The 257388-nt window shown below is 39.4% G+C and overlaps 3 protein-coding genes, 1 non-coding gene and 2 pseudogenes across 5 annotated transcripts; 3 read left to right on the top strand and 3 right to left on the bottom strand.

The window, feature by feature from the left end:
- Positions 1 to 16085: 16085 nt before the first annotated feature.
- On the bottom strand, positions 16086 to 196431 carry PRORP (protein only RNase P catalytic subunit). The gene is made up of 7 exons (XM_066277737.1): positions 195446 to 196431; positions 191833 to 191880; positions 190769 to 190901; positions 127638 to 127745; positions 23889 to 24037; positions 20786 to 20981; positions 16086 to 18989 (listed from the first exon to the last, which is right to left on the bottom strand). The coding sequence occupies exons 1-7, from the start codon at positions 196429 to 196431 to the stop codon at positions 18858 to 18860; spliced, it is 1752 nt and encodes a 583-aa protein (XP_066133834.1). The 3' UTR covers positions 16086 to 18857.
- On the top strand, positions 34022 to 34097 carry TRNAD-AUC (transfer RNA aspartic acid (anticodon AUC)). Its single transcript has one exon. It is a non-coding gene; the product is annotated as a tRNA-Asp (tRNA).
- LOC136335943 (cleavage and polyadenylation specificity factor subunit 5 pseudogene) lies at positions 74764 to 75417 on the bottom strand (annotated as a pseudogene).
- On the top strand, positions 150218 to 158719 carry LOC136333945 (pleckstrin homology domain-containing family A member 3 pseudogene; annotated as a pseudogene).
- Positions 196432 to 197658: 1227 nt separating the features above from the next.
- PPP2R3C (protein phosphatase 2 regulatory subunit B''gamma) lies at positions 197659 to 227370 on the top strand. The gene is made up of 13 exons (XM_066277741.1): positions 197659 to 197795; positions 204079 to 204206; positions 206840 to 206944; positions 207498 to 207610; positions 208264 to 208361; positions 209215 to 209285; positions 215485 to 215617; positions 216838 to 216893; positions 216972 to 217047; positions 218801 to 218937; positions 220953 to 221090; positions 224095 to 224154; positions 226593 to 227370. Exons 1-13 carry the CDS (start codon positions 197717 to 197719, stop codon positions 226779 to 226781), a joined length of 1383 nt encoding a protein of 460 aa, XP_066133838.1. The 5' UTR covers positions 197659 to 197716; the 3' UTR covers positions 226782 to 227370.
- A 145-nt stretch (positions 227371 to 227515) lies between these two features.
- On the bottom strand, positions 227516 to 256780 carry FAM177A1 (family with sequence similarity 177 member A1). 2 transcript variants are annotated; one of them, XM_066277752.1, is made up of 6 exons: positions 256620 to 256780; positions 256404 to 256524; positions 243530 to 243703; positions 233353 to 233419; positions 231722 to 231819; positions 227516 to 229528 (listed from the first exon to the last, which is right to left on the bottom strand). In XM_066277752.1, the coding sequence occupies exons 2-6, from the start codon at positions 256494 to 256496 to the stop codon at positions 229322 to 229324; spliced, it is 639 nt and encodes a 212-aa protein (XP_066133849.1). In that variant the 5' UTR covers positions 256497 to 256524; positions 256620 to 256780; the 3' UTR covers positions 227516 to 229321. The 2 variants fall into 2 exon arrangements, with proteins under 2 accessions (XP_066133849.1, XP_066133848.1); XM_066277751.1 differs by lacking the exon at positions 256620 to 256780 and having other exon boundaries at positions 256404 to 256613.
- Positions 256781 to 257388: the final 608 nt, after the last annotated feature.

The raw sequence follows: 257388 nt of genomic DNA, 5'->3' as shown, positions 1-257388 counted from the left end.
TCCAAACCCCTTACCTGACCAGATTCCAGGAAAGCAACACTCTCCAGACCCCTTCATAACGTCCAGTGTGGTTCTCTCACCCTCCAGTACCAGTGGTGGGTCCAATATTGGTGTCTGTCAGCATAGCAGTTACACAACTGCCATTTTCCCTCTCCATCCTTTCCTTACCAGTCAGTATCATTGTGTGCTTAGATTAAATCACTCACCCTTAATAATAATAATACTGTCCTTTGATTTAAAAAGAAATAAACTTGCATCAGCTCAACTCAAAGGACATATATTGAATAACTAAAACTGCTACTCTATAGAGCCAAAATCCTTAGCTTTTAGTTTACCTTTGATTTTTAGCTATAATAACTTCAGTATTATCCTCCTATTTTGATTTTTATCTTGTTTTCCCGACCTCCCCCTTAAATGAAGACCCAATCCTCATCTGACTGATTTTTTGTTTCTGGAAGCCATGGACTTTGAGGAACACTACAAATTCTCATAGGTCTCCACAGAATACTGGAGGAAGTAATGGTAGACCCCAGCTGGCTTGGGTTTAACTGTTAGTGTTTTTTTAGTTTTTTTTTTTTTTTACAGAGACAGAGAGAGAGAGAGTCAGAGAGAGGGATAGACAGGGACAGACAGACAGGAACAGAGAGATGAGAAGCATCAATCATTAGTTTTTCGTTGCCACACCATGGTTGTTCATTGATTGCTCTTTCATATGTGCCTTGACCACAGGCCTTCAGCAGACTGAGTAACCCCTTGCTCGAGCCAGCGACCTTGGGACCTTGGGTCCAAGCTGGTGAGCTTTTTGCTCAAACCAGATGAGCCCGCGCTCAAGCTGGTAACCTCAGGTCTCGAACCTGGGTCCACAGCATCCCAGTCCGACGCTCTATCCACTGCGTCACTGCCTGGTCAGGCTGTTAGTGGTTTTTTAACATACAACATCCCCTGAGGCATAACACAGAAAACCCTTTATAACTTGAGAGACCAGCAAATGTTCCAGTGAAAAATAAGATGAGGACGGGAGGGGCCTAAATCTTGTACCTTGTCAGGCTCTGCTTTGAGTGTCAGAAGCACTGGATTTGAATTTGAGCCTTGCCACAGACTACTTGGCGACCATGGCCAAACAGGCGAGCATTGCTGTACCCACCTTAAGTTATAGAGGGAAAAAATATTGACCACTACAGTGAAAATAAGCTAGCTACTAGTAAACTTGAACTCGGCTTCTCTCTGTGAAAAGAGGGGGCACTGATGAGTAAGGCCTGAACTGTTGGCTGTTTTGCTTTGATCTATTCCTAATACAGAAGGAAACCAAGTACTGCACTAATTTGCACTATCCTCTGATGTTGTTCAGAAGTGAAACTCAGTCTGTTTTCTTAACTTGGAAAGTGGCCCATTCTTACCCACCCTGTCCCATACATATGCAGCCTCACCCATGACTGAACAGGAGGATGAGAACAGTGAGAATCAAACAGTTCACTGAGATTTTCACACCAATGGTGCTTCCCTATATCTTGGGGTCATTATGAGTGTTATTTAACTTTATTCACTCTATCACCTTAACCCTTACCCCCACCCCCACTCCCACTCCATCCCCTTAATCAGGTTGGGAAAGGAAGGTACAGAGGTTGGCCTGGAACCAAGAAAGTGCGTCAAGAATAGAGAAGAAATAAGACTCAACAGCCTTCCTTTTAGCCTAAAGATACTTCCTCTTCCTGAGGTTTACTAATTGGCCTCCTCTAATTCCGATTTTCTTACCACAAATTAAGTCATTTTTGATGCTCAGAATGAGCCAAGTTCTCTTGGAATAATGTGAGAGAGAGAGCAAATAGATGTTTCTGATCATTACCACCAAGAACCCAGTTATTGACAGGAAAGCAAGAGAGTGCTCTAGTTTTATTTTCTACTTGCTGTGAAAGAACTTGCTGGCCCTCACTTAAGGTCCCCAAACTTTGTCCAGACTATATTTCATCCACAGTAGTGAAACAAAGACAAATTTCAAAAATCAACAGATCTAAACATTGCCAAAATTAAGTACAGCATAGGGAATATTGTAATAACTGTAGTGGAATAACCCATTGCATGGCCTTGGGTGGGAACACAGCCAACAAGAAAAGAATGTTTTGCCAAAAGAATTGTTTTGTGACTTGAAGGCAGGTCACTAAAACAGGTCTATGTGACTGAAGGCAGTTGCTGGGCTTTTTCTCAGTAAAACATTCTCATAAGATTTCTGTACCTTCCAAGGTTATCCCTTGAGAAAAAGAGAGAAATGTTATGGGAACCATAGAAGTAATAGCAATTAATGCCTTTTGATATTATATTGTTATTAAGCTATCATGCAGGTGTACTCCATGTATCTTTAAGTAAAAGTTACGCTTGATGTTATGCCAATTTCTCAGTAAACAAGCTTTTTAAAGTCTTGTGAATAAAAATAGGACACAGCGCAAACTCGGGGCCATTTGCCTGAGCGAGTGGTGGTCCTTTGCTAGTCCACGATGATTGCGTCTGCTGATCTCTCTCTCTCTGCGCCCCCCGACTCACAACAACAAATAACTATGCATGGTGCCAGGTGGGCACTGGAAATATTAAGGGGAACACTTTGTAAAATGTGACTGTCTAGCCACGATGCCATACACCTGAAACTAATACAAAATAATAATAAATGTAAACTGTAATTGAAAAATAAAAATTTAAAATATCAAAAAAGAAAAAAGATGTACAGAGCAAATTTAATTCCAGTTCTCATAGTGTCAGGTACATAATAGATGCCTAATAAATACTTAACTCATTTAAGACATAGGGTGGCTTAAATGGTATGACTATAGAGGGTGCAATTGAGAAGTTATTTCTTGAGGATCATTTGAAACATCAAACTCCAAAGACTATGTATGTTCCTGAGCTAACCAGCACATACACAAAATACCTGGGAGCAAGAAGAAAATTCACAAAGGAGAAGTGGGAATCAGAGGTAAAAGTCAGGAAGATCTTTTAAAATAACTTCTCCAAAGCAACTCAACAAACATTTACTGAGCTCTCCTGTGGGCAAGAAGCTGGGCTGTCTGATCTGGGAGGCACACAGATGGGTCCCTACTACGGTTCAGTGGGGAAGGTGAAACATGAATGAAAGCCATGTTGTTCTGGTTGAATAGCTCGGCTGGAGTGTCGTCCTGGAGCATGGAGGTTGCCAGTTCGATTTCCCAGTAGGGCACATACAGGAACAGCTTGATGTTCCTTTCTCTCTCTCTCTCTCTCTCTCTCTACCTCTTTCTTAAAAAATAAAAAAGATAACACAAGGCAGCTAGCTCATGATACATAACACAGGGTCCAACAAAGCACTACAGATGGTAAATTACCTTGGACCATAGAGAATGCAAGCTACCTGCTGGAAGTATATTTGAGTTCAGCTTGGAAAGACAAAGATTCTGACAGGTGTTAGGATCAGTGTGGGTAACATCACAATGCAACACAGAATGGGAGTGGCATTAACAGAAGCAGAGGGGGAAAAAGGAGCCTGTAGTTAGGGTGTGGCACTGGCCTACTTTGACGTTTGACACAGAAACGTTCTGGACTAGGGTACAAATGTAAGGAGGAGACCTTGAATGTCAAGCTAAGGAACACAGGCTCTAGTTGGAAGGCAGTGGGGAGATAACTAATGTTTTCAGTAAAAGAAGCAACATGATTAAATTATGCTCTGGAATGGCGATTCCCAACTGTTTTCATCTCATGGCACAAATAAACTAATTACTAAAATTCTGTGGCACACCAAAAAATATGGTTTTTGCTCATCTAACAACAACAAAAAATCGGTAGTATAACTTTGATTCATTCATACTGAATAGCTATTGCTGTGTTGGCTGTTGTCATTTTTTTATTTGATAATCTAAGAGAAAAGAGGTCAGTGTCCCTAACTAGTCAGGTATTGCATGTTTTTAATATTCTTGCAGCACACCAATTGAAAATTGTGTCTCTGAGAAGATAAACTTGGTAGCAGTATTTATGGTTTATGGTGAACTACAGATAGAAATATCAATCAGGAGTCCAAGTGAAAGTATTTTATTTGATTGATTGAGTTTAGAGAGAGAGGAAGGGTGGGTGGAGAGAGAAACTTTGAGCTGTTCCTGTATGTGCCCTGACCGGGAATCAAACGGGCAACCCGTGTGTATCACGACAGTGCTTCAACAAACCGAGCTATCTGGCCAGTGCCTAAATGAAAGTTTTTAAAGACCTAAACTGAGACAGTAGTAATGGGAAAAGAAAGGAAAAAATATCTGCAAGAGATTTTTTAATAGCCTTCACCCAATATTAAACATAATATGCTATTCATTGTAGCACTCTGTAATAAGCCAACACCGGAAGCTATCTAAATGCCCCTCAACACTAAAATGGATAAACTGTGTTATATTCACATTATAGATTAGAACATTATATAATAATAAAAACTAATGAAATACAATTACATGCAATAATATCAATGAACCTCACATAAAATTGAAGAAGCCAACCACAAAAGCACATTCTGAATGATTCCATTTATACTGTATAAAGTACAAAGACAGGCAAAATGAATCTATATTGTTAGAAGACTAGGTAGGGGTCACCTTTATTGAGGCAAGAAATGGTGGAAGCCAGCATAAGGGGGCATCTGGGTTTTGGTAACAAACATAATGGAGATTGTCATAAAACCACACTTTGATGTTTTGTTCTTTCATTCTCCCTTTAATCCTTGCTTCTATCTAGACGAAAACTCTAGGCTCTGGCCAGTTGCCTCAGCAGACAGAGTGTTGGCCCAACGTGTAGATGTCCAGGTTCAAGCCCTGGTCAGGGCACACATGAGAAGTGACCCTCTGCTTTTTTCTCTCCCCCTCCCTCCCCTCTCTCTGTCTTCTCCTCTCCCCCTCTCCAGTTGTTCGACTGCTCTGAGAGTTGGCCTTGGGTGCTGAGGATAGCTTGGTTGGTCCAAGCATTGGCTCCAGACAGGTGTTGCCGGGTGGATCCCAGTTGGGGCGCATGTGAGAGTCTGTCTCACTATCTCCCCTCCTCTTGTTAAATAAACAAACAAACAAACAAACAAACAAGACCCCAGGTGATTCAATATCCATTAAAGTTTGGGAAGTACTGCTGTAGCCCATCTTCTCTGCTTAACACACAAGTAAATGAAGCTTCAGGAGATGAGCTATTTTCAAATTAAAATTGCAAAGGCTGGGAGTGTTCTTTCAGGAAATTAATAAGAATTCAATAAAAGGTGAAAAAAAGAGCTTTCACATGGGAGTGAAGTTCTAAGAGTATAATTTCATGACTTTTCTAGCCATAGTATAGTGTGTAGGAGTGAAGAAAGTGGAATGATCTGGGGTTACCTAAAATGAGGTTTAGAATTGCTAAGATGGGCCTTGGTCAGTTAGATCAGTCAGTTAAGAAGGCTGTCCTGAAACAATAAGGTTGCAGGTTCAATCCCCAGTCAGGGCACACACAGGAAGCAACCAAAAAATGCACAACTGAGTGGAACAACAAATGCTTCCCTTCCCTCTCCTCTTTCTCTTCCTAAAAAGTCAGTAAAAATTAAACCCTGGCCAGAGAGCTTGGTTGGTTGGAGCATTGTCTGGGAGCACAAAGGTTGATGCTTCGATCCCCAGTCAGGGCACATACAGGAGCAGCTCGAGGTTCCTGTCTCTCTCCCTGCCCTCTCTCAAAAACAAAACCAAACCAAACCAGAAAAGAACAAGAATCACTAAGATGGACACCACAGAGGTAATGAATAAAAGAATCTGCAGCGTTAATAAAGTCATCCCTGAGATGAATGCTTTAAGAGTGGGCTGGGGTGGGAGGAAGGCAAGTGAGGCCAGATGGGGATATCAGAGGGCTTCAGTTGTGGAAGGGCCAGGCCTAAGAGTAGGCCCAGGGACTGGTGGTTGCGATGAAAGAGGGGCAGGTAAGGAGACTGTGGTCAAAATGAAGAACTTGCAAGTTTGAACTCCTGAAACTGGAGCACCTTTAAGTAATTTAATAGGTCCAGGTTGGCCATCTCACAGAGGCCCCAAAATCTTCAGTTTAAGAGGTTAAGAAACAACGAGACAAGAATTTGGATGGTGTCAAAATCTCTGGGGATAATGCTCAACACTGATTTCCTCACATAAACTTCCCTTGTTGGACCAACAAACAAGAGACACCTGGTTTGCTTTAAAAAAACAAAAAGCCCTTCCCTGGCCAGTTAGCTCGGTTAGTTAGAGCATTGTCCCAAAGTGCAGAGGTCGCTGGACCAACCCCCGGTCAGGGCACATACAAGGATAGATCGATGTTCCTGTCTCTCTCTCTCTACTTTCCTCTCTCTCTAAAATTAATTAAAAAATTAAACATTAATAAATAAAAATAAAAAGCTCTTTATCTGTGAAAGTGGCAATTCTTCCTGAGACTTTCTCATAAAAAACAGGGTCTGGGGTGATGGGTATGCAACATAATTGAACGACAAGATACCCGGGACTTGTTATCTTTGAATATATGTATCCTGATTTATTGATGTCACCCCATTAAAAAAATAAAATTATTTAAAAAAACAAAACAAAACTGGGTCTGACCTGAGTTTAATTCTCTCTCTCTCTCTCTCTTTTTTTTTTTACAGAGACAGAGAGAGAGTCAAAGAGAGAGGGATAGACAGGGACAGAGAGATGAGAAGCATCAATCATTAGTTTTTCTTTTTTTTTTTTTTTTTAATAAATTTTTATTAATGGTAATGGGATGACATTAATAAATCAGGGTACATATATTCAAAGAAAACATGTCTAGGTTATTTTGTCATCAAATTATGTTGCAAACCCCTCGCCCAAAGTCAGATTGTCTCCGTCACCCTCTATCTAGTTCTCTGTGCCCCTCCCCCTCCCCCTAACTCTCTCCCTCCCTCCCTCCCTCCCATGTCCTCCCTCCCCCCCCCACCCTTGGTAACCACCACACTCTTGTCCATGTCTCTTAGTCTCATTTTTATGTTCCACCAATGTATGGAATCATGTAGTTCTTGTTTTTTTCTGATTTGCTTATTTCACTCCTTCTAATGTTATCAAGATCCCACCATTTTGCTGTAAATGATCTGATGTCATCATTTCTTATGGCTGAGTAGTATTCCATAGTGTATATGTGCCACATATTCTTTATCCAGTCTTCTATTGAAGGGCTTTTTGGTTGTTTCCATGTCTTGGCCACTGTGAACAGTGCTGCAATGAACATGGGGCTACATGTGTCTTCACGTATCAATGTTTCTGAGATTTTGGGGTATATACCCAGTAGAGGGATTGCTGGGTCATAAGGTAGTTCTATTTGCATTTTTTTGAGGAACAACCATACTTTCCTCCATAATGGTTGTACTACTTTACAGTCCCACCAACAGTGAATGAGGGTTCCTTTTTCTCCACAGCCTCTCCAACATTTGCTATTACCCGTCTTGTTGATAATAGCTAATCTAACAGGAGTGAGGTGGTATCTCATTGTAGTTTTGATTTGCATTTCTCTAATAACTAATGAAGCTAAGCATCTTTTCATATATCTGTTGGCCATTTGTATCTCTTCCTGGGAGAAGTGTCTGTTCATGTCCTCTTCCCATTTTTTTATTGGATTGTTTGTTTGTTTGTTGTTGAGTTTTATGAGTTCTTTGTAAATTTTGGATATTAGGCCCTTATCTGAGCTGTCGTTTGAAAATATCAGTTCCCATATAGTTGGCTGTCTGTTTATTTTGATATCAGTTTCTCTTGCTGAGCAAAAACTTTTAATTCTGATGTAGTCCCATTCATTTATCTTTGCCTTCACTTCTCTTGCCATTGGAGTCAAGTTCATAAAATGTTCTTTAAAACCCAGGTCCATGATTTTAGTACCTATGTCTTCTTCTATGTACTTTATTGTTTCAGGTCTTATATTTAGGTCTTTGATCCATTTTGAATTAATTTTAGTACACGGGGACAGGCTGTAGTCGAGTTTCATTCTTTTGCATGTGGCTTTCCAGTTTTCCCAACACCATTTGTTGAAGAGGCTTTCTTTTCTCCATTGTGTGTTGTTGGCCCCTTTATCAAAGATTATTTGACCATATATATGTGCTTTTATTTCTGGGCTTTCTATTCTGTTCCATTGGTCTGAGTGTCTATTTTTTTGCCAATACCATGCTGTTTTGATTATCGTGGCCCTATAATATAGTTTAAAGTCAGGTATTGTAATGCCCCCAGCTTCATTCTTTTTCCTTAGGATTGTTTTGGCTATTCGGGGTTTTTTATAGTTCCATATAAATCTGATGATTTTTTGTTCCATTTCTTTAAAAAATCTCATAGGGATTTTGATGGGAATTGCATTAAATTTGTATATTGCTTTGGGTAATATGGCCATTTTGATTATATTTATTCTTCCTATCCAAGAACAAGGAATATTTTTCCATCTCATTGTATCTTTTTCGATTTCCCTTAACAATGCTTTGTAATTTTCATTATATAGGTCCTTTACGTTCTTTGTTATGTTTATTCCTAGGTATTTTATTTTTTTTGTTGCAATCGTGAAGGGGATTATTTTTTTGAGTTTGTTTTCTAATATTTCATTGTTGGCATATAGAAAGGTTATGGACTTTTGTATGTTAATTTTGTATCCTGCGACCTTACTGTATTGGTTTATTGTTTCTAATAATCTTTTTGTGGAGTCCTTCGGGTTTTCGATGTATAGGATCATATCATCAGCAAAAAGTGATAGCTTTACTTCTTCTTTTCCGATATGGATGCCTTTTATTTCTTTGTCTTGTCTGATTGCTCTGGCCAGAACTTCTAGCACCACGTTGAATAAGAGTGGAGAGAGTGGACAACCCTGTCTTGTTCCTGATTTAAGGTAGAAAGTCCTCAGTTTTATGCCGTTTAATAGGATGTTGGCTGATGGTTTATCATATATGGCCTTTATCATGTTGAGATATTTTCCTTCTATACCCATTTTGTTGAGAGTCTTAAACATAAAATTGTGTTGTATTTTATCAAAAGCCTTTTCTGCATCTATTGATAAGATCATGTGGTTTTTGTTCTTTGTTTTGTTGATATGGTGTATTACGTTAACCGTTTTGCGTATGTTGAACCATCCTTGAGATTCTGGGATGAATCCCACTTGATCATGATGTATTATTTTTTTAATATGTTGTTGTATTCGGTTTGCCAGTATTTTGTTTAGTATTTTAGCATCTGTATTCATTAGAGATATTGGTCTGTAGTTTTCTTTCTTTGTGCCATCCTTGCCAGGTTTTGGTATGAGGGTTATGTTGGCCTCATAAAATGTGTTTGGAAGTATTGCTTCTTCTTCAATTTTTTGGAAGACTTTGAGTAGAATAGGAACCAAGTCTTCTTTGAATGTTTGATAGAATTCACTAGTATAACCGTTTGGGCCTGGACTTTTATTTTTGGGGAGATTTTTAATAGTTTTTTCTATTTCCTCCCTGCTGATTGGTCTGTTTAGGCTTTCTGCTTCTTCATGACTCAGTCTAGGAAGGTTGTATTGTTCTAGGAATTTATCCATTTCTTCTAGATTGTTGTATTTGGTGGCATATAATTTTTCATAGTATTCTACAATAATTCTTTGTATTTCTATGATGTCTGTGGTGATCTCTCCTCTTTCATTTTGGATTTTATTTATTTGAGTCCTGTGTCTTTTTTCCTTGGTGAGTCTTGCCAAGGGTTTGTCAATTTTGTTGATCTTTTCAAAGAACCAGCTCCTTGTTTTATTGATTTTTTCTATAGTTTTGCTGTTCTCTATTTCATTTATTTCTGCTCTGATTTTTATTATCTCCTTTCTTCGGCTGGTTTTGGGTTGTCTTTGTTCTTCTTTTTCTAGTTCCTTAAAGTGTGAAGTTAAGTGGTTTACTTCGGCTCTCTCTTGTTTGTTCATATAGGCCTGAAGTGATATGAACTTTCCTCTTATTACTGCTTTTGCTGCATCCCAGAGATTCTGATATGTCGTATTTTCATTTTCATTTGTCTGTATATATCTTTTGATTTCTGTGCTTATTTCTTCTTTGACCCATTCATTTTTTAGAAGTATGTTGTTTAGTTTCCACATTTTTGTGGGTTTATCCCCCTCTTTTTTGCAGTTGAATTCTAGTTTCAAGGCTTTATGATCAGAAAATATGCTTGGTACAATTTCAATTTTTCTAAATTTGCTGATATTGTCTTTGTGGCCCAACATATGGTCAATTCTTGAGAATGTTCCATGTACACTAGAGAAAAATGTATACTCTGTCGCTTTGGGATGAAGTGTCCTGTAGATGTCTATCATATCCAGGTGTTCTAGTATTTCGTTTAAGGCCACTATATCTTTATTGATTCTCTGTTTGGATGACCGATCTAGAGCCGTCAGCGGTGTATTGAGGTCTCCAAGTATGATTGTATTTTTGTTAGTTTTTGTTTTAAGGTCAATAAGTAGCTGTCTTATATATTTTGGTGCTCCTTGGTTTGGTGCATATATATTAAGGATTGTTATGTCTTCTTGATTCAACTTCCCCTTAATCATTATGAAATGACCATTTTTGTCTCTGAGTACTTTTTCTGTCTTGTAGTCAGCATTATTAGATATGAGTATTGCTACACCTGCTTTTTTTTGGGTGTTGTTTGCTTGGAGTATTGTTTTCCAGCCTTTCACTTTGAATTTGTTTTTATCCTTGTTGCTTAGATGTGTTTCTTGTAGGCAGCATATAGTTGGATTTTGTTTTTTAATCCATTCTGCTACTCTGTGTCTTTTTATTGGTAAGTTTAATCCATTTACATTTAGTGTAATTATTGACACTTGTGGGTTCCCTACTGCCATTTTATAAATTGCTTTCTGTTAGTTTTGTATCTAGTTTGATTCTTCTCTTTTGTTTTTCTATCATTTGTTTTTGTTTGTTTGTGTTCCATACTTCTTTCCTCTGTTGCTACCTTTTTTAAGTCAAGTGTTTTTGTGGTGGTTTTTTTAAGGGTGGTTACCATTAAGTAATGAAAAGGGTACCTACCATATTCATTGTAGTACCCTATCTTATAAGTATTTCTGCACTTCATCATCCTTTGCTACTGTTAATCTCCATCCTCTCCCCCCTTTTTTTCCTTTGTTGTCACAGTTTAAGTTTGGTTTTATTGTGTTCTTGGTGGAGCTGTTACTTGTGGTGTTGTTTTCTTTTGTTCTTTGAATCTGGTTGGAAAACCCCCCTTAGTATTTCCTGGAGTGGGGGCTTTCTGTTGATAAATTCTCTCATCTTTTCTGTATTTGTGAATGTTTTTATATCTCCTTCATACTTGAAGGATAGCTTTGATGGGTATAGTATTCTTGGCTGAAAGTTCCTCTCTTTCAGGGCTTTAAATATTGGGGTCCACTCTCTTCTAGCTTGTAGAGTTTCTGCTGAGAAATCTGATGATAATCTAATAGGCCTTCCTTTATATGTTGTACTCTTCTTTTCCCTGGCTGCCTTGAGAATTTTTTCTTTGTCATTGGTTTGTGTCATCTTTATTATGATGTGCCTTGGAGTGGGTTTGTTGGGGTTAAGAAAACTTGGTGTTCTGTTTGCTTCTTGAATTTAAGGCTTTAGTTCCTTCCACAGGCTTGGGAAGTTCTCGTCTATTATTTGTTTGAGTATATTCTCCATTCCATTTTCTTTCTCTTCTCCCTCTGATATACCTATTATTCTTATGTTACTCTTTCTGATGGAGTCAGACAATTCCTGTAGGGCTTTCTCATTTTTTATTATTTTTGAGTCTCTTCTTCTCTCTGTTGTGCCTCAAGTTGTTTGTCTTCTATTTCACTAATCCTATCTTCAATCTGGGCTGTTCTGTTAGCTAAGCTTGTTACCTCGTTTTTCAGCTCGTGAATTGAGTTTTTCATTTCTGTTTGATTTGTTTTTATAGTTTCAATTTCCTTGGTAATATATTCTTTGTGTTCATTGAGTTGTTTTCTGATCTCCCTATATTGCCTTTCTGTGTTTTCTTGTATATCTCTGAGTATTTTTAAGATTTCTATTTTAAATTCTCTGTCATTTAGCTCCAAGGCTTCCAATATGTTAAGTCTTTTCTCCATAGATTTTTCCACATCTATTTGTGTTAACTCTCTTTCTTTTGTATCCATAATATTCGATTTCCTCTTTCTTATCGGCATCTGAGGGTGGTCTTATTGATAGCACGCAGGCGCACTCCCTCGCGGCTTGAATGAGCGTCGCTGCTGCGGTAGCTTCCTCCACACCCTCGTCTCTCAGATTCAAGTGATAACAGTCCTTTTGCTTTCAGTTTGTGTGGAACTCCGGAATGCTCCGAGGATAAATTTTTCTGTTTCTAGTTGATAAATTTGTTGTGATTTAGGGGAGAGCTGTCGGACGCGCTTCTCACGGCGCCATTTCCGTGACATCACTCAATCATTAGTTTTTCGTTGCACATTGCAACACCTTAATTGTTCATTGATTGCTTTCTCATACGTGCCTTGACCATGGGCCTTCAGCAGACTGAGTAACCCCTTGCTGGAGCCAGCGACCTTGGGCTCAACCTGGTGAGTTTTTGCTCAAACCAGATGAGCCCGTTCTCAAGCTGGTGACCTTGGGGTCTCATACCTGGGTCTTCCGCATCCCAGTCCGACATTCTATCCACTGCGCCACTGCCCAGTCAGGCCCGAGTTTAATTCTTTAGGAGCTCTTAACTTGTAGGGGACCCATTTCTTCAAGGATTCGACAACCCTGCTAGAACAGGACATAGTGCCAAAGGACATGACCCTTATTTTGAGCCAACAGCTTTTATCGGAGTGACAGCTTTCTGGAGCACAAATATCCTTCTGAATACAAGGAAGCCTTGAAGAGTCGTTTGTGAGCATGTGAGTAATATTTTATGGTATACAGCAATGCCCTTGCTTAACCTAGCTGTCCCTCTTCATGAATTTACATTATTATGATGAGCAAACACAAGGAAGAAGTGGTAGAAGACTATTAAGAACAAGGGAAAGGGAAAGTTTTCATTTCCTGTCAGGTAAAAAAATGTTACAAAAGTGCTAACAGAGATAATCCTTTAAAAAGAAAAAAAATATATATATATGGCATAACCAGATGGTTGTGCAGTGGATGGAGCATTGGCTTGGGATACTGAGGACCCAGGTTTGAAACCCTGAGGTCACCAGCTTGAGCGCAGGCTCACCAGCTTGAATGCAGGGTCACTGGCTTGAGCATGGGATCATAGCTATACTGTAGCCCCATGGTTGTTGGCTTGAGCCTAAAGGTCTCTGGCTTAAACCCAGGGTCACTGGCTTGAGCAAGGAGTTGCTGGCTTTGCTGGAGTCCCCCGGTGAAGGCACGTATTAGAGAATGATCAATGAGCAACTGGGAAGCCGCAGTGAAGAGTTGATGCTTCTTACCTTTCTCCCTTCCTATCTGTCTGTCCCTGTCTGTCCCCTACTCTCTCACTAAAAAAATATATACATGGGTCCTCGAGTTATGACAGTCTCAGCATATGATGTTTCAAGTTTATGATGCTCATTCCCATAAAAACCTTTAAAAAATTGAGATATGAGTGTTTTGGCTTATGCCATTAGCATCATACTTTTTTTTTACACTCATTTTTTGGTCATTTTTTTCTGTTACTACAGTACAGTGTAAAGTATAGTATATTTATGTCCTTTTCCTTTTTCTGTTGTGTTTTTATGTTCTAGATTATGATTTTACAACTGTGTTAGGATAGGTAAGTGACTTAGGCTAGGGTGTGTTTCAACTTACACCAAAATTTGGGTTATGTCACTGTCATAGGAACGAAACTGTGTCGTAACCCAAGGTCCCCTGTATATATACACACACATATGTAACAGGAATACAAATACATAGAAATTTTATAGCAATAGACTGCTCAGCTTTGGAGCAGAGACTAGGAAAAAAAAGTTGCTTTGGATTCCAGGGTAAGTTCGCTGAAAAGAGGGAAAAAATAAAAGAATGATTCTTTTTTAAAGAATTAGTAATACAGTGTATCTTGAGCAGCAAGTGTGGACAAGCGACTTACGTCTCTGAAGACCTGCTACAACCAAAGGAACCTGTTTCCTGGAGGTAGAGGCCCATTCTATTCTAGATACCACTCTGCCACAGAGAGCCAGAGGAACAGCAGAATTGTCAGGGAATTCTATTGGTACCTACCAGGAAACCAACATTCTCTGTTTTGATGCAGTCAGAGAAATCACAAGAAACCTGTTTTAATAATGGACCTGAAATATATAGATGTGAATGTGAACCAGATACCTGGTACAGTAATGCTCTAGTCCAGCTGAGAGTGACAGAGCAAGTTCGCCTGGTCTCTCTAAAATGAACTTATGTCTCTATCATATTAGAAATTAAAGCTTTGTACCAGTGAGTTCTCACATTTTTGCTTCTTTGGCTGGATTTTAATACCGTAGAAATGACTAGGGTAGCCATTTTAATGCAGGGGTCGGGAAACTTTTTGGCTGAGAGAGCCATGAATGCCATATTTTAAAATGTAATTCCAAGAGAGCCATACAACGACACGTGTACGTTCCGCATTATTCAATAAAAATTTGGTGTTGTCCTGGAGGACAGCTGTGATTGGCTCCAGCCACCTGCAACCATGAACATGAGCAGTAGGGAATGAATGTATTGTAATACATGAGAATGTTTTATATTTTTAATGTTATTATTTTTTTATTAAAGATTTGTCTGCGAGCCAGATGCAGCCATCAAAAGAACCACATCTGGCTCGCGAGCCATAGTTTCCCGACCCATTTTAATGTGTTTGAAATGAACTCTTTACATCAAATTTCTTGTCAGAAGCTACCAAAAACCCTTCACATGACACTGCTATTTACAACAAATTATCATGGTTATCTAAAAAACGTAATCCATTTCAAAACAGTGTACTTCAAAACTATTTTTAGCTGCCATCAGTGACTATAGTGACTAGATAATTGTCTTCCTGTTTATTTCACTTCCCAGTTGAAAGCTAGTTGTGTATGTTGTATCTCTAAAAGCACCATAAAATCAAAGATTGTCAGCAAAGAACAAACCTGGGGAGAGACAGCATCAAGGGAATCTTGAAACACCATAATATAGACACGATAAGAGAAAATTAAAGGTAATTTCTCAAGATTTACTACATTTACTCTTTGGTGGCCCCGTCTCCTGTTTTCTTTCATCTCATTGTTTTTCTATGGTTTCCTCTAAGTAGATCTCTTATCTCTTAGTGGAACTCCCTTCATTTATGTAGTATAGACTCAAGCCGACTGCTTGTCATTGACTGGGACAAGGCAGGACAAAGCTAGTCTTCTTCCCTTTCTTCCCTCTCCCATCTTTTCTTATCCTTGTTCTCCTCCCACCTACTGTAGGGCTGCTAGGTTATACAGCTACTCCATTTCCCACTACCCCTTTCCCTCCCATATAATCCCCACTTACAGTAGCCAATTTAGCAAATAAAAATATAGGATGTAAAATTCAGATAGACAATGAATACTTTTAGTATATATCCCTGAAATACTTGGGACATATACTAAAAACATTGTTATTTGCCTGAAACTCAAATTTAACTGGAAATGCTATATTTTATCTGGTAAACCTACTCTTAGCTGGTAGACCACAGGAGGCTCCAGCAACTACCTGGTACCCTTTGCTGAGAACTCTAGCTGCTTACATCCCTTGCTGGACAGACGACCTAAATCTAAATATCATCACTCCCAGTTGGTCCACCAAGGGCTACCTTGGGTGTTTTTTCACTCTGTGAACTCTGAATTGCTGAAGGATGGGCAAAACACCAGATCTGGACCCTAGTTAGCTTTGCCCTCAATTACCTTGATAATTTTGATTTTTAGCATATGAAGATAAGATTCACCATGATGGACCAGAATTCAGGTGCCTACACCACACACCCTTCCTTTCTGTGCCTGCTTAAGAATGAAACTATCAAGGAAAATGAAATGTAATGTGAACACATGTTGCATTTCATAGGGCCTTAGGACAGTTTTTAAAAATTTAGAAACCTACTAGAGGATCAGGGAAGCACTAATTATAGTTAAGTGCAAACTTGAAAAGTTAATTTCAAGTGAAGAACAAGGTATCTGAGGTGAGGTTAGTCCCAATGAACCCCTGAGAGAATGAGCTCAGGCTTCTTTCAGATTTTCTCTTTATTGGGTCTGAGAACAGGAGGAAGACAGTATAAATTCAGAAACATGCCAGAGGGAAGCACAAAACTCTTTAGAAATATTTTTCAGTGGCAGAGTCAGTGCCCTTACAAACCCGTCATTGTTTATGGCTGACTTTAAAGAAACTATCAATCCCCAGGACAGCTTTTGAAAGAATTTCTTCTTTCTGTTGTATTTTGTACCTGGCATGACAGGTAGCTTGTTTTCAGGTGATCAGAACACAGAAAGGCAGTCTTCGTGTTTGGTACCAGCTGCCTTCGTTCAGAGAATCCCTGCACTTCCAGGGTCCTGTGCTAGATTTACGTTGAGTGGTCCTAGAATGGTGCTCCTCCCACTGACAAAGAACAGATGCACCTTAATTTACTTCAAGCAGAAATTAGGGTTTTGTTTTTGTGTGTTATTAAAGAGTTAAATATAATGTAATTTCCCTACCACAACTTTCTACACTGATGGCCATTCTGGAAATGTGGGTCCTGTTTCCTTCCTCTAATTCTTCCTTACTGTTAATGTGGTTAATAAAGTTTCTAAATGTAAGTATTGGATACTTTACCATTCAGTCTGTCTTGAGTTTTTATGCACTACTCTAGCCTAAATCAGCATACAGACGAAACAATAGTTGCCTGGGAATCAAAAGAAGTGGGTTACGGTTGAGATGTTTCCACTAACTAGCTGTGGGACCTAAGGAAGTCTTTCCATCTTTCTGGGCTGTTCTTTCTCTGTAAAATTCTACTTCCTGTTCTTTAAGGTTCACACTCCTGCTCTAAAGTTCTGGCTTTTTAAGGCATCCTCCCCCATCTCTATGTGTCCCTTGTGAGAAATTTACAATAGGCTTTTAGACAAGTTTATTTAACAAGTGCTTATTTTCTTTTTCAAAATTTTATTAAAATTAGGATAGTTCCTTAAAAAACTTGAGCTCACTGAAAGCACAGTTTTCCAAGAATGTAGTTTATGACATTTAGAAAAGAAACAGGTTAGACTTATGAGAGCTTTCTGATTCTCAGAATCTTTCATTCTTGGAATCATTCAATGCTCCCAACTTATCACATACCTTCGTGGAGTCTAATACCTCGATAGTCGAAATGTGCAGTGCTGCTGAATCCAGTAATGATTAAGGAGATAAAATATTCCCTCTTCTGCTTTTACTGGATTGTCTCTTTGTCCATGACACACATTCTACTTATATCCATGCATATTGTTTTATATAAACAAGGTCCTTTTTTTCATGTAATAAATTACTTCCATATGCCAACATACTTTTCTTTTTTTTTTTTTTTTTTTGCATTTTTCTGAAGCTGGAAACAGGGAGAGACAGTCAGACAGACTCCCGCATGCGGCCAACTGGGATCCACCCAGCACACCCACCATGGGGCGATGCTCTGCCCACCAGGGGGTGATGCTCTGCCCATCCTGAGCGTCGCCCTGTTGCGACCAGAGCCACTCTAGCGCCTGAGGCAGAGGCCACAGAGCCATCCCCAGCACCCGGGCCATCTTTTTCTCCAATGGAGCCTTTGCTGCGGGAGGGGAAGAGAGAGACAGAGAGGAAAGCGCGGCGGAGGAGTGGAGAAGCAAATGGGCGCTCTCCTGTGTGCCCTGGCTGGGAATCGAACCCGGGTCCTCCGCACGCTAGGCCGACGCTCTACCACTGAGCCAATCGGCCAGGACCAACATATTTTCTGAGACACATTGTTGTAAATGTATCAATTTGAAATGTTTAGTGTGATGAGTTTTGACTAACATACCCACATATATATCTGTGCTAGCATCACCCAGAACTTCACCATCACCCCCAAAAGGTTCTCTTGTGCCCCTTTCCTCAGGCAACTACTATTTTGATTTTTATCACCATAGATTGATTTTTGCCTGTTCTTAAATATTAAATCACATGATATATGGAAATAAGGAAGGAACTATCATAAAGTGCAGACATGAATATTTTTAGCTAAAATCAAGGCCCAGTGAAGGTATCAGCTAGCTAGAAAAGGGGTAAGACAGAGAGGCAACTATTAAAATTGAATCACTTAATTAAACTAAGTCAAACTTAATTAAATGAAAAGAAGCTGTATGCTTTAAAAAGACCTTATACCAAGTGATGAAATTAACAGTGTTCACAAAATGTTGAAACAATCTGGAAAAGGCATTATAGAATGAAGAAGAAAGATCACAGTCTAAAAAAAGAAACTGTCCCTCTTTCCTCCACCCCAAATTATTTGGTCATTAAGAGTTGCTAATAAGCCTTTAATATCTTGGTCAGTTTATCACAGAGGACTGTAAGTGATTCGGTATGGGTAAGAGATAACATAGAGGATGAGATGCTATCATAAATAGGAGAAGGGGTTTAGAAATGACCCAGGGCTCAGGGCCAGATGGATTGGTTCTGCTATTGGTTGAAGGTAAGGAAGGTCAGAAGTAGCAAAACGAATACCAGAAGCACCCGTCTCCTCCCAAGTAAGTAAAATAGATGGCCCAATAAGAGAAATGTAAGCTTCACTCTGCAGTGAGTTCCCTAAATCTGGTTAAGTGTCCAAAAAAAGGATAGGGGGAAAAATGCAACTGGTTATGAAAAGGTATTATAACGCGTTTAATTAAAAAATCAATTAGTTGACGTGCCAACCAACTGGACCAAAGGGACAAAATGATCAAACAGGACAGGAGCAATGGTCTAAACAAGCATCAACCTAAGAGCTCTGATGCCAACCAGCAGGGCACCCAAACACAAATTTACCACAGAGAAAGAGTCTTTATGTCTTTCGGTGAAGGCAAAGCCATCTGGTCGGCACTTCATAGGAATATCTTTCTACTAGGTCTTCATCACACGGGATGTGCCAGGAATCTCCAGTTGTTTGCACCACTGTGTCATAGCTGAGGATATGCTGTTGAATTAAAAAAGGAACCAACCATTGAGAACAACACTAAAGGGATACCTGGCTGTTTCCCTTTCTTTTCCGACAATTTCTCAGTTTGCTTCAGAGACATATTCTTTGTCTTACTTAACAATGGCTTTTCAAAGAGCAGCCAGCTCTATAAAAATTAACTCTAGTATTAGGCATTCCTTTTCTGGGAGCTTCATTTTTTTTTTTTTAATTTTTTTTTTCCTGTATTTTTCTGAAGCCGGAAACGGGGAGAGACAGTCAGACAAACTCCCGCATGCACCCAACCGGGGTCCACTCGGCACGCCCACCAGGGGGCGACGCTCTGCCCACCAGGGGCGATGCTCTGCCCCTCTGGGGCGTCGCTCTGTTGCGACCAGAGCCACTCTAGCGCCTGGGGCAGAGGCCAAGGAGCCATCCCCAGCGCCCAGGCCATCTTTGCTCCAGTGGAGTCTCGGCTGCGGGAGGGGAAGAGAGAGACAGAGAGGAAGGAGAGGGGGAGGGGTGGAGAAGCAGATGGGCGCTTCTCCTGTGTGCCCTGGCTGGGAATCGAACCCTGGACCTCTGCACGCCAGGCCGACGCTCTACCACTGAGCCAACCGGCCAGGGTTGGGGGCTTCATTTTTAAGATTAAGGACCCTCTCTAAGCATGCGTTTGCGTGTGCACATACACATGCTCACACACCACACAGTATTCCCTTTGTTGCCTTTATCAATTTTGTATGTGACAGAAAAATTCAACTATGCAAAAATAAAAAAATAGTATAATGCACTCCCATCACCCAGCTTCAACCATTATCAACTCAAGGTTAATTTTATTTCATCCATATTCTACCCATTTCCTTTCCTCTACCTTCACCCTTCACCACCCAAAATTATTTTGAAGCAGACCTCAGATATATCACTTCTTCTGTAATTCAGTATGCATCTCTAAAAGATAAGGACTTATTTTGTAAATACAAGGTTAATACTATTATTACACTTAAGAATTAATAATTTCTAACATCATCAAATTTCTGTTTACATTTCCAATTATAATGTGCATACATATATTTTACAGTTTGTTTAAATAGGGATTGAAATAAGGTTCTTGCATTGTGACTAGTTGCATTATCTCTCAATTCTTTTTTAATCTGGAGCCTCTGTTGTTGAGGAAACAGGTCAGCTGTCCTATATTGTTTCTCATAATCTTGATTATGCTGGTTGCATTTCTGTGGTATCATTTGATACTATATTTCCTATAAATTTGTTATTTTGTATATAGTTTTTGACCATCAGATCATATTTACCATTGGCTAGTGTATTTTTCTGTAATAACTTGCCTTTGGATTTTCTCCCTTTGCTATCACACAGGAAACATCCTTGTACTTATAGGTATTTAAACTAGAACAGAATCAAAGGAGAACTCCATTGAGTCCATGCTGTATCAGTGGATTAAACAGGTCAATGGAGTTACTTAGCCAACATAGAAATATGACAAACCATAGGGATAAGCAATTACAAATAAAAAGTAAAATAAAAACCAGGTATGAATATTTCTAGTTAATAACATAATTGAAGCTGTACTTGATGCCAATTCAGGTGTTTTCAATATGTCAATTAATGTGAGGCTGGCCTATAAAAACTTTCGCTCTGGTAGACTTTCTGTTTCCAGGAACTGGCTAATTCCAAATACCAAACTAAAACTGAGAAAAATAAAGCGCTTAGAACCTTTAACAAGTTGCAACATTCTTTAATTATGCTACATCCTTACTATGTACTTGACTTTGTTGACATTACGTAGAGAATGGATGACATACCTGAAAGGTTATTTTTGATCCTGGAAGCTTATTAATAATTGCCAGCTGGTGTCCCTGCTGCCACTTAAAGAACAGGCGTTGGGTCTTGGCATCAGGCAGACAGGCCTTATGGTCCCGCAGCAGGTCTTGGGTGATGAACTTGCAGTGGTTCCCAGAGTGCAGCGTGGCATACAGCAAGAATGGGTCATCCTCCGAGCTGAGTCAGGCAAAGGAAAGGACACAGTCAAGCACACCTCCGAGAAGCCAGAGGATAGCATTCTTCATCATGCTTTTCCCTTCTTATTCTACTTTCCTCAGAGATGCTCTGCATCCCTAACTGATAAAATGTCAGTGATGCTCAGGAACCACCTTAGCTGGTGGGCAGTACTATCTGAACACAGACAGAAAACAAGGGTAGGGAATGCTGCTTGGGGCTCTTAATGGCTCAACTGGGCTCTCCCACTCAAGTGAAGAATTATAATAGTAATTCACACTCAAAAGTTGGTTCTCTGTGTTCCCAAGGCATTTTTCCTATTTGCCTCATCCACCACAGAGCACCCTGCCCCTTTTCTCACTCAAATCCCAGAAACATTCCTAATACCGATAGAGCATGATGACTTTCTTGCAAGCCACCAAAAATAGCAGGCTGCCCTCAAAGCTGAAACTAGTATCTCAAAGCAGCTTCTAGGTAGTAACCCAGATTGCCACCCAAAGGCCCCTCCTGCTTTGAGAAGAGTCAGTGACTCAGAGTCTCCAACAGACCCTCAACATCAGCTCTTACCACTTCAGTACATGGGCTGGAAAAACAGCAGTTGCTGCCTTGGCCTAGGCGAGTCAAACTGCAACAGGTGCTATAATCCATGCCTTGATCCAAATTACCCAAAGTAGGACCGTTTATTGTTTATCTTATACTGAAGTATTTCAGGTGAAATGATACAAAGATTGAAATCTGCCTTAAAAATCTTCAGAAAATAAAAAAAAATTAAAAAAATGTGGGAGTTATATGGAACCAGATTAGCAAATGATGGCAATTTTTGGAGCTGGGTGACAGTTATGTGGAATTCACTATACTATTCTCTCTCATGTACATATGAAAAAGATTCTCTGGCACAGTAATTAAAAGGAATATATATATATTTTAAGTAAGAGGAGGAGAGATAGTGAGGCAGACTCCCACATGCACCACTGTATAGGATCGATACTCCATTACCAAGCTATTTTTAGTACCTGCGGCTGACGTGCTTAGACTAGCAAAGCTATCCTCAGAGCCCAGGACTGATGCTTGAACCAATCAAGCCACTGGCTGTGAGAGGGGAAGAGGAAGAGAAGGAGAATAGGGAGGAGAAGAGAAGCAGATGGTCGCTTCTCCTATGTGTCCTGACTGGGGATTGAACCTGGGACTTCCATATGCCAGGCTGACACTCTATCCACTGAGCAGCCAGTCAGTGCAGAAAACAGAATTAATGTTAAAAATTTAATATTTAAATCCAAAGCCATAGAAGGACACTGAATCAACCTTTACAAATGGTTTTGGAACTTCAGTGCATACAATAAATACAGGCCCCAAATCAAGAACAAGACCAATTTCCAATAGGCTTCTTGGTTATAACACTTTGTATTTATCTAATTCTTCCACCAAAGAAAAATAATAATGAAGATAGCAACTAACATATATGCTTTCAGTGTACTTGGCATTGTGCCAAGAGTTTTACACATATTACTTACAAGTACATATTATCTCATCTAATCTTCACAACATCCTCATGAGGGTTACATATGAAGAAAACAAGACACAGAGAAGGAGAAAACCTTTCTAGGTAGTAAGTGGCAGGGCCATGTCTGAACCTGGGTAGACTAATTACCAAGCCTGCACTCCTAATGTCTACCCAGTACTGCCTAATGTGATTACATGAAGAACATTATTATTGTCTTCTACTCTTAGAGAGATGGAAGTATCCCCCTCCATAAATAAATAAAAGAACTTAGCTAAAGAAAAAAGGGACTTTGTTTGGCATCTGAATGAGGGGGTAGTCTCCTGCTTCACGTATTGAGAGCCATTTTACCTTTATAAGAATAAATGATTTGAGGAATATTGACAATTCTTGCAGTGACCACATTCAACTTAATGAAACCTAGACTTGGGTTGAGGCATACACATTATCCATGCAAAGTTGGAAATGGACTTTTGTCAATATATAGTATGAAAAACAAAGTTCATCTGTGCTGTTGAGGATCTGTGTTCCTCCTGATCAGCTGTGTTCTTGCTTTATGGACACCATACATTTTGTTGTTGACCATGTGTCCCATATTCCTTTGGCTTCCTGGGAAGCTATGGCTCATAGGAATATTCCTTTTATATTTAGAATAAAATCCAGGCCCCTTGCTTGTCTACCAGAGCCTACGAGGTCCTCTGCAAAATGGTTCCTGCCTTTTCTCTGACCTCAAAACCTACTACTTTCCCTCTTGCTGATGCAGCCCATCTACACTGGCCTGCTTGCCTTCCTCAAACATACCAAGCTCATTCATGCTTTTTGAACACTTGATGTTCCCTCTACCTGGTATGCTCTTCCCACCAACCCTCCCTTTTTCTCAAATGACTCACTCCTTCCCTTCAGACTTGTCCCCTCCCAAAGGCCTTTCCTGCCCATCCCATCCACTACCTGCTGACCTAATCCCTATCGACTCATTTTGCTTTATTGTCTTGACAGCACTGATCATGGCTTGGAATTATATAACTTTGTTTACTTGTTTAGCTGTTTACTGTAAGGCACAAGGCAGAGGCTTGATGGTCTTGTTCACTGCTATCCCTCTAACAACACTGAATGCTCATATTTGTAAAGTATCTGTTAATGATCTGTTTAGGACCTATGGCATGTACTCTGTGTAATAATCTCACTTCTAACTTTTTCTTCTTCCCATTCCCTTCTCTTACCCTGATTTCTTAATCTAATCTATCTAAATTTATTATTCTGTAAAAACTATTTCTGTAAGCTGCCTCAAACTTTTTTGGGGGGAATGAGGCTGAGTATACATATATATGCACTTTAAAAAATGGTGAAAATAGGAAATTAATAAGCAGATGACAGGAACCTAGTGTAATTCAATTATTACCTTCAGTACTTACATGTTGTCAGCAAAGAAACAGCTGGCTTGCTTCTGCACCTTCTCCATCTCATCCTTTCTCCACCGGGCACCTGGCGTCAGCATGTGCTTCCGGCCCAGGACCAGCACTCGCAGATTCTGCCTGGCTAGTTGAGAGACCACATCCAAGAGCTAAAAACACAAAACCAGCCGCCAAGAGGGTCAAGGGAAGAAGAGGCTCAAGTTAGTGGAGTGAATCTTCCAGCTGGTAATCTCAATGGTGAAACACTTTTCTGGTAAGGGTTAAAAAAACATTCCTTAGAATAATTTCCATTTTTGTAAGTCTGAGGAAAATACTTCCTCTTTACAAATTAATGTCTAACACCTATCCAATGATCAGGCTCCACTGGACCCATTTTTTTTTTACTAAGCATAAACTAGATTTGTTTTTAAACTGTGTTCCCTAGAGCTCACTGGGATAGAGATAGAGAGGTCAAGGAGGATGGGGTTTGGTTCCTATATACTCTCAACCCTGTTTCTACCAGAACAGCTCAGCTTTTGTATATTTATATATTAGTATTCTGCATGTTTTCATTTGAATAAAGCATTCTACTTCTTATTTTAAAAGTCTGTAAGTAACTGGACTAGATAGTGACTTTGCAGTCAACGTTTGCATTCAGTTGAGACTGCTACCTTTCACTGGCATTACTTTTTTCCTTCCCAAGGTCTGTCAATTTCCATCTTCTAGCCTAAGTTCCAGTCAGTAAACTTACCCCCATTCTCTCCATTGCCCACATGTCTTGTGTGCACATGAACTCCTCTTGAAAGTCCAAACTTGGATTTTTTAGTAAACCTTGTACTTTGATGAGCTTGCCTATAGTTAGTCTTTTATAAGGGATGTGAGAACTCTAAACCCAAAGCTTTACAACTAGTAAAATATATTGGGTTGGCAAAAAAGTTATTTTGGTTTTGTAGTGTGAAATAAAAACTCACTTTTTAAAATAAAAGAATAAACTTTAATCAATTATATATTTTCTGATTTGTTCAATGACCTTCTGCCATCTTTCCTGCAACTTCATAATTCCGCACTCATAGAAATTTTGGTCCTTATCAGCAAAAAACTGAACCAAGTGCGATTTAAGGTCATCATAATTTGTGAAAGTTTTACCATTCAAAGAGTTTTGCAAACTTCAAAATAAATGGTAATCAGATGGTGCCAGGTCAGGGCTGAATGGGGGATATGACATCACCTCACAACCAACCTCTAATACTTTCCCACGAGTTACTAAAGATGTGTGAGGCTTTGTATTCTCATGGTGGAACACAATTCCTTTGCGATTTGCCAATTCTGCCAATTTTTCTCTGATTGCTTCACCCAGTTTCATTAGTTGTTGACAGTAAACATCTGAATTGATTGTCTGGTTTCTTAGAAGCAGCTCAAAATACACAACACCTCTGTAGTCCCACCAAATTGACAGTATGACCTTTTTTTGATGCAATTCAGCTTTAGATGTGGTTTGTGCTGGTTCATCACGCTTGGACCATGATTGTTTTCCAATGATGTTACTGTAGATGACCCACTTTTCATCACCTGTGATGATTCTTTTAAAAATAGGGTCAGTTTCATTGCATTTGACATGCATATTCCAAATATTGATTCGTTGTGTTAAGTGAATCTCTCTCAACTCATGCGGAACCCAAATATTGAGCTTCTTAGTGAGTCCAAGACATTTTAAGTGATTTTCCTTTTTTTTTTTTTTTTTTTTTTTGGGGGGGTATTTTTCTGAAGCTGGAAACGGGGAGAGACAGTCAGACAGACTCTTGCATGCGCCCGACCGGGATCCACCCGGCACGCCCAGCAGGGGCGATGCTCTCTGCCCACCAGGGGGCGATGCTCTGCCCCTCCGGGGCGTCGCTCTGCCGGGACCAGAGCCACTCTAGTGCCTGGGGCAGAGGCCAAGGAGCCATCCCCAGCGCCCGGGCCATCTTTGCTCCAATGGAGCCTTTGCTGCGGGAGGGGAAGAGAGAGACAGAGAGGAAGGAGAGGGGGAGGGGTGGAGAAGCAGATGGGCGCTTCTCCTGTGTGCCCTGGCCGGGAATCGAACCCGGGTCCCCCGCACGCCAGGCCAACGCTCTACCGCTGAGCCAACCAGCCAGGGCCTAAGACATTTTAAGTGATTTTCAATTGTTGTGTGCGATACATTTAACCTCTCTGCAATCTCCCGAACAGTTATATGATGATTCTCTTCAGTTATGGCTTTGATTTGGTCATCATCAACTTTAGTAGGTCAGCAGTAGGTCACCAGAATGTTGGTCATCTTTGAGTGAAAAGTCTCCAGAACAGAACCTTTTTTTTTTTTTAACACAGACAGAGAGTCAGAGAGAGGGATAGACAGGGACAGATAGACAGGAACGAAGAGATGAGAAGCATCAATCATCAGTTTTTCGTTGGGCATTGCGACACCTTAGTTGATCATTGATTGATTTCTCATATGTGAGCAGGCCAAGTGACCCCTTGCTCGAGCCAGCGACCTTGGGTCCAAGCTGGTGAGCTTTGCTCAAACCAGATGAGCCCGCACTCAAGCTGGTGTCCTCGGGGTCTCGAACCTGGGTCCTCCACATCCCAGTCCGACGCTCTATCCACTAACGCCACTGCCTGGTCAGGCCAGAACAGAATTTTTTAAACCAATTCTGACACATGCGTTCTGTTATGCAATCAACACCATAAACTTCATGTATCTTTTTGTGAGCCTCAGCAGCTTTCTTTCCTTTACAGAAATAAAAATGTAAAATATGCTGAAAATGTTTGTTTCTGAACTCCATGTTAAAATTGACCCTAAACTAATAGCTACAAACAAAATTATGCACAACTTGCTTCTACAGTAACCTAAATGTGGCCGATATCAAATGATGTCAAAAGGAAAAAACCATAACACTGACAGAATTCCTTCAAAACAATTACAATGCTCTCTATTTGTGACAACCAAAAATACTTTTTTTTTTTTTTTTTTTTTTTTTTGTATTTTTCCGAAGTGAAAAGCGGGGGAAAGGCAGGCAGACAGACTCCTGCATGTGCCCTACCGGGATCCACCCAGCATGCCCATCAGGGGACGATGCTTGGCCCCTCTGGGGCGTTGCTCTGCTGTAATCAGGGCCATTCTAGAACCTGAGGTGGAGGCCATGGAGCCATCCTCAGTGTCTGGGCCAACTTTGCTCCAATGGAGCCTTGGATGCAGGAGGGGAAGAGAGAGACAGAAAGAAGGGGGAGAAAGGTGGAGAAGCAGATGGGTGCTTCTCCTGTGTGCCCTGGCTAGGAATCAAACCTGGGACTTCCACACGCTGGGCCAAATGCTCTACCACTGAGCCAACCGGCCAGGGCCCAAAAATACTTTCTTGCCAACCAAATCCTTTCTTCCTGCAAAGCTAGCTATAATGGCTTCTGTGTTCATTCAATAGTTAGTTCTTTGAACCTTTTATGTATAAGGCACATGGTGTGTATTACAGCCTACACAATTTAAAAAGACATGGTCCTTGCCTTTAGTGAGCAAGTACTTAATAATTTTCTTACCCAACTACCAAGCCTAGGAAAATACATATGCTGACTGCACATATATTGGATGTTTAATAAACATTTTTCTGCTTGACCGGTGGTGGCACAGTGGATAGAGTGTCGACCTGGGATTCTGAGGTCCCAGGTTCAAAACTCCGAGGTCGCTGGCTTGAATGCAAGCTCATTGACATGACCCCATGGTCACTGGCCTGAACCCAAAGGTTGCTGGCTTGAAGCCCAAGGTCACTGGCTTGAGCAAGGGGTCACTGGCTCAACTCAAGCCCCTCAGTCAAGGCACAAATGAGGGGCAATCAATGAACAGCTAAAGTGCAACAACTATAAGTTGATGCTTCACATCTCTTTCCCCTTCCTTCCTTCCTTTCTCTTTCTCTTACTAAAAAAAAATAAACATTTTTATGATTAGCTGAAGAATATACACACATCTATTTTTATCCAGCATAAAAATAGTTTTTTAAAAACTTGAAAAATATAGACTACAAGGAAGATAGAAGAAATCACTCATACCTCACTACCCAAAGATTGTTAACATGTATGTATACATGCATCAAGTGCACATATTACTATATTTATGTTATATACTTCCATAGTGGCAGAAAACAAAACTGTACTGTACATTCTTTATAATATAAACTTAAGATGTATGACAATTATGTAGCTACAGGTAAGTAGTAATCACTTAGTTATAGTTAATAAGAATTAACTCAAATTTAATTCACTAGAATTCTAAGTTTGAGGGGGTATGGCTTAAGGAGAGAAAACATGAATACAAAAAGTGTCTTCAATTTCTATTTTAAAACAGCTTTACTGATCCTGGCCTGTGGTGGTACAATGGCTTGAGCATCAACCTGGAAGGCTGTGGTCACCAATTCAAAGTGTTCGGCCTGCCCGGTCAAGGCACATATGAAAAGCAACCAATGATCAACTAAAATGAAGCAACTATGAGTTGACCCTTTTTGTTCCTCAGTCCTCTTTCTGTGAAACCAATAAGTAAAATCTTAAAACAAAAACAAAAACAGCTTTACTGAGATATAATTCTTATATAATAAAATTAACCCATTATAGTATATAGTTCAATGATTTTTTAGTATATTCACAGATAAGTGTGTTCACCCCCACAATTTTAGAACATTTTCATCACCTCAAAAGGAAATCTTGTAGCTTTTAGCTGTCATTCTGTACCCCCAAGCAACCACTAATCTATTCTCTGTCTTTATATATTTAACTATTTTGTACTTTAATGTGAATAGACTATTACTGTATTTACTAGTCTTTTCATTCTATGCATTTTTTTCTTTTTTAAAATATTTTTTTAAAAATTAAAGTATTTTTTAAGTCTTTATTCATTCTTTAGAGAGGAGAGGGAAAGAGAAGGAAGGGGTAGGAGCAGGAAGCATTAACTCAACTCCCATATGTGCCTTGACTAGGCAAGTCCACGGTTTTGAACCGGCGACCTCAGCATTTCAGGTTGACGCTGTATCCACTGCACCACCACAGGCCAGAATATTCTATGCATTTATATAAATTTATAAGCTATTATTTTAAAAGTTAGGCTAGTAACCTAAAACAAACATCTAGCCTAGTCTGTAGTGGCACAGTGGATAGAACGTCCACCTGAAACTCTCAGCTCACCAGTTTGAAACCCTGGGCTTACTCAGTTAAGGCACATACTACAAGCAAGCAATGAACAACTAAAGGGAAGCAACTATGAGTTGATAGCTCTTGCTCCCCACCCCCTCTCCTCTCTTTGTAAAATCAATAAAGATAAGATCTTAAAAAAACCCAAACATCTACAAGAATGTTTAGTTCATGGATTCAAACACCTCAAGACACTGAGAGTACATCTCCTTTAGAATGCACTTATAACATTCTTTTCTTTCCTTCTTTTTATTCTTTTTTTCTTTCAAGATTTTAGTTATTGATTTTAGAGAGAGGAGAGAGAGAGAAAGAGGGTGTGGGGAGGAGCAGGAAGCATCAACGTATTGTAGTTGCTTCTCGCATGTGTCTTGACCTGGCAAGCCTGGGGTTTCGAACTGGTGACCTCAGCGTTCCAAGTTGACAATTTATCCACTGCGCCACCAAAGGTCAGGCTGTAACATTCTTCTCTTAAAGCTGATGAGATCACAGATTATTTCCAATGACCTCAGATATAAAATAGCAACTAGTTTCATTAAAAGGAATGACAATAACTTTAAAATTTGTTCATAAAGTTATCCTAAAGATACAAATATATTCAAACAAAAACAACTTTTGATACTGATTGTTCAAGTTTCCATGTAACTGGGAAGACGTGGCTTAAAAAAACCCAACACAACTGTGTCTATACATTTATACCCAGGTGTAGATAAATGGCCTTGAGTTTACTAATTTTAAGTTAAAGAGACAGGCTTCAGGAAGAGTAGTAAAGGCTTAACTTGAACTACTCTGGGGCACCATCTTGTGGCTGAGAGATACCTATTAGAAGCAGCTCTTTGAAAATGATGAAAACAAAGGAGAATAAAGGAAAGACACTGGAAAGTAAGGTGAGTGTACAGAGTAAAGGACTGGACTAAAACCCTGTGACAGTCTAGCCATGAGCCTATTTCCTCTGAGGTAAATTACAAGGCAGGATCCAGTGGGCTGGGTTAGAGTCAGAATAGTAAAGAAAAAGGAAATTCACCTTAATTATATGTTAGATCAAAAATAAAACTGGGAAAAATGTCCACTTCTGGGAAGACAGGGTAGATGTACTTTTTTTTTTTATTTCTCCCACTAAGTACAACTAAAAACCTCAGACATTATATATAAAACAAACAAGATTTTGAGAGGTAGAGAGGAAAAGGAAGATCAGCTAGGGATGGCGGACATGAGGAATGACATATTAGTTCCTTGGATTTTCTTTCTGTCTCACATATCCTAGACTTGAAGCTGAAGAAGTCAGCAACCTGGAAACACCAATGAAAGCAGACAAAAGAAGACCAGCAAAGGCATATTCTCTCTAGCCAATGAACCAGGAAAGAGGCAGTAGGGCAAGACTTAAAATGACACAGCAGACAGTGATGTGTTTATATGTATATGTGTATATATGTAATACCTACAGTAACCATTAAAGATGCTATACAAAGAGATATACTAAGATAAAAATCACCATGATTAAAAAACAAAAAACCCCAAAACACTACAGATACATAAAAATGGGTTCGATTCCCGGCCAGGGCACACAGGAGAAGCGCCCATCTGCTTCTCCACCCCTCCCCCTCTCCTTCCTCTCTGTCTCTCTCTTCCCCTCCCGCAGCCGAGGCTCCACTGGAGCAAAGATGGCCCGGGCACTGAGGATGGCTCTGTGGCCTCTGCCTCAGGCGCTAGAATGGCTCTGATTGCGGCAGAACATCGCCCCCTAGTGGGCCTGCCGGGTGGATCCCGGTTGGGCGCATGTGCCTCCCTGTTTCCAACTTCAGAGAAATACAAAAAAAAAAAACAAAAAAAAAAAACAAAAAAAAAAAAACCTAAAAAAAAAAAAACTGATCAAGGACTTAAATGTAAAAAATATAAAGTTTTTTTAAAAAAAACCTAGGAGAAAAATTTTTATGATGTAGAGCTAGGCAGAGTTTTCAGACTTCAAAGACCCAGTTTTAAGAAGATGAAAAGGCCTGACCAGTGGTGGCGCAGTGGATAAAGCATCGACCTGGAACATTGAGGTTGCCCGTTCAAAACCCTGCACTTGTCTGGTCAAGGCACATATGGGAGTTGATGCTTCCTGCTCCTCCCACCTTCTCTCTCTCTCCTCCCTCTCCCCCCTCTCCCCCCCTCTCTCCTACCTCTAAAATGAATAAATAAATAATAATAAAAAAAGATGAAAAGACAACTTACAGACTGGGAGAAAGTATTTGCAAACCATATATCCAACAAAGAACTAATATCTAGACCACACAAAAAACTCTCAAAACTCAAGTTAAAAAAAGCAAACAACTCAGCCCTGGCCAGTTGGCTCAACGGGAGAGCGTTGGCCCAGCATATGGAAGCCGCAGGTTCAATTCCCAGCCAGGGCACAAAGGAGAAGTGCCCATCTACTTCTCCACCCTTACCCCTTTCCTTTCTCTTTATCTCTCTCTTCCCCTCCCACAGCCAAGGCTCCAAAGTTGGCCCGGGCACGGAGGATGGCTCCATGGCCTCTGCCTCAGGTGCTAGAATGGCTCCGACTGCAGAAGAGCAATGCTCCTGAGGGGCTGAGCATCGCCCCCTAGTGGGTATTCCGGGTGGATCCCGGTCAGGCGCATGCAGGAGTGAGTCTGTCTGTCTCCAACCTCCCCTTCTCACTACGGGAAAAATACAAACAACAACAACAACAAAAGCAAACAACTCAAACAGAACACGAGCAAAGAACTTTCGCTGAAGAAGACATACATGAAAATATATAAATAAGCGCATGAAAATATATTGAATATTATTAGCCATTAAAGAAATGCAAATTATAATGCAAAGAGGTATCACTATACACCTATCAGAATGGCTAAAATAAAAAATAATGATAACATCAAACGCTGGTGAGGATGTGAAAAAATTGAATCACTCATATACTGTTGGGGGGAATTTAAAGGGTACGTCCACTCTGGAAAATAGTTTGGCAGTTTCTTATAAGATTAAACATGCAACTACCACATAACTGAGTTATTGTGCTTCTGGGCATTTGTCCCAGAGAAATGAAGACCCATGTTCACAAAAACTTGTACACAAATATTTACCTACTTGGGTTTATTTGTAATAGTCAAAGACTGGAAACAATCCAGATATCTTGCAACAGGTGAATTGTTAAAAAAAACAACTGTGAGGCTAAAGAAACAATACAGAGGATCAATGAAACCAGGAGCTGGTTCTTTGAAAAGGTAAACAAGATCGATGAACCTTTAATGAGACTCACCAAGAAAAATAGCGAGAGGACTCAAATAAATAAAATTAGAAACGAGAGTGGAGAAATAACAACTGACACAACAGAAATACAAAATATTGTAAGAAAATACTATGAAGAACTGTACGCCAAAAAACTAGACAACCTAGATGAAATGGACAAATTCCTTGAATCATATAATCTTGCAAAAATCAATCTGGAAGAATCAGAAAACCTAAACAGACCAATTACAACAAATGAGATTGAAACAGTTATCAAAAAACTCCCAAAAAAGAAAAGTCCTGGGCCTGATGGCTTCACAAGTGAATTCTATCAAATATTCAAAGAAGAACTAACTCCTATCCTTCTCAAGCTATTTCAAAAAATTCAAGAGGAAGGAAGATTTCCAAACTCCTTTTATGAGGCGAGTATAATTCTGATTCCAAAACCAGGCAAAGACAACACAAAAAAAGAAAATTGGCCCTGGCCAGTTGGCTCGGTGGTGGAGTGTTTGCCTGGCGTGCGGGGGACCTGGGTTCGGTTCCCGGCCAGGGCACATGGGAGAGGTGCCCATTTGCTTCTCCACCCCTCCTCCTTCCTCTCTGTCTCTCTCTTCCCCTCCCGCGGCCGGGGCTCCATTGGAGCAAGGATGGCCCGGGCGCTGGGGGTGGCTCCTTGGCCTCTGCCCCGGGAGCTGGAGTGGCTCTGGTCGCGGCAGAGCGGTGCTCCGGAGGGGCAGAGCATCGCCCCCTAGTGGGCGGAGCATGGCCCCTGGTGGGCGTGCCGGGTGGATCCCGGTCAGGCGCATGCGGGAGTCTGTCTGACTGTCTCTCCCCGTTTCCAGCTTCGGAAAAGTGCAAGGGAAAAGGAAAAAAATATATATATAGGTCAATATCCCTGATGAACTTAGATGCAAAAATCCTCAACAAAATATTACCAAACCGGATCCAGCAATATATGAAAAAAATCATACACCATGATCAAGTGGGATTTATTCTGGGGAGGCAAGGCTGGTACAATATTCACAAATCAATCAATGTGATTCATCACATAAACAAAAGGAAGGAGAAAAACCACATGATAATTTCAATAGATGCAGAAAAAGCATTTGATAAAGTCCAGCACCCAATCATTATCAAAACTCTCAGCAAAGTGGGAATACAGGGAACATACCTCAACATGATAAAGGCCATCTATGACAAACCCACAGCCAACATCATACTCAATGGGCAAAAATTAAAAGCAATCCCCTTAAGATCAGGAACAAGGCAGGGGTGCCCCCTTTCACCACTCTTATTCAACATAGTCCTGGAAGTCCTACCCACAGCAATCAGACAAGAAAAAGAAATAAAAGGCATCCAAATTGGAAAAGAAGAAGTAAAACTATCATTATTTGCAGATGATATGATATTGTATATAGAAAACCCCAAAGTCTCAGTCAAAAAACTACTAGACCTGATAAATGAATTCGGCAAGGTGGCAGGATATAAAATCAATACTCAGAAATCAGAGGCATTTTTATACACTAATAATGAACTGTCAGAAAGAGAAATCAAGGAATCAATCCCCTTTACCATTGCAACCAAAAAAATAAAGTACCTAGGAATAAATCTAACCAAGGAGATTAAAGACTTGTACTAAGAAAATTATAAAACATTGATAAAAGAAATCAGGGAAGATATAAATAAGTGGAGGCATATACTGTGCTCATGGTTAGGAAGAATAAACATCATTAAAATGTCTAGCCCTGGCCGGTTGGCTCAGCGGTAGAGCGTCGGCCTATCGTGCGGAGGACCTGGGTTCGATTCCTGGCCAGGGCTCACAGGAGAAGCACCCATTTGCTTCTCCACCCCTCCGCCGCGCCTTCCTCTCTGTCTCTCTCTTCCCCTCCCGCAGCCAAGGCTCCATTGGAGAAAAAGATGGCCCGGGCGCTGGGGATGGCTCTGTGGCCTCTGCCTCAGGCACTGGAATGGCTCTGGTCGCAACATGGCGACGCCCAGGATGGGCAGAGCATCGCCTCCTGGTGTGCAGAGCGTTGCCCCATGGTGGGCGTGCCGGGTGGATCCCGGTCGGGCGCATGCGGGAGTCTGTCTGACTGTCTCTCTCTGTTTCCAGCTTCAGAAAAATGCAAAAAAAAAAAAAAAAAAAGTCTATATTACCCAAAGCAATTTATAAATTCAATGCAATACCGATTAAAATACCGATGCTTACTTCAAAGATATAGAACACACATTCCAAAAATTTATATGGAACCAAAAGAGAACCCGAATAGCCTCAGCAATCTTAAAAAAGAAGAATAAAGTGGGAGGTATCACACTTCCTGACATCAAGTTATATTATAAGGCCATTGTACTCAAAACAGCATGGTACTGGCATAAGAACAGGCACATAGATCAATGGAACAGAACAGAGAACCCAGAAATAAACCCATAGTTCTATGGACAACTGATATTTGACAAAGGAGGTAAGGAAATACAATGGAGTAAAGACAGCCTCTTCAACAAATGGTGTTGGGAAAATTGGACAGCTACCTGCAAAAAAATGAAACTAGACCACCAACTTAAACCATTCACAAAAATAAACTCAAAATGAATAAAAGACTTAAATGTAAGCTGTGAAACCATAAGCATCTTAGAAGAAAACATAGGCAGTAAGCTCTCTGACATCTGTCGCAGCAATATATTTGCTGATTTGTCTCCACAGGCAAGTGAAATAAAAGACAGGATAAACAAATGGGACTTTATCAAACTAAAAAGCTTCTGCACAGCTAAAGACAATAAGAACAGAATAAAAAGACAAACTACACAATGGGAGAATATATTTGACATTGTGTCTGATAAGGGGTTAATGACCAAAATTTATAAAGAACTTGTAAAACTTAATACCAGGAAGACAAACAATCCAATCCAAAAATGGGCAAAAGAAATGAATAGACACTTCTCCAAAGAGGACACACAGATGGCCAATAGGCATATGAAAAAATGCTCAACATCACTAATCATTAGAGAAATGCAAATTAAAACCACAATGAGATATCACCTCACACCAGTCAGAATGGCACTCATCAATAAAACAACACAGAATAAGTGCTGGCGAGGATGTGGAGAAAAGGGAACCCTCCTGCACTGCTGGTGGGAATGCAGACTGGCGCAGCCACTGTGGAAAACAGTATGGAGATTCCTCAAGAAATTAAAAATCGAACTGCCTTTTGACCCAGCTATATCACTGTTAGGAATATACCCCAAGAACACCATAGCACTGTTTGAAAAAAAGAAATGCACCCCCATGTTTATGGCAGCATTGTTCACAATAGCAAAGATCTGGAAACAGCCCAAGTGTCCATCAGAGGACGAGTGGATTATAAAGCTTTGGTATATATATACTATGGAATACTACTCAGCCATAAGAAATGATGACATAGGATCTTTTACAACAACATGGATGGGCCTTGATAACATTATACTGAGCGAAAGAAGAAAATCAGAAAAAACTAAGAACTATATGATTCCATACATAGGTGGGACATAAAGATGAGACTCAGAGACATGGACAACAGTGTTGGGGGTACAGGGTGGGGGGAGGAGAGGGAGGAGGTTGGGGGAGAGGATGGGCACAAAGATCATGGCTTTTCAGCATTTGCCATATTCCCCCTTTAAGCTATAGACAGACAGCAAATATTTACTTATGGTGTTTCCACTATAAAGACTGCTGTCTTAGGGACAAATGCTGATGAACTATTTCAGCAGTTCCTCCTTCTTCAAAGACTTATATGTCAACATAGAGCTCCATGTTTCATAGGACATACTCAAGCTCACTCCATGCTCCCTGGAGCTTTAAAACAAGGGAATGCCCCCCCTTTTTTGTTTTTTGTTGTATTTTTTCTTTTATTTATTTATTATTTATATTTTTCTGAGGATGGAAATGGGGAGGCAGTCAGACAGACTCCCGCATGCGCCTGACCGAGATCCACCTGGCATGCATACCAGGGGGGAATGCTCTGCCCATCTGGGGTGTTGCTCTGTTACAACCAGAGCCATTCTAGCGACTGGGGTGGAGGCCACGGGGCCATCCTTAGTGCCTGGGGTGGCTTTGCTCCGGTGGAGCCTTGGTTGCGGGAGGGGAAGTGAGAGATGAAGAGGAGGGAGAGGGGGAGGGGTGAAGAAGTAGATGGGTGCTTCTCCTGTGTGCTCTGGCCAGGAATCGAACCCGGGAATCCTGCACACCAGGCCAATGACTCCTACAGGTCTACCATATCATGCTTTTTACTTAAAAAAAAAAATAAATTTACATTTCTTTTGAAGGCTGATGAACAGGAAACACCAAATCTTTTTCGCCTGCAAACTACTACCTTCTTTATTAGATCCAGCTAATAACACTGTTTTGTCTTTTTCCAAATAGCTCCAGATATATGGAAAAGATTTATATAGGCAGATGGGGATCCTCAAACCCCTCAGCGAGATCTTCTGAGCATGGCTTTTAAGATACCTAGAGGCAGAAAAAGCCCAATAGAGATCAGGGGAACTACCAGCTTTTAGGATACACCCTTAAAGGCTCCAACGCCCCAAAGGGGTCTCATAGGATGCCATCTGGGTCCTGCTTCAATAGTGGAAAGGAAGGTCATTGAGCTAAAGCCTGCCAGGCTTACATGCCTCTGCTGTGAGGAAACAGGGACACTGGAAGGTAGGCTTCCCCCTCGCTCCTCTAAGGGAGGGTTCAGTCTCTTCCAGCCCTGCTCCAGCCACCTATGACCTAACCTTGCCCAGAAAGCTGGGGTTTGCCACTGAAGGCTGAAGATGCCCAGGGCCGTCGGCCCCATCTATGACACTGTGGACGAGCCTAGGGTATTTCTTCCAAGAAGCAGGTAAACTGATCTCATTTGCACAAGGGCCACTTAACTATGCTTTGCCTGAATAGTCAGGTTTTTTATTCTTCCCTCAAAGATCTCTGTTGTGGGTGTTGATAGTCCTATTTTCTGCTGCTTTGCTTAATATATAGTGTTTCCTTTATCCCTCCTACCTCAATGTCCCACTCATATTTCAGGCTTGGACCTACTCCTAATTTAGAGCTCTCTTTCCCCCTTTTGCCAACTTGTATTATGAATTTACCTTTGCCACCCAGCTTAGTGTATCCCAAGGTTCTCTTGACCATGCCACAGTCGCAGAGCTCCAGGAAAAAGCAACCTGGTCTCATCTCTCCAGGCAGAGGAGAACAGAAGCTCCATATCCACGCATGCTGCAAATGGCTTTTCCAGTCTACCTGAATCATTATCAGCTAGAAGCAGCGGTCATTGGGACTTGGACATGAGCTACAAAGTATAGAATGGTGACAACAATTCCAGTGCCATGTGGACTTTTCCTGTGTGGACTTTTCCTGGACTCCTGCTCCCTGTGACAGCTCCTAACAGACTGAACTGTGGTTGGGTTGCACTTTTCAGGGATTTGGCATGGTGATGGGGCCAATTTGGACTTGATGAACATGTTAAGGACACTACTCTTTTATGGATTCTTGCTGTATTGGACAAGAGTTTGCTTAAAGGCTTTTAATCACTGTAAAAAAAATAGAAGACTGGATAAAGAAGATGGGGCACATATACACCATGGTATACTATTCAGCTAGAAGAAACGATGACATCAGATCACTTACAGCAGAATGGTGGAACCTTGATAACATTATGCGGAGTGAAATAAGCGAATCAGAAAAAAACAAGAACTGCAGGAGTCCATACATTGGTGGGACATAAAAGCGAGACTAAGGCCTGACCTGTGTTGGCGCAGTGGATAAAGCGTTGACCTGGAAATGCTGAGGTCGCTGGTTCAAAACCCTGGGCTTGTACGGTCAAGGCACATATGGGAGTTGAAGCTTCCTGCTCCTCCCCCCCTTCTGTCTGTCTGTCTCTCTCTCTCTCAATCTCTCTCTCTCCTCTAAAATGAATAAAAAACAAAACAAAACAAAAAAAACGTTCCTTCTTAAAAAAAAAAAAAAGCGAGACTAAGAAACATGGACAGGAGTGTGGTGGTTACGGAGGGTGGGGGGAGGGAAGGGGGGAGAGGGAAGGGAGGGGGAGGAGTTCAAAGAAAACTGGATAGAGGGTGACGGAGGACGATCTCTCTTTGGGTGATGGGTATGCAACAGAACTAAATGACAAGATAACCTGGAAATGTTTTCTTTGAATATATGTACCCTGATTTATTGATGTCACCCCATTAAAATAAAAATTTATTTATTAAAAAAAACTGTGCATATCCTCCAAACCATGGAATACCAATCAGCAATAAAAAAAACAACTATTGATACTGCAACAATGTGGACTGACCTCCATAGAATGATGCCGAGTAAGTGAAAAAAAGCCAAACACCGAAGGTTATATATGGCATGATTCTGTTTATATAAATTTCCTAAAATCAGAAAATTATAGAGAGACTGAGAAAGATTAGCAATGGCCAGGGGCTAAGAAGAAGGTGGAGTCAGGAGTGAAATAGGTGTGGCTATAAAAGGGCAAGATGAGGAATCCTTGTAGTGATGAAAATGCTCTCTGCCTGACTGGTGCAGTGGATAGACTGTCAGCTTGGGACACTGCGGTCCCAAGTTTGAAACCCTGAGGTCACTGGCTTGAGCATGGGATCATTGACATGATTCCAAGGTTGTTGGTTTTTGTTTTGTTTTTATAATTTTCTAAGATTTATTTTTTTATTATTATTAAATTTAATGCAGTGACATTGATAAATCAGGGTACATATGTTGAAAGAAAATGTCAGACTATTTTGACATTTGATTACACTGCATACCCCTCACCGAAAGTCAAATTGTCTTCTGTCACCTTCTATCTGGTTTTCTTTGTGCCCCTCCCCTCTCCCATCCCTACTCTCTCCTTCCTTGGTCTATCCCCCCCCAGCCCCCGTTACCATCACATTCTTGCCCATGTCTCTGAGTCTCATTTTTATGTCCCATCTATGTATGGATTCATATAGTTCCTAGTTTTTTCTAATTTACTTATTTCATTCCGTATAATGATATCAAGGTCCATCCATGTTATTATAAATGATCTGATGTCATCATTTCCTGTGGCTGAGTAGTATTCCATAGTATATTTGTAACAAAGCTTTTTAATCCACTCGTCCTCTGACGGACACTTGGGTTGTTTCCAGATCTTCACTATTGTGAATAATGCTGCCACAAACAAGGGGGTGCATTTCTCCTTTTGGACCCGTTCTATGGTGTTCTTGGGGTATATTCCTAAAAGTGGGATAGCTGGGTCAAAAGGCAGTTTGATTTTCAATTTTTTGAGGAATCTCCACACTGTTTTCCACAGAGGCTGCACCAGTCTGCATTCCCACCAGCAGTGTAAGAGGGTTCCCTTTTCTCCACATCTTCGCCAGCACTTATTCTGTGTTGTTTTGTTGATGAGCGCCATTCTGACTGGTGTGAGGTGATATCTCATTGTGGTTTTAATTTGCATTTCTCTAATGATTTGTGATGTTGAGCATTTTTTCATATGCCTATTGGCCATCTGTGTGTCCTCTTTGGAGAAGTGTCTATTCATTTCTTTTGCCCATTTTTGGATTGGATTGTTTGTCTTCCTGGTGTTGAGATTTACAAGTTCTTTATAAATTTTGGTTATTAACCCCTTATCAGATGTATTGTGAAATATGTTCTCCCATTGTGTAGTTTGTCTTTTTATTCTGTTCTTATTGTCTTTAGCTGTACAGAAGCTTTTTAGTTTGATAAAGTCCCATTTGTTTATCCTGTCTTTTATTTCGTGGAGATAAATCGGCAAATATATTGCTGCGAGAGAGATCAGAGAGCTTATTGCCTATGTTTACTTCTAAGATGCTTATGGTTTCATGACTTAAATTTAAGTCTTTTATTCATTTTGAGTTTATTTTTGAGAATGGTGTAAGTTGGTGGTCTAGTTTCATTTTTTTGCAGGTAGCTGTCCAATTTCCCAATACCATTTACAAAGAGGCTGTTTTTACTCCATTGTATGCTCTTACCTCCTTTGTCAAATATCAGTTGTCCATAGAGCTATGGGTTTATTTCTGGGTTCTGGGTTCTGTTCCATTGATCTATATGCCTGTTCTTATGCCAGTACCAGGCTATTTTGAGTACAATGGCCTTGTAGTATAACTTGATGTCAGGAAGTGTGATACCTCCCACTTTATTCTTCTTTTTTAAGATTGCTGAGGCTATTCGTGTTCTTTTTTGGTTCCATATAAATTTTTGGAATATATGATCTATATCTTTGAAGTATGTCATTGGTATTTTAATTGGTATTGCATTGAATTTATAGATTGCTTTGGGTAATATAGACATTTTAATTATGTTTATTCTTCCTAACCATGAGCACGGTATATGCTTCCACTTGTTTGTATCTTCCTTGATTTCTTTTATCAATGTTTTATAATTTTCAGAGTATAAGTCTTTAGTCTCCTTGGTTAAATTTACTCCTAGATACTTTATTTTCTTGGTTGTAATAGTGAAGGGGATTGTTTCCTTAATTTCTCTTTCTGACTGCTCATTGTTGGCGTATAAAAATGCCTCTGATTTCTGAGTATTAATTTTATATCCTGCCACTTTGCTGAATTCATTTATCAGGTCCAGTAGTTTTTTGACTGAGACTTTAGGGTTTTCTATATACAATATTATCTGCAAATAATGATAGTTTTACTTCTTTTCCAACTTGAATGCCTTTTATTTCTTCTTCTTGTCTGACTGCTGTGGGTAGGACTTCCAGGACTATGTTGAATAAGAGTGGTGAAATGGGGCACCCCTGTCTTGTTCCTGATCTTAAGGGGATTGCTTTTAATTTTTGCCCACTGAGTATGATGTTGGCTGTGGGTTTGTCATAGATGGCCTTTATCATGTTGAGGTATGTTCCCTGTATTCCCACTTTGCTGAGAGTTTTGATCATGAACGGGTGCCGGATATTATTAAATGCTTTTTCTGCATCTATTGAAATTATCATGTGGTTTTTCTCCTTCCTTTTGTTTATGTGATGAATCACATTGATTGATTTGCGAATATTGTACCAGCCTTGCCTCCCCAGAATAAATCCCACTTGATCATGGTGTATGATTTTTTCCATATATTGCTGGATCCAGTTTGCTAATATTTTGTTGAGGATTTTAGCATCTATATTCATCAGGGGTATTGGCTATAATTTTCTTTCTTTGTGTTGTCTTTGCCTGGTTTTAGAATCAGAATTATGCTCGTCTCATAAAAGGAGTTTGGAAGTCTTCCTTCCTCTTGAATTTTTTGAAATAGCTTGAGGAGGATAGGAGTTATTTCTTCTTTGAATATTTGGTAGAATTCACTTGTGAAGTCATCAGGCCCCGGACTTTTCTTTGTTGGGAGATTTTTGATAACTGTTTCGATCTCATTTGGTGTAATCGGTCTGTTTAGGTTCTCTGATTCTTCCAGATTGATTTTTGGAAGATTGTATGTTTCAAGGAATTAATCCATTTCATCTAGGTTGTCTAGCTTTTTGGCATACAGTTCTTCATAGTATTTTCTTACAATATTTTGTATTTCTGTTGTGTCAGTTGTTATTTCTCCACTCTCATTTCTTTATTTTTTTAATTATTATTATTTTTTTTTGCATTTTTTCGAAGCTGGAAACGGGGACACAGTCAGACAAAATCTCGGATGCGCCTGAGCGAGATCCACCTGGCATGCCCACCAGGGGGCGATGCTCTGCCCATCTGGCGCGTCGCTGTTGCATCCCAAGCCATCCTAGCACCTGAGGCAGAAGCCACAGAGCCATCCTCAGCGCCCGGGCCATCTTTGCTCCAATGGAGTCTCGATTGCAGGAGGGGAAGAGAGAGACAGAGAGGAAGGAGAGGGGGAGGGGTGGAGAAGCAGATGGGCGCTTCTCCTGTGTGCCCTGGCCAGGAATCAAACCTGGGACTCCTGCACGCCAGGCCGGCGCTCTACCACTGAGCCAACCAGCCAGGGCCTCCACTCTCATTTCTAATTTTATTTATTTGAGTCCTCTCTCTTTTTTTCTTGGTGAGTCTAGTTAAAGGTTCATCGATCTTGTTTACGTTTTCAAAGAATCAGCTCCTACTTTCATTGATCCTCTGTATTGTTTCTTTAGCCTCTATGTCATTTATTTCTGCTCTGATCTTTATTATTTCCTTCCTTCTACTAGCTCTAGGCTTTACTTGCTGTTCTTTTTCTAGTTCTTTTAGATGTAGAGTCAAGTTGCTTATTTGAGCTTTTTTTTCTAGTTTCTTAAAAGTGTGCCTTAGTGCTATGAACTTCCCTCTCAGTACTGCTTTTGCTGTGTCTCATAGGTTTTGAGTTGTATGCTCAATGTCATTTGTTTCTAGGAATTTTTTAAATTTCTTCTTTGATCTCATTCTTAATCCATTCATTATTTAACAACCTATTTAGTTTGCATGTGTTTAGTTTTTGAGCTTTTTTGTTGTGGTTCATTTCTAGTTTCATGCCATTGTGATTAGAGAAAGTGCTTGATATGATTTCAATCTTCTTAAATTTGTTGAGACCACTTTTGTGCCCTAACATGTGGTCTATCCTAGACAATGTACCATGAGCACTTGAAAAGAATGTATATTCTGCTGCTTTAGGGTGAAAGGTTCTGAAGATATCTATTAAATCGAGTTGATCTAGTGTGTCCTTTAAGTCTGCTGTTTCTTTGTTAATTTTCTTTCTTGACGATCTATCTAGTGATGTTAGTGGGGTATTGAAATCCCCTACTATTATACTATTGCTGTTGATCTCGCCCCTTAAATCCATCAGAGTCTGCTTTATATATTTAGGTGCTCCTATATTAGGTACGTAGATATATATAATGGTTATATTCTCCTGTTGGATTGTTCCCTTTATCATTATGTAGTGACCTTCTTTATCTCTTACTATAGTCTTTGTTTTAAAGTCTATTTTGTCTGATATAAGTATTGCTACCCCAGCTTTCTATTCATTTCCATTTGCGTGAAAATTTTTTTTTTCCATCCTTTTACCTTCAGTCTATGTGCATCTTTTGTTTTAAGGTGTGTCTCTTGTAGACAACATATGTATGGGTCCTGTTTTCTTATCCATGCAGCTACCCTATGTCTTTTGATCGAATCATTTAATCCATTTACATTTAAGGTTATTATTGATATGTAATTGTTTATTGCCATTTTATTCTTTAAAACTGTATTCCTCTTTTGCTATATTCTTTTTCTCCTTTCATCTGTTTACAACAGGCCCCTTAGCATTTCTTGCAACCTTGGTTTGGTTGTAGTGAATTCCTTGAGGTGTTTTTTTTTGTCTGGAAAGCTTTTTATTTCTCCTTCAATTTTAAATGATAGCCTTGCTGGATAAAGTAATCTTGGTTGTAGGCTCTTGTTCTGCATTACTTTGAATATTTCTTGCCATTCCCTTCTGGCCTCAAGTGTTTCTGTTGAGAAGTCGGAAGTCATCCTTATGGGGGCTCCTTTGTAGGTGATAGTCTTTTTTTCTCTAGCAGCTTTTATATATTTTCTCTTTATCACTTAGCTTTGGTATTTTAATTATGATGTGTCTTGGTGTAGATTTCTTTGGGTTTCTCTTTAATGGAGTTCTCTGTGCTTCTTGAACTTGTGACATGTTTTCCTGCCTTAATTGAGGAAAGTTTTCAGCTATGATATGTTTGAACAAAGTCTCTATTCCTTGTTCTTTCTCTTCTTCTTCAGGAACCCCTATGATGCAAATATTATTTCTTTTCATGTTGTCACAGAGCTCTCTTAGAATTTCCTCAGACTTTATGAGTCTCTTTTCTTTTTTCTGCTCTGCTTCCGTGCCTTTATTTATCTTGTCCTCTAACTCGCTGATTTGATTCTCAGCTTCATCCATCCTGCTTTTAATTCTTTCCATTGTGGCCTTCATTTCTGATATTGTATTTGTCATTTCTGACTGATTCCTTTTTATTATTTCAATGTCCGTTTTTATATTTGCTATCTCTTTATTTGGGTGTTTGTAATGACCATCTATTGTTCTAATATCTTTGAGCATCCTAATAATCGTTATTTTAAACTCTGCATCTGCTAATTTGGTTATATCTGACTCATTCTGGTCCGTTTCTGGGGATTTTCTTGATTTATTTGTTTTGCATTTCTCTGCTTTCTCATTTTGTCTGTGTAAAAGAAGGTTTTGGCTACTGGAGTCCAATGGGTGTGGCCTCTGTGTTCCCTAGGTGTGGTCTGTCTGCAGGCCCGCCACCCCCTCTGCTGTTGCTGCCTAGGGTGTTTGGGTATGGGTGTTGCCAGTGTCTGCCCACTGGGGCTGTTGCTGTTGTTTCTGCCTCTCCTTCATGGGAGTGGCTGTGATCACATGCTCGGTGTACAAGCCTCGTTGGCCTTGGCCTTTGCCCCGCCTCCTCGGGTGGCATTATGTTCGGCCCTGGCAGTCTCTCGCATTTCCAGGGTTGTGTGGACTGTAAATCTTCAAAAACTCAAAAACCTTTGAGATCTGATGCCTATAGACATTAGAAGTTCTATGCCAGTTCTTCAGCAAGATAGCTAGAATCAATATACCTCATATACAAGAATACTGTAGGGTACCTTTAGGGAAGAAAGTTTAGTAACAACCCAAATGTCCATCAAAAAATGAATATATATATAAACAAAATACTATATATACTTACAATGATTTCTTAATATCAAATATACAAAGTGTTTATATTTCTGAGTCATAATTAAAAAAAAAATTTTTAATCAGTAAGAAGTTCCATACATGGCAATTTCTTGATTGCAGTTTAAAAAATGTAGCTTTTTGTCTTTTTTTAAAGTGAATTTATTGGGGTGACACTGGTTAACATAATTATACATGTTTCAAGGGCTCAATTCTACAACATACCTCTACACTGTATTGTGTGTTCAACACCCCCCCCCAAGTCAAGAGGACATACAGATAACTGTTTGTCTTAGGAATTTCACACATTAGATTTTGCGATAGCAACCCTAAGGTATCAGGTGGAATAGTTTCCAGTCCTCTATGTTTCCTATAAAGTGGTAGTTGGATCTAGAGACTATGAAATTCAAGGTTTTTTGGTCTTTGTGTGTGTACATGTGTATTTAAAATTGCGGACCTGATAAAGTAAAAAGGTCAGTTCACTCATCAATAACTAATGAGAACCTTCTGTCACTAGGCAATGCTTCTGGTGATACAGCTATAAAGACACATTAATCCCTAATCTCCAGGAGTTAGCAATCAAACGACTGTAATATAATATAACGAGGGCGAGGAGGGAGCACAAAGGATGGGCACTTAAATGAGACTGAGCTGGGGAGGGTGGTAAGGGAAGTCTCCAGAGAGGAAGAGATAGCTGAGTTTTCAGGTGAATTATAAAGACAAATGTTGAAGGTGGGAGCTCTTTATTAGTGTGCTGAATACAAGGAACTGCAAGCCCTCAAATGTGGCTCAATAGAGGTGTAGGAGGATGACATACATGAGCAGTGCTAGAAATAAGGGTGGAAAGTGAATGCTGCGGGTCAGATCATAGGCATTCTTATAAGCCGTGATGAGTCTTTTACTACTCGGAAGTAATAGGGGGAATCAAAGGATTTAAAACAGGCATGACTACCAATTTAGATAGATCACAACTGTGGACTGCAATAGGGAGATCAAGTACATGCTTCTGATGTAGATTATGAGAGCTGAGACATCGGCAGTAAAGACAAAGAGAAGAGAGCCCTCTCAGAGTAAAGCAGCACTGACCAGACGTAGTCATTGGCTGGATGTGGGAAATAAGGGAGGGGATGAACTAAGGAAGATCTAGACTGCTGGACAGATGATGGAAGCAAGATGGTCTCTGAGAGGGTGAGCTGGTGACGTCCCCATGTGGGAGATGTCCAGTTGGCGACCAGCGATGTGACTCTACCATTTAGGAGAGAGCTGTGGGCTGCAGATAAAGATTTGGAGTCAAGAAACATGCGGTAGCAGGAACCATCAGCAAGTATATGAACTATCATAGATTAGAATATACATTTAGAAGGAAAGAAAGCTGAGGATGAAACCTGAGGAATACTATTATTCAAAGATAGAGTGATCTTTTCTTTTTAATTAAATTTATTAGGGTGACATTGGCTAATAAAATTATATAAGTTTCAAGTGTACAATTCTATGATATATCATATAGAATAACTTTTAAAAGGATTTTTATTTATTGGTTTTAGAGAGGGAGAGGAGCAGAAAGCATCAAATTGTAGTAGTTGCTTCTTGTATGTACCCTGGCCTGGCAAGCCCGGGTTTCGAACTGGCAACCTCAGTGTTCCAGGTCAACGCTTTATCTTCTGCACCACTACAGGTCAAGATAAGAGTGATTTTATTTTTTATTTTTTTATTTTTTTTGCGACAGAGACAGAAAGGGAGAGAAAGAAAGAAGGGAAAGAGATGAGGAGCATCAACTCGTAGTTGTGGCACCTTAGTTGTCCATTGATAGCTTTCTCATATGTGCCTTGATGGGGGTGGAGGTGGGCTTCAATTTAAGCCAGCAACCATGAGGTCATGTCTATGATTCCATACTCAAGCCGGTGACCCTGCACTCAAGCCAGTGACCTTGGGGTTTTGAACCTAGGTCCTCAGCATTCCAGGTTGACGATGAAGACCTAGGTTCGAAACCCAGAGGTTGCTGGCTTGAGTGTGGGATCATAGACATGATCCTATGTTCGCTGGCTTGAACAAGGGATCAAGCTGGTTCACTGGTTCTGCTGGAGCACTGCCCCCAGGTCTAAAGTGACACAACTACAAATTGATGCTTCTCATCTCTCTCCCTTCCTTTCTGTCTCTTGCTAAAAAAAAAAAAAAAAAAGAAAAAAGAAAAAAGCCATTAATGGAAGCTGAGGAATGACTAGAGAGGTAGAAGAAAAATCAGAAGACAGTGGTCTCTCAGAAAGATTGTAAGAGCATTTCAAAAAGGAAAGAGAGGCTAAGTATATCAGTACTACAGACACCAAAATGTGGCCTGCACCCAAAAGGAGTCATTTTGATGATGCCATGGAGTGAGGAGGCAGGACTGAGATTTCAGTTCCCTAAACTCTGTACATATAAGGTTGCTGTTTGTCCAGAGAGACTCTGTCTTACAAGAGACTCTATTTTGTTTACCGAAAATAACATATATCAATTATATTTTCCATTTCAGAATGGTGTGGCCTCTTCAAAACCTCTCACCTCCCAGAAGCTCCTGTGTGAAGAGAGGTTATTTTTGGTTTTGTTTTTTTAAAGATGGAAGAGACTTGAGAATATTCATATTTTGAGTAGAGAAAGCCAATAGCAAGGTAGAGGCTAAATATACAGGCATAGAAGAAATAACTGTTGGAACATGGTTCTGAGAAAGCAGACAGAGGGAGAATCCAGAGAAACAGTGCAGAGAACACTTCTTGCACTGGATGGATTTGAGTACAGACAGGTTTGATTGTGTGGTTGGTGCATGTGGGTGTGTGGTGTACAGATTGTCTTATGCGGTCATCCCTCTTGATATCTTCTATTCTCCATGTGCAGCAGGAGCTGAGTCATTGTCAGGAGGGTGGTGGTGTAGATGAAATATAACTGGTGTAAGATTGGGAGTGGGAGCTAATGGCAAAAAAATGCCCAGGCAAGTGTAAAATCCCAGGCCAGGGTGGAGGCCAGGAGCGCCTAGAGACAGCAGCAGTAGGCAAAATGGGGAGATTGACGGCACCCAGTGCCCTGTCCGCAGAGGGAGATGGCTGGTATGGATAGAGATAACTCCTTGTTTTATGTTAACATCTGGTCAAGGGCACTTTCAGGTGGAACCATAATTGAAACAGCAGTCTTTAATATCATTCTCCCGACCTGTTTACTATTAGAGACACCATTCTAAATGTATATTTATATCAGTATAGGATCTGTGGTTTGGCATTTTGGCCTGAGTTAGGAATTCCAAATTCCTAGTTTATTTATTTGCTCAGATGTCTTTATTTGTAAAATGTGAATAAGGTACCCTCCCCTCCTCCTTAACAGTGTTATTATTTACTCACAAGTCATCATCAAAAAATATAAAATGTCAACATCCGCATACCATTTCTACATGAAGAGATCTTTGGAGAAAGGGTCTCAAAACCTGCTGCCTTTCAGGGCACGCACTCTCTGGCAGTCCCCTCCATTTAGTGGCGTTAGGACACTAGGGACCTATTTGATAGGGTGGGCCCAGGAGGCCACATGTTAATACTGAAGTTAATGCTGAAGAGGTAAGTTTCCTTCTTCAACCTGCCTCTCTACCTTCTACCCAATCCCCACCCTTTAATGTGGGGGTTGGAGAATGAGGAGGAGAAGCTGTACTTAGCTTAGCCTTTTACGAGCAGCTCCCCCACCTCAATTCTATTCAGCCATTTCGAGCCAAGTATTCCACGGATAATGCACCCAGTGTTATTCCTTGGCAGTCCTGACACTGTTATTTGATGTGTGAAATGAATGAGTATAAACAGCTCTTGGGAACAACTGCAAGTTCAGATCCCTACGTGCGCGCGCGCACACACACACACACACACACACACACACACACACACACAGAGCTGTAGTTCAGCACTGAGCTGCAAAAGGAAATCAGGATAGTTTTAAACAAAAATGTTTATGTCAAAGAGAATATTTTTAGTTATATTTGTAAGTGGAAAGACTTAAAATTCCATAAAAAACAGAAGATAAATTCTTAAAATCACCACAAATAGCTTGGATACTGTTCCAACATAAAAGAATACCAATTTCTAACGCCAGTTACACACTTGTTTGGGAGACCAAAACCAGGAAATACATATTGATTTCCCATGCTATTGCTTCACTGAAGACAATCTCACAGTAACCCGGGGCTTGAACTAGCCTGAAGGGTGGGGGTTTCCTATTTGAATCTGGCTGAATTTCAAGGTATGAAGCATTTAGGTCAAAGACAGACAAGAGAGAGCAAGAAAAGTAAACACAGATTCTTTGGATCCTTCTCTTTCATGTGCATTAATTAATGTTGAAAATTATTTCCCACAAACTAAGAGAACATGAAACCACTTCAGGACACAGACCATGGCCAATGAACTCTATGGAGGCAGTGTTCACTGACTCGGAAGACCACAAACACAATGTTTATAGCTGAGGTGCCGTGTTCTTGACAAAGTTTACGGCAGAAAAAACAAGGTAAGCCATAACTCAGTGGTCCCCAACCTTTTTTGGGCCACGGACCGGTTTAATGTCAGAAAATATTTTCATGGATCGGCCTTTAGGGTGGGACGGATAAATGCACAAAATAAAATTATCCGACTGGCGTAACAACTGTGGTATTTTTAAATATAATTGTTGAAATTACGAGACAAGCGTCAAGAGTGAGTCTTAGATGGATGTAACAGAGGGAATCTGGTCATTTTTTAAAAATAAAACATCGTTCAGCCTGACCTGTGGTGGTGCAGTGGATAAAGCGTCGTCAACCTGGAACACTGAGGTCACTGGTTCAAAACCCTGGGTTTACCTGGTCAAGGCACATATGGAAGTTGATGCTTCCTGCTCCTCCCTCCTTCCTCCCTCCCTCTCTCTCTCTCTCCCTCTTCTCTAAAATGAATAAATAAATAAATAAATAAATAAATAAAAACAAAAAAAAAACCCATTGTTCAGACTAAACATAAATAAAACGGAAATAATGTAAGTTATTTATTCTTTCTCTGAGGACCGGTACCAAATGGCCCACGGACCGATACTGGTCTGTGGCCCGGGGGTTGGGACTACTGCCATAACTTACTTTAGAACAGTGCAGTTTTCTACTTGTTTCCATGTTCCTACTGACTGCAGGTAAGTTAACATCCAGTTCCATTCCCTTTTTTGTCTTTGTTCTTCTCGTTTTTCTCCTAAGCTAAATTTTGTGAAGAGAATCCCTATCCCAGAATAGTCCTTAAGTGACTGCTATATTCAACATTTTTCTGTGTACCTCTAAAAATACCACCAAGGAAGAGAGTGTAGGGAACCCACTGAAATTGTGACTTGAAGCTTCTCGACAGTAAAGGATGTTGAGCATCATATACCTGCTACTCACTGGTGCTGTCTCAGCCACAGTTCTGCCTGTAATAGCTGCTGCTGCTTGTAGACAGAAAGAGAGATACAGACAGATAATCTGTTTATTTAAAGGAAGATTAATGACCTTTCATTGCTGGAACAGTTAAAAAACCAAATACCATGTAAGACACAGATTAGCACTTGATGAAAATGAGGGAGCTGGAAGATGATGAGAAAAGAAGTGTTTCAGTGGAGCAGCAGAAGCTCAGGGGAGGAGGGAGAGAGAAGCTTTCATCGTGTGCTATCCAAGCGGATGAAGCTTCACAAGCCTGGGGTGTGGTTCCAGAGAGGAGAGGCTGAGGCTGGGCGAGAGCCCCATTCCTATCTCTGGGACCATGTGCTCTGAGCACAAGACAATTTAAAACTCTGATAACTAATTGACTCTATAAAACTTTTTAAATCTCTTCAAATAAAATATATACAATACTATTACTTTATTATGATGTCATAAAATGATTCCACTGATTTACATTAGACTCACCATGGCTTACATCCTACGTTCGTCAGTCTTTGGTTATTTTTGGGATATTTCAGTGATCTCATGTTCTTAGTCAATGAAACAATTCTAATGAGAATGAGAAGTGCCCTTTCTGTCTTGGGAACATCCTGTCAAGTGTAGGATGAGCTTCCTGCGTACCATGTCTTCTTCGATGCCATCAGCACCCACACAATTATCCAGCCCTTTAGAGAATGATTAAACTGTTGGCTTGGATGGATTTCCCCAGTTATCTGAGAGTCAGAGCTGTCTAGTAGACTGACGACTTGGTTCCTGACTCATAGTGTGACTCTTCTCCAAACATTTACATTCATTCTTTGGTATTTATAGTGTTTCAGTGAGATATCTGTATTTCCTTTATCACTGAGAGGCAGGAAAGGGTAATATTTTGAAGACTCCCACAAGGTTCTAGATCCAGTCCATGTACAGGGAATAACTTGTTCACACTGGAAAAGTATGTAACCTCTTTCAGGCTCATTAGACACCATTTAGTGACCAGAGGAGAAAGAATATGATAAGCGGGGCTATGGAAGTTTGAAAATTTGTGTAGCTTTTCCATTGCTGCACTAATCTACATATCTTCTTATTTTTTAAAAATTGAATTGAGAGAGAGAAAAAGAAGGAGAGAGAGAGAAAAATGTCGATTTGTTGTTCCACTTATTTATGCATTCATTGGTTGATTCTTATATGTACCCTGACCAGGGATCGAACCTGCAACCTTGGCATTATTGGATAATGCTCTAACCAACTGAGCGCCAGGCTAGGGCTAATCCACATATCTTTTGCTTCGGTACAGAGCCACACATAATTGTACAGTATGGCTGTTGACTTTGTTTTCTGGAGTAATTCTGTCAGTTAAAAATACATAGAAGACCTAAGTATATAAAAGATACCTTGAACATCTCCAGCTCATGTCCCAAGCCATTCATATAGCTCTGCAAAAGGGCTTATACAGTAGATAAAACTGAGCAGAAACATAAAAGAGACTTTTCCAACTTATATCTATAGTATTATTTAGTAGTATAGCAATAGTAATTAAGAGCACAAGCTTTGGCATCATTGTGCCTGGGTTCAAATTCTGATTCTTCTATGTCAGAGCTATGTGACCTTGGGAAAGTTCCATTTCCTCTTTGGGCTTTTCTTTCATCACCAGTAAATTAGGTTATTATGAGGATTAGTTTAAATGCACACAGATACAAAGCACATGTACTCAATAAATATGGGCTATCTGGCCTGTAGTAACACAGTGGGTAGAAAATCAACCTGGAATAATGAGGTCGCCAGTTTGAAACTTTGGGCTTGCCAGGTCAAGACACATATGACAAGCAACAAACAAGTAATGAACAACTTTACTAAAGTAACACAATGATGAGTTGATATTTCTCAATCCCTGCCCCCCCATAAAATCAATAAATAAAAATCTTAAAAAACATATAAATATGGATTATCATTATATAGTACAGCCTTGATTAATTTATACCTCTCCAAGCCCAATTTTTTTTTCACTGCTCCCCCCCAAAAGAAAAAAGATTCTTTTGCATTATCACAGACTTGGATGATTTTTATGTTAATCTTTCTGTCAACCTCAGTTAAGAGTAGAACATAAACTTTCAGATTAAAATGGCAAAAGGAACATATGGATCTAATCCCGCCTGAAATCCCACTAAAACTATAACACAGAGTCTTTATAAAATGACAAACCCACAAAAACTTAGGAGAACAAGATGGGCGGCAACAGTAATAACATTTGGAAGCTGAAAGACGGATGAGTTGGTAATTAACAGTGCAGCTCTAACAGTCAGATCTAGATAGCAGTAAACTAAGAACCAACCCAAAAGACTCCAGAACCAGAAGCAAAGGGGGCTGTGTGGCTTAAATTAGAACTGACAAGATTCAGTTGAAGCTATTAAAAGTTGTTGAAGAAACTTTTGATTCCTAGATTTGTGGCACCTACCCCCAATCTGTACTGTTTTTCTAGGGTACTAGAGGGAAGTCTGAAGATTCATTACTCAGATGTGGTAAACCAGAGGGTCTTTAGACTGAAGTACCAAGCACATTTGACAGTGTGAGTATCATACTGAAAATAGTGATTATGTGAATGCATGCACATTGAATGCAGAATGCAGAGAAACCCAGACATCTTTCTTCCCTTCCTTGGCTCTCAGAACGCTGGCAGTAAAGCTTTTCCCCTCTAGTCAGAGCCTGGAAACTTGCCTTTGGGGAATCTAACCAGTAAAAGAGAAAAAAATCCTAAAGATTCTGAATATTGGGAATTCCCCAACAAATGGCCCACCCAGATCACCCAACCTAAAAGTCAACAGTAAACAAGTCCCACCCACACAGTGGGAGCTTCCAATCAGATTTTTTAGATCATGTTTCATCATAAGTACACAGCAAAGAACTACCAGGCAGCTGTGGAGAATCTGAAACAAATAAGGAAAACAGAAACTGAGAAAACAAAGACTGTGAAGGGAGAAGGAAAAACCCCACAAAAGCCTCTCATTAAAATCCTATGAGATAACATAATGCATTCATAAACAGATTTTTTTTTTTAAATGAAGAGAATAAAGAAGAGCTCTTGGGAATTAAAACATGATTACAACCATAAATAAAAAGAATCAATAAAAGGGCAGGAAATGAACTCTGAGGAAACCTCCCAATAAAGAAGCAAAGAGATAAAAAATTTAGAGGACCAGTCTGGGAAATCGGACGTCTGAATCAAACAGAAAGAGAAAACAGGGGAAACTGAGGAGGGATCCCCAATAAAATAACCAAAGAACATGTCCCAAAACAGAAAGATAAGTTTTTAGAATGAAATAGTCCATTTCATATTCAACACGATGGATGGCAAATAGACTATACCAACTCACACCGCTGTAAATTTTTAAAAAAACTTTTAAAACTGGAAACAGCTTTTGGAAGCTTCCAGAGAGAGAGAGAGAAAAAAAAATCAGATAATACAGAAAAGATTAAGGGTTAGAATGTCCTCAGATTCCTTTTTTTATTTTATTTTATTTTATTTATGTATTTTAGAAAGAGGATAAAGAGAAATGCAAGGGAGGAGCAGGAAACATCAACTCATAGTAGTTGCTTCTTGTATATGCCCTGACTGGGCAAGCCCAAGAGTTTCAAACTGGCAACTGAAGCATTCCAGGTCAATGCATTCTCCACTGTGCCACCACAGGTTAGGCAAAATGTCCTCAGACTTAAGGTTAACACTGGAAACATGAAATATTGTGTTCAAAAATTTGAAAGAGCCTGACCTATTGTGGCACAGAGGACAAAATATCGACCTGGAATGCTGAGGTGGCCAGTAGAAAACCCCAGGCTTGCCCAGTCAAGGCACATATGAGAAGCAACTACTGACCCTGGCCAGTTGGCTCAATGATAGAAAGTCAGCCCAGGGTGTGGATGTCTGGGTTTGATTCGTTCAGGGCACACAGGTGAAGCAACCATCTACTTCTCCACCCCTTCCCCTCCCCTCCCCTCCCCTCCCCTTCTCCCTCCTCCTCCTCCTCCCCATTCCCCTCCTCCCCCTCCCCCTCCCCCTCCTCCTCCTCCTCCTCCTCCCACAGCCATGGCTCGATTAGTTCGAGTACATTCGCCCCAGGTGCTGAGGATGGCTCCTTGGAGTGCCTATCTCAGGTGCTAAAAATAGCTGAATTATTTTTAATGACCCAAGATGGACTGAGCATTGGCCTCAAGTGGGGGTTGCCAGGTGGATCCCAGTCAGGACACATGCAGGAGACTGTCTCTATATCACCTCCTCTCACATGGAAAAGAAGAAAAAACAAAGAAACAGAGAAGCAACTACTATGGGTTGATGCTTCCTGCTCCCCAACCCCTTTCTCTCTCTCTCCTCTAAAATCAGTAAATAAAATCTTTAAAATTTTTTTTAAAGAATCTCTAACCCAGAGATCCATTTTCAGCCACTGTATCATGTGTAAGAATAATATAAGACATTTTCAGATGTGAAAGTTTCAAAATTTTACTTCCCATGTACCTTTCCTTAAGTAGCTCCTGGAGGATATTACCCACTAACAAGATATTCAAGAAAGAGGAAGAGCCTGACCAGGTGGTGGCACAGTGGATAGAGCGTCGGCCTGGGACACTGAGGACCCAGGTTCAAAACCCCAAGGTCGCTGGCTTGAGAGTGGGTTCATCTGGTGTAAGCGCAGGCTCACCAGCTTAAGTGCAGGTCACTGGCTTGAGCGTGGGATCATAGACATGACCCCATGGTCACTGGCTTGAAGCCCAAGATCACTGGCTTGAGCCCAAGGTCACTGGCTTGAGCAAGGGGTCACCGGCTTGTCTGGAGCCCCCCCGGTCAAGGCACATATGAGAAAGCAATCAATGAACAAGGTGCTGCAACTATGAGTTAATGCTTCTCATCTCTCCCCTGTCCTGTCTGTCCTCTCTTTGTCTCTCTCTTGCTTAAAAAATAAAAATTATTTACTGATTTTACAGAGAGATGAGAGAGAGAGAGAGAGAGAGAGAGAGAGAGAGAGATATGGAGGGGGAACAAGAAGTATCAATTCATAGTTGCCTCACTTTAGCACCCCAGGCCGACGCTCTATCCACTGCGCCACTGCACATCCTCCTGGAATAACAATTTTTTACTTTAGGTTTTATTTTGGGGGAAGAATCTCCTTGTTTTCAGTTTGAAAACAAACACAGAGATGCTGTGATATCTTCAAATGCAACACCTGCACTAACTTAAAATAATACAAGTAAGACTCCAAAGATGTTTTGTAATGCAGTGGGGTCATACCTTCTAACTTCTGAGGATAGAAGCTCTTTCTCCTCTGGCAGTAGTGTGAGGAGTGACCACCAGATTGTAAAATAAGCCAGCTTGGCACAGCACTCTATCCAGCCCAGGAACAGACTCAGCATAGGCAGTGTGGCCTTAATCTGACTATTCAAAGACACTTTGAACACTTTGCATTTGGAAATACATATACTGAAGAAAACGCAAATTTTAGAACAATATGTTTAATAAAGCCAATTTTTGTACAAAATAATTATGCATACATGTGTGGAAATAGTTTTGAAAGATACACACTAAACTGTTACTAGTTTCCTCTGAAGAACAGGACTGAGAATTTTCAAATTCTATCATTTGATATTATTAGACTTTTTCCCCAGTAAACATGTTTACTACTACCTTTGTAAAGGAAGGAAAACATCTAAAGGTTAAAAAACAAAACAGGTGGAGGAAATGGGTGAAGGTGGCCGAAAGGTACAGACTTACAGTAATAAGATAAACAGGTTCTGGGGACATAATGTGCAGCATGGTGACTAGAGTTAAATAATACTGTATTGTATATTTAGAAGTTGCTAAGAGAGATCTTACAAGTTCTCATCATGAGGAAAAAACTGTAACTATTTGAGGTGATGGATGTGTTAATTAAACTTAGTGTTAATTATAAATATTTCACAATATGACATATCAAATCATTATATTGTACACCTCAAACTTATACAATATGTCAATTACATCTCAACAAAACTGGGGAAAACCTCAGCAACAACAGCACATAGTAATCCCAAAAACAAAGATTAAAAACAAAGATTCCTAGAGATTTTCAAAGTCTGCAACCCACTAAATGAGCCTTAAGATCAATCTGTAGGTCAGCAGATCCAAGCGAAGTAGGTTTTACCTGAATTTATTCAATTCAACTCAATAAATATTTATTTTGGTGTCCACTCTATGACAGGCACTGTTGAAGGTGCTGGGATATATACATCTTTATATCAATAATATTCACTTCTTTTCTTCAAAGAATTCATTTCACAACAGGCAGACATATAAACAAATCACTGTGGTATATATGATTCTAATACAATACAATCAATAGAAAAATTTACCAAATGAATGGACCTTCTCTAATTCAGGTACTTCCTTAAGCAGAGCTACACATAAAGATGAACAAAACATAGTCTCAAGGAGCATTTGAGGTCTTGTTACCCAGGATATGTTGTCAGTTGGGTTCAAATAAACTCCTTTAAAAAAAACTATTGTCTCTGTCCTCAATGACCTTAGAGTCCAGTAGAAGTAAATACAAGGTATTGGTAGAACCTCTACAAGGAAGGGAGAAAAGAGGGGCCTATGCAAAGTTTTGAAAGCTTTGCAAATGGAACTCCCCAGTCCAACGGGGGAGGATGAAGAAGAGGGCACTTATAGACCCAGCACTCTTCCACTGCGCCACTCTGCTGGGAGACAGCACTCTAAAGAATCAGTTTAAGTGCAAAGGCACAGATGAATGAAACAGACTGATATGTTTAGGAGAAAACAGGAATTTGAGCCCTAGCTGGATAGTTCAGTTGGTTAGAACATCATCTTGATATGCAAAGGTTGCTGGTTCAATCCCCAGTCAGGGCACATATAAGAGCAGATTGATGTTTCTGTCTACTGCCCCCCCCCACCAAATCAATAAATAAAAGAACAACAGGAATTTGATGATTAGTGGAGTGTCTAGCTCAAGGTGGGAGGAAAGGGGAGCTGAGAGGTACGTAGGGGTTAAATAACCAAGACTGTGCACTGTATACAGGAACTCAGGCTTATGGGATGAGAAGCCTCTGAAGGGTTGCAGTAGCAAGGTAGCAACACTTTTCAGATGTTCAGTCCATAAAGAGTATTCTCACTGAGGTTCGGCATGTAGGGAGGTCAGTCAACAGACTAGCACAGTCAGAGATGAAAAGTCTGAATAGGAGAAAGATAAAGAGGACAAGACAGACTAGAGCAATGATGTCCAAGAGAAATAACACAAACCACAAATGCAATTTTGGTAGCCATATTAAAAAGAGAACACACATCAAATAAATGTTAATAATTTACTTAATATACTATGTCAAAAAATTATTTTGACATGAAACTAATATGAAAATTATTCATGGGATAGTTTCTAACCCTTTTTTGTATGAGGTTTTAAAAATTTGGTGTGATCTCATACTTGGTTACATAGCTCCATTTGGTTAGTTACATATCAAGTGCTCAATAGCTCTACTGGCTAGTGGTTGCCACATTAGACAGGGTAGGATTAGAGGGACTGGTTTAGAAGGAAATATTGCCAGGATTTGTTGACTTAGTGAATGTGGAGAATAAGGAGGTAGAAATATCTGGAATTGCTGGCTTGAATAACTGAATGGAGAGTGGTACCACATAAGAGGATGAAGAAAGAACAGGTCTGAGGAAGGAGGAGATAGAAACTTTAGTTTTAGAGTGTTAACTTTGAAATGCTTGAGGATGAAGTTATTTGCCCATGGTGCCCAAGCTAGTAGTAAGTGACAGAGCTGGACTAGAGTTCTACTTTGATTGAGAGCTCTCTGATATCAACCTTTTCCTAAGAATTCCTCTGAGTCAGGATTTTAACAAAAAAGAAGGATGAAGCGTGGGAGGTCAAAGTTTGTCTTTATTTTCATTCAATACAAAATTACATCATGTATCAAAAACAACCCAAAAAACATACATATACACACACACACACACACACACTTTTTTTTTTTAAAGCAAGAGAGAGAGATCGGGAGATGAGAAACATCAACTCATAGTTGTAGCATTTTTTATAGTTGTTCATTGATTGCTTCTCATATGTTCCCTGACTAAGGGGATCTAGCCAAGCCAGTATCCACTTGCTCAAGCCAGTGACCTGGGGCTTCAAGCCAGTGACTTTTGGGCTCAGCCAGCAACCATGGGGTCATGTCAGTGATCCCACACTCAAGCCGGCGACCCCGCACTGAAGCTGGTGAGCCTGCATTCAAGCCAGTGACCTTGGGGTTTTGAACCTGGGACCTTAGTGCCCCAGGTTGATACTCCATCCACTGCGCCACTACCAGTTAGGCAAAAAATAATTTTTAAAAATCAAGTATAAGAGGTCTCCAGCCTGACCAGGTGGTGGCGCAGTGGATAGAGCGTCGGACTGGGATGCGGAAGGACCCAGGTTCGAGACCCCGAGGTCGCCAGCTTGAGCGCGGGCTCATCTGGCTTGAGCAAAGAGCTCACCAGCTTGGACCCAAGGTCGCTGGCTCCAGCAGGGGGTTACTCGGTCTGCTGAAGGCCCACGGTCAAGGCACATGTGAGAAAGCAATCAATGAACAACTAAGAAGTCGCAACGCGCACAACGAGAAACTGATGATTGATGCTTCTCATCTCTCTCCGTTCCTGTCTGTCTGTCCCTGTCTATCTCTGCCTCAGTAAAAAAAAAAAAAAAAAAAAAAAAGAGGTCTCCAAATTAACATTTCTTGCATTAATAGTGCAACCATAGCCTGACCAAGAGGTGGTGCAGTGGATAGAGCGTTGAATTGGGATGCAGAAAACCCAGGTTCAAAACTCAAGGTCGCCGGCTTGAGTGCAGTGAGTGCAGGCTCGTCCAGCTTGAGCATGGGGTTGCTGACTTGAGTGTGGGATCATAGTCATGACCCCACAGTTGCTGGCTTGAGTCCAGAGGTTGCTGGCTTGAGCTCAAAGATTGCCCAGGGTCGCTGGCTTGAGCAAGGGGTCACTTGCTCTCCTGTAGCCCCCCCCCCCCCAATCTGGGCACATGTGAGAAAGAAATCAATGAACAACTAAGGAGTCATGACAAAGAATTGATATTTTTCATCTCTTCCTTCCTGTCTGTTCCTCTCTCTCTCTCTCTCTTATAAAAAAAATAGTGCAGCCATAATTTTCAATATTTTTGAAGAAAATAATATATTTTTTGAAATGTTCCTAATTTTAAAAAATGAATGTAAAAATACTTTCCAAGGCACTTTACCCTATTTTTTAAATATACACCTAGATTAGAAGAAATGGGATTTCAAGATTTCATCAAAATTATGTCCATACCATAAGGTGAAGATATTAATTTCTAAATAATCTAATAGTTTGACGATAACTAAGACCTTCTGATATGTTGAAGAGTAAACCATCAACAGGGTCCAGTCTGATCCTCCATATGCTAGCTCAAAAACATTTACTTGAACTAAATTTTGGTTTCTCCTCTAATACATGTATATATGTTACTGCATAGAAAAATGAAAACCCTAAAAGGTAGGTGGTGCCACTGCTGACCATAAGATTACTTGCTGTCTCAAAAAACATTGGTTGCTTAGGAAATGTCTGTGATTACACACATGCACACACACACACAGGTATCTAAGAATGGGAATAAACAAATAAAGAAAATAACCTGTTTTCAAGGAATGATCTTCCAAAATAGAAACAGGTAAACAGAGAAGACTCTGCTGGGTAAGTTTGAAAACAAAGAAAAGAATGGTTTAAAAGTTGACCACTACCCAGGAAGTAGTAGCCACAATATTTTTAAAGGATGCTAAAATTAGAATGTGGGTGTGTAGGATGCAAAGACATTGTCCAAGGTGTAACCACGCTGGTAGAGAAATGATTTCTGAAACACCAACTCTAGGCCAGTCTGCAAAACAATCCTGTCAAACACTCTGTTTCAAACTCTTTCCTAATTTTTTTTAAAAAATAGAGGCCAGTGCAGAAGGCCCTTGCTTTTCTTTAGTTGAAAAAGGCAGAACAATTCACGTGAGTGGGTAACTTGTTTCAATGAAATTGGCGTGACTTTGGTATGGCTTTATTTACATACTTCTAATAAGCAATGTATGAAATACAGAAGAAATAACATGTTATGTATCTGTCACTTATCAAAAGGAACAAGAATCCTGTTTGTAAGACATAGACAAAGCATCTAATGCTATAATATATTACACTAATCACATCATGAGAGCCCCACCCTCATGGCTTCATCTAAACATAATCATTTCCTAAAGGCCCATTTCTAGATACCATTATATTGTGGGTTAGGGCTTCAACATACAAATTCAGGGTTGAGAGGAGTGCACAAGTCAGTCCATAGCATATTATATAGTCTGTTCTTGTTCTTCATTTACTTATTTCCCAATCTAACCAGCACATAATAAGCTGCCGAGCTGGCATTCAAATGCTGAGAAGAAAGAGGGCTCCAATTTGACGATTTGCTTTGAAAAAATACTGTTTGTTTTCAAGAAAAAAAGCACAAGATGTGGATTTAGCATATGACTAGAGAGTTGTTATTTCTAGGCAAGTAACTTAGCTTCTACGTCAGTTTCCTCATATGTAATATGACAAATATATAACTACTTATTCCATAGGGATGTATGAGGATAAAATCAGGTAATAGCTATGAAAGGGCTCAGTAAGCTGTTATTGTTAGGCTATGAAAGCACAAAAATGTGGTACATTTACTTATAGTTTTGATATAACCAAACCGATTAAGATTTAGAGAATTAAGATGTTTCCATGAAAACAGAGTTGACATACATTTTCTAAGACCCTTTACTTTAACTCTTTGCCGTAAGCATACTCATTTCTTCTCTCTCAGTTCCATTGTCATCACTTTAGTTCAAGGTGCCATTAGGCCTGCTAGTTGATTTTCCAACCAAGTTTTTTCTCCTGGACTTTTGTCAGGTTATTTTACCTACAACATTGTTTTTCTTCATGTCATGTCCTATTCATCCCAATTTCTGGATTGGGAGGATGTCTTAACTTGCAGGTGTGAACAAATCCAGGGAAATACCTGGCGAGAGGAGGACTAGAAATGTGGGTTTGGAAATTCCAACTGTATACTACAGGGCATAATAGTGTGGCATAGTGGGAAGAACACAGACTTCAGAGTCAAATTTCAATTTGAATTCTGGGTCTGTTACTTGTATCTGCGATCCCTGAGAAGTGACCTAATTGAACCTCAGTTTCCTCATTTGTAAACAAGAATTTAATTGCTTACTTCATAGGGTTGCTTAAGCATGTGTCAAACTTTAATAGAATGTACAATGTTTTAGTTACTGTCCCTTCACATAAAACAGATAGAAAAATAAGATGTGTTAATAAAAATATGGTTACATGCATTTTAGAGTTTTGTTTGCTCCGATAATGAGCAGATATTATATCTAATTTTAAAGTTCAAGAAGATAAAAAGACTTCAATAAAAAAGGAAACTATTTAACAAAAAACACATATCAGTTGCCAAAATAATCTTTTAATATATTCAGTTATTTCCCTGGTCAAACATGAACTGTAAATCTATTTAAGTTGGAGGGCTAAGTGGTTATTTTTATTTTTTGCCTATAGAATAGGATATATTTGAAAGAAATAATACAATAATTAATAAATAATGATATAAAAATAAACTGTTTCACATACAACTGTAAACCTACTTTTGCCTTAACCTGTATTTCAGCAGATGCTAAAAAAAAGGTTGGATTAGAAGACTACAGAATAGAGGGAGAGAGGACGACTGAGAAATAATTAGGATGAAAAACTCACAAGATGGTGAATGACTGGATCTGAGGGTTATGGCGAAGGAGTCACAGATCACTCCCAGGTTTCTAGGTTGGAAGAACGGTAGTACAATCTGAGGTCTGAGAAAACTGCTGAATTCAGTTTTGGACATACTTAGTTTGAAGTACAGGTCAAGGGTAAAGATGTAGATTTGGAACTTGACAACATATAAAGTGGATGAGATCAATTAAGGTGGGGCTGAGTCAGCCTCAAGGAATACTAACATTTAAGTGGGAAGAGAAGGAAGGGGAGCTCTAAAATAAGTCAAAGAGTATAATGAGAAGGATGAGAATATAGACTTATAGAAATCAAAGACATAGTTTCAAGAAAATAATAATAAATTACTAAATGTAGAGAAAGGGTCTGAATGTTCACCCCCCTCCCCCACTTTGCCATACATATGTTGAAACCTATAGTATTTTATGGTATCTGGAGGGACCTCTGGGAGGGGATTAGGTCACAAGGTCTCCCCCCTCAAGAATAGGATTAGTGCCCCAATAAAAGAGGCCCTGAGCACTTTCTCATCCATTCTGCCATGTAAAGTTACAATGAAAAGATGGCCATTGTGAGTGAAGAATCGGGCCCTCACCAGGTAGTGAATCTGTGGGGCCATGAATTTGGACTTCCTAGCCTCCAGCACTGTGAGAAACAAATACTTGTTTGTAAGCCACCCAATGCTATCTTTGTTACAGCAACCCAGATGAACTAACACAAGGACAAAAATAAGTACGTTAGAATTGGAATGAAAAAATTGCTGATGGCCTTAGAAAGAGCAGTTTCAATGCAGTGATGGGGGCTAAGGCAGACCCTCAGTAGGTCTACGGGTTAGTGAGCAAAAGGAGAACAAGAAACTATATCCCAAATATTGGAGAAATTTAGATGAGGAGGAGAGATACCGGGGCAAGCTGGTTTTTTATGAGTTAGTGATTAAAGCAATGGAGGTCCTGAAATGTGTGTCACAAAAAAGTTTAGAGTGGTATTTCAAAAAAGAGGGGACAAACAGATCAATAGGCTGAAATAGAAATAGAACAATGTTTTTCAGAAGGAAGAACACAAACTTTGGGATGAGCTATGTTAACCCTATGGCTTTGCCATTTGTACTAGCTACGAGACAAGGTTCTTAACCCTTTCTGGGCCTCAGTTTCTTTATCCTTAAGAAGGGAATACTATTAACTTTGTAACTGTTGTGAGAATTAAATGAGACATTGCATATAAAAGTGCCTAGAATAGGCACCTTCTGCTTGATCCACACTAAGTAGAGAAGACACCGGTAATGGTGAAGAGTATTATTCCAATTAAGCAGTGCAGATGTGTGTTAAGTTGCCTAGGGGTATGGCACTTGGTTATGAAATATTAAAAATAGGGAACAAGAATTGAAAAAGGAAAGGGTTTCAGAGAATTAACCATGTTTGAAGTCTAAAAAGGATGAAGCAAGTGCCAAGAAGGAAGCAAGGCTAAGGGAGTACAAGCCCTGGTGTTTTACATATGGCTAGCATATGTTAAAAAGTTATTTGAAATAAAGGTCCCTTGTCAGTCTATAAAAGCAATTTGCAATAGAGATAAAAGTTTTAAGAAGCTGGATATGGAAAAGATCAAAAGACAAATATATACCTCAGGGAGGAAAGTTGTTGGTGGAGTTGATACCTGATGTTGTTGATTACATGTCAGTAAAGATGTAGGAAACAAAATATTTGGGAAAATTAGTTTCCAAGGCAGATCTGAATCCAAGTATTCTTAGGCCTAATTGTTAATGAATGTGAAGCACACAGCTAAGGAATTTGTGGGCAGAAAACATTCCCTAATTGCACAATCTCTAAACCTTTCCATCTGATTTTAACTACAATGATGTGCAAGTAAACATACTTCTCAATTGTTTCCAACCTACATGCACAAAGAACTACTCTCTTCCAACACACATTTCATTCTAATAATGAGTCTTGACATGATACCATTTTTAGATAAATTCAAAGAGAGTTTCCAGACTTGGGGTGGAGGGTAAATATTATTCATTGGTATGTTCAGTGCCATATTTTGATCACAAGGAAAACCTGAGCTTTAAGGATTTAGATGAGCAGAATCACCAGGCAAGATAATGTTATAATGCAATCCAAAACTGTTCTTTTCCCAAGTCCCTCTTCTTAATAAATAAAGAAAATGTAACTTTCTCTTCAAAATGCAGGGCATAGACTTCTTACCAACTACAGCTAGTGCTTGACTTACGACCATGATTGGTTCCAACAGACCGGTCGTAACATGATTTGGTCGTAAGTTGAGTAGGCTATATGTATAGTACTGTGAAATGATGTTATAAAAATCTTTAAGTCATATTTAATCATAATTTTCTTTCATTATTGTTATATTATATATCATAACTTTCTTTGTTCATTTTATGCCATTTGTATCATCTCTACACCATTTTGTTTCTTATTTTTACATTCGTCAGGTTTAAGTAAAACATTGCATTACCAGTACAACTGGTTTAATATTTGCAAAGACAATTTCCTCTTGGTGGACATCTTGGGAGGGGTTTGATGAAAAATATACAAGACACAAAACACAAATTGCTGTACCGAGTCTGGGATAATAGTTGAGATGGTGCATGCGGAGATGGTAGTGCCGTAGGAAGCTGGTCCGCACTGTCATACACCCAGCTGGGCAACGCTTGCGCTGCCAGACGCGGAGCAGTCGTGGCTAGTGATTGTGGTCATAAAATTGAATGGTCATGAGTTGCATAGGTCGTAAGTCAATCAATATTTGTATATATTTACTGACCACAAATCAAGGTGGAAAAACCACTGTATAGCTCAGGAAAAAATATGATGTTGTGGTCATTGTAAAGGAAAAAAACTAGAAGAAATACCCCATATTTTGCTGTGCAAAGAAAGAAAATTATTTTTAAAATTACGGAACTCCTCAAATGCAAAAAAAAAATATCCTTGAATTATTACTGAAAGTAAAGAGGGAAGCAGTAAGTGAATTTTAGAGTGGCTTAACATGCATGGTCTGAGAAAAGACAAAGGTCTCTCCACAAATTATCTTCCACCCCATAGCAGAGGACTGCATGTTTTCCTTAAAGGGAGGGGTCACACTCTGGCAATAGTTGGAAAGTGACAACTAACTGGCTTTATAAGAAATGAATTTCAAACAAATCCAAATTAAGCATAGCAAACAGAAGCACTGTGCAGTGAGCTGGCACGACTCTAGGGGCAGAATGCACAGACTGCACGCTGAGTGCGCCCGGAGGCGTGCTGGGAGGTGTGCCGGAGCAGCCGTGCGGGAGGTGTGCAGTGCAGTAAAAGCAAAGGGAGCTCCACGAGGACAGGGGGTTTTCTGTTTTGTTCACTGCTGTATCTTTGGCACTAAGAGTAGGGCTGAATGCTCAGGAAGGTCAATCAATATTTGCTGAAAGGGTGAATGAATCAATGAAAGGAAAAGGGCAAACTGAAGTTTAAGAGCAGAGAAAAGAGATTAAGTATATGTTAGAGCAGAGTTCCTTACAATTGGAAGAGACTGAGTGAGTCAAAAAATTCAAAAGCTTGTAATAGAATTAACACTTGTTATGAAGGAGGAGAAGGAAGGGATGACAGAACCAATTTGGACTTGCCAGCATGGACTTATTAAGGGCTAAGCTAAAGTTCTATAATAAATAGTGGTGGAAAGACCATGTAAGCACAAATGGAGATTTTTCTTCTTGGTTAATATACTAGGTATGCCAAGAAAAGGTCACTCAATTGCTTTTTCCCTAGCAAAAGTGTCTACATGGCCATGACCAGGGAAGTAGAAGTCAGAAGATATAAATTTTTTTTTTTTTTTTTAGCAAGAACATGACAGACAGACAAACAGGAAGGGAGAGAAATGAGAAGTGTCAACTCATAACTACATTTTTTTCCAGTTGCTGATTGTTTCTCATATATGCCTTGACCAGGGGGTTCCAGCTGAGCCAGTGACCCCTTGCTCAAGCCAGTGATCTTTGAGCTCAAGCCAGATGAGCCAATGCTCAAGCCAGCCCTTGGGGTTTTGAACCTGAGACCTCAGTGTTACAGGTTGACACTATATCTACTGAGCCACCACTACACCACTAGTCAGACCCCAATATAAATTCTTGAACACATGATCAAATGAGATAAATACTGCAGAAGTGATCTGTAAACTGTTATATACTATAATAATGTTAGCTGTTTTTAATCACCCAATAAACAGAAACAAAATTCATAAAGCTTAACAATCCAATTAATGTCCATTGACCATTTTGTGCTTTGGCAAATATGCATGTATATAAAAGAGATAACATACTATTCTTTGTGTATACTTGATTTTTGTTCTATTCTATTTATCAGGCTTCAATTAGACCTTAAGTTCTGCTTCTTTTTTTAAAAATTTTAGTTATTTATTTTTAGATAGAGGGGAAGAGGGGAGAGAGAGAGAGAGAGAGAGAGAGAGAGAGAGAGAGAGAAGAAGAAGAAGAAGAAGAAGAAGAAGAAGAAGAAGAAGAAGAAGAAGAAGAAGAAGAAGAAGAAGAAAGCATCAACTTGTAGTAGTTGCTTCCCATATGTGCCTTGACTGGGCAAGCCCAGGGTTTTGAAACAGTGACCTCAGCATTCCAGGTCAACGCTTTATCCACTGCACCACCGCAGGTCAGGCCTAAAGTTCTGTTTCTTTACAACAGAATTTCTAAGGACATGAGCTATAGCTGACTCCTTTCTTTCACATTCCAGGTGTTTCTTCTTTTTATTTTTCAGCTACAAAAATTTCTTTCTTTTTTTTTTTTAAAGTGAGCAGAGGGGTGATAGACACTCTCGCAAGCGCCCTGACCAGGATCCACCCAGCAACCCCCACCTAGAGCAGATGCTCTGCCCATCTGGGGCCCTGCTCGCAACTAAGCTATTTTTAGTACCTGAGGTGGAGGCTCTAGGGAGCCATCCTCAGTGCCTGCGGCTGATGTTCTCAAATTAATTGAGCCATTGCTATGGTAGAAGAAAGAGAAGGGGGAGGTGACAGGGGGAGAAGCAAGAAGCAGATGGTCACCTCTCCTGTGTACTCTGATCGAGAATTGAACCTGGGACATCCACATGCCATGTTGATGCTCTATCACTAAGCCAACCGGCCAGGGCCAAAATTTTATTTCAAGATAGTAGATACCTCTACATATCCTATTATGACTCCTCCAATGGTATAGCAGAAACAAGTCACCTTGCCAAGGAAGTCTGCCAACTTGCTCTGAATTCTGAGCAAAATGAAGGGATTTACTGAACAGTATTTTTTTTTCTGTTCAAAGTCTGTTTTTCTGCCAGGGTTTTTGGTACACCCCATCTTAACTTTCATTAAAACAACAACACCAGACAAAAACAAAACACATAGCTCTTTGCTGTATAATCTACAGTTGGCTTCTCTGGAAGGAACCACTCCCTCTCAGAGCCACTTGATATTTATGAGGATATACTAGTTGAGAGCTGTGAAAAATAACAGAAAATTCCCTGTAACCAAAACAGAAAATGTTGCAGTTATCAGAGATCCTTAGCAATATCCTATCCAATACAGGTTTGGTTTAGTAGGTCATACAACCTACCAAATAAAAGACAACTGGTATATATTCTCCTCAGATGTGGTAATGTAACATACCAAAGAAGTAAAACTTTACTTTGTTTTTGCATGGGTAATAAATTCACATGATTCAAACTCCAAAAGAAAGCAAAGGACATTCAGCAAAAAGTCTTTCTCCCACCCTACTCCTTAGCCACAGACACAGAGCTCCTTTTTTCCAGAGGCAAACAATATTATCCATTTCTTGGCTAGCCTTCTAGAGAGAAAAGGACAAATAAGTACATGTGTGCTTTCTTTCCCCTTCTCTATGCAGTTGGTGGCATAATGAGTACACTTCTAGGCAGGCTCTTAAGCACTTCTCCCACTATGCCACATACAGGAAGTCAAATTCTTCTTGTATGTCTTCCTCCACTGAACAATAGCAGCTTTCTCAAGTGTTGTGAAGAAATTTGAGGCCAGCAGACTTGGAAGTATGTTGTAATTGATCGGTAAGATCTGCTATAGCCATATACAATAGTTCTGTTTTATGTCTTACTGTATCTTCACCATGTCTTTATGGTAGGGATTAGCACACTTACTACACTTGGGAAGAAGGGGTGTCTGAGGGAAACATGTCCTTCCATGTACATAATACAGGATGCCTACCCAGCAGAGTACCTACTATATAATTAGTACTCAATAAATATTTATGAATTGAACCCACAGCAAAATACCCAATATTTAGGGAGAAAAGAGAGATTTTTGTATTCCTAAATGAGCTACTACTTTACATACAAAGATAGACATTATCAACCCTAGAACTGCAGGTTAGTAATGAAGTGTTTTTGAAACTATGACAGTGCTTTCTTTTCCTGTTCCTATCAGAACTTACAGCGATGCCATCTGGCACTCAACTTGCTTGAGAAAAAATACACAGAATTTTACAAAGGATCCTATCATGTGCATAATCACCTAGTTTCCAATCACTAAAGAGAAAATGGTTGTATAACATGATTTCTGAAACAAAAGTGGGGTAAGGAGGGAGATCAGGTGATGATGGAAGAGAACTGAACAGAAATATGAGTGAAAAAGAAAGTTTGTGATTGTTTTTAAAAAATCCAGTGTACGAGGAAATTATCAGAGAAAGAATGTTTCAATTGAACCTTACTCATTTAAGGCTCCCATCTGCTAATCATTCTCAAATCTCTTATATGAACTTATATTTTCCATAGCAGTACTGCCATCTATAGTACATGTAAGAATCATGGTATTGTTTTTATGAGGGGAAACACCTGAAATAAAAAGTCTGGCATACGAGGCTAACATCTCTATGCCCTTTTAAATAACATGCATATGGTATGTTTTCTCTTTAGTACATATAAGGAGAGGCAATAATACTCAATGGGCTGGTTATTAGTTTTAAAAATTAATAATGTAAAGCTAGAGCTTATGATTTTAGGTCTTTAAATTACATGTTATGTAACTATAAACAATGAAGAAAAAAGAAGAAATTTATAATTTTAAAATAGAATTTTAAGCAAAAATTTAATATTCCCAATTTCCATTTATTTCATTTTGCTATAAGATACAAATTGAGACTCTCCAAGCAAAGTAAAGAAAGTCCCTGTAAGAAATAAAAAGAATCTCTTATTTTTGGTGGGATCCCTTTTTTCTGACCAGTGGGGTTAGTCTAGGGATAGAGAGGATGAAAGAGGAAGAACATCAAAAGCAAACAGATGGACTCAGATTTATAGGTACAAGTCAGAAAAGCTTGAATAAAGGTATCCCAAGCCACAGATCTTCATACTTCCAAGAGGACACTATACAAATGTGTTGTTTTGTCATAACATAGCTTTTAAGGTAAGTGAAATTCATTAAAACTTTTTTTTAAGAGAAAGAGAGAGAGAGAGACATGAACAGACAGACAGAAAAGGAGAGAGATGAGAAACATCAACTCGTAGTTGCAGCACCTTAGTTGTTCATTGATTTGCTTTCTCATATGTGCCTTGACCGGGGAATCCAGCTGAGTCAGTGACCCCTTGCTCAAGCCAGTGACCTTGGGTTTCAAGCCAATGACCTTTGGACTCAAGCCAGTTACTATGCAGTCATGTCTATGATCCCACGCTCAAGCTGGTGACCTCGGGGTTTCAAACCTGGGTCTTCAGCATTTCTCAGTGTCCCAGGCTGATGCTCTATCTACTGCACCATTGCCTAGTCGGGCTAAAACTATTTTTTATAATTAAAATAAGAAATCTGATTTTGGAGATAACCAATTAAGAGAATAATACAAATGTTTCTGGTTTGTTTCACCAACTATTGCTGGTATTAAATATCAATGTTCTTCTTTTTTTTCATTCAGTGAGAGGTGGGGAGGCAGGGAGGTAGAGAGACAGACTCCTGCATGCGCCCTAACCCATATCCACCAGGCAAGCCCCCCACAGGGTGATGCTCTGCCCATTTGGGGCCACTGCTCTGCTGTTCGGCAACCAAGCTACTTCAGTGCCTAAGGTAAGGCCATGGAGCCATTCTTAGCAGCCAGGGCCAAATTGCTCAAACTATTTAAGCCATGGTGGGAGGGAGGAGAGAGAGAAAAAGAGAGAAAAAGTGGAGGGATGGAGAGGCTGATGGTTACTTCTCCTGTGTGCCCTTACCAGGAATTGAACCCAGGACTTCCACACTCTGGGTGATGCTCTACCACTGAGCTAATTGGCCAAGGCCTCAGTGTTCTTCTCAAATCTCATCACATTAATGTTGCCACAGATTTAATAGGAAAAAAAGTTAGGCGATAGTCATTATTTTCTCCCCACCTTTTACCCCATCTCCAAAGTACTACAGTGCTACTTTGCCATGCGGTGCTATCTGGACAGCTGTGTGGATATGGACTCAACCCGTCTTCTTTGCCAGCCATCCAACTCTACTAATTGCCAAGACCCAAATTAAATGTAAATAAATACCCTTGATTCCTCCTTAGCTAGCAGTAGTTTTCCTTAGCCTATGAATTACTTTAGTTCCCAAACATTTCTTAGAATCCTTATAAATTTTCTACATATTAAAAATGTATTTATAGGATTATAAACTCCTTGACAAAGAACTGCATTTTATTCATCTTTGCATCTGCCATAGTACCTAGAGCTGTGCCTGGCATAGGATAGGAAATCAATCAAGATTTAACAAATGATGTATGCTTACACTTGTTAAGTTAATATAGCTCACAATAAACCAAATAGTTCTTTTGAGAAACATCATGGCACAAAGATCAACAAGTAGAAGGTCTTTGTTAAATATTTCTTGTACCAGGAAAGCTACAATCTATGATAACAGCAAGGTTGTAGTTTTTATAAGAGTAATAATTAGTGTCATTAAGTCACCAGCAGTCTAGTGACAGCTTAATGTCACATCCTGTTAGAGCTCTGGCTAGGTTCAAGGCATGTGACTTATAAGGAGCTAAATTACTAATCGTTACTTTAATTTATAGGTTAGACAGGTTGTACTGTTGCCAGAAAGACATCAAAACTACCAAAAGGAAAGTATCATATAAACATTTTAAAACATACCAACTGCTAAGAAGAAACGCTGATGTTAAACAGAATCCTTAGCTTTATGTTTACTAATTTAGTTTCTTGAAGCTTCCTTCACTACAGTATAAAAATGCCCCACCAAAGTATTCAAGTATTTAAGCCTTCCATAGATTTACTCAGAGTCCCTAGTAAGTTTACATATGTAGTATATTATAGTATATGAAATTAACTACAACAGAATCTCTATTAAACTAATTAAGCCTGACCTGTGGTGGTGCAGTGGATAAAGCATCGACCTGGAAATGCTGAGGTCACTGGTTCGAAACCCTGGGCTTGCCTGGTCAAGGCACATATGGGAGTTGATGCTTCCGGCTCCTCCCCCCCCCTCTCTCTCTGTCTTTCCTCTCTCTCAGTCTCTCTCTCTCTCCTCTAAAAATGAATAAATAAAAAAATGAAAAAAAATTGTTAAAAATGAATAGTACAAATCTTAAAAAAAGTATTTCTTAAACTAATTAAGATTAATATATTTAGAAAATCAGCACAGAAAATCTATACAGGGACATGGAAAAGTATTCATTTCTGATAATAGCAAAATCCACCCAGAAGAGATTAGATGTCAACATGGATAGACAGCAATGATTAACAGGCAAGATCTATAATTAAGTAAAAGAGAAATAGATGAAAGGACATCATCAGTCTAACCCTGGATACAAGCAATAAACTTCCCACAACCCCACAACATATCACAACCAACGAAAGGAGCTTGTGATCAAAAACACATCAACAAGAGCAAGATACAAACTGCGTAATTTGAAAGTTGGGAAAAGGGTGGGAAAACCAAACAGACAATAAATACAAGCTGTCCCTGGGTTGTGAATGAGGTAGGTTCTGTAGGTTTGTTCTTAGGTTGAATTTGTAATGTAAGTTGGAACAGGTACATTTACCTATTAAATGCAACTTAGACAGATGTTTGTCTTAACATTGAATCTATTTTTACCTTTTTGTGCATGTAAATAATTAAACATTTTCAAATACAACTTTAAAACAATCTTGGATGATACAGAAGATGACGGACTTGTTGGAGAGGACGGGACTGGTATTAGAGTCAGGGTCTGAGTCTGCTGGAGTCAGTTTCTTGAAGTAGGCCTCAGGGAGGTTTGCACAGAGCTTTCCTTTTTCTCATCATAAATGTCCCTGTAGCATCTCAGGCCTTAGGTAACTGTACAGTAACCTCTGGTGAAACTATCAGGATCTGGCTCCTCTAACTTTGTCATTCCTGCTTCAATGAGATGAAAAGCATCAGTTAACTCTTTTGTAGAAACTTTTCCAGTTCTGGATTTCCTAAGTCCCTGTTTTCTTCCCTAAATATCATCATCTGCTGCTCTAGTTGCATAGGTCTTCATTGGTTAGTTCTTTGCCATGGGAGTCAAGTAACTCCCATGTTATTGATATCTTTTTCACTGATGTCCAACTGCAGTTGAATACCAACAGCCCTTATAGCGCTCTGTTCATAAGTACAAGTTGTTAAGTAAGTTGGATATTTGTAACTCAAGGACTTACTGTAACAGGGAGGGAACACTATTGTAATTAGGTAGCTTTTGGGAAAGTTAAAACTACAAAGATCAAGGTGTTACACATCTTACAAATTAATTAGTTTTTTCCAACTAATATTTCAAGCTGCTTAGGTATTTTCTGGTACAGGTTGTAATAGCTTTTTTCTCCATTGGAATTTCAGGAAGAAGATCAATTGGAGAGGCCAGATTTCTAGAATTCAAATTCTAGCTCTTTCACTTATGAGCTGTGTGACCTAGTAATATTACTTAACCTCTTTAGGTCTCAGTTTTATTATCAGTATTCTTATCAGTATTCTTTAAGAAAAAGGGGAATTAATATTAGCTCCTACCTGATGGGAAGATTTGTTATTAGGATTAAATAATTAATTTAAAATATATTTGAACATATGTCATAGTTAAGTGCTATGCAAATGTTTGCTAACAAGATCTGTCCTCAATAGTTCAGGTGTACATCTGATATAAGAAAAAGTTTCGTCCCATGACTGATAAGGTCTTCAGATTCACCTATTATGATGACACTAGGTGGAACTTAAAAATGTTTTCTATTTTTGAAGAAGCCCTGCTTTGACTTTATTTTCTCTCTCCCCATCCCTCACCCATGATTTCTATAATGCTAGTTAAAAGACAGTTATCTAGGAAACAGTATGCCTCTTGCTCAGGGTCCTCAAGTGTTCATTTCCACCAAATCTGCCATGCCCCTAAGGAAATGAGAGGGGAAAGGAGGATACATAGTACTTCCTTTATTAAATAATGACAGTGAGCACTGTAGCTGATGACAGGATTGTTTGAAGTCTCAATAAGATTATGTAAAATTAAGAAGAACTCCCATATAGAGGTGCTGCTGTGATGCTTAAACATAATATAGCAGAGCCTTCCAATAATTGATCAATGGAAAATCAAGCTAATGGCCTCATTGCTAATAACAATCTCTATAACATGAATAATAACTAAACTTGAAAGGTTAACCCAAGACGGAAGTGTCACTGAGACTCATGACACTGGTAAGATATCTTCTACTATAATAATGCTGTTGTGGTCGATGCACAGTGATGCTTTCCTAATACAGATTACAAAACAGATACGGACACAATATACAGCAGTAACGAGAAATGTCACCTCTCCCAGCATCAGGGAGAGGTTTCATTCTGGTAAAAGTAGAACACCTGATAAATTGATACCATGTTGCCAATTTCATTTCTCAGAAAATAGAAGAAACAACAAAGAGAACTGCTAGTCAGGACTATGACTGATAGGAAGGAAACTATAGGTGATATAAGTGTGACAAGAGCTTTAAAAGAAGTGATAGTGCTTGCTAACTTGGACTTAGTTTTTTTAAAAGAATTTTACAAGTTTAATGTGAAATTTAAAAATACAAATTGAAATTAGTCTTCTTTCTTTAATGTACAAAAACCTATCAGTAGAAACAAAAGCTAATTAAACATTATCACATATGTTTACACCACTATTTAGTTCTTCCTATCAACTTTACTATTCAAACAAAAGAATGCAGGTGGCAATTTAGGTATTAGAAAAGAGACAAAACAAACAAACAAACAAAACAAAAAACTTTCCACGCTGGCAGGTTAGCTCAGTGGTAGAGCATCAGCTTGCTGTGTGGAGGACCAGGGTTTGAATCCTGGGCAGGGAACACAGGAGAAGCACCCATCTGCTTCTCTACCCTTCCCCTTCTCCTTTCTTTCTATCTCTCTCTTCCCCTCCCGCAGCCAAGGCTCCACTGGAGCAAAGTTGGCCCAGGCACTGAGGATGGCTCCATGGCCTCCGCCTCAGGTGCTAGAATGGCTCTGGTTGCAACAGAGCGATGCTTCAGATGGGCAGAGTGTCGCCCCTTGGTGGGCATGCCAGGTGGATCCCAGTAGGGCGCATGTGGGAGTCTGTCTCTCTGCCTCCCTGCTTCTCACTTCAGAAAACAAACAAACAAACAACAACAAAAAAAACCTTTTCTACCATGTTTATTCTATACTGTGTAGAGCTGTGCTCACTGAGGTGGCTTCTTTTACTTTTCCACTGTGCAGAAATTCAGTTGTATATAAAATTGAACTTGCTCAAAAGCTGAGGGAAATTAGAAACAGTGGCTCCACATCCTGGTGCACTGAGATACAATCCAAACAATGGTGCGGCTACCAGCTTGTATTTTAGGGATTGCCAACAAGGCATCTCTTGAAGTTGAACCAAAAATAATTTCTTAAGTTCCTTCAGTTCTGTAATATGTGCAGGAGTATAAGGATACTGAGGAAGTTCAAAATTTGATCTCCACCAGTTACCCAATCCTTCAGGACTCCACCTTGACAACCTAGTATCTCTGTCATTAAGTGTTTTAGTCTTTCAACTTTATCTTCTTCTGGGTTGAGTTTACCACCAGGTAGTTCGAAGAAAACTGTTCCCAGCTGTAGCAGTATTACATGGGGTAGCCAGTGTTCATGTACAATCAAAACCTATTCTAGAGTCCTCATTCCAACTTTATCAAATTCCTCCCTCATGCATTTAAATCTGGCTGCAATAGGCTGTCCTCATAGGGGAGCTCTTTTGTATCAAAAGTACAATTGGTAAGAGGGTACAGGTTGATAGTATGCTCCAAGGTGAGGGGCTTGGTCTGTTGGATGTACCTGTTGCTGAACCAATTGAGTCCCAGGGCCAGCTGGTCTGTGAGTGACTGGGCGGCACCATGGACATGGTGGTGAGCCGGGAGGGGAGTGGGAAGGGGGGAGGCAGGGAGACTCTCCCGGTGCGGGCAGCAGTTGTCTGCCTCTCTCTCAGCAGCTGCCCCCCCTCCATTAACCCGAGGGCTAACTTGGACTTTGTAATAGCAAAAAAAAAAAAAAAGGAATCCAGATTCAGATCCTTTCATATGGGAGGAACCTAGACCCTAAGAGAGTAATTTCAAAGTGTTCAGAGATAGGATAGGGGTAATTCCAAGCCAGAAACTCTAACAGTAAGTGCAACCTAAGAGATATGTTAGGCTTTAAAAATAAAATTATATCATTATTGACTCTAATGAAGAAGAAAGGGAAGCAACTAAAGAAAAAAAAACAGGTAGACATATGTTTACTAAAGGATGAATGCAGAGTGGCACACACTATAATAATATCAGAAAATTAATGCCCAGAATGAGGTAAATATTGTTTTTTTCTGACCCATATGACCTTGCTTTCTGTCTAATGCAGGTCAGAATTGCTGGTTAAGTTCTACCTAGCTGGCCTAACCAGGTACAGTGGATAGAGCGTCGGACTGGGAAGCGGAAGACCCAGGTTCGAGACCCCGAGGTCCCCAGCTTGAGCGTGGGCTCATCTGGTTTGAGCAAAAGCCCACCAGCTTGAACCCAAGGTCACTGGCCCCAGCAAGGGGTTACCTGGTCTGCTGAAGGCCAGCGGTCAAGGCACATATGAGAAAGCAATCAATGAACAACTAAGGTGTTGCAACGCGCAACAAAAAACTAATAATTGATGCTTCTCATCTCTCTCCGTTCCTGTCTGTCTGTCCCTGTCTATCCCTCTCTCTGACTCACTGTCTCTGTAAAAAAAAATAATAATAATAATAAAAATTTTAAAATAAATAAATAAAAGTTCTACCTAGCTGGTTAAGTTCTACCTAGGAGTGAATAAACGAATTAGAACCTCAGTGTAGGAAAAGTTGGGAGGCCAAAATGGGGAATCGGGACATGCTCAGTTAGACTGAACGTGCCCGATGAGGCATCTAGGAGACAGAGCTGTGGATCTCGGTAGTAGGCCCATATTTCTCTTGACCTCTCTCTCAGGTAACTGTTATTATTGAGCTTCTTGGTGCTTTTCCTGAATATGCTTGACTTTTTTAGGGGTGGGGGGGTTTGCTCTGAGGTTCTTGAACCAAATCTATAGTACTGTTGGATATATGGTAAGTTTTGAGGCCACTTCTTCCAAAGAATAAAGTTTGGGTGTTGGTTCTTATTAAAAAATGTCTCTAAATCCTCCAGCTGTTTCTTGGTGAACACTGTTCATTTCCTCCATGGACACCTCTGGTGCCCGCCTTTAGGGAGACCTTTGACTCTGGCATCCGTTCATCTCTACTGTTCATGTATTCAGATCCAGTGACTAGTTATTATGAAGTTATGGACAACAAAACATCCTTTTTAAATGTTTGGAGCAGTTAATGTAATACTAAGAAATGACAACTAAAAATAAATGTTCAAAATTATGTTCATGTTGGAAATGTCAGACAAAAAATAGAACTGGAGTGAAAAACAAGGAAAGGGACTAAAAAAAATAATTTCTTAGATTGAGGTTTTTCTAGGCTTGGATGAATTTCCTCCTAGCATATCTGTAAAACTTACATATATAATCATGCAGCCATTACTGGTTATCTCTAAAGAAAAGAGAATGGAAATATAGAGATAAACAACCATGGCTGTGATTTTCAAAAAGGAAGGAAATATAGATCTTGAATACTGGAACACTAGTTCTTCAAAAAAGAAGATCAAGAAAAGCCAGAGCGGTAACATGACCAAGGTCATGCCACAGGAGTGACTAGTTAGACACTGCCTCTGACGCCGGCCCCTGGACCCTTGGAGAGTGCACACTGGCACAAGCACAGCAGTGTAAGACACTGACCTGCACTGCAGTTGCTGTGAAATGTCTCTAAGCACATCTGTGCCTTCACACTGTCCAGAGTCAAAGCCCCAAGAGGGAAAGCCCAATTGACTGAGCACAGATCTTATATGTATATCTTTTTAATTTTTTAGATTTTAATTATTCATTTTTAGAGAGAGAGGAGAGAGAGAGAGAAGGGGGGAGGAGCAGGAAGCATCAACTCCCATATGTGCCTTGACCAAGCAAGCCCAGGTTTTGAACCAGTGACCTCAGCATTCCAGGTCGATGCTTTATCCACTGTGCCACCATAGGTCGGGCTTATGTGTATATCTTAGTTACAAGGCTGGGATCAGTGTGAGGTGACTAAGGCACCTGTCTTAGGCACAAAATTTAAAGAAGCACCACAAAACTCACTTTTAAGATAAACAGTACTAATGCGATATTTTAAAAAATCAAAATTATGCAAAAACAATCCATGAGGAACAAAATATCAAAATTTAAAGAAAGACAGGTTTAGTCACTACTGCCATGTCAAGCAATACTGGTGCCTGAAGCAAAAGGGGAAATGGATAATACCAATCCAGCCTTTCTTCAAAACACCTTTTCATGTTTTGTTCATATTTTTTGCACTAATTGTAATTTTAAAAAAATATTGCATTAAAATAGTTACCTTAATTACTAAGTTTTAGAAAATATTTAGCTCTTTATATTTATTTTATTTTTTATTAAGTGAGAGGTGGGGAGGCAGACAGACAGGCTCCCACATGCACCCATGACTGGGATCAACCTGGCATGCCCCATACCGGGCAATGCTCTGCCCATCTGGGGCTGCTGCTCCATTGCTCAGCAAGGGAGCTATTTTAGTGCCTGAGGCAAGGTCATGGAGCCATCCTCAGCTCTCAGGGCCAGCTTGCTTGAACTAGAGCCATGGCTGCAGGAGACAGAGAGAGAGAGAGAGAGAGAGAGAGAGAGAGAGAGAAGTGGGAGAAATGGAGAAGCAGATGGTTTCTTCTCTTGTGTTCCCTGCCTGGGACTCGAACCCAGGACTTTCATATGACAGGATGACACGCTACTGCTGAGCCAACCAGCCAGGGCCAGCTTTTTTTTGTGTGTGTGTGTGTGTGTATTTTTCTGAAGCTAGAAACGGGGAGAGACAGTCAGACAGACTCCCACATGCGCCCGACCGGGATCCATCCAGCACACCCACCAGGGGGCGACGCTCTGCCCCTCCGGGGCGTCGCTCTGTTGTGACCAGAGCCACTCTAGCGCCTTGGGCAGGGGCCAAGGAGCTATCCCCAGCACCCGGGCCATCTTTGCTCCAATGGAGCCTCGGCTGCAGGAGGGGAAGAGAGAGACAGAGAGGAAGGAGAGAGGGAGGGGTGGAGAAGCAGATGGGCGCTTCTCCTGTGTGCCCTGGCTGGGAATTGAACCCGGGACTTCTGCACGCCAGGCCAACGCTCTACCACTGAGCCAACCGGCCAGGGCCCAGGGCCCAGGGCCAGCTTTTAAAAAAATTTTTATTTATTGATTTTACAGAGAGAGGAGAGGGGGGAACAAGAAGCATTAACTCATAGTTGCTTCACTTTAGTTGTTCATTGCTTGCTTGTTGCTTGTTGTATGTGCCTTGACCAGGCAAGTCCAGGGTTTTGAACTGGAGATCTCAGCATTCTAGATTGACAGTTTATCCACTGAGTCACCACAGGCCAGGCAAAAAATATTTATCTTAATTACCTTGTTCTCCTCACCCCAGCCCCAGACCGGCCCCTTTGCCAAGGAGCAACGACAGGGACTGTGGGGAGGCATCTTTTATTTCCCCTATGGGAGTATGCCACCCAACACAAAGTGAGTGTGGATGCCCCTTCTGCCTGGAACACAAATGTGTCCTGCCTCCCTCCTCTCTTCTTGACCTTTAGGTCTCAGTTTAGAAATCACTTCTTCTCTACTGGTCTAGGTATTCTTCTTTGTGCTCCCTCAGGATTCTATCCTTAAGCTTATCAAGCTTAAGTATAGGATAAATTGCAAAATACTGAGATCAGATCAGCATTTTGCAATTTATTTGTTCACATCCTCCCCAGACTACAATCTTAGGTGACACAGACTCTAGGATATTCATCCCTGCATCACTCTAATACCTAGCAGAGTACCTGGCACCTATTAGACCCTAATATACTACCCACAAAAATTAGGGGATATTTCAAAATGAGTATGAAGCGATAAACTATCCCCTAATTTTGTGAGCAGTGTATTTGCTGAATGATGGCATGGAAGCCATGTCATAGGGAAATAACTGAAATTATAAGTGTTGATTTGGAAAAGAACAGACTCAGGAAAATATAAATAGCTGTCTTCATCTATCAGAATGAATGGCTGTCATGAGGAAGAAGGCTGAGATTACTGTTTCTCAATCTTTTGTCCACTCCCAACCCTCTTGGAGGGGATTAATTACATATCCATCACAACTGCCTCACAATGGAATTAACTACATTAATCTGGGATTTTGTGGGGGGGAGAGTGGTGATGGTAGTATATATGCAGGATAGAATCTCATATCGCCAAAAGTACTGTATCAGTATAGTAGAGAAGCATTAATATGTTATTCTCCCTCAACCTAAGAATCATGGGACCAATTTTTCTTATCCTCCATAGCTTTGCAGAAGAGACCTAGAACCCACCATCAAACATTATCCCAGGATAGGTTTTGGCTTGATATAAGAAAGAATTTCTAACCTTCAGTGCTATTCATAAACAGAATGGGTAAATATATGAAACGAAGAATGTGCCATGACCACAAGTTCTGTAATTCCTTGTTGGGGTGTTGCTAAGTGAGCCTGGCAGACAGCACAGTGAGACTGGGGGTGTGGTGTTGAACAGTGGATCTTGAAAAGATATATCCATGTCCAAACACCTGGAACCTTCAATGTGACGTTATTCGGGAAAAGGGTCTTTTTAGATGTAATCAAGTTAAGGATCTCCTAGATGAGATCATCCTGGATTATCCAACTGAGTCCTAGATCTAATGACCTTATTAGACACAGGAGAGAAAGAGGCAATGTTAAGATAAGGCAGGGAGACTTTAGACAAGTAGACTTGTAAGAACTTCTATATCTAAGAATATTGGTTTCTAGTCATTTCCTGACTACTGGGGGGAAACAAGGTCCACGTGGAAAGCTACCACCACAGAAAATTTTTCTCTAATGTTTCTAGAAACTGTCTCTAAAAACAGACACCTCTACTCTCCAAGCAAAAGAAGATGTATTTTGATACAAGCAAGTAGGCATACAGAAATTCACCAATAAATTAACAGTTGACATGATAAAGTTCATAGTACCAGCCTATCTCTAAAAAAAGCACAAAGCTGTGTCTAACATGTAGGGTGCTATTAAAATATTTATCCATGGCCCTGGCTGGTTGGCTCAGTGGATAGAATGTGAGCTGGCATGCAGATGTCCCAGGTTCGATCCCCAGTCAGGGCACACATGAGAAGCAACCATCTGCTCCTCTTCCCTTCCCTCTCCCCTTTCTCTTTCTCTACCCCTCTTGTAGCCAGTGGCTCAACTGGTTCAAGTGTCAGCTCAAGACACTGAGGATAGCTCGGTTGATTCAAGCATTGGCCTTAGACGGGGGTTGCTGAGTAGATCCTGGTCTGGGTGCATGTAGAGTCTGCCTCACTATCTCCCCTCCTCTCACTTAAAAATAAAGGGTATATCTTTATTACTGAGTGTTTTGGCATCCCCTTAAATGTTGCTCCTGAAATGGACTCCATCCAAATGTTTTGGTCACTTAGGGAACCTTATCTAATGCCAAACTGTGCAGATTAGAAAGTAAAGTATGCTCTCCAGAGTAGCCACCAATCACTTCTGAAGTCTTCAGTGACTAAACACTGTCCCATGTAGGCACTAGCTTTCAAAAATACTCATGTTCCTTAGTAGAAAAAATCTCTATAGGCCCATCTCACTCTACCCTTAACTTCCTATTAATTTACAAAATGGGCTTAAAAGTCAGATTACTTCATAAGCTTTTAAAAAAGATTTTATTTATTCATTTTAGAGAGGAAAGGGAGAAAGGAAGAGAGAGAGAGAAGTAGGGGAGGAGCAGGAAGCCATCAACTCCCACATGTGCCTTGACCAGGGAAGCCAGAGTTTCAAACCAGCGACCTCAGAGTGCTAGGTCAATGTTTTATCCACTGCACCACCACAGGTCAGGTTCATAAGCTTTTTTTTTTAATATTTATTTATTTTTTAAAGATTTTATTTATTCATTTTAGACAGAGGAGACAGAGAGAGAGAGAAGAGAGAGGAGCAGGAAGAATCAACTCCCATATGTGCCTTGACCAGGGAAACCCGGGGTTTTGAACCAGCGACCTCAGTGTTCCAGGTCGACGCTTTTACCAACTGTGCCACCACAGGTCAGGCTGGGCTCGTAAGCTTTTAAAGAAAATGGGAATACCCCAAAAGAATGATGTCCTAGCCCTGGCCAGGTTGCTCAGCTGATTGGTGCATCATTCCCAATACAGGTTCAATCCCTAGTCAGGGCACATACAGGAGTCAACCAATGAATGCATAGATAGGTGAAACAATAAGTTGATATGTTTCTCTTTCTTTCTCTCTCTCTCTCCCTCCCTTCCTCTCTCTCTTAAAAAAAAAAAAAAGAATAAATAAATAAAAAAAAGAATGATGCTACAATTTCACATATTTTTTTTGTTGTTGTTAAAAGGGGAGATAGTACCTGACCAGGTAGTGGCACAGTGGATGGAACATCAGCCGGGGACACTGAGGACTCAGGTTCGAAACCCCAAGGTCATCGGCTTGAGCATGGGCTCATCCAGCTTGAGCATGGGCTCACCAGCTTGAGTGCTGAGTCGCTGGCTTGAGCGTGGGATCACAGACATGACCCCATGGTCGCTGGCTTGAGCCCAAAGGTCACTGGCTTGAAGCCCAAGGTTGCTGGCATGAGCAAGGAGTCACTGGCTCAGCTGTAGTCCTCTGGTCAAGGCACATAGGAGAAAGCAATCACTTAACAGCTAAGGTGCTGTAACCATGAGCTTATACTTCTCATCTCTTTCCCTTCCTATCTGTCTGTCCCTCTCTCTGTCTTTCTCTCTCTCTTAAAAAAAAGGGGGAGGGAAGGGAGGAGATAGCATAACTAAAAGAAATACATCCTAACTACATGGCAACAAATAGTGTTTTATACACCACTATATTATTGTTATAAGACAAAATGCTTTGAATAAAAGCATTTTTATCTATTTTTCTTTTTCTATTAAAATTTTATTTGCTCACCACAAAACCATTTTCTTAAATAGCTTGTGTGTGTTGAAGGGCTGTACATAGGTAAGTAGTGGTCCTGAGCTTAACCATACTATATTCCAAGTTATTATTCTATTGGTGTTAGCAAGTGTACTATGTGAAAATGTGCTGGACTACAAATGTGAACAACACGATAAATGTAAGGAACGGAGTGACAAGCGGGGAAGAAGAGACATGCACATGAATAACTGTAACGGAAGGTAAAGAGTGGCGATGCTAGAAGAAAGGTAGATACAAAGTATTATAAGAATTCCACGTAGGCAGAGACTACTTTTAGCTTGAAAGAAGAGTCGAGTGGTGGAATTGGGGCAGTGGCGTAGCGAACATAACTGGTGCCCGGGGCACGACACTTTATTGGCACCCCCCTCCCCTTCTACTACGCTTTTCTTGTTTGTCTTGGAGACCATTTGGCACCCCTCTGTGAGTGGTGCCCGGGGCATGATAGACCCCCTTGCCCCACCTCGCTACTCTACTGAATCGGGGAATCATTTTAGATGAGCTTATGTGATATTTCTGAATCAGTTTAATAGAGGAGATCAGCAATGGAGTGGTCATAATGATGATATAAGATCAACTATTTATTGAAAATTTATGATGTGGTCAACATTTAAAATACATTCTTTTATTTAATTCTCACTAAAATTCAATGGGTAGGTATTTATCCTCCTTTTAGAGATGAAGTAGAGAGATATAATGTCACTCAATTAATAAATGATGACTCGGAGATGACGTCAGAGTAATGGCGGGGTAGGAAGCGATACGGATAAATCTCCCCCAAACCTCAACAAGATCTTCAACCAGAAACAGAAAAACCTATCCTTGGAGCCTCCAGATGTTTCGCAATATACTCAAAGGTATGATCGAGCAAAAAATTGGCTAAATATATAACCAAACCCCGAAGGAAACAGGGAGTAAGAAATGCTCCGCCTTCCTCACTAACCTAAACAGGGCGATTTTCACTGGAAACTGAGAATATAGAAACTAAGGCGGGCAAAGGGGGTGAATAGATCCAGGCCGCGGCATAAACGGCCGAACCAGGCTGTGGCTCGGAGATCCAAGCCGAGGAAAAACTGTTCCTGTGACAACCCGGGCAATACAGCTAACACTCGCGCCAAACCCAGACAAAGAAAGACAAGCGGGGCAGCCATTTTACCTGATCCCCTGGTCGGCACATAGTGGGCGAGAGATTCCTTCCAAAGCCCCGGGAGGGTGCGCCCGTGTTACTCCACAGAGAGGCAGAGTCAGAGGCCTTTGTGTGGGCCGAAAGCCTCCGGGCTGCCCCAGCACCCTGGGAGAGCTGCACACGGGGAGGGAGCGAGAGCTAATTCCAACACTGGAACTTTTCAGTGCAGGCGGGAGGTTTCACTCAGAGGGCAAGTCTCCGGCCTCACATCCTGGTCTGCGCGCACAGAGAGTGGGCAGGAGACTCCTCCCAGCACCTCGGGAGTGGGAGCCTGTGTTGTCCCATGGAGGGGCAGAGTTGGGGGCCTTTGTGTGTGCCGAGGGCGGAGTCACAGGCTGCCCCAGCGCCTTGAAAAAGCTGCACACGGGGACGGAGCAAGAGCCGATTCCAACACTGGAACTTTTCAGTGCGGGCGGGGGGTTTCACTCAGAGGGCGAGACTTCCTGTCTAACATCCTGGTTTGCGCGCGCAGATAATGAACGAGAGTTTCCTCCAAGCGCCCCAGGAGTGGGTGCTCGCCCGTGTTACCGGACAGAGTGGCAGAGCCAGAGGTCTTTGAGTAGGCGGAAGCCCCGGCTGATTATGCTAGCGGCTCTGACTGGCTGAGCCTTACCCAGAGCCCTGTGCTGAGTGGGAATAGAGTGGGGAGTTGCCAGCTCTTTGAGCCTCTTACTATCCAGGCAGAGGCAGCAGCAACTCCATAGCTGGATTATCAGGCTACTAATTGAGGAAGGAAAGATTAGGAGAGAGGCTCCAGGAACATGGACTCTCTCACTGTCGGAGCCTATAAATGCTAATGAGCCTCGACTGCCAACGAGACTGAAGCACAATACATGACATCGCCATAGAGACTTATCAACTGCAAACCTCTACCTGAGCGTGCCAAAGGGGCAGAACCCGGGGTACAGAGTCACCGACCAGGAAGAGGGAGAGAAAAGAAAAAACAAGAAGATAACCTCTCAAAATCAGAATAATTCACAGACTTTATAACCTATCCCATTTTATTATATTTGTTCGTTTGTTTCTCTTATCTTCATCCTTGATTTTTTTTTCCCTCCTCCAATTTGGTCGTTTAACTCTCTACCAGTCTTACTCTCTCCTCTCCTTGAACTACACTACCCATAAGTGTTACATCTCCCATTATCTTCTCTTTCCTCTTCCTTTCTCTCTATGAGGGTTGCACTCCAAAACCCTTAACTCTCTCTCTCTCCTCTTTTTTCTTTTTCTTCTTTTAGTGGTTCCCTCTTTTTTCTTCTCTCTCTCTCTCTTTCTTTTCTCCCTCTATATTAGTTTCTTCCTTTCTCCTTTACGTCTCCTCTCATTCAAACCTCAATAACAAACAAATTATTTTATCTGGGACTCAAACTTATGTTTGAGGCATTTTGGGGTTTTTTTACTTCACCTTTTTAACTCACTAGTAGTACTCCCATCCCTGGCTCTCTATTTTATCAAGCTCTTGTTCCACTAAATACAATAGTAATTTTTTAATTTGTCCCCCCATTTTCCTGTTTCCCTCTTACTCCTCTCATCATAACTCTTAGTCAACCAACACCTAGACGCAAATCATTTTATTCTTGATCCAAATTTTTTCATTATTTGCTTTTTGTGGGTCCATATCCCCCCATTTTTATTTTTATTATTTTTTTATTATTATTATTTTTTCTTGCCCCTTTATTACTTTTACCAATTCAGGCCCTCCATTACAGACATTGTTTGTTCTATTAAATACAATATAATTCACAGTTCATCACAAGATTTTCTCAAGAAAGAAGGGAGAGAAGAGGAGAAAAAAAAAAGGAGGGGGGAATAATTTCCTTTTTTAAATTTTTTATTTTATTTTTCTTTATTTCATTATTAATTTTTTTAAAAAAACACAACTTTTTTTGATTTTTTATTTTTTTAACTTTTTATTTTTTATTAAATCTCATTAATACTATCAACAAAACCACCCTCAGATGCCATTAAGGAAGAGAAAATCAAATATCATGGATACAAAAGAAAGAGAGGTAACACAGATAGATGAGGAAAAATCTATGGAGAAAAAATTTAATATATTGGAAACCTTGGAGTTAAATGACAGAGAATTCAAGATAGAAATCCTAAAAATATTCAGAGATATGCAAGAACACACAGAAAGGCAATTTAGGGAGCTCAGAAAACAACTCAATGAACACAAAGAATATATGTCCAAGGAAATTGAAACTATAAAAACAAATCAAACAGAGATGAAAAACTCAATTCACGAGCTGAAAAACGAGGTAACAAGCTTGGCTAATAGAACAGGCCAGATAGAAGAGACGATTAGTGAAATAGAAGACAAGCAACTTGAGGCACAACAGAGAGAGGAAGAAAGAGACTCAAAAATTTAAAAAAATGAGATAGCCCTACAAGAATTATCTAACTCCATCAGAAAGAAAAACATAAGAATAATAGGTATATCAGAGGGAGAAGAGAGAGAAAATGGAATGGAGAACATACTCAAACAAATAATAGATGAGAACTTCCCAAGCCTGTGGAAAGAACTAAAGCCTCAAATTCATGAAGCAAACAGAACTCCGAGTTTTATTAACCCCAACAAACCTACTCCAAGGCACATCATAATAAAATTGGCACAAACCAACAGCAAAGAAAAAATTCTCAAGGCAGCCAGGGAAAAGAAGAATACAACATATAAAGGAAGGCCCATTAGATTATCATCAGATTTCTCAGCAGAAACTCTACAAGCTAGAAGAGAGTGGACCCCAATATTTAAAGTCCTGAAAGAGAGGAACTTTCAGCCACGAATACAATACCCATCAAAGCTATCCTTCAAATATGAAGGAGAAATAAAAACCTTCACAGATACAGAAAAGATGAGGGAATTTATCATCAGAAAACCTCCACTCCAGGAATTAATAAAGGGGGTTCTCCAATCAGATACAAAGAACAAAAAAAAATAAAGCCACAAGTAAAAGCTCCAAGAACAACACAATAAAACCAAATTTAAACTGTGACAACAACAAAAAGAAAGGGGGGAGAGGATGGAGATTAACAGTAGCAAAGGACGATGGAGTGCAAAAGTACTCACAAAATAGTGCGCTACAATGAACAGGGTAGGAACCCTTTTCATTACCTAAAGGTAACCACCATTGAAAAAACCACCATAGAAGCACATGAGATAAAAAAGATAGCAATAGTGGAAAGATGTATGGAATACAACCAAATAAAAACAAAAGATAGAAAAATGAAAGAGAAGGATCAAACAAGACACAAAACTAACAGAAAGCAATCTATAAAATGGCAATAGGAAACTCACAAGTGTCAATAATTACACTAAATGTAAACGGATTAAACTCACCAATAAAAAGACACAGAGTAGCAGAATGGGTTAAAAAAGAAAATCCAACTGTATGCTGCCTACAGGAAACTCATCTAAGTAACAAGGATAAAAACAAATTCAAAGTGAAAGGCTGGAAAACAATACTCCAAGCAAATAACATCCAAAAAAAAGCAGGCGTAGCAATACTCATATCTGATAATGCTGACTACAAGACAACAAAAGTACTCAGAGACAAAAATGGCCATTTCATAATGGCTAAGGGGTCACTGAATCAAGAAGACATAACAATTCTTAATATATATGCACCAAACCAAGGAGCACCAAAATATATATTGACCTTAAAACAAAAACTGACAAAAATACAGTCATACTTGAAGACCTCAATATACCGCTGATGGCGCTGGATCGTTCATCCAAACAGAGAACCAATAAAGATATATTGGCCTTAAACAAAACACTAGAGCAATTGCATATGATAGACATCTACAGGACATTTCATCCCAAAGTGACTGAGTATACATTTTTCTCCAGTGTACATGGATCATTCTCAAGAATTGACCATATGTTGGGCCACAAAAACAACATCAGCAAATTCAGAAAAATCAAAGTTGTACCAAGCATATTTTCTGATCATAAAGCCTTGAAACTAGAATTCAACTGCAAAAAGGAGGAAAAAAATCCCACAAAAATGTGGAAACTAAACAACATACTTTTAAAAAATGAATGGGTCAAAGAAGAAATAAGTGCAGAGATCAAAAGATATATACAGACTAATGAAAATGACAATACGACATATCAGAATCTATGGGATGCAGCAAAAGCAGTGATAAGAGGGAAGTTCATATCACTTCAGGCATATATGGACAAACAAGAGAGAGCCCAAGTGAACCACTTAACTTCACACCTTAAGGAACTAGAAAAAGAAGAACAAAGACAACCCAAAACCAGCCAAAGAAAGGAGATAATAAAAATCAGAGCAGAAATAAATGAATTAGAGAACAGAAAAACTATAGAAAAAATTAATAGAACAAGGAGCTGGTTCTTTGAAAAGATCAACAAAATTGACAAACCCTTGGCAAGACTTACCAAGGAAAAAAGAGAAAGAACTCATATAAACAAAATCCAAAATGAAAGAGGAGAAATCACCATGGACACCGTAGATATAGAAAGAATTATTGTAGAATACTATGAAAAACTTTATGCCACTAAATTCAACAACCTAGAAGAAATGGATAAATTCCTAGAACAATACAACCTTTCTAGACTGAGTCAAGAAGAAGCAGAAAGCCTAAACAGACCTATCAGTAGAGAAGAAATAGAAAAAACCATTAAAAACCTCCCCAAAAATAAAAGTCCAGGCCCTGACGGCTATACCAGCGAATTTTATCAAACATTCAAAGAAGACTTGGTTCCTATTCTACTGAAAGTCTTCCAAAAAATTGAAGAAGAAGCAATACTTCCAAACACATTTTATGAGGCCAACATAACCCTCATACCAAAACCAGGCTAGGATGGCACAAAAAAAGAAAACTACAGACCAATATCTCTAATGAATACAGATGCTAAAATACTAAACAAAATACTAGCAAATCGAATACAACAACATATTAAAAAAATAATACATTATGATCAAGTGGGATTCATCCCAGAATCTCAAGGATGGTTCAACATACGTAAAACGGTTAACGTAATACACCATATCAACAAAACAAAGAACAAAAACCACATGATCTTATCAATAGACGCAGAAAAGGGTTTTGATAAAATACAACACAATTTTATGTTTAAGACTCTCAACAAAATGGGTATAGAAGGAAAATATCTCAACATGATAAAGGCCATATATGATAAACCATCAGCTAACATCATATTAAATGGCACTAAACTGAAGGCTTTCCCCCTTAAATCAGGAACAAGACAGGGTTGTCCACTCTCTCCACTCTTCTTTAATGTGGTACTAGAGGTTCTAGCCAGAGCAATCAGACAAGACAAAGAAATAAAAGGCATCCATATCGGAAAAGAAGAAGTAAAGGTATCACTTTTTGCAGATGATATGATCCTATACATCGAAAACCCCAAAGAATCCACAAAAAGACTACTAGAAACAATAAGCCAATACAGTAAGGTCGCAGGATACAAAATTAACATACAGAAGTCAATAGCCTTTCTATATGCCAACAATGAAACAACTGAGAACGAACTCAAAAATCCCCTTCACAATTGCAACAAAAAAAATAAAATACTTAGGAATAAACATAACAAAGAATGTAAAGGACTTATATAATGAAAACTATAAACCATTGTTAAGAGAAATTGAGAAAGATATAATGAGATGGAAGAATATTCCTTGTTCTTGGTTAGGAAGAATAAATATAATCAAGATGGCTATATTACCCAAAGCAATATACAAATTTAATGCAATTCCCATCAAAATTCCAATGACATTTTTTAAAGAAATAGAGCAAAAAATCATCAGATTTATATGGAACTATAAAAAACCCCGAATAGCCAAAGCAATCCTAAAGAAAAAGAATGAAGCTGGGGGCATTACAATACCTGACTTCAAACTCTATTATAGGGCCACAACAATCAAAACAGCATGGTATTGGCAGAAAAATAGACACTCAGACCAATGGAGCAGAATAGAAAGTCCAGAAATAAAACCACATATATATAGTCAAATAATTTTTGATAAAGGGGCCAAGAATATACAATGGAGAAAAGAAAGCCTCTTCAATAAATGGTGCTGGGAAAACTGGAAAGCCACATGCAAAAGAATGAAACTGGACTATAGTTTGTCCCCCTGTACAAAAATTAACTCAAAATGGATCAAAGATCTAAAGATAAGACCTGAAACAATTAAGTACATAGAAGAAGACATAGGTACTCAACTCATGGACCCAGGTTTTAAAGAGCATTTTATGAATTTGACTCTAATGGCAAGAGAAGTGAAGGCAAAAATTAATGAATGGGGGACTACATCAGACTAAGAAGTTTTTGCTCAGCAAGAGAAACTGATAACAAAATAAACAGAAAGCCAACTAAATGGGAAATGATATTTTCAAACAACAGCTCAGATAAGGGCCTAATATCCAAAATATACAAAGAACTCATAAAACTCAACAACAAACAAACAAACAATCCAATAAAAAAATGGGAAGAGGACATGAACAGACACTTCTCCCAGGAGGAAGTACAAATGGCCAACAGATATATGAAAAGATGCTCATCTTCTTTAGTTATTAGAGAAATGCAAATCAAAACTGCAATGAGATACCACCTCACACCTGTTAGATTAGCTATTATTAACAAGACAGGTAATAGCAAATGTTGGAGAGGCTGTGGAGAAAAAGGAACCCTCATACACTGTTGGTGGGAATGTAAAGTAGTACAACCATTATGGAAGAAAGTATGGTGGTTCCTCAAAAAACTGAAAATAGAACTACCTTATGACCCAGCAATCCCTCTACTGGGTATATACCCCAAAAACTCAGAAACATTGATACGTAAAGACACATGCAGCCCCATGTTCACTGCAGCATTGTTCACAGTGGCCAGGACATGGAAACAACCAAAAAGCCCGTCAATAGACGACTAGATAAAGAAGTTGTGGCACATATACACTATGGAATACTACTCAGCCATAAGAAATGATGACATCGGATCATTTATAGCAAAATGGTGGGATCTTGATAACATTATACGAAGTGAAATAAGTAAATCAGAAAAAAACAGGAACTGCATTATTCCATACGTAGGTGGGACATAAAAGTGAAACTAAGAGACATTGATAAGAGTGTGGTGGTTACGGGGGGAGGGGGGAGAGGGAGAGGAAAAGGGGGAGGGGGACGGGCACAAAGAAAACTAGATAGAAGGTGACAGAGGACAATCTGACTTTGGGTGATGGGTACGCAACATAATTGAAAGACAAGATAACCTGGACTTGTTGATCTTTGAATATATGTAACCTGATTTATTGATGTCGCCCCATTAAAAAAATAAAATTATAATAAAAATAAATAAATGATGACTCATGGATAGAGCACATAATGCCAAAATGTATATGAATAATATGAGGATGTTTCTTAAATGGTATCAAGCTATAGATCTAGTGGGTAGAACAAATGATTTTATTTGGTTCTAGGATGGGCAGTACAGAAAGCAAAGGTAATGAAGAAAAAGGATTGGAACAGGAATTTACATCTGGTTTGCCTGTCAATTCCAGGTTTCTTAACTGGGGGATGATTTTGGCTCCATGACATCTGGAAATATCTAGAGACAATTTTGGTTTTCACAACTGGAGAAGTCAGTATCGCCAAGGTTAAGAATCCGAGGGTCATTCTATCCGGTCTACATGGTTAAGGTAGAACCAGGAACGTTATATACTTCAGAGTGTGAAGTGAGTCAGAAAAAAGATGAAAGGGTAAAGGATGAGAATTCAGCAAAGAAAAAGAAAACATTCTATAGCTCCATGCTGGATAACTGGAATGGACCTTTTAAAAAAAGAAAAAACAATAGCTACTCTGCCTGACTGGTGGTGGCACAGTGGATAGAGCATCAACCCAGAATGCTGAGATCCCCAGTTTGAAACCTCAAGGTTGCCAGCTGGAGCCTGGGCTCACCAGCCTGAGTGCGGAGGTCAGTGGCTTGAGTGCAGGATCATCAACATGATCGCAAGGTCTCTGGCTTGAGTCAAGGCACGTATGAAAAGCAATCAATGAACAACTAAAGTAAAGCAACTACAAGTTGGTACTTCTCATCTCTCTCCTCCCTCTCTCTCTTCCTATTTCTCTCTCTCTAAAATGAATAAAAAATTTTAAGATCTTAAAAAAAAGCTAGTCTTTTTTTTATAGTGTCTGACACATGAAAATAAGAACAGACTATAGAAAAGGAAAGGCAAATGAAAGTCTTTCTCAAAATTAAACTGGAAATGGAAATCAAGACTAGTTTTCCCATAGGAGGCTCAATATAAAAACTTTAAGTCACACAGTTATACTGAACATCCCAGTGACATGCATATGAATACAAAGGTCTTTATATACTAAGTAAATCTAGCAAGTTATATAGCAAGGTACTGTATTTCGTTGAGATTTGTGAAAAAAATTATAAACAAAAACAGAGGGGTTTACACTGAGAATATCTGTGATGCAGTGTTGTGAAATATTTAAAAATTTGTTTTATGACTAATGCAACAGCTCTGTTATATGTATTTTTAAATAAATGAGTTTTTAAAAATATAATAAGTAATCTACCTCTAAATTAAGTTTATCTAACCTGGTTTTCTGAACCAAGGTGGCCAAGGTTCATCTGATTTCTTAAGAAGAATAAATTTAGGAAGGGGCAACATTTTCTAAATAAAAAAAGCAAAGAAAAACAACAGATTCAGCCACTTGAAAACTCAAAACTTTTCCCTGACCTGTAGTGGCGCAGTGGATAGAGCATCAATCTGAAACGCCGAAGTCGCCGGTTTAAAATCCTGGGCTTGCCTGGTTAAGGCACATACAACTAGCAACCAATGAACAGCTAGAGTGAAGCAACTACTTCTTGTTTCCCACCCCACCCCAAAAATCAATAAAATAATTTTAAAAAATAATAAAAATTCAAAACTTCTATATACCAAAGATCATAAACACCATTAAAAGACAACAGAAAATGAGTTGATTTGGGGTGATGGGCACACAACTCAATTAACAGTTCAAATGCCATGGAGATGTTCACCTGAAACCTAAGTACTCTGATTGATCAATGTCACCCCATTAAATTTTATTTCTAAACAAAAAAAAATTTTTTTTTACTTTATTATTGAGAAGTGGGGAGGCAGATAAACAGACTTCTACATGCACCCCGACCAGGATCCACCCAGCAAGCCCCCTAATGGGGCAATGCTCTGCCCATCTGAGGGTGTTGCTCCGTTGCTCGGCAACCGAGCTATTTTAGTGCCTGAGGTGAGGCCATGGGGCCACCCTCAGTGCCCAGGGCCAACTTGCTTGAATGAGCCATGGCTGTGGGAGGACGAGAAAGAGAGACAAAAAGAGAGAGAGAGAAGGGGGAGGGATGGAGAAGCAGATGGTTGCTTTTCCTGTGTGCCCAGACCAGGAATCAAACCTGGGACTTCCACATGCTGGGCTGAGGCTCTACCGCTGAGCCAACAGTCCACCATTATATGTATTTGAGTGTAAATACATTATATGTATTTGAGGCCTAAACAAAAAATTTTAAAAATTCAGTTTAAAAATAAAAAAAGGCAAACTTGGAAAATATTTCTCACTAAGTTGTGAGATTATGTGCATGTTTTTCTTTCAAACTTTCTTATTTGCCAGATTTTCTAAATAAACATGTATTTTTAAAAGCTTTAAGAAGTATCAATAACATCAAGAACTGGTTTATGTCACTTCATATAAATAAATTTAAAGAATCAGACACTATTTCTCAAATGTTGGGAATGTAAAGATACAAAATCAAGCTGTTCAGTTCAAGAAAATGCTAAAGCACTCAGAAGAAACACCACAGCACCCTCTTTTGGAAGAAATGCATTTTAGAAAGACATGTCCATTCTTGCCTGTTGCTTGATACAAATTAGAACAAGAATTTATAAAACCTCACAACTTCCGCATCTATTTTTTATTTTTTATTTTGAGAGACAGAGAGAGGCAGAGAGACAGACAGGAAGGGAGAGAGAGAAGATGGAGATACGAGAAGCATCAACTCGTCGCTACATCACTTCAGTTGTTCACAGATTGCTTCTCATACGTGCCTTGTGGGGGGGGGGCAGCTCAAGTGGAGCCAGTGACCCCTTACTCAAACCAAACCAGCAAGGCTCAACCCAGCAACCTTTGGGCTCAAGCCTGTGATCATGGGGTCCTGTCTATGATCCCATGCTCAAGCCAGCAAGCCTGCGCTCAAAACAGATGATCCTGCGTGCAAACCAACAACCTCGGAGTTTCAAACCTGGGACGCTCAAGTCCAAGGTCAATACTCTATCCATTGTACCACCACCAGACAGGCTGCATCTATTAATAAATACATCCTTCTTCTACAAGGAAGCAACAAGAAATAAGAAAGTATAATCATTCTGTTTAATTCTAGAAAACAAATCTTAAAATGAAAATAGACACAATATTAATTTGGGGCTTCGGAGAAAATCTGTTACCATAATTGACCTAATGTGCTGGGATATTATTCTGGAGTAAAGTCCTAAAATTTCATTATTTTGGTTGGTTTATAAATCACTATTCATAAAAGAAAAGTAATAGTATATAACTCTTTTCCAAAAATATAAAGTAGTATAGGGACTGCCACTGTAGCTTTTATTATTCTCCTATTTCTAGATCTTAGTGTTCTTTGAAAGAACACCCTGTGTTTTCCTCTAATTTAAAGGATGATTGACAAAAAGAAACAAATGGACATTATGACAAGCGATGAGTAAAGAATAATGTATGGCTTTTTATCAGCATTGGCATTAATAGCCTTTACATTATACTAAGCAGACAGACTGGGGATACAATACATCATTCATTATTGATAAATCTGTAAATATAGTCTTTTCTTTAAAATTTTTTTATTTATTCATCTTTAGAGAGGAGAGAGAGGGAGAGAGAGACAGAGAGAGAGAAGGGGGGAGGAGCTGGAAGCATCAACTCCCATATGTGCCTTGACCAGGCAAGCCCAGGGTTTCGAACCGGCGACCTCAGAAATATAGTTTTTTGACAAATATTTACTAAGCAGCCATTATCTTCCAGCCATGGTTTTAGGTGCTGAGAAAACAGCAAAGAATAAGAAAGTTCTGCTGTCATGAGACTTCCATTCTTGGGTAGTGGGTAATTGCTGGTAAACAAAAACAAATAAATGAACAAGACAACAGCAAAGTGTAAAGACAATAAAACAGGTACCTAAGGACAACCTTAAAAATAATCTTTACAGGGTTATACACCCACTAAAAAATGTTCATCAGTTCCGCTGCAGCATCCAAGCCAATCTTAAATATATCATTGTCTATCATGATGCAATGTGATGTGGGCATAAAGCCTACAGTGGCTTGCTTTAGTGAGTAAAACTGGAAGAGGTGAATTATTTTGCTCTTTTTTTCCCAAAAGCTTAGCAGGGATATCTTAGTATTCCAGGCATCTAAATTAATTTCTTAATCCAATACTAAATTAGGCAGTACTTCGGATATTCCTAGCTAATCACGTGATATATACTGATCTTCAAGATAACTGATATTTATCAACATGACATTCTTCCAACAAAGTTCTGCCCCTATTAAAGTACTACTATTCTTGCCGCTCCTGCTGACTTTCCAGTCTAAGTCTTCTCCCTGGGCTAGTCAAAACTCATAACTACAAGCTAAAAGTTAAAAATAAAAACCACCCAGAAGTATCTGAAATCAGATATATCATATTTTATATGACTTTTGACTTTTCCTCATCCATTTTCTGGATGAAACACCAATTAAAAATCGAGGATGAGATGAAGCATCTTCATGATCCAAAAAAACATTTTGTTAGTGGAGAAATGATTAATGGAAACACATAATTAATGAAGACTTAATTTATACTTTATAAAAAGGAATTTTTCTCTAGTTAATTTAGCCAAAGGTCTTTCATTTAGTCAATGAAATAAAAACTTCAATTCATAACACCTAATCAACTTTTTTCCCCACTTGTGTGTTTGTGTGTGTAGGTGTGTAGATGCATGCAGTTCTGAGTTTAAATCAACACCACAATCAGAATACAGGACAAATTTTGTAATTCTGTTGGTTAATATTTTAACCCTAGAATGTATTTATTTTTATAATTAGATGTTAAGATCTTATGTTTTAGAGAGAGTACTCTAGCAAAAATGGGAGCAAATGAACTGGTGGAGCATGAAACTTGATGGAGGGTGGCAGGAAAGTAATCAAATACACTCAACATTGCTATAGGGAATGGAATTCAAGTCTACCCTGAGTCCTATAGATGCCAGGAAATCAAGAAAAATAATTAAAGGGGGAAAAAACCTAAGAAGTTACTGACAAAGGAACCAAGAATAAAAATGACCTCAACATGAAAGGGTGTAATAGGGTTTACTATAAATGCCACTACTCTTTTCCACTCATTTGGAAATCTGACTAAGTCAGTATATTCAGACACTGGACATTTATGGGGAGGAAGGTACTAATTAAGTGTGAAGGTTTAGAACTGCACTGCCAATATGATACCCACTAGCTACATGTTAGTATTGCGCACTGAAATACAACTAATTATAACTGAGATGTACTGAATTTCTAAGAAAGTTACTATTTATATAGAATATAAAATATTTCATTAATTAAAAAATATTAATTACATGCTGAAATTATATGTTGGGTATGTTTTAAAAGGATAAAATGCAAAGTTAATTTTACTTGTTTCTTTTAACTTTTTTAATGTAGCTTCTAGATTTATAATATTATATTTCTATTGGCTAGTGCTGATCTAGAATGTCACTGATATTTTCTGTGAAAACCACTTCGTACAGGCTGACAGCATTGTACTAATAAGGCTGGTGACATCGGGTAATTCCTTTATGCGTCAATTAGAAGAAGTGGCCACAATTGCTCACTTGAGTTCAGTCAGTTTTGGCAGAAATATAAACATTCATCAAAAGAGAACAGGTACAGCCTGACCAGGCGGTGGCACAGTGGATAAAGTGTCGGACTGGGACTCGGAGGACCCAAGTTTGAAACTCTGAGGTCCCCTGCTTGAACGCGGGTTCATCCGGCTTGAGCATGGGCTCACCAGCTTGAAGACATAAATGTTAAATCTTATGGTCTCATGGACCCATTTTTTTTTTTCAGCAGAAGAAATTTTTTTCCTAATATTTTTCACAAATCTTCTAACATTACTTTCCAGTAATATGACCATGTGCGTGAGTATCACCTTTATCAAAGGTTTAAAGTGGAAAATAAAAAAATTTTAAAAGAAAGATAAGTAAACAGAATATTACCTAAAAAATATAAACTTTGTTTATCTGCAGGAAGTTTATGGTTGCCAGATTAAAGGAGATAACTGCTATCTTTTATGAAATAGATAACTACATAGGTGTACATATTTAGTGGTGCAGAATTTCATGAACAAATTCAGTAAAAAACCTTACAATGCCCTTGATCTTCAAGACAAATATTTTTTTGCCTCAATACAATAAAATGATCAATTCTATCAAAAGAATAAATACCCTTATACTAAAATACGGATGTCATTAGTGATGGCCAGATCAAGTAATATTAAATTAGGTTTAAAATCTATATTACATACAATGTCTTTGTTCTTATAGACTAATCTTAAGAAAATACAAAGAAATTTTTAAAATCTAAAATTACTTTTAATTTATTCTGGAAGAAAAAAGCAATTAATTTTGAATATCTGTTATGGCTTCTCATGTAACAAGTGAATAGTAATTGACAACTTAGAATGTTCACAAGATAGTATGAATTTAAGGCAATGTTTCCCCAAATGTATTTTGAAGAAGTAATATGTCCTCCAGAATGTTATGTAAAGAAATGTTCTATAGTCAAATAATATATCCTTTTTCAGAAAATATCTGAATACCTTGTATTCTCACTCCATACTTCCTGTTTTGGGTAATTTATCCTCCTTTGCTTTGGACCCTATTGCTTTCTACCTTCTCAGATATACCATCACTCACTCCTCTTACACAGTCAGCTTCAATACCCCCAGCTCAATCTTCTCTTGTTTGACCATATACCTCTCCCCTGCTCCTGACCTCACTCCATTTGTATCCTTTGCTATATCCTTTATTATATAATAAACTGGTAATAGTAAGTTTTCCCCTGAGTTCTGTAAGCCATTCTACAAAGGGTGGAATTCAAGGTGGGGTCATGGGAACTTCCAATTTATAGCTGGTCAATCAGAAGTACAAGTCACAACTGGAGACTTGCAACTGGTGTCTGAGGGGGATGAGTCTTGTGAGATTAACTTATGGGGTCTACACTAACTACAATTAGCATCAGAACTGAATTAAATTGTAGGACATTCCACTGGTGTTGCAGAGAATTGCTTGATGTTCAGGAAATCCATTCATCTGGTATTAGAAGTAAATAGAAAGCCAACCTTTACTTTTTCTAGTTTCTATACTTTATTCTTACTTTCTATCACCCAATAAGCTTAAGCTTCCTATTAGGCTATGTTACTGATTTCTTCAGTTTCAAAATGTATTTTTTTATTTTTATTTGTGTGTGTGTGTGTTTCTGAAGTTAGGAGTGGGGAGGCAGTCAGACTCTAGCACGCGCCCTACTGGGATCCACCCAGCACACCCACCAGGGGGCGATGCTCTGCCCATCTGGGGCGTTGCTCCATTGCCGCTGGAACCATTCTAGCGCCTGAGGCAGAGGCCATGGAGCCGTCCTCAGTGCTTTGGCAAACATTTGCTCCAATTGAGCCTTGGATGCGGGAGGGAAAGAGAGAGAGAGAGTGGAAGGAGAGGGGGAAGGGTGGAGAAGCAGATGGGTGCTTCTCCTGTGTGCCCTGACTGGGAAGCGTCACCCGGGACTTCCACATGCCGGGTGACGCTCTATCACTGAGCCATACTTTGAGCCAGGGCCTCAAAATGTATTTTTTAAAAAAAAATCTAAATCACGATGGCAATATAGTAGAGTCAGGATAAGAGCAGGCTGTGGAAAGGACTATCTAGTTTGAATACTGACCCTACCACTAATTTGTAATGACAAGCTAACTTAGTATTTCTCGTCCCTAATTTCCTCACTGTAAAATAGAAATAATAATAGTACTTGTGCCTCATGGAAATGTGCAGATTACCTGAGATAATATGCCTCCTAGTAAAATTGTTATCTTTTACAAATCAACAAAAATAAGTTTAATTATCTCTGTCCAAATTCAACAAATACTGAGTGATGGTTATGTGGTTCTGAAAATGGCCGTATGGGCTTTGTCCTTAGAAACTTACAATGTAGGTGTGATAAGACATATATAGGCCCTAGCCACCTGGCTCCGTGGTAGGGCACTGGCCCAGTGTGTGGAAGTCCTGGGTTCGATTTTGGCCAGGGCACACAGGAGAAACACCCATCTGCTTCTCCACCCTTCCCCCTCTCCTTTCTCTCTACCTCTCTCTTCCCCTCCCACAGCCAAGATTCCACTGCAGCAAAGTTGGCCCGGGTACTGAGGATGGCTCCAGTTGCAATGGAGCAGCACCCAGATGGGCAGAGAACTGCCCCCTGGTGGGCTTGCCAGGTGGATCCTGGTCAGGTGCATGTGGGAGTCTGTCTCTCTGCCTCCCCGCTTCTCCCTTCAGAAGAATACAAAAAAAAAACCCCCCAAAAACCATATACAAATAAAGAAGGAAACAACACAATAAGTGAGGTGCAAATAAGGAGATTAGTGAAAGGCCTTTTAAGCAAGATGGCATTTGAGAGAAACCTCATCCAGGCAGAGTTACTGGGAAGGCTATTCTAAGCAGAGACAATGGTTTGAGCCAAGCGTGTTTGAAGGCAGAAAATAAAGGCACATTTGAAATATAGTGAGTTGCTGGAGCATAGCTTATTTTTTGGAAATAATGGAAGATGATGTTGAAAGGGTTGGTTGTGGCCATGGTCTGGAGTACCTTAAATATCATGTTGAAGGGTGAAATATTTTTGCTTGTTTTTTGTTTTTTCCAGACCTTAAGCAGATAGACTGAAGATACAATGGTATAAAAACAGGCATGGCACCCTGGCCGGTTGGCTCAGCGGTAGAACGTCGGCCTAGCGTGCGGAGGACCCGGGTTCAATTCCCGGCCAGGGCACACAGGAGAAGCGCCCATCTGCTTCTCCACCCCTCCGCCGTGCCTTCCTCTCTGTCTCTCTCTTCCCCTCCCACAGCCAAGGCTCCATTGGAGCAAAGATGGCCCGGGCGCTGGGGATGGCTCTGTGGCCTCTGCCTCAGGCGCTAGAGTGGTTCTGGTCGCAACATGGCGACGCCCAGGATGGGCAGAGCATTGCCCCCTGGTGGGCAGAGCACCGCCCCATGGTGGGCGTGCCGGGTGGATCCCGGTCGGGCACATGCGGGAGTCTGTCTGACTGACTCTCCCTGTTTCCAGCTTCAGAAAAATGCAAAAAAACAACAACCAGGCATGGCCATTGCCTTCATGGAATTTATAACCTGATATTAATGTAATAACCATAGAAATACATGCAAAATTGCAATTGTAATAAATGTTACCAAACAAATTTTGGAAAAGGTACTTGATACTGTGAAGGCATTTAAGAAAACAACTTGACCTTGACAAGGAAATTAGGAAAAGTTGCCTTGAAGAAATGGCAAATTGAGATCAGAGGAATGAACAGGAGTAAACTCAGTAAAGAAAGATAAAGAATGATGACGCCTTGGCTGGTAGCTCAGTGGAAGGAGCATGGGCCTGGCATATGGATGTCCTGGGTTCAATTCCCAGCCAGGGCACACAAAAGAAATGACCACCTGCTTCCTTCCACCCTCTCTCTCCCGCAGTCAGTGGCTTGGTTGGTGTGAGCGTTGGCCCCTGGTGCTGAGGATAGCTCAGTTGGCCCAAGCAGCAGCATCAGGCACTAAAAATAGCTCAGTTGATTCAAGCATCGGCCCTAGGTGGGGGTTGCCAGGTGGATCCCAGCTGGAGCGCATGCAGGAGTCTATCTCACTATCTCCCATCCTCTCACGTAGAAAAAAAAAAAGATAAAGAAGGATGGAAAGAATATTTGAGGTAGAAAGAATAGCATGTATAAAGGCCATTATTGGATGGGTGGGTAGAGGCGTGGCAAGTATGAGGGACTAAAAGAAGGTCAGGGTAGTAAGTAGGAGCAGCAAGGGGACAGACCTTGTAGACTTCAAAGGCTTGTGTCTTTATCCTAAACAGTGACAGGACATAACTAGATTTTCATGCTGAAAGTATAATTCTGGCTATAGTGTGGAAAGTGGATCAGTAATTTCCAGTTAAGATGATTCCATAAATTTACACACTGATGTAGCACCTCCACACCAAACACTTATCAATGATAGGTGAAATATAGAAACAGAAAACCAAAAAGATGTTGCCAAGCTAAAAAAACAAGACATAACATTAGAAGCAAAAAACCATGAGTACAGCTGAAACCACACACTGCATCCTAGAGTAGGCATGGAGGCAGAGAATTCAACTCATTTGGGGTATAGAGACTAACAATGTGCCAAGTGACATGGCAGCAAAGCCAGACTTATTGCTTAAAGCTGGAGTAAAGGTGAGGCTCCTCAAAGCAGCAAAGGAGGCTGTGATAAGGAAAAACCTTTAACTACCATTTGAAGTTATGGGCTGTAACTAGCTGTAAGTCCAAGGAAGGAAGACACAAACAACCTAAAAGTGACTGGATCCATAATATTCCCAGTCTCAAAACAGGACTCAGAAACTAAGGAGGCGAGTAATTCTAAAACGTTTAGGCAGGGGTAGGATCAGCATTGAGTTAAGAAGAGAAGGAATATGAAAATAAGAAAGAACAAACAAAAACTTTAACTTTGAAAGAAAAATGAGTTTGCAAACCAATATCCCAAAATGTGAAAAAATTCAATGCTAAAACAATAAAATCAACAATCAAAACCTAAATTTATAAATGAAATTAATCCTATGAAAGTTTCAAATATTTTTTTTTTTTTTGTATTTTTCTGAAGCTGGAAACGGGGAGAGACAGTCAGACAGACTCCCGCATGCGCCCGACTGGGATCCACCCGGCACGCCTACCAGGGGCGACGCTCTGCCCACCAGGGGGCGATGCTCTGCCCCTCCGGGGCGTCGCTCCGCCGCGACCAGAGCCACTCTAGCGCCTGGGGCAGAGGCCAAGGAGCCATCCCCAGCGCCCAGGCCATCTTTGCTCCAATGGAGCCTTGGCTGAGGGAGGGGAAGAGAGAGACAGAGAGGAAGGAGGGGGGTGGGGGTGGAGAAGCACATGGGCGCCTCTCCTGTGTGCCCTGGCCGGGAATCGAACCCGGGTCCCCCGCACGCCAGGCCGACGCTCTACCGCTGAGCCAAACGGCCAGGGCCGAAAGTTTCAAATATTTTAAGGTAAGTATGTTTAATATGCTCAGATACAAATGAATATATTGCATTTAAAAAGAAGGAGAAAATGTGAAACAAAAAAAGGGAGAAATCAAACAGAAACAAATAGATGTTTTAAAAAAATTAGTCAGAAATCCTGAATGAAAAATAGTCATTATGCCTGGTCTGTGGTGGCACAGTGGATAGAGCATCAAACCTGGAACACTGAGGTTGCTAGTTTGAAACCCTGGACTTGCCTGGTCAAGGCACATAGACAAGCAAGCAATGAACAACTAAGTAAAGTGACTACAAATTGACACTTCTCGCTCCCCACCTCCTCTCTGTCTGTAAAATCACTAAATAAAATCTTTAAAAATAGTCATTAAATAACAAATTCAATAGACATGATAAACTCTAGCCTGGTCACAATAAAAGTGAGAATTTATGAGTTGAAAGTTGGTACTAAAAAATGCACCAAAACAGCACAGAAATACAGAGATTTAGAAAGGGAGAAACTAAGTAGGAAGTAGATGATGGAGAGGAGAAATTTTAAGAGGTTTCTCTACTATTAATACCATAGTATAAATAGTTTTTTTTTGTGGAGAGTAAGCTCTATGACAATCAGAAAGCTTTAATTTAGATTAATTCTGTAACTTTATATATACAACTAATTTCAAGGCATTTATGGTTTAGACAAGAATGAGTTAGAAAATGGTCAACTGATTAAAATAAATGATGTCAGGTTGAGTTGGCAAGCTTCTTTTTTCACATTAAAGACATAGTACTAGCCTGACCAGATGGTGGCGCAGTGGATAGAGCTCTGGACTGGGATGCAGAAAACCTAGGTTCGAAACCCCGGGGTCGCCAGCTTGAGCGTGGGCTCATCTGGTTTGAGCAAAGCTCACCAGTTTGAGCCCAAGGTCAATGGTTTGAGCAAGGGGTCACTCAGTCTGCTATAGCTCTCCGGTCAAGGTACATATGAGAAAGCAATCAATGAACAACTAAGATGTTGCGACGAAGAACTGATGCTTCTCATCTCTCTCCCTTCCTGTCTGTCTGTCCTTATCTGTCCCTCTCTCTGTCTCTGTCACAAATAAAATAAAATAAATAAAATAAAATAAAATAAAGACGCAGTACTGGATATAGTTACTTAACAAACACCAAAGACAATTTTAACACTCAAACCCACCAGACTACCTCTTCAAATCTTAGAGTGCTTACTAACAGGAGGTATATTAGAGTTATATACTTTCAAACTAGATTTTTGAGAACTGCAATGAGATTTATAATTATAAAATTTTAAAACAAAGTCTAGTGCTGCTATGGATTACTGTGGAGCTGAAGTAAAAAATCAGCTTAGCCATTTTCCAAAGAGGTCAAGAAGCACGAGTCCTGCTACCAAGCCTTCTGACCTACTTGAGATAGCATTAGTAATAATGGGTTATAGAGGCCTGTTCAGCAGAGGCCTCTCCTAAACTCAAACATCGTTCTTCTGACTCCTTTACTGCTGATGCTTACACGATACATTTGCCTGGTTACAATAAGGAAGTTGAGAAGGGCGCTCAGAGTGCCCACACAGCCCTGCACCATGAAGACCCACAGTGAAATCTCCTTGGTTTAAATCAGTGGTAGTCAACCTGGTCCCTATCGCCCACTAGTGGGCGTTCCAGCTTCCATGGTGGGCAGTAGTGGAGCAACCAAAGTATAAATAAAATGATAAATTTAACTACAGTAAGTTGTTTTATAAAGATTTATTATGCCAAACTTAGTGAAAATCCGACATGAAATACTTGGTAAGTAATTATTATTATATGTTTTAACTTGCTGTAACTCTGCTTTATAAATTTTATAAAGTAAAGTTACTTTCCTGCTTTATAAAACACCATTACTGTGGAACCAGTGGGCAGTTAGAAAATTTTACTACTAACAGAGATACAAAAGTGGGCGGTAGGTATAAAAAAGTTGACCACCCCTGGTTTAAATATTAGAAATGTGGTACTTTCCCTGAACAATTAATTTGCTTCCATTTGATCTTATAAATTATGTGATTCCTACCTAATAATCAACCTTACAGTGAAAATAACTTCCTCAGAAGGTACACCAGAATTGGGCATCTTCAAACTTCTCCACTTTCTGTTCTCTCTCTACTCTTCCCACCCCTATCCCAGCACCTTTAAGAACCTCTTTAGGTAAAGAGAGATGTTTATAATGGGCTCATGGGGGGACTTTTGAACAATGTGCCATCAGAAAAAGGATGAACTGCTTCTCGTGCAGTAATTGTTTTCATCTTCAAGTAATTGTTTGACAAAAATTTTTTTTATTTTTTAATTAATTTTAATGGGGTGACATTGATAAATCAGGGTACATATGTTCAGAGAAAACATCTCTAGGTTATTTTGACATTTGATTATGCTGCATTCTCATCACCCAAAGTCCAATTGTCTTCCGTCACCTTCTAACTGGTTTTCTTTGTGCCCCTTCTCTCCCCCAACCCTCTCCCTCTTTTCCCCTCCCTCCCCCCCCGTAACCCCCACACTCTTGTCCATGTCTCCGAGTCTCATTTTTATGTCCCACCTATGTATGGAATCAAATAGTTCTTAGTTTTTTCTGATTTACTTTTTTTGCTCAGTATAATGTTATCAAGGTCCATCCATGTTGTTGTAAATGATCCGATGTCATCATTTCTTATGGCTGAGTAGTATTCCATAGTATATATGTACCAAAGCTTTTTAATCCACTCGTCCTCTGACAGACACTTGGGTTGTTTCCAGATCTTCGCTATTGTGAACAATGCTGCCACAAATATGGGGGTGCATTTCTTCTTTTGAAACAGTGCTATGGTGTTTGTGGTTCCTAAAAGTGGTATAGCTGGGTCAAAAGGCAGTTCGATTTTTAATTTCTTGAGGAATCTACATACTGTTTTCCACAGTGGCTGCACCAGTCTGCATTCCCACCAGCAGTGCAGGAGGGTTCCCTTTTCTCCACATCCTCACCAGCACTTATTCTGTGTTGTTTTGTTGATGAGCACCATTCTGACAGGTGTGAGGTGATATCTCATTGTGGTTTTAATTTGCATTTCTCTAATGATTAGTGATGTTGGGCATTTTTTCATATGCCTATTGGCCATCTGTATGTCCTCTTTGGAGAAGTGTCTATTCATTTCTTTAGCCCATTTTTTTATTGGATTGTCTGTCTTCCTGGTATTGAGTTTTACAAGTTCTTTATAAATTTTGGTTATTAACCCCTTATCAGACGTATTGTCAAATATATTCTGCCATTGTGTAGTTTCTCTTTTTATTCTGTTCTTATTGTCTTTAGCTGTGCAGAAGCTTTTTAGTTTGATATAGTCCCATTTGTTTATCCTGTCTTTTACTTCACTTGGCCGTGGAGATAAATTGGTAAATATATTGCTGCGAGAGATGAAGTTTGACAAAATTTATAGCCAAATTAACAGAGCACTTCATGGTATAAATTTTGCACACCAACTTCAGACCTCTTATTTTTCCTAAGCTTATTTTACCTTCCTGCCCTTTCCTTATTTTAACTTAGTGTAAATTCATTTTGTTTTCTGCATTGTGTACATTATCAGAACCATCTTATATCTCTTCTATAACAAAGTGGGGCAGAAAAAAAATCTAGCAATAAGGACCATCCATTTTGAAGGTGAATACTATATATCCTTCCTAATACTATCTAGAACAAACCATGGCTAGATGAAACACTGCAATAAAAACCCAAGATTCAAATCAATTAACTGTAATTGTATTTGGGAGAAAAGTCAACCCTTACAATAGTGAAAAGTCTGAAATAAAAACTATTTTAACAGGAAAAAAAATTCTCATCTTAAAATAAATGTTAATGCAAAATTAATAATGTTACCACTGCAGTAAAATTAAGTAAGAATAGGCCCTGGCCGGTTGGCTCAGCGGTAGAGCGTCGGCCTGGCGTGCAGGGGACCCGGGTTCGATTCCTGACCAGGGCACATAGGAGAAGCGCCCACTTGCTTCTCCAACCCCCTCCCCTCCTTCCTCTCTTGTCTCTCTCTTCCCCTCCCGCAGCCAAGGCTCCATTGGAGCAAAGATGGCCGGGGCGCTGGGGATGGCTCCTTGGCCTCTGCCCCAGGCGCTAGAGTGGCTCTGGTCTGGGCAGAGCGTCGCCCCCTGGTGGGCAGAGCATCGCCCCTGGTGGGCGTACCGGGTGGATCCCGGTCGGGCGCATGCGGGAGTCTGTCTGACTGTCTCTCCCCGTTTCCAGCTTCAGAAAAATACAAAAAAAAAAAAAATTTAAGTAAGAATAACTTATATAGCTTCAAAAACATGTTTAAGTAAATTTACTAGTCACTCTGGAATTGCTGCTTACCTTACAGACTTAACAAATTTAAAAAAATTTTTTTTTGTTTAAATGGGTATTATATTTTCGTAGGAAGCCTCTACCTATCACATTCTTGAGACATGTGTTTTAAAATACTGTTATAGAAGCAAGATACACACAATAATGATTCACAAAGACAATCTCACCACACCCCAAGTAGTCATCACACAAACACTATCATAGACACATCAAGAGGATAATCAACTTGCCATTAAGATTTTGCCAGAGAAAAGAGATATGGGAGCTTGGCAGCGCTGTGTTCCTAACAACGCTGTTCTAAGATATCAGATCACCTGATTAATGCAATTGGGGATTTTTTTTTTCACACAGTATGCAAAGTATACCTTTTTGGGATATTTGGAAAGAGAGATATATGAACCCAAATTCACTACAGAAACTTTCTTTGCCTTCATCTTTCTACTTATTCCTTGATAACATCACTAAAAGCCCACCAATCTGACAGTTGATCTTTCACTTCATTAGCAATTGTACATGTAAAAAGAATTTTGAGTGGTGTACTATTCCAGCAGTCATGTGACATCACAGAACTCCTACAACATGTCGAGCAGGTGGAGTAGGTAGAATGGCACACGGATGGAAGGAAGTAGCTAGTCAGTCTGGCATTATTTGGTATAGGGCAATGTGACTTCCCTGAGTTATCATGTTATGAAAGAAGAATAATGAGAAAAAAAAACAAAGAACCATTTTTTTGTGTTCTTAATTGGCATCCACTAATGTCTATTTATTTCCCCAAGACAGTTAGATTACCCTTGACTAGCTAGATGTGACTCTTTTAAAAATAAAGAGCAAAGATTTTATCTACTTCCCCCCCCCCATGCAATAACTATATAGATTAAGGAACTTCTAGCAGTGCTCCCTAAACTCTAATGGTATAGTACTTAAATGCTGCTACCAGATTAGCTGCCTTACGCTCACAGTCCAAGTTTACGGTTTCCACTGAATTTTTTTTTTTGAAAGGAAAGAAGATAGACTCCTGCATGCACCCTAACTGGGATCCACCTGGCAACCTGCGTTTGGGGCTGATGCTTGAATCAACCAAGCTGCCCTGAGGCCAATGCTTAGACCAACCAAGCTATCCTCAGCACCCAGCAAACCAATCAAGCTGCTGGCTGTGGGAGGGGAAGCAGAAGAGAAGAGGAAGAGGGAGGGGAAGAGAAGCACATGGTCATGTCTCATGTTTACCCTGACTGGGATTGAACCCTGGACATCCACATGCTGGGCCAACGCTCTATCCACTGACCCAACTGACCAGGACCTACACCGATTTTTAAAAAATCTTAGGCTTATGAATATACTGTATACTAACAGTGACTTATCTGGGTAATTATTTTAGATGTTCTAAGAGGGAAACATGAAATTATATTGGTTTGATAATGCACATAATTACTTTCAGTCTCAGGTTTCCCCAATTAGCATATTCTCTTTGGGATAATTAACATTTTTTTAAAAAGTCATACATACTCTGGCCCTGGCAGATGGCATTATGGATAGAGTTCTCCTGGAGCTCTGAGGTCGCTGGTTCCATCCTGGGGTCACCAGCTCCATCCTGAGGCGCCTGCTCCACCTGGAGATTGCAGGTTTGAGCCCCAGTCAGGGCATGAATGAGAAGCAATCAATGGGTGTGCAACTAAGTAGAGCAGCGAGTTGATGCTTCTCTCTCTCTCAAAAAAAAGTCATACTCTATTTAACTTAAATCAACATAATGCTAATATAACTACTTGATAACATAACTGTTGGTTATGGAAACATGACAAACTTCTATTTTGAAAGAAGTATATTGGTCTTAGGACCAAGTTTTAATACCTTAAAATGAGTTTCACATATTTGGTTTAAAAAACAAATTCCCAATCTAAGAATCATTAAGACCTCTAATGATTTTGAGTATTTGACTTCTATAATTGTTTGCTTTTGTGAAGCTATATGAGTGCACTTCTGAGAAACTGATTTTTTAGGTAATAGTGATTCTCAAAATATGGTGCCCAAACCAGCAGCATTAGCATTAACTAGGAACTTGTTAGAAATGGAAATATAAATTCTCAGCCCCATCCCAGATCTTCTGAATCAGGGGCTCTGGGTGTGGGTCAGCAATCCTGGTTTAACAATACCTCTAGGTGATTCTGATGCACATTCAAGTTTGCGAATCAGTATTCCACAATAGAAACGTTAGTAGCTAAGTTTATTACATGATAAAGATTTATTTTAAATTTTCTTATCTTTAAAAATATAAGGTGGCCAGTAGTCGTGGCCACTGTGGCCATTCACATGTAGGTTCACATTGGACTCAGGCAGACGGTAAAGAAATAGTGGAGCCAAAAAATGGTAGGCCTTTCCTTTATTCAAGTCTCACACCAAAACACAGGGAAAACACTTCCCTCTTCATTCAGAGCTCACAAAACCCTGATACATTATCCAGTTCCACAACCAAGAGAATCTTCCCCGGTTCCTCCTAGAATCAAAGGCCTCATCAGTCTCAGCAGAGCTCACAAAAGTCCCTCAGCTCTGGTTTCCATCTGCACACCTTCTCTCTCTGCACAAACTGGCTTCTTCCTCAGCACTCTGCATTCTCTCCTCTCTGCAAATATGGCTTCTCTCTCCTTCTCCTTCTTTTCTCTCTTTTCAAAACTTTCTGGTGCCTCTCCTCCAGCAAACATTAGCAAAACAATGGCTCTTCCCAAGCAGGAAGGTAATTTGCAATTTCACAGATCACATAGACCTGGCTCCGCCCAGCCCTCAATGCAAACTATACGTAAGCAAACATAAAAATCATATTTTACAAACTTATTTGACCAACGTAAGGTTAAAAAAAAAAAGAAATGTAGTAAGTACTTGCAAAATATCAAACTGTATAAAATAAAAAGTTAACTCATTTTCTGGATTATAGTTTAATCCAGAAATAACTGGATTAATAATTAATAAAATAACTGGATTAATTCTGTAACTCCTATCCTTAAAAACACAGGAAAAAAACATTTTTAAGTTCCACTGGGATGAAACTGTTGTTAACCAGTTGACTAAAATTAAGAAAACGTTTAGAAGTAATCTCTAATCACTTGTCATTTCCAATCATTAGGAATCAACAAAACATATGAGAATAAACTGGGAAAGAATGACAAGTTTTTTGCCTGACCTGTGGTGGCACAGTGGACAGGCATCAACTTGGGATGCTGAGGTCTCAGGTTTGAAACCCCAACGTTGCTGGCTTGAGCTCAGGCTCAACAGCTTGACCATAGGCTTGCCAGCTAAAGCTCAGGGTTGCCAGCTTGAACATGGGATCATAGACATGATACCAAAGTTGCTGGCTTGAGCCCAAGGTCACTGGCTTAAAGTAAGGGGTCACTGGCTGAACTTGAACCCTACCTCCTTGCAAGGCACCTATGAGAAGCAATCAATGAACAACTAAAGTAATGCTTCTCATCTCTCTCCCTTCCTGTTTCTCTCTCTCTCTCTCTCTCAAAAGAACCCCTAGAAATACCCATGACAAGTTTTCAGTTCTAGATTTTAATGTAGAAAAATATTAATTAAACATGTTCTTAGAGCAGACATGGGGCAGTATGTTCTTTGAAGGCAATATAGCAGCATGTCATTTAAGTTTTAAGACCCAATGAACAAGATTATCTCTAAAACCAGCAGGAGGAACAATTATATGAAGAGTATTTAAAAGTTAAGAAGATATAAAAAATTCCACATCATTACTTAATCTGACATTTGCCATTGCAAACACAGTAAGGTACATTAAGTTCCTTGGCACTTAACTTTCTTGAAACATAATTTCAAGCACAGTTAGTGTCCAACTCCACAACATTTCTACCGAGGAAGAAGGGAGACCAAAATTATACACACAAAAACAATGAGCATAATTTATTGTAACTTAGGTTCTTTATGTTACTGGAACATTCACCAGAGGCCATGTAAATTAACAGAAAGAAATAAAATAACTTGGGTGGCAGGGAAAAAATGGAAACTTATTTCCAAGTAAAAACTACTGCCAAATGACCCTTAATGGCTAATACCCTTGCCTGCATTTTCCTCTCACTGTAGTAAAACCCACTAAAAGATGGCAATCAAAACATATTCTGCAGTTTTTCAACCAAACTACTTTCTATTCAATGGCCCCAAGCATGCTGCTAGAATGAAAGCATTCAGTGCTGGTGTCTGGCCATAATTCCTTTAAATTACATTATAAGTTTTCATTCTGTGAAACCATTTTAACCAATTCTCAGTTATCTGCAAAAATAGAGAGCAGAGTTTTTAACAGCCAGCAATTTTAACTAAAATGATGTACTTTCCCCCCTGTACACCTTCTACAAGACAAGTTTATGAACTGAAAATCCAAAATGCAAACTGCAAAAGGACAAGGAACAAAAAGCATTAGGACTGAATCATGTCATAGGTAGGTGGGGGGGGGGGGTAGAGAGGATAAAGAATTCTACATTGTATCTTTTTGTTTTTCTAGGTGAAAGCTTAGTATGTTGTCCCTGTCTCTCAAGGCAATCTCATATCACCAGTTATTAATGATGACTTGATGGCTCAAAAAAAACCACTTTAAAATAAAGTTGTACCCTGGCCAGAGAGCTCGGTTGGTAGAGCATCCTCCTGAAGTGCAGAGGTCGCTGGTTTGATCCCTGGTCACGGCACATATAGGAGCAGACCTATGTCTCTGCCTGTCTCTCTCTCTCTAAAATAAATAATTTAAAAAGTAAAAATAAAAGTTGTGGAAGTATGTGTAAAGTGCAAGTCACAGAGACTTTAGAATTCCTACCTGATCATTGTAGGCAAAATGATCAACAAAAGCATCAGCTCTTTCCATCTAAAACTACAGTAAAGGAATCGGTATTTTAAAAAAAGGAACCCACACAAAGACAGTCTGCATTGCCATGTTGAAACTCGTTTCTACTCCTGTACTAGATGTGACCAATGTTATAAGCAAGACAGCACCAACCTCAGTGTGGTATTCATTAGAGCTGTTCAGACAGACAAATTCCCTTTCTCCTTTCAGAAACACGGTAGAAGTGCCTTCCCTGCCCTGCTAAGCCTTGGAACTTCCGTTAACTGCTAATAAAGAATAAGCAGGCCCTGGCCGGTTGGCTCAGTGGTAGAGCGTTGGCCTGGAGTGTGGGGGACTCGGGTTCGATTCCCGGCCAGGGCACATAGGAGAAGCGCCCATTTGCTTCTCCACCCCCCCCCCCTTCCTCTCTGTCTCTCTCTTCCCCTCCCGCAGCCAAGGCTCCATTGGAGCAAAGATGGCCCGGGCGCTGGGGATGGCTCCTTGGCCTCTGCCCCAGGCGCTAGAGTGGCTCTGGTCGTGGCAAAGCGACGCCCCCTGGTGGGCAGAGCGTCGCCCCTGGTGGGCGTGCCAGGTGGATCCCGGTCAGGCGCATGTGGGAGTCTGTCTGTCTCTCCCCGTTTCCAGCTTCAGAAAAATACAAAAAAAAAAAAAAAAAAAAAAAAAAAAAAAAGAATAAGCAGAGGTGATGAGTATCGTATCTGAACTTCTGCTTTATGTATCAGTGTGTACTTCACCACTTTTACTTTCGCCTTTGTCAGTGACTGGCAATATTTCAGAAAGTTAATCTGGGTCCTAGAATGAAGATGATGATGACATAGGATCAACAATGGACATGTAGCATGAAGAAGAAATAATTTGTTGTTTTAAGCCACTGAAATTCAGGTTTATTACTGCAGCATAATCTAGCCTATCCTGACTAATATAATCAGTATTTTATTTTCTCTCTACTACTGATATATTTCTTATTTACTTACTTTACAGAGAAGTTGACCTTTATTTAAAGACTCAACTTTAGATTCTAAGCATCAATTAAAAAATGGAGACCCCCAAACTGAAAAAAAACCAAGAGTAAACTGTCAGTTATTTACATTAGGAGACTAAAATATTCATTAAAAATCTACCATGCTTTTGCTTCTACAAAGTAAAGACCATAGACAACTAACTGTACTCACAAAGTGGCTGGTTTTCCCCCCTTTTGAATTTCTTAATTATGTGCCAGGTACTGCAGTAAGCACTTTTCAAGGATTAGCTCATTTAATCTTCATATTGGGCACCTGGAAGTTAGATCCTTAGTTTAGGTCTCATAGCTAGCAAGTAAAGTAAGAGTAAAACTCAAGAAGTGTGGTCTTTCGGCGTTAACTCTATAAAGCACATGTTATTTCTAATAGGTAATAATTTACTGTATATACAGATGTTCATTAATTCATTAAATATCTAGTGAGCACTTATTATGCTAAGGGCGCTTTCTCAGTGATGAAAATATAACAGTGAGCAAGACACACAGGATCTTCAATTTCAGGGTATTTACAATGGAGGAGACAGATAAAGAAAACAAAGAAATGTATAGGTAATTATAGATACCAAGTGATATGAAAAATTAAATTTTCTATTGCTGTGTAAAAAACCACCCTCAGACTTGGGTTAAAATAACCACTTAATTTCTCACTATACTATGGGTTGAACTCAGCTGGACCCCATGGTTATTCTTTTCCACATGGTATTGGCTAGGACCCATTCATGTATCCACAACCAGCTGGCAAGCTTCCTGAGTCTCTCTGGTCCTGGATGACTTTACCTGTCTGAAGCCTGAGTTGGGATCACTGTGAGCATCTCTCTCTCTCTATCTCTCTCTTTCTCTCTCTGTCTCTGCTTCTCTGTGTCTCCCGACCACCTCTTCATATGACATCTCATCCTCAAGGGGACTAGCCTGGGTTTTTTTCACAAGGTGGCAGCCTCTTAAGCCCTTGCTTTGAAGTCCTACAGTATCACTACCACCACATTCCACTGGTCAAAGCAAGTCATTAGGCAAGCCCAGAGTCAAGGGATAGGAAAACAGGTTCCATCTCCTGATAAAAGAATCTGCAAAGAATCTGTGGCCACTTTTAATCCATAGAGAAGTAAATAAGGTTGATGTAACCGAAAATACAGGCAGAGTATGGGTGAGCAGAGAAGGTTTACTTTAGAACAGGGGTCCCCAAACTACGGCCCAGCCCGCAGGCCACATGCGGCCCCCTGAGGCTATTTATCCAGCCCCCACCGCACTTCCGGAAGGGGCACCTCTTTCATTGGTGGTCAGTGAGAGGAGCATAGTTCCCATTGAAATACTGGTCAGTTTGTTGATTTAAATTTACTTGTTCTTTATTTAAAATATTGTATTTGTTCCCGTTCTGTTTTTTTTTTTACTTTAAAATAAGATATGTGCAGTGTGCATAGGGATTTGTTCATAGTTTTCTTTATAGTCCAGCCCTCCAGCGGTCTGACGGACAGTGAACTGGCCCCCTGTGTAAAAAGTTTGGGGACCCCTGCTTTAGAAGAATCGGGGAAGATATCTGAGGTGCTGATAATGATCAACTGAAGAAGGAAGAACATTAAAGGCTGGGGAATAGCAAATACAAAGATCTTGAGGTAGGAACAAGTCTGGTACGATTGAGGAATAGGAAAAATTCTAGTGTGTCTGTAATTCAATGAAAAACAAAGAAAAAATCAGAGATGAAGCTGCAAAGAGAAATAAAGATTAGATAATAAAATGTACTATAATTCATGATAAGAAACTTAGATTTTATTCTAAGTGCAATGTAAAGTCACTGAGGCAAGAGTGAAACAGTAAGAAACCGCTGGAGTTTAGGTAAAAGATGATGTTAATTGAGATAAAAAGAAGTAATTAGATTACAAGATACTTTTGAGGGGTTATGACCAATAAAACTTGTGAGTCAACTGGATGTGGGGCTAATGAACAAGAGTAACTGAACTAGAATCTTTGGTTTCTGGCTTGAGCAATTAAGTGGATAGTGGAACCAATTACCTACTCATTTACACTTAAGAAAATGAATACAATTTTGGCCCTGGCCGGTTGGCTCAGCGGTAGAGCGTCGGCCTGGTGTGCGGGGGACCTGGGTTCGATTCCTGGCCAGAGCACATAGGAGAAGCGCCCGTTTGCTTCTCCACACCCCCCCCCCCCCCCCCGCTTCCTCTCTGTCTCTCTCTTCCCCTCCTGCAGCCAAGGCTCCATTGGAGCGGAGATGGCCCGGGCGCTGGGGATGGCTCCTTGGCCTCTGCCCCAGGCACTAGAGTGGCTCTGGTCGCGGCAGAGCGACGCCCCGGAGGGGCAGAGCATCGCCCGTGGTAGGCGTGCCGGGTGGATCCCGGTTGGGCGCATGCGGGAGTCTGTCTGGCTGTCTCTCCTCGTTTCCAGCTTCGGAAAAATACAAAAAAAAAAAAAAAAAGAAAATGAATACAATTTAATTTCTACCTCTTTTTATTACGCAATGTTTTAGCTCAGAAGTATGTTAAGAACCAAAACAACAGGTTATTGGGGGATCAGTGTTCATAAAAAGAAAGCCATGAACCTAAAACAGTTCTAAAAAATAGTTTATTAAAAAAAATCCAATCCAAGAAAACCCAAAACACTATGTTGCCACAGGTAATGAGAAAGATGTTAGTTTGACTCAAGTGCTTATACACAAGGGTTTAAAACCTAACACCTTTTTTTTTTTTTTTTAGAAAGAGAGAGAGAAACACAGAGATGAGAAGCATCAATTCATAGTTGTTCATTGATTGCTTCTCATATGTGCCTTGACCAGGGAGCTCCAGCAAAGTCAGTGACCCCTTGCTCAAGCCAGCAACCTTGGGTTTCAAGCCAGCAACCTTTGGGCTCAAAGCAGTAACACAAGCCAGCAACCTTGGGGTTTTGAACCTGAGACCCAGCATACCGGGTTGACACTACAATGTGCCACCACTGGTCAGGCATACCTAACACTTTTTAATTTAGTCATTGTTTCTTCAAAACTGCAAAATATTCTGGAGAACTGAATGTTACAAAATAATTTTTGCAATATTTAAAAATTCTTATTCAAAATTTTGAGTAAATATTCTCCATTCTAACATTCCAAGTAAATTTTTAATAAATGAGTCATACACAACCACAAGACTCACTGATAATAAACAACAGGACGTACATTGTACTATGAACTTCAGGTTTAGATAACATAACCATTAGTCTAATCATGTTCTTAGCTAGCATTGCCATTGTTGGCCTACAGTCATATCCTCACACTTTAAAACTGTTTTTGGAAAAAACAAACAAACAAACAAACAAACAAACCTGTTTTTGGAATGGAATCGGTGCTCAAAAACAGCAAATGAATCTACATTGTAATTCCCTATTAAGTTGCTTTATCCTTCTCAAAGTGGAGGGTTATATAATTAATCTGCCAGACACTTCTTAAAACTACAAACTGGAAACTTTGTTCTGGAAATTTGAAACCAAATAAATATTTTTTAAAGCAGGATACACTTTACACTTGAAAAACATTTACAGCAGGTGTCCCCAAACTATGGCTGGGCCGCAATGCGGCCCCCTGAGGCCATTTATCCAGCCCCCACTGCACTTCTGGAAGGGGCACCTCTTTCATTGGTGGTCAGTGAGAGGACCGCTGTATTTGGCAGCCCTCCAATGGTCTGAGGGACAGTGAACTGGCCCCTGTGTAAAAAGTTTGGAGACCCCTGATTTACAGGATGAGTAGTAAGCCTTATTTTGCCTAGATTTATAGATTTCTTCATTCAAAGAAATGAATTCGAAAAGGCCAAGACTAGCTCCATATAGTACAGTGAAACTCTCTGTACTATAAATTATTGGTTTATTATCACCCAACATTCATTGTTTCTCTAAATACAGACACTATAAATGTAGGAACTAAAACTCTTATAAGAAAATAGGCATAAATCTTCATGAACCTAGATTAGGTAATAATTTTTTAAGTATGACACTAACAGTGACAGGCAACAAAAGAAAAAATAGATAAATTGAACTTCATAAAATTTTAGAACATTTGTGCTTCAAAGGATACCATCAAGAATCTGGAAAGACAATCCAAATGGTAAAAATATTTCCAAATCATATATATGCTAAAGGTCTAGTATTCAAAATATATAAAAATTACAATACAACAATAAAAAGACAAGTGACCCTAATTTTAAAAAACAGGCAGAAGATTTAATAGATATTTCTCTAAAGAAGACATATTAAAGCCAATAAGCACACAAAAAGATGCTTCACATCCTTGTCATTAGGAAATGCAAATCAAAGGCACAATGAGATACCACTTCATACCCACCAGGATAGCTATAATAAAAAAGACTGATAATAACAAGTGTTGGTGAAGATGTAGAGAAATTGGAACTGTTATATACTGTTGATGAAGATGTAAAATAGTACAGCTGCTTTGGAAGTTTGCCACTCCTTTAAAGGTTAAACAGAGAGTGGCTTGACCTGTGGTAGCGCAGTAGATTAAGCTTCAACCTGGAATGCTGAGGTCGCCGGTTTGAAACCCCAGGTTTGCCTGGTCAAGGCATATATGGGAGTTGATGCTTCCTGCTTCTCTCTCTCTCTCTCTCTCTCTCTCTCTCCTGTCTAAAATGAATAAAGTTAAAAAAAAAAAAGATTAAACAGAGAGTTTCCATATTACCTAGTAATTCACTCCTAGGTATATACCCAAGAGAATCAAAAGCATGTCCACACAAAAACTTGTATATGAGATGTTTGCAGCAGCACTGCTCTTAATAACTAAAAAGTAAAAATAATCCATATGTCCACAAAATTTATTTATTTATAGATTTTGTTTATTGATTTTTGAGAGAGGCAAGAGAGAGAAAGGGTTGGCAAGGAGTGGGAAGCATCAAATCATAGTAGCTGCTTCCTGCATGTGCCTTGACCAGAAGGAACTGCATAAACTTTAAATGGATAAATACAATGTGATATGTCTATATAAAGAATATTATTCAGCAATAAAAAGAAATGAAGTACTAATTCATGCTACAATATAGATTAATTCTGGAAACATTACAGGAAGTGAAAATATGAAATGTCTAGAGCAGGCAAAGCCATAAAGACAGAAAGTAGATCAGCGGTTGCCAGGGACTAAAGAGAAGAAGGAATTGGGAATGACTACTAATGAGTTTGCGGTTAGTTTGTGGGGAATGAAAAAGTTCTGGAATTAGATAAGTATCAGCTGAAAACTTTTGTGACTATACTAAAAAACAATGAACTGTACACTTTAAAAGAGTGACTATCATGGTTTATAAATCAGACCTCAATAAAAGAAAAATACAACTAATGTGGGCATTAAAGAATTGTGATATGACTTGGTCAAGACATTAAATTATGCCAAAAGTGGAATCTAGTCAGGAACTTTACAATCTCCAATTCCATTTAGCATATCCTTTAATTGTATTAACACCAGAAATTAGAAGATTAACCACTGATTTAGTAATAACTTTTAAGCAAAAAACAAAAAAACTTTCTTTCTCAGTAACCAACAAAATCATGTATCAATCCGTAGAGTCCACATCATATTCTTTTTCCAGAATCACAAGTAACATTTAAATATAAACCTTCCTATCTGAGTTAAAGGCTCTTCTGAATCACTTTTGGCCACAGCAGCTCTGTGCAGCCCATGCTGACATGTTACATAACCCTCTCCTAAAAACCTGTGTTCTTTATCTTTACTTTTCTATTACTTTTAGGACCAACAACAAAGGCAGACTGAAGAATACTGGAGCTTCACCTGTATTTCACATTTGGTTATTGTTTTTTCTTTAATGAGTTATACCATTCTTTAAATTAATCAACTTGAATGTCTACAGGAAGCTTTCAGCAGACAGAAGTTTGCAGCCTCAGTGACAGATTTTCAAAATGTAAAAATCAGCTACAACAACTTTTCCTTGCTTTAAAATTCTGTATCTTATTCTGAGAAATATGTTGATCACTACTACCTTTTACTGTATTGTTAAAAAACCTTCAGCAAAATTTTAAAGTTAAGACTAAGCTTAAAAATTAAACAGTGTGTAGACCTGCCAATACAATTTAACTAGACCGAGGTGACAAGTAGATAAATAGACATATGCTGTGTATAGCTAAATTTGCATAGCCAGGCACTGGCAATGACCAGTAAGTCTCAACTCGACATAGTGGCTGGCAAATTCTGCTGACATCAATTGTAAGACATACTTAAGATTTTTAAAAAGTTATCTACATCTATCTATCTCTAAATAAATGATGCATATGAAAAGTGAGAGTAAAATAAATCCACAACAGGACGTATTTTTAGCTCCTTAATCTCTATCACCACTATGATGTAGGCTCTGAGATAAAGCTATGTGATCATGGTGCTATTGCCTAAATAATAAATGTAAAAAATAGTCTTTTCTCATTTATAAGCTTATGGAGAGCAATGTTGGATATACTATTAACCATTAATAGATAAGAACCAAAAAGAATTTGTAACAGTTCATGGGAAGAATGAAAATGATCTGTATATTTGTAAATCTGCAAACTGTTTCACACAAATGTGAAAAAACTCAGGACCAGAATTAGGATTTCTAATCTTTTATTTATGTATGCTTACAAGCAGTTGTATTAAGAGAGAGATAATGAAGACAAGGACAGTCAAGAATATTTCCTTTCTGGACTATTTTAACTTGGTTTACAAATTTCTTAAATATTTGATCTAAAAAATGGGGGGCAGGGCAAAAACTGTGCAGCTCTTTTCATTTAGCAGGTTCACGGCACAAATGTAACTAAATGAAAAATGGGAAACAATCAACTATGTCCAGGAACAGGAAAATGATTAAAAATTTGTGGTACATCCCTAAGATACAGAGTATTATAGTTATTTCAGAATATTTGCCAAAAATGCCTTTTTACCTTTTTCTTTTCCATATGTGGACTTTTTCTTATTTTAAAGTAATATATACTAATTGTAAAGAAAAATTTAAAAAATAAAATGGAAAACTGAAATCATCTCCTTTTATATTATTCTATTCTAAACTCCCAAAGTTAACTATAGTTAACCCATTGAGTATTGAGATTTTTTCATGCTTGCTGATCCCTGGGAGTTTTTTTTTCTTTCAAAATATGAAAATAGTTCCAGTTCCAGTTTCATTAACTTAAAATCATGTTTGTTTGATAAACAATTTATGGAAACAAGAAGAACATACATTTGCCTTTTTTAAATGTTGTCTTGCACATTTTTAAAATAAATCGATCGTACTTTGGATGGTCAGGAGGCACAAGGACATACATGAACTTTTGTACTATTCAAAGGGTTAAGTTATTACATGTGTGAAGTTTCTAGACATATAAAAACTTATCTAACAAACATATATTGGTTATACTTTGTTTTGTTTTTAATACAAGTGAGGCCTTACTAAGCTTGTTGTTCTTCAACTTACTTCTTACACTTATTTTGGCTTTTTTCTATATCAGCGCATATAGATCCACTTTGTTCATTTAAAATGGATGGCTCAATATATATCAGGTCTAGGATTGATAGGTATTTAGGTAGATTAGACTTTTCTGCTTACAAACAATGCTATAACTAACATACTTGGATATATAACTTAATGTACTAGTATGAATATATCAGTTCCTACAAGTAGAATTTCAACATTTTAGGCAAAGTTATTGCCAAATCACCCACCAAAAATATTGTATTGATGTCCTCCTCTCTACCTCTCTAAACCATTTAAAATACTGGATCCTAGCAACTTTTAAATCTCTGCCAATGTGGAATATAAATATTTTATTTATTTGTTTGTTTATTAGTGATGGGGGAAGGGAGAGAAAGAGACAGACAGACAGGAAGGGAGAGAGATGAGAAGCATCAACTCATAGTTGTGGCACCTTAGTTGTTCACTGATTGCTTTCTCATGTGTGCACCTGTGTGTGTGTGTGTGGGGGGGGCTCCAGCTGATCCAATGACCCCTTGCTCATGCCAGTGACCATGGGGTCATGTCTATGACCCCACGCTCAAGCCGGTAACCCCCCATTCAAGCTGGTGAGCCTGCACTCAGGCCGGATGAACCTGTAATCAAACTGGCAACCTCAGGATTTCGAACGTGGATCCTCAGCCTCTCAGGCCAACACTCTCTCTACTGCGCCACCAAAGGTCAGCCTGGAATATAAATATTTTCATCTGCACACCTGTAAATATGAATAAGGTTAAACTACTCTTCTGCATGGTTTATCTTTTTCTTTTTTTTGTTTTTTTTTTAAAATAAATTTTTATTAATGTTAATGGGATGACATTAATAAATCAGGGTACATATATTCAAAGAAAACATGTCTAGGTTATTTTGTCATTAAATTATGTTAAATACCCCTCACCCATAGTCAGATTGTCCTCCGTCACCCTCTATCTAGTTCTCTGTGCCCCTCCCCCTCCCCCTAACTCTCTCCCTCCCTCCCTCCTAAATCCTCCCTCCCCCCAACCCTGGTAACCACCACACTCTTGTCCATGTCTCTTAGTCTCGTTTTTATGTTCCACCAATGTATGGAATCATGTAGTTCTTGTTTTTTCTGATTTACTTATTTCACTCCTTATAATGTTATCAAGATCCCACCATTTTGCTGTAAATGATCTGATGTCATCATTTCTTATGGCTGAGTAGTATTCCATAGTGTATATGTGCCACATCTTCTTTATCCAGTCTTCTATTAAAGGGCTTTTTGGTTGTTTCGATGTCTTGGCCACTGTGAACAGTGCTGCAATGAACATGGGGCTACATGTGTCTTTACGTATCAATGTTTCTGAGGTTTTGGGGTATATACCCAGAGGGATTGCTGGGTCATATGGTAGTTCTATTTGCAGTTTTTTGAGGAACCACCATACTTTCCTCCATAATGGTTGTACTACTTTACAGTCCCACCAACAGTGGATGAGAGTTCTCTTTTCTCCGCAGCCTCTCCAACATTTGCTATTACCTGTCTTGTTGATAATAGCTAATCTAACAGGGGTGAGGTGGTATCTCATTGCAGTTTTGATTTGCATTTCTCTAATAACTAATGAAGCTGAGCATCTTTTCGTATATCTGTTGGCCATTTGTATCTCTTCCTGGGAGAAGTGTCTGTTCATGTCCTCTTCCCATTTTTTTTATTGGATTGTTTGTTTGTTTGTTGTTGAGTTTTATGAGTTCTTTGTAAATTTTGGATATTAGGCCCTTATCTGAGCTGTTGTTTGAAAAAATCATTTCCCATTTAGTTGGCTGTCTGTTTATTTTGATATCAGTTTCTCTTGCTGAGCAAAATCTTTTTATTCTGATGTAGTCCCATTCATTTATCTTTGCCTTCACTTCTCTTGCCATTGGAGTCAAGTTCATAAAATGTTCTTTAAAACCCAGGTCCATGAGTTTAGTACCTATGTCTTCTTCTATGTACTTTATTGTTTCAGGTCTTATATTTAGGTCTTTGATCCATTTTTTAAAGGACCTATATAACGAAAACTACAAGGCATTATTAAGAGAAATAGAAAAAGACACAATGAGATGGAAAAATATTCCTTGTTCTTGGATAGGAAGAATAAATATAATTAAAATGGCCATATTACCCAAAGCAATATATAAATTTAATGCAATTCCCATCAAAATTCCTATGACATTTTTTAAAGAAATGGAACAAAAAATCATCAGATTTATATGGAACTATAAAAGACCCCGAATAGCCAAAACAATCCTAAGGAAAAAGAATGAAGCTGGGGGCATTACAATACCTGACTTTAAACTATATTATAGGCCCACGATAATCAAAACAGCATGGTATTGGCAGAAAAATAGACACTCAGACCAATGGAACAGAATAGAAAGCCCAGAAATAAAACCACATATATATGGTCAAATAATCTTTGATAAAGGGGCCAACAACACACAATGGAGAAAAGAAAGCCTCTTCAACAAATGGTGTTGGGAAAACTGGAAAGCCACATGCAAAAGAATGAAACTCGACTACAGCCTGTCCCCGTGTACTAAAATTAATTCAAAATGGTTTATCTTTTTCTTATAGGCTTATAAGAGTCTTTGGTATAGTCAAGAAATTATGCCTTCTTTATGGGTGTTGTCAGTTTGTTGTTGTCTCTTAACAGTGCTTATATTTTTTACAGTCTAAGAAATTTCTCCATTTTTCTCTTTAGGGATCTTGCATTTTCTGTATGTTTCAAACCTTCCCATCTCAATGATAAAAGATATACATATTTTCTTTTACCCCTTTTATAATTGCATCTTTATAGTTTTCAACAACTGTAATTTAAAATGTAGACATAACTATTTACACATTTGGAGCTCAACTAGGCTTAAAAATTGAAAAATACTGTAAGAAAATAAATAAAACACTGACAGTAATTATTGCTGAATGTAGAACTGTATAAGATTTTTCTCTTCTGTAATTTCTAAATTTTCTACAATTACTTGTATTACTTTTATAATCAATAACTTTATAATCAGCAATCATGTATTATTTTTATAATCAGAAAAAAATAAAATTTCTTAAATTATTATTTTGAGATTAAAAAAAAAGAATCATAATTCAGGAAGCACTTCTGCTAGTTGCCCACATAGCGATTCCATTAGCAGATAAAGGCAAGGGTATTTATGAGAAACGGAAGGGAACACTTACATTAATAGAAGAAAAGCATTTCCAGCGACGTACATAAGCTAACACAGGATGTTCATTCTAAACAATGTTTTTAACTTTCAGTCCAGTCTGGTAGTCATAATACTGCTTTCTTGTTAACTTTGCAAACTGTGCTTTGGGTCATAGTGTTGCTTAGGTCCACTCCAAGGGTTATTTTGTCCTGTTTTAACGTTCCGAAGGTTTGAAGCATAAGACATACAGTGCGGGCAGTTCCTCTGGTGTGGCCGCTCCAGATCCATTTTAATGTGGCTCTGTTTATATTATATTTTTACAGATTGTTCACTGAATGTTATCAGTGCTTTATTGTTGCAAGTATGGATCTTATTACATACATCCAAAGAGAGTTCATATTTTTGTTTTAGCAGGCAACTGACAGAATTTACTTCTTGGGTAGAATCTTACTCTGTTTCCTTCTTTTTGTTCTAGTTGGGCTGTTTAATGTGTGCCCCACACACAAGTGGTTCAGTAGTCAAACATGCTTGGACAAAGTTTATACATGGACTCTGGGAGTCCCCTTTTCTGACTTCCCTCACATTTCAGTGGCTTTAATGGTTCCATATTTTTTCTCTGCTTCAGTTCAGAAAGACTGGGTTTTCTAGCAGAGTTTCAGCCTCCCCTTAGGGCTCCTCTAAATATGGCCTCTCCTGAGTAGCTTCAGAGTGGCTAACTGGAGGCAGAACTGGTGGCTCAGGGTTTTGTGTGGAGCAGCATGGTAGAGGCCCTCAAGCGCAAGGGGAGACCCCATATCTGCACCCCTACCCCTGACCCAACTGCCTGGCACATGGTGCTGGAGGTGCTTCCGGGCCCAGCTGGGGGCCAGAGGTAGACTGTAGGGCCTAAATTATCATATTAAAATTTTTTCTTAAGTTTTTGATGATATGGGCTTTAATTCTCAACCAAGTACTGAGCAACTAACCTATTTTGAGTTTAATACTAAAGCAGAGCTTTGCATTTTCTTTTAATTCCACTGACATGAATGACATGACAGGAAAACAAATCTTAAAACTGTCAAGTAAGTGTCTGTTGAAAGCAAAAATCATGGTCCCATTTGAGAAGTTCATTTGAATAGTAATCAAAGTAATTGTTCATTTATTAAGTACTTACTATGTGCTAAACTTACAGACATTAACTCATTTACTCTTCACAACATCTGTGTAAGATAGGTACTATTATTGTCCCTTTTTTACAGGCTAGGAAATGAAGGAAGGCATGAGGTAACTTAAACTATGAAAGCTCTTAAGGGACGGGAGCCAGTATTAGAATTCAAAGGGTCTGGCTCCAGAATCCCCATTCTTAACTTCAGAATAAAGAGGCCTATTTCAAAGATAAAAAGAAAAATTGGGAAGCTACTTCTGACAACCTAGAAAGTGTTAAAGGATGAAACTAAGCCACAAAGGCCTTAGATTTATCCAAGAAATATACAAAATGAGGGAGTCTATGGGAAATATGATATGCTTCTATTATTTATTTATTTCTTCAGTTTAGAAATCTTTAGCTTCAGAGATTTTGGAAAAAAAGAACTTCAGAAAGAAGTTTATTTCCTCCTTCTTTAATCAGGTGGCATCTCTAAGATGAGTCTCAATTTAGGTTTTCCTAAATACAATGTCAGTGCACTGTCACAGGATAGCAGTGCACTAAAGAGTTGGGTAATAACAATTGTGTATTTGTCACATAAACTGTTGCTAGCATAAAATTCTTTCAAGAGTAAGAGCAAAAAGTAGTGGTAGATGCTTATGATTTCCCTACTTGGTATTTTGCTCTTTGCCTATTTGCCAAAATTTGCTAGAATCTTTCAAAATGTGCACATTTTCCTTTCATAATGCCAGGAAACAAGTTCATTGCATCACCTTCAGCATTTTACTTTTCCCCAAAAAGTTAGCCCAATTCAAGCTATATTTTTAGGGCTTTGTGTAAAGCTGAAAGTCAAACAAAAAGTAAACAAATATAACACTTTCTTTTTCCTTGGCTCACAGAATAGAACATAGAAATTTTGATATTTCATTTTCATCATGACTATCGTGTGTCAATTTAGCAGAATAGGTTAAATTAGGAACTTTTTAGAATAAGCCCTTGTGACTCTGAGCTCTAGCAAGCATCAGTGATAATTTCATGTTTTCTATTTTGGTTCTGCCGTTTCCAATATTATTGACTGAAAGACCCCTCCAAGTACCTAAGAAACAGAAATATTTTCTACTTGCTTTGGTGTTTTTCAAATAAAAGATTGAAAAGTACAATACATACTCAAAGAAAACAGGACTCATGGACCTTGGCTGTAGAGAAAATTTATGAATTTGAAAAGGCAAGGGAAGTAAAGACAAAAATAAAAGAATGAGACTATATCAAACTAAAAAGCTTCTGTACAGCAAAAGAAACTGACAACAAAACAAAAAGGCAGCCAACTAAATGGGAGATGATATTTGCAAACAACAGCTCTTCCAAGGGGATAATATCCAAAATATATAAAAAAACTCACAAAGCTCGGCAACAAAAAAGCAAACATACAATTAAAAAGTGGGGAGAGGATTTGAACAGACACTTCTCCCAAGAGGACATACAAATGGCCAACAGATATATGAAAAGACTCTCATCTTCACTAGCTATTTGAGAACTGCAAATCAAAACTACAATGAGATACCACCTCATACCTGTTAGACTGGCTATTATCAACAAGACAGGTAATAACAAGTGTTGAAGAGGATGTGGAGAAAAATGAACCCTCGTTCACTGCTGGTGGGAACGCAAATTAGCACAACCATTATGGAAGAAAGTATGGTGGTTCCTCAAAAAATTAAGACTAGAACTACCATATGACCCAGCAATCCTTCTACTCAATATCTACCCCAAATATTTGAAAACATTGGTATGCAAAGATACATGCACCCCCATGTTCATTTCAGCATTATTCACAGTGGCCAAGATTTGGAAACAACCAATGTGTCCTTCTATAGAGGACTGGATAAAAAAAATGTGGTACATGTATACAATGGAATACTACTCAGCCATAGGAAATGATGACATATTGCCATTTATGACAACATGGACGGACTTTGAGAACATTATATTGAATGATAAGTAAATTAGAAAAAAGCTAAGAACTATATCATTTCACAAATAGGTGGGATATAAAACTGAGACTCATGGACATAGATAAAAGTGAAGTGGTTACCAGGGGGAGAGAGTGGTATAAGAAGAGGGAGGAGTAAAGAGGGACAAATATAAGGTGATGGAAAATGATTTGACTTTGGGTGATGGGTATACAACATAATCAACAGTATAGAAATGTTTACCTGAAACCTATGTACTCTTATTGATCAATGTCACCCTGTTAAATTTAATATTCCAAAAAAAAAGAAAAATTAAAGTACATTCTTGATCATAAAAAGGTAGGCATTAATGTAAAGAAGCAGCATATAAAGAAATTTCTGTAAATTAACCTTGTCCTTTGCTCATATTTGTAAAGTTTTCTGAGTTTTTAATGCAAAACTGGACTAGTAGAATTTCTGAGAAAAAGCTTTTAACTTGGCAGCAATTTTTAGAAATAATAGAGTTTGACTACAGATGAATGGTCATAGATTACCATCAATAAGAGCCACAGCCTGAAACCTTGGGGCCTCTATAATCTAATTTTGATGTTATGACTGCTTTCTAGGGATTTATTATATAAAATTAGTCTCAATTTTCTAATTTTCTAAACTAAAATGTGGATTAAAATAATTGCTCACTACTGCTATAAAAAATCATGATATGGCCCTGGCCGGTTGGCTCAGTGGTAGAGCGTTGACCTGGTGTGCGGAAGTCCCAGGTTCGATTCCCGACCAGGGCACACAGGAGAAGCGCCCATCTGCTTCTCCACCCCTCCCCCACTCCTTCCTCTCTGTCTCTCTCTTCCCCTCCCGCAGCCGAGGCTCCATTGGAGCAAAGATGGCCTAGGCGCTGGGGATGGCTCCTTGGCCTCTGCCCCAGGCGCTAGAGTGGCTCTGGTTGCAACAGAGTGATGCCCCACAGGGGCAGAGCATCGCCCCCTGGTGGGCAGACCGTCGCCCCCTGGTGGGCGTGCCGGGTGGATCCCGGTCGGGCGCATGTGGGAGTCTGTCTGACTGTCTCTCCCCGTTTCCAGCTTCAGAAAAATAAAAAAAAAATAAAAATAAAAATAATAATAATGATATTCCTGTTAGAAACTACTATGACATTTATAAATTGATTGAACAAATAATTACCTTACAAAGAAACTGCATAGGTTAATTTACAGACATAACTATGTTTGAAAATAACAAATATGAGTAATGTATGATTAATATCTTTTGATGGTGTATGCTGATAATTTTAAATACAAGGATGTGACCTATAAGGGAAATGATAGAGTAATCTGAAAGAGATAGCAGAGACTTAGAAGAAAATTTAGCTAAAAGTTATAGAAGGGGCTGAACTAGCCCTTTACATGGACTTTTAATCTCTTATCTTGCCCAGATGGTAAGTCATTTACTTTCCAGAGATGAAAACAATGACTTTTAGATGAGCAGTTGGTCACTATTGCACCTTTAAGAACTTTATTTTTAGAAGAAGGAAAAATGAGGAGCTATGAGATCTAAGGAAGAACACAAATGGGTGCAATGAATATTTTCTAGAGATTTAGAATAACAAAATAAAACTTGTACTTACAACTTGAGACTCACGAGCTTTAGGAAACATTTTGGCAACATTGAGCCCATCAATGACAACATCAAAAGGAGGACAGCATTTCACAAAGTTCTGAAATTTCTTAAGTTCCTAAAAAAAAAAAAAAATCAGATAAAACATTAATAAGAACATAACAAGAACTTTATTATAAACATATTGCTATGACTTTTATTACTGTTTTGGGAATTCAAAATATTCATCCCATAAAAATACATATTCAAAGATATTCAAAATGAAATCTGAAAAATCCAGCCTAATCAATGTGACTACATGAAATTATCTAACATACTTTATAATCTCATGGTGCTGCACACTTCACAAAGTACTTTCCCATGTTATTTCATTAGATCTGTAAATAGCCATCTAATCTACTGAACTAACACACATGATACTCATGATGAGAATGAAATGTCAAAATCTCTATGTCCTGTTCTGTAAGCCAAGAAGAAGGAAACATCGGATATACCAGTCTGAGCAAGGCTCTATAATTTGTAGCTCCTCTTTTTGTCGTCTGGCTTTTGTTTACTGCCTGACTAGTAGTGGCACAGTGGACAGAGCGTTGACCTGGGACACTGAGGTCCCAGGTTCGAAACGCCGAGGTCACTGGCTTGAGCCAGTAGGAGCACTGACATGATTCCATGGTTGCTGGGTTGAGCTCAAAGGTTACTGGTTTCAAGCCCAAAGTCACTGGCTTGAGCAAGGGGACACTGGCTCAGCTTGAGCCCTGCCTCCCACTGTCAGAGCACGTTTGAGAAGCAATCAATGAACAATTAAAGTGATGGCAACTATGAGTTGATACTTATCTCTCTCCCTTGCAGTGGGTCTGTCTGTCTTGCTAAAAAAAAAAAAAGAAAGAGGCTTTTGTTTACTTATGGCTGTTTTAAAGAGTTGAAGATTCATTCATCTATTCAACAAATATTTGCTGAGTACCTACAACGTGCCTAGTAGTAGTTACCAAAGAGAAAAAACCCCAACTTAATGAAACTTGAATTTTAGTGGAAGGAGACACAAAATAAACCAAAAAAATAATTATATTAAATGTTAAGTGTGATGAGTGCTATGAAGAAAAGAAATGGAGGTGAGAGTTTCACTTCTGGTAATGGAGTAGTTTATATTTAACTACTATGTAATAACAGAGAGTCTATATGAAAAAAACAACTATTTGGGCCCTGATGGAGTAGCTCCATTGGTTGGAGCATTATACCAATATGCCAAGGTTGAGGCTTTGACCCCTCAACAGGTCAGATACAAGGAGCAACCAATGAATGCATAAATAAGTGGATCAACAAATTGATGTTTCTCTCAAATCAATAAAATTTTAAAAAGTTTTTAAAAACCCCCAACTATTTGAAGAAATAAAGAATGACCAAAAGCAGGCAAAAATTTGAGGAAACACAACACTTGAAGAAAGATTTGTTGGCTTTAAAACATGTCTGAAAGTTCTTTTACATTTCTCCCTACTCAAAAAGTGGAGTCTGATTCCCTCCACATGAATATGAGCTCGCCTTTGTGATAGGCTCACTGAACAGAACGTGGCAGAATTGTGATTTCCAGGGCTAGGTAATAAAAGGCAATATAGCTTCCATCTGGCTTTCTTCAGTATTCCTGCTCTTGGAACCCAGCCATCATGAAAAAGGCCAGGCAGAGGCCACATATAGGTATTCCACCTGATGGTCCAACGGAGTCCCAAGCAATAGCCAGGATCAATCATCAGACCTACGAAAGTGAGGAAGAGTTCAAGATGATCTCAGCCCCTATTTGATTACAACGGTAGGACACCCAAGCAAGAATCATCTAATAGTCTAGTCAAGCCCTAGAACCATGAGAGATAATAATAATAGTAATAAAGGTTTCTGTTTAATGCTACTACATTTGGGATAATTTGTTATCTACTTATAGAAAACCAGAAAAGAAGGAAACTGCTCCAGGTGAAATTTGTCTGTACATGGCTTTTTGCCAGAGTCAGCAGGGTTGGCAGGGTCAGATGGAAATCACACAGAAAGCTGCAGACTTACTGGTTTCAGAAATCAGAAGACAGGGTTCAGGACTGACAGAGAGGCTAAAAAGTGAGAGAGAGAATGCTAGAAAGGAGGAAACAACAAAGATCTGTGTATACGTCTGCCCGAGTCCTTAACTAACTCTTGATCTGTACGTGTATGAAGGAGACTCCAAAGAACCCAGCAAAAAGCAACTGATGAAAGACTTGAAAGACCTCAGCAGAGATTTCAGCTACTCCACTTCAAGGGAGAGTCTGGAGCCTAGCAAGTTTAACGTTCTGCTAAAACAAAGAAATCATACTTTCTTGAGGAAAATGAACGAATCCAGAGCCTTTGCAATATGTCCTTCACAATGTCTGTATGCAATTAAAAAATTAATATGAGGAAAAAATAGGGAAATGTGACTCATAGTCAAGATAAAAGAAAGTCAACAGAAATCAGTGTAAGGTCCTGGTGCTCGAGTTAGCAGGCAAGAATTTTAAAGTACCGTATTTCCCCATGTATAAGATGCTCCCATGTATAAGATGCACCTTAATTTTGGGGCCAAAAATTTGAAAAAAAATGTATTACATAAAGTTATTGAACTCAAGTTTTATTCATCATAAAATTCATAAAACTCCTCATCACTGTCAACACTCCCACCCATTGGTTTGTCCTCATCTGTGTCTGCTGATGAATCACTGTCATCATATATTGCCTCGTCCTCAGTTCCATCTATGGCATTTGAAATGCCACACTTCTTAAATGACTTGACAATGATCTCAATCTTGATATTATCCCAGGATATTTTCACCCAGGTACAAACTTCTCCTATAGTTGGTTTCTCCACTCTTCTTGCTGGTGTCAAATTGTCCCCAGAAGACTTCATCCATTGGTTCCATTCGTCTCTCATGGCAGCTTTGAAGGGGTTATTAATGCTGACATCAAGTGGTTGAAGCTCAGATGTCAAGCCTCCAGGTATGATGACAAGTTTTGTTTTTTGCTTTGCAGCAATCTTCTTTGTGTTTTTTGTTATGTGTGCCCTGAACTGATCAAACGCCAACAGGGCAGGTTTGTGAAAGAGCCCACCTGGTCTCCTCCAAACTTTCTCAAACCAGACCTTCATCCATCCTGATCCATTCAATCTTTGTCATGACCATGGACAATTACTCCTCAAGGAATGTCTTCTTTTGGCATTGTTTTGCATTTGAAAATCAGTATAGGAGGCAGCTTGGTTCCATCAGCACAACAAGCTAAAACAACTGTATAATGGCTGTTTTCATGTCCACTTGTCTTCCAGGTTACAATTTTCACCCCCTTCTTATCAACAGTTCTGTTATTTGGGACATCAAATTGAAGAGGGATTTCATCCATATTTGCAATCTGTCCCAGTTTAAATTGATGTGTCTTCCGACATTGAATGACAAAATGATGAAATTCAAGGACCTTCTGCTCATAGTTTTCAGGCATCTTCTGGACAAGTCTGGTGCGTGTACACATGCTTAGTCCATTCTGTTTCATGAACCTGAAGCACCAGTTGTGTCCTCCTTTGAAATCAGTAACTTCTTTTTCATTAGCAATTCTTGCTTCATGTTGAACCACCTTTGTAGACACAGGAATTCCAACTGCCCTTAGCTCTTCAATCCATATCTTCAATGCCCTCGCTAAATCAGGCCATTTTGCTGACTTGCCTCTCATGGCCTTCTTCTGCCATGCAGTTTTCAGTAGGGTTTCTTCTTCCCGTAGCCAGTCTCAGGTTGATTTCTCAGGAGGAGGACCAAACTTATGTTCAGCAGCACTATTTCCATTCACTTTTGCAAACTAGATAATTTTTAACTTCAATTCAGCACGGTAAGAAAATCTTTTCTGAGCCATATTTGGGCAGAACGTGGCAAAACACAACCTACAGTAATATACTGGTGCAAAACAAGTAATATAACAAGTGCAAAACAATGAGCAAAGACAACAAGTTCAAAAAAGCAGAAAATGCAAGTAAAAAAATCTACAACTACTGTATAAGATGCACCCAGCTTTTAGACCCTAATGTTTGTTTGTTTGTTTTTTTTATAATTTTATTTTTTTAATGGGGTGACATCAATAAATCAGGATACATATATTCAAAGATAACAAGTCCAGGTTATCTTGTCGTTCAATTATGTTGCATACCCACCACCCAAAGTCAGATTGTCCTCTGTCACCTTCTATCTTGTTTTCTTTGTGTCCCTCCCCACCCCCATCCCTCTCCCATTCCCCCCTACCCCCTGTAACCACCACACTCTTATCAATGTCTCTTAGTTTCACTATTATGTCCCACCTACGTATGGAATAATACAGTTCCTGTTTTTTTTTATTTACTTATTTCGCTTCGTATCATGTTATCAAGATCCCACCATTTTGCTGTAAATGTTCCGATATCATCATTTCTTATGGCTGAGTAGTATTCCATAGTGTATATGTGCCACATCTTCTTTCTCCAGTCATCTATTGATGGGCTTTTTGGTTGTTTCCATGTCCTGGCCACTGTGAACAATGCTGCAATAAACATGGGGCTGCATGTGTCTTTACGTATCAATGTTTCTGAGTTTTTGGGATATATACCCAGTAGAGGGATTGCTGGGTCATAAGGTAGTTCTATTTTCAGTTTTTTGAGGAACCACCATACTTTCTTCCATAATGGTTGTACTACTTTACATTCCCACCAACAGTGTATGAGGGTTCCTTTTTCTCCACAGCCTCTCCAACATTTGCTATTACCTGACTTGCTAATAACAGCTAATCGAACAGGTGTGAGGTGGTATCTCATTCCAGTTTTGATTTGCATTTCTCTAATAACTAAAGAAGATGAGCATCTTTTCATATATCTGTTGGCCATTTGTATTTCTTCCTGGGAGAAGTGTCTATTCATATCCTCTTCCCATTTTTTTATTGGATTGTTTGTTTGTTGTTGAGTTTTATGAGTTCTTTGTATATTTTGGATATTAGGCCCTTATCTGAGCTGTTGTTTGAAAAAATCATTTCCCATTTAATTGGCTTTCTGTTTATTTTGTTATCAGTTTCTCGTGCTGAGCAAAAACTTCTTAGTCTGATGTAGTCCCATTCATTAATTTTTGCCTTCTATTCTCTTGCCTGTGGAGTCAAATTCATAAAATGCTCTTTAAAACCCAGGTCCATGAGTTGAGTACCTATGTCTTCTTCTATGTACTTAATTGTTTCAGGTCTTATGTTTAGATCTTTGATCCATTTTGAGTTAATTTTTGTACAGGGGGAGAGACTGTAGTCCAGTTTCATTCTTTTGCATGTGGCTTTCCAGTTTTCCCAGCACCATTTATTGAAGAGGCTTTCTTTTCTCCATTGTGTGTTGTTGGCCCCTTTATCAAAAATTATTTGACTATATATATGTGGTTTTATTTCTGGACTTTCTATTCTGTTCCATTGGTCTGAGTGTCTATTTTTCTGCCAATACCATGCTGTTTTGATTGTCGTGGCCCTATAATAGAGTTTGAAGTCAGGTATTGTAATGCCCCCAGCTTCATTCTTTTTCTTTAGGATTGCTTTGGCTATTCGGGGTTTTTTATAGTTCCATATAAATCTGATGATTTTTTGCTCTATTTCTTTAAAAAATGTCATTGGAATTTTGATGGGAATTGTATTAAATTTGTATATTGCTTTGGGTAATATAGCCATCTTGATTATATTTATTCTTCCTAGCCAAGAACAAGGTATATTCTTCCATCTCATTAGATCTTTTTCGATTTCCCTTAACAATGGTTTATAGTTTTCATTATATAAGTCCTTTACATTCTTTGTTATGTTTATTCCTAAGTATTTTTTTGTTGTTGTTGCAATCGTGAAGGGGATTATTCTTTTGAGTTCCTTCTCAGTTGTTTCATTGTTGGCATATAGAAAGGCTATTGACTTCTGTATGTTAATTTTGTATCCTGCGACCTTACTGTATTGGCTTATTGTTTCTAGTAGTCTTTTTGTGGATTCTTTGGGGTTTTCGATGTATAGGATCATATCATCTGCAAAAAGTGATACCTTTACTTCTTCTTTTCCGATATGGATGCCTTTTATTTCTTTGTCTTGTCTGATTGCTCTGGCTAGAACCTCTAGTACCACATTAAAGAAGAGTGGAGAGAGTGGACAACCCTGTCTTGTTCCTGATTTAAGGGAGAAAGCCTTCAGTTTAGTGCCATTTAATATGATGTTAGCTGATGGTTTATCATATATGGCCTTTATCATGTTGAGATATTTTCCTTCTATACCCATTTTGTTGAGAGTCTTAAACATAAAATTGTGTTGTATTTTATCAAAAGCCTTTTCTGCGTTTATTGATAAGATCATGTGGTTTTTGTTCTTTGTTTTGTTGATATGGTGTATTACGTTAACCGTTTTGCGTATGTTGAACCATCCTTGAGATTCTGGGATGAATCCCACTTGATCATGATGTATTATTTTTTTAATATGTTGTTGTATTCGATTTGCTAGTATTTTGTTTAGTATTTTAGCATCTGTATTCATTAGAGATATTGGTCTGTAGTTTTCTTTTTTTGTGCCATCCTAGCCTGGTTTTGGTATGAGGGTTATGTTGGCCTCATAAAATGTGTTTGGAAGTATTGCTTCTTCTTCAATTTTTTGGAAGACTTTCAGTAGAATAGGAACCAAGTCTTCTTTGAATGTTTGATAAAATTCACTGGTATAGCCGTCAGGGCCTGGACTTTTATTTTTGGGGAGGTTTTTAATGGTTTTTTCTATTTCTTCTCTACTGATAGGTCTGTTTAGGCTTTCTGCTTCTTCTTGACTCAGTCTAGGAAGGTTGTATTGTTCTAGGAATTTATCCATTTCTTCTAGGTTGTTGAATTTAGTGGCATAAAGTTTTTCATAGTATTCTACAATAATTCTTTGTATATCTACGGTGTCCATGGTGATTTCTCCTCTTTCATTTTGGATTTTGTTTATATGAGTTCTTTCTCTTTTTTCCTTGGTAAGTCTTGCCAAGGGTTTGTCAATTTTGTTGATCTTTTCAAAGAACCAGCTCCTTGTTCTATTAATTTTTTCTATAGTTTTTCTGCTCTCTAATTCATTTATTTCTGCTCTGATTTTTATTATCTCCTTTCTTCGGCTGGTTTTGGGTTGTCTTTGTTCTTCTTTTTCTAGTTCCTTAAGGTGTGAAGTTAAGTGGTTCACTTGGGCTCTCTCTTGTTTGTCCATATATGCCTGAAGTGATATGAACTTCCCTCTTATCACTGCTTTTGCTGCATCCCATAGATTCTGATATGTCGTATTGTCATTTTCATTAGTCTGTATATATCTTTTTATCTCTGCACTTATTTCTTCTTTGACCCATTCATTTTTTAAAAGTATGTTGTTTAGTTTCCACATTTTTGTGGGATTTTTTTCCTCTTTTTTGCAGTTGAATTCTAGTTTCAAGGCTTTATGATCAGAAAATATGCTTGGTACAACTTCAATTTTTCTGAATTTGCTGATGTTGTTTTTGTGGCCCAACATATGGTCAATTCTTGAGAATGATCCATGTACACTGGAGAAAAATGTATACTCAGTCACTTTGGGATGAAATGTCCTGTAGATGTCTATCATATCAAGGTGCTCTAGTGTTTTGTTTAAGGCCACTATGTCTTTGTTGATTCTCTGTTTGGATGACCGATCTAGAGCCGTCAGCGGTGTATTGAGGTCTCCAAGTATGATTGTATTTTTGTCAGTTTTTGTTTTAAGATCGATAAGTAGCTGTCTTATATATTTTGGTGCTCCTTGGTTTGGTGCATATATATTAAGAATTGTTATGTCTTCTTGATTCAGTGTCCCCTTAGCCATTATGAAATGGCCATTTTTGTCTCTGAGTACTTTTCCTGTCTTGTAGTCAGCATTATCAGATATGAGTATTGCTACACCTGCTTTTTTTTGGATGTTATTTGCTTGGAGTATTGTTTTCCAGCCTTTCACTTTGAATTTGTTTTTATCCTTGTTACTTAGATGAGTTTCCTGTAGGCAGCATACAGTTGGATTTTCTTTTTTAATCCATTCTGCTACTCTGTGTCTTTTTATTGGTGAGTTTAATCCGTTTACATTTAGTGTAATTATTGACACTTGTGAGTTCCCTATTGCCATTTTATATCTTGCTTTCTGTTAGTTTTGTGTCTTGTTTGATCCTTCTCTTTCGTTTTTCGATCTTTTGTTTTTATTTGGTTGTATTCCATACATCTTTCCTCTGTTGCTATCTTTTTTATCTCATGTGCTTCTGTGGTGGTTTTTTCAATGGTGGTTACCTTTGAGTAATGAAAAGGGTCCCTACCCTGTTCATTGTAGCAAACTATTTTGTGAGTACTTTTGCACTCCATCGTCCTTTGCTACTATTAATCTCCATCTTCTCCCCCTCTTTCTTTTTGTTGTTGTCAGTTTAAATTTGGTTTTATTGTGTTCTTCTTGGAGCTTTTACTTGTGGCTCTGTTTTTTTTTGTTCTTTGTATCTGATTGGAGAACCCCCTTTAGTAATTCTTGGAGTGGGAGTTTTCTGATGATAAATTCCCTCATCTTTTCTGTATCTGTGAATGTTTTTATTTCTCCTTCATATTTGAAGGACAGCTTTGATGGGTATAGTATTCGTGGCTGAAAGTTCCTCTCTTTCAGGACTTTAAATATTGGGGTCCACTCTCTTCTAGCTTGTAGAGTTTCTGCTGAGAAATCTGATGATAATCTAATGGGCCTTCCTTTATATGTTGTGTTCTTCTTTTCCCTGGCTGCCTTGAGAATTTTTTCTTTGCTGTTGGTTTGTGTCAATTTCATTATGATATGCCTTGGAGTAGGTTTGTTGGGGTTAAGAAAACTCAGAGTTCTGTTTGCTTCTTGAACTTGAGGCTTTAGTTCTTTCCACAGGCTTGGGAAGTTCTCATCTATTATTTGTTTGAGTATGTTCTCCATTCCATTTTCTCTCTCTTCTCCCTCTGATATACCTATTATTCTTATGTTATTTTTTTTGATGGAGTCAGATAATTCTTGTAGGGCTATCTCATTTTTTTTAATTTTTGAGTCTCTTTCTTCTTCTCTCTGTTGTGCCTCAAGTTGCTTGTCTTCTATTTCACTAATCCTCTCTTCTATCTGACCTGTTCCATTAGCTAAGCTTGTTACTTCGTTTTTCAGCTCGTGAATTGAGTTTTTCATCTCTGTTTGATTTGTTTTTATAGTTTCAATTTCCTTGGACATATATTCTTTGTGTTCTTTGAGTTGTTTTCTGAGCTCCCTAAATTGCCTTTCTGTGTTTTCTTGTATATCTCGGAGGATTTTTAGGATTTCTATCTTGAATTCTCTGTCATTTAGCTCCAAGGTTTCCAATATATTAAATTTTTTCTCCATAGATTTTTCCTCATCTAGCTGTGTTACCTCTCTTTCTTTTGTATCCATGATATTCAATTTTCTCTTCCTTAATGGCATCTGAGGGTGGTTTTGTTGATAGTATTAATGAGATTTAATAAAGAATAAAAAGTTTAAAAAAATAATTAAAAAATAAAAAATTGAAAAGTTGTTTTTTTAAAAAAATTAATAATGAAATAAAGAAAAATAAAATAAAATAAAAATTTAAAAATAAAGGAAATTATTCCCCCCCTCCTTTTTTCCTCTTCTCTCCTCTCCCCTCTTTCTTGAGAAAATTTTGTGGTGGACTGTGAATTATAACAAACAATGCCTGTGATGGAGGGCCTGAATTGGGGAAAAGTAATAAAGGGGCAAAAAAAAAAAAAAAAAAAAAAAAAGAAAAAAGAAAAAAAAAGAGCGTATGGACCCACAAAAAGCAAATAAGGAAAAAATTTGGGTCAAGAATAAAATGATTTACTTTTAGGTGTTGGTTGTCTAAGAGTTATGAGAGGAATAAGAGGAAAACAGAAAAATGGGGGGACAAATTAAAAAATTACTATTGTATTTAGTGGAACAAGAACTAGATAATATGGAGAGCCAGGGATGGGAGCACTGCTAGTGAGTTAAAAAGGTGAAGTAAAACCCCCCCAAAATGCCACAAACATAAGTTTGAGTCCCAGATAAGATAATTTGTTTGTTATTGAGGTTTGAATGAGAGGAGATGTAAAGGAGAAAGGAAGAAACTAATATAGAGGGAGAAAAGAAAGAGAGAGAGAGAAAAAAAGAGGGAACCACTAAAAGAAGAAAAAAGAAAGGAGAGAGAGAGAGAGTTAAGGGTTTTGGAGTGCAACCCTCATAGAGAGAAAGGAAGAGAAGAGAAAAGATAATGGGAGATGTAACACTTATGGGTAGTGTAGTTCAAGGAGAGGAGAGAGTAAGACCAGTAGAGAGTTAATCGGCCAAATTGGAGGAGGAAAAAAAAGTATCAAGAATGAAGATAAGAGAAACAAACGAACAAATATAATAAAATGGGATAGGTTATAAAGTCTGCAGATTATTCTTGATTTTGAGAGGTTATCTTCTTGCTTTTTCTTTTCTCTCCCTCTTCCTGGTCGGTGACTCTGTACCCCGGGTTCTGCCCCTTTGGCACGCTCAGGTAGAGGCTTGCAGTTGATAAGTCTCTATGGCAATGTCATGTATTGTGCTTTAGTCTCGTGGGAGTCGAGGCTCATTAGCATTTATAGGCTCCGATAGTGAGAGAGTCCGTGTTCCTGGAGCCTTTCTCCTAGTCTTTCCTTCCTCAATTAGTAGCCTGATAATCCAGCTATGGGGTTGCTGCTGCCTCTGCCTGGATAGTAAGAGGCTCAAAGAGCTGGCAACTCCCCACTCTATTTCCACTCAGCACAGGGCTCTGGGTAAGGCTCAGTCAGAGCTGCTAGCATAATCAGGCGGGCTTTCCGCCCACTCAAAGACCTCTGGCTCTGCCACTCTGTCCGGTAACGCAAGCAGGCGCCCACTTCCGGGGCGCTTGGAGGAAACTCTCACTCACTGTCTGTGACCAGGATATCCGGCCAGCAGTCTCACGCTCTGAGTGAAACCCCCAACCGCAGGGAAAAGTTGCAGCGTTGGAATTGAGTCTCGCTCCGTCCCCGTGCGTGGCTTTTGCAAGGCGCTGGGGTGGCCCGAGATTCCTCTTTGGCCCACACAAAGGCCCCCGACTCTGCCCCTCTGTTCGACAACACGGGCGCGCACTGCCGAGGCACTCGGAGGAATCGCTCATTCCTTATCTGCGCGCGCAAACCAGGATATGAGGCCAGCCGCGCCTCCCTCCGAGTGAAACACCCTCCAGCACGGAAAATCTCCACCGTTAGAATTAGTTCTCACTCCCTCCCGTGCGTGGCTCTCCCAGGGCGCTGGGGCTGCCCAGAGACTCTGCCCTCGGCCCACAGAAAGGCCTCTGACCCTGCCTCTCCGCGGGGCAACCCGGGCACCCACTCTCGGGGCCTAGGAAGAAATTCTCGCCCACTAACTGCGCACCGATCAGGAGACCGGGTAAAATGGCCGCTCCGCTTGTCTTTCTTTGTTTGGGTTTGGCGTGAGCGTTAGCTTGTATTGCCCGGCTTGCCACAGGATCAGATTTTCCTCGGCTTGGATCTCCGTGCCACAGCCTGGTTCGGCCGTTTGTGTTGCAGTCTGGATCTATTCACCCCCTTTGCCCGCCTCAGTTTCTATATTCACAGTTACCAGAGAAAGCTGCCCTGTTTAGGTTAGTGAGGAAGGCGGAGCATTTCTTACTCCCTATTTCCTTCGGGGTTTGGTTATATATTTAGCCAATTTTTCACTCAATCATACCTTTGGGTGTATTGCGAAGCATCTGGAAGCTCCAAGTATAGGTTTTTCTGTTTCTGGTTGAAGATCTTGTTGAGTTTTGGGGGAGATTTATTGGTATCGCTTCCTACCCCGCCATTACTCTTAGACCCTAATGTTTTTGAAAAATAGTGTGTCTTATACACGGAGAAATATGGTACATTTTGTGGATATATTCAAGAATTTAAATTTTCTTTTATATTTATTTTATTTATTATTATTATTTTTTGTATTTTTCTGAAGTTGGAAACAGGGAGGCAGTCAGACAGATTCCTGCATGCACCTGACCGGGATCCACCTGGCATGCCCACCAGGGGGCGAATCTCTGCCCATCTGGGGCGTCAGTCTGCCGCAACCAGAGTCATTCTAGCGCCTGAGGCAGAGGCTATAGAGCCATCCTCAGTGTCCGGGCCAACTTTGCTCCAATGGAGCCTTGGCTGCAGGAGGGGAAGAGAGAGACAGAGAGGAAGGAGAGGGGGAGGGGTGGAGAAGCAGATGGGCGCTTCTCCTGTGTGCCCTGGCCGGGAATCAAACCCAGGACTCCCGCACGCCAGGCCGACGCTCTACCACCCAGCCAACCAGCCAGGGCCAGGAATTTAAAAGAAAATACAATTATACTGAATGCAAAGAAAGAAAAACACAGAGTCCCTGACTTAGAAATTTTCAACTTTATGATGGTGCAAAAGAAATATGCTTTCAGTAGAAATCTTATTTCTAATTTTGAATTTTAATCTTTTTCTGGGCTAGCAATAAGTGTTATAATGCTCTCTCATGATGCTGGGCAGTGACCGTGAGCCACAGCTCCCAGTCAGGCATGAGATTGTAAGGGCAAGCAACAGATATTCTATAGAATACCATGCTACCAGTGTTTTTTTGATATTGTGTTCTGAGCACCTTTAAGGTAAATTGGGCTAAGCTATGATGTTCAGCAGGTTAGGTGTATTAAATGCACTTTTTACTTAAACATTTTTAATTTATGATGGGTTTATCAGGATGTAATCCCAGTATAAGTCAAGAATTATCTGCAGAAACTATAAAACATTCTAGAACCAAAAGCATATGTAAGAAATAAAATATCCACAATTTAAAAGATTAGATATGACATAAGTAAAAGTTAGTGAACACAAATGAGAGACAGCAGAAATTATCCAACCTGAAGAAAAAAAGATAGAAAGTCAAAGATGAATAGCTCCTCAGTAACCTGAGGAACAATGTCAAACAGAGTAATGTATGTATAATTAGACTCCAGAAAGAGAGAATAGAAAGGAGAAGTAGAAAAAAATGTGTGAATAACAGCTAAAATTTCCCTAAATTTGATGAAAAAACATAACTTAAAGCTCAAGAAGCAGAGCAAATTAAAAGCAGGACAATTACAAAGAAAACCATAACTAATCCATAACTAGGCACATCATAATAAAACTACTGGAAAGCAAAGACAAACAGAAAACCTTCAAAGCAGCCAGAAAAAGGATATATTTCTTGTAAGATAACAATACAAATGACAGTTGAAGTCTCATCAGACAATGGGGTCATAAGACAATAACCAGATGTCTTTAAGGTGATGACAGAAAACAAACAACCCTCCCCCCCATCTACCTAGATTTCTTTAGCAAAAAATCCTTCAAGCATTGAGATAAAAAAAATAAGGTGAAATAGACATTTTCAAGTAAATGGAACCTGAGAGAATTCATCACAAGCAAGCCTGCACCATAAGAAACAACACAAAAGCAACGTTTTCAGGATGAAGGGAAATAACATCAGATAAAAATCTGAATGTAGAAGAAGAAATGAAAAACATCAAAATGGTAAACATTTGGGTAATTATAAAAAAATAATATTTTTCTTCTTTTAATTTCTTTAAAAGACATGACTGGTTAAAGCAAAAAATATTATAACACTGTACTATGGGGCTTAAAATATATGCAAATGTGGTATGTATGACAATAATAGCATACAGACCAGGAAGTGGTAAATGAAATTCTACTGCTGTTAAGATTCCTAAATTTTATATGAAAGGGTAAAACTTAAACTCTAATCAGACTGGATTAAGTTAAAGATTCATACTGTAACCCCAACTGATACATTAAAATGTAATGCAGAAAAGGCATAGACAAAAATCCAACAGAAGAAATAAATGAACTACTAAAAAGTTCTGATTAACCCCCCCAAAAAGAAAACATGAATGGAGGAGCAGAGGAATGACAACAGGATTGAATGACTAGAAAACAAATAGCAAAACATTTAAATTCAACACTATCGAAAATGTTTATAATAGATGTACTTTTAAATATAAAGATATAGATAAGCTGAAAGAACATATGGAATACCAAGACATCAACAAGTTCTAGGCCATAAAATAAGTCTCAAATATTTCAAAATATTAAAATCCAAAAGAGATGTCTGCTAATTACACACACAATTAAATCAGAAACCAGTAGCAGAAAAGTGTATAAATGTCCCAAATATTTCGAATTATACTTCCAAATAACCTATGGGTCCAAAAAAAAATTACACAGGGAATTAGAAAAAATTTTGAAGTAAGTGATAATAAAAGATTACATATTAAGCCTGACCAGGCTGTGGCGCAGTGGGTAGAGCATCGGACTGGGATGCAGAGGACCAGGTTTGAGACCTCGAGGTTGCCAGCTTAAGCACAGGCTCATCCAGCTTGAGCGCAGGGTCACTGGCTTGAGCAAGGGGTCACTCGCTCTGCTGCAGGTCCCCCCCCCCAATGGTCAAGGCACATATGAGAAAGCAATCAATGAACAACTAAGGAGATTAAGGAGCCACAACAAAGAATTAATGCTTCATATCTCTCTTTCTTGTCTGTCTCTCCCTATCTGTTCCTCTCTCTGTCTTTGTCACACACACACAAAAGATTACATATCAAAATTGAAACTATGCATTAGAGCAATACTTAGAGGAAAATGTATAGCTTTAAATGCTTATATGAAAAGTTCTAAAATCATCGATCCTTGTAAGTTTTCACCGTAAGCTAGAAAAAAGAAGAGAAAATTAAATTTCAGAGGAAGTAGAATAACAAAGTGTAGAATTAAAGAAATAAAAAATATAAAAACTAGAAAATTAACCAGAGAAAAGTTTGGAGAAAATGAACCTAAATCCCTACCTCAGATCATACTAAAAAATTATTTTGAAATAGAATATAAATCTAAATAAAAAAGTCAAACTATGAAAATTCTTGAAGAAAACAGGCAAATCCTTTAACATGAGGATTAGCAAAAATGTCCTGGGCAATACATAAAGTCATCACTGATATTCACATAGCATGCCTCTATGATATGAAGCTGCTGAGAAGGATATACCAGCATTTTTGTGATATTGTTGCCAAAAATTTGTAATGTGAATCTAATCATAAAGAACAAAGATAAAGCAACTTCTTAAACTCTCTGAGAAACATTCTACAAAATAATAGACCTAAAATCTTGCTTTTTTTTTAAGTGGTGTTCCAAGAAAGAACATGAAAACTGAGCTTTTGTTACAAATGAAAAGAAACCAAGGAGCTCTGGCCAGATAGCTTGGTTGGTTAGAGCTTTGCTTTGAAGCACAGAGGTTGCCAGTTGGAATCTTGGTCAGGGCATATACAGGAATGGGCCAATGTTCCTCTCTTTCTCTCTCTGTTCCTCTTTCTCTAAAATCAATAAATAAAATTTAAAAAAATTTTTTAAGAAACTAAGGAAACATGAGAGCTAAACCCAAAGTGTGATCCTGGACTGCATCTGGAAAAGGAGAAGCATATAAAGAACATTAATGTGACAAGTGACAAATCTGAGTATGAACTATGGGTTAGATAATATTGTGTCACTGTTACAAAGGTGAAGAACTTCCTTTAGGCCAATAACCACATGACAAATATTCAACATAATTAGTCATTAGGGTAACACAAATTTAGAACCACAGTGAGATATTATTATACACTCACTAGACAGGCTAAAATTAAAAAGATTGACCATTCAAGTATGTGGAGCAGCTGGAACTTTTACACATCGCTGGTGGAATTGCAATTTGGAAAGTTTCTTTCTTTCTTTCTTCTTTCTTTCTTTCTTTCTTTTCTCTCTCTCTCTCTCTCTCTCTCTTTCCTTTCTTTCTTTCTCTCTCTTTCTCTCCTTCCCTCCCTCCCTCCCTCCCTCCCTCCCTCCCTCCCTTCCTTTCTTCCTTTTTCTTTCCTTTCTCTTTCTCTCCTTCCTTCCCTTTCTTTCTTTCCTTTCTCTCTCTTTCTTCCTTCCTTCCTTCCTTTCCTTTCTCTCTCTTTCTCTCCTTCCTTTCTTTCTTTTTTCTTTTCTTCTTTCCTTTCTCTCTCTCTCTCTTCCTTCCTTCCTTCCTTCCTTTTCTTTCTTTCTTTCCTTCCTTCTTTCTTTCTTTCTTTCCTTCCTTCCTTCCTTTCCTTTTCTTTCTTTCTCTCTCTCTTTCTTTCTTCTTTCTCTCTCTCTCCTTCCCTCCTTTCCTTTCTCCCTTCCTTCCCTTTCCTCTCTTCTTTCTTTCTTTCTTTCTTTCTCTCTTTCTTTCTTTCTTTTTTAGCAAGAGACAGACAGACAGTAAGGGAGAGAGATGAGAAGCATCAACACATAGTTTTGGCACTTTAAGTTGTTCGTTGATTGCTTCTCATACATGCCTTGACTGGGGTGCTTCAGCCAAGCCAGTGACCCTTTTCTCAAGTCAGTGAGCTTGGGTTCAAGCCAGCAACCATCGGATCATGTCTTTGATCCCACGCTTAAGCTGGTACCCTGCACTCAAGCTGGTAATTGGCAAGTTTCTTTTAAAGTTTAGCATCTTTCAACTCAGCAATCTTCTAGGTATTTATAGCAGAGAAATGAAAACCTACATTCATACAAAGACTTACACATGAATGTTTTTTTTTTTAATTTTTTTTTAAATTTATTTATTCATTTTAGAGAGGGGGGGGGATAGAGAGAGAGAGAGAGAAGGGGGAGGAGCAGGAAGCATCAACTCCCATATGTGCCTTGACCAGGCAAGCCAGGGATTTGAACCGGCAACCTCAGTGTTTCCAGGTTGACGCTTTATCCACTGTGCCACCACAGGTCAGGCCTTACACATGAATGTTAATGAGTTTATTCCTAATTGCCCCAAACTGAAAACAACTCAAATGTCCTTTAACCAGAAATTAATGGAAAGAAAATGTATATCCAGACAAAAAAATCCTACTCATCAATAAAAAGAAATTATTGACACATATAACAACATGGATGCATCTCAAAAGTATTATGCTAAATGAAAAAAGCTAAATGTAAAAAATTACTTAAACACTGTGATTTCCATTTACATGAAATGTACTGGCAAAACCATACCAACGGAAAGCAGATTAATGACTGCAGGAAGTAGGGAAGGGGAAGTGACTGAAATGAACACAAGGGAACTTTTGGGGGTAATTATCCCATATCTTGATTATGGAGGTTATTATACAATTGTCTGCAATAGTCAAACTCACTGAATTGTACACTGCCAAATTTTAGTATTTATCAATTATACCTTAATAAAAATGATCAAAAACCAAAAGAAAATCCTAATACTATAAATAATATATTTCATCTTTAGAATAATGATTGATCCATATGTGTGCTTTCATTTCTCATTTGACTTTTTTATCCTCATCAACTCTAACTGTATAGGAACAATTTCTTTCCTTTCTACTCAGCAAACATTTTCTTTTAAAATTCCTCTACTCAAATATCCCTTACAAATGTTTATAAAGTTCCAATTAATATTACAACTAACTAAATATTGGTAAGAATAGGGATAGTATTTTTTTATAAATGGAAATAAAGCTATCAAGGAGAATTAAAACAGTTTACATGTAATATGAACATTTTGTTTTGCTCTGAATGAATCAAAGGAAACAAATAAGTGCATTAAATTTCTAAAATTCAGGTTTCACTAATAATTTACAAGAACAAGGTTTCCCAATACACATCCAATTTATCATTTTGGTACTGTTCTTAGTACTACATTATATTCACCTCAGAAGTAAAGACAAACTAAGGTATCTCAGTATTACTGGCAAAATGGACATCTGTAAAAATCAAGAGTTAAACTAATTAACTTATAAAATCCCCAGTTCTGATATTCTATGTTAACAAGACTTGGAAATCCCTTAAAATCACAGAATGGAAAAGGGTACGCTTGAGATGGTTTGTTTGAAAGGTGAGTCGCAGGAGCCTTTGTTTAATCACAGGATATGTAAAAAACTTTACCATCTGAAGATTTTTCTCATGATCCATGTCTTCTAATAGAAAAATCCAAGATGTCAGATTGGGTTTTATTTTCCTCCACTACTAAAGCTCTGCTTACTATGTATCAAGTACTAGTCTGATATTCTTTGTAATACAGTAAGTCTCCAAGTTACAAACATCTGACTTATGTACAACTCCTATTTATGAATGGAGCACCATAAGGGCTATTGGTAATCAATTGCAATTGGACATTAGTAAAAATAGAATCACAGAATTACTCAACTCCCATGGCAATGAAGACCTTATGGAACTAGCGTAGCAGATGACGGTATTTAGGGAAGAAAACAGGACCTAGAAAATCCAGAACTGAAAAAGTTTCTACAAAAGAGTTAACTGATGCTTTTCATCTCATTGAAGCAGGAATGGCAATGTTAGAGGAGCAAGATCCTGATAGAGAGGTTCACCAAAGTTCACTGTACAGTTACCGAAGGCCTGAGATGCTTCAGGGCCATTTATGATGAGAAAAAGGAAAGCTCTGTACAAACCTCCCTGAGGCCTACTTCAAGAAACTGACTCCAGCAGACTCAGACCCTGACTCTAATACCAGTCCCACCCTCTCCAACAAGTCCATCATTTTCTGCATCATCCAAGATGGTTTAAGGTTGTTTTTGAAAATATTTAAGTATTTATATGCACAGAAAGGTAAAATAGATACTACGTAAAACAAACACCTGTCCAAGTTGCATTTATTAGGTAAATGTATCTGTTCCAACTTACATACAAATTCAACCTAAGAACAAACTTACAGAACTGAGCTCATTCATAACCTGGGAACTGCTTGTACTTTATCCCCGTAGGCCTCCAAAATACTCACTTTTCAAACTACACAAATTTATGCCATTGTAGTCAAAAGCCTCTGAGTAGGTCATGCTGAAAAGGCAAGACAAGGAAAGTCATTGATTGAAAGTCCTTTGAAAAGGAATGACTTTCTTAAGGAAAAAACTGACCTACTGAAATAGCAAACTATAGCATAGGGCATTACAAATTTTCAAGCTTAGCTGTTTTAATGGAGGGTAAATTTAAATGAACAATTATTTCTTTGGAGGGCTACTGCTGGGATTGTGCTTGATTAAGACTGGTTAATAATCTGGCATATAAAAATCCACAAATCTTTTGATCATTTATTCTTGACTATTAATAAAAATTATTTTTTAAAAACCAATTTAATTAAGATATAACTCACATACCATTCAATTCACTTATTTGAAGTGTACAATTCAATTCATAGGTTTTGCAACATCACCACAATCTATTTTTAGAACATTCTTGTCCCTCCTCAAAGAAACTTTATACTCTAGCAGCCAATCTCCATTCCATCACCCTACCACACCTACCACTAATCTACTTTTTTCTCTACAGATTTGCCTCTTCTGGACATTTCATATAAACGCAATAATACAAAAATCTATGGTTTTCTGCGAATGATTTTCTTTACTCAGGATAAGTATTTTCAAGGTTCATCCACACTGCAGAATAAATCAGACTTCATTCCTTTTTATTGTTGAATAATATTCTATTGTATGGATATACTACACTTTATCCATTTATCAGTTGAAAGACATTTACATTATTTCCATTCTTTGGATATTATAAATAATGACTCCATGAGCATTTGTATACAAATTTTGCATGGACATATAACTTCACAGGAATTGCAAATACTATGACTTGCAACACAGGTTGTTTGTTAACTTAAATGCTAACAAGAACTAGGCAGGTAACATAAATAAGAATGGCCAAGTCTAAGAAAACTTAGAGCAAGCAAAATGATAAGTAGCAAATGGCCTAAGTCTTATTGTCTAATATTTTACAGAAATAGGTGAAGAGTGTGGCAAACTGGAGAATGTAGTCCCCTTATAAAGGAAGCAGCCCAGTACTCGGTCCAGCTAATTGTCACCACACAAAAATAAAGACCCAGTGTTGGCAGATTTGATTTTCTCTTTTTAAATTTTTTTTTAGCTTTTATTTATTCATTTGAGAGAGAGAAAGAAGGGGGGAGGAACAGGAAGCATCAACTCCCATATGTGCCTTGACCAGGCAAGCCCAGGTTTAAAACTGGCGACCTCTGAGTTCCAGGTCGACATATTATCCATTGTGCCACCACAGGTCAGACAGCAGATCTGATTTTCAAGGAAAGTGAAAAATCTGGCATTCTGAAATATGTCAAATAACTTTTGAAGACAGTACAACACAAAGAAGCTCCAGCAAAAAAAACCATTATGAGCTATATTCCACTCCTAGGCCATAAGTTTGTAACACATTCTCTTGGTTAGTCAACAGATTTTCATTAAGCACCTATTCTGTGCCAAATAATGTTCTAATTCCTAGGAACAAAACAGTAAACAAAGGCCCTACCCTGAAGTAAATTTACTGGTATATATCAGTATACTAGTGGAGGAGACAAGCAACACCAAAGTAACAAATAGATATTTAATTTCAGATAGAGAAAAATGCCTTGAAGAAAAATTAAGCAGAGTCGATATTAGCACCACTCTCCCTAGCCCCTATTTTAGATATGGTGAAAGGAAAAGGCCTTTCTAATGAGGTGACATTTGAACTGACATGAATAAAGTGAGGGAGCATGCTCCTTTTGGAGGAAGAGCCTTCTAGGCAGAGGAAAGAACTACCAAGGCCCTCACTCAACACCAAAGAGCTTTGCATGTTTGAGGTTTAACAACCAGGCAATCTGGAAGCTCAGAGATTAAGTATGAAGTCTTTATGAAAATCAGCTTTTGCTTATTACAACAATATGGGAAACAGTAAATATATGTAAAAACAATTCTAAAAGTTAATCAAAAGTTCTCAATTTGCTACCCAAATTCTTATTAGAAACAAAGAAACACGCCCTGGCTGGTTGGCTCAGCGGTAGAGCGTCGGCCTGGCATGCAGGGGACCCAGGTTCAATTCCCGGCCAGGGCACATAGGAGAAGTGCCCATTTGCTTCTCCACCCGCCCCCCTCCTTCCTTTCTGTCTCTCTCTTCCCCTCCCACAGCCAAGGCTCCATTGGAGCAAAGTTAAGTTAGCCCGGGCGCTGGGGATGGCTCCTTGGCCTCTGCCCCAGGCGCTAGAGTGGCTCTGGTTGCGGCAGAGCAACGCCCCGGAGGGGCAAAGCATCGCCCCCTGGTGGGCAGGGCGTTGCCCCTGGTGGGCGTGCCGGGTGGATTCCGGTCGGGCGCATGCGGGAGTCTGTCTGACTGTCTCTCCCCGTTTCTAGCTTCAGAAAAAAAAAAGAAACAAAGAAACAGAACTGATATTTGTTTTGTCATTACCTAATCACAAATAATTAGCAAAATGATTCAAAGATGTGCAGCAAGAAGGAGAAATAAAAGAATGGCATAGCTATATACTACACATGACACATGAGCTCTAGAACAGAGGGGACCCAGCATCTGCCATCAAAGAGCTGGCTTCAGAATTAGAAATGACTCTAACAATACACATGGCAGGAGAACTTGACTCTTCAATTTATTATTCCTCCTACATTATAGAGGAGAAAGCAAACACGTTAGCAATTGATTTTTCTCAATAAAAAATATGAAAAGAGACATTAAAACTGTTTTTAACCTTTCCATTTAAAAGAGGTTAAAACACACCTGACCAGTGGTGGCACAGTGGACAAAGCATGGACATGGAATGCTGAGGTCACTAGTTTGAAACCCTGGGCTTGTGGTCAAAGCACATATGAAAAGCAACAATGAGTTGATGCTTCCCACTCCTCCACCACACCTTTCTCTCTCTCCCTCCCTTTCTTCTCCTAACAGCAATAAATAAAATCTTTACAGAAATAAATAAAAGGTTAAAATGCTTAAATTTTTTGAAATGATGGATGGTTTATATCTATCCTGAGACTTTGATACAAATCTCACCAGGAAGTTCAAAATAGTTCTCATTAATTTTATTTACTTAATGTCCTATTCTAGAATAGCAACCAAAGAGAAATAGGAGGACAATAATGTATGCTGAAAACTTTACATCATAAAACAAACAGTGATCTTACCATGTTAATTATACTCAAAGTACTGAAAAAAAAAATCAGATAACACATATTTCCCAAAGCAAAGGAGCACTAAAACAACTGGCTTTAGTCATACTGGACATGGAAAAACAGGGGAATACCAGCTAGTTGGATTGGAACCACAGCTTTCAACATGGGAACAATAATAAGAAAAATGTATTTCTGCATCTAATGGCCAAATTTCTTTTTGAGCCTTCTTCAAACCAGGGATCCAAATAAATCCTAAATAAAAAGAATACTAACATGTCTGCCTTAAGGTAGCCAGGGAAAAATAAAGTCTGATAAATGTCACTGTAATCTAACAATTAATAATCTAAGAAAGCTTATACTCATCTAATAGCAAGCTATGTTTTAGAAGATTTTTCATTTAGTAATTATATTTACTAAAGTGTACTATCCTATTTAAATATACTTTCAATCTTACCTGAATTTTCTGATTTCAGTAATATGAAGGGAACAAACAAACACTTCCTGACACAAATATCTAAAAGCTGGATAAAATACAACTAAAAGATTTAATGCATGAGTGAAATTGCAAAAAAGAAAGTAAAATAAATCTCCAAGTGCCAGAGATGAAGCCAGATCTGAAAATCAGAATGGTAAGGATAAGAGTTGGTACTATTATTTTTTGTCTGGAAGAGAAATAAAGAGGAATATGGTATGGTTATTAGCAAACAAGATCTTGATTGGCTTTTGGTACCCTCATGGGAACTGTACAACTATCAAACCTTGGGCCCAAGTGAGGGGAGAAATTGGAGGCAAACTCCTGAGTAAATGAGGAAACTTTGCAAATAAGTACACTGATGTCAAAATAACACACTAGCTTCTCTATCTCTTCTAGGAATCTAGGTAGGAAAAAAAAATCCCTTAAGAATAGAAACTCCAACTTGACCAGGTGGTGGCGCAGTGAACAGAGCAATGACCTGGGACACTGAGACCCCCAGGTCGCCAGCGTGAGCGCAGTGTCGCCTGCTTGAGTGTGGGATCACAGACATGACATCATGGTCGCTGACCTGAGCCCAAAGGTTGCTGGCTTAAAGCCCAAGGTCTCTGGCTTGAGCCCAAAATCACTGGCTTGGCAAGGGGTCACTGGCTCAGCTGGAGCTCCCCAGTCAAGGCACATATGAGAAAACAGTCAATGACTAACTAAAGTGCCACAACTATGAATTAATGCTTCTCATCTCTCTTCCTTCCTGTCTGTCTCTCTTGCTAGCTAAAAACAAAACAAAAAAAGGAATAAGAAACTCCAAGCCATGTCTTAAATGGGTTTGGAGTACAAATTTAAACAAACTGTGATATAAAATTATCATGCTCCACCAAAAAAATCATGTAAAAACTGGTTCTGGTCTAGTAACATCTCTCAGGAACGAGGCAGAAGCAAACACAAAACCTTTCTGGAGAGACATTACCAACAATTCAGGAAACAAAGAGATTCTCATAGAAACAGCAAGCCCTTCTAAAACTGTACTCATCCATTTAAAATTACAAAACACAAGAGTAAACAATCCACCACGTGTGAGACTGACACAACAGAAGGATTAGAGCCAAAAGAATTCAGGATAAAGAATAATAGAAAAATCAAAGAGACAATATAAAATAAGACTATATCAATAATTAAAATGTAAAAGAATCAGAACTGAAAAAAAGACACAGACCATAAAAAACTGAAGAGGAAAATTTGAAAGAGAAGTTCTGATATTAAAATTCTACAATAAAACTGAATAGGGGAAAATCCAAATGTCAATTATCCTTTGGATAAATAAATTGTGGTATGTTCACACACTGCAACACTACTTAGCAATGAACTCCTGATACCTGTACCAACACAAACTCAGAAACATATTTAAACCTAAATCTAATCTATTGTAAAAACAAATGACATCATATTAAGTGAAAGAAAACAACAATTACAGATTACACGATTCTATTTATATAATTTTTTAAATAACAACAAAACTACCATAGAGTAGATCAGTGGTTGCTTTAGCAAGGGGTAGGAACAGGGATTGACCTCAAAAGGGCGGATGAAACTTTTTGGGGTGATAGAAGTATTCTAAAACTGAACTGTGGTGATAGTCATACTCATGTATAAATCTACTCAAAATTGTTGAACTATATACACTTAAAATAAGTCAGTTTTATGGCTTGTTAATTATTGAAACAATAGAGGAAATACCCTTAAATGAATGAGTAGAGGGAAGAACAGACATATCTGAAGTGAGAAGTAGGGAGGATAGATCTGAAGTTACCCAGAATGCAATTTGGAGACATAAAGAGATGAAATATATGAGAGAGAAAGAGTAGGAGACATGGAGAGTGTAAAAAGGCCCATCAAAAGTCTAATTAATTTTAGGAGAAGCAATATTGAAGACATATGGGCTGAGAATTATTTAGAATTCATGTAAGATGTGAAACCTCATACTCAGGAATCTCAATGAATCCTAAGCAGGAAAAATAAATACATTCATACATGTACACAATGATGAAACAGCAGAAATGAAAAAAATATAATAATCTTAAGAGCAGTGAGAAAATAGAGATGATCTACAACAGAACAAAAATTGGACCAAAAGCAAACTTCTCAACAGTAACTAAAATAAGTCCAGAAGACAATGAAATATTACCTTCAAAGTATTGAGGGAAAATATTAAAATTTATAAAGTTAAACTATCTTTTTTTAAAATTTGGAAGTTAAATTTAATGGGGTGACATTGATCAATAAGAGTACATAGGTTTCAGGTGAACATCTCCATGGCATTTGAACTGTTGATTGCACTGTATGCCCACTACCCAAAGTCAAATCATTTTCCATCGCCACATTATTTGTCTTGCTTTACTCCTCTCCCCATGGTAAGCACTTCACTTTTATCTATGTTCATGAGTCTCAGTTTTATATCCCACCTATGCGTGAAATCATATAGTTCTTGGCTTTTTCTGATTATTTTACTTAGTGTAATGTTCTCAAGGTACATCCATTTTTATCATAAATGGCAATATGTCGTTTCTTATGGCTGAGTGGTATTCCATTGTATATGTGTACCTCATCTTCTTTACTCAATCCCCTATCAAAGGACACTTGGGTTGTTTCCATGTCTTGGCCACCATGAATAATAATGTGACAAACATAGGAGTGTGTGTGTCTTTGTACACCAAGATTTTTGAGGTTCTTGGGTGGATACTCAGTAGAAGGATTGTTGGGTCATATGGTAATTCTATTCTTAACTTTCTGAGTATTCACCATACTATCTTCCACACGGTTATACCAGTTTACATCCCCACTGGCAGTGAATGAGGTAAACTATCTTTCAAGTAAACATTTTCAGATAAAGAATAAAATAGCTTACTACTCTTATCCTGTCACTGAAAGAATGTTATTCAGGAAGATGCCCAAAAGAAAGAATGGCATTCAATAAGAATACAAGGGCTAGAACTACATAGCTCTGTGTGTCAATGGCATATAGGTGGTAGAAAAAACAAGAGGAGTGGGAGAAAATGAACAGGGAGTGTGGGCAGAGTAGGAGAAGAGTAAGGAAGCCCTGGGAAACAGGACAAATTCAGTTTTATCTATAAAGAAAGAGCAATGAGCTTTAAAAAGAGAACAGTAAGAGTTGCAAAGAGATCTTGCAAAAATGAAGTATAAATTTAAGAAAAAACAAAATGCAACAGAATTAAAATCTTCATTGGAAGTAATACCATAGAACAAAGATTACTGTGAAATGCAACATAACTAACAAATTCTTTTAGAATGCAGAGGCAAAGAACAAAGAGAGAATGTTAAGAGAAAGAACATATTCTCTGGCACTTAAAGGCCAGAGAATACAGCTCCCAAGGAATAAATCAGAAAAAGATGAAAACTAATCATTAAAAAAACAAAAAACAACATTCCTATGATAAAGAGATCTAAGAACTCATGAAATTAAGGGAAACTTAATGAAAAAATCCAACCTAGTCCACTTCCCCCAAACGTTTTCATTTTGAGGTCGAAGAAAAATCCTATATGCACCTAGGCCAAATATTAATAATAATAACAACAATAACACAAAGACTTTTACAGGTTTTACATTATGTCATGTAGATCACAAAAATATGGAAAAACAAGAATTCTAAGTGCTTCCATCTATTAACTCTTTTATTCAATAAAATGAGGTAGATATTACCATTTTCCCCACTTTAACAGATTAGGAGAGACTAAAGCACAAGAAAGTTAAGTAAGTCATATAACTAGTCAGTGGTATGTTTAGGTTTTGAAACCTAGAAATCTATCCTCTCATGTTCTACTACACCTCCGAACAAAAATCAAGCTCGGAAAGCCCCAAAGCCAGAGCACAACAACCATGTTTGAAGATGGTGGAGCACTCCTCGCAGGGGCCTGAAACTCCTGGCACTTGCCTTGAAACAGTTTTTCCTTCTTCCTGGACAGTACCTATTAATAAGCTGTGGCCTATGTTCTTAAGCAAGGAATGCTAATCAAGACTACTGCCCGCCTGACCTGTGGTGGCGCAGTGGATAAAGCGTAGACCTGGAAATGCTGAGGTCGCAGGTTCGAGACCCTGGGTTTGCCTGGTCAAGGCACATATGGGAGTTGATGCTTCCAGCTCCTCCCCCCTTCTCTCTCTCTGTCTCCCTCTCCTCTCTAAAAATGAAAAAAAAAAAAAAAAAAAGATTAAGTCAGAGAAAAATGAACATTTCTAAAAAAAAAAAAAAAAAAAAGACTACTGCCCTTCCTTACAGGGTGCTTGCAAACAAGGGAGGAGAAATGCAAATGCCCTTCCAGAGTCCTTTTGTTAAGAAACCCTACTTGCTTTGATGTAGTTTTCATAGTTTACATAAGAAGAGCTATCCCTCCTTCTCTTGCTCCCCACCCCCCAAAAAAGACTAATAAAGAGTATTGGGATTTCACCTGAATAGAAATAGGTCTATGAGGTATTTTTCAACTGCAGGTCACAACCTATTACTGGGTCATAAAATCAATTTAATCCAGAATTTTGGGAAGAAGTAAATAATTAAAATGGAGTACAACACATATAGCAAGAGTATGTAATACACTGCTCACAAAAATTAGGGAATATTTTATAGCTTCATATTCATTTTGAAATATCCCCTAATTTTTGTGAGCAGTATATTTTGTATCTCAAATTTTTTTCGCCTGACCAGGTGGTGGCGCAGTGGATAGAGCATCGAACTGGGACATGGAGGACCCAGGTTCAAACTCTGAGGTCACCAGCTTGAGCGTGGGATCATCCGGGTTGAGCACGGGCTCACAAGCTTGAGTGAGGGATAGCTGACTTGAGCCCAAAGGTCACTGGCTTGAAGCCCAAGGTCGCTGACTTGAGCAAGGAGTCATTTGCTCTGCTGTAGCACCTCCCCCTGCCCCCCGTCAAGGCACAGATGAGAAAGCAATCACTGAACAACTAAGGAGCCGCAACGAAGAATTGATGCTTTTCATTTCCCTTCCTGTCTGTCTGTCCCTGTCTATCCCTCTCTCTGACTCTGTCAAAAAAAATAATTTTTTTTCAGTTATAAAAAGGGATGTTATACAAAATGTATTTTGTACTTGCACAAAGTACAATTTTGCCCAGGAACATTATTAATATATTTTATCACAGGTCTAAATATGTACCACTTGAAAGTTTATTAAGGGGGCGTCAGCCTGGCGTGTGGGAGTCCCAGGTTCGATTCTCAGCCAGGGCACACAGTTCAGAAGCACCCATCTGTTTCTCCACCCTTCCCCCTCTCCTTTCTCTCTCTCTCTCTCTTCCACTCCTGCAGCCAAGGCTCCATTGGAGAAAAGTTGGCCTGGGCACTGAGGATGGCTCCATGGCCTCCGCCTCAGGCACTAGAATGGCCCCGATCGCAGCAGAGCAATGCCCCAGAGGAGTCAAGCATTGTTTCCTGGTGGGCATGCTGGGTGGATCCTGGTGGGGCACATGCCCCCACCCCTACCCCACTCTCACTTCTCATTTCGGAAAAATACAAAAACAAAAGGTTATTAAGGGGCCAGAATCCCAGTTCTAAGGATTATCCCTACCATACATTAAGATATATAATAAATCTATAATATGTAATCAAAATCATGTGGTCATGTATAGAAATTAATAGATGAGAATATAGGAAATCCAGAAACAGACCCCAGTACAAACGGGAATTTGATATTTGCTAAAAGTAGCACCTCACTGTGGTGGGGGGGAAAGATGGGTTGTTAAATAAAAGGTGTTAATACAACTAGTTAATTAGATGGGGGAAAAATCAATTTGAAAATACATACCTCATCTATACCAGAAAAAATTCCAAATAAATAAAAAATGTAAAGGAAACAAAAGTAGTAGAGGGCAAAGAGAGATTTTTTGTTTGTGCGTATTAGTTTTTAATAATCTTGTAATGGAAAAGATCTAAATATGAAACCCAGGAGTCATTTATTTTTTTATTTTATTTTTTAATTTTTCTGAAGTGAGAAGCGGGGAGGCAGTCAGAAAGACTCCCACATGTACCCAATCGGAATCTACTTGGCAAGCCCACTAGGGGGCAATGCTATGCCCATCTGGGGTGTTGCTCTGTTACAACCAGAGCCATTCCAGTGCCTGAGGTGGAGGCCATGGAGCCATCCTCAGCACCCAGGCCAACTTTGCTCCAATGGAGCCTTGGCTGCGGGAGGGGAAGAGAGAGACAGAGAGGAAGGAGAGGGGGAGGGGTGGAGAAGCAGATGGGCGCTTCTCCTGTGTTCCCTGACTGGGAATCAAACCCAGGACTTCCACACGCCGGACCAGCACTCTACCACTGAGCCAGCTGGTCAGGGCCCCAGAAGCCATTTTTAAAAGAAGTCTGATATAAAGTTGCCCACTTAAAAATGTGCATGGAGCCTGACCAGGTGGTGGCGCAGTGGATAGAGCATCAGACTGGGATGCAGAGGACCCGGGTTCAAGACCCCAAGGTCGCCAGCTTGAGTGAGAGCTCATCTGGTTTGAGGAAAAACCCACCAGCTTGAACCCAAGGTCGCTGGCTCCAGCAAGGGGTTACTCGGTCTGCTGAAGGCCCGCGGTCAAAGCACATATGAGAAAGCAATCAATGAACAACTAAGGTGTTGCAACGCGCAATGAAAAACTAATGATTGATGCTTCTCATCTCTCTCTGTTCCTGTCTGTCTGTCTGTGTCTATCCCTCTCTCTGGCTCACACACTGTCTCTGTAAAAAATAGATAAATAAATAAAATTTAAAAAATGTGCATGGAGGGGAAAATGTGCACAGAAAAAAAATCGTAAGTTTTAAAAAAGGCCTCAAAAAATTGTAATTCAAATTATAATTTTTCAAATGAAGAGCTATAAATAAAAAACAAAAACAAACAAACAAACCCAGTAATTCAGGTAAAAAAATTTAAGACAGAAGCAAGCAGCTAGAGGAAATATAATTGGCTGGAGGGAGATCTGACTTGGGATAGTGAACACAGGGCAGTGCACAGATGTGTTATAGAATTGGGTATCTGAAATCTGTATAATTTTATTAACTAATGTCAACCCAATAAATTCAATAAAATTTGTTTTAGAAAGAAACATAGTTGGATTTAAACCTAAGAAAGATACTTGACTTATTAAGAAAATTGTACGAAAACAAAGGAGGAGCCCGGGGCTGGGGAGGCAAGAGGAAGGCAGGCCAGGAGGAGGGAGTGGAGGCAGTATCTTTTTTTTTTTTTTTTAATTTTTTTTATTTATTCATTTTTAGAGAGGAGAGAGACAGAGAGGGAGAGAGAGGAGAGAGAGAGAATGGGGAGGAGCTGGAAGCATCAACTCCCATATATGCCTTGACCAGGCAAGCCCAGGGTTTCGAACCGGCGACAACAGCATTTCCAGGTCGATGCTCCATCCACTGCGCCACCACAGGTCAGGCTGGAAGCAGTATCTTGATGCCCAAAGGCCAGCAAGAGGATTGCCAAAGTTACAATTGTTGCTTTTCTCAGTGCAGGGGTTTGCCCAAAAACGCGAGTCCCTGCCTCTCCACCCTGAGCTCCATGCTGCAGCCACTGTCTCCACTACTAAGGGCCGCCACATACCGTTGGCTCACAAGCAAGGTCTGAGTGGTCTTAGCCCGGGTAGGGGGCTGGAGGGCCGGGAGCACAGTCCAAGCTCCCTGCTTATTCCATCACTGCAGCCAGCGCTGGTCTCTGAAGCATGATAGGGGGCTCTGTACAGGTGAACCAACTCTTTCACAGGTTGGCAGCTTTGTTGGTTTGTTTTAGATAATGGAATTCTGCCCTACTATGATGCACAAAATGATGTTTGCAAAGTGAGCAAAGAAAGTATAAAGACGTCAGTTTGCGAAATTAAAGCACCTTCAGTAGACAACATAAAAATAGAATGAATTCTTCCAGGAGAGCAGCACTCCTGTATGAAGGTGCTGAATGCTTCTGAAAGAGAGGTGGCTGGCTGATCTGCAAAGCTCCAAAGCCTGTGTGAGTGATACTAGGACCAAAAAATAAAAAGGAGTAAGTGATACCAGTGATCTCCAAAAACCAAATGTCTGAACTTCGCCTGACTGAGTGTAACCTTTTAATGCGGCAAGTTTGTTTGATTCAAGAATTTGTTCACCACGAAGAGAAGAATCATTCATCTCCCAGTACGGACAACACAAATGAAGCCTCTTCTCTATTTAGTGTCACATGAAATACATTCATCACAATGCTTGAAGAATGTATGAAGATAGCAAATGCCAAGTTTAAACCTGAGATGTTTCAGCTGTCCCACGTGGATACCTTGGCTTCTCCTGTTGTCACCTTCTCTTGTTCAAATGATGAAGCATTCTGTCAGCCATTCTGCTTCTTGCAGTTCAGAAAGGAGTAGCCACTCTATAAAAGAACCAGCTTCTACACTTCACCTACTCTCCCAGAGGGGGAAGAACCTACTTGGATATAGACTCTTATAATAAGACCCTTTAAAGACCCAAATAGGCCTGTTCACTGTTCAAGAAATATACTTAATGGAGATTTGGCATCAGGAACCATTTCTAAAGAGAGCAGACTTATAGTTCCCCCCCCACACACAAAAAAATCTGAACTGGAAGATGATTTTTCATCTTTCTCTTCCTGAGGAAACAGAAGTGTCCAACTTCCTCTTAAGTATTGCTATACAAAAGCTGATGTAATTAAATTATGTTATAGGGAGTAGTTGTGTGTGTGTGTGTGTGTGTATGTGTGTGTGTGTGTGTGTATGTGTGTGTGTGTGACAGAGACGGAGAGATAGAAAGAAGAACAGACGAACAGACAGACAGGAAGGGCAAGAGATGAGAAGCATCATTTTTTTGTTGCGGCACTTTAGTTGTTCATTGATTGCTTTCTCCTATGTGCCTTGATCGGAGGGAAGGTGGGTTAAAAGCAGACCCAGTGACCCCTTGCTCAAGTCAGTGACCTTGGGGTTTCGAACCTCGGTCCTCTGCATCCCAGTCTCACGCTGCATCCACTGTGCCACCACCTGGTCAGGCTAGCGAGCAGTTTTTCCCTTAGGAATTCTCTGCACTTTATAGAATATTGTAAAACAAAAAACCCACATACCTTTGAAGTGTATTTTATCTTTATATAGTTTATTTGCAAGAGTTACAAATATGGAGTCAGTTAGGTTATTGGTACTTAAAGTGATCCATCTACTCTACTGCTGTATGAGGACAGCTTATTTGAGTCAGGAACAGAAAGCAGGGAAATTTATTTTGCTGGGATCTGTTTTAAAACCCAAAGAGTTGTAAATGGTGACAAACTATTGGTAAAACTTGAACCATTATTACTACTTACCTAAAGCACATGTGGAGACTTTTGTATTATAGTCTTTTTATAGTCAAATCTCTTAATTTTATTGATTCTTTGCAATAGCCCTTTGAAGTAAGAAGCCCCACTTCATTTCTCAGGAATCCAAGGAATCCAATCTAATAAATCCAATCTTATTAAGAGTTCTTAATAACTTAACAGAATGAATGTGCATCTTTTTTTAAAAACAAATGATGGTGTAACATTTTGACATCCATAGAAACAAATGTAGATTCTAAAAAACTGTGAGACTGATAGTTTAGTCAGTGTATTGTAGCTTAAAAACATGAACTTTTATAAACATAAGGTTTCAGTTTGACAAAAATGTGATATATGTAACTTGTGCCATGGACCAAGTAGTCACTTTACCCCAGGTGAAAATGAGTTACGATAGCAGTTTGATGGTGACCGTACTGTATTCCTTTAAGCAAAAAGGATGCTCTTAACATTCTAAATAGTTTTAGCCCAAATACCATGACATTGAGGATCTTTTTACAAATCAGACTGAGCTGTCCTTCATATGTGAGGCTGACACTCCTGATTTGTTAATGCCAAATGTTGGGTTAATGTATTTAATTTTTATTTTTCTGTTGCATCAAAAAATATCCTACCAAATTTAAGATGTATACACATTGTTATTTGCACTGTTCTAGAAAAGAGGTTAATGTAGTGACCTCAAGCCTGCAACCCCACATTCAAGTCAGTGCGCCTGAACTCAAGCCGATAAGCCTGGACTCAAGCCAGTGACCTCCAAATTTTGAACCTGGGACCTCAGTGTCCCAGGTCAATGCTCTATCCACTGCACTACCACCTGTCAGGCAAAAGCTATATTCTTTTTAATTCTACTCTACTTCTCTTTCCAGAGACACCTATTGAGAATAGCTAGAAGAAATGCAGAGAGACATTTTTTATAGCAGAATCTTGCTCTCAAGTTAGAAAGGAACAAATCAGGAAAGGAGCGGCAATACCATGGCTTGGATCCAGCATCCCAGAAATGCTGTTACCACTTAAAAAAAAAATTCTGCTTTCAGTTCAAGGAGTTCATGTGCTTACACACCCTGGAAATCCCCTCTGCTTTACAACCAACCAGCAACAGGTCTAAAGCACCAACACAGTGCCAAACTTCCCTCCTTCCTTGGAAGCAAACATGGAATATTTAAGCCCTTTCACTGGGTGATCCCTCCCCCCGCAAAAAAATCAAAATAAAAACACTACACATATAAAACTCACTGCAAAACTTTTCAAAAAGAAATCAGAAAGTAAACACTTATTTTTCAAACAGGAAAAAAAAGAGTTGAAGAAAACTTTAGCACTATATATAGATGGACACTAACTAAAAACCCTCAGAAGAATTCCTAGAGAAACGCAATTACAAGAGGGTTGCTCAAGGTTCTTTTTAAGAATCTATAAATTTTTGTTTACCTTCAAAAAGTGAACAAATTCAGAATTTTCCTTTATCAATAAGTTTGGCTACCATATTATTATCCTCCTTGGGTACATGCATAGCCGTCAGAAAAGCTGTGAGAATACCAAAGTTTGGAGCCTGGACCAGCCATTAGCCCATCCAGTTTGCATCTTCTCTGCTGGGCCATCCATTAGCTTGTATGACTCGGAACAAACCATGTCACTTTTCTGGGCCTTGGATTCCTGAGAAATGAAGTGGGGCTTCTTACTTCAAAGGGCTATTGCAAAGAATCAATAAAATTAAGAGATTTGACTATAAAAAGACTATAATACAAAAGTCTCCACATGTGCTTTAGGTAAGTAGTAATAATGGTACAAGTTTTACCAATAGTTTGTCACCATTTATAACTCTTTGGGTTTTAAAACAGATACTAGCAAAATTAATTTCCCTGCTTTCTGTTCCTGACTCAAATAAGCTCCTGTCCTCATACAGCGGTAGAATAGATGGATCGCTTTAAGTACCAATAACCTAACTGCCTCCATATTTGTAAGAAGAGCATGTCTACATTTCATTTGTTCCCAGGTTGTACTGATTTAAGGACCAAAGAGACTGTTCATCCAATCCCCTTCAGAGGCTGTAGATTGTCCTCGCAGAACATACATATAGATGACTCATAAATCAAGGGTTCTCTGCTGTGAATTGCCTGTAGTACATCGTTGTAGATTATGCTTTACAATGTGCATATATCTTCTGATTCTTTTATTTATTTATTTATTTTAAATATTTTATTTATTGATTTTTAGAGAGAGGGGGGGGAGAGAGAGAGAGAGAGAGAGAGAAGGGGGAGGAGCAGGAAGCATCAACTCCCATATGTGCCTTGACCAAGGCAAGCCCAAGGTTTCGAACTGTCAACCTCAGTGTTCCAGGTCGATGCTCTATCCCACTGTGCCACCACAGGTCAGGCTCTTTTTTTTGTTTTTGATAGAGTCAGAGAGAGGGATAGATAGGGACAGACAGACAGGAAGAGCAAGAGATAAGAAGCATCAATTCTTTGTTGTGGCACCTTAGTTGTTTACTGATTGCTTTCTCATATGTGCCTTGACTGGGGGCTACAGCATAGCAAGTGACCCCTAGCTCAAGCCAGCGACCTTGGGCTTCAAGCCAGTGATCTTTGGGCTCAAACCAGCAACCATGGAGTCATGTCTATGATCCCACGCTCAAGCCAGCAACCCCATGCTCAAGCCAGATGAGCCTGTGCTCAAGCTGGCGACCTTGGGGTTTCGAACCTGAGCCCTCTGCATTCTAGTCCGATGCTCTATCCACTGTGCCTCCGCCTGGTCAGGCTATGTCTTCTGATTCTATCCTTAAAATAATCCTGTGAGAAAACTGAGATGCAGAGGAAAAAAAGATCAATTTAATGCCTACAGAAAAAATACAGAATCTTTATTTCCGACTCCTACTTAACTCATTACTTCATCAAGCTGAATGAGCTATTTGTTTACAAAGCAGAAAAAACAATTTATCAGTTGTATCTGCAAAAGCCATAAAAATTTACAAAATTCTCATAGTACTAAAACAGAATTTAATACCATCTATGCTCAATTCTATGGCTAATTTAAAAAGAAAATACTAGTTTGGGTTGTCTTTCTGTCCTTTTTTATTAGAGAGACAGACAGACAGACAGACAGGAAGGGCGAGAGATGAGAAGCATCAATTCTTCGTTGGGGCACCTCAGTTGTTTATTGATTGCTTTCTCATACATTTCTTGACCAGGGAGCTGCAGCTGAGCCAGTGACCTTGGATACAAGCCAGCAACCTTTGGGCTCAAGCCAGAGACCATGGGGTCATGTCTATAATCCCAAGCTCAAGCTGGCCACCCAATGCTCAAGCTGGTGAGCCCGCGCTCAAGCTGGCGACCTCAAGGTTCTGAATCTGGGTCTTCCATGTCCCTGTCCGATGCTCTATCCACTGCACCACCGCTTGGTCAGGCAAGACAGAAACATTTTTAATTTTTGGAATTTCTAATGTCTAAGATAAGTAATCCTAAATCTGACTAATGTTAAGTAAGCAAATAGTAAATCTCTGTGCATCACCGTATCAGAGAGGATGCTATGGAAGATGTCCAGGTGGAGGGCAGAAAGGAAATGCAAAGTAACTTTTTACTCCAAAAAAACCCCAAAAAGTAAAAGAGTCAAACAGTAAATAGGAGAGGCAAGAATAGTGACATAGAAATCTTGGGGATATCCCAAGAACAGTCATTAGCTCAAATGACGAGTCTTGTACATCTCATCTTGTACCCTCCCTTGCCTAACCTACACAAATATTGAATAACTTAAGAGCAACACACAACTGGAAGGCGAGTCATTCCACCAGTAATCAATGTGATTAAGGGAAATTCTGTTTTCCTGTGAACTGTGACATAGTTTGCATCTGTTTTATTATTCCTACTGGCAATTACAGCTCATCCATGTCAGCACGCCTTTTCTTCTGCTGCCATTAATTAAGCAAGAAATGCCAAGCTCAGTGTTAAGCAGTGACTCCACCACCCTCAAAAACAGACTAATACATCAAACTAATAAGGAGGTAGAATTAATAGTAAGTATAAATGGCATCTGTAACTGACCAAAGATCTGGGTTTAAATTGGACCTTCATGACCTAAACGGTGTGGCTTTGGCAAATTACTGAACTCTGAGCCTTAGTTTCCTCATCTGTAAAGTACATATATAAAATATTCCATCCCTCAAAATGATTGTAAAGATTAAAGAATATAATTAAAGAAATGGCAGCAATTACATAAGAAATGTAACAATATTTATTGCATGCGCACTGTATGCAAAGCATTGTGGAGACTGCAAAGAAGGGGGCCCTGCCCCTCAACCAGTTTATAATGTGGTTGCGATAAAAGATACTGATATGAAAAACTAAGTGCTAAAACAAAAACAAATGGTGCAGGATTAATAGCCCAATGTGTGCCAGGGTTAATAAATGCTACTAGTTCAAAGCAAGAAAATAAACACAGAATATAGAGGTCAGGAAAGACTTTGTGACAGAAAAGAGACTTGAGAAAGCCTTGAAGAAAATAACGGAATTTGGAGACAGGAGTAGTTTAGATGAAGGGGAAAAGCAGTCCACAGACAGTAAGCAGCCTAGCTCTGGCTGAAGCAGATGTTTGTAGAGGAAAGTATTAAAAAAAAAGAAAAGAAAAAATGAGGCTTTAGTCTGACCAGGCGTTGGCACAGTGGATAGAGCACTGGACTTGGATGCAGAGGACCCAGGTTCAAAACCCCGAGGTTGCCGGCTTGAGTGTGGGTTCACCAGCTTGGAATCAGAGTCACTGGCTTGAGTGTGGGATCATAAACATGACCCCGTGGTCCCTTGCTTGAGCCCAAGGATCGCTGGCTTGAGCAAGGGGTCACTTGCTCTGCTGCAGCCCCCCAGTCAAGGCACATATGAGAAAGCAATCAATGAACTAAGGTGCCACATTAGAGAACTGATGCCTCTCATCTCTCGTCCTTTCTAACTGTCCCTCTCTCCCTCTTATAAAAAAAAAAAAAAAAAAAAAAAAAAGCAGGCTTTTAAAAGCAAGTTGTAGAGCCTGACCAGTGATGGCACAGTGGATAATGTTGACTTGGGACACTAAAGTCCCAGGTTCAAATCCCTGAGGTTGCCAGTTTGAGCATGGGATCACAGATGTGACCCCATGGTCACTGGCTTGGCTATAGCAACTAAGGTGCCCCAACAAAGATTTGATGCTTCTCATCTTTCTCCCTTCCTATCTGTCTTTCTCGCATGCATGTGCGTGCACACACACAGAGACACACAAACACACACATACACAGTAGGTTGTAGAGAAACTACCAAAGAATTACTTTCCAGGCAGGAATGGGAATTGCAGGTTTTGGGGCAAGGGAGTAATGTGATTACATCAGTGTTTTGAAAAGACTGATCTGGCAATAGTGTGAAGAAAAAAGATGGAAAAATAACGTAGAACCAAGAACACCAGCTAGGGGGTAACACAGAAGTTGAGGTGGAGATGCTAGTGACCTAGACAAGGTGAAAATAGTGGAAACGGAACAGCAGAAGCAGAATTGAGAAATGTTGCATAGTAGGATGTGACCCCCCTGACACAAAGGCTAAGGATAAATGAGGTGTCACCCTGGCCAGCTAGCTCAGCAGATCGTTGCCAGGCATGTGGAAGTCCGAGGCTTGATTCCTGGCCAGGGCACATAGGAGAAGTGCCCATCTGCTTCTCCACCCTTTTCCCTCTCCTTTCTACCTCTCTCTTCTCCTCCCGCAGCCAAGGCTCCAATGGAGCAAAGTTGGCCTGGATGCTTAGGATGGCTCCATGGTCTCCTCTTCAGGCACTAGAATGGCTCTGGTTGCAATGGAGCAACGCACCAGATGGGCAGAGCATTGCCCTCTGGTGGGCATGCCGGGTGGATCCCAGTTGGGCGCATGCGGTAGTCTGTCTGACTGCCTCCCTGTTTCTCACTTCAAAAAAATAACAACAAAAAAAAACGAGGTGTCAAAATCAGTTTTAGTTTCTCCAATCTAGGTGGCAAAGAAAAAAATCACAAAAGGCAACTAAATGGTATGTGATTGGAGGCTAGAATTTTATTTTTGACATGCTGAATTTGAGTTCAAAATGGCATATTCACAGAGAAATGTCTCACAAGCAGCTGGTTACACTGAACTAACATTTAAAAAGGTAACCAGAATCAGGCCCTGGCTGGCTAGTTCAGTGGTTAGAGCATCAACCTGGCGTACAGACGTCTCCGGTTCAATACCTGGTCGGGGCACATATGAGAAGCAACCATATGCTTCTCTTCCCCGCCCTCTCTCCGTCTCTTTCTCTTTTATTCTAACAGCCAGTGGCTCGATTGGTTTGTTCGTCAGCCCCAGGATAGCCTGACTGATTCGAGCATTGGCCTCAGACAGGGGTTGCCAGGTGGATCCCAGTTGGGACAAATGCAGGAGTCTGTCTCTCTATCTCCCCTTCTCTCACTTTTAAAAAAAAAAAGGTAACCAGAATTAAAGAAAATAATTTAAATAATTTGGGAGTCACTTGGACAAGAGAGAACTAAAGCTGAGGAAAAAATCCCATTAGGCCCTGGTCTGTGGTGGTGCAGTGGATAGAGCTTTGACCTGGAGCACTGAGGTCACCAGTTCAAAACCGTGGGCTTGCCCCATCCATGCACATATGACAAGCAATCTAAGGTGAAGCAACTATGAGTTGAAACTTCTTGTACCCCCCTCATAAAAACAATAAACAAAATCTTCTTTTAAAAAAACCCATTAGAAACACAGCACTGGGACCTCTTCCAAGAGAAAAACACATACTTTCATTGCAGAGAAATAGGTTTTCTCTTCTAGTGAGGAGAGGACATGGAGTCTAGGAGAGTCCAATATCATAAAAGTTTTCTTAAAGGAGGCATGCTGGTTGTGGTGTAAATCTTTGTGGTATTAACCTAGGTATAAAAGGTTTGTGATGCAACATGAATTAACGTAAGGATATCATGCCCTGGCTGGATAGCTTGGCTGGTTGGAGCCTTGTTCTGAAGTGCAGAGGTTGCTGGTTCAATATCTGTTTAGGACACATAAAGAAAGAGATTAATGCCTGACCAGGTGGTGGTGCAGTGGACAGAACATCAACCTGGGATGCCCAGGGCCCAGGTTCGAAACCCTGAGGTCACCAGCATGAGTGCAGGCTCACTTGGCATGAGCATGGAGTCACAAGCTTGATAGTGGGATCATAGACATGACCCCATGATCACTGGCTTGAACCCAAGGGTCACTGGCTTGAAGCCCAAGGTCACTGGCTTGAGCATGGCTCACTGGCTCAGCTGTAGCCCCACCCAGTCAAGGCACATATAAGAAAGGAATCAATGAACGGAAGTGCTGCAACAACAAATGGATGCTTCTTATCTCTCTCCCTTCCTGTCTCTCTTTCTAAAAAACAAACAGAAAAACAACAACAAAAACCAGATTGATGGCTGTCTCTCTCTCTCCCTTCCTCTCTTGGTAAAACCAATAAAAAAACAAATAAAAATGATTCCTTGACTAATAATTTATCTTAAAAAAAGAATTATGCTTCTTTCCTCTTCCCATCAAATCCATTACTATTCCTTTAATTATAAAGGTATTCTACTTTAAAAGTTTCACTCTAACATTAAAAGAGTTAAATACTAATTTAGCTTCACTAGTGATACAGTTGATAGGGACAAAGAATGCTGTACTTTGGATCTGATCATTCAGCGCTGCTAGTTCTAGAAGTGATTTTTCAGATTATTTTCTATTTAATAACAATCAGTTCCTTACAAATATCAAACTATTAGGTTGTACATCTTAATGAATACAATGTGATATGCTAATTACTGTATATCTCAATAAAACTGGAAAATCAGTGTTTAAATCAACTGTGTGGATAACTCAATCCATACACATTCCACTCTTCCAATTATAATTCCCCAAAAGAGAAGCCAGCACCCTAAATGCAGGAAGTCACATTTTACTTCCCTGCAGCTGCTTCACAACTGAGGAAAACGTAAAAACAAAGAGGAAAGATGCCTGGAGATCTTATTGAAAGAGTGGAAATTCCCTTACTCCACATCTCCCAATTAGCACTGCTTGAGGACATAGGCTCTCAGGTTCAAACTTCCCTGATGGAAGGCCTCACCGCACCACAATTAATATGCACTGAAGGCAGGGGTAGAAGCAGCACACTGGAGCATTCCAGATTGCCACTGTTTAGCTAGTTTAGCTACATAATGAATGGAATAACATGTACGGGATTTCTTTTATACTCCAGAACTATCCCCTTTGCAAAGGAAATGCAATGCAGTTCAGTAGAAAAGCTCTCTCCAGCTCTTGTTTTAAATTTCATCTCTCATGCATTTTATAATCAAAAAAAGGAATATAGTACCATGTGAAAATGACATGATAATTTTCAGTATTTTAGAAATATTATTTGATCAAAGAAGGGAACTTTCACTTTTTATAGTGACACTTCTGAACTATTTCCATCTATTATAATGAATATGTATTTTGGGAAAAACACTAGAGAAGATGCTGCCTCTTTATGAAATTCACTAAGGGGGTATTGCTTTATAATCTCCCTCTTAATAACTTGTATCCTAAAAGTGTATGTGTATTTATTTATTTATTTAATGTCAGTTTTAAAAAATAGATTATCATAATGTAAATTTCAAACATACAAAATTAGACAGAATAATATAGTAAGTACCAATGAACCCAAACACTAATTTTATCAACTCATGGACAATTTTGATTCATATATAACCCCACCTATTCCGTTCCCCAGTTATTTTTGAAGCATATCTCAGACATTACATCATTTCATCCATAAATATTTTGGTGTCTGGCTCTACAATATAACAAGTTTCAAAACACAAATCACTAGCATTATTACACCTAAAAAAACCCAACAATAATTTCTTAGTATCTTCAATAACTGATAATCAGTTTTCATTGATTGTTCAAATCAGGAATTAAAGGCCCAGTAGAGTCCATACACAAATGGTTGACATATTACAAATTGCTTTTGATCTATAGGCCTTTTCTTTCTCTCTCTCCCCAAACCCCTTGCAATTTTTTTTTATTGCAAGCAACTGGTTGTCTGTCTTAGAGAGTTTCCCATGAACCTTCAGGTGTAATATATCCCCCATATTTCCTGTAAATTAGTAGTTGTCTCTACATGCTTAATCAGATTCAAATTTGATATTTCATATACCAAATTCTTAACTCTTCTATTTCCTATTTCTTGAAACCTTGGGGAGAAGAACCACTGGCTAAGTGTCAATCTATAGCTAAAAATAAGTAGTGCCAGAGTATAAGAAGGTGTCATGTGCTCTCCTTACGACTTAAACAACTTTGATTTTCTACCTTAAGATATTAAGGGAAGGCAGTGAGGCAGTCAAACAGCTCCACATCATCAAAACTTCAACAATGATTTGATGCCCTCTTTCCTCCTTCCTAGTCTAAAACTTTGCCAGATAGATTCTATACTTATATTCATCTAAATCACAACTTTGTTTCCTACTCTGCACTGTCTTCAGGGCTCCACCATCCTCTCTGCTACCATCAGGAAAAGATGACCTTGTTTTAATTAACACAACAGTTAGAAAGTCTTAACATTTCAGAGTGGAAGGGGCCTTGGAGATCATGTAGTCCAATCTTCTCTGTTTAAAGATCAAGAAACAGAGTATAAGAGCAATAAGTGATTTTCCCATTATAAAGATGATATTAAATGAGTTAACAGTTGTAAAGTACTCATAGTAGTGATTAACATAGAATAAGCCTTATATAAATGTTTACTTTTTTTTTTTTTTTTTTTTTTTTTTTTTACAAAAAGCACAGTTAAAATTAATTAAGCGGCCTAGCGTGCGGAGGACCCGGGTTCGATTCCCGGCCAGGGTACACAGGAGAAGCGCCCATTTGCTTCTCCACCCCTCCGCCCCGCTTTCCTCTCTGTCTCTCTCTTCCCCTCCCGCAGCCAAGGCTCCATTGGAGCAAAGATGGCCCGGGCGCTGGGGATGGCTCTGTGGCCTCTGCCTCAGGCGCTGGAGTGGCTCTGGTCGCAACATGGCGACGCCCAGGATGGGCAGAGCATCGCCCCCTGGTGGGCAGAGCGTGGCCTCTGGTGGGCATGCCGGGTGGATCCCGGTCGGGCGCATGCGGGAGTCTGTCTGACTGTCTCTCCCTGTTTCCAGCTTCAGAAAAAAAAAAAGAAAAAAAAAATTAATTAAGAAGCAAAACTACCATATTTCACCTGACCGGGCAGTGGCACAGTGGATAGAGTGTCGAACTGGGATGCAGAGGACCCAGGTTCAATACCCTGAAGTCACCAGCTTGAGTGCGGGCTCATCTGGTGTGAGCAAAGCTCACCAGCTTGGACCCGAGGTTGCTGGTTTGAGCAAGGGGTTACTCGATCTACTGTAGCCCCACGGTCAAGGCACATATAGGAAAGCAATCAATGAACAACTAAGGTGTCACAATGAAAAACTAATGATTGATACTTCTCATCTCTCTCTGTTTCTGTCTGTCCCTATCTATCCCTCTGACTCTGTAAAAACAAACAAAAAACTATCATATTTCCCCATGTATACGACACACTTTTTCGAAAAATTAGGGGTCTAAAAACTGGGTGCGTCTTATACAGTGGTTGTAGATTTTTTTACTTGCATTTCCCACTTGAGGATTCGTATGAATTTTATGATGAATAAAAATTGAGTTCAATAACTTTATGTGATTTTTTTTTTCAAATTTCAGGCCCCAAAATTAAGGTGGGTCTTATACATGGGAACGTCTTATACATGGAGAAATTCGGTAGTATGTACTTGACAAGATCTCTTGAACTTCTTCAAGAATACAAATACTATTCTCCTCCACCATGTATTTTTTGGGGAATGTGTTTGACATATAAGTAAACATTCCAATTAACTGAGGCATATTCCTTTAAATACTTAATTTTATTTCCTTTTAGTCTTTTAAAGTCAAGATAATCCGAAATGGAAATGCTGTTAGAAAGGCACTGCATACTTTCCTTTATCAAATGAAGAACACCAAACAATACTTACTAAATGTCTTAGTGACTAAATATTTCATTATGAATATAGGGAAGCTTAATAAACAGAACACAGATTTTGAAGACAGACTTGGATTCTAATGTTAACTCTGCTACTAACAAACTCGGCTTGGGAAAGTCACTTAAGCTCTCTGAGGCCTAGCCAAAAAAAAAAAAAAAATGCTGCCATCCTTGCAGGATCATCACAAGGATTAGAGATAACAAAGGTCTTAGCACAGTGCCTAACATAGTAAACATTTAGTAAATGGTAACTATGGTTGATTAATTCAACAAATTAAGCATCTTTATGCCAAGCACTGTTCTGATTTATAGGAATACTAAAAGAATAAAAACTGACAAAAAGTCCTACTTCTATAGAGCTTCTAATATGGAGAAAAGATAGACAATAAAAGCAAATAAAAGCTATAGTATTTCAGATGGTGATAAGTACTATGGAGAAAAATAAAGCAGACAGAAGACAGGTAGTGTCTGAATGAGGGTGAGGGTATACATGCTATTTCATTTCATTTCATTTCATTATTTTATGATTTCATTTCATTTATTTCATTTCATTACTTCATTTCATTTCATTATTTCATCATTTCATTTCATTTCATTTTTCATTTCATTATTTCATTTTATTCCATTTCATTTCATTTCATTTTTTTAGCAAAAAAGAGAGGGACAGACAGAAAGGGAGAGAGAAGCATCAACTCATAGTTGCATCACTTTAGTTATTTTTATTATTTTCAGAGAGGCAGGGAAGGGGAGAAAGGGAGAGAGAAAGGTGGGGCAGAGGGAGCAGGAAGCATCAACTCCCATATGTGCCTTTATCAGGCAAGCCCAGGGTTTCGAACTGGCAACTTCAGTGTTCCAGGTCGATAGTTTATCCACTGTGCCACCACAGGTCAGGCCTACTTTAGTTATTCATTGATTGCTTTTCATATGTGCCTTGACCAGGGGGCTCAAGTCAAGCCAGCGACCATAAGATCATTTTAATGACACCATGTTCAAGCCAGTGAGCCTGCGCTCAAGCTAGTGACTTTGAGGTTTCAAACCTGGGACCTCAGCGTCCCAGGTCGACACTCTATCCGCTGCACCACCACCAGTCAAGCTAAACATGCTATTTTAAATAAGGTGGTCAGGAAAAACCATTCTAATAAGGTGATATCTAATAAAAAACTGAAGGAGGTGAATTAATAATCATATAGCTATCTGAAGGAAGAAGTCTCGAAGCAGAAGCATATCTGGCAGGATGGAGAACCATCTAGGAGTCCAGTATGGCTGGAATGGAATAAGATCTGAGGGGCTAATGGGGGCCAGACTGCAAAGGGCCTTATAGGTCCTTGTAAAGACTCTTAGTTATGTGGGGGATTTTAAATAGAAAAGTAACAGGATCTGACATAGATTTAAAAAGATCACTCTCGGCCCTGGCCGGTTGGCTCAGCGGTAGAGCATCGGCCTGGCATGCAGAAGTCCTGGGTTCGATTCCCAGCCAGGGCACACAGGAGAAGCGCCCATCTGCTGCTCCACACCCGCCCCCTTCCTCTCTGTCTCTCTCTTCCCCTCCCGCAGCGAGGCTCCATTGGAGCAAAGATGGCCCGGGCGCTGGGGATGGCTTCGTGGCCTCTGCCTCAGGTGCTTGAGTGGCTCTGGTCATGACAGAGCGACACCCCGATGGGCAGAGCATCGCCCCCTGGTGGCTTGCCGGGTGGATCCCGGTAGGGCGCATGCGGGAGTCTGTCTGACTGCCTCCCAGTTTCCAGCTTCAGAAAAATACCAAAAAAAAAAAAAAAAAGATCACTCTCACTGAACACACACTTCGGCACGGGAAACAGACCAGTTAGGAAGCTATTGTTGTTGTCTAGTTCAGTGGCTTGGATCAAAAAGTGGTGGTAGTTGGCCTTACCAGGCGGTGGCGCGCAGTGGATAGAGCGTCGGACTGGGATGCAGAAGACCCAGGTTCGAGTCCCCGAGGTCGCCAGCTTGAGCGAGGGCTCATCTGGTTTGAGCAAAAGTTCACCAGCTTGAGCCTAAGGTCGCTGGCTCAAGCAAGGGGTTACTCCGTCTGCTGAAGGCCCGCGGTCAAGACATATATGAGAAAGCCATCAATGAACAACTAAGGTGTTGCAATGCACAACGAAAAACTATTGATGCTAAAACTAAAAGCAACGATTGATGCTTCTCATCTCTCCGTACCTGTCTCTCTGTCCCTCTCTCTGACTCTCTCTCTCTGTCTCTATAAAAAACAAAAAAACAAACAACAACAAAAAAAAGTGGTGGTAGTTGAATTTACTGAGATAAGAATGACTGCAAGAGGGGCATCTTTATAAAGATCAGGGTTTATGCTACGGAGAATAGAGAAGCCTTATTGTCGGCATCTCCCTGCTACCCTCTAATATTGATAGTTTTCTGTTCATTCAGAAGTAAAATGTTCATCTTCAGTATCAGTGTGTTACTTCTAATCTATTATCTTAATTACATTATTCTATTCTTTAGGAAGACCAAAGGAAATAGCAATAAAAATTGATACATTTATAGTTAACAGCGAAAGAAAAACTGAATCAGAAATCTGAGGCAGCACTTTCTAAGTGAAAGAAAACTAAAAGTGTGGACACTCGGGGTAGTACTCACTTCCAACATACTGTTTTCTAAAAATTCACTTATGAATATTGAGAACTCAGTATTTTTCTTATACATACAAATTTATAAAAAATGACTTGGTTTCCATGTCACACTACATAATGGTGGCTCCAGTATAACAGTGCCAGCCTGAATCTAAGGGAGAAAAGATCACAGGGTGTAAGAAAAACAGGACTTTCTTGTCCTTGGCCTAAAACAAAACAAAACAATTCCTCTTTTGCATACTCCCACCTTGTTCAAATCTTCTAAATTTATGGTGCCTTTATCCCTCTGCCTCTAGCACTACAATCTACTCTAGCATCTTCCTCAGATCTGCCCCCCCAAATGTTTTCCATGTCTCAAAGTTGCCCACCCAGTTTCCAAACAGCAGCGACCAAACACCCACACCCACATCCAATTCTGATTCCTTTGTAAAACAGAACTTAGGCGTCAGGAGGAAATGCACTACTTCAAGCTAGTTCTTACACAAGACTGGATCCTAGCTGGCAGAATTTCAGCAATTGCTTTATTAGAGAAAATAAAGAAGAATTAAAAAATTAGGCAAATAGGTGACATTTAGAAGGCAACTGTAAGGAGTCAGCCCGCTTCTCTGTTTATGTTTTTACTCTTCCTGTACTTCTCAACTCATTGACTGTTTGTTCTAGAAGTTTCTCACTTTTGGCTACAACTCTTGCATCAATGCACTTGAATAATCCAAAGATAACATATCTATTTTTCAGTTTTCAAATGTGGAGCTGAAGAAGAGAAAATGGGGAATAGGATTACTGATTAATTAAGTATGCATTGAGTAAAATGTTTCTAAATTGAGGATTATTTACCTTTAATGGCATTTATAAATAGAGAATTTAAAACTATACTTTGCAGATATTTAAATTTCATTTTCAGTTCTTTGTTTTAATTACCAAACCCCTAAAATTTGCCATGTACCACTCAACAATTTTTAAATCTCGGGAAAAACCTCCTACTTCGTCTTAGAGATAACCAGATCTTCAAACACAGAAAAGACTAGAGTAGAAGGTTCTGAGGACTGTGATGAAGAGCTCAGTTAGTTCACATCCTTCATAGTCTGCAGCTGCCACTCTCAAAAAAACAAACAAAAAAAACACACACACAACTCCCCCCGCCCCCCCCAAAAAAACCTACTTTAGACCAGTTCTTATACTGACATTTCATTTGGGTCACACTTGCTGTCTACAGTCTGTAATTAGAAAAACACCAGAAGGCCTCCCTTCTGTCAATTAACTGAAAAGATATTATCACATAGAACAAATAATTTGATTTAAGCTTAATCCTAAAAACTCAATTAAATGTTCTACAGGCAATTTGCCTTTCTCCAATTTTTTTTCGGAAAACAGAATCCCACATCATTAAAGTTTTATTCAAGAAGTTCTAAATCACAGGATTATGGAGAGTGCAATTATAATTAAATTTTCCTTAAAAGTTCAAAACGAGAGGACTATGTTCGGCTGCTATTTCCTTCTTTAGAGTTGTCTATTTTGGCTACAGTTTTTTTATAATTAATAAATATTTATAATTAGTAAAAACACTTCCATTTTGGAAAATGAAAGATGAAGAAAAAGTCTCATTAAGAACTAAAAGAATAGAACTAAAGAGAAGATATACTGAGTACTGACACTGTTTATTTTAACTTCCTTTGTTAGTGTTTTTGTAATCAAGTTGAAAGAAATACACTTTACTTAAACTTTTTAAATAGAAAGAAAAAGGAAACTATATCTATAGCAGAGTATTTCTGTGCCATGGCCGATAGCTCAGTTGGTTAGAACATCATCCTGAAGTGCAGAGGTTGCCCATTGATCCCCGGTCAGGGCAGATCTCTCTCTCCCTTCCTCTCTCACTAAAATCAATAAGTAAAAACAAAACAAAAATAAATAAAGCAGAGTATTTCTAGAGCAGTGATTCTTAAACTGTAGTTGAGGACCCCTGGACATCCCTAAGACCCTTTTAGAGGATGTAAGGTTAGAAACTATTTTTATAATAATACTAAGATATTGTCTGTCTTTTTCATTTTCATTGCTCAAAAGTGTGTAGTGGAGTTTTGGTATAATATCAAAGAATATTATAATTATCTGAAAATGACAAAATACTCTTACCTTTCCCAACTACATATCTCTATAAGCCTCCATTTTCTTCATATACTTCAACCAAAGTAACTTACCACAACAAGTTGAATACAGAAGCAGATATAAAAATTCCACTGTTTTCTATTAAGCCATGTAATTAAAGAGATTTACGAATATGTAAAACAATTCCTATCTCCTTACATATTGTTTTCTGTTTTGGACAACAGAGCTACTACTGAGAGAAATTATTTTTATGTCAACATGTAATAGTTTTTATATTGTTATTTTAAGTAAATTAATATATATTTAAAGGTTCTCAGTTTTAACTTCTAATGCAGCAATTATCAATAGAGATAATCCCATCTAAACAAAAACTTTCAGCAGTCCTTAATTTTTAAGAATGAAAAAGGGTCTCGACACCAGAATGTTTGAAAATTGCTGTTCTAAAGTGTTTCTTTTTTTTTTTAATTAATTAATTTATTTATTTATTTATGTTTTACAGAGACAGTGAGTCAGAGAGAGGGATAGACAGGGACAGACAGACAGGAATGGAGAGAGATGAGAAGCATCAATCATTAGTTTTTCGTTGCGCGTTGCGACACCTTAGTTGTTCATTGATTGCTTTCTCATATGTGCCTTGACCACAGGCCTTCAGCAGACCAAGTAACACCTTGCTGGGGCCAGTGACCTTGGGTTCATGCTGGTGGGTTTCCACTCAAACCAGATGAGCCCGCGCTCAAGCTGGGGACCTCGGGGTCTCGAACCTGGGTCCTCCGTATCCCAGTCCGACACTCTATCCACTGTGCCACCACCCGGTCAGGCTAAAGTATTTCTTATTGTAAAGAAAAATATCACTCTACAGAAAGGAGTATGTTTTAAGATAAGAGAAATAAAAAAAGCTGCTTAAAAGTGAATTTATAATTTATATGACAAATGATTAAGCTTAGATTTCCTTCACAAAAACCAGAAGGATAAGGGAGGAATGGGTAAAAATATAAATGAAGATTGGCCATGAGTTAATAATCACTGAGCTAGGGGTTCATTATACTAGTCTACTTTTGCATATGTTTGAAATTTTCTCTAATAAAAAGATTAAATAATTGATTTCATAACTGAGCAGTTACCATAAATATAAGAAAAAGTCAAATGTAATTTAACATTATTAAAAATGAAGGGGAGCCAAAAACCCAGAACAGACAGAGTCCCGCTACTGAGCGTGGGCACACAGTCCTGCCTGGACTGTGGAGCCAAGGCTTGCAGCGTCCCACGAGTGGGCTCCTCCTGCAAGAGTGGGGTGAAAACCCAGAAACAGGCAGAGACCTGCAGCTGAGCGAAGATGCTCGCCACTGCCCTCACGGCTGAGCATAATGCCACCCATGGGGGTGGGGCAAAGGCCAAGGCCACCAAGGCTTCTACACCCGAGCACGTAATCACAGCCACTCCCATGAAGGAGAGGCGGAAACAACAGCAATAGCCCCAGTGGGCAGGCACTGGCACCATGTACACCCAAACGCCCTAGGCAGCAACAGGAGAGGGGGTGGTGGGCCTGCAGACAGATCATACCTAGGGAACAGAGGCCAAACCCAGTGGACTCCAGTGGCCAAAACCTTCCATTACACAGAGAAAATGAGAAGGCAGAGAAATGCAACACAAATGAATCAAGAGAAATCCTCAGAAAAGGACCTGAATGAATCAGATATACCAAATTGCCAGATGCAGAGTTTAAAATAACAATTGTTAGGATGTTCAAAGATATTAGAACAACAATAGATGGTCATTACAAACACCTAAAGAAAGAGATAGCAAATATAAAAAAGGATATTGAAATAATAAAAAAGAATCAGTCAGAAATGACAAATACAATATCAGAAATAAAGACCACAATGGAAGGAATTAAAAGCAGGATGGATGAAGCTGAGAATCGAATCAGCGAGTTAGAGGACAAGATAAATAAAGGCATGGAAGCAGAGCAGAAAAAAGAAAAGAGACTCAAAAAGTCTGAGGAAACTCTAAGAGAGCTCTGTGACAACATGAAGAGAAATAACATCCGCATCATAGGGGTTCCTGAAGAAAAAGAGAAAGAACAAGAGATAGAGACATTGTTCAAGCATATCATAGCTGAAAACTTTCCTCAATTAAGGCAGGGAAACATCTCACATGTTCAAGAAGCACAGAGAACTCCATTAAAGAGAAACCCAAAGAAATCAACACCAAGACACATCATAATTAAAATACCAAAGCTAAGTGATAAAGAGAAAATATTAAAAGCTGCTAGAAAAAAAAACACTATCACCTACAAAGGAGTCCCCATAAGGATGACCTCCAATTTCTCAACAAAAACGGGGCAGAAGGGAATGGCAAGGAGGCCAGAAGGGAATGGCAAGAAATATTCAAAGTAATGCAGAACAAGAGCCTATAACCAAGACTACTTTATCCAGTAAGGCTATCATTTAAAATTGAAGGAGAAATAAAAAGCTTTCCAGACAAAAAAAAAAACTCAAGGAATTCACTACAACCAAACCAAGACTGTAAGAAATGCTAAGGGGCCTGTTGTAAACAGATCAAAGGAGAAAAAATAAGAATAGCAAAAGAGGAATACAGTTTTAAAGAATAAAATGGCAATAAACAATTACATATCAATAATAACCTTAAATGTAAATGGATTAAATGATCCAATCAAAAGACATAGGGTAGCTGCGTGGATAAGAAAACAGGACCCATACATATGCTGTCTACAAGAGACAAACCTTAAAACAAAAGATGCACATAGACTGAAGATAAAAGGATGGAAAAAATATTTCACACAAATGGAAATGGAAGAAAAGCTGGGGTAGCAATACTTATATCAGACAAAATGGACTTTAAAACAAAGACTATAGTTAGAGATAAAGAAGATCACTACATAATGATAAAGGGAGCAATCCAACAGGAAGATATAACTGATATAAATACCTATGCATCTAATATAGGAGCACCTAAATATATAAAGCAGACTTTGATGGATTTAAATCAGGGGTCATCAAACTTTTTATAAAAACCACCCACTTTTGCAGTGCTGGTCAACCTGGTCCCTACCGCCCACTAGTGGGCTGTCCAGCTTTCATGGTGGGCCAATCGCAGCACTGTTTGGTTGCGTGGTAGGGACCAGGTTGACCAGCACTGCAAAAGTGGGCGGTTTTTATAAAAAGTTTGAAGACCCCTGATTTAAAGGGTGAGATCAACAGCAATACTATAATAGTAGGGGATTTCAATACCCCACTAACATCACTAGATATATCCTCAAGAAAGAAAATTAACAAAGAAACAGCAGACTTAAAGGACATACTAGATCAATTCAATTTAATAGATATCTTCAGAACCTTTCACCCTAAAACAGCAGAATATACATTCTTTTCAAGTGCTCATGGTACATTCTCTAGGACAGACCACATGTTAGGGCACAAAAGTGGTCTCAACAAATTTAAGAAGATTGAAATCATATCGAGCACTTTCTCTGATCATAATGGTATGAAACTAGAAATCAACCACAAACAGAAAAACTGAAAAATACTAAAACACTTGGAAACTAAATAGCATGTTATTAAATAACAAATGGGTAAACAATGAGATCAAAGAAGAAATTTAAAAATTCCTAGAAACGAATGATAATGAGCATACATCAACTCAAAATTTTTGGGATATAGCAAAAGCAATCCTGAGAGGGAAGTTCATAGCATTACAGGCATACGTCAAGAAGCTAGAAAAAGCTCAAATAAACAACTTGATCCTACATCTAAAAGAACTAAAAAAAGAACAGCAAGTAAAGCCCAGAGCTAGTAGAAGGAAGGAAATAATAAAGATCAGAGCAGAAATAAATGACATAGAGGATGAAGAAACAGAGGATCAATGAAACCAGGAGCTGGTTCTTTGAAAAGGTAAACAAGATTGATGAACCTTTAACCAGACTCACCAAGAAAAAAAGAGAGAGGACTCATATAAATAAAATTAGAAACAAGAGTGGAGAAATAACAACTGACACAACAGAAATACAAAATATTGTAAGAAAATACTATGAAGAACTGTACACCAAAAAACTAGACAACCTAGATGAAATGGATAAATTTCTTGAAACATATAATCTTCCAAAAATTAAACTGGAAGAATCAGAAAACCTAAATAGACCAATTACAACAAATGAGATTGAAACAGTTATCAAAAAACTCCCAAAAAAGAAAAGTCCTGGGCCTGATGGCTTCACAAGTGAATTCTACCAAATATTCAAAGAAGAACTAACTCCTATCCTTCTCAAACTATTTCAAAAAATGCAAGAGGAAGGAAGGCTTCCAAGCTCCTTTTATGAGGCAAGCATAATTCTGATTCCAAAACCAGGCAAAGACAACACAAAGAAAGAAAATTATAGGCCAATATCCCTGATGAATTTAGATGCTAAAATCCTCAACAAAATATTAGCAAACCGGATCCAGCAATATATGAAAAAAATCATACACCATGATCAAGTGGGATTTCTTCTTGGGAAGCAAGGCTGGTACAATATTCGCAAATCAATCAATGTGATTCATCACATAAACAAAAGGAAGGAGAAAAACCACATGATAATTTCAATAGATGCAGAAAAAGCATTTGATAATATCCAGCACCCATTTATGATCAAAACTCTCAGCAAAGTGGGAATACAGGGAACATACCTCAACATGATAAAGGCCATCTATGACAAACCCACAGCCAACATCATACTCAATGGGCAAAAATTAAAAGCAATCCCCTTAAGATCAGGAATAAGGCAGGGGTGCCCCCTTTCACCACTCTTATTCAACATAGTTCTGGAAGTCCTAACCACAGCAATCAGACGAAAAAAAAAAAAAAAAAAAAGAAATAAAAGGCATCCAAATTGGAAAAGAAGAAGTAAAACTATCATTATTTGCAAATGATATGATATTGTATATAGAAAATCCTAAAGTCGCAGTCAAAAAACTACTAGACCTGATAAATGAATTCAGCTAGGTAGCAGGATATAAAATTAATACTCAGAAATCAGAGGCATTTTTATACACTAACAATGAACTGTCAGAAAGAGAAATTAAGAAATCAATTTCCTTTACCATTGCAACCAAAAAAAATAAAGTACCTAGGAATAAATTTAACCAGGGAGATTAAAGACTTTACTCGGAAAAATTATAAAATATTGATAAAAGAAATCAGGGAAGATACAAACAAGTGGAAGCATATACTGTGCTCATGGTTAGAAAGAATAAACATCATTAAAATGTCTATATTACCCAAAGCAATTTATAAATTCAATGCAATACCGATTAAAATACCAATGACTTACTTCAAAGATAAAGAACACATATTCCAAAAATTTATATGGAACCAAAAGAGAACACAAATAGCCTCAGCAATCTTGAAAAGGAAGAATAAAGTGGGAGGTATCAAACTTCCAGATATCAAGTTATATTATAAGGCCATTGTACTCAAAACAGCCTGGTACTGGCATAAGAACAGGCACGTAGATCAATGGAATAGAACTGAGAACCCAGAAATAAACCCACACCTCTATGGACAACTGATATTTGACAAAGGAGGTAAGAGCATATATTGGAGTAAAGACAGCCTCTTCAACAAATGGTGTTAGGAAAATTGGACAGCTACCTGCAGAAAAAATGAAACTAGATCACCAACTTACACCATTCACAAAAATAAACTCAAAATGGATAAAAGACCTAAATGTAAGCCGTAAAACCATAAACATCTTAGAAGAAAGCATAGGCAGTAAGCTCTCTGACATCTCTCGCAGCAATGTATTTGCCTATTTGTCTTCACAGGTAAGTGAAATAAAAGACAGGATAAACAAATGGGACTTTATCAAACTAAAAGGCTTCTGCACAGCTAAAGACAATAAGAACAGAATAAAAAGACAAACTACACAATGGGAGAATATATTTGACAATACATCTGATAGGGGGTTAATAACCAAAATTTATAATGAACTTGTAAAACTTAATGCCAGGAAGATAAACAATCCAGTCCAAAAATGGGCAAAAGAAATGAATAGACACTTTTCCAAAGAGGACATACAGATGGCCAATAGGCATATGAAAAAATGCTCAACATCACTAATCATTAGAGAAACGCAAATTAAAACCACACTGAGATATCACCTCACACCAGTCAGAATGGTGCTCATCAACAAAACAACACAGAATAAGTGCTAGCGAGGATGTGGAGAAAAGGGAACCTTCCTGCACTGCTGGTGGGAATGCAGACTGGTGCAGCCACTGTGGAAAACAGTATGGAGATTCCTCAAGAGATTAAAAATTGAACTGCCTTTTGATCCAGCTAGACCACTTTTAGGAATATACCCCACAAACACCATAGCACTGTTTCAAAAGAAGAAATGCACCCCCATGTTTATGGCAGCATTGTTCACAATAGCGAAGATCTGGAAACAGCCCAAGTGTCCGTCAGTGGACGAGTGGATTAAAAAGCTTTGGTACATATATACTATGGAATACTACTCAGCCATAAGAAATGATGACATCGGATCATTTACAACAACATGGATGGATCTTGATAACATTATACTGAGCGAAATAAGTAAATCAGAAAAAACTAAGAATTATATGATTCCATACATAGGTGGGACATAAAAATAAGACTCAGAGACATGGACAAGAGTGTGGGGGTTACAAGGTGGGGGGGGGGAGAAGGAGGGGGTTGGGGGAGGAGAGGGGCACAAAGAAAACCAGTTAGAAGGTGACGGAAGACAACTGGACTTTGGATGATGGGAATGCAGCATAATCAAATGTCAAAATAACCTAGAGATGTTTTCTCTGAACATATGTACCCTGATTTATCAATGTTACCCCATTAAAATTAATTTTAAAAAAAGGATGAAGGAAAATAAAGAAAAATCAAATTAATATTAAACTAACACTATCCACACAGTTCCAAATTTATTTTTTGATCTTCATTGATGTGCTCAGTTTCATATAGTTAAACCAGTAGTGTACATGAATATTTATGGAGTTCCGTTTTGTTCACTTAAAATTCACATATACAGCAGTCATAATTATCTACTATCACTAATCTGACTTAAACAAAAATTATATTTTTCAGTTTAATAATAAAAGCAGCTCACCAAATCCTTTAACCCAGTGGTCCCCAACCCCTGGTTCGCGGACCAGTACTGGTCCATGGGCCATTTGGTACCAGTCTGCAGAGAAAGAATAAATAACTTACATTATTTCCGTTTTATTTATATTTAAGTCTGAACGATGTTTTATTTTTTAAAAATGACCAGCCCTGGCCGGTTGGCTCAGCGGTAGAGCGTTGGCCTAGTGTGCGGAGGACCGGGGTTCGACTCCCAGCCAGGGCACACAGGAGAAGCGCCCATTTGCTTCTCCACCTCTCCGCCGCACCTTCCTCTCTGTCTCTCTCTTCCCCTCCTGCAGCCAAGGCTCCATTGGAGCAAAGATGGCCCAGGCGCTGGGGATGGCTCCTTGGCCTCTGCCTCAGGCGCTAGAGTGGCTCTGGTCGCAACATGGCGACGCCCAGGATGGGCAGAGCATAGCCCCTGGTGGGTGTGCCGGGTGGATCCCGGTCGGGCACATGCGGGAGTCTATCTGACTATCTCTTCCTGTTTCCAGCTTCAGAAAAATGCAAAAAAAAAAAAAAGACCAGATTTCCTCTGTTACATCCGTCTAAGACTCACTCTTGATGCTTGTCTTGTAAGTTCGGCAATTATATTTAAAAATACCACAGTTTTTACACCAGTCGCATAATTTTATTTTGTTCATTATCCATCCCACCCTAGGGCTGGTCCATGAAAATATTTTCTGACATTAAACTGGTCCATGGCCCAAAAAAGGTTGGGGACCACTGCTTTAACCTGACTGACTTGGCTATATAACCTAGTGCAATTTTTACGTTACACTATTGCCATCTGCTGGCTCTAATGTTTAAGTACATCAAACAAAGGTTTCAGAAAAACTATGTAAAAGCATCAAGACAGACATATAAACCAATGGAAAAGAAATAATCCCAGACCCTTTAATATATGGTCAAATGATTGTTGAGAAGGATGCGAAGGCAAAAGAATGAAGTTGGACCCGTACCTAACACAATATACAAAAATGAACTCAAAATGGATCAAGGAGCAAAATGTAAGACCGAAGACAATAAAACTCTTAAAAGAAAATTCTGAACAAAAGCTTCATGACAGCCCTGGCCGGTTGGCTCAGCGGTAGAGTGTCGGCCTAGCGTGCAGAGGACCAGGGTTCGATTCACGGCCAGGGCACATAGGAGAAGCTGCCCATTTGCTTCTCCACCCCTCCGCCCCGCTTTCCTCTCTGTCTCTCTCTTCCCCTCCCGCAGCCAAGGCTCCATTGGAGCAAAGATGGCCCGGGCGCTGGGGATGGCTCTGTGGCCTCTGCCTCAGGCGCTAGAGTGGCTCTGGTCGCAACATGGCGACGCCCAGGATGGGCAGAGCATCGCCCCCTGGTGGGCAGAGCAACGCCCCTGGTGGGCGTGCCGAGTGGATCCCAGTCGGGCGCATGCGGGAGTCTGTCTGACTGTCTCTCCCTGTTTCCAGCTTCAGAAAAATGGGAAAAAAAAAAAAAAAAAAAAAAAAAAAGCTTCATGACACTGGCTTTGGCATGATTTTCTTAGATGTGACACCAAAGGCATAGGGAACAAAAAAAAAATTTAAAACCTGGATTTCATGATAATTTAAAAATTACATGCATTGGCCCTGGCCGGTTGGCTCAGCAGTAGAGCGTCGGCCTGATGTGCGGGGACCCAGGTTCAATTCCCGTCCAGGGCACATAGGAGAGGCGCCCATTTGCTTCTCCACCCCCCCCCCCCCCCCCCGTCTCTATCTTCCCCTCCCGCAGCCAAGGCTCCATTGGAGCAAAGATGGCCCGGGCGCTGGGGATGGCTCCTTGGCCTCTGCCCCAGGCGCTAGAATGGCTCTGGTCGTGGCAGAGCGACGCCCCGGAGGGGCAGAGCATCACCCCCTGGTGGGCAGTTGGGTGGATCCCAGTCAGGCGCGTGTGGGAGTCTGTCTGACTGTCTCTCCCTGTTTCCAACTTCAGAAAAATACAAAAAAAAAAAAAAAAAATTACACGCATCAAAAGACACTATCAGCAGAGTAAAAAGGTAACCCACAGAATGGGAGGAAAAATTTGCAAATCAAATACATATTTGATAGGCATTAATATTGATATATAGAGAACACCTAAATGCAACAACAACAGAAATACCCAATTCAGAAATGGGCAAAGAACTTGAATAGATATTTCTTCAAAGAAGAATGGCCAATAAGCACATGAAAAGATGTTCAACATCACTAATCATTAGAGAAATGAAATTCAAAACTTCAACAAGATACCACCTCAGCCATTAGGACAATTACTATAAACAATAAAGAAACAGAAAATAAGTATTGGCAAAAATGTGGAAAAACTGGAACCCTTGTGCAATGTTGGCATAAACGTATTGTAAAATGGTACAGCTTCTGTGGACCATAGTTCCCCCAAAATTAAAAATAAATTTAGCATATGATCCAGCAATTCCATTTCTGGGTATATAGCCAAAAAAAATTGCAAGCAAAGTATTAAAAACATTTGTATACCCATGTTCACAGAAGCATTATTCACAATAGCTAAAACACAGAAGCAATTCAAGTGTTCAGTGACAGATGGATAAACAAAATGCGGTGCACATACATAAAATGAAATATTATTCAGCCTTAAAAAGAAAGAAAATTTGCAATATGTTACAACATGGATGAACCTTGAGGATGTGCTAAAGGAAATATGCCAGTCAAAAACACAAATACTATGTGATTCCACATACAGGAGGCACTTACAGGCCCTGGCCAGTTGGCCCAGCAGTAGTAGAGCATAAGCCCAGCGTGTGGAAGTCCTGGGTTTGATTCCCAGTCAGAGCACATAGGAGAAACTACCATTTGCTTCTCTAACACTCCTTTTTCTTCCTCTCGTTCTCTCATCCCTCTTGCAGCCATGGCTCACTCGAGTAAGTTTGGCTCAGGTGCTGAGGATGGCACCATGGCCTTGTCTCAGGTGCTAAAATAGCTCAGTTGCTGAGCAATGGAGCAACGGCCCCAGATGAGCAGAGCATTGCCTGGTAGAGAGCTTCCCGGGAGGATCCCAGTTGGGGCATATGTGGGAGTCTGTCTCTCTGCCTCCCCGCCTCTCACTTACAACTACTACTAATAAAGGAGGCATTTACAGTACTAAAATCATAAAGTCAGTATAATGGTGGCTGAGAGGGGCTGGGAGGAGGGGAGAATGGGAAGTTATTGTTTAATGCATATAGAGTTTCAGTTTTATAAGATGAAAAGAGTTGTGGGGACAGGTGGTGGTGATGGTTGCACAATAGGAATATATTTAATACACTGAATATTTTACTTAAAACCAAAATCTCTAGGGCATGGGGTCTAGGTATCAGTAATTTTTAAACAGCTCCTAAACTATTCTAACCAACTGCCAAAATTGAGAACTAGTTCATTAGGGTGACATTTCATTTACTTTATTTTGAATGAAAGAGTTTTATTTGGTGAAAACATATACGTTTGAAACAATTTTGATAATGTTCATTTTAGGTACTTATGGAGGCCACCTGAGAACATACATTCAATGTGGATTGAGTACTTACTCCTTTGTTTATACCTCACATTCCCAAATTATAAGCAAGCTTTAGAAAGCAATATTGAAGGCAATTCCAGTACAAAATAATTTAAAATGCTGAACACAATGTAATTTTAATATATATTTTCAATGAATGGTGTTATTAACTGAACTGTGTCCAACCCAGAATTCTTATGTTGAAGCCCTAATCCCTGGCCAGTATCTTGAACTGTGACTGTAATTGGAGATAAAGTCTTTAAAGAGGTGATTAAGGTAAAATGAGGTCATAGGCCAGGGTCTTAATCAAACTTGATTGATGTTCTCACATGAAATGGAAATTTGGACACACAAAGAGACAATTAGGATACTCAAGCACAGAGGAAGGCTATATGAGGACAAAGTAAGAGCGAGGACGATCTGCAAGCCAAGTAGAGAAACCTCAGAAGAAACCAACCTGCTGATCTTGGACTTCTAGTCTCCAGAACTGTGTGAAAACAAATCTGTTATTTAAATCACCCAGTCTGTGGTTTTTATGTTATAATACAAATGGTAAGCAAAACACCCCCAAAACATATACACACAAAAACAAAAAAGATGAAAAATCTGTGGGAAATGATAGTCTGAAGCTAAAGTTCACCCTGGGGCACATACCAAACCCTGACAGTCTAACCTTGGATCTGACCAGGGCCTAGAACGGCTGGCTCTTCCTCTGAAATCTTAGCCTCAAATGTTTCACCTGCTTTTCTGACCTCAGCTTTCCAGTGCTCAATATTTTATTTTCACTATACCTTTCCTCCTACCCCACACTGAAACTACCAGTCCCTGGAACCCTCCTGGGAAGTACTCTTTGGCCTTCCCTCCTTCCCTATCTAGTCTGAGCCCCATGGTGATCATGTTAACTCCTCTGTCAGAACTACCTTTGCCAGGTCCCTAGCATGTTGCCACATCTAAGCAACAACACTCCCCGACACACACACACACACACACACACACACACACACAAATCTCCTGATTTCCACTCTCTCCAACCTCCATAAGTAGTCAGTGAACTTTTAAATCTCTAGTTTTTTAGTCCATGAGCACTCACCCATTGTTACTTTCTTCCTACCAATTTAGGTCTCATGGTCCATGAATTGAGCCACCCTCTTACCTATACCCTCAACTCCTGTTTTCTTTCCCTCAGTTGTACCAGACTAACAAAATCCTGTACCATCCCATCCAGGTATGCCTTCTCTGTTTGCATACCTGGATGGCTCAGGACAACTGAAAATGTCTCAGAGATCAATGCCCCCACAGATGTATACTCCCAGCCTCGGCTTCAGCATCACCAGCAATGCTTTCCCCAATCCTTTCACAACTAATCCAGACTTCCAAGGCTTAAAACTCTACTCAAGCTCCCTCAGACTATCATACCTTCTTTCATCTTCAAATGACTGATTTGCCCTCAGAAAAATTAGATCTGAATAAATACTCCAAACTCTTTGCTGTGCCTCTGTACTTCCTGTACTGACTATCCTTAACTCCTTCCCTCTAGTCCCAGAAAAAGAGTTGGTTTTATTTTAACCTACCAGAAGTGCTTGGGATCAATCCCTGCCCCTTCTGCCTCACCAATACTACCAAAACTAATCCCTGACCCAATTCAGCCTTTGCCTCCCTTCACTGTTCTTTAACCATGGATACGTTTCCTACCCTGACCTTCTCCATCTTTAAAATGGTGATATTATTGCTAGATTGTTGTGAATATAACAGGCCTAGAAGTGCTTGACCTATGGTAATCACTCAATAAACAGTAGCAATTGTCATTATTATATTAAGACCTTAGAGGAGAAAGGCAGATGACAAGAACTAGGATACAAAATCGGGAAGTTGAAGGGGGAAAAGGGAAGGATGCCTGCAAAGAAAAAGGAAGAAAATTTCCCTTATCAAAAATGTACCAATCCTTCTGTGAACATATTCAGGTGTTTTTTGAATTATGGTAATTAAATGTTTGACTACTCTTTGCTATTCTCACCATAGTCAGGAGCCTCAACCTCTTCTTGCAGGACAAAGCTCTTAGAAGAAAAGATATACTCTGAGTTACAAGTCTTTGTCAGCAGAGAAAGGTAACAAATTTTCCTTCTATTATTCCAGATTTTAAGTGATATTCATTTAAAAAGGAATTTGGCAATGTTTAGCCATTGAGGGTGTTAAACAAAAGTATTCAATTAGTGATTCCACAGCTGGGGCAGGAGAACTTCAAGGTGAGAGCCTAGGACATGTGCCAGAAAGCACAGAAATGCTCAAAAACTGATCGGGAGGAAAAATTGATGGGGGTGGGAGGAGAGATTTGAAAGACACAGGTAATGGCCTGAAGGGGCTCCCACAGGCCAAATATGGAACAATTGGAGCATCAAAAAGAATAACAATGGTAATGAATTCTAGCAGTTAATTAAAAAAGAAAATAAAATAGTCTTCATGTCCATACAGGTAATGAAAAAAAAAAAGTCCACACATGGTCCTGGGCAGGCGGCTCAGTAGAGAGCGTCATCCCAGTGCACCAAAGTTATGGGTTGGATCCTCAGTCAGGGCATGTATGAGAAGCAATCAATGAGTGCACGATTCAATGGAACACTAAGTGGAACAGTAAGTTGATGCTTCTCTCTCTCCCTCTCTTTCCAATCTATGGAAAAATTAAAACATACACACATAAAAGGGAGGAAGAGGGAAAAAGGGAAAACTTTTATAGAAAATATCAGTTAATAAATGCAGAGGAAATAAAATAATCACCACTTTGCAGCCTCCAAAGGTAGAGAGCATCTCCATAATTCTCAAAACACTGAGTGAAGAGTTAATGGGTATTAGGATATTCGCATAGTCTTGAAATATTACTCCACAGATAACAATTTTTTATTACAAAGGAAAATTATAAAAGGAAAAATGTAACTTTACAATAGAGATATCTGGCAGTTGCCCTCTTAGTGTAGTGATCAAATTTAAATTTAACATCAGCAAGAGAGAGCACAGCCTGATATATGGCTGCTATGAGCCACTAAGAAGCACACAGCATCACCCATGCAGTCTACCCAAACGCTTTCACTGAGTTAATGAAAAGAAAACAGTTAAGTCTTGCTACTCACTATGCAGTCCCAATCCATAAGTGCATCACCTGGGATCTTATCAAAAGACAGAATGTCAGGCCCTACTCCAGACAACTGACTTATAATTTGCATTTTAACCACAGCCTCAAGTAATTTGTAGGTGCAAAGTCTGAAAAGCCCACACTTTTCAAAAAAGTCAATGTCATAAAAAAACAAAAAAAAAAGGCAGAGGGGACTATTATGGATTATGAGAGACATAACAACGAAAAGCAATGAGTTGACTGAATCCTAGGTCAGAGGAGAAATAGTTATAAAATACAATTTGAGGTGGCAACTGAGAAAATTTGAATATGTAGTTTTTATTCAATGACACTGAATTAATGGTAAGGTTCTTAAATGTGATAACAGTATTTAATTGCATAGCATTTTCTTATTCTTAGAAGATATTTGCTGAAACATTTAAAGTTACATGTCTACAATTTATTTTAAAATGGTTCATAAAAACAGAGAGAAAGTCTATGTGTCATAATAATAAGTGGTTACTCTAGCTGAAGAGTATGTAGGTGTCCACTGTAATATTTTTTTCATTTTTCTTGAGGTTAACAATATTACTAAATAAAAAATTGGAAGGTGGGAAGAATATTCAATTAGTCCATAACAGAAATGTTGACTTGTTGGTAGCAAACCGAGTAATTCATACAAACTTGCAGCGATCTTAACACCTACTTTAGAAGATATATGTAAGTGTTCAATAGATGTTTGATAAGAGAAAGGAAATATGTTTAATTCATATGTTAACTGGCAGAAATTCCTAAGATTTCAACCAGTTGCTGTCAGTTACTGTTGTCACTCTAACTTTTCTTTACATGAGAGGCAGTAAAGTCTAATGAGCTAGATTTTATTAGCAAGGTGTTCTGGCAGAGTTAATCTCCCAAGGTCTCAATCACTCTGTAAAATAGAAATAAAATAGTACCATATAGGCTGGTTGTAAGGATTAAATAAGATAATGAGTGTAAAGTATGTAGTTAGCATCATTTAACATTAACTATAATTTTATTAATAAAAGTCAGCTAAAAAGTAGTCCATAAAATAGAGATAATGTTTTTATGGACCAGATTTGACTTTATTCTGAGGATTAAAGCTCTTCATATGATCTAGGGTGATTATCTGACAATTTTAAGTAAAGGTGAGAAAGCAGAACAATTTTTATTTCTTGTTTTTATTTGGTAATTTAAAGAAAAAGCATTCAGTAAGATAATGGGCAGCCTTTCCCCAAGGTAAAAGCATTTTACCTCAATTTAATCTTAGAAAACCAGCATAAAGTACTGAAGACTAGCAAAATAAAGCTATTAAAAATGACTCAGAGAATCAAATTCAATACTAAAAAAACTTGAAAATAATTTTGTTTTCTTAAACTCTCTTGACTAGAAAAGTTGTGAGAAACCATGTTTTCATAGCAGTTTACGGAACACAGTTTTCTGGAAACACTGAGACAAAGAATAAACATCTCCTTTTTTGGCTTAAGTGCACTTAAGTGCCCAGATGAACTAGTACTGACATCAATAGATGGACAATAATAGTCTAACCCAATTGTTCTATGAATCTCTCTTAAAGGTTGGCAACTATAGTCAACAGGCCAAATCCAGCCCACTGCTTATCTCTGCTTTAAAAAAAAAAATTCCAGCCCACTACTTAGCTTCAAAAATACAGTATTACTGAAACACAGCCATACTCATTCTTTTATGTATTGCCTGTGGCTGTTATTACTACAACAGCGAAAAGCTGCAACAAAGACTGTGTGCCCCACAATATTTAGAATATTTACTGTCTGGTCTTTTACAGAAAAGATTGCCAACCCCTGCTCTAGACACCAAGAATGCAACAAAACCTAGTCCAAGCTCACCTGAGGTGTCGTCTTTTTGTATTGGTCACCTCCATCTATCACATCCCTCAGGACTTTTTCTTTGAGAAATTCATATTCTTCTGGACTCAAGTGAACAGACTCTATGGATTTTCCACAGCACAAACATTGACCACTGTAATTACAATTATTTGTGTTAAATAGTGTCTTGGAAAAGAACTTTTTCTAAAGTGAATAATCCTAGGACATAAGGGAATTAAAAGATAATCTTTTTTTTAATTTATTTTATTTTTTTAATTAATTTTAATGGGGCGACATTGATAAATCAGGGTACATATGTTCAGAGAAAACCTCTCCAGATTATTTTGACATGTGATTATGTTGCATACCCCTCACCCAAAGTCAAATTGTCTTCCATCACCTTCTATCTGGTTTTCTTTGTGCCCCTCCCCTCCCCCACCCCCTCCCTGTCCTGAAAGATAATCTTAAAAACAGAAACACTATTATAACTTTTATGGTCATCACATGCACTATTATATCTGTGTTTTTCAACTGCTGGTCTATCAGATATTTCGTGCTGGTCTGTGAAAGAGTTAATTAACCACCCTGATGTTGTATGAACGTTACAGACCCAGTGATCTTAGTTGAATTCACCTATGCTCAGGGTGATTTGTACCTTAGCGATTCCGGAAATAATTCTATTTTCACCGGTTCCCAAATGTAAAAAGATTGAAAAATCACTGCATTACATGATTTTGTAAACCTGATAATATCACACATTAGCTTGCCAGAAAACCCAAAAGAGTAGACTGCTGGGCATTCTGATCAAGTTTTTAGAGTTATTCCTAAAACACTACTAGGAGAAAACATCTCGAAGGCTTCCTACCAGACTCTTAGCACCTATAGGAAAAACACTTTGAACATTGCAGAGTCTCCATATGTAAAACATGATTTTTTTCTTAAGTACTCTATAACTCTTAATTATCTCATCTCTAAGGTATTCACAAAAATATTTTAAGGGAAAGGAGGGTGGGAGAGGTAAATAGTAGCGAAAAGAACCTATTAAGCCTGAATCAAACAAGTTAAAAATAAAATATTGGCCTTACTTTTTCTGGATTGTGGTAAATTGTCCTTTCCATTGTTCTCCAGGAACACTACAAAAGATTGCAAAACCAAATCATTAGCTCAGATTCCTATTGAATCCAGAGTTTAGAAACTTGGTAGTCAAGAGCTCTGTAAAGTTCAGCCTACCTTCCTAGAAAGGTTTAATTAGAAGAGTGGTTGAGGCCCTGGCCAGGTGGCTCAGTTGGTTAGAGCAGTGATCCCCAACCTTTTTTGGGCCATGGACCAATTTAATGTCAGAAAATATTTTCACGGACCAGCCTTTAGGGTGGGATGAATAAATGTGTCACGTGACCGAGACAAGCATCAAGAGTGAGTCTTAGATGGATGTAACAGAGGGAATCTGGTCATTAAAAAAAAATAAAACATCGTTCAGACTTAAATATAAATAAAACGAAAATAACGTAACTTATTTATTCTTTCTCTGCGGACCGGTACCAAATGGCCCACGGACTGGTACCAGTCCGCAGCCCGCGGGTTGGGGACCACTAGGTTAGAGGATCATCCTGACACCTCAAGGTTACAGGGACAAGAATCAACCAATGAACGCATGAATGGATTGAGCAACAAGTTGATGTTTTTTTCTCTCTCTCAAATCACCAAATAGCCTGACTGGTGGCGGTACAGGGGACAGAGTGTTGACCCAGAAAACTGAGGTCCTCAATTTGAAATTCCGAGGTCACCAGTTTGAGAGTGAGCTCGTCAGCTTGAGCGTGGGGTCACCAGTTTGAGCTCAGGGTTGCCAACTTGAGTATGGGATCATCAACATGATCCCAAAGTCGCTGTCTTGAGCCCAAGGTTGCTGGCTTGAACAAAGAATCATTGGCTCAACTTGAGCCCCAGTCAAGGAATGTATAAGAAGCAATCAGTGAACAACTGAAGTGAAGCAACTACAAGTTGATGCTTCTCATCTCTCTCTTCCCTCCCTAAACAAATAAATAAAATTATTAAATATTAAAAAGAGTGAGGGATACACTGTAACGGGCCCAAGGATCTGATGGTACGCCCCTACTCTGGATCTTATTCTTCCCTTTGCTTCTCCTCTGGTCATTTGACCCTCATCTTCAAGTCTAAATCTACCTTTTATATTAATAGTGTAACTTCTAAATTAAACTCAACTCTAACCTTCACCATAAAGCTTCCAGAGACTATTTCTGCCCAGAGTAATTTCTTCTCTTATACTATCATTATCATTTAACTGACAAGTATTGCATTCCCAATTGTGAATACCATCATAATACATCTTATATCACAAAACATCCTCAGTGCTTAGCTTCATTAGAGGAACTCAAAATACTTATTTGCTCAATCAACTTAGTATTTCTTCTTTCCTCTTACATATATTACCATAATTCCACTGATTTTATTGCCTTCTCTCCTCCCTCAGTGATTAATACACAATCTCATCATCTTTCAAACCTATAACTGCCTCCAAACATATCTCCGTTTCAAATCTTAATCCTTCTACAATTTGTTTTCTCACTGTTACCTTTGGCTGTTATCTTTCTAAAACTCCACTCCAACACCAACAATCTTGATTACAGAATAAAATCCAAAATCCTTGGCAAAGATTTTCACAACCAAACTCTTCGGTTGATATTCAATAAGTTTATTAAATGAGATAATTCAGACCCTGGCTGGGTAGCGTGGTTGGTTAGAGCATGGTCCTGATACATTAAAGGTTGTGCATTCGTCCCCAGTCAGGGCACATACAGGAATCAACCAATGAATGCATAAATAAGTGGAACAACAAATCTATGTTGTTCCTCCTTCCCTCTCTCTGTCTCAAATCAATTAAAAAAATAAAAAGATAAATCAGTTTGATTGCTATTTCAAAGCTCTGATGACATGTAGTAGACAAGCAAGAGAAAAGGAATAATAGGAAATAGGCTGAAGCAAATTAATGGTGAAGAAATACAAAAGTAAAAGACTGAAACAATAGGCACGAAGCCAGTAACATGAATAAAAGCAAAGGAGAGAGCTTTGGAGAGAGCAACTGAATGATGGAAAAATCTAAAATGAACTGAAAGGATGAAGATTGTCCATGTCAAGTTTGATCAGGATCCCTGCCTCCACTCTAACCATCCAAATTGATGGAATGTATATATTAAACAGAACATATATATATTATATACACATTATAGCAGTCACTAGAACTTCTGAAAATACTAATACAACCCAAAGACCACTCCAGTTTTCTTACTATGAACACCAGCCACAGGTGCTATTTAAGTACTTACTTCATGCCAGATATCTCAGAGAACAAATAATCCTTCTAAACAGAAAAATACATACAAACTACCAATTCTCTATTTTATTTTCTTTATTTTTAATTGATTTGAGAGAGAGAGGAAGGGAGAGAGGTAGGAGGAGAGTAAAAAGCAATCAACTCACTTTAATTGTTCATTGATTGCTTCTACTACGTGCCTTGACCAGGGGGCTCAAGCTAAGCCCCATGCGCAAACCAGTGACGTTGGGCTTCAAACCAGTGATCTTTGGGCTCAAACTAGTGACCTTAGAATCATGTAGATCAGTGGTAGTTAACCTGGTCCCTACTGCCCACTAGTGGGCATTCCAGCTTTCATGGTGGGCGGTAGTGGAGCAACCAAAGTATAAATAAAAAGATAGATTTAACTATAGTAATTTGATTTATAAAGATTTATTCTGCCAAACTTAGCGAAAATCTGACATAAAGTACTTGGTAAGTAATTATTATTATACGCTTTAACTTGCTGTAACTCTGCTTTATAAATTTTATAAAGTAAAGTTACTTCCCCACTTTATAAATCACCGTTACTGTGGGCGGTTAGAAAATTTTAGTACTAACAGAGATATGAAAGTGGGTGGTAGGTATAAAAAGGTTGACTACCCTGATGTAGACGATCCCACACACAAGTCAGTGACCCTGCACTCAAGCTGGTAAGCCCGTCGTGCTCAAGCCAACGACTTCAGTGTTTTGAACTGGGAATCTCAGCATTCTAGGTCAACACTCTATCCACTGCACCACCACTGGTCACACAAACCACAGATTCTCTCGTTTTTAAATTTTTGAAAATTTTTTCTTAAGTGAGAAGCAGGGAGGCAGAGGGGCAGACTAGGATCCACCTGGCAAGCCCCCTATGGGGCAATGCTCTGCCCATTTGGGGCCACTGCTCTGTTGCTCAGCAACCAAGCTATTTTAGTACCTATGGAGCCATCCACAGCACCCAGGAACAACTTCCTCCAACCAAGCCATGGCTGAGAGAGGAGAAGAGATAGATAGGTAGAGAGAGAGAGAGAGAGAGAGAGGGGAGAGGGGGAGGGATGGAGAAGCAGATGGTCACTTCTGTGTGCCCTGACTGGGAATCAAACCCAGGACATCTAACACCAACGCTCTCCCGCTGAACTCTCTTTAATTTCCCTTTTATGTATAGTAGAAATTAGCACAACTTGTTTATATCACTGTTTTTAGAGAAAGAAAATTTTGTCTTATAAGGGAAACAAATCTAAGAGATAAGACAGTTACTGTAATATGAAGAGTAATCTCAGCAACTAATAAAAAGGGAGGCTACCTGTAGGAATAAATAAAGCATACATAAAAATAAAAATCAAATTTACCTCTCAAACCATGTTTTTATACTGTCTGCAAATAATTCCCCAGGATATAGCTTATTATTTCTTAGATACAAAAGAATGTCCAGTAGTTTGTTTGAATACTGATCATCTCTTATGTCTTTTCCAAAATCAAAGAAGGCTTTTAAAGTTTCCATCATAGGAATAAGATCATGACCTAACAACTCCTGATACAAATTCCAAGCTATGTTTACATCTTGATGAAGAAGGGCTCCCTCGATACAGTCATGATAGTTCTTTTTTGAAGGGATCATGACTTTTTTGATGTCTTCTAACAGCAGCAAGGCCTCTCTCCATCTGCATGAATGGATTAATCCCCGGATGAGAAGAGTGTTTCCTCCAGGTTCTAAAGTCTTGTATCTGGCTTTCATGATTTCATAAACATCAAAAACTTCTGATGTCTGCTTATGAAAGACACAGAGATACAAATACTTGACCAGCAAATTATAGCCTACAATACCATTGTTTTTTGCAGCTACCCAGGCCAGCAAAGATTTGGCCACATCTACAGAGCTATTGTGATGAGCCATCTGTGAAATGATCCAATCTTCAAAATTATCTTTTCTTTTGAACTCTTCCTTAAGTTTATCCCACTGCTCTGAATTCAAAGGTTTTGTTGGGAGTTGAATAATGTTCCTCACAGGTGACAAGGCATGACTATTACTCTGAGGATTCATCTGTGATCTCTTCTTAGCTGCTCCAGCTGCAAAAAGATGAGGAAACTCAGAAGAAACTTTGTTACTGCCCTCACCTCCTTTCCTCTGATATCTAGCCTTGGCGTTCAGAAGATTAATTGCTTTGGTGTTTTGTGGAGACGCTGTTTTAAGAGAAAACAACTCCTGTTGGTTCTTGATGCCATAAAAGTCTTTCAGAAGGAGAGTGTTAAACGAGTGTCCTGGGCCTCGCCCAAGGTATGGGTTGTTTTTCCAAAGTTTAGGAAAGCTTCGAATACCAGTGAAACAGAAAGCCATTACGCAGTGAGTTCAGCACAAGGTAGTGAAGAGATAGGTGTTCAAAAGCCCCTAGTTTCTCGGCATAATTAAGAATTTTGGGGTGGGGGACGTGGAGTAAAATGCAACTTTTTAAAAGATGATTTTCAGTTTCTCAAAGAAAAATCAAACCTCTGCTTTTGGGGTTACTTGATAGCAATGAAATCTGGTGAGACTTCTCCATTCAACAATGTTGATCCAGGGACATCCAACCTCGATGGCAATCGGCAGAACCAGGGGACAGAATAGGGATCGCTGGAGCCTGTTATATTCTCGTCCGCGAACCTGAGGAAAAAGCACAAGGAGGACCGCCCAATTCAACTCACGTGGATCACAGCTGCCCTTGAAAAGAGGGAGGACCCCCTGGGTGCCTTGCTGAAGGAGGAGCGTAAAGTCGAAAACCGCGGCTAAGAGCCTCCAGCCCCACCAACAGCAAGGGCTGCGGCGAAAACCAAAGTCTAGGGGCCCTGGCCCTGCATAACAATTGTCCCTAGACCGCTGAACTCGTCAGAAGAGGGAATGGGCTGGGAGAGTGGGGAGAGGGCCAAGTCAACAACTCGGGAAAGTAAAGAAGGTACACGAAGTAAGGCACTGTCAACAGCGCACAGATCTACCACAAACCAAGTTCACTTCATTGAACAACTCACCAGAGCACTCACGCTTTATTAACTGCTGCCATAACCCCGGCGGAACTACTGCGTCCACAATGCACCGCGACAACTCTGTCCCGGGGCGTGACGGAACTGGACGCAGGCAAGGCTACCCCAGAAAAAGGCGATTTGGGAGTTTTTAGTGGCAGAGGGGGCCAAAGGAGGCTGTTGAAGGTGCCTACTACATTCGGGGGAACATTTAGGGTCTCCAGATGGCCGCAAAGAACGGTGAAAAGCTGTGAAAAAAAAATTGTTAAGAAAGAAAACGCTTCCCTTGAGCCGGAACCGCCAATGGACTCCTGAGTCACGTGGTGCATACGCGCCAGAGGCCCAAGATGAAATAATAGTACGGGCTTCCTTATTTTGCGTCTTTAAAATCTGGCGTTGTGAAATTGGGAAGCTGCTTTAAGACGGTCACTTCTCATCTTTTCCACGTCTGCTTTCCCCACTGTTAGTGTGATCGCCGTATTCTCCGCAGTGACTACATTAATCATCTTTGCCTCCTCAGCCGAATTCCGCCCGTAGCCAAGATGGCGGTGGAGCGGCCTTGCCAGCCTCTGCCAGGCTAGGTGGTGTTTGACTCGAAGCTGGTAGCGGGCAAAGCGGCTAGCTAGCAAATGCCGGAGCTGCTGTCAGTCATGGACTGGAAAGAAGTTCTTCGCCGGCGGTTAGCGACGCCCAACAGCGGTCGGAACAGTGAGTTTGGGAGGGGCTGCCCACAGAGATAGCCCGGCCATACACTCCCAGAGGTGGGGGCAGGATGGGAGGAGCAGCAGCTGGGAGCCGCGCTCTCCGCTTCTGTAGAAACAAACCTGACAAAGCAGACAGAGCAGAATGTGGTTTAGAGATCCAGAAAGGTCTTGCCCTCTCTTTCCTGGGAAAAGAGTTGCGGCAATGAGAAGCTCAGAGTGTTAACCTAGACTTGCGAAGAATGAGAGCCCTGGTTCCAACAACTCTTGGATCCTATCAGAGTCTATCCTTCCAAATCCACTTATCTTACTGCCTCTTTACCATCACGTTTATCACTTCCCTTCTTACACATTTTAGATTTCATAACCCATTTTTCCTTGTGCCTTTCCCCCTTCTTCACACTTGTTTATTAACCAACCTGGTTAAAACTATCTTTCCTATTTCACATCTGAACCCAGGGCAGCTGAAAGTGGCTAGAGGAAAACGGAACCATGGCGGGCTGTCTTTTAATTCAGTGGTCCCCAACGCCGGGGCCCTGGACCGCTACCGGTCCGCAGAAAAAGAATAAATAACTTACATTATTTCCGTTTTATTTATATTTAAGTCTGAACGATGTTTTATTTTTTTTAAATGACCAGATTCCCTCTGTTACATCCATCTAAGATTCACTCTTGACGCTTGTCTCGTAAGTTTGACAATTATATTTAAAAATACCACAGTTTTTACGCTGGTCGCATAATTTTATTTTGTGCATTTATCCGTCCCACCCTAAAGGCCGGTCCGTGAAAATATTTTCTGACATTAAACCGGTCCGTGGCCCAAAAAAGGTTGGGGACCACTGTTTTAATTCATGTCTACTAACCTAAAGTAGGTGTTTCAGTCATTCATTTACACTTCTTATTTCCTTAGACATTCACTCTCCTATACTCTAAGGCTGTTCTCATCTCCCAAACATCCAGCTCCCCAATATAGCCTACCTACTGTTTTACCTTCAGCTGATGAACTTGTATATATAGATTTCTGAGAAAGTAGAAGCAGTCGAAGAACCTCACCTATTCCCATTCACCATTTCTATCAGTCCCTTTCCCCCCATAGTTAAAATTGGAAACTAGCCATGCTCTCATTTGAGACAGTCCCATCCCTCCACTCCAACACTAGATCTTGTCCCCTTTTCTTTACTCTGGCCTTATCTGTTCTCTTATGAGTGAGTCATCAAATATTACTTCTCTACTAGATCATTTTTATCAGTTCTAACATGTTGTAATATCCTCTATCTTTAAAAAAGAAATCATTTGATCTTATATGCCCTTTGTTGGGCAGATAAAATATATTCTCACTTTGTTAAAGATGGCGCTGCCCACTTGGAAGTCCGTAGCCCAGGTGATGGTATTGGTTGCCCTTCTTGCTTGGGATGGGCGTGATTATATTCATGTGTGTTGAGGGTGGGCTGTGGGCAGGCAGGATCCTTGTATCCTGGGGCTTGGTTTTGGGACTAAGCCTTTCTCACCCTTTTTGATGTGGAGTGGTGCACTCTCATGAGGAATCCCATTATACCTCAGCTAAGTGACTTTGTATCAGAGACATCCTTGTTTGTATATTGGATTAAAGGTTTTGGTTTCTACACTATAAAATGGGGCAGACTCGGAGCTTGCTTTCTCTTGGTTCCTGAGATTAGCATTAGAGGAGAGAGCAGAGAAAGGCCACGTGGAGGAGAGAAGCAGCCAAGATGGTGGAGTGCTGAGAGAGAAGCCAGTTTATGCAGAGTTTGTGCAGGGAGAAGGAAGGAGATGGGGAGCAGAGGTGAATAAGTCTGGTGAGCTAGAAACCTTTGATTCTAGGAAACTTGGATAAGTCAGTAGCTTTGTGAGCACTGAATGAGTGGGTTTTGGAGCCCAGTGTGTGTTTTTACTTGCCCGCCAGATCCAAGCTAGGATTAAAGATGATGGCCCACCAGTTCTTGGCTCCATTGTTTCATTACCTTTTGTCTGAATCTAATGGGAACCTGCATGGGCCAGGTGGTTGTGATGGTAGGTGAGGCTACTGGCTTTACACCCTTCCAGCTTTAGCTACATTTCTCTGCACCCCTTCTAGGGAAACTTCTTTAAAAAGTTACCTGTTCTTGTGCTTTCTCCTCCTCTTCACTCTTTTTCTTCTTTCCTCCCTCCCTCCCCTCCTTCCCTCCCTCCTTCTTTCTTTCTTTCTTTCTTTCTTTCTTTCTTTCTTTCTTTCTTTCTTTCTTTCTTTCTTCCTTTCCTTTTCCTTTCCCCTTCCCCTTCCCCTTTCCCCTTTCCCCTTTCCCCTTTCCCCTTTCCCCTTTCCCCTTTCCCCTTTCCCCTTTCCCCTTTCCCCTTTCCCCTTTCTCCTTTCCCTTACCCTTACCCTTACCCTTTCCCTCTCTTTCTCTTTCTTTCTTTCTTTCTTTCTTTCTTTCTTTCTTTCTTTCTTTTTCTTTCTTTCTCTCTCTCTCTCTCTCTTTCTTTCTTTCTTTCTTTCTTTCTTTCTTTCTTTCACTCTCTCCCTTCCTTCCTTCCTTCCTTCCTTCCTTCCTTCCTTCTTTCCTTCCTTCCTCCTTCCCTCCCTCCCTCCCTTCCTTCCGGAGAGAACAAGAGACAGACTCCCACATGTGCCCTGACTGGGATCCACCTGGCAGCCCCCATCTGGGGTGGATTGTCAAATCAACCTACATATCCCCAGCGCCTGGGGCTGATGCTTAAACCGATCAAACCACTGGCTGCAAAAAGAGAAGGGAGAGAGAAGGGGGAGAAGGAGGGGAAGAGAAGCAGATGGTCACTGCTCATGTGTTCCCTGGCAGGGGATTGAACCTGGGATGTCTACACGTCGGGCCAATGTACTGTCCACTGCGCCAACTGGCTAGGGCCACTCCTTCGCTCTTAAAACCCACTTCATTGCATGTCTATTATGTACTAAGTACTGTTCCAGGCTATAGTAGTAAACAAAACACACAAAAACCCTTGTCCTTGTAGCATTCACACTATAGTATCAGAGAGATGATTAAGTAAATCATATAGGTTGTACAACTTCTGTTTAGGATTTGTTTCCTTCATTGGTGTGTGAGATCCTCCTTTGTGCTAGATTCCATTCTTGCCTGCTTAAGCATGTGTTACCTTTCTCCTGCATCATCAGTTTTTTTTTTCTCAGTCATCCTCATCAGCATATGAAGATGGTGGCATTTCTCTCATCTTAAATAGACTCTCACCTTAACTTCCACTTTTCACTATGTTTTATTTCTTCGTTCACCTATCTCTCCTTTTACACATACCTTTTTTTTTTTTAAAGAGACAGAGAAAGAGTCAGAGAGAGGGATAGATAGGGACAGACAGACAGGAATGGAGAGAGATGAGAAGCATCAATCATTAGTTTTTCATTGTGACACCTCAGTTGTTCATTGATTGCTTTCTCATATGTGCCTTGACCATGGGGCTACAGCAGACCGAGTAACCCCTTGCTCAAGCCAGTGACCTTGGGTCCAAGCTGGTGAACTTTGCTCAAACCAGATGAGCCCGCGCTCAAGCTGGTGACCTCGGGGTCTCGAACCTGGGTCCTCCGCATCCCAGTCCGACGCTCTATCCACTGCACCACCGCCTGATCAGGCCATACCTTCTTTTTTTGGTTTCAGGGATACATACTCTCTTTGTTTTCCTCCCACCTCACCAGCCATCTTTTCTCATCTTTGCTTTTTTTTTTTTCCTCTTCTTCCCAACAACTTAATATTTAAGTGAGATAGGTTTGGGACCCATAAGTTAAACTACAAAAGTTGACATGATAGCGGAAGAAGGATTCAAAAAAAAGAAGAAATGGCCATGAAATAGAATCAACACAGTGTGGCCTCATAAGCCGAGAAAAGGTTAGAATCAACAGTTTCAAATTTAACAGAAATATACCAGGGAGAGGTGTGTCCATTAAACTAAGCAAGGGGGTCTGGGGGATAGAGTGGGCCAAATATATGGGGATGGAAGATGGTTTGACTTTGGGTGGTGAGCACACAGCACAATATACAGATGATGTATCATAGAAATGTACACTTGAAACTTTTATGATCTTATTGACCAATGTTACCCCAATAAATTTTTAATTGATTTTAGAAAGAAAGAGATTAGAAGGGAGAGAGAAAGGGAGCTAGAGAGAACCATGAACTCGTCATTGCTTCACTTTAGTTGTTCATTGATTACGTCTATGTGCCTTGACCAGGGAACTCAAGTCAAGCCAGTCACCCCTTGTTCTAGCCAGTACCATGGGCTCCAGCCAGGGTCTTTGGGGTTGTGTTGATGATCCCATGCTCAAGTTGACGACCTCAGGGTTTTGAACCAGGGACCTCAGTGTTTCAGGTCAACGCTCTATCCACTGCGCCACCACTGGTGAGACTAATTTTAAAAAGTAAATAAAAATAAAATAAGCAATTAGGTTATTAGTTGCCTTGGCAAGAACAGAACAGTTTCTGTAGAGTGGTGAGAGTAGAAGCAGGGGCCCTGGCAGTTAACTAAGTTGGTTAGAGCATTGTTCCAAAACACCAAGGTTCTGGGTTTGATCCCCGGTGAGGACACATAGGGGAAGCAGTGCATAACTAAGTGGACCAACAAATGTATGCTTCTCTCTTTCTTTCCTCCCTGTCACTCTAAAATCAATCAAAAGAAAAATAAAATAGAAGCAGGATTGCGTAAAGAGAGGACAAGAGGTAAGAAAGCAGAGATGGCCAACATAGCCTTTCATTTGAAAAAGTGAATGAGAAAGGAAGGAGTTATGTGTGGCAGTAGGTAGAAAAGAAGGAGTTTTGGGGGATGGGAGAGACTTCCATATATTTGTAAGTTAAAGAAAAGCCAGTAAAGATGAAGAAATTGAAGATACTGAATGGAGTAGTGAGTGAGAAGGGACAAACAAGTGATGGAACAACCCACAAGAGAATTTCAAAGGCTGAGATTTAAGTGTTCAGGTAAAATGAGGGGTTGGTCTTGGGTGAGAGAGGAAACACCTCTTCCCCTGAAACTGGCATGAAGAAAGTAAGGTACAGATTTGATACCTTCTTGTCCTCCCATTTCATTTAGGTATTCGTGAGTATCTATCCACAGCAGACTCAGTTTTTGATAAACTAGAAGAGATTGTCATCTGTTGAGGGTGAACACAGCAGGTTTGAAGAATGTAGTGACAGTTTGGAGCAGTCAAGATAAATAAGCAGGAAGACATCAAGGGCAAATAAAATATGTACTGGTGTTTTGCAAAGCTGACTAACCATGAAATAAATTTGTGGTACCATTATTTTGCAGCTTTCTCCAACAGTAGTAAGGCATGGTAAAGAAATTACGTTATAAGATTAGTCCAAGAGTAAAAGTTAACGTGGCAAATGTGGCAGAAATGCAGGTATCAGAGGAGTTTAGGGAACACTGTAGTTGGACGCTGACATGGAATTGAGACCAGGAAGAGGTTAATAAACTTTTGATAAAATAGATAATAGAATTGAAGACCTTGGTGAGGCTGAAGTGCACGTAGTATGGCAGTGAGGTTTTGAATATCCAGAAGGAGAGAAAAATGATATGAGAGTATATTAGAGTTTAAGATTTTAGAGCAGATAAGATCAGTGATCTTGCCCAGGAACTGAGTGACACAGTAGAGGTGAAAGCTTCAGATTTGAGGGGTCACAGTCACCAATGTAAATGTCTATTCTTTGTTGATGAGTGCAGGACTTTGAGGTAAAGAAAGCTGTGCCCAGTCATCATGGTTCACAAACAAATGTGGAGGAGGAATGGCTAAATGACACAGCTGCGTGTCTGCAGCAGGCAGGGAGAAGGGTAACAGTATCTGGGTATGTGAGCTTCAGAGGAAAGGGTTGTGCATTAGAGGATCAGCGATTACTAGGCTGAAACTCCGTCAGGTCAAGGGCTGTGCCGGTTTCTTTTACCACTCTAGCACCAATATCTAGTACAGAGTTTGGTAATAGTAAGTGCTCAGTAAAAAATAATTCATTTTGATTGACTGAATTAGGAACATACCAGAGGTCTATAAGAGAGAGGCAGTGACTTGAGGAAGAGACAAGTATAGTAATTTACCAAAAAAAAGTGTAGGGAGCAGCTGTGAGTGTTTGAAGATGTAGAACTGTTTTAGTGGGAAATCATGATTCTTGGTATTTCAAGAGGTTGATAGAAGTGTTTAGTGTCTAAGCACAACTGTTAAGGCCTTTTTTGTACTTCTAGACTAAACCATAGTAGATAAATGACCTGAGAAAAGTATTGTTTGATTTTAAAAGTGCTTTTTTCCCCTTAATCTATTTTTTTATCAGAAAAAAAAAGTGAACAAGAATTAAAAGATGAAGAAATGGATTTATTTACCAAATACTACTCAGAATGGAAAGGAGGTAGAAAAAACACAAATGAGTTCTATAAGACCATTCCCCGGTTTTATTATCGGGTAAGTGTTATCTAAGCAAATGTCTTGCAGAATTTATAAATAAAATGCAATTTTTAAAATGTGATAAGAGTATTTTATAAATAAAGGGTTATATCTTAAATTTCATATATTTATTCTTTCATTCTAGTTTATCTCATTTTGGAGCTGATAAGATCCTAAGTTTTCAAATAAATTGGTATAAGAACACAAAATTGTTCATTGTACCCTCTTTTTGAGTTATAGGCTTCTCCCTAATTTTTATTATGGATATTAATAGTGGATATTTTATTGAATTATGTTGTAAGGCTTTTTTTAAGATTTAGGATTACGAGGCTGATCACAACTTTGTCTTTTGCTTATAAAGTGTAAAATGTTTTGTGCAGGGTTAAATTGAAAAATAAGTTGAGAACGGAAAACTTGAGGAGTTACACTTTATCATACGGTTCCTTGGGCCAAAACTGTGAAAAAGTATTTCAGGAGAGCTACAGATTAAAACAGACCTTAAGAAAGTTATTTACATACAGAGAATAAACTGATTGTTGCCAGATTTTGGGGGGGAGGGTTTGTTGGGGGACTGGGTGAAGGGATTAAGAAGTACAAATTGGCAGTTATAAAATAATTATGGGGATATAAGGCACAGCATAGAGAATAATTTCAATAATGTTGTAGCCCTGGCTGGATAACTCGATTGATTAGCATTGTCCCAGTATGCAAAGGTTGCTGGTTTGATCTCCAGTCAGAGCACATACAGCAGCGAATTGTTGTTACTGTCTCTTTCTCTCTCTCCCCCTTCTTCTCTCTCTAAAATCAGTAAAGTATACATTAAAATAACAATAATAATAATAATAATAATAATAATATTGTAATAACTATGGTGTTAGGTGGGTTCTAGACTTATTAGAGCGACCAGTTGTAAGTTATATAAATGTCTTGTCACTCACTATGTTGTATACCTGATACTAATATATTGTTATGTCAACTGTAATAGAAAAAAGTTTTTAAAGTTTTTTAAAAGAAAGCAAGTTGGGGGGGATGGGAGGAGGTGGAAGATGGTAAAGGGAGGAAAAATGGTGATGGAAGGAGACTTGACTTGGGGTGGTGAACTCACAACACAGTGTACAGATGATGTGTTGTGGAACTGTGCACCTGAAACCTGTATAATTTTGTTAACCAGTGTCAATAAATTCAATAAAAAGAAAAAAAATTAAAAAGAAAGCAAGCTATTTCCAGCTGAAATTAAAGGCTACTGAAAAGGTTAAGACCTATTTAGTATTATGTAAAATGTAACCACTGTAGAAAAGTTCACTTTAAAGTGAACATATTTATAGGACTTCTTTCCCTTGTTTCTTCTCCACTACTTCAAGAAAGCACCTATCTTCTTTGGTCGCCACTCCCCTCACCCCCGCCAGTGATTAACCACTAGAGCACAATGCTAGTCTCAGCCTCATCTCTAAATGTTCCTTCCTTCTCCACTTCTTATGATGGGAGCGCTGGCTTCTTAGTTCTTGGAAATGAAAGGGGAAAACCATAACCTCCAATTTGGACCACAGGTTACTTAGCTACATTTAATGGCGAAAAGATATAGAAAAGGAATAAGAAAGCCTCAAAAATAAATTGTTTGAAGTTGAGTTGGTATAAGTCATTAATAAAGCCCTGCTTGTGGAAATTACCCCAGTGAACAGACTCTCTGCCTTGCAGGCCGGCATAATAGACACTGGCTTGACCATCTCTAGGAAGTGAGGTGATCTAGTTCCAAAAGGCATCTGCTAAGGCTATTTTTAGATAGTCCTAATTTAATTCTTTTTAAAAAATTTTTTATTTATTGATTTTGGGGAGAGAGGAAGAGAGAGACAGAGATGGAAACATTGCTTACTGTATGTGCCCTGACTGGGGATTGAACCACAACCTTTGTGTATTGGGACAACACTCTAACCAACCAAGCTATTCTGCCTGGGCAGTCCTAGTTTAATTCTGTATCAGTCTAAGGTTACAGTGGAAACAGTGCTCTAAGATTATAAAGGGAAACTTGGGCTAGACTGTTAGCTTTTTCTGGGTAGGGATCAGGTCTTGTTGGTCACTGGATTCTCTGTGGATCTCTTTTTTTTTTTTTTGTATTTTTCTAAAGTGAGAAGCGGGGGTGGGGGTGGGGGGGCAGACAGATTCCCACATGCTCCCTGCTGGGATCCCCTGGCATGCCCACTAGGGGGCATTGCTCTGCCCATCTTGGGCATTGCTCCATTGCAACCAGAGCCATCCTAGTGCCTGAGGCCAAGGAGCCATCCTCAGCACCCAGGCCAACTTTGCTCCAGTGGAGCCTTGGCTACGGGAGGTGAAAAGAGAGATAGAGAGAGAGGAGAGGGAGAAGGATGGAGAAGCAGATGGCGCTTCTCCTGTGTGCCCTGACCAGGAATCGAACCTAGGACTTCCACATGCCGGGCTGATGCTCCACTACTGAGCTGACCCCGGCCAGGGCTTATCTCTTCTTATTAAATGAACTTTTTAAATGAATGATGACTTGAAGTTAAGCAAAATTGGTATACAACAAGTAATTTGTGGCATTGAATGCATAGTTATTATATGAGTCCAAATACATTTTATTTAATCCAATAGTCTAGAATTTAAGTGTAGAAATTAACTCTACAGTGTATTTTCAGCTGCCAGCTGAAGATGAAGTCTTACTACAGAAATTAAGAGAGGAATCCAGAGCCGTCTTTCTGCAGAGGAAAAGCAGAGAATTGTTAGATAATGAAGAATTACAGGTAAGAATGGAATAAAAGCTTGCTTTGGATGTTAGTCATCTTATTTGTACTGCTCACATCATAGTATCTCAGGGAGCCTTAATGGAGAGGTGCCTGTGGAGTGGGTGAAAGCACCAGCTCTGGACAGAGGGTTCCTACCAGAATCAGATGCAGAGCTTGCCTGGGCCCATTTCCCAACTAGAGTTTTGTTTTGTAAAGTCCCTAGGTGATTCTAACAGGAAGTCAAAGTTGAGAACTGCTACCATAGGGTTGACTGCAGGAGTTCAAATTCCAGCCCTGCTCGGTGAGATTGGGCAATGGACTTAAATTACTGTGCTTCAACTCTCATCTGTAAAGTAGGTATAACAGTATCTACAGCATATAGTTATATAGATTAATGAGGCACTATATGTCCTGTTTTTATTATGTTTTTAGTTAAGGAGGATAATAGGGGATGAGATTCATTTTAATAACTGTTATCAGACTATCATTTTAATATAAATAACATATTTAACTACATTTTTTAATTTTGTTTTATTAATTATAACATCTCCATTTCTGCAATTCTTCTAAGAACTTATGGTTTTTGCTGGATAAACACCAGACACCACCTATGATTGGAGAGGAAGCAATGATTAATTATGAAAATTTTTTGAAGGTTGGTGAAAAAGCTGGACCAAAGTGCAAGTAAGAGTAATATATTTAAAAAAGAAATGTTACTTTAAGCATTTTAAATGCCTCAGATGTTGTTGAAAATTTAAGTCAGTGGTATGACAGTTTGAGTCCATTTTAAGTTATTAATGATATTTAGTGAAATTATTTAGTAAAGAAAATTACATTGTATGAAGTTATTTTTTTTAACTATTTTATATGCTTCTTTTTTTTTTCCCCAAGAGAAAGAGACAGGAAGGGAGGTGAAAACCATCAACTCGTAGTTGTGGCACTTTAGTTGTTCATTGATTGCTTCTCATATGTGCCTTGATCCAGGGGGCTCAAACCAAGGCAGTGACCCCTTGCCCAAGCTGGCAAGCCTGTGCTCAAGCCAGCGACCTTGGGATTTCAAACCTAGGACTCAGTGTCCCAGGTCAGCACTCTATCCACTGCACTATGTCAGGCATTATGAAGTTATTAGAAGAAATATGATTTGTAACAATTATAGACCTTTATTCTTAAAAGAATTCAAAGATGTATGAAAATATTTTTGAACTTAGTTCCTACTGATTTATTTCAGTACTTTGATTTTTAATTGTTTGAATTTATGCTATTGTTTGCTAATTCATACAGAATTCACTTTTATGTTATGTTGGCAGATTATTTTAATTTTTATTTCCTTTCCTTAGGCAATTTTTCACAGCAAAAGTCTTTGCTAAACTCCTTCATACAGATTCTTACGGAAGAATTTCCATCATGCAGTTCTTTAATTATGTCATGAGAAAAGGTGATTCATTTTCATTGTGCTTCTATCTGGGAATCAAGTAGGTTTTGGTCTGTGCTTTTATAGTATCCTTTCGATGTAAAACAGCTCTCTTAGTAAGTTTGAATAGCAGAATTTCTTGTCTTTTGACCAAAATTTTTTTTTATATTAAAATTCTCTCTTGGAACTTTCTAGAGCTGTGATTTTCTACCATAAAATTGAGTTCATCATTATCAAAAAGAAAAAAAGCTTCACGTATCCTAAAGATACTAGCTAACTAGATATATCAAAAGCTGAACTAAGAGTTTTAATGTATGGTGATTTGAAATAATTTTAATTCACTGGTAATTTTATTTCACCTCAGTATATTTTGGGTTTAGTTGCCTGAGAAGAGAGTTTCAAACTCGTATCTGTAGCATCAGATTCAGAGAGTTTTTACCAAACAACTTGGAGTTGTTAGGATTCCTGTAAGTTTCATAATGACCTTTGAAGTCCTATGTGTACCATCTTTAACTAATATTTAGTTGCAGTAATTAACCTCAGTAGAATAAAAGCAGCTCATTGGAAGCATAGCATTACACTTGCTGTCCCTGTTTGATGGAACACCAAGTTTAATAAGTAAAGAACAATATCTTCAAGAACATCAACTTTATTTTCACTTTAGGCATGGCAGAATTGTTGCTATCTGCCATTAATTCTATGGTACATTTGTTTCAAACAATTTTGAGGTTAATGAATAAGTAATATGTATGAGAATAAAGATGTTCATAGGGTTATTAGCTTGTTCATCTAATCTAGCTCTTTATCTTTTTATTGTCCATTTATATGCTAAGGATAGCTCTTAATAATTACATTTTATTTTCTTGTTTATTGTCAGTTTGGCTTCATCAAACAAGAATAGGGCTTAGTTTATATGATGTTGCAGGACAAGGATACCTTCGGGAATCTGTAAGTATTAATCTGATTTAATAACTATTGTAGATATTAAAATAAAAGTTAAGGGTGGTTATCACTGGGTGTTGGGATTACAGATGATTCTTGTTGTTTTTGTTTCTTTTTACAAATAAAATGTTACTAAAGAGCTTTTTAAATGTATATTGACCACAAAAATTCCTTTTTGTATTTTCTCTAGCCTTTAAAAAAAAAGCTTTTTAAAGAAAAGAGAAAAATAAGAAGAACATGTTTTACTAGGATTAAAAATCATTGAAGAAACAGTGAAAAACTTTTGGTTATTCATGAATGGTATTAGTGTATGACTGTTTTAAAATGTAAGAGGCCTGACCTGTGATGGTGCAGTGGATAAAGCGTCGACCTGGAAATGCTGAGGTCGCCGGTTCGAAACCCTGGGCTTGCCTGGTCAAGGCACATATGGGAGTTGATGCTTCCAGCTCCTTCCCCCCCCCCCTCTCTCTCTCTCCTCTCTCTCTCTCTCTCTCTCTCTCTCTCTCTCTGTCTCTTCCTCTCCTCTCTAAAAAAAAAAAATGAATAAATAAAAAAAAAAAAAATGTAAGAGCCAGGAAATTTTCCTCTTTAGGAAAAAGATAAGAGAAAAATAGATTTGGGTTGTGCATCGATTACCAAGAGGCCGTTTTTTCCCATTAGGTATTTATTTAGTTAGGCCAAGTTATCAACAGAGAATTAGTCTCATAATGCAAATGGCTATGCTTCTTGCAAGTGTAGGTATTGAAATTATATGGACATGCTTCTTTTCAGCTTCTGCTTTTTTCCCCCACATATAGCATGTTTTTTAGGATTATCAGGAAAAAGGGAAGAGAGTTGAACATAAATATGAACCAGGTTGATCACTTAAATAAATATTTGAATATAAGATTTAAAGACAAATTTCCTGTTATACTTTGTTTCCTGTTATATTTTATTGCAGTCTGTTTTACCCAGATTCCTATTGATAGAATGTTAGTTCATACTGAACATTTACACTTAACAACCTTTCTAGGGACACAGCACAATTCTTGAACTTTAAGGTTCAGATCAGCTTGACGATAAAAGGTTCTTGCTTCTGTCTATCTCTCTTTAGCAAGAAAGACAAATTTGTTGATACTTACTTGGATCAGATATTAGAGTAGTTCTGTAGCTCTGAAAATTCTTGTCAGTTGGTTTCTATGACCAAAGAGGCCTTTGTCTTGCCTCTTTCCATGAATGGAAACAAAAATTTTAAAAGGGGTGAAAGGAAGAGAGAGAGAAGCAACAGTATATCTCTTAGTGTGTTTAAAAAGGAAGAAATTTTGCCTTCCCTCAAAGAACAATTTCTCCTGCTCTGGGCACTTGTACTTTTGAAACCAGACTTGGTGTCTTTCTCATTTAAAATACAGGGTTTCCAGGCCCACCCAGGCTGGTTGGCTCAGTGGTAGAGTGTCAGCCCAGCATGTGGATATCCTGGGTTTGATTCCCGGTCAGGGTACACAGGAGAAGCGCCCATATGCTTCTCCACTCCTCCCTCTCTCATTTCTCTCTCTCTTCCCTCCTGCAGCCAAGGCTCAACTAGAACGAGTTGGCCTCGGGTGCTGAGGATGGCTCCATGGCCTCCACCTCAGATGCTAAAAAATGGCTCTATAGAGCATCGGCCTGGCATTCGGGGGGACCCAGGTTTGATTCCCGGCCAGGGCACATAGGAGAGGCGCCCATTTGCTTCTCCACCCCCCCCCCTCCTTCCTCTCTGTCTCTCTCTTCCCCTCCCGCAGCCAAGGCTCCATTGGAGCAAAGATGGCCCGTGTGCTGGGGATGGCTCCTTGGCCTCTGCCCCAGGCGCTAGAGTGGCTCTGGTCGCGGCAGAGTGACACCCCGGAGGGGCAGAGCATCGCCCCCTGGTGGGCAGAGCGTCGCCCCTGGTGGGCGTGCCGGGTCGATCCCTGTCAGGCACATGCGGGAGTCTGTCTGACTGTCTCTCCCTGTTTCCAGCTTCAGAAAAATACAAAAAAAAAAAAAAAAAATGGCTCTAGTTGCAACAGAGCAAGGGACCCAGATGGACAGAGCATTGCCCCCTAGTGGGCTTGCAAGGTGGATCCCAGTCAGGGTACATGTGGGAGTCTGTCTCTGCCTCCCCTACTCTCACTAAAATAAATAAGTAAATAAATAAAATAACAAAAAAAAAATGGCTTCTAGAGCCAACAACTATAATTTGAGTAATATAGGCAGACTTTCATTCACTTACTAAATCTCATTAAAAGCACTTACCAAGTATTTCATTGTCAAGTACTATTCTAAGCCTTACTCTTATGGATCTTTTTTCTAGCAGAGTGAAGAGGCAGACGCTAAATTATAAGCAAGATAATTTCATTTATCTGTAAACTATAATAAAACTAAAAGAAAACAAACTGGAGCCCTGGCCAGATAGCTCGGCTGGTTCTACCGTGTCATCCCAAAGTGCAGAGGTTGCTAGTTCGATCCCCAGTCTGGGAACATACAGGAACAGATCTATGTTCCTCTCTCTTTCTCTCACTACCCTCCTAAAATAAAAAAATAAAAATAAAACAAACTGGAAAAAATAGTTGAAACTCAGTCACTAACAAATGGTCATTATCCTAATGTATAAAATGCTCCTAGAAATCTGAAGAAAATGGCTGCTAACCCACTGTAAAACTGAGCAAAGGATTGTATTTTGCAGAAAGCAAAATACAAATGCTTCTTATTTATAAGAAATCTTAACTTCACATAGTAAGATAAATGTCAAATAGACTGACCCATTAAAATCCATTTTTCACCCATCAGATTGACAAAGATCAAAAAGTTTGATAATGCTTTTAATGAAGGTATGTAAAATAGGCCATGGTTTCCCAAACTTTTTTGGGTTTTTTTTTTTTATGACAGACAGAGAGAGGAACAGATAGGGACAGACAGACAGAAAGGGAGAGAGATGAGAAGCATCAATTCTTCATTGCGGTACCTTAGTTGTTCATTGGTTGCTTTCTCATATGTGCCTTGACAGGGGGCTACAGCAGACTGAGTGACCCCTTTCTCAAACTAGCTATCTTGGGTCCAAGCTGGGGAGCCTTGCTCAAACCAAATGAGCCCGTGCTCCAGCCAGCGACCTTGGGGTTTCAAACCTGGGTCCTCTGTGTCCCAGTCCGACGCTCACTCTATCCACTGTGCCACCGCCTGGTCAGGCGTCTTTGTGTGGTTTTTTTTTTTTTTTTTTTTTTTTTGTATTTTTCGGAAGCTGGAAACGGGGAGAGACAGTCAGACAGACTCCCGCATGCGCCCGACCGGGATCCACCTGGCACACCCACCAGGGGCGACGCTCTGCCCACCAGGGGGCGATGCTCTGTCCCTCCGGGGCGTCGCTGTGCCGCAAGCGACCAGAGCCACTCTAGCGCCTGGGGCAGAGGCCAAGGAGCCATCCCCAGCGCCCGGGCCATCTTTGCTCCAATGGAGCCTTGGCTGCGGGAGGGGAAGAGAGAGACAGAGAGGAAGGGGGGGGAGTGGAGAAGCAAATGGGCGCTTCTCCTATGTGCCCTGGACGGGAATCAAACCCGGGTCCCCCGCACACCAGGCCGACGCTCTACCGCTGAGCCAACTGGCCAGGGCCTTTGTGGTTTTTTCATAGTACCTCTAGGCCAAAAGAAATACCCAAGTTCCTTCCATTTCTTGACCAGTTCTAAGAAATTTTATTCATTAAACTTACTCTGTTGGCCATTTGAAAAAAAAATACACTTAAGTAAAAACAAATTTTTACTTCATTCTTTTTATTTTTTGAAGTGAGAGGAGGGGAGATAGACGTCCACATGCATCCCAAACCAGGATCCACCTGGCATGTGCCATCTGAGACCAACGCTTGAATCAGTCAAGCTATCCTCAGTGCCCAGGGTGATGGCTTGAACCAATTTAGCCACTGGCTGGCTGCAAGAGGGGCAGAGAGAAAGGGGGTGGGGAGGGAAAATAAAGCAGATGGTCACTTCTCATGTGTGCCCTACCCAGGGATCAAACCCAGGACATCCACATGCCAGGCTGATGCTCTCTATTCACTGAGCGAACCAGCCAGAGCCTACTTCATTTTTATATAACAATTTCTAATAGATGTGTACCTAGGGCAGTGGTTCTCAAAGTGTGCGCTAGGGCGCACTGGTGTGCCTTAGAGGATTTCCAGGTGCGCCCTATGGTATTCCAGAGAAATATGTGCCTGTTGGAGACCAAAAACCAATATGGTTTTTGGAGTTTAGATTTTGGGGGGACAGAGGTGTGGGGAATGGCTGTAAGCTAACAGTCTGCCCAAATTCCCAGCTCACTTGCCTGATTAGGTTACAAAAGGCTGTTAAGTTGTGGTGCTGGATTGTTTACCCCCCATGTTCCCCAGAAAGACTGGAGGCAAGTTTCTTCTTTGTTTGGTGTAAAGTTAAGATGATATGTATGGTGGGGTTTTCTGCACTCAACACAATTAAGAGTAAAAAGAGAGGACTTCTTCAATGTATTGATAAGGAAATGAGAGTTTGCCTTTCAAATATATGTGTAAACATTGAAGAAATTGCTAGGACACATCAGGCTCCTGTTTCTCATAAACACAAGAATGAAAAAACACATTCATGCCAGAACCTGCCGAATTTACTAAATCTTACTAAGAATGTATCTATATATATAAAAAGATAACTTTTTTTGTCATTTTTAAATTTTTTAGCCCCTTTTTACGAATTCTAAAAAGCATAACAAAAAATATAACATAAAAATGTTTTTTAATATCAGAATAAATTTAATTTTGTCATATTTATTTCATTTAATTACCATATAAACAAGCTTGGACTTTATATATTTTTTCTGTAATATTTGAGTTAATTATTATAACATATTTCTCATAAATTTGTATATAGTACGCCTGCAATTATTTGTAGGATTTTAAATACACCCCGACTTCAAAAAGTTTGAGAACCGCTGACCTAGGAGGTACTACTGTACAGCTACTCAACCTGGAAATTAGATTGGATACAGTCATCCTCAATTCCTCTCTCACACTAATTTCCATGTAGCACTTGCTTTATTACAGCAACCACCAAGAATCTAGCTTTGCTAAGATTGATGACATCAAAAGAAATACATATTTCAAACTAATGTTGAAAATGTAACTACCTTGAGCCATAGCTCATGCACTGACAGATGTTGCTATGTTTCTCTCAAAAATTTAAAATATCCTGCTGCAACCGGGTGAGTTTAGTGTAGCACTCCTGGGGCACAATTTGGGAACTGTTAATATAGCCTTCACATTGCTGGTGGGAGTGTAAAATGGATGTGGCCTTCATGGGGAAGTGGGCAGCTTGCCAGTGTTTATCAAAATTATAAATGTACATACATTTTGACCCAGCAGTTCTACTTACAGAAACTGTATCCTATTATTTTTCCATATCTATGAATGAAAAATTTGCTTAGCCACTCTAGTATTGTTTTTAGTTGCAAAAGATTAGAAATAAGCTAAAGGTCCATCAACAGAAGGCTAAATATATGATGGTACATCTGAAATAATACAATACATAGCAAATTTGTTTTTTTAATTGGAGCTCTTGCCCTTACCAGCAAGAGCTCGGTTGGTTAGAGCATGGTCCTGAAGCACAAAGGTTGCTGGTTCGATCCCCAGTCAGGACAAACACAGGAACAGCTCGATGTTCTTGTCTCCCTCCCTCTCTCTCTCTCTCTCACCCCCTTCCTCTCTTGCTGAAATCAATTTTAAAAAAATTATAAAGCTCTTAAACCAATGTGGAATGACTACAAAGTATAGTGTTAATTGATGAAAGCAAGTTACAGAAGAATTTGCATGGTATGCTGCTGCTGCCTTCTGTGTAGAAGAGGGAAGAAATAAACATCTGTATTGGCTTGTATGTGCATCAGTTATCTTTGGAAGGACACATCAGAAGGTGATAATGTAGGTTACCTCTGGGGAGAGGAAATAAGTGAGAGGGAGATTTCAATGAATACCTTTTTGTTCCTTTTGAATTTGGACCTATGTGGAATGTATCACTTATTCAAGACATGTTAAAATATAAAATAAACAATTATAAATAAAACAAATATAAAATATTTTAACCACTAAGCCAGTTAAGAATTTATTACATCATTAATATAGTATTAATGTTAAATAATTTTTAGGACTGAAATTATATTCCAATATCTAATGAAAAAACAAGATCAGACTTTTTTTTCCTTTTTTCAGGATTTAGAAAACTACATATTGGAACTTATCCCTACTTTGCCACAATTAGATGGACTGGAAAAATCTTTTTATTCCTTTTATGTTTGTACAGCTGTTAGGAAATTCTTCTTCTTTTTAGACCCTCTAAGAACAGGTAAAAGAAAATCTTATCTAACTTAGAAATTATACAGATATTATTACTTTTAAATCTCAATAACTAGAGGGAAGTCTTGAAATGTCATTTTATACTTTCTTCCCATATCATTGCTATTAATATATAAAGATCTTTTATGATTTACTTGCATCAACCAATAACCAGCTGTGTGACAGTGGGCATGTCACTTAACCTCTCTCTGTTATTTCACCTCTAAAATGAAGTATAATCTGGATCACCTATGGCTCTTTGCAATTTAAAAGCCTGTTATTCTGATATAACTTGCTATCCTGATGTGTAATGTATTGGAGAATTGTGCTTTTTGATGAACTATATGAATTGGGAGATAGAGCCATTTAGCCATGATGTATTTTTCTTTTTTCAAGTTAACTGTGCTATATGAGGATCAGATTAGTAAATTTTTAACAATAAATTTTATCAACTGTTCCAACCTGTTGAGACTTAAATAAGTAACTGGGGCAGAGGAAGAGACAGAAGGTCTACATCAAAGTCCTTGAGTCTCCTTCTGTCCTTGAAAATCCAGCTATTGAGTCTGTCACAGTATGTGGTAGCTAACAATCTTTTTTAAGCACTTCCATTATAGGCACATACACATCTTTTCCTTTCAAATTGTACAAAATAAGAGCTAACCGTTTCGACTGTTTATTATGTACCAGGTACTGTGCTAAGCATTGTACATTAATTCTTTCATTTCCTTCCCATAACTCCGTAAGGAAGATAATTACTTTTACCCACATTTTCTGTGTGAGGCAATGGAGATTTAAATTATGTATCTAAAAGTGGCATTTAAATTCTGTCTACTCTTCACCATGCCTCTATATTGGTTCCTATTCCAGAACCTGCCAAAGAAAAATGGAGACCTCCTCCTTTGATTACTACCTATATTTTTCATCTCCATAAAATTCGCAATACAACTTTTTGGGGAATCTGATATCAATGTAATTTTGAAAAGAATTTACCAATTGGATTTATGTATTGTAGTTGGCAGTATACAGGTAGATATATGAAGTTAGAGATTTTATTAAATATTACCTGTACTTTTCCCCTTTTCATAACAATATATAATAAAAAACTTTTTAGCTTAAGAGCTAAGAAGCTTTAAAATATCAATTGTATGATCTTATAATACCTTTTAAAATTGAGTTGCTTTTGTTTTTTAAAATGCAGTGAAGTAATTGTATTTTTCATATTCTTTAAAGGGAAGATAAAAATTCAAGATATTTTAGCATGCAGCTTTCTAGATGATTTATTGGAGGTAAATATGTCTTTAAACTACTTATAAATAATGTCACTTGACAGTTGCTACCTTCTAATTGTCTCTGTGTTCATTTAGTTAAGGGATGAGGAACTGTCCAAGGAGAGTCAAGAAACAAATTGGTTTTCTGCTCCTTCTGCGCTAAGGGTGTATGGTATGTTCCTGTCATAATGCTAAAATTTGAATTATCCATTCCTTAGTTAATTGGTGTTCGAAGGACATTTTTATACATAGGCTAATTTATCTTAACATCTATTTGTTTACCTTAAGAGCTAGAATTCTCAATTACTAAAATTTACTTGTTTTTAAATGTCAGTGTTTTAAGTTTTTGTAACTTTTTAAATTATACTTTCTTTTTAACAGAATATACAGAATGTAATTCTATCCTTTTTGACTCAGAAACATTATGAACATCAGCTATGGGTATTGCTCTATAATAAAATGCTGTTTTAGGATCCACAGAGGGAGGTATTCTAGGGCCTGGTTTGTTCTTTTCTCACATTAGTCCATATATTCTGATGAGAGGTCTTGACTCATTTTGACATCCCTCAGTGCTAGCATTGCAGTGCTTTCTGTTGACCACCATCTAATTTAGAATCCTAGGAAGTTCTGAAAGGTTGCAAACTGAAAACAAATAATGATGTAAGAGAAATAGTCCCAAAGCCATGGGGTATTTTTATTTTATTTTTATAAATAAATTTTTATTTTAATGGGGTGACATCAATAATCAGTGTACATATATTCAAAGAAAACATGTCCAGGTTATCTTGTCATTCAATTATGTTGCATACCTATCACCCAAAGTCAGATTGTCCTCCGTCACCTTCTATCTAGTTTTCTTTGTGCTCCTCCCCCTCCCCCTTTCTCCTTCCCTCCCCCCGCCCCTCGCAACCACCACACTCTTGTCCATGTCTCTTAGTCTCGTTTTTATGTCCCACCAATGTATGGAATCCTGCAGTTCTTGTTTTTTTCTGATCCACTTATTTCACTCCGTATAATGTTATCAGGATCCCACCATTTTGTTGTAAGTGATCTGATGTCATCATTTTTTATGGCTGAAAGTATACCATGGTGTATATGTGCCACATATTCTTTATCTAGTCTTCTATTCTTTTTTTTTTTTACAGTGATTAAAGCCTTTAAGCAAACTCTTGGCCAATACAGCAAGAATCCATAAAAGAGTAGTATCCTTAACATGTTCACCAAGTCCAAGTTGGCCCCAACACCATTCCAAATCCCTGAAAAATGCAACCCAACCCCAGTTCAGTCTGTTAGGAACTGTCAGAAGGAGCAGGAGTCCAGGAAAAGTCCGCATGGCACTGGAATTATCACAATTCTATACTTTGCAGCTCACGTCCAAGTCCCAATGACCGCTGCTTCTGGCTGGTAATGATTCAGGTAGACTGGAAAAGCCATCTGCAGCATGTGTGGATATGGAGCTTCTGTTCTCCTCTGCCTGGAGAGATGAGACCAGGTTGCTTTTCCCTGGAGCTCTGTGTGGCTTGGTAAAGAGAAGCTTGGGATACACTAAGCTGGGTGGCAAAGGTAGATTCATAATAGAAGTTGGCAAAAGGGGGAAAGAGAGCTCTAAATTAGGAGTAGGTCCCAGCCTGAAATATGAGTGGGGCCTTGAGGTAGGAGAAATAGAGGAAACACTATATATTAAACAAAGCAAAGCAGCCAAAGCCATGGTTTTAATGTTGGTTTTTCGGTGACTGTTTCTGGCTTAAAGTTGTTCTGAGAGATTGCAGGAATAGATAATGGTAGGGCACTACCCTTAGAGCAACATAGTTTGAAATCAAAATTTAACCAATAAAAAGAACTTTTTTTAGGGATTTTTCTTTTGTATTTATTTAATTAGAATTTCTTTCGGTCATAAGTGTCTTTTTATCATCTTTCTTCTCAAGGCCAGTATTTGAATCTTGACAAGGATCACAATGGCATGCTCAGTAAAGAGGAACTCTCTCGCTACGGAACAGCAACCATGACCAATGTCTTCTTAGACCGTGTGTTCCAGGAGTGTCTCACTTATGATGGAGAAATGGTAGTAGTTTAAATCTGACAAGCTTTAAAAATTTAGGTTCCCACAATATTTAAGATGTGATACAACATTTTTTTTATATCAGTGTGTAACAGTATCTTAAAATGTATGAAATTATCAAATTTGAGATTTGTCAGTTCAATCCCTAGAACAGATCAATGTTGCTGTCTCTGTCTTCTCCTCCCTTACCACCTTCCATCTCTCCCTTCCTTTCTCTAAAAATCAATAAATTAAAAAATAAAAATTTTAAGTGTTAAGAATACAATAAATTTTCCAAACCAATGATGCTTAAGAAATGGTCATAGGTCTGCCTTGTGGTGGCACAGTGGGTAGTGTCGACCTGGAACGCTGAGGTCACCAGTTAGAAACCCTGGGCACAAATAACAAGCAACAAACAAGCAATGAACAAGTCAAGTGAAGCAACCATACTTCTCACTTCCCCCCTCTTCACTCTGTAAAATCAGTAAATAAAATCTTTCTTTAAAATGGTCATATCAGAAGAGAAGGTCCTAGGTCTTATCACTTAGCTTTAATAACAGTTTTCTAAACAACACCATTAGCCAATTCTAAAGGCAAACGGGAAAAAGGCACAGAAACTGTTCTGTGATTCCCATAGCTGTCTGCAATCGACAGTGGGGAGCTTTACTGATGACTCTGTGGATAAAGAATATCAGAAACGAACTATGCTTGGTGTTAGACCATGATGAAGCTATACTGCTCTAGCTCTTTACACTGCAATTTATGCAAAAGGAATTCTTAACCTTAGCCTAAAAAAAATCTTTTCCAAGAATATAAATTTTTTTTTTTTTTCTTAGAGACTGACAGGGACAGACAGGCAGACAGGAAGGGAAAGAGATAAGAAGCATCAACTCATAGTTGTAGCACCTTAGTTGTTCATTGATTGCTTTCTCATATATGTCTTGACCAGGGGGCTACAGCAGAGCGAGTGACCCCTTACTCAGGCCAGTGACCTTGGGGTCATATCTATGATCCCACATTCAAGCCAGCGACCCTGTGCTCATTCTGGTGAATCTGCATTCAAACCAGATGAGCCTGCATTCAAACCAGCAACTTCAGGGTTTTCAACCTGGGTCCTCAGCATCCCAGGCCAACAATCTATCCACTGTGCCACTGCCTGGTCAGACAAGAATATAAATTTCTGAGCCTCTCCCAAGTATTATACTTCTTTTCACTATGTAGAAAACATAATCTATGACTAGACTTGAAACTTTTAAACAACATACAATATCAAACTAGCCATTTAAATATACTGTTCTGTTCATTTTATATAAAATTTTCTGAAAATGACCACACTAGAAATGAAGATATAAATTTAGTGGCAATATATCTAGCTTAGTCACTGTCCTGTCAATTTCAAAAGCATAATAAAAAAATTATGGTTTAACACAGAAAATCACAAAGAAAGGGACTGTGTCCCATAAACTTTCTTGTATAGATTAACTGTTACATAGAATTCCTAGAAACCAACATTAAGTATTAAGTATACAAATGGGTTTGTTATTTCATATTTAAAAACCTTGCCACCCCTTTTTGGGGTATTTTTCTTGAAGTGAAAAGTGGGGATGCAGTCAGACAGACTCCTGCATGTGCCAGACTGGATCCACCGGCATGCCCATTAGGGGGTGTTGCTCTGCCCATCTGGGGTGTCGCTCTGTCGCAACCAGAGCCATTCTAGCACCTGAGGTTGAGGCCATCGAGCCATCCTCAGCACCTGGGCAACTTTGCTCCAATGGAGCCTTGGCTGTGGGAGGGGAACAGAGAGAGAGACAGAGAGGAAGAGGGGGAAAGGTGGAGAAACAGATGGGTGATTCTCCTGTGTGCCCTGGTCAGAAATCGAACCCGGGACTTCCACACACTGGGCCAACGCTCTACCACTGATTCAAGTGGCCAGGGTAAAACCCTGCCACCCTTGATTGCAAAATAGCTTCAAGTTATTACTCACTTGAAAAGTTACTTCCAAATATGGCCTCTGAAGAACATTGTTTTATTTTCTGTAGGACTATAAGACTTACCTGGATTTTGTTCTTGCATTGGAAAACCGAAAAGAACCTGCAGCTCTGCAATATATTTTCAAATTGCTTGATATTGAGAACAAGGGATATCTGAATGTCTTTTCCCTTAATTACTTCTTTAGGGTAAGTCTCATTTGTGTAAATGAGTCATTGTTCCTTAACATGTTATACCATTTGGTTTAAATCTGTGTTTTCCAACCAGCAGTCCATGGACCAGTCTGCCCGAAATTTCATGCCAGTCATGAAAGAGTTAAGCACCCTGATGTTGTATGAAGATTAGACACAGTGGTCTTAGTGAAATTCGCTTATGCTCAGGGTGATTTCTGCCTTAGCAGTCCCTGAAATGATTCTGTTTTCACCAGTCCCCAAGTGCAGAAAGGTTGAAAACCACTGGTTTAAATTACCTACTCAGTGACAATTTTATCTAACTTGTGATTTTATCTAACTTGACAATTTTATCTAACTGAATTTAACAAAATGATTTACAGAACAGATTTCATAAAGATATCAAGTCTGTATTTAGTATTTTATTTAAAAAAATATATAAATGGGGTAAATCAATACTGACTTAAGTAGAATATTTAAAAAGTGTTAAATATACATCAGGAGTTGAACTAGGGAGTAGAGATAGAAACATGATGAGAAATCCTGTACTGTTAGTGATCAAAAACTGGTGTGTAAAATCCTACAAAGGCTTTAATTAAAGGGGAGTTTTGTAGACTTGGTAATTGTAGATTCTTTTCATTGCTGTGCTGTAAAAAATAAAATTTAAAAACTGGCTAGAATCGTGTGCTGCATTTCAGTGTGAAATGGGTTTGCAGAAGTATGTATTTTGTGCCTTAGTTGGTCTCAGAATAACATGGTGCACTCAAATGGAATTTGTACCTAGAAGAAGCAGTAGAAGTAGGAATGTCCGGCCTTTTAAGACAAATCATTCTTCAATTTCAGTGGTGACATTTTTTCTTGATGGAGTAGTTTTGTGCAGTAGTCTTCCACTTCATCACCACATTTCTATAGCTAGTTTTTAGGAGATCATGTGATTTATATATGATTAAGATCAATAGGAGGAAGAAAAACAATTTTTTTTAACCAAAAATAACATTTTCACATCTTTGATATAAATTATTTCTCCCTAGAGGCCTTTTCTTTTCCATTTAAAACTTTTTTGGTACTTTTAAAGTAACTTCATCTGGTTTCTGAGTTTCATAGTATATATTTCATAACTTCAGGTTAAATTCCTTAAAAGGCTTTCCAATATGATTGCAAATATCAGGACAAAATACAATCCCAGTACTAGGATGCATTTTTTAAAAAGCGGACTTAAATCAATGGCTAATGAAAAAGATTATACCAACCCATCATAAGGATGCCCTTATTTAAGGAACATATTAATTAAAATTCAGTTTTAGGGAAACAAAGTAAATGTATCTTTTGGTATTTAAACATTTAACCCTTTTTCATAAAGATCTCTTTATAGTATCTTCTACTTTTAGAATGTTAAATTTTATTTGTTAAATACATTGGAAATATTTCATACATGCATTTATTTAAGCTTGGTGGTATGAGCTAAGGAAAAAATTTACTGAGCCCTGTACTCCTGGACTGTTCATAGAGCCTATATACAGCAATGACTAGCCCACGGATAAAGCTGGGCCTGATGCGCTCCGGATCTTACCATCCAGGTCTCCTACTCTAGCAGCCAACAGTATACTCGAATTCTCGTCTACTTCAGAGTTTCCCTGCACACACTCTGACATTGATGGTACCACACATACAGAGTATGTACTTGGAACATTTAGTTAACTACTTACCAAGAATTTTAAGCTTCACATTTTCCAGTGAATGACTCTCACCTAAAATGTTTGTCAGACTGGACCACAGTACAGTTGACTCTTGAACAACAGTTTTGAACTGTGCGTGTTCACTTGTAGGCAGATATTTTCAGTAAATATATTGAAAAAAATTTTGGAGATTACCTCACTACCATGAAGCAGGCATAAGCATGACACCTAGGCTACCATAAAACTACTAACTCAGCCATACAGGAATCATTATACCTGAAAATAAGTATCTTATATCTTTTCATTTTTGACATCTAATGTAATATATATAACATCTACAGTATTTTGTATCATGTAAGACAATATTAACAGAGGTACTAACAGACGATTCATCTTATAAACAGATGACAAACATATTGTACTGATAGAGAATAGTACTGTAAAAGTATTTTCCTTATGATTTTAACATTTTTCTTTTCTCTAGCTTAGAGAATACAATATATAATATATATAACATAACAAAATACATATTAACCCAGTGTTTTGTTAAATATTTGTCCCTCTTTTTTTCTTTTGGTCCCTCTTTACTCCTCCCCCTCCCACCCCCCATATCCCACCCCCCATACCCCACCCCCTGGTAACCAATTCACTTTTATCTGTGTCCGTGAGTTTCACTTTTTTTGTTTGTTTCACTTTTATATCCCACCTGTGTGGGGTATGTATTTGTCCCTCTTTACTCCCCAGTATTTAAGGTTTTAGGGGGCCAAAAGATATACTTGGCTTTGCAACTGTGGGGGGGGGGCATGCTCCCAACCCCTGTAGTGTTCAGGGTCACTGTACTTTCTTTGATATTTTGTTGTTGTTAGTTCATAAAAGAGAAGAGTTCAAGGGAAATTTACCTCTACTTTTTTCTGTCAAGTAGATGGCCAAATGTAGGGTGGGAGAGAGGTGATGGATTGGGTGTCTTCATGAATGCTGAAGGTATGAACCGCATTCCTGGGTTACAGGAGGTCATAACAGAGTAATTGCAAGGCCATGTTAAAGGCTCATCTAAGGTTTGAGACCGTTCCTATGTAACAGCAATAATTTGTAGTCTTTTATACTTTCTGAAGCTCTCAATAGCTAAGGTGTAGGTTTATAAAGGTTATATAGATCCAGTGTTTAGGTTTTGCAGAGTAGATGTGATAAACAATGTCAAGGATGTTGAGACTATTGGCAAGAGTACTTGAAACAATGCGGTTTATGGTCTGATAGGAAAGAAGTGGAACTAGAAAAAGGCCTGGGACAGGAGGGAGGGTGTTGTGTATTTTAATATTTATTTACAGATTTATTTCTGCTAAATACAGGCCATTCAGGAACTAATGAAAATCCATGGACAAGATCCTGTTTCATTTCAAGATGTCAAGGTTACTTTTTTCTTAAATTTACATAACACTCAAATTACCATTTGAAAGCAACTTATGAACTGGAGTACTGAACCAAATCAAGTATTTGTTCCAATGATACTTAAGTCATTATAAACTAAGATCACACTTCAAGCAATAATTTTTGTAGTTTGATTTTAGCATTTTCACCCTTATGTTCTCATTGAAAGCATTCATTCATTTTGATTGAAAATTAAGAGAATCAATATGGTCTGCATCCTTTGGCAAGCTGTTCTACTGTAAACTGAATTTTTAACTTGGGAATCACTTAGGTCAGGGCACATTTTTAGTATGCTACTTCAAAGGGCTTGCTTGCTTTGGTATTATTTAAGGAGACATCAATCCTACAGTATGAAAACCACTATTTGAAACACATTCTGCTATTTAGCATTTTAGTATTGAGACTTTCCCCAGCTATTAAAAACATTAAGTATCCAGTATCAATTCAGATATAAGTTGAGTAATGTAACAAAATAACTCATTCAATTTAAACCAAGTATAAGATAAAGGGCTATTTTGGTTTAATATAAAATGAGACAAATTTTAAACTATGCAACAGGCAACTTAAGAACTAGTTAAAAAAAACCAAAAACCGAAAAAACCTGTGGTGAGGCAGTGGCTAAAGTGTAGTCCTGGAACGCTGAGGTCACTGGTTCAAAACTCTGGGCTTGCCCAGTCAGTGCACATAATGAGAAGCAACTACTAAGAGTTGATGTTTCCCACTCCTCACCCCTTTCTCTCTCTCTTATCTTCCCTCTAAAATCAATAAATAAAATCTTTAAAAAAGTTTATTTTAAATGGCCGCCAACCTAGAAAAGGAAATTTCACAAACATAAAGAGTTCATACATTTCATTTACCTGAATTCTTCTAATCTTTTGAAAATGTAATTGTCTCCTTTAATGATACTGAATACTGAGGAATCTTACTACAAAAAGACTAGAAAACATAGTAATTCCTTATAAGTATATTTCATATTCATAAAAATGTACATTCATGTAGTACATTTCATAATATATAAGAGGTTCTTGGGCCTGGCCCGGTAGCTCTGTTGGTTAGAGTGTTGTCCTGATACACCAAAGTTGAGGGTTTGATCCCTAGTGAGGGCACGTACAAGAATCAACCAATGATAGCATGAATAAGTGGAACAATAAATTGATGTTTTTCTCTCTTGCTCTCTAAAAATAAATGAAAAATTTAAAAAAAGAAAATAAGCAGCTTTTCCCATCTGACTGGTGGTGGCGCAGTGGACAAAGCTGTCGACCCACAATGGCTGCGTCAAACCTTGAGGTCGCGGGCTCTGAACACAGGTTTGTCAGTGCAGAGTCTCAGCGTGAGTGGGGAAATTGTCCACACGAAGCTTGCCAGCTTGAGCAAGTGGACACTGGCTCAGCCCTGGTCAAGGTACATACAAGAAGCAATCAGTGCACAAGTATAAAGTGAAAGCAACTACGAGTTGATGCATCTCACCTACTCTCTCCCTTCCTGTCTCTCTCTCTCAAAAAAAAAAAGGGTTCTCCCATCCAGTAAGTTTTAGCACAATTTAGTGTCATTCTGGATGACTGATTTTCTAATACCAACCCCCCACCTCATCATAGGTCCAGAGTAAAAGGTTGAGACATCAGTATTGGAAATGAAGCTTTGTCATAATCTGGGCTTTGAAGCACTTAAGTTTTTACTTTGAGCCGAGTATGCACTTAAATCAAGGCTTTGCCTCACCATCAACAAGAGTGTAAGTAGTTAACATGTATTCAAAGAATACTGCTTTATATAGTTCAGCTGTTAATTAGCTATGCAGCTTTTATGAACTTAAACTCTGAGCTTTAGCTTCTTCCTCTATGAATTACCACATACCTAAGGAATCTTCCAATAAAATTGTGATTTTTAAAATATTTTTTAAATTAATTTTTTAGGGGGAGAGAGAGAGAGAGGAACATCAATCTGTTCCTGTATGTGCCCTGACCAGGGATCAAACTGGCAACCTCTGTGCTTCAGGACGATACTCTGATTTTCAACCTTTGTTTCTCACACACTCATAAACTAATTACTAAAGAAAAAGGGGCCCTAACCTCTTCTTCTTTAGTAACTAATTTATTTGTGCCATGAGATGAAAATGGTTGTATTTAGTCAGGGGCACTGACCTTAGTAATTAGTGTGTGTTTGTGACATGAAGAAAAAAGGTTGAAAATCACTGTAGTCTGGCCAGGGCTGTGACTGTACATAGAGAAAAGGGGATCCCCTGGTTGGATAGCTTGGTTGGTTAGAGCACTGTCCTAAAGCAGAGAAAAGACTACCTATATGTTGAATAGAAAAGAAAAAACAAAAATTTTACATAACCTTAAGTGCTGAATTTTAGGTCACTGTGTGATAGAAATTAAGTGAATCATTTATCAGATTTCATTGTATTTTTTCTCTCTTACAGGATGAAATCTTTGACATGGTAAAACCAAAGGATCCTTTGAAAATCTCTCTTCAGGATTTAATCAACAGTAATCAAGGAGACACTGTCACCACCATTCTAATTGATCTGAATGGCTTCTGGACTTATGAGAACAGAGAAGCCCTTGTTGCAAATGACAATGAGAACTCTGCAGACCTTGATGATACATGACCTCTCAAAGACTAGACTGTATTCATTAGGATAAGCTTGAATGCTGCATGTAAAATCTTTGAAGCAGAATTCTTAGAATGGTCTAAACAAGACTCTTCACATGCCTTTAGAACATAGCAAATGTTCTCATTATTGGAATTAATATGTAGTTTGGAAGCAATAGGACCAAATTAGGGTGCAGTAAATTTTGGTTCCACTTAGCTTAAATATGGCAAGTGTAACTTGGTGAAGGTAGGAGTCCACTTTAAATTTATATAATCTTTAGGAATAAAGGAAGTTTTCATGGAATATTTCTGACATAAGTCATTAAGAATTTGAATAATTGAAGGATAGTTTCAATTATAACTATGAGTATTCTAAAGTGTCCTGTATATCAAAGATTATAGACTTCCCCATTCATTTCACTTCTGGGTTAGAAGTATAATATTTAGATATGTTTCCTTTAATAGGATGTTTCAACAAAAGAGTATTCAAGTTAATATTTTACTTTAATTAAAATTATTGATATGAAATATTTGTCTAGCTTTATTAACCAGTACCAGGGTTACATTTTATAAAACCTAACTCCATTTTGTTAAGGACTGTTGTTAGATCATTTAATTCACTGTAAAGTTTCTCAATTATACTATGTTTAGTTATTATGCACTGAACGATTATTAGAGGATAGAATATCCAGAGAGAAAAGTAAATATTAAAAGGGTTGAAAGAAAGAAAAAACTAAAGAGGCTTAAAAATAAGACAAAACCATTTAATGCATATATGAGTAATTTTATAGTTTGCATAAATAAAAATATAAAAATTTAAGGCACAGTGTATAACCATATAAACATTACAAACTGGCCACTGTTGGCCAAAATAGAGTAAAATTCAAGAAACGTAAAACCTTCATAACTTGTTGTCTTCCTTCTACTATAATCAGAAAAGTTGCTAGTTTTCTTTTGGATATAGTACCTCTAGGGAGAGAAGATTCAGATCACCTTTAGGTATGCATGCTTTCACTGGATAACCAAATATCTGAGTTGGAGGTACCATGTCAAATGAAGTTAAAAACAAATTAGAAGATGTCATGTTAGCACGTTTTAGAGCTATTGGTAAACTATAACTTATGGTGGCATTAATTACATAATCTGATTAATCCTTTAAGTACTAAATTACATAGAGTTTACACCCATGACTAAAAAGATTACCATCACATGCCAAGGACCACACCATGAATCCTGTAACCAAAGGTTCCTAATGAATTATCTTTCATAAATCCTTCAAATTTCAGTTAAAAAACTGAACTTAGTGGCTAGATGTTCATGTTCATTGATGACAGAGTTACACAATAGGCCCACTCTATCTGTTGTATATTTGTTTCTCTGTATTTAATACAGATACATTTAAGATTGAAAGCTATTAATGCTGTTTACATGGCTGTTAACAACCATTAATTTCTAAAAGCTCTTAATTTTTAAGAGCAGCTTTATCTGAAATATGCCACACATTCTTCCTTACCCACATTTACTTAGAAGTCAGTCATACAGATATAAGATTCTGAACACGTATTTAGGAATATTTTCAAAATTAGTTTCATACTATATTTTTGTAAGTTTGGCTAATAGCACAGTGGGTAGAGCTGGCCAACATGCTTCAGGTAAACTGTCCCTTTACTGTTACTACTGTACTTTGAAGTAGCAAATGACAAGTACTTTCATCTTGCTACCACTGCACTTTGTACAATATTTAACAGTAAGCCTTGAAGGGTTAAGTCTTCATCTGTCCCTCAACCTCACCCTCCTCCCTGCAACTACCTGGCCCACAGGGAGGAACTTTGAACTGAATGAGTGACATAATCAGGATGCCACGTGTAAATCACTAGGTATTACTACTTGAAAACAAATACATTAACAAATTCATTCAATAACTAGTATTTTTAACATATTCAAAGTTATTTAATTTGAATAACTACTAAAAAGATTAAACTGCATTAAAAAAATAGAAACCCATTTTAATATTTGGTGTTAAAAACTCAATCACCTTTCCATAAAATAAAGTTATTCTCAAGGAAAGAAAATTCAAAGTCCTTTTATCTTGCTCCTTTTATTACACACTCAATGAATGAACCATCCTTAGTATGAAATTAATGGTTAGTAAGACACATGAAAATAGAACCAAAAAAATCTTCACCTTCGTCTGAGATTAGGAATATCAGATTCAATTAGCCTTAATCAGCAACTTATCTATTTTTTCTTACAAATAACAGACAAGCATGAAAACTTAACTCTTCTTAATGAGCAGTTAGGGTTCTAAAATGTCCTTAACTTTTTAATAAAGATCATTTTAAAACTAAAGCACAAGTTTGACACACAGTAAAAGCACAGTACAAATATCCAAATTTCTGATCTGACTTTTGCTAAATAGAGCCTAAGAACAAAGAAACATTTTCCCCTGTCCAGATAATAATTTAAAATATAAATTAACTGTATTAAGTCCTACTGAATAGAGAATATTCCTGGTATAAAAACCACCTTAGAGTTTGAAGTTAGAGTCACTGCATTCTATGGTGGGACAGAGACTGGATTTTGTTTGCTTTCTGTAATTACTTCACAGTCTCCCTCCATTTCAAAATTGAGATTCACAAATGAACTGGATACCATTGTTTCTGGTTGATCTGTCTGAACAATGGAATCAGCCCGTAGCTTATTCTGTTGGTATTGTCTTTCTGCTTCTTCAGACATCCTGTTTTCTTCCTCCTCCTCTTCCTCCTGAAAAGAGGAAACATCAAGAATCATTGAAATATAAACGTCCAAAAGAATAGTATTTGTTCTCCCACGTGTGTGTATGTGTGTGTGTGTTTAACCAAATCAGTATCATGTCCAATTCACTTTGGTCTACTTAAGACATACTTCTTCCGGCCTGACCTGTGGTGGCGCAGTGGATAAAGCGTCGACCTGGAAATGCTGAGGTCGCCGGTTCAAAACCCTGGGCTTGCCTGGTCAAGGCACATATGGGAGTTGATGCTTCCAGCTTCTCCCCACCTTCTCTCTCTGTCTCTCTCTCTCTCCTCTCTAAAATGAATAAATAAAATTAAAAAAGACATACTTCTTCCTTTTTCCTGTTCTCAAAATGGAATGTTGCCACCAGAGCCACTCTAGCGCCTGGGGCAGAGGCCAAGGAGCCATCCCCAGCGCCCGGGCCATCTTTGCTCCAATGGAGCTTTGGCTGCAGGAGGGGAAGAGAGAGACAGAGAGGAAGGAGAGGGGGAGGGGTGGAGAAGCAGATGGGCGCTTCTCCTGTGTGCCCTGGCCGGTAATCGAACTCAGGACTTCTGCACACCAGGCCAACGCTCTACCACTGAGCCAACCGGCCAGGGCTCTAACACTTTTAAAACCACATAAAGTCAACTGAGCTTCCCAGATTCATCTCCAGCCACTCCCCTGTTGTACTCTGCTCCAGTAACTACAAAGTAGTATTCTTGCCTTTCCACAACCATACCATGTATCCTCATTCTACATTCTCGGTTTACCTGAATTGCCCTCAGGTGCTTGAAGGAGAATAATGAAAGATACTAATATTTATTTCATATTCATCAATATACATTAGGTGCTGTTCTATTTTACATATTAATTCATTTAATCTTAGGAGCAACCCTGAGCATGGTTGCTGCAATTTTCTTCATTATAAAGATAAGTGAACTGAGGCTGACAGCGGTTAAGTATCTTGCCCAGGTTTACAAAGTTAGACATGCCAGAGCCAGAATTTAAATTCAGGCTCTTTGGTTCTTGGGCTCATGCTCTTAAATGCTAAAGCTTTCTCATTATTTAAGGCTAAACTGCCTAACCAGGCGGTGGCACTATGGATAGAGTGTTGGACTCGGACGCGGAGGACCCAGGTTCGAAACCCCGAGGTCACTGGCTTGAGCGCAAAGTCGCTGGCTTGAGCATGGGATCACAGACATGACCCCATGACTGCTGGCTTGAGCCCAAGGTTGCTGGCTTGAAGCCCAAGGTCACTGGATTGAGCCCAAGGTTGCTGGCTTGAGCAAGGGGCCACTCGCTTTGCTATAGCCCCCCAGTCAAGGCACATATAAGAAAGCAATCAATGAACAACTAGGGAGCTGCAACAAAGAACTGATGTTTCTCATCTATCTCTCTCCCTTCCTGTCTGTTCCTCTGTCACCAAAACAAAAATAAAAACAAAAAAAGAAAGGCTAAACTTATTTCACTCCCACACTAAGAACCCACTACACACAGAATTGCATCACATTTTTGTGCCTTAGCAACTGGCACACATTTCTAGTACTTGTAACGTTCGGCACATCAAACCCACTCCAGTTCTCCTACATCTAGTCTATGTGTCCTAAATACAGAGACTGGTCTTATTTCCTTATCTTAAAATTGGAATAATAATCCAGAGAGAGGTGTATGAAGATTAGTAACACATATAAGGCACCTCATATAGCACCAAGCAAGGTGAAATCTACCTTAGTTTTATAAATAGATCTTAGGAAAACATCAGTATTAAAAAATTCTAAATGTATGCTAATTTGATAAAGAAATTAATGACTTTAAAATGAAATGCCTAGTGTAAGGGAGCTATCTTAGGACACCTAGAGCAGTGGTCCCCAACCCCTGGGCTGTGGATCAGTACCAGTCCGCAGAGAATTATTTCCGTTTTATTTATATTTAAGTCTGAACAATATTTTATTTTTAAAAAATGACCAGATTCCCTCTGTTACATCCGTCTAAGACTCACTCTTGACGCTTGTCTCAGTCACGTGATACATTTATCCGTCCCACCCTAAAGGCCAGTCTGTGAAAATATTTTCTGACATTAAACTGGTCTATGGCCCAAAAAAGGTTGGGGACCACTGACCTAGAGGATGCATGAGGTCACTACAAGCCATCAAGCCCACAGCAAACCAAACTGAATCAAGAAAATGTAAAAAGGACACACACCTCCTTCTTCATCCGGTAATACTCATCAATGGCATACTGGTACTTTGGGGAGCTGATGCCTAAAACAGATGCGATCTTTTCTCCAAGAAAGTCACACACTAAAGATACAAAGGTTAAATGGCTTACACAATTCCATCATTTCTTGAGCACTTTCTATGTGCAAGGCACATATAGTCCCTACTTATCACCAGGTATTAGAATTATTTGTTACATGTCTATTTCTCCTTTAAAAAAAAGTATGCTATTAGAGAGCTGGGATGTTACTGGGCTGGAGGAGAGGAATGGCTTGTACCATATATTCACTGAGTACCTGCCACATGCCAAGTACTGTGAAAGGTTAGACTCAGAGAGGTTGAAGAACCTGCCAAGGTGACAAAGCAAATCCAAAATTCAGTCCAGGTTGGAATGTAAATCTCATGTTCCTTTCATTCCACCAGACTGTCTAGCACAGCGGTTCTCAGCCTGTGGGTCGCGACCCACAGGTTGAGAACCGCTGGTCTAGCATATACTGAGACCTCAGTAAATGTTTATTGAATGAATTTTTATTCAAAATTAGATCTAATAAGAGGCAGAAAGTGATAGAAGCCATGAAGGAGTTAAAATTGGAAGCAGGAGAAAGCTTTATGACTTAAAACCTGTATTTAAAGCTAGCATTATTAAGTCATAAATTGGTAATTCATTTCCTTGAATTATTCAATTTATGAAATATTACTGAAATAAAACAAATGAATTATAATTACAGGCTTTAGAGTAAGCAGAGAGCCTGACCAGTGGTGACACAGTGGATAGAGCATGGACCTGGGGCGCTGAGGTTCCAAGTTTGAAACCCTGAGGTTTCTGGCTTGAGTGCAGGCTCATCCAGCTTGAGCGTGGCATTACTGGCTTGAGCATGGGATCATAGGCATGACCCCATGGTCACAGGCTTGAGCAAGGGCTCACTGGCTCAGCTGGAGCCTCCTGGTCAAGGCATATATGAGAAGCAATCCAAGAATTAAGGGTCTGCAACTATGAGTTGATGCTTCTCATCTCTCTCCCTGTCTCTCTCTCTCTCACTTAAAAAATTTAAAAATAGCATAAGCAAAGAGAATGAAAACATTATCAGTAGGGAGCCAAATGACAAAATTACCAAATAGTTTCTAACAGAAAAGGTTCAAATGGCAAAATAACAAAATTGGTGCTAAGAGAAAAGGTTCAAGAATATGACAATTTTATCTAAATTAATATAGCCATTTTCAGTCTTTAAAAAAGAACACTCACACAGCCCAGGCTGGGTAGCTCAGTTGGTCAGAACACTGTCCCAATACACCAAGGTTGTGGGTTTGATCTCGGGTAGGGCACATTCAAGAATCAACCAATGAATGCATAAATAAGTGAAACAACAAATGGACATTTCTCTTGCTCTCTATCTCTCCTTCTCTCTCTAAAATCAGTCAATCAATAAAAATTAATAAAAACCCACACATAACCAGAAACTGAAGAACATTTTAAGGTGAATTACAAATTAGGTTAATACCTTTTAATGCCAGCTACCTTAACTTCCTTTTATTTCTTCATTTCTGAAACAGCCCACTTGGCAAAGCTCCTGGAGCATCTTACAGTAGTTACATAATATTCAAACAAAAAAGTAATACCTGAGAGGGTTGATGTGGCAGCCCGAAGCATGTAAAACCATAAGTAGGGTCCCCAGGTAAGTTTTGTCTGCAACAAGATGTTGGGTTAGCAACATTCATACCTAAACTCATTCTATTTATTTAGGCCATAATGAAGTAATCAATACTTGCTGTGAAGTAATCAATACTTAGTGGGCACATACAATATTCTATAGATAATATTATAAATAAACTACACTCCAATAAAAAATGTAAACCTTTATAGCTAGAACTCCACAAAGACATTTTATATGCACCCATGTAACTACCGCCACCTTTAGTCACTACAATGGCAAAACAAACAAAATCCCTAGCACACACTGAAATGAAGTTGGTGTGTCAGTCTTGATTACTTAAGAGTTGCTATTTCAGAGCCTTCCTTTTCCTGTCATGCTATTTTTCTTTTATCTTCATTGTTCACAAGCATGTTCACAAGAGAAAGTGTACAGCCAATGGAAAATTGTGCAGTCTTAAGGGAAAAAGCCCTTAAGAGATCATACAGAATACATTTATGGTATAGTGAGGAAATTAAGGTTCAGAGAAATTAAGCAGTATAAAGTATAGCAAGTGAACTTTCATAGTGGGAAAATAAATAACCACTAAGTGATGAGTTTTTTGTTTCTTTAGGACTAAAAAGGGATCAGACCTCATAACCTCAGTAAACATTTATAGGCCAGGACCACTGGGAGAATGCAGTCTCCACTGCATATCTTCAGTTAATCTTGGTGCTATCAGTCCATAGACTACGTCTGCGAAGCCTTCCACATAGATGAGAATTCACATTTGTGGATGAAATTGATAATATAAGTATGCTTCATTGTACCAATATTTTTGATTATCAAAAAAAACATAGGGCCCTGGCTAGTGGCTCAGTGGATGGAGTGTCAGCCCGCTGTATGGACACCACGGGTTTGATTCCTGGTCAGGACACACAGGAGAAACAACCATCTGCTTCTCTCCCCCTCCTTCTCCTTTTTCTCTCTCTCTTCCCCTTCTGCAGCCAGTGGCTCGATTGGGTCAAGTATGGCCCCAAGTACTGAGGATAGTTCCACTGGAGCATATCAACCTCAGGTGCTAAAAATAGTTCAGTACTCAAGCATTGGTCCCAGATGGGGTTGCCAGGTGGATTTCCATCAGGGCACATGTGGGAGTCTGCCTCACTATCTCCCCTCCTCTCAGCTAAAAAACAAACAAAAAACCATAGTATAGAGCCTGCAATCAGTCAAATACATTGATTTTTTTTTCTTTAAGATTTTATTTATTCATTTTAGAGACAAAAGAGAGAGAAAGAAGAGAGAGGAGCAGGAAGCATCAACTCCCATATGTGTCTTGACCAGGCAAGTCCAGGGTTTCGAACCAGCAATCTCAGGATTCCAGGTCGACAATTTATCCACTGCACCACCAAACCCCAGGCAGTCAAATATATTAATTGTTTTGATAATAGCTCCAAGGACAAAAGAAAAAGATAAACTTGTCCATAATCTTCTTATCTAAGGTACTGTATTTCCCCATGTATAAGATGCACTTTTTCCAAAAAACGTGGGATCTAAAAACTGGGTGCATCTTATACACTGGTTGTAGAAGTGTGGCAATTCAAATGCCATTCAAATGTCATAGATGAAACAGACGAGTCAATATATGATGACAATGATTCATCATCAGACACAGACAAGGACAAGCTAATGGATGGGAGTTTTAACAGTGATGAGGAGTTGTATTAATTTTATAAGGAATAAAACGAGTTCAATAACGTTATGTAATAAATTTTTTTTCAAATTTCAAGCCCCCAAATTAAGGTGCGTCTTATACATGGGAGCATCTTATATATGGGGAAATACAGTAACTTTAAAACTTCAGAGTGAAGCGGTAGAGCGTCGGCCTAGTGTGCGGAGGACCCGGGTTCGATTCCCGGCCAGGGCACACAGGAGAAGCGCCCATTTGCTTCTCTACCCCTCCGCTGCGCTTTCCTCTCTGTCTCTCTCTTCCCCTCCCGCAGCCAAGGCTCCATTGGAGCAAAGATGGCCCGGGCGCTGGGGATGGCTCTGTGGCCTCTGCCTCAGGCGCTAGAGTGGCTCTGGTCGCAACATGGCGACGCCCAGGATGGGCAGATTATCACCCCCTGGTGGGCAGAGCGTCGCCCCATGGTGGGCATGCCGGGTGGATCCCGGTCGGGCGCATGCGGGAGTCTGTCTGACTGTCTCTCCCCATTTCCAGCTTCAGAAAAATGAAAAATAAATAAATAAATAAAAATAAAACTTCAGAGTGAATATTTCAGGAATGGAGCCATCAAACAAATTAACTTCATAAACTCTAAAACAAATCTTGAGGAAGAACTATAGGGAAATTCTTAAAAATTAGTTATGGATTTTCAAGTTCCAATAGAGTTCATCTTGGCCGGGTAGCACAGTTGGTTAGAGCATCATCCCCATATGCCAAAGTTGCGCATTTAATCCTGGGTCAGGGCACAAACAAGAATCAATAAATGCATAAATTAGTAGGACAACAAATTGATGTTTCCCTCTCTCTCCCTCTCTTACCCTTCGTCTTTCTCTAAAATAAAATAAAAATGTTTAAATCAATAAAAAAAATTCCAGTAGAGTTCTAAAATTGCCTCTAGTACAGATTTCTTGTGCTACCTATTATATCTGCTTTAACTCTTACTACCTCACATGCATATAGTTCCTAGTTGTTTTTAATGAGTTTGTGTATGTATTATCTCACTTAATATTCAAAAACAACTTTTAATAGAGATGTGGCAAATGTTACCTTTCTTGAAATAATCATGAAACCTGAAGTGCAATGGGAGTTAAGTTTCCAACAAAAAATTATGAGACATTCAAAGAAAAAGTATGACCCACATACAGGAAAAAAAGCAGAAAAGAGAAATTACTTTGAGAATGACCAGATGTTGAATTTAACTTCAAAGAACTAATAAAACTATACTTAAAAAATAAAGGTATCATAACATCCAATAGAGAATTCAGTGAAAATAGAATTATAAACTAGAACCAAATGAAAATTCTGAAGTTGAAAAGTATAACTGAAATAAAAAATTCAAGAAAGGCTTGACAGAACAAAAACTGACAGAAATGAAAGGAGAAATAGACAATTCAACAATAGTTGGAGGCTTTGGTATTTCATCTTCAATAATGAACAGGATAACTGAATGCTGAATGGTCTTTATAAAGAAGACCAACAAGGAAACAGAAAACTGAACAAACTATAAACCACCAAGATCTAACACATCTATAGAATACTTCACCTAACAACAGAATATTGTACACATTCTTCTCAAGTACATTCTCCAAGACAGATCATAAGGTAAGCCATAAAACAAACTCAATAAAATTTAAAAGTTAGAAATAATATAAATTATACTCTCCAACCACAATGGAGTAAAATTAGAAATCAATAACAGAAAAAAAATGTGGGAAATACAAATATGTGGGAAGTAAACAACATACTTTTTAATAACCAAAAGGTCAAATAAAAAAATCAAAAGGAGGCCCTGGCCGGTTGGCTCAGCGGTAGAGCGTCGGCCTGGCGTGCGGGGGACCCGGGTTCAATTCCCGGCCAGGGCACATAGGAGAAGCGCCCATTTGCTTCTCTACCCCCCCCCCTTCCTCTCTGTCTCTCTCTTCCCCTCCCGCAGCCAAGGCTCCATTGGAGCAAAGATGGCCCGGGCGTTGGGGATGGCTCCTTGGCCTCTGCCCCAGGCGCTAGAGTGGCTCTGGTCACGGCAGAGCAACGCCCCAGAGGGGCAGAGCATCGCCCCCTGGTGGGCAGAGCGTCGCCCCTGGTGGGCATGCCGGGTGGATCCCGGTTGGGCACATGCGGGAGTCTGTCTGACTGTCTCTCCCCGTTTCCAGCTTCAGAAAAAATACAATAAATAAATAAATAAATAAATAAATCAAAAGGAAAAAGAGAAAATAATTTTATATAAATGAAAATGAAAATGTAACATCCAAAAACTTATGAGCTACAAATAAAGCCGTGTTTAAGAGATTCATAGCTAATTAAGAAAAAAGAAAAATAGTCTAAACTAACCTATGTGAACTATGGTATATCTCAATAAACCTTTTAAAAAGAAGAAATTCTGAGGAAAGCAAGGATGTATTTTTTTCTGTACAATGCCTTTATTATCAGTTTCTATCTAAACAGAGGACAATTTTGAGACAATGACTTTCTTTGCTGTTATTGTTAAACTTATAAATTTTTTCTTCTTTTCCAAGTAAGAGGATGAGAGATAGATAGACTTCCACATGTGCCCCAACCAAGATCCACCCAGTAACCCCCATCTAGGGTCAATGCTCTGCCCATCTGAGGCAATCCTCGAAACAGAGCTATTTTTAGTGCTTGAGGTGGAGGCTGGATGGAGCTATCCTCTGTGCCCGGGGCCAATGCACTCAAACCCATTGAACCATAGCTGCAGGAGGGCGGGGGGAGAGAGAGAGAGAGAGAGAGGGAGAGAGAGAGAGAGAGAGAGGGAGAGAGAGAGAGAGAGAAATAAGGGGGAGGAGTGAAGAAGCAGACTGTCACTTGTCCTGTGTGCCCTTACCAGGAATTGAACCTGCGATATCCACCAACGCTCTATCACTGAGCCAACTAGCTGAGACAATACACAGAAATGTATAAAGACAAATAAGAATCCTTACAAAGTAATTTAAAAGAAAGACATTTAGCCTGACCAGGCAGTGGCTCAGTGGATAGAGCGTCGACCTGGGAAGCGGAGGACCCAGGTTCAAAACCCCGAGGTTGCCGAATTGAGCGTGGGATTACAGACATGATCCCATGGTCACTGGCTTGAGACCAAAGTCGCTGGCTTGAGCAAGGGTCACTCGCTCAGCTGCAGCCCCCCCTACCCCTCACCCCCGTCAAGGAACATATGAGAAAGCAATCACTGAACAACTGAGATGCCACAATGAAAAATTTATGCTTCTCATCTCTCTCCCTTCCTGTCTGTCCCTATCTGTCCTCTCTCTGACTCTCTCTTTGATTCTGTCTCTATCAAAAAGAAAAAAAGACATTTATTCCAACAGTTCTTTCTGTAGTATTCTGAATGCATTTGATTGCCTTCAGAGTATATTGCACAGTCCTTTGAATATCTTCTATTATAGAGAATCTGGATCTGCTTTCTTTTTAATAAACAAAACTTACTGAGCCAAATCTGATGAAAAACTAGGAATAACATTTTAAAAATCAAATATAAATTAATTCTCTATCCTGCTACTATGCTTTATTCATAGCACTTTCCGTAGTCTGAAAATTATAGCATATACTTGCTTACTGCCTGTCTGTCCACTAGCACATTAGAGTAGAAATTTACATTGCTCATTTACTGTTATCACCAATGCCTAAAACAGTAACTATTATAAAGTCAGAAAATCTCTAATAAACTGAAATCTTAAAATGACTACTTAGAAGAGTGGTATTCCTTTTTAAAAAATAGTTAGCAATCTTATAATTTTATAGTCACATCTTTTATAACTTAGAAATTCTTAAATTTAGCTGGTGTACAATTGAGAACTGTACCCATCTATCTTGTAATCAAAATCTGAAGCAACATAAAAAAGAACTGAGCAATATCTGGTTGGCTCAGCAGTAGAGGGTCAGCCCGGTGTATGGAAGTCCTGGGTTCTTTTCCCAGTCAGGGCACACAGGAGAAGCAACCATCTGCTTCTCCACACCCCCTTCTCTCTCTTTTCCTCCTGCAGCCATGCCTCGGTTGGAGAAAGTTAGCCCCAGGCACTGAGGACGGCTCTATGGCCTTGCTTGCCTTTGGCGCTAAAATAGCTCAGTTGCCAAGCAACAGAGGAACAGCCCCAGGTGTACAGAGCTTTGCTCCATAGGGAGTGTGCCGGGTGGATGCTGGTCACAGTGCATGTGGGAGTCTGTCTCTCTGCCTCCCCACTTCTCATTTAATAAAAATTAAAAACCCAAAACAACTGACAACTGCTAGGTTTTGGATGAAAACTACCATGATAATACAGTCCTTAATTCAAAGGGACTGGATAAATCTTACTGAAGTGCCTATCTAAACTGACAAAGAACTCTTTGAGACTCAAAAACAAACCATTACAACTTCTGTTTAAGATGGCAGGATAGGTAAGTGCAAATCCTTCAAAAATCATATCAAAATTACAACTAGATACAGAACCACCTGGAATCTGGCTGAATGGAAGTCCTACTACTAGGTATTTAAAGAAGCAGCCACATGGAGACCAGTAGTAGAGGCAGAGATGTGGACCAGGTTGGTCCCACATCCACATGTGGTGGTTTAAAATCAGGAGGGATATCTTGGCTGCAGAAGTCCCCTCTGAGGATCCAGAGGTTCTTGCCCTCCACCACACTTTCCAGCCCAGGGTTCCAGAGTCAGGAAGAGAAGTTCCCATAACTTTCAACTGTAAAAACTGGGGAGGATTGAGGCTGAGGAAGAAACAGGGCTGCTGAAGAAAAAGGGAGTTACTTTTATAGGACCTGCAAAAACATACTTGGACTCACTCTAAGCTCCAATGCTTGGTCAGCAGCTTGAAAGGGACCAGGCACATACAGAGAGGAACTAAATGGTCTGGCATCAAAGTGAGGGCTGGAGGATCAGCTTTCTTTCAAACATAAGTGCTGGCAAAGGCCACTGTTCCTTTGATAAGCCCTCTCCCCACAGAGCAGGCAGGCAGGCACCATATCAACCTGGTTCACACTGTTCACCCTGCCCTGGTAATCCCCTGAGACTCTGCCTCACCCAACTTTTGGGCCCACCCAAACTCTTTCCAGTGGTCTCTCTTGCCTCAATTTTCAGATTTTCCTAAAATTCCTCAAACAAGCAGCATCTGTCCTCCGTATGCCTCATATCTAGCTAAGTGGCCCCAGGCCTGGCATTAGGAGAAGCCAGTCTTGGTTTGCAGCTTGGCCTCTCTTGGACACCTTCAAGCCCAGTAAAGTAGCAGTCTTCTGCAGATCACTCTGTTGCTCATGTAGGATGGCCCCAGGCAGGGTAGAGGTGATGGCTGACCTTGAACCTCCCAGGATGCCCCAGACCAGTGCACCTGGTGAACAGTTAAGACACCACCAGTTACAACCCTGCTATTTTCACAAGTGACACACTCAAGGGGCAGACTCAGCACTAAAGCCCAACTGAGGCAAGTCCTGCTCCATAGGATCAACTCCTGCACAGCAGCTATTATAGTCACAGCTGCTACTCATAACCAGCAAGCCTGGAGGGGAGGGGGTCAGTACCTCCCAGTGACACCAACAACAATCAAGGCTCAACAACAACAGGACAGTACAAACAGCCCATGCATGTGCACAGCTGGAGTGCCCAGCTGAGAAGACTGTGCCACTGGGCCCTACAGGACACCTAAGACACAATGCCACTCTACCAAGTTCAGAGAGATGTAGCAGCTCTACCTAATACAAAGAAACAAACATAAGGAAGCAGCCAAAATGCGGGGGAAAAAACAGGTCCCAAATGAAAGAACAGGAGAAATTCCCAGAAAAAGAATTAAATAAAATAGAGGCCAGCAAACTAACAGTTAAAAACAATGGTTATAAGAATCCTCAAGGAACTTAGTGAGAACTTAAACAGCATGGAAAAGGGCATAGAAACCATAAAAAATAGTCAGCCCTAGATAGCTCTGTTGGTTAGAGCATCGTCCCAAAGCAGAGGTTGCCAGTTCGATCCCCAGTCTGGGCACATACAAGAACAGATAGATGTTCCTGTCTTTCTCTAACGCTCTCCCTTCCTCTCTCCAAAATCAATTAAAAAAAAAAAAAAAAAAAAAAAAAAGGCAGCCCTGGCCAGTTGGCTCAGCGATAGAGCGTCGGCCTGGCATGCGGGGGACCCGGGTTCGATTCCTGGCCAGGGCACATAGGAGAGGCGCCCATTTGCTTCTCCACCCCCCCCCTTCCTCTCTGTCTCTCTCTTCCCCTCCCGCAGCCAAGGCTCCATTGGAGCAAAGATGGCCTGGGCGCTGGGGATGGCTCCTTGGCCTCTGCCCCAGGTGCTAAGAGTGGCTCTGGTCGTGGCAGAGCGACGCCCCGGAGGGGCAGAGCATCGCCCCCTGGTGGGCAGAGCGTTGCCCCTGGTGGGCGTGCCAGGTGGATCCCGGTCGGGCTCATGCAGGAGTCTGTCTGACTATCTCTCCCCGTTTCCAGCTTCAGAAAAATACAAAAAAAAAAAAAAAGGCTACACTAATAAAATGAATAATTTCAGAGAATCAACAGTAGAGTAGATGATGCCAAGAATCAAATCAATGATTTGATATAATAAAGCAAAAAACACCCAACCAAAACAGCAGGAAAAAAAACAATTTACCATTGGCCGACTAGCTTGGTTGGTTAGAACTATCATTCTGAAGCACAGAGGTTGCAGGTTTGATCCCCCTTCAGGACACATACAGAAACAGCCCGATATTCCTGTCTCTCTCTCTCTCTCTCCCTCTCTCTCTCTCTTGTCCCTGTCTCTTTCTCTCTGTCCCTTTTTCTCTCGCTAAAATCAATTTTAAAAAAAAAATGAAGACAGTGTATGGAGCCTCTGTGATAACTTCAAGTATACTAAAATTCGCATCATGGGGGGTGCCAGAAGGAGAAGAAAGTAAGAAATTGAAAAACTACATGAAAAAATAATGACAAAAAAATTCTCTAACCTGGTGAAAGAAATAGACATACAAGTCCAGGAAGTGCAGAGTCCCAAACAAGATGAACTCAAAGAGGCCCACACCAAGACATATCAAATTAAAATGCAAAAGGTTAAAGACAAAGAGACAATTTTTTTTTTTCTTGTGGGAGAGACAGAGAGAGTCAGAGAGAGGGACAGATAGGGACAGGAAGAGAGAGAGATGAGAAACATCAATTCTTCATTGCAGTTCCTTAGTTGTTCACTGATTGATTGATTTCTCATATGTGCCTTGACTGTGGGGCTACAGCAGACCAAGTGACCCCTTGCTCAAGCCAGCAACCTTGGGCTCCGTGAGCCTTGCTCAAACCAGATGAGCTCGCACTCAAGCTGGCAACCTCGGGGTCTCAAACCTGGGTCCTCCACATCCCAGTCCGACGCTCTATCCACTGCACCACTGCCTGGGCAGGCCAAAGAGACAATCTTAAAAACAGCAAGAGAAGCTGACCTAACGTGGTGCAGTGGATAGAGTGTCAACCTAGAATGGTGAGGTTGCTGGTTCAAAACCCTAGGCTTGTCTGGTCAAAGGGACATATAAGTTGATGTTTTCTGCTCCTACCCCCTTTCTCGCTCTCTCTCTTCTCTCTCTAAAATCAATATATCAAATCTTAAAAAAAAAAATAGCAAGAGAAAAGTAGTTAGTTACTTACAAGGGAGCTCCCATAAGACTATCAGATGATTTCTCAACAGACACTTGGCAGGGTCAGAAGAGAGTGGCAAGAAATATTCAAAATGATAAAAAGCAAGGACCTACACCAAGATTACTCTATCTAGCAAAACTATCATATAGAATCAAAGGACAGTTAAGAATTTCCCAGACAAGAAAAAGCTAAAGGAGCTCATTACTACCAAACCAGTATTATATGAAATGTTAAGGGGTCTTTTTTAAGAAGAAAAAGATAAAAAATATAAACAATAAAATCACAATAAGTACATATCTATCAACAATCTAAAAGACAAAATAAATGATGCAGAACAGAAATGATGCATAAAGAGAACATTTCATGGGTTGCCAGATGGGAGGGCAGTTGGAGGGATGAGTGATAAAAGTGAAGGAATTAAGAAGTACAAATTGGTTGCTACAGAATAGTCATGGAATATAAAGTACAGCATAGGGAATACAGTCAATATTCTGATAACTATGCATGGTGTCAGATGAGTATGAGATTTATTTGGATGATCACTTATTAAGTTATATAATGTCTAATCACTGGGCCGTACAGCTGAAACTAATATGTCAACTGTAACTGAAAAATAAAAAATGATTAAAAAACAACAACCCAAAAGCTACTTCAGGCTGAAATGTGGGAAATACACCCACCCACGTTATATAAATCAGGAATTTTCTACAAAAATTAGAATGTATATTTTGTAATCAGAATATAGTTGATTAAAACCTCAAAAGGCCCCTTCCATTCAATGTTTAATGGAAAACAAATCAATCAAAACAAAATCCACTGACAAAAAGATCCCCAGCATCAAACTCACTGGATCAACAGTAGGCAAAACATCTTTCTTTCCCGGGCCATCCACTTCATCTTCATCTGTGCTGTATTCTTCCATCGTTTCACCACTGACAAAGTGGATGACTCTCCTTGGGACTTTCTTCTTTTTTCCAATGACTCCCAGTTCTACATTTTCAAAGCCTCTTTCGTTACTCATCTAATATCGATAATAAATTAAGAAAAGAGTTTCAAGTGAGACTAATTTTCACTCATATAACCAAAAAAAATTCCAGGTTGCTTTATTTCAGGAAATGAAAAATATAAGCCAGTCTTTAAATAGTTTTCAATATAATAAAACAGATCACGCACACACAAAAGCATCAATAGCATCTAAGAGTTTAAAAAATAACAAAGCAAACATCTGCATACTCACTATCAAAGTGAAAAAATAGAACTTACCCATTTAACTTTAAATTTTTAAAAATTTTATCCTTTTTTATTTTGAATTATAGCTGACAAATATTATTATATTGGTTTCAGCTGTATACCTCAGCAATTAATTATACATTAATTATATAACTTAGTAAGTGATCATTCCCGATAAATCTCACACCCATCTGACATCATACAGTTACTAGAATATTGACTTTACATCCCCATGACTATTCCGTAGCAACCAATTTGTATTAAATCATTTCACCTTTTTCACCCATTCCCCGCAAACTCCCTCCCATCTGGCAACTGTCAAAACGTTCTCTGTTTCTGAGTCTCTTTCTGTTCTGCTTGTTCATTTATTTTGTTTCTTAGAATCAATTGTTAATAGATATGTATTTATTGCCATTTTATAGTTCATAATTTTTTACTTTTCTTTTCCTTGTTCTTAAGAAAGACCCTTTAACACCCTGGCCAGCTGGCTCAGTGCTAGAGCATCAGCCCGGCGTGTAGAAGTCCCGGCTCAATTCCTGGTCATGGCATGCATACAGGAGAAGCACTCATCTGCTTTTCCATCGTCTCCCTTCTCATTTCATTTCTCTCTCTTCCCCTCCTGCAGCCATGGCTCGATTATAGTGAGTTGGCCCCAGGCGCTGAGGATGGCTTCATGGCCTCTGCCTCAAGCTCTAAGAACCTGGCTGCTGAGCAACAGAACAACGCCCCAGATGGGCAAAGCACTGCCCCATAGTGGGCTTGCTGGGTGAATCCTGGTCTGGGCACATGCAGAATTCTGTCTCTGCCTCCCCTCCTCTCACTGAATTTAAAATAAAAAGAAAAAGACTCTTGAACAGTTCATATGACACTGGTTTGGTGGTGATGAACTCCTTCAGCTTTTGCTTGTCTGGGATGCTCTTTATCTGTCCTTTGATTCTAAATGATAGCTTTGCTAGGAAAAGTGCCATAATCTTGGTTGTAGGTCCTTGCTTTTCATCACTGAATATTTCTTGCCAAACCCTTCCGGCCAGCAAAGTTTTGGTAGAGAAATCATCTGACAGTCTTATGTGAGCTCTTTTATAGGTAACTGCTTTTCTCTTGCTCTTTTTAAGATTGTCTATCTCTAAACTTTTGCATTTTAATTATGATGTGTCTTGGTGTGGGCCTTTTGGGTTAATTTTATTTGGAACTCTCTGTGCTTCCGGGAGTTTTATGTCTCTTTCCTTCACCAAGTTAGGAAAGTTTTCTGTCCATATTAACTAATCAACTTTAATTCTGTTTAAGTCAACAGCTAAGAAATCAAGCACCACACTTCAAGTCATAGCAGTTCTGATACTGCATAACATGTGAAGACTTGCTGAAATCAATCATTTTAAATAATAACTGTGACAGGACTAATGTGTAATCTCAAAGGTAAACCATATAGACACATATATATGGTAGATACATAAAAGAAAATAACAGTTCATATTAGGAAACTCCAAATCTTTGGATTTGAGCTTAGCTATGTGTGACCAAAACATAACCAGTTCAGCTGAATTCTGTACCTCTCCTTTCCTTAATATGGAAGCCCTAAGTTCAAATGCCTTTTAGGGCCAAACAGGTACCAAAAACCAAAAATGAGTAAAGCTATAGATGGAAAGATAGACTCTTTGGAGAAAGCAAGCCTCAACTTAAAAGACATTAAATTGAAAAGAAATTTAAAGCACTGTGCAAGCCAAATAAAACATCTTGAGAAGGCACAGTAAAAATATTGTGAAAAAATGTCTGGCAACAGTGAAAATGGGAGAGGAGGTACAGGTCAAAGAGGTTTTTTATTCATTGTTGTGTTTTGTTGTTTTGTTTTGTGATAAGAACATACTCATGTATTACTGGTACAATTTACAGAGTGTCCATAAAGTCATGGTGCACTTTTGACCGGTCACAGGAAAGCAACAAAAGACGATAGAAATGTGAAATCTGCACCAAATAAAAGGAAAACTCTCCCAGTTTCATACCTATTCAGAGCAGTTCAATGTGGGCTCACGCACAGATTTTTTAGGGCTCCTTAGGTAGCTATCCCGTATAGCCTCTACAGACTCGTCACTGACTGATGACCTACCAGAATGGGGTTTCCTTCAACTGCTTATCCCACCGAGTAATGTTATTCCTATGTGGTGGCGCTTCGTTATAAACATGCAGATATTCACGTTACACTTTGGTCACAGATTCGAATTTAGCGAGCCACAGAACACACTGAACTTTCCTGTCTATACTGTCCACATCTCCACTGACATGGCCATAGACTGCTCTGCTGTATACACGGTGTTATGTCATCATCTGCGCATGCGCACATGCTGCCACATCATCCTACAGAAACTGGGAGGGTTTTCCTTTTATTTGGAGCAGATTTCACATTTCTATCGTCTATTGTTGCTTTCCTGTGACCGGTCAAAAGTGCACCATGACTTTACGGACACACTGTAGAAACTAAAACAAAGCAAATCATACAGGGCTATAGGACTGTCATGATTAGAATCCATGTGATAAGATTCTCTAGGATAGTCTAGAGTTCAAAACTTTGTCCTCTATAAGGATTATTTTTCACCTGACCTGTGGTAGTGCAGTGGATAAAGCATCAACCTGAAACACTGAGGTCGCTGATTCGAAATCCCAGGCTTGCCTGGTCAAGGCACATATGGGAGTTGATCCTTCTTGCTCCCCCTTCTCTTCTCTCTCTCTCTCCTCTAAATGAATAAATAAAATCTTTTTAAAAAGAATTAAAAAAATATATCTTCATGTCATCAGAATGAAAAAGGGTATTTTATTGATTTAATAGAGAAGGCGGCAGGGAACGAGAAGTAGTGATTTCACTTTAGCTGTTCATTGGTTGCTTGTCATAAGTGCCTTGACCTGGCAAACCCAGGGTTTCAAATCCACGACCTCAGTGTTCCAGGTCAGTGTTCTATCTGCTGCGCCACCACAGGTCAGGTTATAATGATTCTTAAACTTTTAAATATGACCAAACAATTTAAATCCATGATTACTGTCCAACTATTAGTTAAGTTCTTTGAACTACATTTGCAGAGATGGGATTGTACTGATAAAAAAAAATAGTGATCTAGAATTGCCCAGTTATATAATTAAGCATATTTTTAATTCAAGTTAAAGGCACAGTGCTTTAACTTGATTTTTATGCATTGTTCCTCTTAATCATCTAAGGCAGTGTTCCTCAAACCCCGGGCCACGGATCGGTAGCAGTCCATGGGCCATTTGGTACCGGTCTGCAGAGAAAGAATAAATAACTTACATTATTTCCATTTTATTTATATTTAAGTCTGAACGATGTTTTATTTTTAAAAAATGACCAGATTCCCTCTGTTACATCCGTCTAAGACTCACTCTTGATACTTGTTTTGGTCATGTGATACATTTATCCATCCCACCCCTAAAGGCCGGTCCGTGAAAATATTTTCTGACATTAAACCAGTCCATGGCCCAAAAAAGGTTGGGGACAACTGATCTAAGGTCCTTCTTAGAAAACAGATATGGCTCTTCTCTTTCCTCTATTCCCAAAGGTAAGTTTAGTCATTCGCCACGAATTGAATCTAGATATATCCAACCCGAAAAATATAGGCATTTATTGTTCTGTTTACACACGTAGTCATCACTGACAGTAACTATAACCACTGTATAGGACACTGAGATCATGAAAACCTTGATAGCATGGGCCATCTATTGATTAACCTGAAAATAACAAAAACAATGTTCCCTAGCCTGTCTCAAGGATTCAAACAAATCCTGTCCCTTAATAAAAGACCAGCCCACTTATTGTGTTCATTAACAAGATGGACAACATATGGCCCATCCAAGCCACCTGTATGGCCAGTAGCCACGGCCACCATCACAGCTGCCTGTCCCATGCAGGTTCGCAATGAATTCGGACAGTCGGTAGAGAAACAATGGAGCCAAAAACTGGTGGGCCATCATCTTTAATCCAGTGGGCAAGTAACACACACACTGGGCTCCAAAACCCACTCATTCAGTGCTCACAAAGCTACTGACTTATCTGAGTTTCCTAGAATCAAAGGTTTCTAGCTCACCAGACTTATTCACCTCTGTTCCCCATCTCCTTCCTTTGCCCTGCACAAACTCTGCACAAACTGGCTTCTCAGCGTCCACCATCTTGGCTGCGTCTTCTGGCCTCCTCCATGTGGCCTCTCTGCTCTCTTCTCTAATGCTAATCTCAGGAACTGAGAGAGTAAGCTCCCGGTCTGCCCCACTTTATAATAAACCTTTAATCCAATATACAAAATAGGGAAGTCTCTAATATAAAGTCACTTATCTGAGGCATGATGGGATTGCACCACCCCACATCAAAAAGGGTGGGAAAGGCTTAGTCCTAAAACCAAGCCCCAGTATACAAGGATCCTGCCTGCCCACAGCCTGCCCCCCAACACACATTAATATCACATGGGCGACGGGCTTCTACGTGGGCAGCATCATCTTTAACAAAGTGAACATAATATATTTTATCTGCCCAACACCACCTTTCTATCCCCCATCCCTAGTCACAGTAAGCTACCCACTCTGTTTTACCCTTTGATATAAGATTTGATTTATGGTTGTCCTAAAATCAAAATATCCTTTTGGACCATGACTTTTTAGAATACCTTATAAGGTTTGAGCAAAAAACTCACCAGCTTGGACCCAAGGTCACTGGCTCGAGCAAGGGGTTAACTCGGTCTGCTGTAGCCCCACGGTGAAGGCACATATGAGAAAACAATCAATGAACAACTAAGAAGTCGCAACGCACAACAAAAAACTAATGATTGATGCTTCTCATCTCTCCGTTCCTGACTGTCTGTCCCTGTCTATCCCTCTCTCTGACTCTGTCTCTGTAAATAAAAATAAATAAAAAAGGCATTTATTTGCTCTAATCATTACATTTTATAAAAAGATTTTTATTAAAGACATTTTTATTTAAGAGCTTTCTTTTTAAAATTTAATATTAATTATTTTGTATTTTTCTGAAGCTGGAAACGGGGAGAGACAGTCAGACAGACTCCCGCATGCACCCGACCGGGATCCACCCAGCACGCCCACCAGGGGCTACACTCTGCCCACCAGGGGGCGATGCTCTGTCCCAACCAGAGCCACTCCAGCACTTGGGGCAGAGGCCAAGGAGCCATCCCCAGCACCCAGGCCATCTCTGCTCCAATGGAGCCTCAGCTGAGGGAGGGGAAGAGAGAGACAGAGAGGAAGGAGAGGGGGAGGGGTGGAGAAGCAGATGGGCGCCTCTCCTGTGTTCCCTAGCCGGGAATCGAACCCGGGACTTCTGCACGCCAGGCTGACGCTCTACCACTGAGCCAACCGGCCAGGGCCTAATATTAATTTTTGATATAGTAAAACCCAAGTTTTATCATCTCAAGCAGGAGTGAGCAAACTTTTCCTGTCAAAGTCAGGAAGTAAATATTTTAGGCTTTCCAGCTATAGTTTCTGTCACAACTACTGATCTCTGGAAAAGCAACCACAGATAATTCATAATGAATAAGCATGCTTTGTTCCAATAAAACTTTATATAAACTGGTAGTTAGTAGGATCTGGCCCATAGCCTATAATTTGTCTACCCCTTATCAAAAGAAACTAGATTAGCAAGTTTAAAAATCTGTAAAAGAATCTATGACGTGATTCCAACCTCTATTTGGGGAATTGGCAGTTGTGGTAGCTTGGTACTGGCAGAAAGTAGTTTGGTACAAAAATCTAACAATTAAAAATTGAAGGTATTTTCTGAATTTTGCATATTGTATGGCTCGTGGCCATCACTGTCGTGGCCATGCAGGTTCTCGCTGAATTCGGACAGACAGTAAAGAAAAAGTAGAACCAAAAAATGGTGGGCCATTCCTTTCTTAGAGTCTCACACAGGCCAACAAGCAAACAGGCAGGGAAAACAATCCCCTATCATTCAGGGCTCCCAAAGCCCTGATGCATTCTCCGCATTCTCTGGTTCTTCCTAGAATCAAAGGCCCCCACCAGTCTCAGTGGAGCTGGTAAAGCCCTCAGCTCTGGTTTCCCATCTGTACACCTTCTTCTCCTCTGCAAAACTGGCTAGGCAATAAAGACCCATCCTCCAGCAAACATTAGCAAAACAATGGCTCCTCCCAAGCAGGAATGCAATCCACAATTTGCAATCAACTGCCCTGCTCTGAGGGCATGTGCACCCGTGCGCATACACATACACGTACACACGCACACACGTGGCTGCCCTGCGCCATTTTATTACAATAAAAGTGAGCAAACTCAGGCCCTGGCAGGTTGACTCAGTGGTAGAGCATCAGCCTGATGTGAAGGAGTCCCAGGTTCGATTCCCGGCCAGGGCACACAGAAGAAGCACCCATCTGCTTCTCCACCCCTACCCCTCTCCTTCCTCTCTGTCTCTCTCTTCCTCTCCCACAGCCAGGGCTTCATTGGAGCAAAAGTTGGCCCGGGCGCTGAGGATGGCTCTGTGGCCTCTGCCTCAGGCACTAGAATGGCTCTAGTTGCAACAGAGAGATGCCTCAGATGGGCAGAGCATCGCCCCCTGGTGGGCATCCCGGGTGGATCTCGGTAGGGTGCATACGGGAATCTGTCTGACTGCCTCTCCGTTTCCAACTTCAGAAAAATACAAAAAAAAGAAAAAAAGAAAAAAAGAAAAAAAAAGTGAGCAAACTCAAAAAATACAAAATTTCAAACTCATTTGCCCAACACATATGTTTTAATTTTACAGAAAACCAGTAAAGTTGCAGATAAAAAAATTCACTATTATACAAATTCCATTTTAACAAACTGCAAAGATCTGAAAAGACAGATTCTAACACCAGGAAATTATGAGATGCAATATCAACTAACATTTGATTACCTTTTATGGTTAACCAGTCTATAACTCTGTTTATTTTGTGGTAAGGTGCCAAAGAACTGTAAAACTTAGTATTGGCAACGCCATTTTAAAGAGGAAAAGTCAGGCTTTCTGACTCGTCTTTTCTTTGGAAAATGGAGGGAGAAGAATATGAAAGTCTCCTGACTTACAAGGACAACTGGATCATTTAGTTTTAGTTCTCTGAAAGGATTAAGGTTATCTAAAGAACTTCCTTACGCTTTCAATAAAAGACAGAATTTACATACCACCCTCCACTGATTTTGGCTCTCCCTCCCTTCCTGGAATCCTGAGATTAACATGTACCTTTAGGCCAGAGGTCGGGAACCTTTTTGGCTGAGAGAGCCATGAATGTCACATATTTTAAAATGTAATTCCATGAGAGCCATACAATGACCTGTGTATGTTACGCATTATCCAATAAAAATTTGGTGTTGTCCTGGAGGACAGCTGTGATTGGCTCCAGCCACCTGCAACCATGAACATGAGCGGCAGGAAATGAATGGATTGTAATACATGAGAATGTTTTATATTTTTAACATTTTTTTTATCAAAGATTTGTCTGTGAACCAAATGCAGCCATCAAAAGAGCCACATCTGGCTCGCAAGCCCTAGGTTCCCGACCCCTGCTCTAGGCAAAGGAGGAAAGATAGACACTAAAAGGTTTATGAATGTATTTTGATATGTAAAATGACATCACCATTGTGTTACCTTGAAAGTTTTTAAATCCCCTAAGACAAATATTATAAGCTTGTTAATGATTGTGTCATGCTGTCATGCCCCCCCCAACCTGTATGTGGTCAAAGGGTATATAACCAGCCTCTGAGATACATTTGGGGCTGCAATATTTGGGTCAGATATGCCCCGTGTCAGTCATATGTGGCTGGTATATTAATAAATCTCCTCCTTTTAAAAAAACCCTTCAAAATTCATCTGGACTCGGTGTCTCTACGTAAACCCGCAGAAGTGAGGTATGGTACTTTACAACAATTTTGTTCCTCAGCTTCTGGTTTTAGTGGCAATATTATTTTTACATACTCTCATAATACCTAGTACTCCTTTAAAACGTGTACTATATTTTTTTATATACGCCCACAGCACCCAGAACTTTTTTTTTTAGTGAGAGAGAGAGAGAGAGAGATGGAGGGACAGACAGACAGGAAGGGAGAGAGAGATGAGAAGCACCAACTCATACTTGCAGCACCTTAATTTTTTTTTGTTGTTTTTTTTTCTGAAGCTGGAAACAGGGAGAGACTGTCAGACAGACTCCCGCATGCACCCGACCAGGATCCACCTGGCACGCCCACCAGGGGCGATGCTCTGCCCACCAGGGGGCGATGCTCTGCCCCTCCGGGGCGTGGCTCTGTTGTGACCAGAGCCACTCCAGCGCCTGGGGCAGAGGCCAAGGAGCCATCCCCAGCGCCCGGGCTATCTTTGCTCCAATGGAGCCTCGGCTGCGGGAAGGGAAGAGAGAGACAGAGAGGAAGGAGAGGGAGAGGGGTGGAGAAGCAGATGGGCGTTTCTCCTGTGTGCCCTGGCCGGAAATCGAACCCGGGACTTCTGCACACCAGGCCGACGCTCTACCACTGAGCCAACCGGCCAGGGCCAACAGCACCTTAGTTTTTCATTGATGGTTTTCCCATATGTGCGGGGGGGGGGGGGGGCAGCCAAGCCAGTGACCTTTGGGCTCAAGCCAGTGACCATGGGGTCATGTCTATGATCCCACGCTCAAGCCAGCGACCCTGCATTCAAGCTGGTGAGCCTGTGCTCAAGCAGGCAACCTTGGAGTTTTAAACCTGGGTCCACAGCATCCCAAGTTGACACCACTGCCTGGTCAGGTGCACCTAGAACTTTTTTAAAACACATGCTGTTGGGCAGATAAAATATATTATGCTAAAATATATATTACACACACACACACACACACACACACACATATTATGCTCACTTTGTTAAAGATGGCGCTGCCCACGTGGAAGCTCACTGCCCAGGTGATTGCTTAGGAAGGGCGTGATTATGTTAATATGTGCTGGGGGAGGGCTTTCGCACCAAAAGGTTTTAAAAGGAAGAGAGATCACATTGTTCTGAGAGAAGAGGGATTACAGTTCTAGGAGAGAGTAGATAAAGGCCACGTGGAGGAGAGGAGAAGCAGCCAAAATGGCAGAATGCTGAAGGAAAAGCCAGTTTGTGCAGTTTGTGTAGAGAGGAGATGGGAAACAGAGGTGAATGGGTCTGGTGAGCTAGAAACTTTGATTCTAGGAAACTAGGATAAGTCAGTAGCTTTGTGAGCACTGAATGAGTGGGTTTTGGAGCCCCGTATGTGTTTTTACTTGCCTGCCGGGTGCAAGCTAGGATTAAAGGTAATGGCCCACCAGTTCCTGGCTCCATTGTTTCATTACCGTCTGTCCAAATCTAATGCGAACCTGCATGGGCCAGGCGGCTGTGATGATGGCCGTGGATACTGGCTTTTCACATGCCTTCCCAATTAGGTGGTTAGCAACATAGGAGTAAGAGTAAGCACAGTGTGTATCCTTCATTGCTTTCTCCTTTAGCCAACAGCTCCTGGCACATGGTAAATTCTTGGTAGCAGAGGCGCTAAATAAGGCTAAACGAATGAGTAGCAGTGAACTCTAACTCCTTTAATTCTGGTTAAAAGTCTAGTCAGAGAAGCTGGTGGATGGCCTAGTTTGAGGCCAAATGCTAAGAACAGACGCAAGCTCCTATCTCTTACTCCCTTCCATACACGACACTTGGGATTGCTCAGTTCTAACAAACAGATGAAGGGAGTACAGGATGGCAGCCTCTCTTTCGGTACAAATCTCACCTCACTGACATCTTTCCTCTTACTGTGGTCAAAAGCTCAGGGATAAATCTAGAGTTCACAGAGATGTTTTTGCTGCAGGAATGTGTGAATGAGAGAGCAAGTAGAGAAAGCTAGAAAAACAATTTGTGTAGTATGAACCCATTTGTGTTTAACAAGAAGATTATTATATATGCATAGGAAATCCTAAAAAGAATACACCAGAAACTTAGTTACTTTTGCAGGATGTGAATGTGAGAAATGGGTGATGGGATTCCTATGACTTTTTACTTTTTGATCTAGGGCCTTCTTTACTGTTTAAGCAGTTATTTTATTATTTTTAACCAAGAATATGAAAATAACATAATACTACCAACCCAAAACAAAGAATCTCTCTTCAAACATTTATCTGGTAAATCAGGAGAGTTATATTTGTCTATAGAGTCAAAGCTTAAGTAGTGATGAAAACAATTATAGTAACAGAAGGGAAAATCAAATGGAAAATACATCAAGCACTGTGGACTTAAAAGTTCAGTTCAAGTGTACCCATCAACAGGTCTCGAAGTGGAAAATGGCTTCCTAATCAATTAGCATTGCCCCTGAACCCCTTTTCTCAGGTAACCTTTCTCCACCTTAAGTAGGAGAAAAACAAAAAATTACATATAAAGACTAGTATATGGAAAAGCTTTTGTTAATGCAAACTATATCTTGTAAGACTTATACTAACATTCAAGCACTATTCTCTGGGAATCTGTAGTTTAGGGAAAATGTTTCATTAATATTCAAGTAGTTAAGTCTCAAAAGTGAAGCTACTGAAAAAGCTTCATTCTCAATGCGGGCGGTAAGATTTCTATACAGGAGTGAGGACTGTAATGGCCAAAAGTGTATGCAACTGAGCTGGTTTCAGTTAAAGCAATTTCTTCAATATTTTTACTTGGCCAAAGATCCTAAACCACTACAGTGTGTTCGTAAAGTCATGGTGCACTTTTGACCGGTCACAGGAAAGCAACAAAAGACGTTAGAAATGTGAAATCTGCACCAAATAAAAGGAAAACCCTCCCAGTTTCTGTAGGATGATGTGGCAGCACGTGCACATGCGCAGATGATGACGTAACACCATGTATACAGCAGAGCAGCCCACGGCCATTCCAGTCAAGATGTGGACAGTACAAAGGAAAGTTCAGTGTGTTCTGTGGCTCGCTAAATTCGAATCCTTGACCAAAGTGCAACGTGAATATCTGCGCATTTATAACGAAGCGCCACCACATAGGAATAACATTACTCGGTGGGATAAGCAGTTGAAGGAAACCGGCAGTTTGGCGGAGAAACCCCGTTCTGGTAGGCCATCAGTCAGTGATGAGTCTGTAGAGCAGGGGTCCCCAAACTTTTTACACAGGGGGCCAGTTCACTGTCCCTCAGACCATTGGAGGGCCAGACTATAAAAAAAACTATGAACAAATCCCTATGCACACTGCACAGATCTTATTTTAAAGTAAAAAAAACAAAACGGGGAACAAATACAATATTTAAAATAAAGAACAAGTAAATTTAAATCAACCAACTGACCAGTATTTCAATGGGAACTATGCTCCTCTCACTGACCACCAATGAAAGAGGTGCCCCTTCTGGAAGTGCAGTGGGGGCCGGATAAATGGCCTCAGGGGGCCGCATGTGGCCTGCTGGACGTAGTTTGGGGACCCCTGCTGAAGAGGCTATATGGGATAGCTACCTAAGGAGCCCTAAAAAATCTGTGCATGAGCCCACATCGAACTGCACTGAATAGCTATGAAACTGGGAGAGTTTTCCTTTTATTTGGTGCAGATTTCACATTTCTATCATCTTTTGTTGCTTTCCTGTGACCAGTCAAAAGTGCACCATGACTTTACAGACACACTGTACGTTAGCATACCAAATCCAAAATAAAACCTCCAAATCTTACCTAACTCTCTAAACTTAGGCTATCCAAAACAGTAACCACTCGCCACATGTGGTTAATGCTCACCTTCAAATGTGGCTAGTTTGAATTTAAATGTGCAGGTTTAAAATTAAAATTAAAAGAGGAGTGGTGCCACAAAAGAGAATATAAAGTATCTCATTGATAGCTTTCACATTAATGACATGTTGAAGTTTGTTTTTGAAAACAGGGTTAAATATTAAAATTAATTTCAATTCATATTAATTATGTGAAAATTTTTTATAAATTGAGTTAAACAGAATATAATATTAAAATTATTTTCACTGATGTCTTTTTTACCTTTTTAATGTGGCTACTAGAAAATAGGGTTCGCGTTATATTTCTATTCAACAGCGCAGCTGTGGGCCTTAGTTACCACGCTGGTGAAATGGGGACAACTCCCACCTCATGCATAAATTTTAGGGATTAAGGAAAAAAGCCGGTAAACTCTTCATATTTATCTACTATTAGCTAAGCCAATGGCAAATGCCAAGTCAGGCGCTTGCAAGAGGAGAGACTGAGACGTGCTTGCAGCCGGCGTCACCTCGTCCCCCGCCACGAAGGCCACCTTCGGAGACACGCCGGCGTTCTCCCGTTCGCAGCTGGAACAGCCCTCCTGGAACCTGAGGCCAACCAGTGGGAGACGCTGCCAGCGGAGCGCTGGGTGCGGGTCCCTTCCTCCCGGCCGGTGTCGCTGAGCAGAGACGGGGTACGAGGACAAGCCCCGAAACGCGCCTCCGGCCGACGGCCTGTTCGGAGGAAGGCCGACAGGCCAGAGGGCAGCGGACGAGCGAGGCAGAGGAGGCCGGCCTCCCGCCCCGGCCTCCCCGGGCCGCCTCACCTACCTGCCGCCCCGAGTCCCTGAACGCCGCGGCGGCCGCAGCTCCCGGCGCTGCGACTGCTTCATCTTCCGCACGGCTCACAGGCTCCTGGTCCATCGTTGTCACCGCCACAGAGCTGCTGGCGCTGGCGAGATAGAACGTAATGGCCGATAAGCCTGCTTCCATCCTCCGCCTCCCGCTCAGCCGTGGACAGACCCGCGGTCGGGAAGTGGGACTCACCCGCAGCGCCCTCCCCGGGCCGCGCCCGGGACGAGACGGGGGGAACGGTATGGGGGACCGAAGGGCGGCCCTGCCCGAGGGGCGGGGCTCGGGACCCTAGACTCGGCTAACTACGGCCGTGAGGAGCGCCTAACTACCCGCTCTAGCACCTCGAGGAGGAACGGGGCGGGGCGGGGCGGGGCCGTCTACAATACGCTTCCGGCCCGGCCCACATCCGCCGCCTGGCATCACCAGTGACGTCGTGCCGAGTTACCTGTACCTGGATCGCTGCGCAGCCGCTCCTGGGCAGTTACCCTCACAGCCTTTGGTTTCTGAACTTGTGAAATGAGAACAGCTGCAGTGGTCTTCAAAGGCTTGAGCTGGATATTCCATCCCTAACCCGGCGACAGTCTAGTCAAAATAGCCTTGAAATAAGAGCCTCAAAGGTGAATTTTGCTTACACTTGTCTAAAATACTTAAATATAACTTGTAGAAAAGTTAAGGGAGACCTGAAGAAAAGCAAAGAGCAACAGCAAGGTTTTGACAAAAGTAAGGAATAATTGTTTTAGATGTGTGTGTGTGTGTGTGTGTGTGTGTGTAGGCATCCCAGATTTTTCCCATTTTTCCCAATGTTCAACCAAATTATAAAGTCATGATTGCAGTGATTACTACGTTAAGCTAGTTGAGAGGATTTCCAGGTGATTTTTTTATTGTAATTTTAGTATAAAAGTTTTCACGCAAGTAATTGTAGAAGTCAAAAATAAAATACATTATTCTGGCCACGGTGGTG

The sequence above is a fragment of the Saccopteryx bilineata genome, chromosome 4, assembly GCF_036850765.1.
Source record: "Saccopteryx bilineata isolate mSacBil1 chromosome 4, mSacBil1_pri_phased_curated, whole genome shotgun sequence".
In the NCBI taxonomy this organism is placed as follows: Eukaryota; Metazoa; Chordata; class Mammalia; order Chiroptera; family Emballonuridae; genus Saccopteryx; species Saccopteryx bilineata.
The sequence above is the reverse complement of the archived record's forward strand: the minus strand, read 5'-3'. Positions and strand labels throughout refer to the sequence as shown.

Bases quoted from the DNA above. Each gene is read 5' to 3' on its own strand.
- PRORP (XM_066277737.1), bottom strand. From the start codon at position 196,431: ATGGCTTTCTGTTTCACTGGTATTCGAAGCTTTCCTAAACTTTGGAAA. The intron at 127,746-190,768 runs GTGAGCTTGGAC...TTTTTTTTTTAG, and splicing joins ACAAAAAGACGACACCTCAG to GAACTTAAGAAATTTCAGAA. The intron at 18,990-20,785 runs GTATGTCATCCA...TTAATTCAACAG, and splicing joins GATCAAAAATAACCTTTCAG to CATATCCTCAGCTATGACAC.
- PPP2R3C (XM_066277741.1), top strand. From the start codon at position 197,717: ATGCCGGAGCTGCTGTCAGTCATGGACTGGAAAGAAGTTCTTCGCCGG. The intron at 204,207-206,839 runs GTAAGTGTTATC...GTGTATTTTCAG, and splicing joins TTCCCCGGTTTTATTATCGG to CTGCCAGCTGAAGATGAAGT. The intron at 216,894-216,971 runs GTAAATATGTCT...GTGTTCATTTAG, and splicing joins TTCTAGATGATTTATTGGAG to TTAAGGGATGAGGAACTGTC.
- FAM177A1 (XM_066277751.1), bottom strand. From the start codon at position 256,565: ATGGAAGCAGGCTTATCGGCCATTACGTTCTATCTCGCCAGCGCCAGC. The intron at 243,704-256,403 runs GTAGGTGAGGCG...TATCGATATTAG, and splicing joins TCAGGGACTCGGGGCGGCAG to ATGAGTAACGAAAGAGGCTT. The intron at 231,820-233,352 runs GTATTACTTTTT...TTGTATCTTTAG, and splicing joins TGCCACATCAACCCTCTCAG to TGTGTGACTTTCTTGGAGAA.